Raw genomic sequence first — 269,430 nt, 5'->3', positions numbered from 1 at the left:
GAATTTTTATGACTATTTGGATGGTGTACTTTGGTGGTTGAAATAAAGCCTTCTAAGAAAAGGACAGCACGGACTTGCTGTTGTAAATCCAAAAAAAGGGAAAAATTTGCGAGCCATTCTAATATGTGTGCGATGTATTTCTTGTTCGCCCAATAGGCAACCGCAAGAAATTCATGCTTGAAACACGCTTTGCAGCATGCCACTGTATGATGGCCTATTTTTATAAAGTTAACTATTTTTAGAGGAAAACAGGTATTTTGTTCAATACCGCGCCAAATTGCGAGCTCATAGCAGCCCAGCTTCCAGCCCCCCGCGGGAGTGAAGAGGCTGACGGTGAGAAAGGCTCTGGGCTTCAATTGCCTCGCAGGCTTGGCCCGTCAGCGCCCCTCCCTCGTTGGTCGTGTGCCGCTGTGCCTCGTCTCTCTCATAAATGGCAACGGGTTTTATTCGGAAAAACGTAATATTACTCCCGTCCAGGTCATTTTGATATATATATATATATAGATATAGTATATATATAGATGCATAATAAAAAAATATGAACATTAAAATATTAAGATAATCTATAATTTAGAACGGATGGAGTGGTTCCGACTTCCAACATTGAACGCAGTTACAACATGGTGGGAGAGAGATGATGATCCAAACATGTCTTCGGCACTTCACTTCTTCGCTTCACATTGATAAACTTGTATTTGCAGATTGACTTTTTAACAATTTTATTGCTATTTTAAAATTTAATTCCCTAAAGTATAATAATACGTAGACTAATTCTCTCTTTATGGTGCTGAAGCCGAATACTATTTTTATTACTGAAAGAAAAAGTGTACCCCGTCTCGCTCTCGCTCCTACAAGTTGCGAGCGAACCGAAGGTAAAGCAGTGGACGACGTCCAAGTTCCAGAGCTGTGAAGAAAACGACTATTTCATCAAAGCGCGGCGCAGTAGCTATTTTTGTGAGTCGCCGGTCGATGCATGCAACAATGCTGACGTTGACGAGCGACTATTTTTTTCTTAGCGTGCACCATCACTTTGCTTCGTCCTCGCTGGTCTCGCCCTGCTAGCTGCACCTCCAGACTGTTGGAGAGGTACGTTGCACGGACCAGCAGCAGTGGCACGTTTCACCCTTTTTTTTTCTTTATTGGGCATGAGAGGAAGTGTCACGAATAGAAGAGAGGTTGAAGAAAGCAGTACCATGATAACATCTCCCTCTTCAGATCAATTCTGTCTTCAGAACGGATGGCTTACAAACGTCGATCCAAAGAAAATTGAAGAAAAAGGGGAGACGTTAAATAACATCTCCTTAATTCCATCGTCAGACCTCAGCTAAGACAGTGAGGTAATTAATTTAGTCATCTGCCATCTTTTTCCCTACTTGAAAAGCAGTAAAATGAGACGTAATTTAAGGAATAAAACTCACATCAAATTTTACAATCGTCACCATATACTTATGTCCATACATACCATTACAAATGTGACTCGGATGCTTCTCTTGTCCCTGTCAACCGATCGAGCGTGTCCACATTTAGACTTGCAATTACAGCTACAGTACGGTGTGAGAGGAGCAAAAGGATACGATGATCCAACCATATGGAGACAGTGGAGATGTCATCAACACTTCACTTCTTCGCCTTCCCGCTGATGGATTTACAGTTTACGCATTGGCTTTTAGTAATTTTATTGCTACTATAAACTTCGACTTTACTAGCTCATGCACTTTTTGGAAGGGGCGATCGAGCAAGCGCACAACACAACACAACTGACGCCTCCAACTCCAACCACCCCACGCGCGCAGAGAGAGCAGCCATGCCCGGATAAAAAAAGCAGACGTCTAGTTGCATCGATGCCCAAAGCAATTCCTTTACTAGCTCATCAATAACCAGCCTTGCTTTGCTTGTGTCAGAGGAAGCCAAAAAAGCGGCAGGAGGAAGAGTACCTACTTATTTGTTTCGGAGGTCATACAGAAGAAAGCTTGCACGTTGCAGCTAAAACTAATGATAAAAATGAAGCATGGTTCCTGATTTGGCATTTGAAGCACTGAATCCATGGCACACAAATGCACAATGCGGTGCGGGTGCCCTAAACGGGAACCACTCTTTCACCAAACCGCGGTGCAGTGTACAGATAACAGTGTACAGATACGTGGAAGCGCCCCCATACGCTTTTAAGAGCCAGCAGCCGGCTCACCTCTGGAGGAGGCCTTAGCGTGCACGTTCACCATCGCTTTGCTTCCTCCTCACTCGTCTCGTCCTGCTGCACCTACATATACAAACTGTTGGAGAGGTAGTTGCACGGAACAGCAGCCGAGGCACGTTCACTGCACCACCTCTTTGTTTATTGTGAGCATAAGAGAGCAAGTGTCATGATATAGCTGGACGGCTGGTTTCAGAACAGATGGCTTAAAAAGGTTTGTACAAGGAAAATTGGGGAAAAAAACTACTGCATGAACGTTCACATCTTTCCACTCACGATTTAGGTCAGTTTGGTAGGGCTCCAGCTCCTCTTAAAATGAGAAGAAGTCGGATGAACTACTTTTTTTGTCTCTGACTTCTCCATATAAAATAACTCTGGCTCATCTAGTGCTCCAGGGATGGAGCCGTTTTTGACTAAACTATTTGGTACGACTTCAGCTAGAGTCGTAGGAGAATACGGAGCTGGAGCTTTACCAAACTGGTCCTTGCTAAAGACACGCAGATATGTACAGAGTACCGACAGGTTTTACATTCTCTAAAAGCACGTCATGTTGCAGTTCAAAATATCTGTTTACGTGCTCGGTTAATTGGTTGATTGTTCATTAGTTGTATTGCTGCTGCAGCTCGATCACTATCAGTTCTGCATCATTGGTTGAGCTGATCGCACACCAAACCCGGTGGAATACTATACATCGGAGTGACTCAGCTCATCTGATGCTTCTCTTGTCCCTGACGACCAATCGAGCAAGTTTACATGTATTCCATGCATGTGTTCATCATCGCGTGGTCATTTCAACAAGTAAAAGTAATGGATCCAAGTATAGTTATCAATCATATGGGCACGCGCATGAGGTTGCAACAAAATCATAATGCCCCGTGACATGAGAATAAGCTGTGTTGTAATAAAATGGTCAAGTACTTCCTCCATCCGTCCTAAAAATTACTATTCATTTTACCTTTTTACTTTTCTAAGTACATAGCTTTCCATATGCAAAACAAATAATAATTTGGAATGGAGGGAGTACTTAGTTTGAGGGGTTATTATACTCTGCACACCAAGGATCAGACGAATAGGTTTGGCGCGTCTTAATTATGTGTGCCTCACCCGTATGACTATTTATTCAGTGGTAGACAACTTACTAGTCAATGACGAGACATCTATGGTAAATTTTTCAACTGCTGACCTAGTCGCTCATTTGGCAAACTATGTATATGTCGTGTATACAATAAATGTAGCGGCGGTTTGCTTTTATCTAACAAAAACAAGAATATCCAGGTCCAAGAAAAGAGTGTTTTAATTTTCATTTTTTTATGATGCCCTTTTTTTTGCGCTATCATGAACTTACCCAAGAACTTAAGTGTCCATTAGAAATGGTTAATGTGCTGATATAAAAAAAACGGACATGCGACGTCCGATAATTTTTTTATCGGACGCTCCGTTGCAACATTGAAAAATAACTATGGAAACATCAAAAATCAACACTTGCAACATGAAACACATGCACTAAAAATAGTTTTGGAACTCATGCATGCCATCCATCTCTTTATAGGATAAAAAATCCCCTGCGCGGCATTTTGTCATATTTCACGCAACATTCATCAGAAGATAAATTTGCAACACCTTTACATGCATGAAACATCTCGGATGGCTTCTTGTAATATTCAAAACAGACACGTTGCAACAATAAAAATCACAAGTTGCAACATCTCGAATAGAAAATCTCGAATAACATCTGATCTGAATCTCTTCAAAAGGATCACAACTTTGCAAAATTGACCATTGAAACATTGGAGAGCATCTTATGCAACATCAAGAAAGAGCGCAACAAAAAAAATCCTCATATTGCAACATCAAAGGAAAAAGTTTGAAACATCCAGAATCACCTATTGCAACATACAAATTGATATAGTGTAACACCTAGAAATAACATATTGCAACAGCATATTCCACGCACCAGGTCATGCCGTCGTTGCCATCCTATTACTCCAATTAACACCAACAGATCTTACTCCACTTCCGACCAGAGCACTCCCTATGTGTTGCACATCTATAGGAGGGAAACGAGCTCGCGAGCTCGCCGTGCACCATCTTCTCGTCATGTCACGACGGATGAACTCTCCGCGCACCACCCTCTCACTCATTGTGTTGCGCCGCGCTGCTCGGTCTGCGTCTGCCACCCACCTCAACCGGGGGAAAGGGAGGAGGAGCTGGGGGAGAGGGACCTCCACCTCCATCTCCACCCCTGTAGACATCCCTGTAGACATCTAGAAGCACGGCCCCCAGCTCTCGTCTAGAAGCACGCCCCCAGTTCTAGGAGATGCAGGCAGGAGGAGTAGCAGCTACAAGCGGCGGTAGCAAGCAAGAAGAGAGTAGCAGATGCATCCGGGAATGAAGAAAGATGGAGACATTAGCAAGCGTGGAAGCAAGCAGCAACATTAGAGAAAAAATAGATATGGCAGAGAGCGCAAGGTTTGTGGATGAAAACGTGCCACGCGTCCATGTCTACGTCTGATATTTCTGGTGGCTTCGGACAGCCAGTCCTAGCATTACCGTAAAAAAAATGGCCATCCTGCTAGTTTGGGAAACCAAAATCACGCACCTATCTATCCCAATAAAATGTTGTGCCTGTGCTCACCTACTTATTGACAACGAAAACGGCAAAGAAGAAATTCGAATGGTCATTTTCATGTTTCAGTCGAGCACTTAAAATAATGTAACTGCCATTGGATAGCTGGTATATACGAGCATACACCAGCTATAGTAAATAGGGAAAAGAGGAGTCATGCGTGACACTGAAATCTTACCAAGACATATGCTGCTCGTTTATTTCAACTATGCCGGCGCATCCGCCCGTTTCACTAGATCGATCGATCGGGATCAAATTAAACCAGCTCCACATCAACACTCGGATCTACTGCATATTCCCACACCATTTGGCTCTATAAATACGCAATGCACCACTCAACTCACCAACGCAAATAAGAACAAGAGAGCTGGCTATAGGTTCTCACGGATAGTGTCTTCTAGCTAGTCTTGCACCGACGACAGTCTGACACTCAGTCTATTCACTTTCACTCAGAGTCTGACACTGACAATAATGCAAGGCCTTATGCCAACTTGCAAGCTCATCACTGTGATCCCTGCCATCTTACTGCTTCTTGGACTGATGACCGGCGTCGCCCATGGCCGGCGGCGGCTCGTGTCCAGCCACGACGGCGAGCCGTGCCTGAACATGACGGTCTACTACCACGACATCCTCTACGACGGCACCAACACGGCGAACGCGACGGCGGCGGCGGCGACGCAGCCGACGCTGCTGAGCAGGTCGGTGTCCATCAACGACACCTACTTCGGCGAGATCGTAGTGTTCAACGACGTGGTGACGGCTGCGCCGGCGCTGGCGTCGGCGCCGGTGGCGCGCGCGGAGGGGTTCTACTTCTACGACAGGAAGGAGGCGCCCAGCGCGTGGTTCGCCTTCTCCCTCGTGTTCAACTCCACGGCGCACAGGGGCACGCTCAACCTCATGGGCGCCGACCTCATGGCGGAGAAGACGAGGGACATCTCCGTCGTCGGCGGCACCGGCGACTTCTTCATGGCGCGCGGCGTCGCCACGCTGCGCACCGACACCTTCCAGGGCCTGTACTACTTCAGGCTGCAGATGGACATCAAGCTCTACGAGTGCTACGTCTAAGACCATACTTTATGCATGCATCCGTTGGTAAAATGAAGATCGAAATGCATGACGTGCTGTGCTATTGTTACCCTGCCTTGTTTGTTTTGTTTTGTTTTTCTTTTACAAGACAATGTTACATGCCTTGTTGGGATGGTTATTACTTCATATTTGTACGCATTTTCATTGGCATATCACGGTAGTAGAACTATGTATTGTGTGTGTACACTCGTCTGGGTATGCATACACATGGGTTTTGTGTGCCCATGTGACACCTTTTATATTTTCCAATAAAAGTATAAAATCTCACTCACATAGATACTCCTAGCATCTAGAAACATGAAATGCTTTTGAGTACAACCATGCATGTATTAGCTCCATTTATCCCAGCTGATTTCAACCATTAGATCCTGAGTTGCACTCGGGTTATAGTAAAATGGGTTGTACTTGCTATACAATGCTCGAAAGAAATATGATACACAAATTTAGAATCTTACAAATCTATCATTAGTATATACAAAACTATTTGTTGCGAGATATAGTTTTCAAAACAATTAGGCCGCCTGATAACAAAAGGCCAGTATTTCTATGCTTCGTACTGTGGAAATGAATGGTCAAACTTGCGTATTCAAGACCATGTCTTGTTCAAAGCGGCATGTACTATTCTTGAACAGATGAAGTACTATCGAACAGATTGCTTGAGTACTTCATGGGTAGTTCAACTTTAGGTTTGCTAATTAAATCATGTGCCAAATAAACAGATGTTCCCGGCTGTAGAAGAATGCCACCAAGGCACCAAACTACACTATTATATTATCAAAATGAGCGTGTTGTAGCGTCTCAAGAACTTGGCACATTAAACTTGCAATGGTAACAACATTTTTTGTACATCGATGATTGTTGACAAGCAGAGAAGAACATAGGCGAATATCTAAGATTACAATGGGCAATACCCAAATACCTTTGCGCTCCATTCAATCAGAGTTGCACGAACCTAACAAACTAACCTGGTCTATTCCCATGAGTATTGGCAGAGAAGGTTTCCGAGTATCGGTGTGAGAAGATTGATATTGCCACGATCTGGTAGAATCCTTTATCCCCTTCTAAAACCTCTTCACTCCATGTCCATGTTAACCCATCTCTGAGATGTCCTGGAACTCTTGCACGCCCAGGAGTTCAAACTTTTCTGTCCATCATTTTGCTGCTCTAAGAGAATTTACAGTTCATTGCTTATTACACTCCAGGAACTCGTCAATAGTCTTGTTGATTATGCTGTCTCCGGCCTAATATACAGTTGAACCCAGGTCTCATGAATACTTGCTAGACAATATAGCGTATCGGAATCAACGAGAAAAGGAAATAAGCTGACCTTTACTCCAATGGCGAGTGCTGTTCTGAGATTCACCACATGACCTAACCTCACCGAGCCTCCTTTGTTGTCCTTGAGGCACAATACTGGAACCTGCCTTGTAGATGCCAGGGTTGGTATATGTTTTGTTAACCACTTGGGATTGCAATCGGCAGCTACAAGGACAGCCTGCAATGTTGCATTATGAGATCAGGCATATTTGTCAGTTTCAGAATTCCTCATCAAATTGTGGTCATAGATGTATTCAGCACTTGAAATTGCCCTTCTTTGCTCTTGACTGAACATGATCACCACATACCCCTAATTGACTCATTTAATTGTTGCCCACAGAGCTGAAACAGAATAAGCTAATGATGTAGAAGTAAAACAATACAAATGAATATGTTTGCACTTTGCAGAAGATGGTATATATTTGATGCAATAATGTATTATTAGGCATAACATCACAGTATGCAACAAAAATATGTTCAAGTGACCAAAGTTCAGGAATTTTTTTCCTAGGGAAGCAGTAACACACTGATGTCTTCGTCTTCACTAAAACGCATAATGGATTAGACCAAATATGCTGCAATTACGATCACATCTCATTCCACCTAACATATATACGTAAGAAACTCCAGTAGTCCAAATTCATAGGTAGATTGCTTATAGATGCAAAGAAAACTAACCTGCAGTGGCACCAAAGGAGCTCTACGCCGACCTGAGACAGTTTGTGCTTCACTAGAACTGTGAGCAGAATCAGGGGCAGCAGCGGGAGGCATTCTCTCGAGAACCCTTGTCACATCATTGACCCCGATAGCAAATTGTTTCTGCAATGGCAAAACATCATAATTGCAAGAGAAAAAAAAACATAATGTACTGAGCTTGCTCAGGAGAACAGATGGCAAAATGTTGGTGAAGCCAGGTAAGGATAACATACCTTCATCCATATATTTTCTGGTAAACCTCCCCTTGAAGCCTTTGCAACCTCTACACTCCTGAAGAAGAAAATATTTTAGGCCTTTCTCAATCTCAGAATGAAGCGACGCGGGGGGGGGGGGGGGGGGGGGGGGGGGGGGGGGGGGGGGTGAGGAGTGATAGCTGCTGTTACCTGACAAGTTTCGACAATAGGTCGTCAAGAGCGTCTCCTACAATGTAATCTGGAGTTAGTCTGCATAACGAAAGTACACCAGTGAAATAGCAGCGTGAGGAATCGAAAGAGAGCATCAGAAATCATTAACCAGGAAAATAATAATATGGCAATGGGGCAAAGCGCTTACACTTCTTCAGCATCTCTCAACGACTTGGTTGGCTTCAGAGACTTCCTCTTCTTGCTCATCGGCACCAAACAGAGACTGCCAATAGCCCAATACCCAGGAGAGCGGAACGCTACTGCAAAGGACAGAACAGGGACGCTTACGAAACTGAACATTGAGAAATTGAGACTTGCAAGATCGAAGTGCAGTGACTAAATCAGGAACCGTTGGCGGCGCAGGGTCACAAGCTAAGGCCGCGAAACTCGAACCGCGAGCCTCAAATCCTCAGCGGTTTACCTGAGTAGAAGCCGCCGGGCGCCGGATTGAGGTCAGCCGTCGGTAGGTCGCCGGGTGAAGTCCCCTCAAGCCGTCACAGGTGTCAGCGTCGAGGTCACCGCCGGCTGTATTCGGTCGGCGGAAATTGGCAAGCGTAGGAAGGCGGCGTTGAGATGAGCTCCGTGGCCTAGGTTTTCATTTAGTGGGCCAGGATTTGGGAGGCCCTTCCTCCATTAAACTTCAGGCCCATTAACACTCTTCCTGGAGAAATCTCCCGAGGCCGTCGGCCGTCGCAGCCTCGAGGTGGCCTCGAGGTGAGCTGCCCGTTGCTAGGAAAATGACAAGCGCTCGAGCTGCTTAGGTTTTCATTGCGTGGGCCGGGCCCGGGATACAAGTAGGCCTTTCTCCAGTATAATACAGGCCCGCCAAGCGTTCGCATTTTGACAGAAAAGGGTGATTCTGGTACGGCCTATCTATGGCACTAGCATCTCCTCTCAACTTTCAGTCAAAAAATTCTCCTCTATAACTTTATACAAATCTTCCCATTTTAAAAAATTATAAATACATATCAAACAAATACAACTCCAACTTGCACAACTTCACTCAAATCAGGTGCTAAATTGTTCATGATAGAGCTAGTGCTACCTTTCAGTTCAAAGTCTTTCATAGTACGAGTCTATGATAGTCAAAGAAATAATCTGGTCCATCAAATCGCCAGGGCTTGAAGAGCACAAGCAGATGCGAATAGAATAGAAGCAACGGGTGGCACGTTGCAATCAGCATAACAAACATGTGGATCATTGATGATCTACTTTACAAACCCGAGTTATTTGTAAGAACTCCACATGGCATTTACAACCAACCAAGAGCCAAAATACAACAGCACTGCAACCGACCCTGCCGGTGCAACCACGGCTACCATCAGCCGTAATCCAAACAGAACCTACAGCACAGCCATTCCTACGCGTTCACAGCGACACATTGATCCGCGATGGTCCCTCAGAACCGAGGGTGCTTCGTGCTGGGCTGACCCTCCGTGGAGGTGCTGCACCGCTTGAGGAAGCCGTCAAGCGTCTTCTGCTGCTTTGAGGGGCTTGGCCTGGAGTCGATCTGGGAAACATCCAGCGTATTCTCCTGCCCATCCAGCATCTGAAGAACATAACAAAAGGATTGCTTCCTCAGTCGAACTCATGGTGTCGATCATTGTCATAAAAAACTTAGTGTTATGAGGGGGAGGGAGGGAGGGAGGGAGGGAGGGAGAGAACCTGTCCCAGATTTTCAAGTTTGCCTTGAACAGCGTCCCTGGGAAGCAAAGCCAGAACAAAAAACCTACTGAGTACATGACCTAAATCACTACATGTACATAGGGAAAACAAAGTTTCAGGACATACCACATAAGATCATCTATAGTGTCATTTGAGAGAAGGTAATAAATGTTGACTGATGAAACCTGGAATTGTTAAGAAAATAAGAGTGGAACTTCGAATTATCAACTGAAGGTCCATAAATGTTTAAAAATGCTTACTGATAAATTATCACAGAAAACATTGATGCAGTCCCATCAAATCAACAAATCATAAAATTCACAGCAAAAAAATAAAGGGCTCTGCTGGCTACAAAATCACGAGTGTGATACTCACTTGACCGATCCGGTGGGCACGATCTTCAGCTTGAATAATGTCGCCAGGAGTCCATGATAACTCAGCAAAGATTACTGTACTTGCTGCTGTCAAAGTTAACCCGTAGCCTCCAGCTCTGATGGATAACTACAGTTCTAGGCTCTCATTAGATTTTAACCAAGAACACACTACAGGAAATTTGATTAAAAGAAAATTATCCGCATAGTTTTTAACATTGCATAATACCACGTATTTCGTGGCAGTTAACTAAAAATGTTTTGAAACCTTCATAGAAACAACTTGTTATCTAAGGACCCAAATTTACTATTGCCAAGGTAGAAGTTATCCTAAAAGAAACTAAAAGTATACAATTGCTGACAATTCCAGCCAACAATGCCACAGCTAGATTATTGAGCAGGAACGGCAGCAAATTTCAAAAAAAAAAATAGAGAATATACAGTGACTAATTGCTGGAGCTTGAAATATCAGCCACCAGTTATCACCTTCAATATACAGTTTCTTGTTTTCTAATTTATAGAGAAAAAAGATTCTCAACAACTCTGCCAGAAACTTAATGTTCATTAAGAAGGATTTGAGAAAAAAACTAAAATTGAATATTAAGCACAGAAGATGGGTAAAAACGTACCACAGCTGCCCTGATGTCATCCTTATTTTGGAAATCTGTGACTAAGGTTTGTCTTGTAGTTACAGGCGTCTGGCCATCAATTTTGATACACTTCACTTTCTTTTTCTGAAATATGGTGATAAATAGTTGGTCCAGATGCATCATAAACAAGTAACATCAAATACATTATTAGATTCTTACCAAGAGATATTGTTCGATGGCCTCAACCATGTTTTGATGATGAGCAAATATTAAGAACTTGCAATCTGCCTGGATGTAGAAGGTAAGGCAATAGCCGTTACTTGTAAGTTTTGTTCCATAATTCAAATGAGAATAATGGGCCAACAAACGAAACAAAGATCAGCTCTAACTAGAGTTGCATCAAGTTTGTCTCAGTAAAAAAATGAAAAGGAGGGATATTGCCTCCTTTTTTCAAATCGTACACTGTTAAAATATGGTCCCCATGAAAGGAAATGGAACACAGGGAAATTATGAGTGCCATGCATAGCTAGTTAGTTGGTAAAAAAATCAACAGGATTATCAGCTTCAGGAAGAAGATACAATCATCATTTGGAATCATGAAACTGGCAGTAGTTAGCAAGTTTGTGGCAGTTTTCTCAATATATGGTAGCATGAAGGTAGAACAAAAGGACAATTTAATAAATTTACAGAATCATAATATCATGTAATCACCTCAATTACAGTGCCCAGGAAATCTAACACAGCTGGAATTTTGGCTGTGGCTGAATCAGTGTAGAGCTGAAAAAGGATGAAACAGAATCATGCATCCAGACTAGTTCAGATACAGACTCATCACAGTGAGCTAAATGAAAGGGGAAAAATGTATAACATGAATCAATCTTGATGCCAAGTGCAAATAACAAAGATGAATACAATTGTATAATATGGAAAAGAATATGCTCCTGATTTCAGTGCTAGCTTTACCACTTAGAAGAACGAAAAAGAAAGATGATGAACTTTATGTGAGTGTTTCAACGAATGACCTATCCAAAGATTTCAGAATTAAAATTGCAGTATTACCAAATTGGCTAATTCACATGCCAGAAGCCAACAGAACCTAAAAAAATGCAGAAACTGTAATTTTAACTAAAAGTAACGCATGCCAAGACAAGAATAATATTTCAGCTTTGGCGGAGTTACATGGTTCTGGTTTATAGTAAATAAAAAAGTAGGATACTTGCTAAGGAAATAACGCCCATGAACTTTATAAGAGCATAAAGGGGTGCACTTCCAGATTACCTTAGTGATAAGGTTCTTTTGAGTAAATTTGAGAGAGTCAATCATCTCCTTGGAGTCAGCGGACTCGATTTTGATCTTCAGAGTCTCCAACTAGCAAAATCACACTTTCCTTTAGAATAATTTCAAATAAAAAAGGTAATTTAAATGATTGCACTGATGTAGAAACGAAATAAAAACCAAGGGGAGCATACTTTCCCTCTGTTTCCATGTTAAAAAAATGAAGATGAAGCGTTTCAAAAACACCTAAATGATAGAAACATGCAAAGAAAAAAAGTCCAACGAGCATTTTACTTTTCTAGAATAATATGAGAAGAATAAAATATTCTTACTTTTGACAATTGTGCAATTTCAGTAAATATAAATCATATGACTCGGTACTGATTAAACCAGTACACCATCTGAAAGCTCTTCAGTAATGAAAAATAATCATGTATGGGAGTATGTCGCTCAAACAATGTCACTATATGAAATCCAGATGGGTTGCGCTACCACAAACTAGTTCTGTGCTCTCATATGCTACAATATATCATTTGCGGGGAAAGGATAGAAACAGATAATACCTCATGAAACAGAGCACGGACATATTTCACATCTTTCTCACTTAAATCTAGAAAGATCTGAAAGATTGACGAGAAATGAAATCATTAAGTGTAGTGTATATTCAAGAAAAATACCAGTACAATAAGAACTAAGATCACATAAAAGCTATGCCCCAAAAGATTATCTTACTGACTCAGTGTGTAAGATCATCAAAACAAAATTCAACAGATTTTCTCAATGCTATAGTTTTAACCATTGCAAAGAAACAAGAAGCATAGCCAACATAAAAAGGCACAGAAACAATTGGGCAATGAGGCACTGTTTAAAAGGTTTGTGATAGTGATCAATGGACCTGAGTAACTGTCAGTTTAAATGGAACTCTTGGAGTTGAGCAAAAAGGAATATTTCTAATTTACAAAATGAAGTTAATCAACATTTCTTATGATGATGCAAATCCCCCATGAGATTACCTGTTGTCTACGTTTAACAGGCAACTGTGAAAGGACATCTTTTTTCAACCTACGGATCATGACAGTTGCTTTCATCAGATTATGCAGCTCCTCATGGTTGCTAGCACCTTGATACACCCCGAAAAAGCCCTGAAAAATCATGTACTTATCAGTCACAGTTGGCAACAGAAAATGAAGTAATTTGATAAATCTAGTACTTACACCCTTGCAATATCTATTGCCATACTCGCTAACATTCTTGTACACAGTAGGATACAGTGCCTGGAGCTGGATATGCAGAAAAATTAGTTGTCACTCTACTTTTAAGCATTATTAAACATGTGCAGCTAAATCTGGAAACAACGTTTACCTGAGTAAACAGCTCAATCGGGCGAGACAAAGCAGGAGTTCCGCTAAGCAAAATGACATATTGAGCTTTCTGTGATTGTAAGTCACAATTAGTTCTGCAAATCCGTATATTAATTGGGTAGAAACCCCTACTGGTCACCTAATCAGGTAAGACAATGTTTCCTAAAGCAAGAATAATGTATTTAAAAAACAATGCGGCCTCCAGACCTGATAAAACTATATAAACAATTCATCACGGTCAGACTAGCACCATGCAGGACTTTGTGAAAGTTTGGAACTATTTGCCAGAACAAACTATGAAAGAACTAGGCAAGTACACAACGCCACTCAAGTGAAGTCTGTGTTATGAGCAAAGTTGTATTGTTCATGTGAATCATATTGCACAGTGCTGTAGTATTGGTCCCAGGTTAGTTGTCTATCGTGTAGCTAACAGATTGTCTGCTAGAGAGAAGTGTTTGTAAGGGATAAGAGATAAAGACAAAATTTGGTATAGAGATTTTGTTAGGAGGCAACCACACCTATAAATGAGGGGTGGTTGGCTGCTAAAGCAAAAATGAGTTAATCTTTTCTTGACCTAAATTCTAAAGCACCCGTCTGGTTATCATTCATCCTGATCCATCCAGTCATCCCCATTTGACCGTCTTCAGTATGATGTTTACCTCTAATGATCTGAGGATCACGAAATTGTAATTGGCCGTGATGCAAGCGTCTTGTCCAAATTAGGACATCATATTCATGCTCCCAAAGAAAAAGCATTTTCTCATAAGAAATACCAAACCTGCAGAACAGGAAGTGAAGCAATCGTTCTCTTCGCTTGGCCATTCTTCAGAAAATGTGATTCATCAGCTATAACAATCTGGATGAAAACCATTTAAGAGGTTATAGATAGATTAAACATATAACTATTTGTATTTCAATTAAATAGAATCAGAAAACAATAGCGTCACTAGTTCTAGCTGTACATGCATGCAAAATGGAAGGTGTCTGCATTATTGTATCTCTAAATGGTCAGATATTTTCTATGAAAAGTATTTGATCCTTTTTTGGAAGGTTTAGTTTGAAACCTTATTTGTTCCGGTGCAATCAAGTGATAAATCGATCCCCTAACTTCCTAAGTATTCGTAATTTAAATAAGTAGCTATACTAATCCATCCTGCAAAGACAGCAACAGAACTCTTATAATATAGTAAAAATACTTCAGACACACGTACAAAAATATCACTCCATCCAGTGCTGAGACAAAACAAAAGAAACCTCCTTCCACAGCCAAGCAATCTCTAATCTACATGAATACTCATATTTATCAAATGAGTTTGATGGTCCTATACTACCACAAATTTAAGAAAAGTGTGAAATCATTTAGGTGTAAAATCAATCCTCTGGATATATTCAATAAGAAAAGTGTTTGTATTGAGTAGATAGATGTCAAATGAAATGAAAAAAATTTTAAGTCCCAAGCAAGTTTGGGTAGGATAGAGGTGAAACCCTGACAAAAAGCCATAGATAAGAGAATAAAACAGAGGTAGTACTAATAGTACTATAGTAGTAGTAACAATAATAGTATAAGGGGGGCCAGTAGCCTAGGTCATGGATCGGGCACATGTATTGCTGATTTTTATGCGTACCTTTCCGAAGATAGTTCTCAAATGAAATGAAATATACGACAAAATAATCTACCTTGAAATCCAAATCCAGAAGTGTGCTTTGTATTTTGGGAACTACATCGTAAGATATCACATTGAAAACCCCATCCAAGCGAAAATCTCCTTTAGTGTTTGAGTAAACCAATCTGAATCCAGCCTTATGTGATCCTCCAGTTTGTGGCAATACCACCTGAAAAGACAATAATCCATATCCTCAGCATAAGGAACGAAATAAATTTGCATATTTTATGTTTAGGACTTGTCAAACTATGTGGTTTATTCCATATCAAGTTTCCTGTATACATAAGATAATAGTGATATGTCAGCTTACAATCCAAAAAGAACTTTATCCAGGTTAGCCAGGAATTACAAAAAATTTCAATGGTTTCTTTCTTTCTTCATTATGTTGTATTTCACAATATGATCATCATGATATTAACAAATATAGGGATAATTTGCTTCTGGAGAAGAATTCACGAACGTGCTTTTAATTAAACAAGATCACTAGCAGAATAAAACTTTCTAATGGAGAACTAGTGAATGAAAAAGTTTAGGATGTACCAAGATATCTTCCATGGGGATGTTAAGCCAACTCTGAATCATCTATCAAAACAATAAATTATCAAGTTTAGATCTTCCTTTTCCATAAAGAAACTATTGCTAAATGAAAAATCGCCAGGTGCAAAAAATAAGAGGAGCTTACAGATGCCCACTGCAATCGCAAGGAAGATGGAGCGATTACAAGAACTGGCCAGGCATCATGAAGGCAAGAAGCAACAGCAATTGCCTGCATAGGAAATTAGGAAAAAAAAATTAGTGCCTAAAAGAACTAACGTGCTTTACTTCCATCAAACTAAATGCCATGGATGATCAGTCTCAAAAATCATGATTCATAAGTCGATAGCACAAATCAATACCATCATGTGAATCCATTCAGCATGAAATGCTAAAGGTAAAACTATCAAACTTTTAATTATTGATTGATGGGTCCATCTGCAGTGTAAGAATTGGAATCAAGTGCAGGCCAGGGAGGTCATGAACGCAGAAAATATGGAAAATAATGATGATCATGATTCAGAGACGATGCTTTACCTGTAATGTCTTTCCAAGACCCATTTCATCTGCAATCAGGGCTCTGCCACCATGCTGTAAAACAAACCTGCAATTATGTGAAGCATACGGTTAATTATGATCTATTAACCTTATGCAATGATCCAAAGTTCATAGTTAGGCTCCTGGCTTATGGTTACCATACTACCAAGCTCAAGATTTGGCATCTGATATGGTGAATAGTTGGATACCAAACAAAAAAAGCATGAGTAACATACTGTTCATTTTGTTTACAGTATGACTTTATGAGTCAGCAAGTCATAGGAAGTGAGCCTAGCTCAACTAGTTAGAGAGGGAGGTGTGGTCATGCACTCTAACCACCCAGGTTCGAGTCCCCTCTAGCTCGAATTTGGGTGCCTATTTCTTCTTCTCATTGTTTAAGTATGTAATGCACTTGATGTAAATTGAACAGAAAAAATATTTTGGAGGAATATTTGACCACCATCCACCGGTGATTTACCTTTTCCTATAAAATGATTTTAGGGTTACTAAGCTCAATATAATGCAAAACATGCCAATATTGGAATTGATTTTTTCACCATTATGCATAAAATAGAGTTTCAGAATGTTGAATTACCACACCTGATGCCTTCACGCTGAAATGGCATAAGCTTTGACTCAACTTCAGGGGGAATCCTGTCATAGAAACCTTCTCCAAGAAAAATGAGGTTAGCAGCATGCAAAATGTCAAGTCCAAAATTCAAAAGAAAATATTAATAACAGATCATTTTGATTCGCATTCTGCATTGCACAATGAAATATTTGGATTTTCATATTTTCATTATATATTTCAAGCGGATACTAAAGAAAGAAAGAAAGTTTATATCTGACAACACCTTGGTGACAAGTGGGTGCAAAATTTACAAGTATACAGTATCTATGCATCGGGTGAATGTAAATTTTATAAGCACAATATGAAACTTTTTGATACCTCGAAGATCTTTGGAGGCTAAAGCAGCCACTAAAGCACGCTGAACTAGAGGATCCAATTTGCGAACCTGCTAGGGAAGTACACTATATGATCAGAATGAATATATGCTCAGAAGTCAAAATTACTCTGCACATGACAGAAATTTCAAAATAGGTCATGTTTGAAGTATTAAAAAATGCAGTTCTCCTGCACGTTCGAGAAAAAGGAGTCTTGAAAAGCTTCCTATGATATGGAGGATGGCATAATGAAGCTTAAAACTTGTGTCTATTGAGTTTTTGCAAGCTGAAAATACAAGCTTTGCAAACATCCTCACATAATTAAAAAACACACAGAACTACACAAAATGGACTTGCGGCCATAACAGCTTTGTCCTAACTTCATGCTCATACTTTTTTATGTGCTACATTGAATTTGATTATGTTTAATGGCTAACCATGCAAATTATGCAGAAGTTGAGTACTTGAGTAGGAATAGCATATAAGTTAACCAACTAAGCAAGAAGGCAATAAAATAAAATAATCAAAAAGACGTTCTTGCAACAAACAGCATCATAGCTTTCGGGATTACAGATGATAACTGTTACCTCTACAGCTAATCCATGCACTGAATCAAGAACCTCCTCTGCTATTGATAAAGATGAGGGAGGGAACATCCATATCCTATTGTTTTGGATTAAGTAAAAAACGATCAGAATAAACAGTGAAGTTAACAGCAGGCATCAAGTTTTTCCATGTCTAAGAGAATATCTAATGAACATGGAAATTAAAGGAGTGTGTGAAAAGTAAAGAAAACCTTTCTTTCGCATTCCAGCTGGCTTTCGGGATCTTGCGACATGCATCCACAAGTAACTGAAAAATAAGCAGAAGCAAGCAAATTATATTTTGATACAATTCAGGCCCTGTTTGGATCCCATGGCTAAACTTTAGTCCTGCACTTTTAGCCCATTTTTTTGCTATGGGGATCCAAACAGGTGGGCTAAAGTGAGCAAATAGCTAAAATCTGGGCTAAAGTTTTTTGCTCCCAAAGAGGCCCTAAACTGGGCTAAAGTCCCTCGGGGCGGGCGCTGGACACCCCATAACCCCACTCGCATGTGCATGGAGTCATTAAATGAGAGGCAAATCAGTCATTGTTTGATGAAAGTCTAAAGTTTAGCCCATGGATCCAAACAGCCCAGCAGGACTAAAGTTTAGGGGCTAAAGTTTAGCCCATGAACTAATGATCCGAACAGCACCTCAGTGACACTGACAACCTATTCAAGATCTATTGTGGGGAATGTACCTGGTGGTATGGGAACTTTGCTGCAATCACACCGCTAGAATGGAGGAAAAGATGTACAGATACCTTAGGTGCACTGCCCTGGCTATTATTCACTTGAATGGCAAATGAAAAGAAAAGGATAAATAAACTTAAGAATTAGTTATAGGACAAATTGAAAGCACGAGTAATGATGTTTACCTGCATTTCTCATAGGAGAAAGTGCTTCTACCTGAGAAATAAGTTGAAGGAGTAAAAGTGAAATTGAAAAGTATAGGGGTCACGTTTATTGTAAGCTAGGAATATAAAAGAATCTAAGAGCTGCAGCAGTAAAAAACATCTATGTCTAACAGGTTAACTATTGCTAAAACAGTGATCCTCTCAACACCAAAGGTATCGATAATCCAGCCAGAACCATCGATTTTATTTTGACAAGAGAAAAGGCTATCGATTAACGTTTGCTTTTCAATCTTGCATGCTAAAATGCAGGACATATAAAAAGACTGTTAAAGAAAAGATATTTTTAACTGGACCTCAAGATGAAGACAACAAATTGGAAATAATCCTACATCAAGATTGAGCTTATTATCACCTACCCTGGTGGTACTTGAACCACAAACATCCCAACAGTAAATTGAACATAACTAGTTACAGACCAGTCGCATCAATGTTGCGCACGAAACTATGGACTTAGAAAACACAGAAAAAATCGCCATTTCTTCAAACTGAAAATCGAGTCGCCAAAAGAACCCAGTTCCACGGAATGACTTGATGAGAAAGCTCTCAAGTATACCACCACATATGCATTGATCGAAACTCGAAACTCGTATCACAGTAACGAACTGCTTCATTAACTCTATTTTTTGAGGGAAAGTCGCTACAAAGTACTAAGAGCTTAAAAGAAAAGAGATAAGAGAACCATTTTCCGAATGGATTAACATCTTCGGAGCAAAGAAACTCCTACAAGTCGAAATCCCCTCCAATCCACTTGTAGAGGGGATTGACCGAACAACAAGTCCTCGATGTGCCTTGCCACAGGGATCCACTAATCCGAGCACCGAGCCAATCCCCAATGCGCCAACAAGTAACCGCACAAAACAGCAACGGAGCAGAGAAGCCCTAACCTTGCCGAAGCGGGCCTCCAAAGAGGCCCTGGCAGCGGGGTGGTTACCCCCGAGAGGCGACGAGGCGGCCGCCGCCGGCGCGGTGGCGCGGGAGGGGAGCGGCGAGACGGCCCCGAGTGCGGGGGCGGGGACGGGGGCGGTGGAGGCCGCGGAGGAGGAGGCCTTCCGCTCGGCGAGCTGGCGGATGGCGTCCCGCTCGATCTGGTCCAGCTGCTCCGCGCTGAGGTCCCAGTCGTCATCGTCGTAGTAGCCGCCCCAGCCTCCGCCGCCGAGGCCCGCCATTTTTGGCGGGCGTTATGATGCGAGCCTTCTTTTTGAGATGGGATGATTTGAGATGGGATGGGTCGATGGGATGATGGGTCAGCACCATCCGAGATGGAGCGACTCATATGTAAGAAGTGGGCGCCCAAAGTGTAAATTCTTATCACGGCTAGCCTTCCAAAATCGTTTATAGACAGTGGATCGACTAATCATAACAGGATGATCTAACTAAAAAAATATGTATATTTTACCATACGCATGATGAAACGTTGCTGCACCTACTAACAAACTGCCGCTACACGGTTGGACTTTGGAATAAAATCTTTGAGTGGATGACCACACACATACCACCCAGGCAGGATTGGTCTACCTTGTCATCCGTCGAGGCGGGATTAGTCTACCTTGTTATTCGTCGGTGAACGGTGGATACAATTAGGATCTATGCCTGGCGCGTCCCCGAAGGGTTTGAAATCCCTCATCATTCTTGTGTCATGGGAGCTTTGGAAGGAACGCAACGAAAGAGTTTTCCAGCGAAAGTTTAAAAGCTTGGACTAACTACTACGCAAAATCAAGGAGGAAGCACGATGTTAGATTTTAACGGGTGTAAGGTCTCGAGCGATATCTGTCAAATTAAGAAGTGATCACCTTTTTAAGCAAAACTGTATAGTTATCGTACAATTTGCTTTTCTTTTTTCAGCCTAGTTTAGTAACTCTCTTCACTATTAATTAATAGCAATCTCTGTCGGGTCGTATTTTAAAAAAAGATGGATGAGGGGTCCTCTGACGTGGACTTCGCGAGTGCCATAAATTTGGGTTCGCTAGATTGCATTAGGGCGTCCGCAATGGTGCTGAGTCAGCTAGCTATTTGAGTGTACAGCTCAGCATATATCCTATGTGGAGGAAAGAGAAGATGCAAAATATTCAAGCCGGCGACTTGCTCGTCGCTCAGCTCGCACGCGCGACGATGCGCCAAATCGCCACCACATCCGTTCTTTCTCTGTGCATGAAAGTACTAAAAATAACAAATAGCTAGCACTATATAGATGTAGTTAGCTATTTAGTGCTGAGTTGGATGGCTCCAAGCTAGCAATTAGCTAGGACTGTTGCGGATGACCTTATAAAAACTGTGGCCATTCGCCAAAATGCCTTTTCATCATCTTTACTTTTAATTGATTTAAAGATTTCCTTTACTTCATGGCTCGTGAACAGACCATTATGCCGCTGGATCGAACCTTATCTTCATCTTTCTTCCTTCTCCCGTTCCTCCAGCCTTGTTCTATCTCTCACGACGAACGAGCGGAGCTGGGCCACCGCCGGCCAACGCGGGGCTATACGGGGCCTCGGCCCCGCCTAGCCCCGCCTGAATCGTCAGCAGCCAGCGTCCCACCGCTCCGCAGCGGCGTGCTGCAGCGCGCCGACGATGAAGCACGGGGCCACGGGCCCAACTGCCGAAGAGGAGCGAACTCCGGCTTGATTCGCTGGGCCAGGAGCCATCGCGCAGGCAAAGTCGGCGGCGGCGTCCCCCAATGGCGGGGCCTGCGACGGCCAGTGATGGAGGTCAGCCTGCAGCTTGTGACGACCGGCAGCTAGATTTGCCGCAAGACTGCCCATCTCACAGACTTGACCTCGCGCTCGCTAATGATGACTGGGTGCTTTTTGTGAAAACAAGAAGGCCCCGTGGAGCAATATGAGGATGTCATGCTGTTGAACCAAACACCATAGCAGCTCAAATCAATCTCCAAACTAGCAAATCGAGACCCAATGGAGCACAAATCGACCTTTGCATTACCTAATGTTTGCCTGAATCAAGTTTGTTGCCATGGAATCAAGCATCCGTGCCTTCTATTTTGCCTCGCCGCGGTTCGAACTCCCTCCCTATCAAGCTCGAGTGCCAGTGTGCCACCAAGGCCCGCCGCCGTGAAGCTTTGCTTGCGTGAGGGAAAAGAAGGCAGGCTGGGGGCAATTCAGCCTTTTCCTGTGGCTAAAGAGGGGAGAAAAGAAACTAAATGAATTAGAAAAGCTGAAATGGCATTCTAGCGTGCAGTCACCGTTTCATAATGTCACTCCGGCGCGAAACTCAAATTTGAATTTGCAAATTTCTGGATGATGGGAGACCAAGAGGAGATGAGGCTTCAGAGGCTTCAGGTTCTCCTCTTATTAGGAGGAGTTGGAACCTTATCAAACTGACCTTTAATTTTTTACCATCCTTACGGACAATCACTCTTCAAATGATAGTTTTAGAAATGCTCTAACAAATTACGAGTCCTTGCATATTTGCCAAAATCCTAACGTGGCATGACATATCAGACCTCCAAAATCCTAACGGGAGAGTATTGTAAGGGCTCGTCAGGTGATAGACGCGGCGAAATTGCAGCAGAGTCTTGGCTTCCCGTTTGGCTTGGAGGAGGAGAAATTGCAGCAGAGTCTTTTTCAAAAAAAATTGCAGCAGAGCCGATGGTGCATTGAGCTGGCCATGTTTTCGGTCCTAGAAAATTCCAGCACTGCAAATATGAATATGAATCTTTAAAAAAACAAATATGAATGAGGTTTTTCACAGGAACTGTGAAATTCCATTAACACAAAGGCACACCAAGTCACCGATGCAAGCTGATGCCGGGTGCAACATCAACTCAGCACCTAACAAACACGAGTTAGGTGACTAACATATAGGACCGGACCCACGAATCAGTGACTCAATGACAGGCACATCTACGAGGAACCTCTTCTTCACAAACATACATGAAACATCGATACCCTACCAAAAGTCAAACATCAAATCTCAGGAGCAAATGCAGCCATGCGCATAATATGAGTGGTCGCTTGCACAACTGAGAAAACCACGTTAATTGAGCGTGTCATTTTTATAACCCTTCTCAACCGCTCACAAGAAACCGGTACACGATAATAGTGAAACCGATACACGATAATTGCTTAGGGCAACGGGATTCCCGTTCGCCCGCTACGGAAAAAATATATACATTAGGGGTCTCGCACGGTACATATGAACTTCCAGGCATGCAACTACAGAGAACGTAACTACAGCCAAAGTTCACACCTTGATCATAAGACACGTAACTACAGACAAAGTTCACACCTTGATCATAAGACGAAGTGTTGCATCTCATCTTGATGTCTTCCGTATAAACCAAGAGCAATGGGAGAATTACAACTGCCGTGAAGAAACCAGTCAGTCCCAGAAGTGAGCAAACCATATCAAACAAATTGAAGGACTTGGGATCGCCAGAAGAAGAAGAGGTCCAGTTCTGGTACTTCACAATAATAAATTAGTGAGGGGGCACATAGAAGCTAAGGCCAATATGATACATAAACTCCCTCGTCCGAACTGCAGTTCGAAGGTGAACAAGGTACCAACACCGAAACTAAAACAGCATCCGTTCATTGTTCAATCTTTCCAACTTCCAAGCAATCAATCCACACAATGACGCCATCTGAGTAAAGCAACCAAGTTCCACAGTTAAGCAGCAAATGCAGTGCGCATGTATATGGGCCCTTGTTTTACTTTCCTCTTTTTTCTTACCCCTCTCCCTTCCCATGTCTCTTGAGGCAGAGCAGAGCCAAGGAGAGGGAACACAGGTACCAGAAGGCTTATAGAACAAACCAGGAGGATCTGACAACAACAAGCGTAGTGGCTGCGACGGACATCAGTGAGCTGGTGATTAGGGCTCCCTTGTGTAAAGCCCACCATACACCTGCACAGGCTACCAACATCATAAAAATAATCTGCCATACTGTCATATTCTGACATTCTGTTGTGTGCAGATATATAGTATACAAGTTTCTGTTAAGTGTGGTGCTCTGTCTCCAAATTTGATGCACAAAAACGACCTCCGCTCTCTAGAATGGCTGCGCATAATGTTGAGTAACAAGCATAACACTACTCCTACAGCTTTGCCATATTCTCGCAGTGTAAGTACAGATGCAATCAGATGGGACAGACCATTAACCATTTATTTTATGCAGAGATAACATGGCAATTCTGCATCTTTACAAAAAAGAAAGAAAGAAACATAGCCATGGCCAACAATTCAAGACAAGTCAAGCTTTCACCACTTGGTATATCCCTATTGCCTTCCCAAGCAGATCCATAAAATCGTGCTCATTTACTCTACAAAATCTCCATGACCTTACCAAACATGACTATCCATCATCAATACCACGGAACAGTTTAATCTCTTCAATATAATCATATAACTTCATGATAACACACATAAAACAGAATAAGAAGCCAAGACAAAATAAGAATAATCTGTAATCTTAATAAATTAATTGCAAATGTTCTTCTTTCTATAGGGTACTATACTGTCCACTCAAAGCATACCACTATCAAAGCAAACAAAGCATAAGGAACCTATCAGAGAAAACCAGAAATGGCAGCCAATATCACATGAACAATTAGAACCATAAAGAAACTAGTTCCAAGCCCCAACCCAGTTAACAATATTCTTTTATGGACGTAAAAATATGCAAAACACCTAAGCATCTACACTAAGAATCATAACAAGAATCCTAAAACGAAAGAGCTCTCATCTTATCATGGATCAAGTCCCAGGGGTTGAGGACTTGAGCTCCTCCAGTGTTGCCTTTGCCTGATTCTGCAGCAGCTCGATCCTCTTCAAGTACACCTCCAACTCCAAAATCCGTTGCTTCCTCCATTTCTCCCCTTCCATGGGCAACCCAAGTGGCGGCTCCGGCAGTTTTGTGCCGAAGGGGTTAGTTCCGACATTTATCACTGCACGTATCATCTCCTTAAGTAGTGGAGTCAGGCAACTCTTCTCAGCATCCGAAACACCTGATTGAGGTGACATGACTGGCAACCTGAGAGGCTCTGAGCCATCCATGGTCACTGTCACAGGCATTTGTGTCTGGGGCAGTGCTGGGAGGGAGTCTTCCATCTTGACAGGCACTGACACAGGCAATTGCACTGGCTGAGGGGGCTGCACCATGCTGGTGGCAGGGGCAGTGCCAGAGGCTGCCGCGAAATCCGTCGCGCGCCTGCGGCGTCGCTGTCGCCCCGACGGCGACTTGACTTCCCCATTGGGGCTGGTATTCGCGGCGGCGTCTTCATCGTCAGAGTCAGCCGAGGGATCGCGGCCGTGTTTATTTGTGGGGCGCCAGATGTTGCGCGCGATCTCAAAGATGGCCTGCTCGTGCGGCGAGCGGAAGGAGAAGGTGGCGCCGGACTCGCGGAGCCGGGAGACGCAATTGCGGTACTTGCGCTTGAGGCGGCGGAGCTTCTCGACGAGCTGGCTCTTGGAGAAATCGAGCTGCAGGCGGCGGCGCATGTCCTCGTAGAAGGGGTCGGTGTCGTACTGGTGCGACGCGAACGCCGTGCCGCGCGCGGCGGTGAACTCGGCGAAGCCGCGGAGGATCACGATCTCGTCCTCCTCGGTCCAGAGCCGCTGGAACAGGGGCCGCCGCTCCCCGCCGTTGCCGGAGGTGACCGGGCCGCCGCCGCTCCCGCCCGCCGGGACCGCGTGTGGCAGGCCGGTGGCGGAGGAGGTGGTGGGGTTGTGGAGGCTCGGATCGGTAGGGTCGAGGAGGTGAGCGTCGGCGAAGTCGCCGTCTTCAGAATCGCCGCCGCCGCCGCCGTCCGCGTCGGGGAAGGAGATGCCGGCGGCGGCCGACGGGTCGTCGCCGGTGGGAGGCATTGGATCGGAGATGGGATTTGGAAGGGATTAGGGCTCCGGTTGCGGGATTTGGGGAATTCAGATCGGCGGGGGTTTGGATTAGCTCGGGGTTTCCCCATTTGGGAGGTCGTCGCGAATCTCTCATCACAGTTCAGCTCGGAGCTGTTACGTCTCCATCCCTCTATATTTTTGTTATTGCATGTTTGCCCTTGTGAAGTTCCAAAAGGTCAACCCTTTTCTGACTCTCTCCATTCTCGACCCTTCACACACACGATGGCACGAGGCCTAATAATAACAAAATTGTATTCGAGGGTTAAATTTGCAATGTGATTAGAGATTTAGAGTGGAAGCCAATTCACAGTTTCTTTTTTTTTTGTTTTCCGCCAACGATGTTAATTGTGTAGCCAAGTGAGTAGTTCTTGACAGCTTAGTTAAGGATTACACCATCAAGCATCAAGTACAGCCGCCAGCTTAGTTAAGGATTACGCCATCAAGCATCAAGTACAGCCGCCCACCGTGTATGTGGATGATAGAACAATAAGTCAACGCAATTCATCAATAGAGATTGAGAGGGCACAAGTTCACGCATATGTCAAACATGTGTGTTTGAACTCTGAAAATATGAAAATGTATAGCCAGACATCTTTTGCTACACTTATGAGTTATGAGCATTTGACCTCTGACTAATTGGCATCTTGCAATTCATATGTCTAACTTTCCACAAGCTTTTCAGGGGTGAGAGTGAGGCCTTTCTTTACGAGTTGCACCTTACATGACAATCACTCTCAAGTCTCGAGCCTAGCATGTTATGGTCTCTGTCTTAGTTTTGGCCTTCATTGTAAATAATAATAAGTTTTGTAAAAAAATGAATGCAAAATGTTATGTGTTTTAGTAATAATCACTGCTAATACGGTCCTGGATAAAAAAAAGTTTTGACTTTTACTACCCAACCCAGATCATTGGGCCAAATCAGCTTTCGTTTCTCCTTAACATCTAATCTGGCCTGGCCCTTCTAAAAGCCCATCACCATGAGCCTCGATCGGCCCATTTGTCCACTCACTAAACCCTAAACCCTCCTTCCTCGTTCCCCCTCCCTCGCCGAGACAACTAGAAGGTACCCCCAATTCCCCAAGTCCCCCAATCCCCCGCCCCGCCGCCATGTCGTCCACGCCGCCGGCCGTCGCGTCCCCCGCTTCCGAGCAAGCCAAATCCAAGAAGAAGAAGCACAAGTCGAAGGACGCCGCTGCCGCCATCGATCCGCCATCGCTCGCCGAGGCCGAGGAGAAGACCGATGGCTACCTAATCAAGCCCCAGTCCCTGGTTCCGTCCCTCGACGCCTCCACATGGCCGCTCCTCCTCAAGAACTACGACCGCCTCAACGTCCGCACCGGCCACTACACCCCTCTCCCCTCCGGCCACTCGCCGCTCAAGCGTCCCCTCGCCGAGTACCTCCGGTACGGCGTCATCAACCTCGACAAGCCATCCAACCCGTCCTCCCACGAGGTGGTGGCCTGGATCAAGCGCCTCCTCCGCGCCGAGAAGACCGGCCACAGCGGCACGCTCGATCCCAAGGTCACAGGCAACCTCATCGTCTGCGTCGACCGCGCCACGCGCCTCGTCAAGTCGCAGCAGGGCGCCGGGAAGGAGTACGTCTGCGTCGCGCGCTTCCACGCCGCCGTGCCTGACACGGCCCGCGTGGCGCGCGCGCTCGAGGCGCTCACGGGCGCCGTCTTCCAGCGCCCGCCGCTCATCTCCGCGGTGAAGCGCCAGCTCAGGGTGCGGACCATCTACGAGAGCAAGCTGCTGGAGCACGACCCCGAGCGCCACCTTGCGGTGTTCTGGATCTCCTGTGAGGCAGGTACCTATGTCCGGACTCTCTGTGTGCACCTTGGCCTGCTCCTTGGCGTCGGCGCCCATATGCAGGAGCTGCGCCGTGTCCGGTCGGGGATCCTGGGGGAGCAGGACAACATGGTGACCATGCACGATGTGATGGACGCGATGTGGTCGCTCGACAACCACAAGGACGAGTCCTACCTGAGGCGCATCGTCATGCCGCTTGAGGTACTGCTTACTAGCTACAAGAGGCTTGTTGTGAAGGACTCTGCTGTGAATGCTATCTGCTATGGTGCTAAGCTCATGATCCCTGGGTTGCTTCGGTTTGAGAATGATATTGAGACTGGAGAGGAGGTTGTTCTGATGACAACAAAGGGGGAGGCCATTGCTATAGGTATTGCTGAGATGACCACTGCTGTCATGGCGACTTGTGACCATGGTGCGGTCGCAAAGATCAAGAGGGTTGTGATGGACAGAGACACATACCCGAGGAAGTGGGGGCTTGGCCCAGTGGCCCTCAAGAAGAAAAAGCTGATTGCTGAGGGCCTCCTTGATAAGCATGGGAAGCCAAATGAGAAGACCCCAGCTGAGTGGCTCCGGAATGTGGTGCTTCCCACTGGCGGTGATGTATCGATTGCTAGCATTGCAGCTGCTCCTGAGCCAGAGAAGGCAAAGGTGGAACAGGATGCTGTCGGCGGTGAAGAGGTCAAGGAGAAGAAGAGGAAGAAGGATGAGGAGAATGATGATGGTGATGCTTCCATTCCTGTGAAGAAGATCAAGGTTGAGGAAGCTGCTGAGGTAGTGGAAGGGGAAAAGAGTGAGAAGAAGAAGAAGAAGAAGAAAGATAAGGCTGAATCAGGATCGGCGGAACTGAAGGAGGAGAAGGTTGATGTGGCTGACGAGAAGGATGGAAGCGAAAAGAAAAAGAAGAAGAAGAAGAGCAAGGAAGGAAGCGATGTCACGGATCCAGAGATTGCTCAAACCCGAGACAGCGCGGAATCTGAGAAGAGCGAGAAGAAAAAGGAGAAGAAAAAGAAGAAGAGTCGAGATGCAGAGGAGGCGCAGTAGGTACAACTATACTCTACCGTGGCTGGTTGTTTACTTTTTTGAAGTTGCAGGGGGCGGTGCTGATGTTTTCATTGGAACTCTTGAAAAACGGTGGCTGTATTGTTGTTTTTGTTATCATACAATGCAGTGAGGTTTTGATCTCTTCACAGCTTAGCTGTCCATTGGGTTGATAACTTTCGAGCTTGCCAAACTGTGATACTCTGCTGTGTTAAAGAGCTCAAGTAACTGTGATACCTTGTTGCATTTTGACATTTGCACCCCACTAGGAGTTTGCTTCTAATGTGCTTGTGCTTTAAACCATATGAGAATTTGGATCACTACCCTATATTGCTTTACATGCAAATTCACTGGTGTAGAAAAATCATATGCCAGGGAGATACTACTCTCCGCACTTGGGATGGTTTGTTTTTTTAGTTAGGTCCTAAACGTAAGGGATGCCTGCAGTGCAGATCATTGGGGTTGCCCATCTTCTCCTGTACCTGAATCCTTGGAAGGCCTTGTTGTAGTGCAACATTACCCGTTGCTTGAACTGCAGTTGTTTCTGGGCAACAGCCAATTTGATTCTATGTTCCTCGTGCCATATGGTATGGTTGAGTCAGATTGTAGTATCGTCTGTGCACATCTAATTGTGTGAATTGTAGTAGGGGAGCCTGCCGTGCCAACCTGAGCTGCTTTGTTGCCATAACATCGGCTGCCATCTCTTGTTCTCTTCTGAAGTCAGAAGTCAGTCAGCTAAGGTTTCATCAAGCTCTTATATAATGTATGTGAGCATGCGTATGCACCTGTTGCTGCGCCGAGGTGCCGATCGTTTTATTAGCAGAGATCCGATCCCGAGTCGATAATCTCTTGTGCGTGTAAATAGATTTTTGCTCCGGGTGCTTGTAACTCACGCTTCGTTGTGCGAACCCCTTCCCCGCGCGCGGCGCCCCCACCGCCGATCACGCGCCGGCCGAACCAGCAACGAACCATGCGCGCAACGGCAAGCTTCTTGGTGCGCCGCATGTGCCCGCTCCGCATGGTAACAGAACAGGAACAGCCTCCGCCGTCCGTACTCGTAGGCAGCCGCAACCGACAGGCAAGCGAAAGACGGAAAGGAGAAGAGAGAGGCGTCCTGAAACTTATTGCAGGACGAGACGAGCGCCAACTAATGCGTGGGCCTGATCGCGTCTCCGTGGGCCGGCCGGGGGCACTGGGCTGTCCTCCCGCACACACAACAGGCCCAATAGCCTAGATTTTCAAACCTCCTCCCAGCGGCCCGCTTTCCACGATGGGTTTGCACAAGGGGATGGGATTCGATTCGACCAAAAATGGTTTTGAACTGAGAGAATGGGGAATCCCACTCTACTTAGCTTGTTGTTACAGTGAACCTAGGACATGAAGATACGATAGTTTAGCTGGAATCTGGTTTTTAATGGAAACAGGGGGCGTGCTCTGTTCGAGCAAATGTTAATACGGCCAAAAAAAAAACGGACGTCATATACTAGCAAGTAGCAACAAGTACAGAATAAAGCGTAATGGTAGAACCTACACATTCGGCTAATTTTCTTTGCGGCTTGAATAATTTTCCCATCCAATAGAAATTTGACACATAATGAATCACAGTATTTTGTGGTACGGGAAATTTTGACTGCAATATTTGATGATTTCAGTCAGTTTTTTGGAACCCAAACAACAAACAAAAAAGGTTGCTGCATTTATTTTTTGGCCGATTCCATTCAGCTTTTCGAGGGAGCATCTACTTTTCTGACAACTACCTTTCTTTTCTCCCAAGTAGTATCTCCTGCCGCCTGATCAGTGATCACAATGCTAGAGAAAGAGGACCTCTTTGCTAAAAAAAGAGTGGAACCAAAATTTTGCGTTCAAATAGTCTCAATTGTGCACCTGGACTGTAGAACCACATAAGAACATATGAAGTCTATTAATCTGTCTATGAAGGGGAAAATATTATGTAAACTGTTGGACCTATAAAACCACCCCATAATCCCCAAAATCATCTTGCCATTTGTTCTGATTATCTGGTATCTGTCCTGCATTACGAGCTTGAGAGATAGCAGTACAATGGTAAGATTGGCCAATACTAGTTATTATGATGTCTTAACCCGTAGCGATTCTGTTAACAGGAGAAGAAACCATATTCAAGCCTGATCACCTTCCACAATGGAAAACGCTAAGATGAAATTTAACACATGCCACAACTTGCATCAAAATAAGTTTCAAAAAGAAAAACAACTTGCATCAACATTACATACTCAGGCAATTCCATAAAAATTCCTCTAGGCAACGCTAAACGTCAGTGGCAAAGATTTTTTTGGATACATGTCAGTGCAACCGTATTCAGATCACTTCCCTAGAACATGTGCCGGGAGAATTTACATTTGTAGCACAAACGAGCAGGAAGGATGCTCGGGATTTGTAACAGCATAGCTCGGGATGAGGATCCCAGCGTGAAGACGAACAAAAACAAAACGCAGTAGAGGTAAAACTGCTGACAATATCTATCTTCGGGCAAAACTGTTCGAAGGGTCTTTCGGCACCTTTTGGCACAAAGCTTAATCTGAGGACAAGTTAGCATGTAAAATTGGAACAAAAGATGGCTGCTATTTTAATTCTCTCTTTAGTGTGGTAACATTGCTTGCGTTTAAACAATACTAGCTTGCTTCTACTCTAGTTAGCATGTAAAATTGGAACTCCCAGATGAATATTACAACTGCAGTGGTTTACTTTACTAGGGTCACTATGTAAGATACCTAGATACGTAAAATTGCATCACTAGGTTATGCACTGCAGTTTCATGTGGGAAAAGAATTTTATATAACTCGTATTTTTGGTACAAATGCATCTGACTTTTTGCATCTCTTTGCAGGCGTCACGAACGTCGAGATCGGTACTATATGCAAGAAACCTTGTCGAAGTTTAGGGTTTACCCTACCCTCGGTGTTCCTGCTGGGGAATTCAAAAGAGGGTTTAGGTGACTACCTCGTGACTGGAAGGCATCAACTCTTCATATGCATTGCATTATAACCAAGGGATAGGATCTGACATATCAATGTGCTATTATCATGTAAACAGATTGTGGTGTTGTCATGTTTTGGTGCGCACTCAAATTATGTTAGGCTATCCGCACTGTTGAGCGGTAAGCGGGCCTGTACGTGAAATGTGGAGGTTGAGTAGCTGCAGCGCAGGTCTCTATATGAATCTGTATGTCACCGTTCCCTACAGGGATACTGCAAACCCAGCGTCTGCGTGTTCCTACGCTATCCTCTCTCTCCAGCCCAATCTCTCTCCCACACCAGCTGCTGCCAGCGCCGCGCACGGGACCCCACGCCCACTCGTTGCTCAGCACGTGGATTTGCAGATGGGTATAGAGGTCTCCTCACGGCAGCATTCCGTGGATGGAAATCTGCACAGCGTGTGGGCCCCATGATTTTGCAGATGGGTATACCGCTCACGCGGTGCTGATAGCCTTAAGCCCCTTACCAAACCTGTCAGTTATTCAACGCAGGTGATTTCTGAGGTGGGACTTGTAACAACTACAGTACCACTGTAGAAGTTGCAGTGCCTGTGGTATATAAATTTATATTCTGGTCAAGGCTGTTCTAATTTCTGAAGGGGAGAATTCAAGTAAACTGCTCACCCACCAGCTATGACTTGTGTATCGTGCATGCTTTATTCATGGTGGACTTTGGATGTTTAGAACTTATTGCTATATTTTTTTCCACATGTGATTATGTGGTAATCCTAAATTTACATCTGCCTTGCGAGATTAATAAGCTAGCTCGATCGAACTATTAGCTAGCTGGAGTTGATTGCCTGCGTGTGAATATAGCTCAACTGGGAGGTGTGCTATTTGAAGTGCCCAATGAGATTATGGGGTATCGTAGGTGGGCGCTGAAATTGTTACCGATTTAGTAATATTTAAGAATGCATTTTGAAATAGTTAGCTCCTGGGACATCGACAAAATACTGACTTTGATCTATTATGCAGGGCTCAGAATTGATGTCCTGCGTGGCTGTCCTCAGATTAAGCTTTGTGCAAAAAAAAAAGTGCCGAAAGACCCTTCGAACAGTTTTGCTCGAAGATAGATATTGTCAACGGTTTTATCTCAGTTTTATCTGGTGGTGGTACACTGCAACTGCAAGCTAAGCATAGTGGGATTCCCCATTCTCTCATTTCAAAACCATTTTTGGTCGAATCGAATCCCATCCCCTTGTGCAAACCCATCGTGGAAAGCGGGCCGCTGGGAAGAGGTTTGAAAATCTAAGCTATTGGGCCTGTTGTGTGTGCGGGGGGACAGCCCAGTGCCCCCGGCCGGCCCATGGAGACGCGATCAGGCCCACGCACTAGTTGGCGCTCGTCTCGTCCGGCAACAAGTTTCAGGACGCCTCTCTCTTCTCCTTTCCGTCTTTCGCTTGCCTGTCGGTTGCGGCTGCCTACGAGTACGGACGGCGGAGGCTGTTCCTGTTCTGTTACCATGCGGAGCGGGCACATGCGGCGCACCAAGAAGCTTGCCGTTGCGCGCATGATTCGTTGCTGGTTCGGCCGGCGCGTGAGCGGCGGTGGGGGCGCCGCGCGCGGGGAAGGAGATTGGATTCCCCTGCCCGCTTGGTGCGACAGGGCCCGGGCCCGGCGCCCTGCTCACGGTGGCGCCTAGCCCTCCTTGGCTCCTTGCGCGCGCCACTGGTCCCGCGCAACTCACCAGAAAACCACGAGGATGGCGCGGCGTTTCTGGGGTCTGGCGATCCGATCCGCTGCGCCAACGTCTGTGCCAGTGCGTCATGACTTGGCTCGGCTCGCGTCTGGCGCCCGGCCGGGGCGGGGCGGGGCGGAGGCTGCTATTGTTAGATGGGCGGTTGCTTTCGGCCGTGAGCTGGTCTGCTAGTCCGCTCACACGGGAAAGCGAAACCCAATTCATGGCACGCGCGGTCATCCGCACGTCCGTTTCCCCCAGGATGCAGCTGCTGCTGCTGCTCTGTGTGTGCAGCGCTGCACCTGCAGAGACACCCGTCGCCGCTGGGCTCTCGCCTCCCGCTCAGCCAGGTACAGCGACACGACCAGCCATTTCTTTAATCGACCAAAGCTGCTACTAGATGCCAATGTATCTGCCCATCGCTAGTATCGACAACGACTAGCATCGAGACACGGGTCTCTCTCTCTCTCTCTCTCTCTCTCTCTCTCTCTCTCTCTCTCTCTCATTTTCACCGTTCACATTTGACAGGTGGAGTACATCGTCCGGATCGGACAGGTGGAGCAAATCACATGACACGTCCGGATCGGGCACTAGGCGCGCCCAGCCGCCAGGGGTCAGCTGGCATTCTCTGACTCGTCACCTGCTAGCACCGGATCGCCAATATATTAATTTCTTTGATTCGCAAAAAAAAATCACTTCTTTTTTAAATAAAAAGGTAAGTGATATGATTTCATAGGATCAATCGATATACGAACAAAAAAAAAAGCCTCGACGGGGACTAGCCTCCCGCTAGAAACGCGACAAGCGCCCATGGTATTATTTCTTGGACGCCATTATATTAGATATTACCCTTTCCGTGATCCGTTTGATCTGACAGGCCCGTTCCGTTTGGAACGAGCACCTAGCCAGCTAGCTACCCTTCTTCCCCAAGAGGCTAAGGGCTGCTTAGTTTTCCCCAAACTCCCAACTTTGACATATGCAAAAAAGAAGATTTTCCATCACATCAAACTTACGATAGATGTATGGAGTATTAAATGTAGATAAAATCAAAAACTAATTGCACAGTTTTGTTGTACTTTGCGAGACGAATCTATGAGCCTAATTAGTGAATATTTGGACAATAATTTACAAATACAAACGAAACGCTACAGTGTGCTACCGTGCTACAACAGTGATTTTGGGCACTTAAATTCAGGCAACTAGACAAGGCCTAAGCTCACCAAACCATGGGTGATTATTCATTTATTCCCAATCCCAGAGTGCCAAGCAAACAGACAAAAAAGATATTGAAAAAGAAAGGAAAAACAGTATTAAGTAATCAATCAAGCAGCCAAACAAGCAGAGAATTAATTTCCACTAAAGAACGGACGAATTAATTAATCAATCGAAGTACAGGGACGGAAATGTGCAGAGGAACTGGGCGATACAATGGATCGGAGGAGGTGCAGCCCGTATCCCGCGGAGAGGGACGAACACGGTGCGCACCATCCAGCCAAAGGGAAGAGAAACTAGAAGAAATTACATCTCAAACGACTGCAGATCACACCAGGCACGACGAGGACACCACACGCACGAGGCCCGGCCCCATCATCACCTGCATGCCCATAATCAAAAGGAAATTAAAGCAACAATTCACTGGAAGCATCAAGAAGCGAGGTGCGTGTTTTGTTTTTCTCTACACGAGCAGTTTCACAGTAACAGGTTGTTGAAGAAGGTGCATGTAGAATAGTACCTCGAAGAGGCCCCTCTACTTGGTGATGGCCCAGACGGCGTAGATGATGCCGGGGAGGTAGCCGAAGAAGGTGAGGACGAGGCAGATCCAGAACTCAACCTGCAAGCAGAGCAAGAGCCATCTATCAGCTATAGCCCCCACGAACACAGTAGTCATAAACCAGCGCACAGTATCATGCAAGTATTTGAGCACGCTGGGGTGCAAATGAGTCAGCAAGAGCTCTGAACCAGAGCTAGTAGATTTTACTGACCCCGCAGCCGAACTTGAAGAAGACCCCGAGCGGCGGCAGGATGATGGCGAGGATGATGTCGATGCAGGTCGCCGTGCCGTCCGACATCTTCTCCTTTATCTCTCTCCTTCGTCTCCCGACCAAGGAAGGCTGACGCCGGGCAGCGAGAGGGCAGGGCAGAAAATATCAGAGCCGAGACGAGAGCGAGCAAGTTGCAGGGTGAGCTTGAGTGCGATGAGCTGAGCTCCGCCCGCCCGGCCGCTTATAAAGGCGAGGCGGCGAGCGGCCACCGGGGGGTGCCGGCACGTGGCCTGCGTGTGCGAAGATGCCAAGAGGCCGGTAGCTAGGGGTATCGGATCCGAAGGTTCCCCGGCCGCGTGCGCCGCGCTGTCCGCCTCCGACGGCCAGCGCGGATCGATCCATATCGGACGGGCGGCTGGATTTAGGGCTCGTTTATTACCAACAAGCTACTTGGCGTGCCGACCTAGCTTTTTCTCCTGGCGCAGAAATGCGCGGTGAAGTTGTTCGTCAGAGTTCCTTCTCTTTTTCGTCGATAACTTCCTTGCTGGTTACTTTTGCGATGATAGCTTCACGCTGAAGGGTTAGCGATCACAGGTCGTAGCGAAACTAGGCAGTGAAAAACGCGCGCCTTCAATTCTGAACCCTGTAAGAATATTGAATTCGCAAGTCGCAACGGACTCTGAACCGTGTAGCAGGGTCTGTTCAAGAGTTGAGTGACACCTCTTGTGTTTTAATTACTACTGAATTAAGAAACGAGATGAAGGCTCGAGTGCTACGTGGAAGCAGATCCGCAGGAACCTCAAAGATAACCGCACCTTCACAGGTAAACAAAAGCGCTCTGTTCGTTGCGCTGAGTCCAGAGCAGTAATTGTAATTGTTTTGACTCGAGTTCCAACGAGTTGGCACTTATGATATCTACCAGTGGTCACAAAAAGAAAATAAAGTTGGTTAATTATCATGCTAAGAACCTGTTAGTGGCGGATCCTTCTGATTTTGCTTTCATCAGGGAACAACCTTTTGGTTTGACATGACATTGTTTACGTTTAGTGGGATCATGTGGGGACGGTCTCCAGGATGGCCCGCGTCGATCAATCATGCACGGGCTTGATCGAAACCTAGCATCTCTCTCTCTCTCTCTCTCACACACACACACTGTGTGTGTGTGTGTGTCCGCTCCAATCCTCTTCTCTCCAAGCGAATCATGACAAGTAAGCAACCTGCTTTCGTTGTTACCAGTCATGTTCGCCCGGAATCGAAACAGCCGGGGGCCTTTTATTCCATCTCCTTTGCTCGGAGACTTTGAGCATGTTCTTGTGGATCTAGACTCTGGACAATGCTTGGATGACCGATCGGTTTTATGCACAACTGGAAAGTACTTTTGCTTTCATTTGTTCTTAGGTTTGTACATGCATGCTGACCAAAAAAATTAAGAAAGCTTTTATCAGTAGCTTCTACATGTACTCCATCCAGTGCAACTTGACTTGGCCTGTAAATCATGCCAGAGTTTGCGAGATAGCAGGAAGACCACCAAGAAATGAGCCCAGTTGTCCAGGAACAAGCGCACACAAAGAGGATCACTATAAGGCGTAAAATAATGCCATACTAATCTGCTCGCCCAGTCAGCAGCGTGAGAGAGGAGTTAAGGATCACATCAGCATAATTTCAAATTACCAGTGTGACATGATGCATAATGTTCTTGAAAACCACGTAATGTATAAACCTTGCTAGACAATTACAATAGTAGAATGGCCTGTGGAGTGTGGACATGTCGGCACCCACCGGCCAGGCGGCCACGCCATTGCCCATTCCAACGCGGCAACGCCCATGAATGATGATGAATGGACCCGGACCACCCCCGACAGGCCGCTATCAAACACCACTGTCCTGCAATGGCAGGCAGTGCCAACGAATCATCAGACCAAACCAAACAAGCACCCAAGCTCGTCTCTTGCAGGCTGCAGCTGCTACACGTTTACTTCTGGGTGATGTAGGCTGATAGCCAAGCGAGCCATGGCCGTGAATTCAGAGAGTCGTCGGTGGCCGGTGGGTGCAGCACGTCGAGAGGGCGTGGGCCGGTACCCCGTTCCCAGGGGCGTCCTTATCTGCCCACATGGAGAGGAGTGCTGATTAAGCTCCAGTACCCAAAGACTTGCATAGATTAGTATAAGCATCTGCCGATTTTTCGTCCTGGCAGCTAATGCCAGACTGACAGGTAGGTTCTAAATCTTGAAGAACGGTATTAATTCTGTTACTTGGGTCTTTGTGAAAGTTTGGGTAGGTAGTTATAACATGTGGAGTTCTCCAGAACAAGGCTCCACATGTGCAGCCTATCATTGCTTACTCCGGTATCTGCAGCCAGCCAGCCAACGGCTATGGGCTACCTGCAGTCTACCACTCAGGCTATAATTGAAGAACTGGACGGTTAGCAACTTGCTCGTTAAGTTTACCTAATTGTGGTATGCAAATCTTTGGTGATTACTTTTGATCATGTATAGGCGACTGGTTGTTAATGAAATTCAGATTCTATTGCTGAAGATAGTTACCGTTGCAGGATGGCAGGTGGTCCAAATCACATCACACCGGCCACTGGAGCTTTGATAGAGTCGATGAACAGATGTGACCTGGATCGGATAAGGATGCCCGTTCGCTTTGAGCTTTGCTTTCTTGAAGCTTGCAAGTCAATCTACTCTATCTACACAATAAGGAAATAAACAAGGTAAGAAACCAAAAGACAGGCGTAGTAATCGAAGTCACACAGACTATAGTTATACAGCACAATAGTAGCATCAATCATTAATTTTAAGTGATCTGGACTGAAATTGAAGAAGTATGTCAAGAAATATGGTATGTTGAAATCATACAGAAGCAACTGAAGCATCGGGACTGCAAATATCATAGGAAAATTCTGCAAGAAAGTAACTCCCTACCCATAGATTCCAGGAAGCTGAATTGGAAAAAGGCTGTAATAATGTAGGCCACGTTGTTGTACTCAATCCTATGCACAAACTTCAGATAGCAGCAGCTCTCAGTAGGACAAGCAGGGTATCCACTATCTGATGAAGACATGAAGTGAGCCCACTTCTTCGTGTTGGCCCAGAACCTTCATTGATTAACTGCCCTTGTGCATTGCATATGATGCATCATCAGTGAAATCTGTGTGCTTTACTAATTCTACTTTTGGTGCTCTTTCTGCTTTTGACATCCATTGATGGAGACACCATTGTTGTATATGATAGCAACAAGTGAACTGATTCATGAGTAAAGACTGCATTGATATGTGAGGTCCTACTGTCTGCCTGTGCAAATAAGCCCCACGAATCACGTCAAACAATATTTTCACAATCAACAAAAAAAGTCGAACAGAAAAAAAACTGGAAGAATCCAAATTTGATCTCGTAAAATCCACAGTTCTTCTAAATTGCAGAAGCATCCGAGGGTTGTATGTGCGCTGCATTACTTCTATTTCTTCAGAACTGCAGGCAGCACAAAAAGACTTCAGAGCAGTGGATAGTGACCGCCTGCAACAAAGATACAAAACGTAATAACTGCAGCACTTCTGAAATTATCGAAATTATCTTAGTGCATGATTATCAATTTTCTTGGTGGATGGTTGGTCAATCATGAAATGATTGCAGAACATATTCTTGATCATCAATAAAGAAAATCAGAATATATTAAGCCGAATACAGAGCAATGATAAGTTGCAATCCAGAAAAGGAGTTCTTTGATTAAAAAAGAAGGTTAAATGGTGCTGAGAAAAGTGAATACATTCATCATTAAGATCCATATGAAGCATGGTGATAGTCAAACAGAACAAAATGCTGAGCTGTACATTCTGGATATCTTGTCACACCAAAAAGCCCTCTTTAGCTAATTACTAGAAAAAAGGATACAGAATTCAGATTGCAAGCATGGTAAAGAAAAGGAAAAAAAATGTTAAACCCTTCCACATGTAACACCAAGAAAAAAAAGCATAAACGGTAGAATTTAATCAGTAGTTCTGTGCACTCACCTATGCCCACAAATACGAAAATTTCCGCCAGAGAAAACCCTCTGAACAGTGTATTGATGCAGTAGCTGTTGCTCTGGTGCTCTCCCAGTCTCCCTCCCAGGCTTATCACTAATTCTCAAGTAGCTAGAGCTGTCCTTTATATCAGCAGTTTTACACTTGACCTCGCCTTATGTATCCAGGGTATGGTATTAAGCGACCATGCACATTTTTGAAAGTTCTGTATGTTACCATTGAAAATGGCAGTCACGGAATTTTGGATTTCCTATCTACTTGTTTGTTCCATGCTCTTTTTTTCCCCTTCAAAATACACATGAATATGTATGAGGAACCACAAGCTGATGGTCAAATCAAGCTATTTCCTGTTCTCTTCTTCAAGTTCCTCTCTCCTATCATAGTTCTTATCCTAGTCACATCAGACCACATTCCAGCATTCGCATAGATGTTAGACAGCAGAATGTGATAACCAGGATCGCTGGGGTTTTGTTCAAATATTCTTTCTGCAACAAGCTCAGCAACGTCCATTCTATTATGCTCTCTGCACGCTGACAATAGACACCCAAGAACATCGATTTCTGGCACTTCTTGTAAATTTGTAATAAAACTCCAAGCATCATCAAGCTTCCCAGATCTGCTATAAAGGTCAACAATGCATGAATAGTGCTCCTTATCTGGAGAGATGTTATAGTCCTGCAACATGGAATCGTAGAAGCGCAAGCCCTTATCAATAAGGCCTGCATGGCTACAACATGATAACAGAGCTACAAAAGTCACTTTATCTGGAAAAATTCTATCTCTCTTCATTAGGTCAAAAAGAATGAATGCTTGATCGTCATGACCATGCTTTCCAAGAGAAGACATCAGAGTGTTATATGTAACGGTATTGCGCTCTGTCATTATTAGAAATATCCTGCTGGCTATTTCTAGGCAACCGCACTTGCAGTACATATCTATAAGTGCATTACTAACTGAGCAAACTGAACTTATGTTATGCCTGATGGCATAAGCATGTAGTTCCTTACCCTGAATGAGCCAGGAGTGTCGATTGCATAGCGGAAGAACTGAAACAACAGTCACATGATCAGGTCTAAGTCCCACTTTCTGCAGTTCCCTTAATGCATGTAATGCAGACTCATAATCCACATTCACAGCATATCCTCCAACCATTGAATTCCAAATGACTAAATCTTTCTTAGGCGTGAACTCAAATACAGTTTCTGCTTCCCCGATGAGTCCTTGTTTACTGTAGAAGTCAATGAATGCACTCACCAGAAACTCACTGCGATCGAGTCCATTTCTTACAGAGAAGCAATGAATTGCTTTTCCATACCTGGATAACTTCAGCTCTGAAAGACTAGGAAGTATGGTTGCCAGAGTAGTCGAATTAGGTTTTACTCCTGAAGAAACCATTTCAGTAAACAATTTGACACTTGAGCAATACATTCCATTTTGTGAATGCCCCGCGATTATGGTGCTCCAAGATACTACATCCTTGCAATCAATAGACCAAAACAGAGAAGCTGCCATATCCAGATAAGCACATTTGCAGTACATATCAACTAAAGCATTAGAAACACGGGTATCATCACCGACTCCACATCTTACTGCACATCCCTGCAATGCCATTCCAGTCCTCAGCTCTTTCACTCTACCACATGCTGGAATAACAGTGGCGAAAATCACAGAATCAGGCAGGAACCCTTCTGACCTCATGCGATTGAACAGATTCATCACCTCGAACCAGTCCCCTTCATGCACGGCCCCTCCAATAATCGCAGTCCATGCAGCCAAGTCCCTTACTCCCATGCTCTCAAACACACTCCTCGCTTCACCCAAGCACCCACACTTGGCAAACATGTCCACGAGCGCACACTGCACAAACATATTGGGCACCACACTGCCACCGGCAATTTCTATCTCAATGTTCTCTCGGACCCTTCTCCCCTGCTCAACCGCTCCAAGCACCGCGCACGCTTTTAGAACAGGCGGGTACGTGAAACGGTCAGCAGCGACCAAGCCGTCACTGACCATGTCCCAGTAGCGCTCCAGCGCTTCCGAGAACCTGCCGGCGTCAACGAGGGCCTTGATCACCGCGTTCCACGCGAAGGAGTTCCTCCTAGGCATTCCGTCGAACACGCGTAGCGCGTGCCCGAGCCCTGCGTCCCCGAGCCTGGCGTACGCGCGCACCAGCTGCGCGGCGAGGACGGTGCTGCGACGGTACCCGCGGACCAGCAGGGCAGCGTGCAGTCTCCGCACCTCCGCGAGCACGGGGCCCGACTGCAGCCGGAGGAGGAGCGAGTCGTGCGAGACGGCGGCCTCGCGAGGGCCGCAGCTGCTGTGGCTGTGACAGCCGTGGCGAGGAGTCGCTGGGGAGGCAAGAGGCGGGCGACGTAGCCTCAAGTTGATCCTCCTCTTCACGGCGGAGTAGAGCGTACGCATCCCGTGCGGACGAGCCGCCGGCGCCAGCGCCGGCGCGGGGCTTCGGTGTAAGGCGGTGAGTTGTTTGGAGCGGGGAAAGCGAAACGAACGGCCATGGCCCATGGGCCATGGCAGTTGAAACTTATGCGAAGGCCATAAATTGGGCAGGACAGAGAAGATATGGGGGCCTGCGGGAAGAGGTCAGGAGGAGGAGCGGAGCGAACCACGGGAGGTGCTCAACCTTGCAATTTGCAAAGGCCCTCGGCTATGACGTTTTAGCGATAGAGTAGAGACCAGCAGATGTAGCATCTTCACAATCTCAGACCCGTCACCGCTGGAGTTCGCCATGATCGGCCTGGGTGCGAGCCCTGTCGCGCGGGCCTCTGCCCTCTGCCGTCCGGTGAGATGGAGCTGCGTCCTGCAGGAGCCAGGAGGCCAGGAGCGCACGAGTGAATTGGCGCCTTGGTAGGGAGGATGCATGGGGCGCTAGCGCTCCGCGCTCCCGGCACGGCCGGAGGACGGCGGCGGACGGGAGGGAGGAGGGCCCAATCCAAATTAGGGGGCAATATGAAAATATATAGGGGCATGTTGCAAATATTCGGATCGCGATCAATAATCGCGATCCAAATTAGGGGTCTGTATGAAAAATTTTGGGGGTACTTTATAAATATTCGGATTGCGATTAATAGTCGCGATCCAAATTAGGGGGCTATTAGAAAATATTCAGGGGCGTTTTTAGAAATTCCCGGATCGCGACCCAATCCTCACGCCGCGCCTCGCCGGAGCGCCGCCGGACGCCGGGAGTCCCCTGGGATAAGCAACCTCTTCCTCCTCCCGCCGGCACCGCAGCCGGCCGCGCCCAGCTCGCGTGGACCAAGGCTGGCCGGAGCCCCAAGGCGCGGTTTGTTCTGCCGTTCCGGACGGCAACAAACGCCGCCTCTGCTCGCGGCTCGCCGGAGCGGCACCTCCGTCGCTTCCAAACTGTCGTGGACCCTATGCAGCTTCGCAAAAGTGAAGTAAGACACTGCCAGTTCGCTCGTCGTTTTCTGAATGGACCGGTTCTAAAGATGTGCAGACTGCAGAGTCATTTGACGCCTGGCGCCTGACTGAATGCTTGGTTGGTTTCCTTTTCAGGCAACCTCTCTGGCTATGGAAGTATGGACCACCCGTGCACGAAGATGGTTGTGGTTGTGGATACCCAAAAGCTCGTTAGAATTTTTTTCCCCCAAACGATTAGCTTGCCAATTGCTGCTGACTGCTATGTCCATCACCAGCTGCCGAGTAATATGGATGGGTATGTAACTCAAACAGTAGAGCTCAGATTACCAAGTTTTTCATGTGCAATTGCGAGCTTGCTGCTGCTGCCCCAAGGCCTCCATCCTTAAATTGGGTTCAGATGCAACTTTGGCCTGCACTATTAGATAACATGCTCATTTTCAAGCTTATCCTGTGAGCAACATATGGAAAGACATGGCTCAGAACATACAAAGGCATTTAGCAATGTGCAAATTAAATTATACACTATGGACCATGGGATAAAGGTTTCAGAGATGTATGAGGAGATCAGTACTGATGCACTTCTTTCTTGCACAACTGATTGGCCTCCATAAGATGCTGTACTTGGCTGGGTGCAGGTTTCTTTCCACCATTGTTTGATATCCGAAACATTGCCTGAGATGATCAGAGCTGAGCAGCCCATCCAGTTAGAGACAAGGTGCCAAACTTCTTTCCCATAGCAGCAGTTCACTGAAATGTGTAATGCCGTTTCATCATGCTGATCACATAGAGCACAAGTTTGGGAGCAAGGCCAATGTCTTAGCAACATTTTATCTGCCGTCAGTATCTTTCTCTGTATAAGCAACCAAGCAAAAAATTTGATTTTTCCTTCAGCATGAGCCTTCCAGATCACCTTAGCCTGCAGATTTGAGTAGGTTCCTTGTAACTGTGCTTCATACGCTGACCTGGAGGTATATTCACCATTGGCTGTCCATTTCCACCGAATGCAATCCGGCTGACTGGTTAACTGAATGTTTTGCACCATATCCCACAGAACCACGAACTCTGCCATTTCTTCAGTCGTTGTCATGCGCCAAAGTCCCCTTGTCCAGTTCTGGTTAGTAAGATCTTCCTTCACTGTTCTTTGTTTCCTCCATGCCAACTTGTAAAGGTTTGGAGCAATATCCATTGGAGCCTTCCCGTCTAGCCAGCTGCTTTGCCAGAAAGTTGCAGTGTTTCCATCCCCAACCGTTACACTGGGCCTCTGCACATTTCAACACAACTACTCATAGTATGTGATATGACTTCTCCATACTCTTGAGTCTCTGACCACCTTGCCGGTTCATCTTCATCAGTCTACACCGCACAAATCATTCTCACCTGATCGAAATTTTATCTCGAGCTAGTTCTTCACGGTTTCAAGTTGGGAATCACTTAGCCACTGTGTGGTCTGCTCTGACCTCTCTGAGTCTCTGGCCACCCTGCAGCTGCAGGTGCTTAGCCTTTGCAAATGCTCCGGCTCTGCAACATTCCACCGAGCAGCTTCCGCGGCGTCCTGGAAGCCACCATCGGAGACCTAGCGGATCTGGCATGTCTCGTCTCAGTCTCTCAGACTCGTCACCACTGGAGCTAGCCATGACCGCACGGCGCGAGCCCAGTCGCGCGGGGAATGGCGGCGCGGGCCTCTGCCCTCCGGCGTCCGGTCAGATCCCGTAGGAGGCCATGGGCGCATGAGGCTAGGTTTTGGGAGGGTGAATTGGTGTCATGGCGGGTTGAATGGGCGGGGCTCTGGCGCTTCGCGCTCCCGGCGCAGCCGGAGGACGGCAATTGGTGTCCGGCCGCTGCATTGCTCCCCAGCCCGTTCCTTCACTGGAGCTCGGAGCTCCAAACTGCCGTGGATCCTATACAGCATCGCAGAAGTGAAGCAAGACGCTGCCAGTTCGCCCACGCATCGTTTTCTCTGAATCGACCGGATATGAAAAATCTGCACAATCCTTGACTGATATCAGTACTAGATATACCTAGTACTAGATATCAGTACATTTTAAAATGGGCAAACCTAGCGATGTGTTTATTCATGGCAAACTACAACTTTTTATGGGATAACAAACTACTTATACTATTGTACAGCACTGTTCGGCGGTGACAGAGTTGACTACGCATCGGCCCTTGTGACGATCATGGGGAGCCCGTGCTTGGGGCGCAGCGTTATGACGTCTGTCGGCGCGTGCACGTACTCCGGCGAGAGCGTCAGCATGAACCGCTGCAGGATGGCGGCGACCACGGCCCTCACCTCGACCATCGCGAAGTTCTGCCCGATGCACGACCTCGGCCCGCTGGAGAAGGCCAGCAGCGCGCTCAGGTTCTTGGGCGCCGTCTTGGTGACGCCGCCGTCGAACCGCAGCGGGTTGAACTCGCCGGCGTCGTCGCCCCACACCTCCTTGTCCCGGTGCATCGTCGCGATCGGCAGCGTCAGGATCGCGTCCCCGGGCACCACGATGCCGCCCAGCTCCACCGCCGTCCTCGTCCTCCGCCGGATGAGCGGCACCGGGCTGTACAGCCTCAGCGTCTCCAGAACGAACAGGTTCATCTGCGGGCACGAGACATTTTTGCAACTCGTAAGAATTCATCAATGGCACGAACAAGACGATGAAACGTAGGCAATAATGGCATGGCGTGAGGCTCACCAGCTTGAGCTTGTTGAGCATGTCGTGCGTTGGCGCCCGGTCTTTGTCGCCGCCGCACTCCCTCCGCACCTCCTCCCGGACCTTGTCCTGCCACTCCGGGTGCGTGCTGAGAAGGAACATAACCCAGGTGAGCAGGTGCGAGGTGGTCTCCTGCCCCGCGAAGAAGAAGGTCTTGCACTCGTCGATGATCTCGTCCATGCTCAGGAGCTGGTCGCCGCCGTGCTCCGGCGCGCAGGCCTCCAGCATGAGCCCGAGCAGGTCGTTGCCGTATCCTGCCTTGTCCTTAGCGGCGAGCCTGTTCCTGATGATCTTCGTGAGCGTGGCCCTCACCTCCCTGTCGAGTTTCCACACCCTCCGGTTCTTCTCAGTTGGGAGATACCTGAAAACGCATCCACAGATTCAGAAATGTTGTTTTTTCTTTCCTCTCGAAACAGGATTTTGGGTTCAATATGTGCAATTGCGCTCGTCTCTGCTATGCTATTACCTGAACCCTGGAATTTGGACACTGAAAAGTGTCGAGAAGGTGATGAACTGCAGCTCCTTGAGTGCCTGGAACACCTGCTTCCCTTCCTTGTAGCTGCTCCCGAAGGCCGTGTGAGAGATCACGTCCGCAGTCAGCTCCTCGAACTCGTCGCTCAGCTCGATCGTCACCTGTTGACACCCCTTCTCCCGCTGACTCGCCAGCTGCGCCTCCCATCGGGTCACCATCGACCGGGCGCAATCCGCCATCGTCGCTGTCATCATCTGGTTTCAAAAAGGCTTTAGAAGTTAGCACACAGAGAAGCGACAAACCAGGCACGCTACGTGCCTGCCTGGGAAAGCAGGAGCACGTGGAGATACTTGGGTGCCCTTGCTGCCACGCCACGGCGTTGATACCTTGAGCTTGTCCATGTTGAAGGCCGGGTGCACGACCTTCTTGTGGCGCTGCCAGTCGTCGCCGTTGGCCAGCACGAGCCCCTCGCCGAGGAGCCGGAGCAGGTTCGCGTTCATCCGGTTCTTGGGGAACAGCCCCGTCCGGTCCGCGAGCACCTGCTTGGCCATGGCGTAGTCGGCCACGCAGATGTCGGGCGTGGAGCCGAACCAGTACAAGAACACGCGCCCTGCCGTGCCATGCACGGCTAACAAATTTCAGAACAACGGAATGCACAAAACAAGCAGGAGCTCCGAACGAATGTTGCTGCTATCCCTGAAAAAAAAGAAATTCGTGTGTTACCGACCGTAGAGGGGGATCCATTCCCGGAACTGCGGCTGCGCGATGGGGGTGAAGTCGTGGTCGGCGACGTCGAGCTTCACGCCGGCGCCCGCGGCGCGGAGCCGCCTGATATCGCTGAGGCTGCCGTCGAAGAAGCTGTACCCGGGCCCGCGCACGCCCTGCGCCCGAAGCCGCCGCGCCACCGCGCGCGGCCGCCACACGAGCCGCACCAGCGCGTCGAACACACACGACGCCAGCGCGGCCGCGGCCGCTGCCGACAGCAGCCACCCGTACCCCATCGTGTGTCTGTGGTGTGATTTGCGAATGGGAAGGGGACAGCCGAGATGAGGGACCATTTATTCGAGCGGCTTTGGCCGGTGCGTTCGTGTGGGATTACGCCATGTGCCACTGCTGATCCGGTCGTGGGGACAGGTGACAAACTGAACTGCGACGCACAAGGAGGTGACGGAAGTGAACACGTAGCGGGTGATCGAGAAGCCGTGGCGTGCTCGTACACTATTTTAGGCATGGGCACGGCACGGACGAGCGGATCCATCTTTGACAAGTACGAAGGAGTAGCAGTGAATATAAACTGATCAACATTTGACTTGTTTCAAAGAAAAATGGAGGACCTTTCGTACATGCACTAGAAACCTGGCGCGGCCATTATTAGGTTTAGCCAGTGTTTTCTTGTTACGACAAGGTTGCTGATGTAAGTACCAGGAGGAACCTCTGGATTGTCGATCAAAGATATGCATTCAGTGTTCACGTCGAAACTCCGTTGTTACATATCAGGAGTTGATCTAAATTTGGAGACATAGGCGTTTATATTAGTAGAACTTGGTCAAAGGATTCATATGAACCTGCGCGATGAATGGAGCAGAGGCATGCGTGTTTATCTAAAAGAAAATTAAAGTTTACCTTTATTGGACATGTACTGATGTACATGAAAGGTGTATGTGAATAAGATATAATTCATTGAAAAGAATATTTGGTGTGAAATTGGCGTGGAGTCATCAGGAAAAGGATCTAATTTGTAATGGAAGAAAAGGAGTTGCTTTTGCTTCGAGGGTATGCCGTCAATGTTGGTTGCAGAGCATGGCATTAGTTCTGATTTTTGCAATAACATCTTGGTTATAGGTTGTTGAAGAGATTAGTTCTGTTTTTTGCACTAACATCTTGGTTATAGGTTGTTGAAGAGAGAGAGAGTTGCCACTTATTGCCTTCAGATCGTCCTTTGTGTTGCTGTAGGCTTATGCCTATCACCATGATACATAGTGATCTTCATTTTGTACAATAATGCAGTTGCTCCTGCAGAAAGAGAAAACACGGAGCAAGTACATGTAAATGGAAGGGAAAACTTCCAAATCCAGCAATCTTTAACTCACTCTACAATGTTAATTGTAAAGTAGCTATTTTAGTATATATTTTAGTATATATAGCGTAGAATACTCTAGAACTATATATATTTTAGTATGGTGAAAATATAAGAAACTAGATAAGAATGAGGAGTGTTCTAGAGTTAGGATATTTTGTACGGAAGAGTGGGGAAGCTGCCACATGGCAACACCACAATGATCATGAACACCTATAAATAGAAGTGCTCCCTCCCTCCTAGCCATACCATGGCATAAGAGGTCTCAAGTAGGAGATTACAAGGTAGCTATGTAGTGTAATGGTGTCATGGTAGGATAGTCACAAAAAGAGTGTGCAAGTGAGTCTTGTATCAAATTGAGTAGTGAATAAAGATTTGAGTTTCCTTGTAGAGACTTGATCTCCCACATTGGTATCAGTGCGAGGTCTTCTTGAAGTAGTGTGGGTAAGGATCTACAAAAGAAGTGGTAGCATACTACTTTGATGCCACTTCTAGGAAGGGGGTGTCAAGTTCGGAATGCCAGATACACAAGTCACCGAGACTGTAACATACTTTTGTCAAATAATCTACTAATTCTCTAAATTAATAACCCGAGATATACATATATCAGGACAAAAAGGTCTAGAATACATTCAATTTTGTTCAAAACCAGGGTCTTTGCCATGGCCAAGTCCGTTCTACTTCAAAAGTTCTTCTAGTTCCGCAAGAGTGAGTCCTAAGAAATCTTGTTAATCTTAATCAAGGCAATCTCTCCGTTTGGCCCTACTAGATGATCAACCCTCGCAAGTTCGTGCTCCTCCAGGCACCGATTTGCCAAATCGATATTGGCTTGCAGACGATTACCCACGCGGTACCTCAGAGCTACCACACACACAAGTGGCTCCACTGCTTGATTTTGTCCCATAAATTGTCGCGTAGGGTACCCGGTGGGCTTCCATCTTGGATTCGGCGAGATATCTCATTGAACATGGATTGCAACCGCAATGGCTCACAGAACATAGCCATTGCGCAACCCTCTTGACATCCGCTCCCACGACATCATCATCAACTAACCCTCCTAAAGTATAGAAGATGTTCTCAAGTGCTAATGCTCCTCCTGGTTTGATATCGTCGCTGTAGATGAGTCACACTGTTAAGAATGCCATGGGAACCAGCCATGTAATTAAGCAATTAAAATGTGCACCAAACTCTTGCCATAGGAGCAGCTAATGCCAATATCCCGTGCATTCAACAAGTTTGGTACCATGTCATTCTGGAATCTATGCCAGCGACCTCATCCCCTAATCCTCCCCTGTTGTATCTCATCTTCAATCAACACCTCCTCTCGTATCTCGTATCAATAAGTCTACACGAGAAAATACAGATTGGTATCTCATATCAATAAGTCTACACGGTATCTCTCATCATCTCCATTTGTCAACCGGATGATATGGTGACTACTCAGCTTGGTACGAGGATTGAGCAGGGGAGTAACTAGTATATCATGGTGATAACCAATGAAAAATGGTGATATCTTCTGCTTCTTGCGCCGCATGGTAGTGAGGTAAGCATGCAATCATTGGGAGATGTCGCATTCGACGATTGGGATACTTTGGAATATATATGACATAACATCAGTTAGAACTTGAACACCGTAAAACTACACCGTACCCATGCGTGTAATGAATAACACAAGGTAAATGTGCTTACGTTAAAATCCTCATGATAAGGGCAGCAGAGCCAAAGCAGATGGATGATCAGCCCAGTCACAAGACGCGCTGTAACAAACACCATTGAAATATGCGATGCAGTCCACCTTCCTCTATGAAACTAATGCGCATGCTACCCGGAAAAAAAAGAGAAACCAATGCTCAAGTTGCCTACCAGCCCATTTTCCCTCTTTGAGCTGGGTCGGCATGCGTTTGGGCCGTATTGGGCTGCACTACGGGCGACCTAACGATGACGACGAAGGTGCCGTGCCACGGCAGTACGGCCGGCGACGGCCCATAGGGCGGCACTGCCTATACCGGCGAGAAAGAGAGGCCTGGCCAGAGTTTTACCTCAGATCTTCTCTCACGTGAGCCACCGGCCTAGCCATCACGCTCACGCGCCGTGGGTTTGCAACGGATTCATCAATCCACAAAATCGCGCCCGAGAACAGGCCTAAAAACAACACTTTTTTTTGGTTGGAAGAAGGAAGCAACAACTTCGGAGGGTTAAAAATGCGAGTCCCGGTATCACACACTGCGCCATGGAACAATCGAGGCAGCGGTTTGCATCAGATTCAATCAGGATCCATGGGCACGCACATGAACGCTCTCAAAAATGGCATCTTTTATGCACAAAAGGCCCAATTGAACTCCTTGCACTTGACCACAACAATCCCACCACGCGCATCCGTGAACTCGAATCCCACCCGACAACGATCTCTCAACGAGCCTCAAAAAACCCACCAAAACAGGGGTGGAAAAAGCTCACCTTGCATTGTGGTATGCGAAGACGACACCAAGCTTGTTCGCTTGCTTCTTGCCCGGCTGCCCCCTGCCGCAGCCGCCCGCTTGCTGCGGAGTGATGACGAGCCGACCAGCCTCCCTCCTGCAGTTCCCTCCCACCGAGATCGCCGACCACCCGGCCCGGCCTAAACCCTAACAAAGGATGTGCGCGGCGACAATGCCAACTGGTGGGAGGATGGGGGCTTATGCCGCTGAACCCCAGTGAAAACCCCCGACCGCAACTTCACCACGTGTACTGAAATATTTACGAAAACACCTCATTTTCATAATATTACAGCAATGTACCTGTCCGACTGACCCAGACCGACTCTGTGGCAAGATTCTTTTACAATTAACCCCTGAGATTTCTTTAGAATCCCGAATCACTTGACCACTTTCCCCTGCTCCTTCCCATCCGAGCGTCCCCGCCGCCGCGGCCGCCCTCCTCGCCCCGTACACCCCGTCGCCGCCAACTAGAGGACAAGTGAGCGTATCTCGTAGCAGCGAAGGCCGTTGCTTTCCGAGAGGCCGGCGGGTCATTCTTGCTGAACCCTATGCGGGGATAAGCGCGCCGAGTTGCGGCGGCGGCGGCGGCGGCGGCGGCGACGACGACGCCGCCGCTGCCGAATCCGGAGACGGCCTTTGGAGGGAAGGATTCGGTTTGTGGAGTTGCCTGCAGGAGATAAGGAGCAGCTCATCGCAGTATAATCAATGATGCAAGATTGGGGATGTTGACCAGTCCAAGCCGCCATGCAAAATGCTTAAAATTGACGAAAACATTCCACTTTGATCACCTCATCTCTACAAGTAAGACGTCTCTGGCTCTCTGCAAATAAGGTGTCTACGAAGTGACAGAATGTTATTGTTGCTACGTGTATGTATGATGTTCATCCACAATACATCTTTTAGTTGTCATAGGTTTAATTGACTGGCTAAATTATGTTCTGGAACAGAACTTGGTCTTTGTTTATTGCCATGCTGGCCCATGGCACTTTGTAATTATGAATTGCTTGGACTCATTCCAATTTCCAAGTTGTCTCTTTGCCCAGGGTTGCCTACTTGCCTAGATCAAGTTTTTCCATGATATATTGAGAAACTGGAGCAAGTTACCTAATTTGTCGTAGTGTTTCTGCATATGTTACGAAGGATTGGGAATCCTTTGGTGTGCTTGATTTTTTTTCTGAGGAACCGTTGCTTGATTTCATGGTGCTGAACTTCAGAGTTTAATTCTACTTCTGAGAAATGAAAGCGAATGGGTCAGGGTGGTCCATAATCCATCTATAGACTTTAGGTGCTGTCGTTTGTCAGTTACTATTTTTCATCCATGTCCTTAATTTTCACCTACTGTGGAGAGGTAGTTTCTGCCTATTTTTCAGATAAATGACCATGGGCGTGCTGCTGCTACTCATGTCCAATTTGCAATGTCGTTGCAACTCCAACCTGTCTGATGAAATGCAATACACTATCCATGGTTTAGTAAGTGTATACGAAATATTGCATTCCTTCAAAAAAAAGTGTATACGAAATATTGTAATCATTTCTTGATTTCAATAACTGCATACGAAATAAGGATTTGATGAACATCATTTTTGCTTGTCTTGTGTTTGTTTTTTGTTCTGTCTCATTTCCAAGAAGAAAAGAAGAACGGGCGCATGACATCTACAACCCGGATGCAGCACAGCTGGACAGGTGTCCACATTGGCCACTGACCGCTCATTCTCCATGGGCAGCGCTATGATCAGACTGACCCAGGTGACTTCGAACTTCAGCAGCCCAGGAGCGACACGTGGCACGACAGGGTGGCTCCATAAGACACATGAAGAAAGACAAGGCGACGACGAGTTTCCCTAATTGGGGGCTGACGGCTAGAAGATAGTGCGAAACGTGAGGCCACGGCGGTCTTCTCTGCTTGGCCAGCGTCAGCGGCTTGAGGACATGGAGCAAGGAGCAATGGCAGGTTGCTGTGGCAGCAGGGCGTGCAAGGGCAACATGTTGGACGAGCATAGATCAGCTGTGGCCCGTGGGCGTAGTCAAGGTCATGGCACTACCCTGCAGCACCAGTACTCGCCCACATATCAGCTGTTGCTACCAGATGAGGAAATGATTGAGGTTGGCACCTCTGTGACTGGAAGGGGGTCTCCCTCCTTCGTTTAGCCCAGGGCTGTTGGCGTGGCGACAGAATAGTCCAGCTTACTCAGCAGGAATGATGCAAATCTGCAATCGATACGGCATTAAGAAGATCTATGCCTTGGGATCTTCAATGAAGCTGACCTTGGGATCAGCTGTTGCTATTTTTTCTTCAAATGAAATGTGTTTGGTAACATTTGAGGTGAAGATCTGCATTGGTAACAAACTTACCTGTGTAGTTTCACATTGGGATTTGCAAACTACATTGATGTTCAACTAAGGAACTATTGTCTTATCAGTTCTCTGTTCAAGAAGAAAGTTTCCCTACTTTTCAGAAAGTATGTTTTTTTTTTTGCACAATTCCTCACCTTCAATTTCCCTCTATTTGTATTCATAGTAAAGGGATCTCTGTATGGATCTTCCATTCAAGAATCAAATGCAATTAATTATCAATTGATTAATTAAGTTGCATGGTTGCTTCAAGCTTCTTCTCTTTTTTTGCTGAATTAGTATTTTTCAATATAGTAAGGATGGAAACCATTACGAGACTATACCTTTTCTGAAGCAAAGAAATACCAGGAGTTAAGACAGGAAAAGAAATGAACCGTTTAGCATGTCACTGAGAAATAAGAACAAAAAACTGCGTGATAAATGATGTAAGAAAAGTTTCGTAATCTTTACCTATTTCAAATCACTACATCTTCGTATCTTTCGTATTCCGTGATGCAGTTTTGACTGGGTAACACGTATCTTTCTTAATTTTATTATATCACCCTGCACCTTGTATACGTGTGATAACCCTTCATTGTAGTAATATGCACAACATACTAATTTTCTTTGACTTATGATTATCTATGTAAGTATACCGGCTTTCTAAATTATGACTTTACTACGCAGTTAGAATTAGTAATCAACTCAACTCCATTAGAAAACACTGACTGTACTGTTTGCATAGCATATAGGGGCAATATAGGCATTAATTGGTCCCAGGACATATAGTTGTAGAACGAGTTGTAGCCCAATAAATATTTTTTTACAAATCTACAGAAACTCAGACTTTTAGAACCTCAACGTTACTTTTCCGGAAATATGGGACAAATAATGTACTTTGAGACTCCAGTGAAAATAAACATCCTATTATTCTGATATGTTTCAGACTTTCAGTTGATAAGGCCGCACTTGGAAGTTGAAGAGAAGTATCCAAAATTCCAAATGCATATGGTTGACGCTGACACCTCTCAGTGGCAATAGCGATTCCTGCTTCCAAAAGGACGATCCAGCGCTTCCAAATGGGTGCGCAAGGAAGGCGCAGGCAAGATCATCACAGACTGTCGCTCATTCAGTTTATGCATGGTATATTGTGCCAAAGTGCTTGCTCTCCGGCTGCGAGCAGGCCTTTATGAACTGTCTGATCTCCAACAACCAGAGCGAGGTATTTCCACAGATCGGGAAGACGGGCACCCCGGCATTGCCGATCGAACTTGACATTGCCTATGCTTTCGATTCCTTGGGAAGTTGGGATGGGATTACCTACTTGAACTACTGCAGCGACTAGGCTTCCCTGCACCTACGATGGCGCAACTGGCTCACCTCCCGGGCCGATCATATTTATCGCACGCACGGCCGATCGAGCCGCCGAGGCCTACGGCAGGGGGACCCGCTCCCACTGCTTCTAAATATTTGTCCAGCCACTGATCCTCTTGTAACCTTGTTGGAACGAGCAACCGACGAGCGGGGTAGTCTGACAAAGCTCAGGCCGGGGGCAATAAAGAAAGGAGAGAGGAGCCTCCGATCCGGACTCTATCCAACTCCTCATCTGATGACTGGAGCGAGACGTCGAGCACCTGCAGAAACGGTAGCGCCGCGACGGACGTCGGGAACCGGGACCGCACCCTGCAGCGCGTTACCCGAGAAGTTTGTCCATCCTGCTGAGCTTGAGAGGGAGAGGCCTCTCCAGGTGGCGTTGTTCGGCAGGAGTTCAAGCGCGTGATCTGCACGGCCGCAAGTGACGCCGGCAGCATGGTCACTTGTGGCCGTGCAGATCACGCTCGAATGTTTGCACATCGTGGTCCTCGTCGCCGGCGAGGCGGCGGACTCCGCGACAAGCCGACGGCGAACTCGCGTCGTCGTCCGTATCGGTAGAGCCGAAGCAGATGGCGACCTCGCCGGCTCGCCGGTAGTGTCCGCGAGGTAATGGAGCTCGCCGGCTAGCAAAGCGTGGGAAGCCACGAGGGAAGACCTGAGGCACTGGACAATGGCCGGCATCGAAGGGCGGCAGCTGGTCTCGAAGTGGCAGGAAGCAGACCGCGTTCTCAGCTATACGCATATCATTGGTCAAGCACCTCTCAGACCGCGTTATCTCGTGTCTTCCGTTGAATCGGACGATGCTATCGTTGAAGCGGCGGGACGAATATTGCAGGGGCGACGACGTCCGACGCGATCGCCGACGGAGCGTCAAGGTGAATTACTACTCGTTTATTAGTAGTATATAATAATATAATATATAGATAGATTAAGAAAGTTGTGATGGGATGGATCTAATCAGCACCAAGCAAAATAAATAATTAAATAATACATTTGTGTAGTAGTACACCATAGAGAAAAAAAAAGAAAAAAATAGTCAACAAATACAATACGCTACGTATATGATACACAGCATGCTTGATACTTCTAGTCACTCGTACACCTACAAGTGCTTGAGGATCATTGGTAGCCCGTGCCTGGGCCGCAGCGTGAGCACGTCCATGGGCGCGTGGACATACTTGGGGGACAGCTCGAGGACGAACTTCTGCAGGATCATGGCGACCACGGCCTTGGCCTCGATCATGGCGAAATTCTGCCCAATGCACGACCTCGGCCCGCTGGAGAAAGACAACAATGCATTGGGGTGCTTAGCCGCCCTCGTCACCCCGTTCTCGAACCTCTCGGGCCTGAACTCACCTGCGTCCTCGCCCCAGACATCCTTGTCGCGGTGGATTGTCGCGATTGGGATCGTCAAGATCGCGCCCTCGGGCACCTGGACGCCACCAAGGTCGAGGTCGGAGCCCGCCTTCCGCTGTATCGACGACACCGGACCGTATAGCCGCAGTGTCTCCAGGAGGAACATATTGACCTCCTTCAACTTGTTGAGCGCGTCGCCGGTGGGGACCTCATCGCCGCACTCCCGCCGCACCTCCTCCCGGAGCCTGTCCTGCCACTCCGGGTGCGTGCTCAACAGGAACGTGGCCCAGGTGAGCAGGTGCGAGGTGGTGTCGTGCCCCGCGAAGAAGAAGGTCTTGCACTCGTCGATGATCTCGTCCATGCTCAGGAGCGGGGCCTCGCCGTGCTCCGGCGCGCACGCCTCCAGCATCAGCCCGAGCAGGTCGTTGCCGTACCCTGCGGTGTCCTTGGCGGCGAGACGGCTCTTGATGATGTCCATGAGCATTCCCCTCACCTGCCTGTCCAGCTTCCATGTCGTGAGGTTCTTCTCGGTTGGAAGGTACCTGAACGCCGGGATCTGGACGTCGAACACGGTGGAGAAGGCGAGGAACTGGAGCTCCCTCTGCGCCAGGAAGACTTTCTTCCCCTGGACGTAGCTGCTCCCGAACGCCGTGTGCGAGATCACATCGGCGGTGAGCTCCTCGAACCGCCTGCTCAGCTCGACCTCGACGTCGCCGCCCTTCGCCAGCTGTGCCTGCCACTCGGACATCATCGACTGAGCGCAGTCCGACATGGTCGCCGTCATCATCTGCCGCAATGTCAAATAACATCTGATGAGATAGAGTCCCACACGTACGTCTGACAAGAGAAACTTTTGAGTCCAAATACAGCACGTTAAACACGTGGCGTATTCCTACCTTGAGCTTATCCATGCTGAATGCCGGGTGCACGACCTTGCGGTGGCGCTTCCAGTCGTCACCGTCGGTGAGGACGAGGCCCTTGCCGAGCAGGCGGGAGATGTGCGGGTTCATGAGGTTCTTGGGGTAGAGCCCGGTGCGGTCGAAGAGCACCTGCTTGACGACGTTCACGTCCGCCACGCACACGTTCGGCCTCGCGCCAGTCCAGTACACGAACGTCCGCCCTGCACACATCATTTGATCATCACCGCGTAAGAACACAGAACGAATGCAACGACGTGATCGATCGATCGAGCTCGAGCGGCAGGACGCCGGTGACGTACCGTAGAGGGAGATCCACTTGCGGAAGTGCGGCTGCACCATGGGGATGAAGTCGTGGTCGCCGACGTCCAGGGTGACGCCGGCGCCCTCGGCGCGGAGCCGCTTGATGTCGCCGAGGTTCCCGGAGAAGAACCTGTATGCCGGCCCGCGCAGGCCCTGCGCGCGGAGCCGCCTGGTGACGGCGTGGGGGCGCCAGACGAGGTGCACCAGCGCGTTGAACGCCCACGACGCCAGCACCGCCGCGACGGCGGCGGCCACCATCCATGCCACACCCATGGCGGCGGTCACTCTCTCTTCAGAGTTCCGAGTTCTTCTAGTAATTCAGATCGAGTCTGCTCGTACGGAAGAGAAGGAAATCTTGTTGATCGCCTTGGTTTCTTGCTGCTGGGACTTGATCGAGGAGGAGGTGGTGCTTGTTCTTGTGGAATGGTGAGGCTGAAGTGTGGAGGGGGAGGTGGTATTTATACGGTGTGTTTGGCTGGCTGGCCGTCCGTTTGACCTTCGAGTCGCCGAGCTGCCTGGTGGGCACGCGCGGGGGTTGTCGCCTTGTCGGGTGAGATCAGCGGTGACGCATGCGAGTTTTCGTCCAGACCTGCGACAACTTTCGTAGTGGGGAAACTGGCCGCTTGGACGTCCACACCCACCACATGGAGAAGAGAAGCCGCGTCGCGCCTCCGGTTTCTGGAAGATCTAGCAATCTTACGCTGGACCTTGGAATGACGCATGATTAGTTTACTCCAGTCATCACGTTTCAATATCGTTAGTTCGTTACGGCATGTAAGTCGTGCTGACACGTGCAGACAATAATTCAGGTTCACAGCCTATTTATGCTCGAGTTGATAAGGCTAGTCCCAGCACAATGTTTCATTGCACTGTTTCTAAGGATATCACATCATCATTTAAGATGTATTCTCATGAATGAAATAGGGAGTCCCAGTGCACAGTTTCATTTCACGATTTCATAGGATGCCCATGACATTTAATTGTGAGGCATGTGATTGGATATGGTTAGATGAGATGAAACTTTATAGCCCCCAATGCAAGTTTCAATAGGTTTCATAGTCTTGCAAACAGTGTATACACAGTTTCATCCTGATGAAACTCCTTCACTCTCTCACTTCATAACTACCATACCATGTCATCACATATGTTGATGTGTCACCGTATTTAATGTGCATGAAACCTCTACGAAACTCCCACTGGAATTAGCCTAAAAATAACACATGCACGTGCAATCAGCAGTTCTGTTACCGAAACGTCCGAAAGGGGATAAAGGAAGGAAGCTGCTTGCGTACACGTTCACTAATCGAGGCAACAGCACCGGTTCATGGCTGACCTTTTCAAATTGACCTCTACGTGAATCTTTCAAGAATCCATTGCTTGTCAAACAGGGTACTCTCGGCCTTTTGAGCTGATATTGCTTCTAGAAAGGAGGCTGTGAAGTGCGTCCCAGCCTGCAGCTCCGCACAAGCGTGCAGACGCTGACGTAGGTTCTGATGCCATCGACGATAGGGACATCTGAATCCGAGAGGAGTATCTTCCCTGGGTCGCTTTTGCATTCTAGAAGCCTCAATTACATGGGCATCAAGCCGTCAACTTTATCTTAATACAATGGTACGTTTTTAAGTGCTGACAACATGGGAGTGCATAGAACTTCTATATTTCAGTCACTGTTTCGTCTTTCGTCTTACCGGTTACCGCAAAATCTAATATCTTAACAATGGTACGTTCTCCGAGGGAGTCATGAAAATTACCACGTTAATCTAAAAAAAAATAATATACAACATTGGATTTTATGAAGATCTAACGGTCTAGACTATCCCAAAAATCCATGTCAAATATCGGTAATAATATACTAAATTCAGATTAAAAAATACAACCTAATATCTATACAGATTAGGACCAAATCACTTATATATGCCATATATATTAAGCTTTGCGTTATATGTCTAAAAGAATTAATATGGCAAGAACGTGGTACTCAAAAGCCTGCCAAAGTAGCTCATGTCCACGCACAGTTTGCCGTGTGCCATAGTTGCTTTTGCGTATGTGTTGCCCCTTATCCACGGCAGCGACACGCTCATTCTCGCCACATGTCGCACCTTTAAATTTTTAAATTTTAGGATGTAATTAAAAAGGAATAAATAAAAAATAATGTTTCTAATAATTTTAAAATTTTCTCAACACTTATTTTTCTTAACAGGAAATTTAGTATAGGAAAAATAATTGATTATTTTTCTAAATTAAATAAGGTTGTTCTGTGTGTTGCATTTATGCCGATGCATCTTTGTGTTCCTTGAATGTAAAAGGTTTTAATATACGTTTAGACGATGTCCAGACCCTTCTGAGAATTTTCCAGTTTTTTCTGGAATTTATTCTCATTTTCCTAGAGCCAAATCTAATTTTTGGAAGGCTCTAAAATCCTTTCCACGAGCTCCAAGTATTTGATTTGGACTCCTTGTATCCCAATCTATCTCTAGGAATTTTCGTAGAATTTTTGGAATTTTTAGAATATTTTTCGTGGCTTAAATGAATTATCTAGATTTTCTAGATTTTTATTTACATGGGAAATGAATTCTGAAAAAAAAGAAGAAATCTTCTCTATCCTATCGGACCGAGCTCGTGGGCCCGACCCACTCCAGCCTGCCAAGCCCATCGGGCGCTGTCGCCGTCGCCACCTCGGTGTGCGTGCTTATAAAACCTCCGCCCGCGCCTCGCCCTACGCCCCTGCCGTCCACGCTCGCCTGCGCCGCGCTCGCCCCTACTCGCCTTGCGCCGTCGCTTGGCCCGCGCCGCACCACCGCCGTCGTCCAGCCTCCTAGGACACGCCCCTGCCAGCGCCACGCCGCCCTGCATCGCTGCCTTCCCTGGCCGTCTCGCGCGCCCCTACGCCTAGCGCCGCCGATGAGCACCGCGATCGCATGAACCGCCCGGCCCCGGCTGCCGCCGCCGGCAAGTCTATCCGGCCAAGTGGATAGGTGAGGAAGAAGATAAGCCCTTTTGTGGTTTAGACCCTGAGAAGAGTCATAATCCTGAGATCCAGTCAAGTTTAAGTTTTTAATGCGTTTAAGCCCTTAGTTTTCACAGTTAAGCCCCCAAATAGATTAGGTCCTTTCAACCGAGCCCAAACCATGATCTTTAATAGATCTAACCCTATCCTTTGGGATTTTTGCAAGCACTATTAACTGTGTCTTGCCTATCTTCCTTGCTAGCCCCTATTATCTAGGGTTAATCACAATTAGGTCCTTAGAACCTTGTTTAATTTATAGATTTCACATTTTACCTCCGTTTAAATCGGTTCTTATTGTGTTAGATTCATATCAACTTAAATTACGCATTACAAGCAATGTTGATCATATTCTCTATTTTATAATTTATTTAAAATATTAATAAGATTAAATACTTATATACTTGCTTTTCTAATTAAAATCTAATTAGAGTTCAACCCCGCATTGTCATAAATAATGCAAAATTTGGTTAATGTTTAATTAAATAACTCTTCCAATTAAAAGTGAATTAGCACTAATTAGAGTTATACCTCGGCTTTTATAAATTAGACTCAATTTGATTAATGTTTATTTAATTTGTTTTATGAATAAAAGGTACATAGGTTATATCCCGGGTTTTCCTTATTAAATGTTAATTTGACAAAAAGTAAATATAAATGTGTTTTGAATTATATTTGGTTAGTTCAACCCGAATCATAAAGCTATGTGCTTAGATGTTTACATATACTTTATTTTCAAATTAAAATGTTTATTTGCATAAATTGTACTTGAATATTTATAAATAAAATTTGACTAAGTTCTACATCATCTTTTCATATATAATATAACTTGCTTAATTTCAACTAAGGTTATTTCTCTCAAATATCTTTACATTATTTTTCTCAACTAAAATAAATGAAGCGTGTAGCTCTTGTCTTTTCTTTTATATAATCCAAATCACTCGATAGTTGTACCTTTTCAACCTTAGTACCTTGCGCTCGCGTGATCCTAGAATCGAGCCCTATCCTTTAGTACGCTCTTTTAAATCTTTTCTTTTGTTTTGGCGTTTTGTTCTTAGTTATACTTGTTTATTTGCTTGTATGTTTGTGTCGGTGATTGCTTCGAGTAGAAGGATTGTTGTTCGATAGATTTGAAGATTAAGAGTTTCAAGAGAGCAAGAGCTAAAAGAGCAGTAAGAGTAACTTTTCATTGTAGAAAGGCAAGTGTCCCTAACCATCTCTCTATCTATGCTTATTTACAAGAATATCATGTATTAATTGGAACATGAAATGACCACCCAGGAAAACAGTATAACCATAAGACAACCGGGCTCTGGTCTTAGCTAATTAATTAGAGACTCTGGTTTGTGGTGGTCTTACCGAAAGGACAAGAGGGGTCTTGTGATAGGGTATAGCTCGGCTACTTTGAGTGGTATTCTCTTTGTATATACTCACCTTAGGGTAGGGTTATGCACACGCAACTGTCAAAACCTTAGCGGACTACAACTACTAGGAAATCTTTGTAAAGGCCTCGTAGCGTCACTATGCAGTCACACCTCGGTAGTGTGATAAGTGCCTACTTTTGCACATCATGGTTGGGTCTAAAGTTCTCTTGAACTTTTACACGACTTATGGTGAAAGTTTACAACCTCTGCAGAGTGTAAAACTGATATATCAGCCGTGCTCACAGTCAAGAGAGGCCTGAACCCTCACATGATTAATTAAACTTGAAGATGGACTTAAATCATTAATTTGTGTTATTTCTTGTGGTCTTACTTAGTACCAACCATAAGTGTACTCACATTTGCTTACTGCTGCTCAGAAGAGGAAGGTGTGTGAAGTTTTTTTGAAGATGATGCTGAGTTCTAGGTGTACGTAGCCCCCAGTCGATTGCCTGTGAAGTTTGGAGCCTCCGTTTCCAGGATTAAGCTGTATATCTCTGATAAACTTTTAAGTCATTATTCATATTTCTTTACGTGATATTGTTGCTGTTATGCACTAATGATGTCACTATATGTATGCAACTAAATCCTGGCATATATATAGGTAGCACTTGGTTTTGTTTTAAAACCGGGTGTGACATCACAACACCAAATCAATGTGTGTTGATGTGACTAATGTACCATTATAATTTGAATCAATAATACAACAAATAGTGTAGGTTTTTCTTATTTTCCACCCATAAGCTATGCAATCAAAAGTTTGTGAATTAAAAAGAATGAAAGAAGGCGGATCAAGGTTGTTACATATAGTTGTCTTATTCATTCAAGTTAACTTATTGCGAAATCAACATCTAGCATTGCCTCAATAAACCACATATATTAATTATTTTAATACTTAAAGTGTCATATATGATGTGATTCTAACTTAAAATAAAGTTTAGCCTCAAAACGAGCGGATTATTTTGATACATCATACGAGGTAGGTAACAAAAATAGGGTGAGATGCAAGGAGCTCAACCACCATGTTCAGCTAGCCGAATTCCATCCAAGGCATTGCTAGAAACCATGTGTCAGGCAAGCAGCCTCGCCATGTGAAGTCATGTTGGCCAAACAAGCGTCTTTGCAATGGGTTTGAGCAAGTGTCAGCAATGTTTACATCCTTCACGTCTAGCCTCCTAGATCCTGGCACAGATGGATTAGCGACCATTCGCTGCCCATTGTGCATCACTCTTCTAGATCCGAGGCATTAAAGAAAGTAAATGGGGTCATTGAAAAGTAGAAGAAGAGAAATAAAAGAACATCTAAGGTTGCTGAAGTTGTAGACAAAGCATCCTAGGACAACACCCCAACAATAATTACCTCAAATGCCTAATGTATAAGGGCAAGAGCAAATCAGTGTTCATAGAATTAGTGCGTTGTGATAAGGGAGAGAAGCCGAGTAGATTCAATGTGCCCTTATTGAGTTGCCATCCAAACGACGGTCCGAAGAAAAAAAATTTAACCTGCGGGAGGTAAGACAGCCCTGTGCTTTTTGCTAAGAGAAGACCTCACATAGGTCAAGAAAATCCCTGAAATTATGTCAAGAAAATCCCTGAACTTCTGCTCCACCCTTGCACAGGGTCCGTAACCGTTGTGAGACTACCTGGTGACTGCAGCAACTATCCCAAGTAGGAGGGCCCAAACCAACCACAGTTGTGACCTTGGTCGAACCTTAACCTGTGCTTTAGTTATGGTGATAGACGAGGTGATTTTTTTTAACCCCAACCAAAAATTCGCTCGCACGAGAAAGGCCAAGAAAGAAACAGAGAAGAAATCAATTTTCCTAGAGGGACGAAAAAGACCAACGACAAAGTGTTTGTGGTGTGTCCCAAGGTTATATTCCCTATAATTTTCTAAGCAATTTAATTAAAAAATTTTATTTATAAAAGTTTATGAATATTAAATGAATTTAAATGCTATAAAAGCAAGTATAACTGAATATCTAGGGTAACTCTAGCAAAACAAGAAAAAATAAAAAATTTAACAATTTAGTTATCATATGGATTCATAATTAACTAAACTATATCAAATACATATAATAAATACAAAATTTATTGGTAAGAAAAGTAAACTAATCAATATGCAGTATTTTTTGATATATGTTGGTAAGAGAAAGACCTAAAAAAGGACTAACAATTCATGTAAAACATAACCATATGACGTCCGAAACAAGTAAAGTATAAACTCCACTTTGTGTGGCTTACGCTTTATTCCAACCAAAGTTGGAGACAAAGCGTTGTGGGGCAATGCTTCTACAACAATTAACTCAAGAGTGCAATGTATAGGCACCATATCAAATTGGTGTTAGGGTGCATTTGGCAGAGCTCCCAAAGCTGATTCTCTGTTGATTTCTACAGAATCTTTGCCAAACAGTTTTTTCCGAGAGAAGTGATTCTCTACTGATTCTGTGAAGTGATTCTCTAAAATAAACTAAGAGGCTGAAAGCTGAAAAAAGTAGCTTCTCCTGATCATGTCAAGTGATTATCCATTCTCATTTTAAGAGTTTATGCTAGAGAATCAAAGAGAACCACTTTTAGCTACAGAATCACTTCTCTCAGAGAATCAGCTCCCATAAAGAATCAGAATCAGATGGAGCTCTACCAAACAGACCCTTAATACAATTGGTAGGGTACAATGAGGGAGAGGATAAAAGAGTCAACAAGATCTATTGTGCCATAGATTTCCACAATTGCGGGTGAACATTCAAGGTAGTACCGCATTCAATGAGTGACGCAGAAACCGTGCTACATATTCCCTATTCTTTTCAAAACAATTTTAAACTTAAAAGATATACCTAAATTGATGAAACAAGAAATGAATTTTAAAAAGGAGATTACGTTAAAATTAAAGTTCTAAAATGGATCCAAGCAGTTAATATAATTATGTAAAGCACTTCGGTTTTCATATGGCTTTGGAATTCAAATAACCAGATAAAAGTCTATGTCAAATAAATATAATAAATACCCAAGATTTTTAGTAAAAAATAAAAAAATTCAGTATGTAGTTATATTTTCATATCTATCAAGAATAAAAAGACTTATACAAGACTCATCCAAAATCTAATTCACAATAACTAAATTGTATACGAAAACCGAACTGGCTCATCTTCTTTATGGTGGAACCTACCGATCCAAGTTCAATTGTCGCCATGAGTTTGCATTTTTCGATTTATTTCAGGAATTAACCGGCACTAGAGATCTGCTAGCTTAGTATTTCGGAGGTACTCCTAAGGGTAGAGTTGCGTGCGTGTATTCATAGAGTGTGTGCGAATAGGTTTAACTAACTGTATGTGTATGTACCGTGTTTGCAAAAAAAAAAATTATACTAAAAAAGATGAACAACCACCAAGCAAAGCTGTTCGACTGTTTAGAGCTGCAATCCAACCAGCATAGATGCGCAGCACGAGCCTGCCACCTTGCTGCAGCTCCTTAAGTGATTTGGAGGCTGGCAGCTGCAGCGGCAGCGCTGCGCAGCAAAGCACTTCCAAACGGACTATTGCTTTTTTTCCTTAAAGACTAAGGCTTCTGCTATATTTGCAAGCAAGTACAAATTGATTTCCTTAGAGAGAGCCTTAAATGCTGGTATTATTATAGTTATACGTAATTTACAAAATGCATTTCTTTAGCATCGTATACTCCACTTTTCTGGTCGGATGTTGGCTTTCCTCTGTTCACTGGTTCTTTCTCTATGTTTCATCATAGTTGATCCCATACTTTTTCTAGCTCACACATATATTATTGTTGGTATTAACATATTGGTATTAACATATGTTTCTTCCCATTCATTATCGTTCCTCAGTCCTATTACTCTTTTCCTTTCACACCCGATCCATGCACTCTTTTCTTAAGTACAATGAGGACTTTTATCATTTTAAAACATTTTGAATTAAGAAACCAATTAATTTCTTCTAGAAAGATTTTAAAAGTTTTGCATATATTTTACTTATGTATTTTAAAATCTTCTTAAACATTTTTAGAAAAATAATCCTAGTAAGTTGTTGGGAAAATTTTCTAATATTTTTATTCATTTTTAATATTTTTTCCAAAAAATATTTCAAAAATGTTTTTTTTTAAAATCTAAATAGGGGAATAGGATTTTTTTCAAAAAAGGAAAGACAGGAGCCAGTCGTGTTAGTTTCCTTAATCGAGAAAAATGTTCTTTAAAGTTTCTTCGGAGAAGTTTTCCAAAATATATTTTTTTAAAATAAACACTTCCTAGAAAGTACATTAATAAAATTTGATGCGCCTCTCGTATTATCAATGGTGGACTGCAAAAATATTTTTTCATATAATGTTTGGCGTACATTTTATAGTTTCATGTCAAACTTCTTCAAAAGCTACGGCATAACAAATTGTAAAGTTAACAGGCTTTTCTTGTCAAGAAAAGGACAAGCCAGATAACAACACACAAGTAGGCGAAGCAAGGGCGAGCAATAAAGGGTTCAGCTCTAAACCCTCACATCAATGGCTAATGGCGCTAGCGGACTGCCGACAACAGCAGACTTGCCTGTTGCACTCCACCAGCACATCACTAAGGGCACGTACAACGCGTCTCTTCGCTCCGTCTGCGTGATGTATTTTTTGCAAGAAACCCCCCACCAGTGCCTGGAGATGGAAGCGTCGTCGTCTCATGAGATGACGGGGAAGGCTCGTGGCCCGAGACCGAAACGCCAGCTCTAGCAGTGTTGTACAGATCGCCTTCCTGACTCGACGACACGCGGATCCCGTGTACACGCAGTTCTGGCTTGGACGCATTTAAACAGCTTGCAGATGACTCTTCTATTCGAGACTCTCACAGACGACCCTCCGTCTATGGGTTGAACTACCCTTATACGACCTGTCTTTATACCTACATGTACAATAGATTCGAGACGTTTAGAGAAGAATACCTGTCTATGGGTTGTACACAGTGCCGGTCCTAAGCTTTTGAGGGCCGTCTGGCGAACTCGTCGCGAGGGCCCTCTAAACTATATATAAATCTTATAATATATATAAGTGCTAATTTTTCTTACAAAGTGAAACCAAACCCAATAATATATTTCTAATTTAGCATGTTTGATAATTATCAAGGAATAATATAGACTAAAACTAATATGATTACCTTAAGGAAGAATAGAACTCCATAATATACATTGCTTCTCATAAAAAGATAGTTCTTCGGGCATTTCTTGATGCAAAATCATCAAGGACGGTATTGAGATCAATAGTGTCTAAGATATCCCTCTCGATGGTGCACATAGCCAATCCATTTAACCTTTCTTGTGACATAGTTAATCTCAAATAGTTCTTCAACAACTTCAATTTTGAGAAACTTCTTTCTGCCGAAGCTACAGTCACAGGTACAGTTAACAGGATTCGATAGGCAACTGAAACATTTGGATAGCAATCTGCAGCTATAACAAACTCCAGAATCTCAAGCGCTGACATCAAAGAATCTGGCAAAGTCACTTGTAGCACCTTTAATTCTAAAAAAAAATCATTGATCTCAACATCGGATGAGTTATCCTGAGAAAATGTTTCCACAAAATTCTTGCAGTGCAGCAAAAGATCAGCTTCATCCAAAGATTTCAAATTTTTTGAGTTGAACAAGAACCCAAAAATGTTATCAAATTTTTTCATCTGCTCAAATCTACTAGTCAATGAAGCAATTGCAGCATCAATCATAACATTGAAGTACTCTACTCTAAATGAGTCCACAGCAGATCGTTGTATTTCCTCATCTTGGTCATCTTGTTCATCAAATTGTTTCTTTCTCTTTCCTTGACGTTTTGTACGAAATTTTGGCTCTATATCCATTTCAGATGCAATGTTTTTTGCTGTATTCATACTAGAAGTGAAACCTTCATCTCTATACTTCTTAAAATATGATATGACACCTTCAATATGTTTGAGAGTATCATCTATACTCACAATTTTAGACTGCAACTTCTTGCTCACCTTATTTATAGAGAATAAAATATCGTGCCAAATAACCAAACCAACTAAAAATTCAAAATTCTCTAGTGCACTCACCAAAGATTGACATTCACTAACTGCCATTGGATCATCAGTTGAAGCCTGCTCTAGCGCTATTAAAGCTGATCTTATTTGAGGAGTTTGGAATCTGATAGCTTGAACACTTTTTATTCGACTTTCCCAGCGTGTATTAGACCATGACTTAACTGTCAATCCTGGAACATTGTCCACTAAAATCTTCCACCTTTTAGTAGATTTTGCAAACAATGTGTATATACGTTGGATGAGACCAAAAAAAGAAATAGCTTGCCTGCAAGATTTAACAAATAGTAAGTTTGAAAGTTTTCCCAAAACATGACATATTATATGAAAACAATGTATAATAGAAATAATAGTTTACCTGCAAGATTTTCCCATATCACAAAGAGTAAGATTTAGACTATGACATGCACACGGCATGTATAGTGCTTTTCGATTAATTTCAAGCAAGCACTTCTGAACACCTTGGTGAGAACCCTTCATATTTGAACCATTATCATAGCCTTGTCCTCTCACATCATCAATATTCAAATCAAGAGAGGCCAATACATTCTTTAGTTCATTAAAAAGATCTAATCCTGATGTGTCATCTACCTTCAAGAACTCTAGGAAGAACTCCTCTACCCTTGGAACATTCCTTGACATATTGACACACCGAATAATTAGAGTCATTTGTTCTTCATGGCTCACATCTGGAGTACAATCTAAAATAACAGAAAAGTACTTGGCATCTTTGATGATCTTTAGTATAGTTTGTTTCACACAATCTGCAAGAAGAGAAATCATCTCATTCTGAATTTTATGCCCAAGATAATGATGATGAATCTCACTATTTTGAATCCGCCTAATATGGTCTTGCATCACGGGATCAAATTCACCCATCATTTCAATTGTGCCCAAAAAGTTGCCATTGCTATCTTGATATAATTTCTCATTTTTCCCTCGAAAAGCCAAATTATGTTTAGCAAGAAACTTGACAGCAGAAACAATTCTTACTAAAACTTGTCTCCAACGCTCTCTCTCCTTTGCAATTTCTCGTTGCAAATCATCATCAATTGTTTTATTTTTGCTCAACCTTAGCCTAAGTTCATTCCAAGTATTCATGTTTGTTATATGCTCAACACTATTCTCATGTTGTTTGAGTCTCAAACTAAGATGTTTCCAATCCCTCAATCCATCATGTGCTAGCAAACTTTTGCTCTGACTTGATTTGAACAATTTGCAGCAAAAACAAAAAACTTTGTCAATATGTTTAGAGTAAACCAACCATTTTCTATCAACCACCTCACCATTGCTTAACTTTCTGGAGTAGTAAGCATATGAAAAATGTCTATTAAGAGCATCTGCAGAGAACTCAAGATTCAATTCTCTCACCGGCCCCTTTTCAATCAATATATCTCTACCTTTATTATCAAGATTTCCCCAAGTTCTAGGATCAAAGATATCATGAATATAAGCTTCTTGCACATCATCAATTGAATTTTCAGGTTCACAGGAAGGCTGTAAATTTTCATTCTCTGTAGCATCATCAATGTCATCAACTTGCTCACTTAAATTATCATTAATTTGTTGATATTGCTGCCCTTGTTCTTCAATATCAAGTGCATCTACAGTATTATCATCAGGCACAACACTGCTTGAAGCTGAAAAAAACTTATGTATAGCACCTTTTTGAGATTCAATAAATTGATCTTCTACTCTTTTCCGTTTTCTTTTCTGAGACCCCGACAAATGTTTCTTAGGTAACATTCTAAGTTTCTAGCACCTAAATTAGAAGAAAGATACGACAATATGAGTACCGAGTACTAGAAGTACGAAGTAATTAATTTAGATTAAAAAGTAACATTCTAAGTTTCTAGTACCTAAATTAGAAGAAAGATACGACTATATGAGTACCGACTACTAGAAGTACGAAGTAATTAATTTAGATTAAAAACGATCAAGAAAAAAAACCTAGATCATACCTGTGCGGCTGACCCGCTATACGCCTGTCAGCCTGTGCTGCACGCGCGGTGCCGCGTGCCACGCGGTGTGCCGGTGTCGCTGTCAAACTGTGCAGTGCAGCCACGCAGGCCGATCCCCTCCGGCGGCAGTCGCCAGTACGGCACGGACGCACGGTAATCGCCTAATCGGCGAGACGGCGACTCCGTGACTCACGGGTGGACGGCGTGCCGCGTGCCGATTCGCGTTCCCGAATAATGGACCGACGGACGACTGGACGAGCGTACGCGTTTTGGTTTTGGCTTTCTCACGCTAAAAGCCTGGACGCCTGGGGCTGGACTGCTGGTGGCCTAGTCCGGTTGAATAATGGACCGACGGACGACTGGACGAGCGTACGCGTTTTGGTTTTGGCTTTCTCACGCTAAAAGCCTGGACGCCTGGTGCTGGACTGCTGGTGGCCTAGTCCGGTTGTCAGCCTGTCAGGTTGTGGCCTGCAGTACCGTATACATGGGTTCCTGGCCTCCTGGGCTGGGCCCCCCCTTTCTGTGGGCCCTAGGCCATCGCACCCCGTGCCCCTCCCAGGGCCGGCGCTGGTTGTACATGCCCTAAGTTGGTGCCATAGACATTATCACTATGATGTATTGATGTCTTTCATGTCTTTGATGTTCAAATTAATTGATCCAAATTAATCATGGAGCTAATTCTTCCCCTTTTGAGCATTGTTATTCAGCTCATTTTACCACTTTTGAGTAATTGATTGTGATGTAACAGAAACTTCAAAACTTTTACAATCCATGTAATAATCTAAAACATACATATAGGATGTAGTATATTATACATCAAACAAAATTGAATGGAAAAAAAATTTCCGTGCATGCGTAGCACGCGACTCTTATCACTCTTTACGCCTCCAGACGCTTGAGGAGCATTGGAAGCCCATGCCTTGGCCGCAGTGTGATGACATCCATGGGCGCGTGCACGTACTTGGGGGACAGCTCGAGCGAGAACCTCTGCAGGATCATGGCGACCACGGCCTTGGCCTCGATCATGGCGAAGTTCTGCCCGATGCACGACCTTGGCCCGCTGGAGAAGGACAGTAATGCATTAGGGTGCTTGGCCGCCCTCGTCACCCCGTTCTCGAACCTCTCCGGCCTGAACTCATCAGCGTCCTCACCCCAAACCTCCTTGTCACGGTGGATCGTCGCGATCGAAATCGTCAAGATCGCGCCCTCGGGCACCCGGATGCCGCCAATGTCGAGGTCCGAGCTCGCCTTCCTCTGAATAATGGACACTGGGGCATATAGCCGCAGGGTCTCTAGGAGGAACATGTTCACCAGCTTGAGCTTGTTGAGCGTCTCACCGTTGGGCTCCTCGTCGCCACACTCCCGTCGCACCTCCTCCCGGAGCTTGTCCTGCCATTCCTGGTGCGTGCTGAGTAGGAACGAGGCCCAGGTGAGCAGGTGCGAGGTGGTGTCGTGCCCCGCGAAGAAGAACGTCTTGCACTCGTCGATGATCTCGTCCATGCTCAGCGCCGGGGTCTCGCCGTGCTCCGGCGCGCACGCCTCCAGCATCAGGCCGAGCAGGTCGTTCCCGTAGCCGGCGGTGTCCTTGGTGGCGAGCCGGCTCTTGATGATGTCCATTAGCATGCCCCTCACCTGCTTGTCCAGCTTCCATGTCCTGCGATTCTTCTCCGTTGGAAGGTACCTGAGCACCGGGATCTGGACACTGAAAACCGTGGAGAAGGCGAGGATCTGGAGCTCCCTCTGCGCCAGGAAGACCTGCCTCCCCTCCTTGTAGCTGCTCCCGAACGCCGTGTTCGAGATCACGTCGGCGGTGAGCTCCTCGAACTGCCTGCTCAGCTCGATCTCCACGCCGCCGGCCTTTGCCAGCTGCGCCTCCCACTCGGACATCATCGACCGAGCGCAGGTGGACATGGTCTCCGTCATCATCTGCCATTGTCAAACATTCAAGCGATGAAAGAGGCTCAACAACCGAAAGAAAAGGTCCACACGTACGTCCGTCCGATGATGACTTTTGAAAAAAAAGGGTACAAATACAACACTTGAACTGAACACGTGCTTATCGTTGAGTTTGTTACCTTGAGCTTGTCCATGCTGAATGCCGGGTGCACGACCTTGCGGTGGCGCTTCCAGTCGTCGCCGTCGGTGAGGACGAGGCCCTTGCCGAGCAGGCGGCAGAGGTGCGGGTTCATGAGGTTCTTGGGGTAGAGCCCCGTGCGGTCGAAGAGCACATGCCTGACCACGTTCACGTCCCCCAAGAACACGTTCGGCGTCGCGCCGCTCCAGTACAAGAACGTCCGCCCTGCAGATCAATCGAGCGATCAATTAGTTCGTTCGCTCGCCACGCCGCGCAATAACAACAGCAGATCGAGGCCAATCAACAACTTACCGTAGAGCGAGATCCAATTGCGGTGGTGCGGGTGCACGATGGGGATGAAGTCGTGGTCGCCGACGCCCAGCGTGGCGCCCGCGATCCCGGCTTGGAGCCGCCTCATCTCGCCGAAGTTCCCGTTGAAGAACCGGTACCCCGGCCCGCGCACGCCCTGCGCGCGCAGCCTCCGGGCGACGGCGCGGGGGCGCCAGACGAGGTGCACCAGCGCGTTGAACGCCCAGGTCGCCAGCACCGCCGCGGCGGCCATCCACGCCGCACCCATGGCGCCCGCGCGCGGGGTCACTTGTACGGCCGACGACAGGGTAATCTTCCTTCGTGGCTGCTAGACAAGATTGCTTTTGCTGGATCTGGTTTGTACGGGTCTTTGTGAGGCCGCTCGTGATTCGTTTGGGTGTGTGGGAATGGAAAGGTGGGAGAGGCTGGGTGCGGGAGGGCGGAGCCATTTATACGGCGCTCCCTGGCCGATTTGACGCTGCACGGATCGGGTGGGTGTCGAGTCGAGGTGCCATCGGCGATGATGCACTCGCGTCTTCGTCCCGGGCTCCCCAACAGCAGCAACTTGTAGTGGGAACGGGCGTCCCCACCGGCCATTGGCGCTCACGGGCTTCTGGACGATCTAGTAGCCATCTCGTTTGCTTGCAGTAGAGGGGAAGATTCCGTGTCGACCACGTGCCAGTTTCGGCAACTTCGCATTCAAATAGTAAAGCTGGAAACGTGAAAGTATTCGGATCCATGGCGTCTTAGAGCAGCGAATGGCGAGTTAACTAATGGATTCAACGCGCTGTGCCATTCAAATGATAGCTGACTTCTCTGCCAGCTTATGGATCGCCAATGAATCCGTTTCTTGTCAAGCAGGGCACCTTTTCTTTTTACCAAAACCCAGTAACCCTCTGTAAAAAAAAAAACAACAACAGTAGCCCAGTTTCGCCTGCGGGTCTTGTCCATTGGCTTCTGGCAGCGTCAAAGCTAGACCGGTTGCGAGGCTGACGCCGAGTTCCCGAGTGAACAACTGAGTTCCAGCTTCTGGTCGCTTGTGGCACACGTTCACACGTGTTCTGTTACTTTTGCACCCCGTTCGTCTCGAAATATAAAACTCAGACGCATTTTAAAGATCTAAACATTGTAACCGTTGATCAGCAATCAAATCAGTCTGTCTGTCCACCTTAATTAAAAATAAAAATAAGATTCTGCCTGTCCCAGCGCCCACGCCGAGAAAGAGGAAGCTTCTTGCGCTCCTAAATTAATCGGTTCAACGCCTGTCCCGGTTTATCTACTCCTTGGGTCGCCAAGATCCAATCCGTTTCCCGTCAAACATGGCATTTTTCTGTTTTTTCAAGGTAAAAAACTAGGACTTGTCGAACTGGCAAATCCGCAAATGCTTCAAGAAGGAGGCAATAATGGAGGGAACGGAGAGAAGACGGCCGATGGTGACTGCAGCACTGCTGTGTGTTTTCTCAAAACTCCAGTGCTGCTCACGGACGCTTGCACCGACTTTTTTGTTTTCTGGCCCTTTTCGCGAAGAAATGTCACAAATAGACCCCTGGCGAAACCAATTCCGAAAATGGACCCTCGGCTTGGCGCCAGGCTGGCTGGCGCCAAGGTATAACGTCTTGGCGCCAGCCCTCCTGGCGCCAAGGCCCCTATGCCGTGACTCCGACGTGGCGCCGTGCGCGCTGACGTGTCCTGAGGCTTGGCGCCAAGATCCGTGGCACCAAGCCTCGGCGCCAAGGCTCGGTGCCAGCGACGGTGGCGCCGAGCCTTGGCGCCACAGATCTTGGCGCCGAGGCTCGGCGCCAGCCTCCCTGGCGCCCAGCCCCCTGCCATAACGGCGCCCTTCCTTCTGGCAGTTTGTTTTTGCATCTCGAAACCATCCTATCCTATCTCCAGTCCAGTCCGCCGCCGCCGTACGCGCCGTCGCCGCCCGCCCCCGGCCCCGCCCAACTCGCCCGGCCGCCGCCGCCCGCCCGGCGGCTCGCCCCCACGCGCCGCCCCGCCGCCGCCCCGCCCCCACGCGCCGCCCCGCCGGCCGGAAGGCCCCGTCGACGCGCCGCCCCGCCGACGCTCGGCCGGCGCCCCGCGCCCTTGCGCCGGCCCGCCACCCCCGGCCGGCTTCCCGGCGGGCCCCCGCGCGGCGCCCCGGCCCGGCCAGCGCCCAGCGCCAGAGGCTCGCCGCGGGCCGCCCGCCGTCCCAGGCCACCCCGGCACACGCCGCCCGGAGGCGCCCGGCCCGAGCCGCGCCTCCCCGCTCACCGGTGCCTAGCGGCCGGGCTCCGCCCGCCGTGGCCTGAGGCCGGCCGCTTCCCGTCCTGTGCCGCTCCCGACCGATCGAAGGTACTGTTGTAATGTAATGTAGATGGATAGGTTTAGATAAAATTGTAATATTGATAAATTAGAATAGTTAGGTTAAATTTAGATAGATTGGTAGAATTTATAGATGAAATAGGTAGATAGATAAGTTGACAGATACATATAATTGTTAGATATGATAACTAATAGCATAGTAAACTAGTTATTACGATATTTAGTTAAGTAGTTGTATAGGTAAGTATGTAGGTACATATTAGGTGACATAGTTAGTTAGAATATGTGACATAGTTAGTTGTATTTAGTAGACTTAGAATGTTTAATTTATTATGGACTAAATGAATTGTGCGTCGTTATATTGATATACTAGATGGAGAACGTAGTGAGCATATATTACGGAGGCACTGTGGAAAGGGATGAATATGGATGTGTTAAGTTTGTTGGCATGCAGTGCGAGGTTGTCATATTCGATGAGAAACCATCGTTTAGTGAGTTGGTTGCAAGGGCTCGGGAGGAGTTACATTGTCATGAAAATGATGAAATCACAGTCGAGGGCATACTTCACCTAGGTTCCCCTCTCAACATTCAAAGGAAGATGGTCCCAATTCGGTGTGCAGGTCAGTGGGAGAAATATGTGAGGACGGTTATGAATGGTCATTCCCCAAGTGTTGAAGTGGTTGTTCGTCCGGTGGGAGTTGATCGAAATCCTCGTCGGTTTTCCCGACCAATGGGTCAACGGGCACATTTCGATCCTCCCGTCCCAGAACCTGTTATGAACGTGGATGTTGCACCTACTATTCCCGATGCTGAATCTGCCCCTAATGAAGTAGTTGGACATGGTTGTCGGATTGATGATGATGTGGCGGACTCTCCTAATGAGTTCCTTTTCACTCAGAATGATCCGAGTAAGTGTCTCACCGGTTTCTATTGATACGAGATAATCCATTCGTTCGATCCACTTATTCTTTACTCATATTTGTACTTGATGGCGCAGGAGATATTCCAGAAAATGTGGATGTGCCTCTAGTTGATGCGCAAGTGCAATGTGGAGATGGATTGCGTGGCTCTAATAGTGTTGAAGTTTTGAATGATGAAGATGCATACGAGATGGGAGTGGATCTTGATTCTGATGATGATCGTCCTGTTGGAGAGATGACAGAGAGTGATATTGAGATGTTCAGGCGTATATTCCCCGGACGTCGTGATCCGATAGTTCACGAGTTTAGCGACCTGACTCTTTCCGATCAGGCGTTTGCAGAAGGACGTGATGATGAGCTCCTAGAAGCTCCTGAAGCTGGTCCTAGTATGGTTATTGAGGAGGGTAGGGTATTTAAGGACCTTCCCGCATTGAAGAGATGGTTGCAAGCCTTTGCGGTGATACGGAAGAGACCGTATAAAGTGTTGCATTCATATGCGGAGCGCCGTTACACAGTTGTGTGTGACAAGGAACGGTGTCCATGGAGGGTTTGTGCAAGAAAGCAAAATATCACCGGGAAGTGGAAGATCACAAAAGTTGTCGGTTCACACAATTGTGCTGACCATGAGCTTACAGTGAGACATCCGCAGCTAACATCTACCCTCATTGCGAAGCGGTTGATGGGAATATTGAAGGAACAACCCAACATGAAAGTGAGAACAATTATAAGAACTGTTGAGGAGATTTATGGAGGATATGTGATAACTTATGGTAAAGCTTGGAGGGCTAAGCAGCGAGCGTGGAGGATGATTTATGGGGATTGGGAGTCTGGATACGAGCAGCTGCCAGTTCTTTTTAATGCAATTAAAGCGGTGAATCCAGGCATGCATTATGAGTACATCCCAAAGCCAAATGCTTGGAAGGAGGACGGGAGGCAGATATTCGGGTGTGCGTTCTGGTGCTTCCCTCAGTCTGTGGAAGCTTTTAGGTACTGTCGTCCTGTTTTCTCTATTGATGGTACGTTTTTGATTGGCAAATATAGAGGCACACTTCTTATAGCCATATCTTGTGACGCGAACAATATGTTGGTTCCTTTGGCATTTGCATTGGTTGAGAGGGAGAACAATGACAGTTGGGGGTGGTTCTTAAGACTAGTCCGGATACTTGTGGTTGGTCCTGGTAGGGAGGTTGGCGTCATATCCGATAGGCATCAGGGCATACTTCATGCTGTGCAAGAACAGATAGAGGGTTATGCACCTTTGCATCATCGTTGGTGCACTCGGCACCTTGCGGAGAACCTTCTTCGGAAGGATGGTGTGAAGGATAATTTTGATCTGTTTCAAGTTGCAGCACGGCAGCTTGAGGACTATTACTTTCAGCGCAAATTGGAGCAGGTAAGGATCGCAACAAATGCAGAAGGTCGACAATGGCTTGTTGGTTTGATGAGAGATTTAGATAAGTGGACTAGATCTCACGACGCCGGTGGTTGGAGGTACGAGTTTCAGTGCAGTAACATGGCCGAGTCATTCAATAAGTTGTTATTGGGGATACGTGGTATGCCTGTAAACGCAATCGTTGAATTCACCTTCTACAGGCTTGTTGCATGGTTCAATGAAAGACACGCAAAAGCAGAAGCGTTGCAGGTTGCTAGGGAGAGATGGGCTGAAAAACCAAAGAGACATCTTATCATTGCAAATGAAAGGGCTTCCACACATGAGGTGCAATGTTTTGATCTCGGCTCAGGGACTTATCAGGTGGAGCATAGGGGCGGTACAACGTCCGACGGCGAGATCCGAGAGTCGAGGATACATGTGGTAGTTCTCCGAGATTTCAAGTGCACTTGTGGTAGGCCAAGGCAGTACCACTTCGTATGTTCTCATTTGGTGGCAGCAGCCAGGCATCGCAATTTTGATATCGAGAGCATGATACCACATGAGTTCAGCGTAGCCACCCTTGTGCGGACATGGAGCCCCCGCTTCGTGCCTTTCCGGGATCCTAGAGAGTGGCCTCCGTATGATGGGCCAAAATATGTTGCGGATCCTGCATACCGTTGGAACAAACGTGGAACAAGGAAGCGGACGAGGCATAACATGACTATGGATCAGGTATCCGGAAGAACGAGGCGTGGTAGAGCAACACCATTTCTTGCTGATCCAGAACAGAACGAGTGCGGCAAGTGCGGCAGATTGGGTCATAATTCACGCACTTGCCGTTGGCAAATTAGTGAGGTGCGCCTAGTAGTACCTTTTTTTGTTACTTGATATGTGTTTTATTCATACAGGTTGTGTTTCTACATCTATAATGTCATGATTTATTGTTTACCAATCTTATTTCTTTTTGCCTTTTTGTAGGATGGCGCACTTCCACCTTCTAGACCAGGCGTACGACCAGACCCACCGAGGTCGTCTTATAGCGGGAGGGTAGGTAATAACTTACAATTCATGATTAAAGCTTTGCGAGCGTGCACGTCTTGTGTCCTATGAAATCTCTGACTCGGTTTATTTGCATGCAGGTCCTTCCGCTCCTTCGTTCTAGAGCCCATGATGGGTTTTTGGCGCTGCAGTACGACGACCGCTACACTCCTTTGCTACAGATGGCTGGCCTAGATGTCATCTCGTATCAGGTTCGTCGTGGGATGCCCAAGTTCAATTCAGCGGCTATAACTGCGTTGGTTGACAAGTACAGATACCACTAATCATGTTCATTTTGTTATGTCTTTACATGTTATCAAATAATAATCCGGCGAAATGTAGGTGGCGACCCGAGACTCACAGCTTTCACCTCCCGTTCGGAGAGATGACAGTGACCCTACAGGACTGTCAAAAGATGCTGGGTCTGTCGATTCGGGGCCAGCCAGTCACTGGGCCGTGCGTCTCAGATGGTTGGAGAGCACGAGTCGCAGCCTTCCTGGGGCGAGAGGTTGACGAGCAGGGGACTCGCATATCTGGAGTGCTAATCTCATGGCTGCGGGAACACTTTGGCCACTGCCCCCAGGACGCGAATGCTGAGACAGTTGGGCACTACTGCAAGGCGTGGATACTACACCTCTTTGCCTGCGTTCTTTTCCCAGACGCTACAGGTGACACAGCGTCTTGGATGTGGATCCACTGCCTCACTGACTGGCACCAGGCTGGTTTTTACAGCTGGGGATCAGCTGTGTTGTGCTTTCTATACCGGCAGCTGTGCGAGGCGTGCCGTCGGACTTCGGGCTCCCCGTCAGTTGGTGGGTGTGTCTACCTGTTGCAATTATGGATGTGGTCCCGTCTTCCTGTTGGTCGGCCCGAGATTATGCCGCGTCGACCGTGGTTCCCAGGTGAGCCCCCGAGACGACAGCCGACATGGGCATATATTTGGGATCAGGTTAAGGTTAGCCATACGAGGTTGGATCGCGCGTACCTTGATTACATCAACGAGATAGACGCGCTCACTGCTCACAGTGTAAGTGATTTTTTTTAGACATGCTTTGTAATCTTTTAGTATAACAACTAACGTTTTTTATTCAAATTTTGCAGGTAAATTGGCAGCCTTACGACGGAGACGATCCACTTCCTTTTCCCCTTAGCTTCATGTGTGCGACGGACGATGATATTTATAGGATGGTGTGCCCTCTTATTTGCTTCTATGCTGTCGAGTACCACCTGCCACATCGAGTCGCACGTCAATTTGGGATGAGGCAAATTTGGCCACCACAGGTGACCTCGACTAGTATAGAGTTACACAAGTAAGTCTTTTCCTATTTCATATATTTCGATACTATTAACTAAATTTTGGCTAACAGTAACGTGTAACGTGACGTGCAGCGTGGATCGAAAGAAGAAAAGGAAGGTCTCCGAGTGGGCCTCGTTCCACCACGCATACATTCAGGAATGAGAGCTGTTCGAGGAGAACGTGGACGAGAACAACGAGCCGCACACAAACAGTGCGTACAGACAATACTAGAGCTGGTACCAAGGTGCGACGCGGCACAGGCTGAGGGAAGCGTGGACGCAAGATGACTACGCCGAAATCCAGTCATCCGACGATGAAGACACGGTGTACGATCAGAGTACTCGTGCTGGAAGGCAGGTGGAGGCAGGACCAATCCTGGATAGGATGGTAAGACAATTGCTTTACTTTTCTATGTTCTATGTTACGTTACTTAGAGATTTAGATAGTTAGAGAAGGACTTAGTGATCATCTGACTTAATCATTTAGTCATTTAGTGACTTAAACATTTGTTGCTTTAGTGACTTAGTCATTTGTTGCAGGGCCGTACCCTACAAACCTCGGTTAGAGATATAGAGCATATCCGTCCACGAGTTAGGGACCCCGAGATACGGAGCGTCCTAGAGGTAAGTCTCAAATTATTCTTTCTAATCCTTTATTAATATGTTACATTCTTCATTTGTGTAACTTGTTTTTACTACTGCAGCGATTGTCAAATCGGCTTCGCCGTGCCGCTGCTCGTTGTGGTTGCAGGACTGCCACGACGCGAGACGTCCATGTTCCAGCCCTGCGCGTGACAGGCGTCGGTACGTCCAGCCAAGGTCCCTCAGGTTCAAAATCAATTGCATCCGAGGAAGTCGACGACGACGACGATGATGACGACGACGATGACGACGACGATGAGCAGAGGGCCGAGGAGATTGGCCCGTCTCAGCTCTAGGAGGCTCCCTTGACTCAGCCTACACAGGTTGTAGGGGGTACTAGACTACGTCGTCCACGTTCTCCTTACACTCCAGGCACCGACGCCCTTGGTCACAAGGGTAAGGGTAAGACTAGGAGGCAGTGACGACTCTGATTGCGAACTTTGTATCATATGGACTATTTGTATATATAATGACTTTCATTCTGAACTATTGTGGATTCTATTCTGAATGTGTCATATGCTTGTGTCATATGCTTATATGCTTCTATGCTTGTATTTATATTCACTATTCATCTCGTAATTTTGTATGGATTGCATCAACAAGTAGGGGAAATTCTGCTGAAATTTCGCTAACAATTACCATTTTTATTTTCTACGGATATTTCAGTAGACTACGACTTCGAAATGCATTACATCGCAAAATGAACATATGTCGTCTACAAATTGCGTGTCCTTACTTAAAGTGCATTATTACATGACAACATAATAAAAGTCTCACAGTAGAAAATATTGTTCATAAATAAACCATAGAACTAGAACCTAAATATGGCTACTGAGTGCAACGAGGCCACTTTCCCTTCCTTAAGGCATCGGGATTCTCCTCAACCGCTGCTTTCGCTCGGCGTGCCCGCTCAAGCTTCTTCTCTCTCTCCTCCCTGTTCGCAGCAACCCGCCTCCTTTCCTCCTCTTCCTTGTGCTCCTTTTCCGCAGCCTCCTCTACGAGCCTCTTCTCGTACACCTCCTTCCTCTCTGCATCCCAGCGCATCATATACTCCAAAAACTCCTTGTCTTCAGGATCGATCTCAGTGTCGATCCACTGCTCAAAATCACATAGCGGTGGAGGGGTCTACAACAAATGCAATTGTTATAAAACAAAAAAATTATGGACAATAATTATAAGACAACAACATTTCCTTACCAACATGTTGATGCGGCGCTGACGAAGTGTAGGTTCAAACGCAAAGTTGGAACACATCCAATACCTCTGCCTATACGTGGCATGTTCTTCGGACTTGGCTACCTTGCAAGGATCGCCGCAAAAGCACATCGGCACTGGAACACCACTAGGCAGAGGCAATGGATCGAACGCATTTCCGGTCTTCTTTGCGCCATAACTACAATTTTGTTTATTTGGTTCTATGAATCAAACGCACTTAAGAATAAACCTACAATTAAGGTTTTTTCATTTGATCCACAACAATGAGTATATAACATAACTACGGGCGTTGAGATTACCTTAGTTTCTTAGCTTTTCCACGCCTCGGCATCCTACATTTGCATGAAACCCTAAGTTCAAAAATGCAAGAAATATATAGCGAATCGATATGAAAAAAAGGTACGACGGAGAGAGGATACCTTGCTCTTCAGGATCCACGGATCAAATGAAAGTTTCCTAAGCTACAATGTCGATTCGTAGTCTAGGGCGAAGTAGGGAGAGTAAAAACCTGAGAGAGTAGAGAATAATGAGGGAGGAACTCTCGGGCAAGAAGAAGGGGCGTTATATGGCAGGGGGCTTGGCGCCGAGGCTTGGCGCCACGGATCTTGGCGCCAAGCCTCAGGACACGTCAGCGGGCACGGCGCCACGTCGGAGTCACGGCGTAGGGGCCTTGGCGCCAGGAGGGCTGGCGCCAAGACGTTGTACCCAAGCCGAGGGTCTATTTTCGGAATTGGTTTCGCCAGGGGTCTATTTGTGACATTTCTTCACGAAAAGGGCCAGAAAACAAAAAAAGTCGGACGCTTGCACATGGGACATTGGGAGCCGTACAATACAATACTAGGCTGATGACCTGGGTGGCTGCTGGGTCCTCAACTCCTGACGCCACCAACGATCCAGTCGAGCCTGATAAGATTTTTGAAAAAGAAAATCGAGACTGGAGAGGACACGGACACGGTCCACGGAGTCCTCATCGCAGCGACGGACCACGGACCACGGCCTCGCGTCGTGATTTCTTCCGATGGATGGACGCGAAGGGACCGTGCCCCGGGCGTGCGGGTGCGACCTGCGTCTCCCTTCGAGCTCTCTTCCGGTTTAATTTCGTCCAGGCTCTTGGGTATTTGGTTTCCACAAGCTAGCGTGAATGACTCTGGCGGGCAGCCTGGAGCTGAGTTTCGGAGTAATCAACGTACAGTACTCGGGGTAGCTAGCTAGACCATCGGAGGACAATTTGGCAGCCTCATCTCGCCCGAGGTTCCCGGAGAAGAACCTGTAGCCCGGCCCTGCGCACGCATCCTCCGGGAGACGCCGTAGGGCCGAAAGACGAGGCGCACCAGCGCGTTGAACGCCGACGACGCAAGCACTGCGGCGGCGGCCGCGGTCACCATCCACGCCACACTCATGGCGCCCCCGCGCGCTGTCACTCACTCTCGATCTGCCGACCTTTCTGGCGGTCCGAGAAGGGAATCTTCTTGATCGCTTTGTTGAAACTTTAAACTGGCTTCTGGATGATTGAGGATTTGAGAAGCAGCTTTCGTGTTTGCTTGTGTGGAATGGTGAGGCTGGCGTTCCGTACGTGGCCGGGTTTGGCGCTCCATGGAGCCGTTGGGCTGGAGCTGCTTGCCCGTGGGAACGGGCGTGGTCCCCGGCCCGGCGTCCCCATAGGCCATCGGCGCTCATGACTCATGAGCGCTAGCCCATGGGGCGTACTCCGTACAATACAGGAGCTGATGACCTGCGTCCTGATGCCACCAATCATGAGACTGAAACTGAAGAGGACACGGACACATTCCACATAGTCCTTGTCGCAGCGACGGACCATCGCCTGGCGTCGCGATTTACCGATTTCTTCCGATGGGTGGTTGCGATTTGCGACGCAGGGACGCGAACGGTTGAAGCGGAGCTGTAGTGCCCCGGCCGACGCCCGAGTGGGTGCGCGCTCCCAGGCTCCCAGCTAGCGAGCTGCGTTTCTTTTCTTTGTTTTTTTTTTGAAATAATCGCGAGCTGCGTTTCTAGTGCCAGCGTTTGCAATAAACCAATAACTTTTGCCTAGGCGATACGTGAACGTGAGAGGGAACAGAAGAACGACTACGAGATCTTCCCTCCGTTCTAAATTATAGATCGTTTTGATTTTTCTAGGTGTATAGTTTTTTTATGCACTAAGATACAATGTATGTCTAGATGCATTGTAATATCTATGATAAAACAATCTACAATTTTTTTTAAACTAAAATGACCTACAATTTGGAACGGAGGGAGTGGAAGACTACTATTACCATGGATGTTACATCTTGGTTTATGGACAAGTACTTGTCATTAGATATCTAAGCAATGAAGAGATAAGTATCTTTTGTAAAGAAAACATGACAAATTGCAATATAGAAAATAGGGAAGGGGGGAAAAAAGGGTTTGACGCAGAGCAGGTCCATGGGCCCATTCTGGAACCAAGGTTAGTCCTCAGCCTACCAAGTTCTCTACGCGCTCGCTATTCGGTGCGTGTGAATTTGGGCGCGACTTAGGCCCAGCCGAGGAATGGGCCGCTTTTCACATGAATCCTTCCTAAAAAACCTCTTGTGTACGTTAAGCTGGCAGTTGATTCTCCCCAGGACGTTAGTGAAGTTTTGACCTCCACATCCTCCGGACAACCGTCGTTGTTCATCTGCCGCAGCCGTATCGCGCATTAGCAACCCGGCCGATCAGCCATTCGTTCGAATCAAAGCCCACCACCAAGTACACGCACCGCTTCGCGCTCCCTCGCCTATATTAGCGTCCGGGCTGCCACGTCGTCGTCCCCCACGAGAAACCGCTCCGTCGCCTCTCAAACAGATCGAGTAATCGCTGCTGCGCCCGGACGTGAGCACACACATATGGGGCTCCCCCTCGAGCCGTGCTGCGCGGGCGCGTCGCCGGCGCCGGCCAGCCGCCAGCGGCCGTGCGGTGCCGTCGGCAAGGAGCCCGCGGCCGCCATCGGGTGCCGGACGCCGCCGAGGAGGCAGGGAGGCGTGGTGGCGGGCGGCGGTGGTGACGGCGAGGCGGGGGTGCTGGTGTGCCCGCCCGCGCCCAGGAAGAAGCGGAGGCCGGCGGCGCCCGCGGCCAGCGCGCAGCGGACGACGACGGGGTTCTATACGGGAGCCGACCTGGAGGCATTCTTCGCGGCGCACAACGTCTGACACGTGATGGATCGCACTGATCGATTTCTACAAGCCCCAGTGGCGATGGCATATAGGAGGTGCGTACTGCGTAGTACAGAGTGATTTGCATTTGCGACTGGCCAGCAGAGCCTATAGACTATGGTTGTTGGATTCATTCGGAGACTACGTGACGTACATGATGTAGGAACGGACGTGCTTAATGCTAATTAGGGAGATTTGTTTACGTTACATTCTCTGGTGCGCAAACTGACCTCATAAATTTGAGCTTCTTTAGCCGTTACACACTTACACTAGATCGTGCGTGCACGGGCAAAGCAGCGGCAGGGAATATCCCTGACCGCACTGTTCGGCATTGGGCCCAATTGCTCGGCACTGTTCTGTTTTTTACTTCACTCCCACGATTTATCTTTCCCGTCGAAATAGATGTATTTCCTTCGTTACAAAAATGAAGAAACAGATGCTTTTTACTCCCAGTTTCAAGCTCTAAATGAGTACAAGGAAAATGCTTCCTTCCTCATTATTGTGTTTTGAAAGAATTAACAAGAAACCTATAATAATAAAAAAAGTTGTTACGCAATTGTACTAGAGAGTCAACCGCCCAATTATTATGTAGTCCTCTACCACTCACAGACTGAGCTAGTAGGTGGGGCCATGGTCCCTTACCATCTATTTTCATTCTTGTGTATTTATGTATTTACTATGTTATAATTTGATTTTGTATTGTCCATTGCGAAAAGGTTACTAGTTGGCCATCTTTTTATATGATTTCTTATTCCGTCCTTGCGCCGGTTCTTCAGTTTATCTCCGAGACCGCCAGTCCAAAAAAAAGCTAGTTTTGAGACTATACCAAAAAAATTTGAGAGTGAAAAAGACTTTCCATCCAACAACCGGTAAAAAAACTATTCTAAAAAATTAATTGTTGTTGTATCATCTATTCGGATCCCGTATTTGATTCTTCAGTTCACAACTCACATCATTGGAATTTTACTTCCCTTATTTTAAATTACAATTTGGAACGGATGAAGGGACGGAGGATCGGAAGAGACGAATTCTTTATTCAAAGAATTTCCTCCTTTCCCGTGGCCATGCAGAGGCAGGGCAGCAGCGTAAAGTGTGGAGGATACCAAAGCAGCGTCAGATGGACACCACGCATTGGCGGCGGCTGGTGAGTAAAACGGTTGCAAGCAGCCTAGAGGCGCCGCGCAGAACTCCAGCTCCGGCCGTGTCTCCTCTCCTCCTCACGAGCGCTGACGCTAGGGGTCCAGGGCCTGCGCGCTGCTCCGTATCCACGCGCAGCTGCGCCAGGGCCCTCTGCTCCGCGTCCCTGCAGGCTGCAGCGATCACCTGGCCTCAAAGCCGCCGAACCAATCCTTTTTCTCGTCGTGGACCTGCACCCTGCCTGGAGAAAAAGCGACGGCCTGCAGCCGCTGCCGAACGAAATGGACGAAGACAAGCTAACAGTGTTGGCCCCGGATTCAATGACCAGCGGCGACGCGCCATTGCAATGGAAGAAGGCGCGCCATTGCCTTTAGGGTTGGTTTCTAAAATTAATTTTTTACGGATAACTTATTTTAATATCCTTGAAGATGTTCTCGTGGATGTCAATATGTCATTCTCTTGCACAATGGTTTGGAGCGTCAAAGTGGTTGGCATCGACGATCTGAAGAATTCATTCGAGCTCTGCCGTGTGCAAGTTTTTTTTTTGTTTTTTTTTTGGGACGAGTCTTCGAGCGAGAGACCCACAGGAGTCCTTGTCGATCTCTCTTTGATACATCCCGTGATGGTACGTTTAACCACTGGCCTCGCTATCAACAAGCTAGCTTGGGCCATCACGCGCGCAGCGTGTTTCTGATGTCTCGCATACGTACGTGTGCTCCACAAATATACAGATACAGTCACGGCTACGGCCTTGCTACGATCCTTCAACGTCCACAGGAGTTAACCGAACTGACCACCTTCGCGGCACGTTCCATCAACTGCAGCGATCGACCAAACCGTGCAGTATAATCTTCACACTGCAGACGCATGAAGAGCATGTCGTGCATTTGTCATGTCACATGTGGGTATCCTTAGACGCCGGATCGATCGACGTGAGCCACACAGAACACGTAACGCTTCTGTCCTGCACAACAATGCTCGCTCTAACCGAATTAGTAAGGAATAAGCCCGCGGTTGTGGACCAGTTTAGGGCTCGTTCGTTTAAGCCGGATTGGATTCCAACCAGGATTACTTTCAGGCTTGGTTTGAGTGATTCCACCTGTGTCATTCAATCTGCAATCCACTCAAAACGAACAGGTCAATCCATCTGGCAGAGATGGAATCAATCCAGATCAATCCGATGCATGTTGGAAGAGCATACAGATGTGTTGACGTACCAATGGAATCATCCGAGATCAGGACCGTTGCTAGCTTCTTGCAGTGGAAGAAAGAAGAGAGCAGAGGTATATCTGATTTTCACCTTGGCGCTCAACAAGCCGGTTTCATTCATGACGCAGTTGACGCTCAGGTCGTGGAGGTAGAGCCACCGCCACGACGCTGTTTTGCCTGCGCGCCAATCACGGTCGCGGCCGCTACCCACTCGCCGCTCCACCAGGCTATTCCGGCCGCCCCGATCCCTGAGCTCGCTGCGCAGCCGTGGCTACTGCCCGCTCCATGCACCATCTTCAAATCCAATCGCCACATGCAAGAAAACGAGACTTTCAAAAAAGATTTGCCAAGAAACAAAACCAAGAAAAGAAGAAGAAATCCTGGTGTGCCAAGGAAATTAGCGAAAGAACACACCTGAGGGCATCACCGGTGGAGATTCGGGGGACGGGGCACGAGCGCGGCAATGGCATCCCTCATGGCGTTGTCCTGCAGCGGGGTGCCGCTGACCTCTAGCACGCGGAGCTATTCCATCCGGCGGCACGCCAACGCGGCTGTGAGCGGCAATCCCAGAAGGGAGAGAAGAGGGCGCCTGCTCGGCGGACCTCCATCTCACCCGCCCCGCGCGGAGCTCGCGCCGTGCATTTACTTCCTTTCCTCAATCTCAATCTGGATTCGCGCGGCAAAAAAGATGGTACTAGCGAAATCGGAATGCCCCCGAAAGGGGCATCGCCGAATCTAACTTCCTTGTTTAGATAGTGTATGAATAGGCCCGACTAAATCCTTGTATGGCTTCCTCTATTTCTCTATAAAAAGAAATATGACCAAGAGTGGTTTGAATGCCTGGTCGGTGGAGCTCGTCCTGTGCAGATCTAAGGCCGGTGGAGCTCGGCTGGCCTTCCACGACTCGCCTCGTGCGCTGCTAGCTCCTCGTGTCATGGCCAGGAACCGATTCGGAGGGGAGGAGATAGGGCTTCAAACCGGGCCGTGGAGGGTGGGGGAAAGCCAAACCAGGCCTGTTTTCATTCCGAGCCAAGCTTAACCGAACAGTGATTCCGATGCAAACCTAGCTTGGAAACGGGCCGTTCCAATATGCCCAGAACGGGCCTCATTCCGAGCCATTCCAAGGAAACCGAACGGCCCTTAGTGTGGTTTATGACGGCATTGATTCAATTGGTCCTGCACGCTCCTGAGGCGTCCTCCTCCGTGCATTCATGGATGGAGCAAGCATTGGATGCTGGCCTGACGGATGCCTGCCAGCTCTGTGTGATGAGGATGTAACGTCCGTGTATCTCGTTTGTCAATCAGTCAGAGCTGGCCGGCTCTATGCGTGCATGGGCCAACAACAAGCTGCTGCTTGAATTGCATTGCTATCTTCACTGAAGCGTCAGTGGTCGGATCCCATGAGCTGCATGTGTCGCCCGATCGGCCTCATATGGTAGCCCTAGCGACGACGAAAGCACGGCGAAGCCAGGCCACCTAGGGCCGATGAGTTGCATGTGTCGTCCGGGCTTTATTTAGTAACCTAGCGACGATGAAAGCACGATGAGAGCAGGCCACCTATGACCTACACTACAGTGACTCGTGACATGCGAGGAGGTGAACCCTTGGTCAGAGTGAGAGGTGTGCGCCCGTTTTTTCTGTTGAAACACAGTACATATGCGTGAACGTTCACATGCACGCACGCACATTCATCCCTGTAAATACACGCATACAACACTACTCTATGATGTTAAATTACAAGTTCAGTCTGAAAAAAATGTTAAATTATAACGAGTTGTAGGTTCATTTCCTCCAACTAGAATTTAGGCGCAAGTTTTCTTCTTCATAAGAAAACTCATATTCCTCCTATGATGGATCTCGCTCATTATGTTTGTTAGGGGCGCCATAAGAGAAAGTGAAAAACATAGTTTCTTCTCATAGAAGTATCTGTGGCTGAATCTAACTTCGAGGAAAGAAAGAAAAAAGATAATGCATGTGTCGGCAGGGAATACTACCCACATATCAGCTATCAGTCTCCACGAAGTGACCGTCAGTACCGGTCAGTAACTAACTAGTACCGCTCGTTCAGTACTAAATGCCATGCCATTTAATGTCTGGTACTAAATGCGCCATTTACCGACCGGTCCTAAACGGCTTTGTGCCCAAAAAAATAAGGAAAAAAATTAACGAACAGAAGGGAGGTCCCGCACATTCACTTGTAATATGCGAGTGCGCGGTCCGTGGAATTCGAACCCTAACCTCAAGCCTCGTGCGAACCATCCTTACCATCTCACTTACACAACACATTTGATTGAGTTAGATATGCTTTCCTTTTGAAGGAACCCGTGGAGCGGCCTTTAATACCGATCAATAACACCGACCGGTACTATTGCCCGGTACTAAAAGACCTCTGAGGATCGAAAATTTCTACCTGGTACTAATTTCGCGCGTTAGTATTGAACGAAAAGTTGTCCGGTACTAATGTCAAGTACGAGATGCTTGTATTTCTAGTAGTGTCACATGCTCATCATAACTAATCACCACGGTTGTGTAGGCCAGCAAATGAATTATATGATTGCTAGGTCATATCAGTGGACCTAAATAAATTTGAGCCCATGAGTCTTGAATTCTAATGTAAAATTTATGAAAAAAATCTGAATTTCCAGTTCCATGTACGTGCAATTAATCTTGCTTAGTAGTTTCGTATGGCAATTGTGAGTCATATTTACTCTGATCGCACCCTCATTATAAATAACCAATAAGTTTTCATTGAGTTATTTCATAAAATGCTGATTGGCTTAGATTTGTCATTTGTCCAAAATGTTTAGGGTTTATGGTCCCCTTCTTAAATAGCATCCAATAAATTCGAATTGACATGTCCAAACTTATTTAGGTCCTATCAGTGGTGTTCTCCATTTCATTGAAAGTTGCGACTTCGTCACAACTACTGTGAGCCACACTTTGGCTTAGAACTCGTTTTCAAGCTAACCAACAAGTGCAACAATTGTTGTTGACAAATTGAACCTGTTGGCACCCCATACTTGATGCACTTTCATGGCAAAACTTTGACTTGACAATCATTTAGCCCCATGTAGTCTTGTTGGGCATCCATGGTGAAAGCTCTGGGGAATCCATAGCACTCTAGTATGAGAATCATCCGGTATATAATTATGAAACATGAGAGAACCCCAACTTTGTTGTCGAACATGCATGCCTCTAGACTTAGGCATGCATGAAATTATCTCTAATAAACTCTTGCATGGCAACCTCGATAGAGCTCTCCAAATTTCTCCAGAATATTTTCAAGTATGCATCGCTACTTTTTAACAATTGAATTTCCAGGATTTTGTGTTCTGAAAAATATTTCATTAGCTATACGACAAAAGTTTTACAGGAGAAAAAACTAATTGCAGTACAACACTCAATGATAACCAAATTGGAACACGGGCGATGCCGGGACCATCACCTACACCATCACGAAAATAAAAAACTAGAGGACCCCATGATAAAGCCAATGCTGAAGTAGAGAGATCACTGACCAATCACCACTCTTTTTTATTAAATTAACCACATAATTTAATTAATTAAACACCTTTCTTTTAATTATATATATCTATATATCTATATAATTCTTTGTCCCGTCGTCACCAATTCACCATCACCACATGCACTTTACATGTCGATCGCACCGGAAAATTAACACGCAACGCAAGCCCGGTAATCCAAAAGAGGAAGAAATTTACAAACCAGAAGCTCACCACCAAACATTAGCTATCAACAACCGTGTAGGCACATACACGAGCACATGTACGCGTATAAAGTGTTGGGGGGTTTGATCGATCGATTAATTGCTCGCCGCCGTGTGCGTTGGCTCGAGATACGATCAATTCAAGCACCAACTGCTGCTGAGTCCGCTGGCGTCGACGAACTGCACGGCGTCCTTGCTGTCGCCGTAGATGCACTGTCCCTGCTGGTACTGCCCGCCGCCGCCGTAGCCGTCGAACACGTAGTCGGACCACTTGAGCTCGTCCAGCGCCGCGCCGTACTGGTCCAAGGCGGCGGCGGCGCCGCTGCTCGTGCCCAGCTCCAGCCATGGCAGCTGGCTAGCGCTGCAGCTCTGCTGCGTCGACAGCTCGAACGACCCGTTGCCGCCGCCGCTGCTACTGTTGTTGTTGCACTGTTCGTCGGTGGCCGTGGTGGCCGGGGGGCTTAGGCCAGCCATCGAGTTCAGCGTGCTGGAGCTCGACACCGACGGGAGAACTACCGCCGGCGGGCCATCGGAGGGGCCGCCCTGCTGCAGCGCGTCCGGTTCCTGCAGGTAGCCCGCGGCGAAGTCCCCGTTGTACCCGGACAGCGACTGCAGGGAGCCGTCGCTCACGCCGCCGTCGGCGCTGATGCTGCGGCTGTACACGTAGCTCTCCGCCGTCACCGGCGGCGGCGGCATGTGCTTGCCCGCCGCCGACGACAGGATGAGCTCGGCGTCGCTGAACACCGCCGTGCGGCTGGCTGCGGCGGCGCCGCCCCCGCGGCTGCTGCTGGCCTCGGCCAGCAGCTTGTGCGTGTCCGGGTCGATGCCGCGCTGCCGGAGCTTCTTCTTGATGTACGAGTTCCAGAAGTTCTTGACCTCGTTGTCCGTCCGCCCCGGCAGCTGCGCTGCAATCTGAGACCACCTGTGTTATTCGCGCACCGACAAGCAAACAAAATTCCCAATTTGATCAGCTAAATTGGCAAAGCTTTGGACTTAATAATCTGATAGAATGCATGGATGTTGAGTCAAAATGGCACGTACTTGTTGCCCAGCATGGAGTGGAGATGGATGATGAGGTCCTCCTCCTCCTGCGAGAACGCGCCCCTCTTGAGGTCCGGCCTCAGGTAGTTGATCCACCTCAGCCTGCAGCTCTTTCCACACCTCTCAAGGCCTAATGCAAACAAACCCCACGAATTCCATCAATTCAACTAGAAAGCAACTTCGAATATTGTCGGAACGATGACGCAAACATATATGATCCTTTCTTAATTAGGCACAATCCTAGAATTATAATCCTTCTTAACTGAATAGTAACCATGCTGCATTGCCTTAAGAGAGACCCGAATTAACAAATTCTAGTTAAGGTGTCTGGATGGTACGGAGTAGTGGTACCTGCAAGCTTGGGGACGGAACTCCAGCAGCCATGGCCATACTTGGCAATGTGGTTCATCAGCTTCTCATCCTCCTCCGGCGACCAGAGTCCTCTCCTCAGCTTCTTCTTGGGACCGCTTGTCCTCCTTGCCATGATGCCACCCCCAACCGATGAGCTACCGCACGCAAAGGAGAGCTGCGGCGGCCGTTGCGGCAGTTGCTGCCAACTACAACGGCGAAGCTCTGGGAGGAAGAAGACGACAATGAGGAGAGGGAAGGGTGGGGGGGAAGAAGGTGAGGTATAAAAGAGAGCCCGGACGTGGCGGGCGGCAGGTCGCTCTCTAGTAGGTGCAGGCCACTGTACTGTAGACTGTAGGGAGTGTGTGATCGGTGTACTCTCCCTTCCTCCTCAGCTCGACCCCCTTCACCTTTTCAGCTCCATCGATCTCCTTTAATTCCTTTGCTCCGAGCAACAAAGGTTGTCCATCGTGAAGGAAATCATGCACGAGAAAAAGGCTACATTACTTTCTAGAAATGTTTTTTCTTCAACGCTGAAATTAAGTTAGGGCTACAATATCTTTGGATTAGGTGCATACCGTAACACTGTCCACCGAACTGTGTCCTTGTTATTGGTAGGGCAAGGCTGCCTCCCACTAGCCACTACTCCGCCTGCACTTTCTCCAGCCGAATTATTTTCACCTTGACACTGGGGTGCGAGTGCATGCATGGCCCTGTTGGGCTTTGCACACACACAGCTCGACTGATCCATCCGCTTTGCGTTAACATCACTTCATGATATCACCTGTTATTTGCAACGCAAGCAAACAGCATGGCAGCAACATGCACACTCACATGCATGGCCATTATCGATCGGCATTGCCACGATGACGAGCAACGTATAAAAAAAAGGCCGTTGCTGTCAGGGATTAATTGCGATTAATTAGAGGCAGGATCTAGCCAATAATGGCCATGGTAGGCTAGGCAGCTAGGTAGGGGCACAGCAAGCACACGATTAGCTAGGGTTTGAAAAGGCCACGATATGCCCAAATGGGGGGGTTTGGAGACATCACAGCGCAGCGCTGCGTGTCAGCGTGTGTGCAAGAGAGACGACAAACCAATGGTAACCACATGTTGATGCTGTGTGAACCTTTTTTTTATGCACTTTTCGAGCCCTGCTGGCGGGCTGTTTGGAGTGTACATGCAGCAATCTAATCTGACCTGATTTTCTAAACATATATTGGTGATTGTTAGTGTGTGTACGGAGTGTATGATCTCTCCTTGGCCACACACACACACACCTCCCAAGGCTGGCCTTTTCTTGCTGGTTTTGGAACAGATCATTTTCACTGGCAGGATTCGGGTCGCCACCAGATTGTTACCTCATCAAGACAGGATAGAATAATCCCACGTGTCTTTTTGTTAAAAAAAATATTTCCTCCTCCACACCGACAAACTATGCCCTGTTCTCACTGTAAGCATCAACTGATAGATACTTTTTTTTTCACGCTATATATAAACACACACCAAAAAATTGACAATTCAAGCACGCTTCCGTGCTCAAGCAAGACTGTCTGAACTCGAATTGATAGGATATACTATACTATGACTAATTTTATTCAACTAAGTATACGTATACATCTTTATAAATATAAAAAAGTATATACTATATATATGCATGTGCGAATCTGTTGGAGCAAGTGGCCTAGAATTGTGCAGCTACGTATGTCTACGTTCATGCATTAGACAGCGACTGCACGTCACATTCAGGTCACTGGCTGCACAATCACGCATGCGTATAGAGTACATGATCATCCTGAATGTCTAACGGAGAAGCTATTCGCTAGCTACTGTATCCGATGCAGCTATCGTCTTTTCCCAATTTATGCTTGTTGCTTTCACCTTTTAAGTCCATGAGAATTATTGTATGCATTTCTTTTATTTAATTCATGATTGTATATATATTGCTTGTGAACTAAAATAGTGCCATTTGGGTCGGCATACAACGACAGAACCGTGTACCGTCTGTATCATGAAAAGTAAGCGATGAATATACTAGTCTTGCAGTCTTGCTTGTTTCAAGAAATTCTCATTTAAATCAATGACCTGGCAAAAGATGCATGGACAACAATAATCATGTGTTGTATATTGTTCTTCCGTTTGTTGGTATAGCTTCTGGGTGCCAATTGTTTGAGGCAAAGCTTCAGGATGCTGCATTGGTTGTTAATGCACGAAACTTCTTTTTCAATGAAATAATATATACGGTTACAAGTGAGAGTTAAAAAAATTAGAAAAAAATCCACTTTACTACCCTCAAGTATAGCTTAAGTCCAAATAACCTCCTAAAATAACAAAAGGTTTACTTAACTCCTGTTTCGCTAAACCGGTTCAAACCACACCTTTCATGCAATGGCAAAACTGAAGATGCGGACGTGGGAGCTGGCAGGCCGGTTTTGCTGACGAGGAATGCCACGTCAGCGGACCTACGTGGCAGGTTTAATTAGGTTTTGAACAAAATACAAAAATTAAATATAAAAATTATTTCAAAATAAATAGTACAAAGAAAGCACATTATGAATTGACAACAGCGGACTGTGTATACCAAAGTATCCACAAACGGATTCTCCATCGGGAGAAACTGTGCTAATTATGATTTGGAGTTAGCTGAGGAATTGAAATATGCATATGAATATAGTGTTATTTTTTCTCCATCGTTTAACAGATATGCATTCCGGTTCGTTTAAAAAAAATAGATATATATGCATCCACAATTATGAACACACGTCCATCGTCAAAAGTAGCGTAATTGCGCAGGCACTATTGGACGTTAGGGATTCCTTTGGTTAGAAAGGAGATTCTGTTTTAGAACAGAGTGATTTGTTTTAATCAAAACAGACCTGGCGGCCGGCATAAAGATATAACAAAAGCATGTTAGGTACGCTCAATTATGCATGTATTATTTGGATTGCAGAGAGATAGAGACGAGGGCACCTGTAACTGCGAATAATGGAGACCTGCATAAAGTTTCCGACGAGAAAGAGAAATCCATGTTGCTAGTAATAACTGGGTGGATGCATACTGCGATCTTACCTATTTCCCCCTGCAGCCACACATTCCGCACGAATATGTATAGCAGTATAGGAGACCGATGGATACAGCAATCTGGCACGGAAACGGTTAGTTGGTGCTACTTCATATACTTGTCTAGCAAGTTCCTAATTCTGAAATTTAATCTGATACAATACCATGCACCTTCCACCAGTCCACAAATACAATGCTCCCTCCATTCAAGAATGTGACAAATTCTATCTCCGTCTTCAGGCATAGACTTTAACCATTGTTTTCAATCGAAACCTATATCACTTCACTACAACATAGTCAACATTGGTCGGGTGTTTTCTCAAATGGACGAAGGTTATTATTTTTTCTCAAGTCGAGTATTTTTAGACTAACTTGGACGACAATCCCTAGTTCCCCAGCCAACATTTCCCAACAAAAAACAAAGATCATCGGTCACTTGGCAAATTACTCTGGGGAAATGTATTAATTAAACTAAAAAACCTTGGGCGTTTGACAAAAGATCCTAAAGAAGACCAATGACAATTAGCCGTTGCAAAAATCACAGAAAATTTTTAATCTAGTGGCGCTTATAGCTAAACCCAATATAGTGTGTAAGTATTTTTCCAATACGAATATAATCTAATTATCCAATTTTTATATACTAAAGATACTTATAATGACATTGATTTTTTTTGTCAAACACAGTCGCAAACACTCATATACACGCACGTAAACTTATCCCTATAAATGCACACACGCAACCCTACCTAATGAGCACCTCCGAGAGATTGAGTCAGCAGATCTTAAGATTGATGAAATCACCATAAGTGCCTCATTGTCGACAGGTACGTGGCCTATCACTAAAAAATAGGGACAATTAATTCCTAGAATAAATCCACAAAAATACGAGCACCCGTACTGAGTCGAGGAGTCAAACCCGGATGGGCAAGTTTCACCATAAGAAACCTACCAGCTGAACTATACTTCGGCTGCCGCAATAATATTGGTTTTTGTTCAAATATATGAACAAAGTTTTGAGTTTTCAAAAACAGATATGCCTTTATATCATCTTGAAGGCGGTAGTTCATATAAGCCAGCTGGTCTAATTAAGAACCAAGTGAAGCTCAAAAACATGTTGAAAGGCTGCCAAATATGGCATGCATATTGTATTCTGTATATAGTCACTAGAGAAAGCAACGTCGCAACGACCCTTGTGGAGCATATACCCAATTAAGGCGCCACTAATAGGAGCAAAATTGTGGCGATAGAGGTAAAAGGGACAAGCGAGGGGGGGAACTGCAGCCACAGAAAATAGTCTTGCTATGGCCTGCTAGCTTTGGCTTGTTGACTCAATTTACGAGCATCCTTACATTTCATGAAACTTATATAGTTATATGTAGCTAGTAACAATATATAAGGTCTAGAATACACGAGGACAAAAAGATTACTTCGGTGTTACGTTAGTCAGACATTAGTTGGTAAAAGTCAGTTAATTATCACTGACAAAAACGTCGATCGGTTGCTAAAGTTGGGTTGCTAAAATAGCACATATTCGGACCTGCATCCATCGATCGTGTATGCATGCATGCATTCAGCTCGATTATTCTCTGGTAACCGACGTTCGTGTACAACTGAAGGCACCTCAGAAGAGGCCCCTCCGCCAGCACGGCGTGCGGCGCCGTACCCAGGCGCCTGGATGATGTGTGTAGACAGGCTGGCTGGCTGGCAGGTGCCAACAAGCCATTGACCTGACCTCCAGGCATCATCTTCCGTTCCGCCGCGGTGGTATTCCGATACTCTGATATCTCCATGCACGTACGACAGCCGCGGCGGGACAGAATGTTAAAGCCGGCCGACCACCAAACACGGGCGGCTATGTCCTGCACACATCACGGCGCGTACCACACGAGCATACACGACGGAACGCCGAACGCAACACCCGCCCCGGCCCGGCATGCACACCTGCCCCGCTTGGCACGACGCGAGAGCTAGGCGCTAGGTACACACAAAACTACACTATTGCTATACAAGGAACACGCGTGCGCACAGGACCAACATTCCAGGCCACTCAAGTTTGTCATCCACGCCGATAGGCATGTATGTATGGCAGGTCATGCATCTCCACCCGTGATGGATGAGATTTGTCAAAGCATCCGAGCAGCAGCCGGTCCTGTCGAGCTACAGGGCCATGCACCGCACGCGCGCGTACGCCCGGCTCGATCCCCCCGCGGCGGCGTCCCCACGGCGGACGCGCACGTCCCACCTGCCCAGGCGGCCCCGCGACGGCTCGCACCCGCTCCCGTCGCCCTCGGCCCCGTCCGATCACAGCAAAGAGCGGGACGGGGGCCTGCACGGCGCGTCCCACTCTCTCTCTCTCTCTCTCTCGTGGAGCCGTGGGCGCGCGCTAGCGATCCCTCTTGATGCGCGCGGCTCTAGCTGCCCGGCCAGCCGGTGCGGGTCTGGCTGGCCGTGGGCGCGCGCGCTGGCGGGGACGTCGCTGTATGCAACCCTGTGTGTGCGCGCGCGCGCGCGCGTCGCCGTCGCGTGTGCGTTGTCCGTCCGTCCGGGCCGGGGCGGTGGGAGTGGGAGTGTGGGACACGGACTCGGCGCGCCGGGGATACGTCCGCGTGGAGGGGTGCTTTCGGACGTTCGATGCTCAACAGTGAACAACACGACGGCGGGGATCCGCCACTCCGTCGTATACGAACGGTATACACCGGACGGGCTCTCCTCGCTTTCCGGTGACCGGGCGGGGGCACAGGCCGCACAGAGGAGCGCTGCCAGGTAAAAGCCGCTTTTATTGGCGCGATTCATATGCATGCAGATGGATGCATCATGCTCTGATCATCAAGTACATGTGAAAAATTATCTACCTTTTCCTATCAGATATACTGTATCAGAAACATACGTCCTGAATTCGAATATCGACGGTTACGATTAAATATTAATAACCGACTCCTATTTTCACGCTTGAGGGAGCCACATCAATTTTACAACTTTCTCTATTAACAAATTCTTTGAGTTGAATCGGTTACTTGTGCATTCAACTCAATGCAAGTTCAATGTCAATGAAAGGTGTACGGTCGAAATCAGAGATTAATGGTCATGTATTATTTTTTTCCCCGGACTGTCAAATTGAATTTTTGTTCTAGGCAGGGACTGTCATCAGTTTATTTGGGAAAGTTTCTCGAGCCATCTACCGTCAGAGAGGATGCCAGTTTGGACAAGGTCTGAACAAGACTAGAATTTGTTGAAACGCGGAGCAATAATCTGACAAAGCTTATTTGTCGTTTGTTAAAAAAAATATATAGTGCCTGGTTCTCCGAGTATCATGTGATGATAAGGGGGCGCTGCCATTGGGGGCGCTGTCGTTGTCATCGAAAACATTTTGGTCACGCCAAATGAAAACCTGCCCACTCTTTCTTTAATAGACGGATGACGGCGATGTTTTTGACACCGTTCCCTCCCTGGAGGTGCCGTCTTGCATATCCCTCCGCTCTACTGCTCTGGCTCAGGTGACCTTAGCGTTGTTCTGTTTGTTTGGCAGTTCTGTAGGCAATCTTTACGTTGTCTCTTTGTTCTTACAGGTTGTCAGTTGCTTGGGTCATAGCTTTCAGCTATTTTGGTCGATCCTTTTTATTTTGGGATGTTGTTGTGGGGTGAGTGGTGCTTTCTCATGGTCGCTCCTTGGTCGTCTTTGGCTATGCCTGCGAATGTTCCTCCTCCTCCTCGTCGTGGATTACTCGCTGCCATCTCATCACTTTGGCTCTCATCCAGGCATTGGCAGTTTTCTGTGTGAAGACTTGGTTTGCCCCTTCGTGGAAAGACGGACGATGGCGGCGTTGGCTGCGCTAGGCATCATCTTGCATGATCCCTCGCTCGGCTTCCTCTGGCTTCGGGTTATTAGGCATGCGGTGATGTGCGTGCGTTCTTGGCGTCTCTTTCTCCTACCGGCTTCAGTCAGTCATCTTGGTCGTGTTTAGTGTGGTCGTGGTGAGGTGGTTTCTTCTTTTTTGTTATCGTATTTGTGTTGTTTGTCGCCGGTGGTGCGTTTTAGGGAAAGAAAGCGATGATATAATAAGGGATGATGGTGCTGGTGCCTCCAGGCTCCAGGGCTCACCACGCCGGCGGCGGGAGTCGACGACGGCTCGAGGGCTACGTGGACCAAATTCCCCGACGCGGGCCTCAACAAAGAAAAAATGGGATGGGCTCAGGAAACTGGGCGGGCCCAGCAACGCTGCCGTTTCGGCTTATATAACAGATCGAATCGCCTCCGAACCTGACGGTCCTACCGAACCCGCGACGGTAAATGAAATACCGTCGGGTGGACGGGAAATGAAATACCTTCCGGGCGGCCAGACCTTCTGGCGAACGCTCTCATGCTCGCCGCGCTTGGTATCGCCGGCGCCCGCGCCGTCACAGCACGTTCCCTCCTCTAGTGTCATCTCCGATGAATTCAGTGCCGCCGCTTCCACACTCTCCCGCGAGCCTCCCTTCGCCGCATTCCGCTGCACGGCGGCGGCCGGCATCTCGCCGCCGAGTCCGTGCCCGCGGCCAGCGCCACTGGGGACGACACCGACAGTGCCGCCGCCTGCAGCCCTTCCGCATCAATCTACGTGGTCCAGCTCCGCTTCTTGGCGATGGAGGTCCGCGCCGATGCTGACCACCACGTCCATGGCCTGCTGCACCGACACAATGCAGTCTGTCAAAGTGGATGTCATCATGCCTGCGGGCTGTTGCTGTACCCTTGACCTTGAGGTGAGGAACGCTAAATTTTTTTCCAATTTTCAGGTTCCCGATCCATGACGACATCGGCAGCAATGTGGCAGTAACAATCCGCTGCTGTCAAAGATCCAATCAGAAATGTATCCATCTGAATGTTCAGAACTTGTTGCCTCCAACGCTCAGCTCGTGACCTGCACTGCCATCCCTGCTGCAGTCTCTGCTTAGCACTGGAGATTCAGGACACAACTTCTATAAGTCCAGATTTTCAGAACATCATCAAATCGTGAGCTGAACTGCGATCTCTGCTGCAGTTTGATAAGACAATGTGCTCACACGAAAAAGAAATGGCACGCCTATCGCCTACTCGCCTTATTAGCACTTCTCGGATGACTTGCAACAACGATGGCATGCTTGCAAGTGTATGCATGTATATAATCAATCCCCATGATCTGGAGTAATGCCAATCACCGGTGATATGATCCTCCAGTGCTTTGATGACTTGTATTTCTGTTCACTGTAAAATGACAGTCAGTCCTGCATTTCAGAGTGCAATCAACCGATGAACTACTGAGCTGTAAATGCCAGTAGGCTGTGCATGTAGCAAACCGGCGTGTCTCAGCATCAGAAAACATCCCCAGAGCTATCATTTTCCACAGGCTCATACATTGAGATACACCAAATTAAGCATTGAAGGCAACGAGTTTGAACATTTAGATGCAGCGTCTTTCGTTCCCCAATTCCCCTCCATTTCTGACAGAATGTCTGACAGTACTACTAAACTGTGACAGGCACGTTGCTGCTCCTGCTGCTGATGTTTTCATGCATCGAGAACTCGTAACCCTTCCTCACCTCAAGCGGATCAGTCATCGGCCTGAAGGTGCAATCGACTTTCGAAGCAGGCCATGGACGCGGTCGTCAGCATACATCGTTGAGGCCCTCGATCCAACTCCAACTCCAAGTCCAAGCGGCGGCGCTGGAAAATCTCGACGCGCCAGGGCCACGGGCGGAGGAAATGCGCGCGACGGGGCTGGGCGGTCTCGTCCCGGGCGGCGCTGACCGCGAGCACGACGGCGCGGGAAGATGTCGGACGCGACCGCGGCGGAGCGCAATGCGGCGAGTGAAGGCGCGCGGGAAATGACGCATGCCGCGTATATTACACTGGGGTATCGTGGTGTGACGTCGCCGCCTCGCCGGCGCCGGCGATGCCAAGCGCGACGGCTCGGCGAGCACCAGAGCGCGCCAGGCCAGGAGGACCCTTGGAATATTTCTAGCCGTTGGATCGGGAGGTTGCGGTCACGATTCGATCTGCTGAAGACTGAAGGGGACGCGGCATCGCTACTGGGCCAACGGGGAGGCCCAGTTTATTGAGCCCATCCCTCTTTTGTTGAGGGCCTTGAGGCCCCTCGTAAGCCTCGTTGGGGAATTTGGTCCGCGTGACCCTTGCGCTCGCCGTCGTCGATGCGCCCGCGGTGTAGACGTCGACCGCCGCCTGCCACAGTGCCACCACCATGCGGCCAACCGGCCGCCGGCGGAGGCACTATCAATCCACGAGCCCCATGCGCGTCCAGTTTCGCTTCTCCTTGGTTGGTGATCGCGTGAGTTGTTGGCCGTCGGTGCTAGTTCTGCTCTGGAATCTCTCATCGTACTTTCGCAGACTGCAGACACTCAGATACCCCGCATGTCATAAACCAGAATCATTGCCGGAACAACCACCATGACACATTTCACAAGGATACCAAGTACAATTGGCACCACAAATTAAGGTACTTCACCGCACAAATTCTCTTCGCACTATTATCACGTTTCATACATGAATGTATAACATTATACAGTACACCAATAGGGCCAAATGTTCAGGCACATGATGAATGATGTGTGCAACGAAAAGAATCGATATCATGGTATGTGGAGCTAACGCAGAGGCCTCCTCGCATTTGCGGGCGAGGCCCCTGCCCTATCAATCATATCATCGTGATGAACAAGGGCAAGCCATGACGCTTGCACCCTCTCTATATCTATACCTTGTTTCTGAACTTTTGATTCTGTACCCGTTGGGGTATGTTCCTTTCACCATCTGAATCATGGGTGGCAAAGAATAACTAATATTAATGGTCTCCCCTGAACACGAGATGATGGCAAGTGTTATCGCAAGGGTATGCGCAGTCTGTGTACTTCGCGTCTCCCCTCTGGAAGTACCAGTCCCCGACAGCTTCAGCAATTCTCTGCTCGTAGTAAGCAATGGAAATATCATCAGAATAGGAAGAACACTCGGTTCGTGAAGGAAATTTACCATGAAACTGAGATAAAGATGGTTTGTTGTTTGCGTTGCTGCAAGCGTACCTTGTTACCAAGACGTGGCGAGTTGCTTGCGTACCATGTATCCTGCCTCTCACTCTGACAATGAGCAAAACATGAGTTGATGAACACGCCATTTTGCCTTGACGCAGAGAAACCCCTTACAGAGTCGAGCATTTCATTCCTGAAACCTGCATCGCAAATAGTAGGTCAGCCTATTTTCCTTTAGTTAATAAATTATTACAATCAAAAGGTCTGGTGAAACAATGAAATACCTTGTAAAAACTGAAGTTGGTTGCTATTACAAAAAGCGTGGTTCGTTCTACATTTTGACCATAGACCTTGGGGGTCAGCAGCTTTGGGGGCCACACTTTGTTGAAGCTGGAAAACATAGGACACTGAATTACTTCACTGAAAAGTTTAGCTAATAACCCGTTCAGTTTAAATTCCAGATAAGTTACAGCATAGCATTATATGCATAACAAGTACCTGCCACACATCATAGGCGGTGTTCAAAATAAAAGTTGGAGTCTGAATGTTTGGCACCACGTTCTGCGGGAAAAAGCACTGTAGGAACCACTAGTTAGGAAAAGGTAAATTTTCACATGTTTTAATCTTTGATGGATATTCATTGATGTTTGCATTACCGAGGTTTTGTCCATGCGAGAGGTGCAAGACCTAGGCAAGCTTCTTCCAGAACCCTGAATTTTAGGTGAATTTTTATTAGAGCTATGTAGGCAAAATGAAATTACTGCTATTGGCACAAAAATACATGAGCAACAAAAACAAAACATACCTGCAATCTCACAATGCCATTGAAGAAGGATCTCATTTCCCGATGACCAGAAACATCAATGCTGCAAATGGTTGGATGATCTATTTGCATTAATATACAATTGAGCGAATACACTTTATTGATAGGAAATAAATAATTACATGAGTAACAAAGATTATAGGAAAGCGAGTTTCGTCTATTTGCGTGAACATACGTGTCAAGAAACATTCCAGCATCAGCCAGGCATTTAACTCTGGTGTTTGATGGAAACAATCCACGGAATTCATCGCAGTGAAGTATGGTAGAAACACCACCAGCAGAGCATCCAGCAAGAAGGGCCTGGATCGATAAATTGCATCAGGAGATGAAATTGAATCCGCAAAATCTAAAGCAGAATGAGTCAAAAGTGGAAGGAATGAAGGATAAATACCTGATTAGCATAACGCATTCCTTGTGCCATCAGGTCATCCATAGCAGCCTGCCAAATGCGCTGACCTCGGAAATAAAGGCCTGCAGCCTAAAAAAAGAAGGAAACTAGTGAATTGTTGTGGTTCCTTAATAAAACAAAGGCAACATGGATTGTTGGATTAACATCCTCATAGCGCATATTTAGTATTTAGTGAAACTAAGGAAACAAAACGCCGAGACTTGAGACAGAATCTCACTAACCGCATTAGAACCATCACCAGTGAAGGATCCGCCATCACAGTACCGGACCTTCACTCTGTTCCAGTTGTAGAAATCTAAGAGACCAAAAACATCAATACAATTACACAACTATAAGTAACAACTAATTAATCAACAGTGATATTTGTTTTTGGTGTCAGCAGAGGCGCAGTATGAAGTTTGAAAAAAAATCTTAATGCAGATTAGCTGAGAACAATACCAGGATTCTCTTCAGGTCTGTTACTCATTATCCCAGTAAACTGGAGCTGCCTCTCCATGTGATTTGATGACCCACGACGACTGCCCTTGCGGAACACACAGCTGCTAACATCATTGCACCAGCCTCCACCCTGAATGCCATATTCATGTTAATCCTAAATGGAACATTGCAATGCTAATTGTACAATTGCCATTTTCATGAATTTATCTGTGACTTCACGTCTGTGTGGTTGTAAAGTATTTCTCACCTCCAGGTTGACAAGCCAACTGTTTGCTCCTGATCCAAACCCTCGGTGCAGGTGGTAACCCGGTAAGCTTCCATCCAAGCACACTGTAAGATAGTATAGCACGAAGTAAGCATCAACTTATACTAGTCTACCTCTGCTACAGGCTCGAATAAATTTTCATGCACAATCAAATTCTGATGTAAGCTGAATTAAATTACTGATGGACTACTTCATCAGTGCTATTATTTAATTGAACATCCAAAGCAATGGCCACTCAGCAGACTTTCTTCAATCAAGTTTCCACAAACAAGACTATCGCAACATAAATCCAAAAATAAGCAGTCGCAAAAAGTTCGTATCTTGACCAACTGACTGCACCTAAACAAAGAGGAACCCAAGTCGCTAAATTCTTTGATACTTACCACAAGCAGTCACAAGGCAATCAATCATAACAACCTGCAAATGACATGGGACTGATGGTATTGAGCCCCTTTTCCCCAATCAGGTAGCAATAATTCATCCTGACAGTTCTAAGGAGCAATAATTCATCATGGAAACCACCTACAGGGCCAAGGTTAGATCCACACCCAAGGATCCACACATGCTGCATGATCACCCAATCAGCATGCTACCTATATAAAGGGGTACATGAGAGGGGCAAAAAAAAGAGCAATCGCAACCAATCTAGTAATACTATATAGATGCGCTGACCAACCAGGGTCAACACAGGAGAGGAACATGCCTCACACAACTCAATGAGCCAATCCAGGCACTCACACTCGAGTCTCACACACTGACTGAGCCCGAGAAGAACTCGCGTGACTGCTAATAAAAAACTAAACTTTGCAAGGAAACGGATTAAAGAAAGGAGCGATTCTGCTTCTGGGACAAGAGAAAACATCACCGGCTCCCTTGGCGGCCGCCGACTGGATGAGTGTGAGGCCAACGAAGACGCCGTTGCTGCCGCCGGAGCTGGCGGTGGTGCCGTACACCTGCGTCTCGTTCAGCCACGGCTCGGAGCCATGGGCCGCGCTCGCTCCTGCTCCCACAAGGAAGGCAAGAATCACGGCAACAAGACGAGAAGCCATGGTTCTTTGCCTCGCCCCGCCTCGGCCTCTCCCTGCTCTGTCTCGCCGCAGGGGAGGCGTGAGCACGGGGAGGAATGGATCTGGGGAGGTCTCGCGAAGTCGGGAGGGAGGGAGAAGAGCGGCGAGCGCAGAAGCGGCCAAGGCCCAAGGGAGGAGAAGGAACTTATACGCAGAGACAAGCGCGGCGCAGCTGGCTGGCAATGGAGATTCTGTAGCGTAGCGTAGTGCTAGCCGGAACGTGTAACGCGGCGTGCCGCGGCCCTGTGCGGCGTTACAGGTGTGAGGAAGTAAAGCATCTCTCCCTCATTTGGAGTGAGCAGGAAAGGCGAGGCTTTAGTGAGGGTGAGGTAACGGAATTACAGCACAGGGAGGGAGGGTGGAGGAGGAAGAAAAGGGTTCGAGAATGGGAGGAGGTCTGTGTGACCGCATTTACGCTTTGGGAGCTCGGCCCGCCATTGCACTACAGCTGTGCGCTCTGGCTGCGGTAGGCTGGTTGGTCTCCCGTGCTTCATTGCGACTTGCGCGAGCGCAGCTTTTTCGTTGGGAGGCGCAATACAACTAGTGGTGTGCTGGTGTCGGTTTCTACTACCGTGACGTGACATGAATGAACCGCAACAATACTGCTACGCAGTGACCGGCCGGTAGCTTCTTTTGTTTCCATTCTCCTTCGATCCATCCGCGTATTATACAGTATTGTACACCGTAGCAACTAGCAAGGTAGCAGGTCTCAGATCGTGTCTGTAGCAGTCTACGTACATATATGTAGTCAGAATAGTCTTTTTGGATGGAGGAAATCATCGTGTACTCTTGTGCGCAACCATCAATATCTTCGACCTAAGTCATGATCCGAGCAGAAACAGCGGAGTATAATAATTAGGGGCGAAGTCCTAACCCAATGACTGTTCGTAGAAAAAATAAAAGATGATGCGATAAAGAAATAAATGAAAAAAGAGAAGGAAACCGAATCTTGTATGAGATCTAATTTCTACCCATCATTCAAAATATAATGAGAGATGATTAGTATATTAAATTTAAATATGAAACAGTGATGTTTGCATCGGAATTTGATGCGGAACTTATGGAAACTTATAGTTGGGACTGCACTAACCACACTTTGATGACAAGATTAATGCTCCACTGACGGACCTGACGTGCCCAGGATCATCTGCGGCGGCCGCCATGTGGTCACGTGGACACCGCCCGCCGCCACCAGCTGCTGATACGAACAAGATGGACCACCGGTTTTGCAGGCCCGTGCGAAGCTGCATTTTTGTCGTAGCGGCACGCTGCATGCATCCACAGCACGTACGTCGATGGACAACGAAACCTGACCAACTTTGCAACCGACCGGCACGTGCTGCACTAGATGGCGTATAGCCGTGTACCGGCGCAACCCGCCCTGCCAGCTCAGCTGAGCCTCGAGAGGGAAATGTAGAATGCCTATGCTTGGAACATGGCTCAATGATTCTCGTGGTCGTGGAGAAATCCAGCTAGAGGAATCTAATCATGACAGCGACATGTAAGATTATACGTGTATAGCGCTCTCTCTGGTAAATCTATTGCATGCCCAATGATCATCAGATAAACGCTGTCATGAAAAGCAGATTGGCTCCGGTCATGGTCAAGAAGCCTGAAGAAAAGGAGGCTATGCCTACCACATAGCCACATCATGGATGTCGATCAAACTAAGTTCAGGAAAGTTGGGTCCTGAAGAAAGGGAGCAAACGAGGAGTGAGTGACTGGGTGACACTCAGACAGTGGGACATGTTGAGTTGCCCGTGATTGCAGGGCCCGTAGCCGGTGTCAACTGGCAATTTTTCTCTACGCGAACCAGCAAGGTACTAGCTCGCGGCACCCGGCGTCGATAGCGGGCTGGAGTCGGATTACGCCGGCGGCGAGCCGGCGAGCCCTACAGCGTTGAAGAAAACCAATCAAAACGCATGGTCTTGGGGCTACTTAAAGAACTAAGGCCTTGTTTAGTTGCCAAAGTTTGTAGGTACCAAATTACTGTTACAGCACTGTAGCACACTGTAACGTTTCGTTTGTATTTGTGAATTATTGTCCGAACATTGACTAATTAGGCTCAAAAGATTCGTCTCGCAAAGTACAATAAAACTGTGCAATTAGTTTTTAATTTCGTTTACATTTAGTACTCCATGCATATACCGCAAGTTTGATGTGATGGGGAATCTTCTTTTTGCATAGTGATAAAGTTGGGAGTTAGGGTGAACTTGTTGCTAAATAATAAAAATCCTGAGCTGGCACACGGCAGGTGCAGTGCATGGTGGCCTGGGCAGACCGGATGGCTCCGCTCTGCGACGGCAACAAAAGGTGGCCAGGTGGGGGGACGCACTGAAGAGCGGAGACGAAACAGAGCTAGGCCGGTGGAATAGATCGCCCTGCCGACACGATGTGATGGGACAGTGCTCCGTTCGCCACTCGGCGGCGGTAAAGCCGGAAGCTTCTTTGCCGGCTTTGGCTTTCGCGAGAACACGCTGCCGGTGCCGGCCTGGTGCAGTTTTCAGGCCACAAAGCGAGGCCGAGGCGCCTCATCCAGCGGCCTCTCATCAGAACTCAAAAACGATTCGGCGCTAAAGTGAGCTCGGCACGGCGTAGGAATAGGCAGCTGGTGTGTGCGCCGATGGGGACATCCGGACATTATGCGCAGATGCTCTTCTTCTCTTCCCCAAGATCGATGCGTGCGTGTTAGGTACTCCTCTTTAACAGTCAGTCAGTCCATCAGAATAGAGACGCATATAGCACTAATCCCTCTGTAGATCCGTGCCACGCAGATTAATCTACAGCAGCAATGCTCGGGTAGTGGCCGTCAATCAGAGCGTAATCTCAGTAGCTATCCCCGGGAGCGGGAGCACATGGACCTGCAGCGCCCGTGCTGCCGCCTGCCGCCCGGCTCGCCGTAAACAAATGGTGGCGTGCGCGTCGCCTCCTCGTGCCCCCGCGCAGCGTGCAACGAATCGTGCCTGCCTTGGATCGCGTCGGCGCGGGCGCTGGGAGTCCCTCGTGCCCTGCAGAGTGCAAGACGGCAGACGGCAAGGCGACGAGGTACAGAGAGAGAGAGGAGTAGGGCCTTGTTTAGTTGGCCAATTTGGGAGGTGCCAAATTACTGTTACTGTAGCACACTGTAGCGTTTCGTTTGTATTTGTGAATTATTGTCCAAATATTGACTAATTAGGCTCAAAAGATTCGTCTCGCAAAGTACAACAAAACTGTGCAATTACTTTTTAATTTCATCTACATTTAGTACTCCATGCATGTACCGCAAGTTTGATGTGATGGGGAATCTTCTTTTTGCATAGTGTCAAAGTTGGAAGTTGGGAGTAACTAAACATGGCCTAGATTCAGATTGGCGTGGGGGAGATTGGATGCGTGATGACAGGCGTCGCCTCGGGTCAAAGTTAGGCATGTTCCGCTGCTCATCCGTCGACCAGCAGCAGCTCCAATAGAAAAAAGGGAGTAGCGTGATACCTTGATGCAGGTTTGGGCCATGTTTAGTTGCCCAATTTTGGAGTACTAAAATCACTGTGTTAGCACCGTAGCAAACTGTAGTGTTTCGTTTGTATTTATGAATTATTGTCCAAACATTGACTAATTAGGCTCAAAAGATTCGTCTCGCAAAGTACAACAAAACTGTACAATTAATTTTTAATTTCGTCTACATTTAGTACTCCATGCATGTACCGTAAGTTTGATGTAATGTGGAATCTTCTTTTTGCATAGTGCCAAAGTTAGAATTTGGGGTGAACTACACAAGCCCATGGTACAGCCTGCGTGCATTAGCAGTAGCACATTAACGAGACGGACTTCTGATTAAAACTCCAGTTAGGACCGCAAGCTTTGCACTGAAAGGGCGAAAGGCTAGCTGATTAATGGGAGCAATTGGAGGCTGGAGCGTGCCATTTCTGGCTGGCTGATGGTGATGGTTCGATGTGCATCGTCGGTGCAAGATAACCACCACGCCGTCGGGTCCTTTCATGGCCAACAGGCCGGCCGGGCGAACCACTGGAGGCGGATCGGAGGCCTATACACAGCTACCTACCTTTGCATGGTTTTACAAAATGAAAGATGCAGCTGTCGTCTGCCTGTCTGGATCTGCGCCGCCGTGCCACTACGCAACAGCTTTTTTTTTTTTTGAGGGGGCTGAGTGAAGCCGTCCATAAAAAAAAAATTAAGAAAGGAAAAGATTGCGCAGATATGAGCCATAAATGGAACGGAATGAAAAATGCAATGCCGGGCTATAAGGCCCGTTTGCTACACAGAACTTGGCCCAGATTACAACAGAAGAAGAAGCCCGACAGCCCACCACTTCAGCACGTCCACAACAGAAGAAGGATAAAATAGTTGGATAAAAAGATTCATAAGATGTGTGTGTGGCTGCTGGGATTCGAGCCCAGGTCTCCACGGCCACAACGTGGAATTCTCACCACTAAACTACAGCCACATTTGATACTTAGTTTTAATCTTCAACTTATATAACCCTTTTTATATCCGTTGTTTGCCAATTTTTTTCCCTTTTTATATCCGTTGTTTGCCAATTTTTTTCCTTTCTTTGATAGAATCTTTTCTCCTTTCTAGAAAACGAGGAGATAAACATTACGACCTCTGCATCATGCCAAGATGCTATGCGCGAATCCTTTGTTTTTAATCATCTACACATATTATTTCAGTATTTTTGTATTCTGAATTATGCTATGCACAAGGTGTTAGCTACTTAATTATCTTATGACCTGGAGTATTCAGTTTCCGTAGCTCTCTCTATGGTTCTGGAAAATCTTAAAGACTTGGCTTTACCTTCTCAATGCTTCCTTTCTCTGTTTTGGATTGCCTTTTCCTCCATTAGACTACGACCATCATAAATCGATGCCACTGCCACGTGATTCTTTCCTCGAATCAAATCTCTTCAGGGATTTTGTCGAGATTTGATTCGAATGGCAGAGTAAACAAGGCACAAGCCACTGTTCTCCTCAACACTGATCATGCCGATCACCTCAGACTCAGAGCGTAACCAACATACCCTTGTTATCACATGGCCTGTGAGGCTGTGAAGTGACCAAACGAACAGACAACTCTGAATCTGATGGAGCGAGATAATTCAGTTCAGCTGCGTGTTGCAACAAGAAGCACCGCTGCACCGCACTGGCTGATAAAGCAAGTCGGCGAGCAAAGTGAGGGAGTGACAGACAGAGCAGATCGCCTCAGCCATGCACTACGGCATCATGATACGGGAGGCTCCCCCCAATGTTTAGCGAAAAGACAGGCTCCCTCTGCGCTGGCTAGTTGGAATGAGGACGCAGGCAGAGCCCCAGCCTAAAGCCACCGCCAGTGCTCAATCAGATTCAGTGGCCAGGTAGCTCAAATCCACTGGATAAGGTAGGCAAGTAGGCCTAACGCCTACCCATGTACTGAAAACCATGGAGAGTTGCAACTGTGAACAGGACTATGTGATACAGAGAGTTCAGTTCTCAAGACTCAAGAGATAGTGGTGTAAAGGCTGAAGAGCACCTGTATCAATTAGGTACGGAGTATGTATAAAGAACAAAAGAAGGCACGCAACATGAACAGAAGAGCATTTGGCCAAAAGAAAGCCCCAAAACTGTGAGCCTGAAGATTGAGCAGCAGGGTCACCACAGCAGCTGAAATCAACCACAAACAAGGAACGAAAGCGATGCGATCTCTTACCGCACTAGTCGCCTGTTCGTGGTAAGAAATGCCGTTACGAGACACATCAAACGCTTGACCGCTTCTGTCCATGTACGAGCTCAACAAAGCAACCGCACCCATCACTTTCAGGAACGCTCTGATAGCACGAGTGATCGATCCCCATCCCAGCAGCAATCCCCACGAATTATTGCCGATTACGACTGGATCCTTTATCCTTGCACTTGCATCCACGCCCAGTTGTCTACCAGGTCGGTTGCATCCGAAGCCAAAGTTAAAGCAGGCATTCCAGCTCCAGGAGGACTTGGAATTGGACGCCGCGTAGGAGAGCACTCTGATGAGGCTCTTGATGGAAAATGACAAGTAAAGCAGATGCTAGCAAAGCAGGAATCCGCGGAGTAGTTTAAGGTTTATTCGGTGGAGGGGATGGAGATATGCTTCCCTCAGACCCCCACTGATGTCGCTGCCATACCATGTGTCATCCTCCAACAAACAAAGCCAGCGGCTGGGCCTTCTCGACTCTCTGTATAAATACGGTGGGAGCCGATGCCAAGTGCGGCATCGACTTGCAGCGCATTGTGGCTGTGCTTCCCTTTGGCATCAGGGTGTTTAGTTGCTGTTTCAGATCAGTAATCTGTGAAGATGGAATCGTACGCTGCTGGAGCGAAATTTGATTGCTTGCTGTTTGGTGAGGACCTGGCGATTTAGATTATCACTGATTTCAAGCATTATATTCTTTTTTGTCAGATTTGTGAAAATGCTGCCCCATATATGCAGACATGGATGACACACTCTACCCACTGAGCTTAGGCATCAACTTGGCATGCCGCAAGAACATACAGGGTGAGTAGCACCTATGCCGATCCAAAAATGTTTACGCTACAAAATATGTCTGCTCATACACTTGCAATGGCCGACTTGCAGACTACATGCTGAACAAGTTGCAGATTGAAGAGAGCCAGGTTCCCAAGATGTGCCTAGATTTGTACAAGGAGTATGGAACCACAATGGCCGGCCTCAAGGCATGTCTTGTTGCCACCGAATACTGATACATTTGCCAATTTTCCTGTTCAAGATTCTTTTTCGTAATCTCTGAAAAATCATCCAACTTCCATTATCATGTGGTAGGTTTTGGGCTATGATTTCGACTATGACGACTTCCACGCTTGTGTCCATGGTACACTGCCGTATGAGAAGCTGAAACCTGACCCTGTCCTGAGGCAGCTGCTACTTTCCTTGCCACAGAGGAAGATAGTGAGTCCTTCCTGACGCCCATTTCCTTTGCATTCGTTGAATCATCATCAAGGGCAGTTACTGCACTGCATCTGTATTTTCTCAGACTGAAACTGTTGATCCCGCCACAGATTTTCACAAACTCTGACAAGGCCCATGCGGCAAGAGTCCTGGAGAAGCTCGGGCTAGAGGACTGCTTCGAAGGAATCATCTGCTTCGAGACCCTGAACCCGTCAACCCAACAAGATGCCAATGACCAGAACCAGAAGAATGCAGGTGAAGCTGACACTGATGGTGGCAGCAGAGCTGGCTCTGACGACCCAGCCCCTCCTCGCAGGGGAATCCTATGCAAGCCGTCTCTGGAGTCCATGGAGGCCGTCATCGAGATCGCCAAGCTCGACGCCAAGAGAACGGTAATTGATCAAGCAATGAAGAAGCACTTATTTTTCTTCCATATTTCTCCGATCCATTGCGATCTTCATGAGAGAACTCTCTCTGCGTGCATCCATGGCAGGTGTTCTTCGACGACAGTGCGCGCAACATCGCCTCGGGGAAGGCCGCCGGCTTCCACACCGTCGTTGTAAGCCCTATCACCGCGCGTGCCCTCTTCAACTTAGCATGCGGCTATCACTTTTCCATGGCTCATTATCCCACATGGAACGATGCAGGTCGGGACCTCAGCGCTGGTGCCTGGTGCGGACGTGGCGCTGGAGAGCATCCATAACATCAAGGAGGCCCTGCCGGAGCTCTGGGACGCCGCCGGCGAGCACGTCGAGGCGGTCCTCCGGCCCGCCGCCGTCGAGACCACGGTGCTCGCATGAACACGGAACCGTCACGGCCACGTAGTACATATGTTATATGTATCCTGTGCTGTGCGAAATGTGCTGGAACGCAATGTGCCTGATCAGTGATCAAGCATGGTAATATAACAACCAATATGTGGAACTAATAAGTTTGGATAATGTACTTCTATGTGGAATTCCTGTGCTTTTTTATGATGGCACAACCCGTTGCGAAAATGAATTTGTTGTGCTATATATCATGAGGAAGCCCAAAAGCAAGGTAAGTGGAGACAGAAAGCCCAACCAGCCTAAGTAGGTGTCAATCAGGAAGCCCAAAAGGTGTCCAGCCTTTTTTTTTTAAAAAAAAAGTCCTCCCGGCTAGTTTTTGAAATTTAGGTAGTAGTAAAAATCCAGCCTGGTGAAGGAATTCTAGCTAGTTCTAGTGATCTGGAATCGACCCGGCTACAGTTAATTTCTAATCAAGGGGATGTTAAGGAAAACCAAACACTTAATCACAATATGCCGTGACATCAGGTGTAAAAGAAAAAAATTCCTTGAGGGAAGACGGTTCGACACGGTTAGAATGTTTTTAGACTTTTTCATTACTTTCTTTCCGTATAGTTTTGGTTATATCTATTTCACTCATTAGTCATTCTTTTCTTTCTTTCTTTCTACTATTTCTGCTCACTTTTTTTTTGTGTACCATGTTCCTATTTCTTAGAAAAATCTTAAAGAACACCGATTGTAGATTAATGGTATATTGCCTATTCAGGCCTTGTTTGGATGTAATATAGATTATTAGACAATGACTTAAGATATTCCTAACCAGCTGTCAAGAAAGAAGTGTGATTAAATAATCCAATGATTTGCAAAGTCTCCAAGCGCATGTTCCTTCCATGGAATAGAACTCTTGCAAGATGAGCTAGAGACAGGCTTGGTAGTTGGTCGTTATGTTTTTTAAAAGAAAAAAACTCAATTTCTTTGTCAGGTTTTATTCGCTGAATGTGTCACTAATCCGTTTGGCTCCCTCGGGTGTTCCCTGGCACATAATTTACTCCCTCGGGTATTCCCTGGCACATAATTTAGAACGAACACAGGGAAAGGGCTTTGAAAAAGCCTATCTCAGTTGCTCTATTTTATTCTACTATGATCCTATATGTCATTGTGATGTTATTTGGTCTGAACTACTATGAACTAACAAAGTATGCAGTGCAGCTGACAATGTCAAGTGACGCATACTAATCACAAATCATATTTACATGTCCAACTTTTGGCCCGAAATAAGTTCATTGAAGTGTGACAAATACCTAATAATGCTAGAAGAAAAGGTTACTCGCGCAGAACCACCTCTTAATCAAGTGGTGAGAAGCCGTTTATGTGTTAGGCCATTCTCAGTGTAAGTTTTACGGGGTTCAATCCTTTTAAGCAACTATATATTTGCATAGTAAAGTCACAGTGCTACAAGTTCTTTTGCACAACTACATATATTTGCATAGTCAAGTCCTTTTAAGCGTCGTGTCTTAACTCTTAAGCATGTGTCCGTACTATTTAATCAAATATTCAGATCTGATCTAATCCATTCCATCATTGAAGCTGGGAATATATATATGTGCTGTTTCATCCATTGTCCTCTCCTATCTTCCCATCCTTGACAATCTATAACTGATCCGTGAACCAAGGATGAGTGGATGAGTGCCTGGTGACTGGATGGTTTTAGAATTCTGAAAAAATCACACGCGGAAAACGAAACGCGCATCTGCTGCATAATTAAGTCTTCCTGGACTAATTAAGCATACAGGTTTGGCTAGCTTAGTGTGCTTTTGGTGAGGCGGCACCTGTCATGCGTTTCGTGAGCCTTGCCGTTTTCTCTCTTCTTTTTCTGCTGCTGCATGCATGCTGACAAAAGTAGCAGCATTATTCCCGTCCCAAATTACTATTCGTTTTGATTTTTCTAAATACATAGCATTTACTATGCATCTAGATATAATATATATCTAGGTGCATAGCAAAAACTATATATTAAGAAAAATCAAAACGAATAGTAATTCGGGATGGAGGGAGTAGCTTATTATACGAATATAGGTAGGTAAAAGTAAATAGAAGAGCAAATTTATCTCAGACAACCGTGTGGAGAACATATTCGAAAAAGCAGTAAACTTGAACAGGTAACCGCAATGGCACAACACCTCAAAAGTGTAAATAAGCAATGAGAGCGACGTGATTTTACCCCACACATATGTCGTTAGAAGAGAAAACACTTTTTTTTTTACTTTCTCCAAACCAGACATCATCTCGAGCAGCAAATTGAACCGTGTACTCGCTCACCCCTTTTCAACACGCTCTAACCTGAGTTGAGTGGTCGTTCACCCAAGCAATAATCACCACGCATTATGCATGCCCACAACCACTACCCCTTGTAAAGTTAAGGTCACACCACTGCATCACTCGTGCACAATTTTCTATTAGGTCGGTTGCATCCAGTTAAGCCAAAGCAAGGGCAGTTCGTGTAGGAGAGCAACTAAAGCGAGATTCTTTGGTCGGTTCTTGGTGAAAATCGGCAGCTAAAGCGTATAGCAGGTAGTAGAAAAGATTGGAAGGACTCAGGCCGTGGATTAGTACTTTAAGGCCAGACCCCCACTAATGTGGCTAACCATGTGTCATCTCCCAACAAAGCCGGCAGCGCCTCCCAAGTGTATAAATAGGGAAAGCCTATGCGAGTTGTGGCATCAAACTCTGCGAAGACTTTGTGCTTCTCCTTTAGCTTAGCACCTAGGTACATGTCCAATTCTGCTGCCGTTTGAGTTCTTTCTTTCGGGGAAGAAGAATATTTCCCTGAAATTTCGTTCGTCAAATTGTTGATCTTGGTTTGCACCGGCTGATTATTTGTTTTATGCGTAATTTTTCTGTGGTGTTTCTTTACTGATGAACATCATGATGCTCTCTGGGCTCACTCTAGCTTCTAGTTGTTGATATTTATGGTTGTTTTTTGTCTGATTGATCGTGCATAGTAATTTCTTAAAAATATTTTCGCAACTGAAACATCCTATAACATTTTTGTGCATCCACAAGGCAGTAATTTTTCCTAACGTTTCCACATTTTAACATGGTTGGATACATGTTAAGTTGTAATCATTACTTGCTTAACACATCCTCGTATGGCCATTTTCTTTGTCTTGGCCGCTTGGGCAACAATTGGTCTACTCAATCAATGAGTCGGCTGTTGCCAGATGAACCTTATGTTTCACTTCAATAACTATATCATTCTGGGTTTACAAGAACTAGTCAACACGCAAAACGGCGTGTGAATCTCCAATTCAGCAATATCTAACCAGATGTGCTTATGAGCATGGACTTGACATCTGAAGCTATATGAAAAGATGCAACTATAATCTTTTAATTTTTTCGTCCAAAGGAAAAAAGTCTTACCGTATTTCCCCTAAAAAAATTTCATGTGCTTTCGCAGACACTAATCTGTGAAGATGGAATCATACACTGCTGGAGCCAAATTTGATTGCTTGCTATTTGGTGAGCACCTGACATACATGTTGAAATGGATACCTGTTTGCACAGCTTTTGTTTTCCTTTCGGATGATTCTTTAACTTCTCTCTGCCTTGCATATGCAGACATTGACGACACCCTCTATCCACTGAGCTTAGGAATCAACCAAGCATGCCGTGACAACATACAAGGTAACAATAACATTTATTTCCATCCACAGATTCAGTCATTGATACAATATTATTTGTTCATACACTAATGTGGAATTACCATTATGCAGAATACATGCTGAACAAGCTGCATATTGAAGAGAGCCAGGTTCCAAAAATGTGCCTCGATTTGTACAAGGAGCATGGAACCACAATGGCTGGTCTCAAGGTTTGTCTGAATACTGGTACTTCAAGGTTCACCTTCATAGGTTTTGATCCATCGTTTGCACACGTTTTATACTTTCCATAATCATGTGTGGTAGGTTTCGGGCTACGATTTCGACTACGATGACTTCCACGCTTGCGTTCATGGAAGGCTGCCGTATGAGAAGCTGAAGCCTGACCCTGTCCTAAGGCAGCTGCTGCTCTCTCTGCCACAGAGGAAGATAGTGAGTCGTTCTTGAATCCTGCTATCCTGTGTCAGCAAAGACAGCTAGTAGCTTCATGGCATCTGAATTTAGTCTGAAACTGACTGCTGCTCCGTGTGCAGATTTTCACCAACTCTGACAAAAACCATGCGTCTACGGTCCTGAAGAAGCTCGGGCTCGAGGGCTGCTTCGATGCCATCATTTGCTTCGAGACCTTGAACCCGCCAACTGAGCAAGACGACATCAATGGTGGTTCTGACGACTCAGCTCCTCCTCGCAGGGGAGTCCTGTGCAAGCCGTCTCTGGAGTCCATGGAAGCTGTCATAGAGATCGCCAAGCTCGACGCCAAGAGAACGGTAATTGATCAAGCAATGAAGAAACACTGATTTATTTTGTATTTCCCGGTTGCAACTATCGTGAAAGAACTCTCTCTGTGTGCATCCTGGCAGGTGTTCTTCGACGACAGCGCGCGGAACATCGCCGCAGGGAAGGCCGCCGGCTTCCACACCGTCGTTGTAAGTTTTTTTTGTCTCTGCAATTGTGTGTCACACTGCCACTCTGCAAGTGCAGCACCAGCACCTGTCGAACAGTCGAAGCCTAAATGAGCGTGGTGTGCATAACGATGCAGGTCGGGACCTCAGCGCTGGTGGCAGGCGCGGACGTGGCGCTGGAGAGTATCCACAACATCAAGGAGGCCCTGCCGGAGCTCTGGGACGCCGCCGGCGAGCACGTCCAGGCGGTCCTCCGGCCCGCCGCCGTGGAGACCACGGTGCTCGCATGAACAGTTGAACACGAAGCTGTGACGGCCACGTAGGGCATATGTATCCTGTGCTATGCAAAATCTGTTGGAGCGCGGTGTGACTTACCTTTGGAGAATGAACTTCTGTGCCAGCTGTCTCCTCCGACACCGGGTCCATCGCAGTAATACCCCTATGTAAAATAATTTCCAATAGCAGTGTCATGGACAATAAATAAGCTATTATGTAATTAATTGCGATGCTATTTACAAGATGGCTTTTATCTTATACTAGTTTCGAAAATAATAAAAGATGAAACAATGCATTGTGTGGGCTATTTCATCTATGAGCTAAATACGTTTTGTTTATGTGTTGTTTTTGGAAATATAAATATGAAACCTTACACAAATGATGGCTTAATTGGTACGCACATGTTAGCATGTTGTTGTTGCATGAATGGCTAGCTCGTGTTTCCACGTGAATTGGTCCATCCACATTGTCTCCGTGCGAAGCCTCATCAAGAGCATGCTGCCATCTCCGACACTGTATCCATCGTAGTAATTCTCCTAGTCTATCACTATTTCCAGCGCATGCTAATAATTTCAAGTCTTTGTATTAAAAAAAACCGTACTTTAGCGGGCTCTCTACTAGACTTCTCATTTTGAGAAGACCTCCAAATTTCTCCCTTCCCCGCCATTCATGGAGGTCTCCAGAAAGCCCTATATCTAAGAGGATTATTGTTGGATTTGGATACAATTTTTTAACCCTAAAAATAGAAAGAACCCTATATGATTTTGAGTGCTTTGGTTTGAAGGCTATTGCTGAAGCCTAAAGTTGCTCTAAGATGTGTCATCCTCCAAGAAAGCCAGCAGCGCCTCCTAGCATATAAATAGGGGGAGCCTATGCGTGCTGCGGCATCAACCTCTGCACGACTGTGTGCTTCTCCTTCAGTCTAGCATCTAGGTACATGTCCAATTCTGCTGTCGTTTGAGTTCTATCTTTTAGGAAAGAACATTTCCCCAATTTCGTTCTTCGACTGTCGATCTTTGGTGTGCAACGGTTGATTTGTTGTCTGTGTAAATTTCTATGATGTTTCATTACTCATGAATATCATGATGCCCTCTGGGCTCACGCTACTTTCTAGTTTTTGATATCTACAGTTGTTTTTGGTCTGATTGATCATGCATAGTGTTGCTAGAATTGGTTGCACACGTTCTGCAATTTACCCATTTCAATTTACTAACTTCAGGCAACGAATCTCCAATTCTAGCAATAATCTAACAAGATTTTCTTATGAGAATGGACTTGGCATATGATCTATTTGGACAGATGCAACTGGAATATTTTTTTGTCGTCCGAAGAAAAATGTCTGCCGATGCTGAAATAATCTAACCATTGTTTGTTGGTTGCAGACACTAATCTGTGACGATGGAATCATACACTGCTGGATCCAAATTTGATTGCTTGCTATTTGGTGAGTACCTCTACCTGACATACATGATACATGGAGAAAAGACACCTCGTTGCCCGGCTTTTGCTTTCCATTTTGGACTATTCTTTAACTTCTCTTTGCCTTGCATATGCAGATCTTGATGAGACTCTCTTTCCACTGAGCATAGGACTCTACCTGGCATACTGTGCCAGCATACAAGGTAAACAACATTTATTTCCATCCACAAAATTCAGTGCTATAGTATTATTTGTTCACACACTAATTTGGAATTGCCATTACACAGAATATATGCTGAACAAGCTGCATATTGAAGAGAGTCAGATTCCAAAAATGTGCCACGATTTGTACAAGGAGCATGGAACCACAATGGCTGGTCTCAAGGTTTGTCTCAGTACTGATACTTCGAGGCTCACCTTCATAGAGTTTTGATCCAGTTATCGTGTGTTAGGCTTTGGGCTATGATTTCGATTACGATGACTTCCACTCTTGCGTTCATGAGAGGCTGCCATATGAGAAGCTGAAGCCTGACCCTGTCATAAGGCAGCTGCTGCTCTCTCTGCCACAGAGGAAGATTGTGAGTTCTTCTTGATGCCCTTTCGCATGCCCTTTTTGTCAGCGAAGACACAGCTAGAGCTAGTGGCTGCGTGGCATCTGCCCTAGATCTAGTCGATCTGAAACTGACTGCTGCTTCCATCTACAGATTTTCACCAACTCTGGCAAAAACCATGCGGCTACAGTCCTGGAGAAGGTCGGGCTCGAAGGCTGCTTCGATGCCATCATCTGCTTCGAGACCTTGAACCCGGCAACTGAAAAAGACGACACTGGCAGTGGTTCTGACGGCCCAACTCCTCCTCGCAGGGGAGTCTTGTGCAAACCGTCTCTGGAGTCCATGGAAGCTGTCATAGAGATCGCCAAGCTCGACGCCAAGAGAACGGTAATAAATCCAGTAACGAACCACAGTGATTTCTCCCAGATGTTTACTTCAGATCCTCGTTAGCTGCAATGGTGAAAGGACTCCCTTTCATTCATGATTCATCCATGGCAGGTGTTCCTCGACGACAGTGCGCGCAACATCGCCGCAGGGAAGGCGGCCGGCTTCCACACCGTCGTTGTAAGCTCTTGTCTGCCATTGTGTTCCACTCTGCAAATTAATGCAGCGCCTGTCGAAGGGTAATCCCCATGTGTACATGGAACGATGCAGGTGGGAAGCTCGTCGCTGGTTCCGGGGGCGGACGTGGAGCTGAAGAGCATTCACAACATCAAGGAGGCGTTGCGGGAGCTCTGGGTGGAGGCCGACGGCGAGCACGCCGACGACGCGGTGCTCCGTGCCGCCGCCGTGGAGACCACGGTGCTCGCATGAACGCGTCGCACTCGCACCCTGCCTACTCAGACGTGCGCTTACTCGCTGCTGAGTGAACCTGTCCGCTGTATAGTGGACAGTGTGCGTGGGTGTGGCGTTGACCCGGCGATAATGTGTGTCTGAAACTCTGAATCAATAAATAATCATGATGCTTCAGCCCATAGGCCGAAGATAGATGGCCCACAGGTAGGCCCACAAGGCAGACGTGTGTATGATGCAGATGGGCCACGTATCCAGCCCATCGACCGAAGATAAATGACCCATACAGTCATTTGGGAAAGATTAGCGCTCAGCCCACCAGAAAATATCCGTGATCACAGCCCGGCCCGTCGACCGTCCCTGCGGTGGCAATTTTCGCCTTCCCTGCTGTGTCCTCTCACTCTGACCGTCTGACGCATCGCCTTGCATCCCCCCACTCCGCCGCCGTCGTTGCCGCCATGGGCCGAGGCCGCAACCGCAAGCCCCGCAACTTCGCCACGTTCCGCCTCTGCCCGCGCCCGGGCGCCGCCGACGCCTCCGACCGCGTCTTCGTCCGCGTCGACGACAACCCCTACTCCGTCCCCGGCTTCGCCGATGACGGCTGCGGCGGCCCCTCGTCCTCCACCGCCGTCGGAGGAGACGATGAGCCCTCATCCTCGTCGGCCGACGACGGCGGAGGCGCCCTCCCGGAGCACGTCCGCCGCGAGATCCTGGAGCTCGGCCTCCCCGACGACGGGTACGACTACCTCGCCCACCTCCGCGAGCTCCGCCCCTCCCTCTCCTCCACCGGCGGCGGAGGCTCCTCCGCCGTGTTCCTCCCCAGCCGCCGCCGCCCCGCGCGCTCCGGCCTCCCCGTGGACGTCATGGTCTGTCCGCTTCACCATTAGTCCGCGCCATTTCATCTGTCTGCCGGGTTGGCTAACTCTGTTCACTCGCGCGTGGCGCAGGCCTACGACTTGAGTCGTGCTCCGATTGGTTCCGGGGAGGTTGCGGTGGCGACGAGGCGGGTCGAGGAGGCTATCGACCTGGATGTCGCGAAGCTGCTTGACGGGAGTGATTTGCCGGCTGTTGAGTCCGGGGATGAGGATTTGGAGGAGGATTTTGTTATCCTTGCAAATCAGTCAGATGAGGAGCAGCAAAATGAGGAGGAAGAGAAGAACATTGGTGAGGGAAAGGGAAAATCGCAGCAGCTACATCATGAGCAGTTTGATTCGGTGAGCTCAGGGGCTGCTTCATCATCATTACTGCCTGTCAAATCTTAAATAGAAAGTGCTGCTGATCTACTAGCAATAGCAGCAAATCATTCTTACTATTGTTCATGTCGACAATCAACATACCATCCATGGTTGCTGTTTAAACATTTGAATTTATTCTTGTCAACACTTCACTGAGTATCCTGCCAACTTCATCTAACATGGATGCGAATTATGCTTAAGCTTTTTTGCATTCTAATTCTTTTGGCATGCTATTGAGCATTCAATGTTTATATGTACAAGTTTGGCACCTTTTTCCTATTACTCATTCAGGTATCATCTGGAATATGTTGATCCCCGATATCCAAGCATTTGACTTGTGTCCAATATGCAATTTTCAGCTTGCTTTGGAAGAATGTGCTGGCGGTGAAGACGCTGTTAAATATTGTGCTACTGCTACCGCTGTTTCCAGATCATATCTCAGTATTCACTCTCAGAAAACTCTAGTCCCAGAAAATGCAAAAAAGAAACTTCCAAAATTTTGTACAGGAGAAACAAGTATGAAAAAGGCTATCATCAAAAAAGGAATTGAGAACCTTCCTGGAGAGTACTTACCTCAGAGGAAAACCTTGAGTGGTGAGACTTTAAATCAGGGACCCTACAAGGAACTGCAACAGGAAGCGAAAGAAAGCTAGGTAAAATTGATGGTTTGAGATTTCTCATTTGAACTCTTGGACATTTAGTTCACGTTTGTTAATTTATTTATCTGAGCTTTATTCGATTAGTTGATAATGGAAATTAGAAAAGGAAGGAACACTATCGCATTTTGGTCTTCTGTATTTTAATCTGTTCACGTTTGTTAATTTATGTATTTTAGCTTTATTCGATTAGTTGATAATGGAAATGAGAAAAGGAAGGAACACTATCGCATTTTGTTCTTCTGTATTTTAATCTTGATTCATACTTTTGTTTTAATAATTACCAAACGTGTTCTCACATTATTCTGTTACAGCATTATAGGTTCAACAAACCTGTGTCTTCAAGATTTATTTCAAAGAAGTAAATCACTTTGGTGTTTTTCCCACTTCATGTTGATATGATGATAACCATGCAGTTCCATGAAATGCTTGAAACCGTGGTGTTTCCTGGCTTGTGGCTCCCCCCCCCCCCCCCCCCCCCCCCCCCCCACCAACACACACACACACACCCCAAAAGAACATGTTTTCTTCTGGCAGTGTTGAATCCTGAAAGATCAAGGCGCAGAGCAACGAAAGATGCCAAGGGCTTGTATATATGTGAAATACAGAAGGCTCAGCAAGTTGTTGCTGTAACTGGATCATATTCTTTACGCCTTATGTATGTCCTGTAATCTGAATGTCTATCTTGAACCATGTAGTATCAAACTTCAAGACAACATGGATTATGGCTACATTTTTGTCTCTTTACCATTCAGATCCTATCAGCATTTTTAGGAGCAAACGTTTGCTGTGGAGCAAACTATGAAAAGAAAAAAAATATACGGTTAACTAAGGGGGCTTGGCAATGAGAACTTGGTTAAAGTGAGAAGATAGTAAATTATATATCCGAGATATCCAACCAGTTGAGGGAACTGCAAATTGAAGAGAGAACGACGGTGACCCATGGAAGCTACCAACTACTGAAGAACTGCTGTGGTTGCCATCCAGATTTGCCAATGAGAGCTTGGTTAAAGTGGGAACAAAGTAAATTATGTATCTGAGATATTTCAATCAGTTGAGTGATCTGCAAATTGAAGGGTTAACGGCGTGTTCCACCATGGAAGCTACCAACTAGTGAACGACTGCTGGGGTTGCCATCCAGATAACTATTTGATGCACGGCATCTGTGTTCACTGTTCAGTCCGCTGTTGTTTGGTTCATGAGATGGACTGGAATTGGCATGCGTGCATCAGAGGGAACGCAGAAGATGTGAATCTGCAGCGGCACTGTTCCTAGCGATGATTAGCGATCCGTCCTTGTGGTTTCAACTTTGAAACGTTTCAGTCAGCTTTCATGCTTGCTGCTGCTGCTTGGCTTTCACGTTGCTATCGCGCTCCAATCATGATGATACTGCTCCCAAAGACGATGACATCTTATGATGTCCTCATCATTGACTGTGCTCGGTAACAAATGATACTGTTCCTGATCCTGCATATCATGATCACTTGCGATATTGTTGTCTAACGTTTGATATTTTCATTTTTCTTTCTGTTTTTGAACTTATCTGCCTTGAGTCGCTACCATCGACAGTTGTGGTATGGAAGCAGATGCCACTATGTCGCTATGACAATTTAGCGTATATTTCGCAGCCATTCCCTGGAACCTGAAAATCACCGTACGAAGGTGTCCTGGGGGCTAGGATGATGTAGAATGAATGAAAGAACGGTTTCTTTCTAGACTAGAATGATGCAGAATGACACAACAGTCGGTCGCACTTTCTCTTTACACAATCATGTATATCAATACCTTCCCAAGGATCAATCGAACTATACATTGATTTCCTCATGACGGAAAACACAGCTTTCATACAAGCAGCCTCGCCCCACCTCACCCTTTAGAACAAGAACATGGAAAAACAACTTTTCACAGACTGAACCTTACATACCCAGATGTGTCTCCCAATCCTACGCGTTCAACGCAGGCTGCCCTGGAAAGATAGATTATTCATCAACACAAAAGTTTGGGAATAAGACGATGCTAGCTGGATTTGATGGTCAAGAGAACAGAGATGGAGCAAGCTTAAGCAAGGTCAGAATATGAGAGAGATCTTACAGGTTATGAGGAACAGCACCACCTCCCACCACTGCTTGTTTCATTGGTCTCACCCTGCAGCACCACAGCCTTCCCGTTGCTCAATGACTGCAGCTCGCTTCTCTTCTGCTCTTGAGATTGAAATACCTTCCGGCTTAGTATGCTGTAGATCTCCTTAACAACAGTTTGAAAAGCTGCTGCAACGTTTGATGAGTCCAGGGCCGAGGTTTCCATGAAGAAGAGGCCCTGAGCCTCAGCCAGCGCTTGGCCTTCCGCAGTGCTCACCTCGCGAGCATGCTTGAGGTCGGTTTTGTTACCCACCAGGATTGTGACGACATTCATATCGGAATGAGCTGTGGTAAAAATGAGTCAGAAATAAATTATGAGGTAAAAGCATAAACCTATAATAAGAAAAAAGGCCGAGTGTTGAAATCTAAAACTAAGTGCATCTTGCTTTTGTCCATGGTCGGCCATGAGATAATTGGTTCATGATGGCAAGTACATTAATGCTAAGAACTCAAAAGTCATTCTAGATGACTAGGAAATTGTGACTTGTAACACACAGCCCCATTAATCGAAAATAAACTAGTGAAAGATTCATCGGAATGAGTGTATTCCATGCTTAAGAATTAGGTAAATAGTGGATCTTACTGTGCAGTTCATTAAGCCATCGACCAACACTATCAAAAGTCTGGCGTCTGCTAATATCATAAACAAGGAGAGCTCCGACAGCGCCTCGGTAGTAAGCAGATGTAACTGCTCTGAAGCGCTCTTGTCCAGCAGTATCCCATATCTGAGCTTTAATTTCCTTTCCATCAATTACCAACTTTTGTGTCTGGAACTCCACTCCTATAGTGGACTTGGAGTTTGGGTAGAACTCATTCCTTGCAAATCTTGCTAGCAAGTTTGATTTACCAACAGAGGAATCACCGATCAGAACGATTTTGAATAGATAATCCTGGCTTTGTTCTCCATCTCCATCATAGGCCATTGTGAAACAACTCAATAAAGACAAGCTGCCCTTCTAGGGCTTGACAAAATTACAACAGCCCTGTCATGGTTACAAAGTTATACAATGAGATAAGTAGATGAACAGTGGGAAATGATTCAAAGTGTAACAGAAATATTTCTTAGTAAAATCAGGAAATAAAACCCATAGATCTAGGAATATATTACATGCAGAATGGCTTGAAGAAATCAAAACAGTCACATGAAACTAAATAATCCTGATAAAACCTCACATTGGCACAGTAAAACAGTAATTAGCTATGGTTGATTAGAAGTTTATGATGTCAAGCATTTTCACCATCCACAGCTCAAGCGGTATCAACAACATAAAAATTTCTGTACTGCCAACTTAACAGCATGTATCCAACAAAAGATCTTTCAGATCAATTGGAATTCAGAAGTAACAAGTGAACATTCTGTTTTCCACCAACAGTAACAAGTTAACAACACCATGTTGATGAATGAAAACTATGCATACAACTAAGACTCATCAGAAAGAACAAATTTTATCACTCAAATTCATATCATAGTAATAATGGCAAGTTTGAACCCAAGCATCACATGAATTATAAGCAAACTGCAGTTCATATCCACATAGAGATGATCTACAGCAATCATCAATGTGTTACAATAGTGTTTGACTCTTGAGCAAATTTGATTTAAGCTAATCCTCTTCCAATCTCGGTCAATCAGAAACCCACAGAAAGTGGCATATTGTCATAATGTGGATTACTGTAGTACATCTGCCCATAAATCAGATCAGAGTGTCCTGGATCTGGAAAGTTCAGGCAAGCCACCACCTAGTGGATGTGAAGATCCTGGAAAAGGCCAACAATGGCACTGGATCGACTGATAATTTGTTCCAGCAGAACACCAATAGAACAGTGTGAAGTTTGTGTGGTCCTCAACAATCCATGCACGAAACCATCGATCGACATGTAGTTAACCCAATGAGGCACAACCCATTTCCGAAAGAAAGAAAGAAGGGAACAATGTGGCAGTCAGATTAGTGTTCTCGCCTAGCATGAGGCACAAACAGTCGTACAATCGTGCCACTATTTTCCTTAGGCTGGTGATCAACAGTAATTTGCCCAAAACCCGAGAGATTTCGATCACCCACTACCCGCGCTCACATTCTCAGAACAGGGCCCCTGCCCCCTTGTTGACTTACTTCCGCATTGCCCGCCAAATCACACAAACCCAGGTGGCTGTCCTGACACGATGCTCAGGCTCACCCAATGCAGCACTGGGGGCCAGCAGACACCCGCGAATTACCGGGAAAATAAACCGCGCCCGCACCTCGGCAGGCTGATCTCGCGCACTCATATATTACGGAAAACAAACCAAGCTACTTACGAACGCAAGGATTGGGTCAGTACGGCGCCAACGCGGCAAACCAATCCGCGACGAGACTAACCGGATGCAGATTGCAGACTTGCAGAGGCAGAAGCAAAAGCAGGCCGTGGAGAGGCAAGTGAAATCCATTCCATCGGAGCGAGCTCGAGCTACTCACCAGCACGAGACGAGATCACCCTCCGCGCCCCGATGGATCTCGACTCCACCCCGACTACGCCGAGGGCGGAGAACCGGCGCCAACGCGGCGGCGGACTGGCGGGCGGGCACTTCGGCCGGCTGGCGGCGGGAGTGGGCCGACCCGTACGGCCGGGCGGAGGATCCGGCAGCTGGAGGGAGCGTGGGCCGCGGCGCGCGCCGGGAGGAGCGGGGTGCGGTCGACGGCGGCGTGGACTCGGGGGAGGCTAGGTTTGGACTCGGGGAGAGGAGGGTGCGTGCGCTGGTGGAGTGGAGGTGAGGTGAGGTGAGAGATCTAGATCCCCGGCCGTCCTCCCCGCCCCCGCGTCCACCGCTCTCTCGCCCGCGCCCGCTGCTGCTGCTGCTGCCCGTGTGTTCCGCCCGTGTGGTGGAACTCACGTACCGCGTGGTCTGTTTGCCGGAGCACCAGTGCGCAACGCACCGTCCGTCCCTTTAAATTTCTGCCGCGAGCCCTTTTACCGTCCTGTCCGAAAATGTTTTACCTCGGCACGAAGTAACTGGTGCCTCGTCATGGTGATTATAAAATGTGTGTAGGCTCATAAAATTTACTTCTATACTATCTGAAATGCTCTCCTTTCTTTCCTTCTCGACTCTGAAACTGGGAGTTTTTACCAAGCTGGAAGTGCAACTGGCCTCAGTTCTTCTACAACCAGATCATACTATGATCGTGTACAATGGCGATTACTAGTAGTTGTAAGTTTTTAACGAACCTTTTACGGAGTAACCGTCGCAGATTTTTTTTTTTTTTTTACCTTGCGAAGAGTCAGTCCCCGGAGGCCGGAGCTATCAGTGGACTGTATGGCGGTTCGCTGCATCTTGGACCGGTGGGGGCACGAGGAATTGAAAGCACCTGCAGTCCTGTGCAGCAGCGGCTGCCGGGCGATGGCGACGCTGACGGTGACAAGCAAGTGAGGCGTCGTAGCCCCCGCCCCCGCCACCGGGGAGCCCTGTCCTGCTGCTGGTCTGTTCCCGCGCAACAACGCCGCCCCCCCACCCCCCGGGTAGCGGTAGTACGAGCAAACCAACCCAACCGGTGTACCACACGGCAATGCCATCGCATTGCATTATGCATCGTCGCCGGCGGTCAGTCTCTGCGACTCTGCACCGTCTATCCGTCCGTAGCCATGGCCCCAGGCTGCAGCATCATCTACCTGTAGCCTACTGTCTGAGCAAGAAGATTACAGCGCTGTGGTTTAGCTTGTAGGGAGGTTACGCAACGCCTGTTGAGATCACTGGGCCAATCTGCCCAATCTGTATCTAGGTGAGAGCAAGCCAGCCACCGGCCAAGTGCTTAGCCTCACTGATCAGTGCTTGGGGTAGGATAGGAGCAGCAGCACACAGAGGCACGTGATGTGATGTGAGAGGGTAGGATAGGAGCAGCAGCTCAAAGGCACGTGATGTGATGTGAGGAGCTGAGGATGGATGGATGGTTTGTTGGCAGTGAGTTGAAGTAAAAGGAGCCTGCTTGCGTTGCGGTTGCAGTAGCAGGAGTAGGAAGCGAAGCACCTAGGATCATTAGCCATGGCTCTTTGCTCTTGAGGTGGATGCAACTTTACGACAGCACAGATGATCGATGGATGGTCCATGCCACGCCCCCCTTCAATTCTTTGCTTGCCATGCCGTCTTCCTTCTTTTATTCTTTTGCCCTTTTTCCTTTCCTCTTCTTCATTGTTTATTTTAGTATTACAGTGGCACTGCTCAGCAAGTCAAGATCCTAGAAAATGCAGTTGTTGGTATACCAAAGCTGCGGGTTAGGTTATTCTTGGCTTTGAGAGGAAGAAATGCATTCTATCAGCACAGAAAGAATCTGCATGCTGCAACCTTTGTTGATTATCAGCACAAAGCATTTCAGCTTGAAACCTTTGCTGCATCTTTTACAAAGGTATAAATAAGTGTGGCGCTTTGGCTAAAATATTTTTCCGTCGGAATTGACTGAAAAATGAGAGGGAAATAAGAAAGTCTAGCTGCTGCACTGTTTTTTCACAGCATGCAATGGCAAGGCAATGCATTGAATCTCGATGAACCATCGTGTCCACAGAAATTTTTTTGCCCTCCTCCCAGTGGCCTGGGGGGTAGCTGCTGCCTGCCTCCCTGGCTGTGCCTACGCACATGGACGCTGCGCGGGGCAGGCAGCACAGTGTGATGCACTGCACGGATGCTGCAGCACCCACTCGCGCAAGCTAGCGCAGAGACAACCAGCCACAGTGCCCGCCTGCCCTCCCTCTGCACCCCTGCAGGCAGGAGGAGTGTGCGACATGCAATCGCCCACGCGTCGGCTCCGTGCCACTGCCTCCCCCTCTGCCGCCGCCGCCGCTGCTGCTTCTGCGCCACTGAGCTGAGCTGACCCGTCACAGCACGTCGCCTCGTCGGCTTCTATCTTCTCTCCTCCATTTTCCTTTTCGGGACAGAAGAGCTGAGGAAGGAGAGAGAGACGCAAACGGCAAAAGTGTACTCTCAAAGGCCCTCCGAAGGCCCAGGTACTCATGGGCCAGCCCGGTCTACTTGAGGGTCTTGTGGGCTAAACTCGGCCCATCTCTTCCCTTCCCTTCCCTTCCATCTGCCGCAATCGTCGCGGTTGCGGGGAGGTTGAGGCCGACCTTGTTCCACTCCAACTTGATCTCTTCCTTTCCCGGTCGCTCTCTCTCCCTCCTTTCCCTCGCCATGACGGGAGTCCCACCAGCTGCTCCCGGCGCCGAAGCAACCGCGGCGGCGTCCCCGGCGGGCGAGCGCGATGAGCAGGCAAGCACGTCAGTACGCGTGGGGCCTCCGCTATCCCCCCCTCTTCTTCTTCTACAGTTGTGCCTGCGTGGCGATCGTCTGATTGAAGCATTATGCGTGTATGTGGTTATTGGTTCAGCTCGGGGGCGACGGGTTCGCGGGGCGTGCCTGGCCGTCCGGAGGCGCCGAGCCGCGGGGGAGCCGGAGGTGAAGGGCCCGGGCGGAGCGCCGAGGGAGACGAGCACGCGCGGCTGGTCGTGGCGATGCCGGCGCCGCCACCGCCGGCGGGTGTGAACGCAGCGTATGTGCCTGCGCCCGTACCTGTGCAGGCGCGGCCTTGGCCGGGGTCGAGGTCGTCCATCCCATGGGTGAGGCTGGTGGTTGGATTGCTGCTTCTGGTGCTGCTGGGCTACGCGTTCCTCAAATGGGGCCTCCCCTTTCTCTCCGAGAAGGTGATGCTCCTTGTCTGATCTACCATTAGAGGACTTATTAGTGCAGGAATTGCTCGCAATCGGTCAATCCCTTCGGATTGGCAGAGAAATTGTTCCATCTTCTCTTTCAATCCGAAGAGATTGTGCCCAATAATCCCCAAAATCCAGGCAAGCTTCACATATGATTTATCAATCAGATGATGGTTAATCACACGAGTCATATACTTCTTAAGAATCTCCAATTTGATGCAGTATAGATGCCCCCATACGTTTTCCACATCATTGTGATGGTAATGCTTCGTGTTCCATTTTCTGTACGCCTGATATTGTAGGTGATCATGCCGATTATTCAATGGGAAGCAAAATCTTTTCGAAGGCCAATGTTAGCGGTCGTGATAATTGCTTCTCTAGCACTCTTCCCAGTGGTGTTCCTACCTTCTGGTCCAGCAATGTGGCTAACAGGAATTATTTTCGGCTACGGCTTCGGTTTCTTAATCATCATGGCTGGGATCACCATCGGCATGTCGATACCTTATTGGATCGGCTTATTGTTTCGTCACCGCCTAAATGTAATGTTTCTAAGCTCTGTTTGATTATGAGCGATGGTTGGGTTTAATTTCCTTAGTGTATTATAATTTGCTACCCTTCTGCTCTTGTTTGTTTGTCAACATGCAGCTTTGGTTAGAAAAGAAATGGCCACGGCAGATTGCTCTGATTAAACTGGCTGGTGAAGGGAGTTGGTTCAAACAATTCCGTGTGGTTGCATTGCTAAGAATTTCACCATTCCCATATGCACTGCTTAACTATGCTGTAACTGTCACTGAGATGAAGTTCAACCCTTACATATGTGGCTCACTTGTCGGGATGATTCCTGATGTGTTCATCAACATCTACAGGTTAGAGTCACATCAACACCTCATGGCTTTAGTTAGTGACATGAAATAAATTTTATTGCAATCAGGATACTAGTCTAGTAACTGCTCTTGTAAGTAATCGCATGGACTGTACCATTCATTCAGAGTCAAAGTCATTTATTACTTAGCATCTGCTCTTGTAAGTAATCCAAAAGTCCAAACTATCATATCATCATATATTTTTGCGCTACTTTTGTGCAGTGGGCGGCTGATACGCACATTAGCAGAGCTGAACTATCACAAGCATCGAATGACAACAGTTGAGATAGTGTACAACGTCGTATCTGTTATTGTCGCCGTTGTCTTTGCGATTGGATTTACAATATATGCAAGAAGAACCCTGGATAACATGGAACGTTCAGAAGGCATCTGCGTCGAACCTGTTGGTGTCCCTGCTGTCTCAACTGAGTTCAGAGATAACCTTCAAGGTTGCTCAACTGCACGTTCTGTACCAATTGATGTTGTATAATAGCAAATACATTACACCTCTATGGTCTGGTTAGTTTAAGGTTCCAATCATGTACATACACCACACTAGATTGGTGCAACAGAAACGTTAGCAGCACACGCTTATGGGATGGCCTGCTGCTGCATTATGCAACTCTGTATATATAAGTGCTACTTCTGTAATGTGCTGATGCTGTTAAGTCGTTGCTCTTCAGACGTTTGATTGCTGCTGCTTCAGGCATGCGTGTCGTGTAATGGTCTTAGCCCTTAACGGATTCTGCCTCCTGTTATCACTCACCAGTCAAGCATGTTGATTGTGTGCCAACCGGCTCCCAACTGAGAACTTGAAATTGGCTAGTGGTTTCGTTGCTGTCTATTATTGAAACAACAATAGCATGTTAACTGTTGGTGCGTGTGTAAACTGTGAAACCATCAACAATGTCAGATCATGTACGTTGATGCATTGAATTTTACCATCACAGTTACTAAACGATGCTCAACTGCTCATGTCAAAGAAATTAGGAGCCATAACGTACAAGACAGTCTTGCAGAGTCCTGAACTGAATCTCAAGTTGGCTTAGTTTAACGTATCCAAAGTACTTGGAGAGTACAGTACAGTCTTGCAAGCTTGCTAGCCATGTGCATGGCGTACTGCCACTAAACCTTTGCAGATTACTACAATGGGGAGCGAGGTGGTTGGTACGAGGCTCTCCACTGCAGCTTGCGACCAACCATGCAGGCCTGGTCGGCGTCGGATCGGAGCGACCGGCGCTTGTGTTCTTGATCGTCAGCACGGCGAGCCGGTGCCGGAGCCGGCGGATAGGCTCCTCTCGAGGTAGAACGCCCGCAGCCTGGAGCTCCTGGTGGTGCTCGCGGAGTGCGACAGCACGGGGAGCCCCCACTGCGAGGAGAAGACGATGGCGGGGCAGTCCGCCGCCGCGTTCGCCGCCACCGCCGCCGCCAGGCGCCGCACGAGCTCCGCCACCAGCGCGGCCAGCCGCCGCGCGGGGAGCAGGAGCACCAGCCGCATCAGCCGCAACCGCAGCGCCTTCCTGCCGCCGCCGGCCACCGTCGTCGCGTTCCTCCACCTCATCCCGGCCGCCTTGCAGCTCCTCCTCCGCAGCCGCAGCGGGCGCGGCCGCCTCGCCATGACACTACCCCTAACCACCCCGGCTTCCTCCCCCTCGCCACCGAGCTCGCCGCGCAGGCGCTGGTACCGGCACGCCGAGCGCGGCAGCTGCTCGTGCTCCCTCGCCATGAGCATCTCCACACCCATGTGATCTGACGAGCTAGCTGCTAAGGTGGCGTGGCAACAAGTTAAGCGCGTCGAGCGAGGACGCTGACCAATGCGAGCTGAGGACTTGAGCTCGGTGATTGATTAGCTGTGGGGAGGATATGGAGCGTACGTGACGTGCGTATATATAGCCGTGGAACTTACGGGGGCAAATTATTGCTGATCGGGGGCGCGGAGGCACATGGAACGAATCGTGTCCGGAGCGCGCCCAGTTGGGGGGCAGAGGAAATGGGCGGGGGCAGCGACCGGGGCGGCGCCTACACGGCCTGATTGCCTTTGACACATGCTTTCCGCCACCAAAGATTATATAAAACTGGTGGTGTACGCATGCGTAGTTGTGCTGCACCTGCACTCTTCTCCCTTCATGATCCGTCTCGAGAAAATTGAAAAGAAATGAGTAGTTAACAGTTGATACGCATAAACATATGGTGCATTAGTGTTAAGCTGATCAGTTTCTCTAGTTCGGTTTGGGCATTGGTGCATGTATATGCATGATTGTACAGATGTTTTCTCTTTCTTTTTTGGTAGAGTAGAGCATGATCTCTACCGGGACCAAATGCCATGATCACGAATACAAACTCCAATGATACGCTACATTGGGACCATATAGGGTTCGAGTGCGAGTCGGTGCAAAATTTCGATGTTTTAATTGTACATGATCTGAAGGGAATGCAATCTTTCGAAGATTGTAACTGTGATTGAGAGTGAGTAGATGGGATTGGAAGCTGTGGCCTGTGGCGAATGCCGAATGCACCTTCACCAGCATGATCTTCTTGGTCCGGTATGTGTGTTCGATCAGTAGGAGTTTAATTACAATAGCGTTGCGTACCACAAAAGCATATTCTTGCATGCCACGCGATGATTGAAGCGATCATTACACCATCACTTGACAGTTCGTTTACACGTAATCCTCAGCCTTTTTGCGTTGCCGTAGCACAAAGAAACTACACTGCCTTTTTGCCAAAACGAGAGCCTGGCATCGTCACCAGATGTACTTCTCGAGCATAAACAATTGCAACCGCAAGAAACTGTAGGGAGATTCTCACAAATCAGCAAGAGCACATACATGGACATGGTTAACTCCATACAAATGCAGCGCATGACGATTAGGGTGAAGGCGTATGGTAGGTTTTATCGTTAGGCCGTGTCATGTGCCATCATTAGCGCGAGGCATAAGAAAAGGTCACTAGAGGCCAATGCAAATCATGGCCAATGATTGGGAAACGGCCGGCCTGGATGATTGCTTATGGTTTTAGTAATGGCTAAAGGTATACGATGCAGCTTTGACAGCTCGAGTGTAAGCTTAATAACATGCATCACATTTGGTAGGACGCAAGTTGCGCCGTAGATACAATGGATACATTATTCAAGAGGAGAATAATATGGAGTAGCAAACCAGCTGCTGAGTCAGTGACCAGTGTAGATCCTCTCTGTAAAGTGTGTGAAAGAACAGACGCGCAAGCCGTACAAGTTACAACTAGCAGTTCAAGAAGTGGCAAAAGCAGTACAAATTAAGCATGTGGCTGCACAGGATCCATCCATGTAGAACAAGAAATTAACAACCACAAGTTGGAATGCAAGTACCGAAACATTCTTCATGCTAGGTTAAGAAACACAAACAATCAAACATGAGCTCCAAAAGTTTATGAAAGAAACTCAGCAGTAGGTATTGACAAGGTTCGGTGCCAACATGCAGCCAAGATCTGGAGCACTCGCATAACTAAATTGCTGTCATCGTCACCATAGAGTTTTATAACAGGCCAACACAAGGTTCAACGCCACCATGCAGCAATAACTGGAGCAATTGCATAAACCAGATTATAAACAAGTCCAGACAAATATTTGTGCCGCGTAGAAACCATGATGTACCATGCAGCTCATCTCTAGAGGCACTGCAACTCAGACAAAATTAAGCAAAGAATGAATTAGCACACCAGTTCAAATGTGACATGGACAATGTTCTATGTGCACTTGCCCTCTATAAATCTCTACATCAGACAATGTTTTTCAAAAGAGCTCATTGTACTTCATTGCATTTAAACAGCTGCAGAATTCAAACTTTACTGGTTTTGCTATGATTATTGCATTTTAATCTGTGCAAAAATGTAACAGTATTCAACTTGGTTTGCACTGTGATCATTCCCAATGGCATTGGATCCCCATTAAATTAGCAGAAAACATTAAACAACTGAATCTTTGGTCAAAGATAAGAGAACTTACTACACAAGCATGAATTTCTGTGTCACATATCGACCTCTTGACTCTCGAGTCTCAAAACAGGTTATTTATATCTCTTGCTTATGATAGCCTTCAGTTGATTTAAATCAATTATATTTTTAGTCGAGCAAAACAAAATGTACGTTATATGCACATATAAAATGCACAACCCATAACTGGTGACTGGTCCATGTAGAAGCACATGATTTGTCTAACAAGAGATTTTAGGGTGTACCCTTACTAAGTGTAATCTTGCACTGTTTCAGGCTGAAGACAAGGTGCCAGTATCTTACCTTGTAGGGCATGAAAGATCAGAGGTTTTCCAACGCAAAATCACGCCATACATCCCCTTGTGCTGGTTGGCTTTCCTGATCTGTTAAGTATTTGGAGCATCATATCAGAAAATTCAAGATCAACCGTAGATAATGATCATATGAAACTTTCTATGGTACTCTTCTTGAAAAGACAAAGATGACAGTATGTAGACTGTGGGGAGAATTTTATCAAGAAAAGTAAAACAGATTTAACTTTGCACTTCAAACTGCCATCTCTTCTCAAAACATAGGGCACCCCCCCCCCCCCCTCGGTTAATTTATTGCTATTGAAACCGCCATCAGCATGTTAATTCAAACCACAAACTCCATACAGTATTGAAACCAACACTTGACTAGATTACAGTTCTGGACAATGTAACTAGCATCCACATTCCACGCCATCAAGTGCTTGCTTCACATTTTCATATATGATTTTAGTGTATGACAGATGGGGACTTGTGAATTGAAGAGGCCTAAGAGTCTCTTGCTGACCAAAAGTATCCTAAGAACTCAATTCCTATGAACAACTTTATTTATTGGTAAACTATCGTTTATGCCCATTGGAACTGCTGGGATTTTGCGCATTGTGTTTACTAATTTGTAACTCTAGTTTTTAGTTTTGGGGTTTTGCCAACAGATGTTTAGAACTGCAGTAGTGCAGTTAGAAACCGTGCCTGTAGCCTAACCCCCATTTACATAGGTTGCCTCTTAGCTATCGCCTTAACCAGATCGGAATCGGAACGAGTCGCAACATTGAGGACTGAGCAACAGAGTGAAAGGCAGCGAGAACGTGAGCGTACTGGCAGGTGCTGGATCCTCGGCGTCCTCGGTCTTGACGGCCATGGCCGGCGGCACGGGGATTTCTGCAAAACCAGACAGGGTGAGGGACGGATCCGTTGGGGAGTAACGGATTAGGTCACCGGCGCAAGGAAGGGGAAGGGTGGGGACGCACCGTCGGCGGGGAGGGTGTCGCGCATCCACTGCTCGTCGACGACGTCGATGAGGACGCCCAGGCTCAGGCCCAGCTCCTGCTCCAGCCCGCTCATCTCCTCGCCCTCCTCTTCTTCCCCGGCCACGCTCTGCTCTCGTGTCGAGACGTGCTCTCGTCGTGTCCTCGGCAATGGCGGCGGAGTTCGTTCGGTCTGTTGCTCTTCGTAGTCGAGAGGTAAATGGGCTATATTTTGCCAGCCCAATGATCTATTTAGGCTATATTTTTAGTATTTTGGGCCTCTATCTCCCAACATTTTGTTTTTTTCTGCGCTCGATCTGTGGGCCTCCGCACTATCGAGAATCTCCGAAAGTGTGGTAAATTAGGATATGCTTGTTACTAGCCACCGCTATTTGCCTCACTTAAGATATCTTAAGCAAGTGTGGTAAATTATAAAAAATGTGGTTAAAAAATTGAAGCCATACTTTATTATATTTAAGGAAAATTTACTTCACCTTTTTCACTCTATAGCATGCGGTGCTCAAATGAATATTGCCCAAAGTTAATTATGAACCAAAAACTTATCGGTGTGGTTAAACTTACTTAAGTTTAAGTCCGGTATTGTGGCTAGGAACAAAACATCCTTTTATTCTTTTAATAAGGTGCATAGTCTTTTAGTTAAGTTGGGATTTTAGAGTAACCTATTTTTATACGAAATAGTTAGTACAATGAGATGTTCGATCGCACGCTCGTACCCTAACTCATATTAAAATTTATGGATAGGTTTTGAAATTGACAAATATTACCGCCCAAAGAACACAGGTGCATTAATAGGACACCACATCATTGCATCGAGCTACTGGATACAGGGGTACAACCACATTTGTGAACTATCACTCGGTTCGAGAGTAGCATGTGTCGTAGGTGTACAGGGTCCATAAGAAGGTTCAGACAGTTCTAATTATGGAGCTGAACATCAACGCATCCAACATAAAAATTATGACGTGGGATGGTATAGTCTACATGAAAAGATAGAAACTAGTCGAGGATTAGAAAAGTGCTCGTTGTAATAAGAGTAGAACTCCTCTAGTCGTATCCGACTAGTATTCTTATAACCAACCGACCTGTAACCCTACTCTCAGCAATATAAGGCGAGACAGGGACTCCCTCCACAGCAATCAATCCAACCAACACACAGGACGTAGGGTATTACGCTATTCAGCGGCTTGAACTGTCTAAATCGTATGTCTACGTTTACCTTCGAGTTTCTAATCTCGACGAGCCCCACCAACCAAAACACTACTTTGGGCACCCTCCTCAGTAGGTTGCCAGGTCTAAACACCGACAGCTATCACGCCAGGTAGGGGATCTCGTCGAGAATCCACTGACAAACTCGATGGCACAAGTCATCATCAAGCCAATCGTCACGTTTAAAGCAGGCACGATGTTCGTCTTCGGCTCCTGGGTTTGCGTCGCAGACGGCATTGGAAATTTCCGCTGTCACATTGCGCCGAGCCTTGAGAAGAAGTAACAAACTATGAAGCTCCAGCGCCAAGCTTTGGATGATTTCGTCGAGAATTTCAGCGAATTTTCAATTTCTAACCTAGTCAGAGGCTGGGGGACGAGTCCGAGTTCAACTCGACTTCTTCCGCCAGTCGGATTGACCTTCACGAGCCGGCGCGTAAGCCATCATGCGAGTTGGATTACCACTAGAGTTGATTCCCGTCCGGACTCTGCAACGCGACCACTGTTTATCAGGCGGTCCTGTCCAGATCACAATCCGATACGGATGTAATCGAGGACCTCGACTACTACTCGTATCCAAACGAAGAGACTCCTTTGTCGGGTCCACAACAGGACCTGATAATCACATCAAGCTCTTGAGGCAAATTCATCTACTGGTCCAACATGAAACCACCCGTTCTCGCCAAACATGACGATTCACGCCTCATCACCTACCTTGACAATCTCCCATACTAGGAGGGAGCTCCTCTATCGTCCATCTACGAGGAAGGGGACACCACGGAGGTCATCACTTCAAGCTCAGGGAGCTACTCTCCAGAGAGAGAACTCTTCACCCTCATTACTATACAAGAGGATGAAGAAGAAGAGCAACAGGACAGAAACCCGCGACATGAGCATCACCCAGATGACGTCTTGCAGGACGAGCTCACCGCCAACGTTGTTGAAAAAGAGACTGAAGCTCAAAGAACTCGACGACGAGCAAGAGACTCTGCAAGAGTAGAGCATCGCCGCCTGTGGCGGAACCGCCCAAATTAACCTGACTAAAATGCATTGAAGTCGCCTGACACGCGATTATGCACTTTAAGCAAGTCAACTTGGTCGACCGTCGGATTTCCTCCGATAAACCACATAAACAGGATCGAGAAGCATCGCTCACGCGAAGGTGAGTAGCACAGAGATTACAACATTCCATCATGACAACATAGTTCCACATTTTATTACATCAGAGTTTTCGAAATTTAGACCGAAATTTGCAAGGTTCGAAGTCAAATACAACTAGCGGAAGCTAAACGTCGATACATGACATCATGACGGAGCCGATCATGACATCAAAAACTCCTTCCTTCGCCGTCCGAGGAAGGATCCCACTCGACGGTCCAGCCTGGGGGAAGCTGGGTCGACCAAGTGGTACCAACACCCAAGCTATTGACATTACCTGAAAAAGATTAGCCACAACAAGGCTGAGCAACTAGTACTCAGCAAGACTGACCCGTCGAAAAGACACGACCGAGACCTAGACATGCAAGGCTTTCTAGCTCTGGGGTTTTCTTTGCCAAAAGCGTCTAAAGTCAGTCCTTTCTTTCAACATTTTAGCTCATGTTCTATGTTCTTTATCCATTCTAGATTAGCAACTTATACTAAACAAACATGGTTTCCAAGCAATTACTGAACAAGCATCAAGATTAAAATCGTCATCATGTTCCATCTTTACTCAGTGCAGAATAGTGATCAAGTAGTCCCAATCTGTGAGAGGCAGACGAATCGATTCGAATTTATTAACCATGCATGGAAAACCTAATCTCACGACATCCGCGCACCACGAAGGGTCGCTTCATTTGTCAGCCGTCCCCATCGATCCCTTAGGCACGTGTCAGGGCCAACTTCCTTTGGCATGCAATGCTCCACAGTCCCGGCCTATTGCTGCACTGTGACCGCACTTGCACCCACATGATGCACCATGGGAACGACGTTCCAAGGACAGCCGGAAGGTATGCCACGCCCCAGTTCAATCAGGTACTAGGCTTCCCCATCCCATACTAGGTATGAGATTAGTACTTTCAAACACTTGATCACGAACGCCGACACGTTTCGACCTTAGTTCATTTTCATTTAGACAGACGGGGCAATCCACCAAGTATCGAACACAAGCCTGGCCCCGTCCGTCGTCCTTATAGTTGCGATAAATCTGAAACATTCAACTCCTATAACTCACGAGTGACAGGAGATCACTCGACTTTTACCGAAACCTATTAAGCAATGCAACTACTCGGCCTTAGCAACTAGTATTCAAAAACAAGGTACTAAGTTATGCATCTAAGGTTCCATTACAACTCCTCGAAACGTAAATGCGCAATCAAGTAATCAATAATATTGCATGAACTCAAGATAGGAATTTATGCTCCGGGGCTTGCCTTTCGGAAAAGCTTGCGGGTCCTCGGGGTCTTGCTCTGGTTCGGGCTCTCCTTCGAAGGGATGCAGTTCCTCGGCGGGGTCTTCTTCCGGTGCCGGGTGAAGCTCGTACGTTCCGTCGGCGAGATTCAACTCTACACGGAAATGCAATGCAGGGGTTAAACATTTTAGATGGTTATTTCAACACACTCATGTTTTAACACGGACACTTGTAGCAAAGCTACAAGAAAGGTGGGGGAGTTCAACTTCTGTTGGTGGAGAGCAGGATGAGAGGGTCGGATTGGGGAAAACTTAGGGTCTGACCCTCAGGTTTAAGGAAAACCGTACCGAGGTCCTCAGACTCAACACAGAGGAATCCCCGAAAAAAATTTCACCGATACCTTCGGGTCAAAGAAAAAGTTACAGGCGAGCCCTCGGGCGAGGCGGAGAAAGGGTCGGCGAAACTTGGCAGGGTCGGGCGAGGCGAACGGGAAAAGGTCGGGCGAGACGAAAAGAAAAGGGGTCGGGCGAACCGAAACAAAGGGGTCGGGCGAAACGGAAAGGATAGGGAGGTTAAGTAGCTTACCTCCAGGTCTACCGGTGAAGCCTTGGGGCCGAACAGGAGCAGGCTGGGGCGGAAAGGGGAGCTTTCTCAAAAGGGTGGCGGCAAAATCGCCGAAGTGTGGGGTGGCGCAAAGGGGTGAGCTCCACGGAAGCTCAGCAGCGGCGCGGGGAGAAAGCGGCGGCTCAGATGCGGCGGTGGCAAAGGGGTGGCGTTACCGGTGAGAGGGTTCCCTTTTATAGGGCCGGGGTGGCGCGGAGGGTCGAGGCGGGGCTCCGGTGGGGAAAGGATAAGGCTGGGAGCGGCGAGTGCTCGGGCGAGGCAGCCATTGGCCGACAACGCCATTGGGCAGAGGAGGCGGAACTTCGGGTGGTCTTCGGTGGCGATTGGCCTTGGGCGGCGCGCGTCTGGGGCTTCCGGTCTGTCGGGCGGGCAAGGCGGAAAGGCTACCGTGGGGGTTGGGCGAGCGGGCGGAGGCGCGGGACGTCGGGGGCGTCTTCAGCTTTCTCGGCGAACGGGCGGAACAGGGTTGGCGGAGCAGAGCCATGGCAGGTGGAAGGCGACCTGCGCGCGGCCGGCGATTGGCTAGCCCTGCGCTCGCTCCGTTCTGTCGCGGGCGCGGGTTGGGCGCCGGCGAGCTGCCGGTGGCCGGCGGCCACGCGGCGTGTGGCGCGCGAGCGAACATGCTCGGGCGCGCGAGCGTCGAGGCTCCCTTCGGGCAGCAAGCCCGACCAGCTTTGGAGCGATCCTTCTCCGAATCTTTCAACACCACTCCCGAAACTCCCTTAAACAAACTTGTTCAACTCTGGTCGTTCTTCAAACTTTGTTTAAGGTGTCAGTTTAGATTGTGAAAGGATTCAAAGATATTTTACGCCAAAGTTAGCCAAAAATCTGGAATTCCAGACTTAGGATTTTTAAGGCACCTGGGGGGAGTTGACTGGGTTACCTCACTTTGACCGGAATTTTGAACAAGTTCGGGTCCGATTTGGATCTGGGTCAGTGTGACAAAGTTGGAACACACTCGAGGTACTACAACTTCTATTAAGGCTCTGACTCGAGTTTAGATAGGAAAACGGGAGTTGAAATCTTGCAAAGATGGAGGAAAACTCGAACTCCAGGACTTAAGAGATTTTCAGGGTCCTTTTTGGAAAGCCAGCTTTGGTTGCTGTTTTTGACTTCCTTTCACTCCGAAATGGTCAAAGTGCCTTTAACAAAAGTTGTTGGGATTTAAAAGTTTTACAACTCTTATTTGGGTAGAAACTTAAGTTTGTATACAGAATTTCAAGCTTTAAAAACAAACTCCAAAAGGAGCTTCTTAGGTTTATAAAGGTCATTTCACTTCTTAACTTAGAGATTTGATTTGTCACTGGTTTATAGTTAAAAGCACTTAATTTAGGTAGAGTTGTTACACCGCCACCCTGCAACGGACCTACCAATCTAGAACCTGGATAACACCTTTGAAGCAGTTCAAACGCGTCACCATCGTACTCCTCCAGCTACCATCGTGTCTATTAATCTCATCACTCGCGTGATGCCCTTGAACAAGTACACTAGACAGTTGGCTGAACTGGCGTAACTCACGTACGAACAACTCGATTAGCAAAATCCGATACATTCATTCCAACGCTCCGCATCCCAGCGAAGTCAACATGGCAGTAGCCATAAATGCCCTCCGTCCAGACCAAGTCAACTCGGAGGCGCCAGACCAAGCCAAACTGGAGCTGAAGTTAGTCAGGTAGGACTCTCAGGAGGCCCTGGCCACCGTGGGGCTAACCCAAAGCCTGAACGCCCAGTAGGAGACTTTCGCAATAAAATCAACGCTAGCCGCGACACTCGTACCCTCATCTATGGATGGCGCCGCGAGCGCGAGCAAGAAGTCGAACACCCAGGGGATGATACTGACGGATTCCCCGCCTTCTCCAGACGTGTAAGGAGGGAAACTCTACCTGAAAAGTTCAAACCCTTGGGCATCACCAAGTACAATGGCAAGCAAGACCCAATCCAATAGCTCCGGTGCTACTCACTATCAGTACAAACAGCTGGAGGAAACGACGACATCAAAGTCGTCTACTTCCCCATTTGCATGGAGGTGGCACCACTCACATGGCTCGAATCGTTGGACAAAAACTCCATCGACTCATGGAAGGACCTCAAGGTGGCGTTCACCAACAACTATGCAGGGGCAATGCAGCGTCCTGCCAACAAGATCGACTTGTCTTAGGTTAAGCAACAAGAAGGTGAGACCCTGCGGAGCTACTTACATCACTTCTTTGACAAAAAAGGCCACATTCATGGATGTCACGGAGCGCGACGTCATTGACTATTTCCAAAACGGCCTCTACGACCGCCGGATGTTTCAAGACTTCAGCAGAAGACGCCCTGCTGATGTCAAATCTCTGGTACAGACATGGGCAGATGAAGAAGACAGGGAGATCAAAAGGTTCGAGTCCAATCGCAACAAGGGCCAGAACAACAGCAATCAGAATAATGGCCAACACAATGACAAGAACTGCAACGATCGCCCCAACAATGACAACCGAAATAACTACTCGGGAAGTCACAACCGCAAGCGCAAGCCAGACAATACTATCGCGGCAATCTCACAGTCGTCCAAGAAGGGTGGCGGCAAGAACCAAGACAGGTCCTCATTTAACGAGCTCCTGAAGAAACAAAACCTATGGCACCCATACCACAAGCACTCTGCGATAGATTGTTTTAGTCTGCGCAGAGTCCTGAAGGACCTGGTAGAACCATCTGGCACCAAAGGCAAAGGCAAGGCCAAGGAGGACGAAGACGATGGTGACAATCGCAGGTTTCAGAACCCATCCAACACCGTCAACGTCATCTTCGACGGAACCCCGAGTACTACTACCAAGTGGTCCCAGAAGCTCACCCTTCGAGAGATAATGTTCATTGAACTTGCGACGCCAACATTCCTCTAATGGTTCGAGGTGCCAATTACCTTCTCCAGGAAAGATCAATGGACTAATTTATCAGGACGGTATCCCCTCGTCCTAGACTCGGTTGTCACCGGCTCCAGACTTACTAAAGTACTCATCGACGGTGGTAGCGGCCTCAACGTCCTGTTCACCAAGACACTGAAGAAGATGGGCCTCAACGTCACTGATATGCTCACCCCAATGAACTCCCTGTTCTATTGGATCATCTTGGGCAACGCGGCTGTACCCCTCGGATAGATGGTTTTGCCAGTTACCTTTAGAACCAAAGAACACTACCGGACATAATACATCCCGTTCAAGATGGCGGACTTCGACACATCGTACCACGCCATCCTTAGAAGACCAACATTGGCCAAATTCATGGCTATCCTGCACTACGTGTACTTAGTACTCAAGATGCCGGGACCCAAGGGAGAACTCTCCCTACGCGGAGACTTGAAGAGGTCGTACAACTGTGACATAGAAGTTGTAGAGCTAGCAGCAACCACTCAAGTACCAAACTCGATGATGCAAGTCTTCGTCACATCCAAGAAGCTGTCCTTGTCAGAACTCGAGATTCCAGAAAAGAAGTCGGAGGCAACCAAGGTCAAGTCGGCAAGTGAAGTAGACATCAAAGCCATTGACCTTGAGACTAGTGATAGCTCCAAGATAGCCTTGATTGGCACATGGCTGGATCCTAAATAGGAAAGCGCGCTCGTCAGCTTCCTTCGGACCAACCAAGACATCTTCGTGTGGAAACCAACAGATATGCCGGGGGTTCCCATGGAGTTGATCGAGCACTCACTCAACATGAATCAAAAAGCTACACCAAAGAGGCAACGCCTACGACGATTCACCCAAGATAGGAGGGAAGTCATCAAGAAAGAGCTGGACAAACTACTCGCAGCGGACTTCATAAAATAAGTCGATCATCCAGAGTGGCTCGCCAATCCAGTCCTAGGGTGAAAGAAAAACAAGTATGAGTAGAGGATGTGTGTCGGCTACACAGACCTCAGCAAGCACTGTCTAAAGAATCCCTTTGGACTTTTTAGGATTGATCAAGTCATCGACTCCACAGCTGGATACGTCCTCCTCTGTTTCCTCGATTGTTACTCGTTCATCACCCCATACGGAGCCTTTTGCTACACGACAATGTCTTTCGAACTGAAGAACGCCAGCGCAACGTATCAACGGGCCATCTAGGAATGCTTTAAGAAACAGCTACACCGCAATGTCGAAGCGTACGTGGATGACGTGGTCGTAAAGATCAGAAATCCTGACAATTTGGTCACTGATCTAGAAGAAACCTTCACCAGCCTGCGAGCATTCCGATGGAAACTTAACCCAACAAAGTGCGTCTTTGGTGTGCCATCCGGGAAACTACTTGGTTTCATAATCAGTCACCGGGAGGATTGAGGCAAATCCAGAGAATATCTCCGCCATCACCGATATGCATGCCCCATCAGGTGTCAAGGATGTCTAGAAGCTGACTGGATGTATGGCGACTCTCAACAGATTTATCTCAAGGCTTGGAGAACGGGACCTACCCTTCTTCAAACTACACAAGCGACAAGAATAGCTCAGTGGACCGAGGAGGCAGATCAAGCCCTACAACAATTAAAGGACTTCCTATCAAAGCAAGTTGTTTTGACGCATTCAGATCTCAAAGTTGTGAATGGCAAATTGGATGTTTTCATGTTCTTATATTGGTCGACAGCTTAGGATCTCATTTGGAACTTGAAAGTAGAAAGATAGAATAAAAGATAGTCTCGAAAGTTTTTGTCATGCGTTGGGAGTTTACAACTTGGAAGCTTCTATAGTTCCATGCCAGACACTGATATTTCCATCTAGGAATTTGATAGTTCATCGCTCATGTCTCTCTCAACTCTACCGACAATCAAAAGCCCCTCGTCCCCAATTGATCAGGCACGTCTAACGTAGTCAAGCCGCGAAGTTACACACCAGTAACAGTCAGCGGTGACTCTTTTAGGCAAGTATACCTCTGTAACTATACAGGTTATTAGTCGTCTTAGGTTGTTTTAGTGGATTGTGGTGTTGTGGGCTTCTTTGTGTTGTTGTGTTTGAGTTGCTAGCATGTTGTCACCTTCCGCGTGATAACTATTATAACTCGATACTTAGGAGGTTCTTCAGTAATTACGTCATTATAATTCTCTTCTTTTTAATAATGATAGGTGCTCAGCCACGTTCTCGGGGGAAAAAAACAGTCATCACAAAACTTTCGTTTTCGGGCGGAGCACACGGGAAATTGTTCCGTGCGTGCGCAATCTTTCTTTCCCTAAAGATACTCCGGCGCCGCGCCGACACAACCAGGCAGCGCGCCAGCTCACCTCCTCCTCTCCCATCCCACCACACTCTACCCACCGCCCCCTCCCAAATCTCTCCGCCGCTCCCAGATCCAGGATGTCCTCCTCCGACCAGGACGACGCCCCCGACGGCGGCGAGGACTCGCCCCTCTTCCGCCGCCGGGGGTCCCCCTCCTCCGGCGCCGGCGGCGTCGCCGACGTCCCCGTCGCGCAGTCGCTCATCAAGGCGGCAAGCAACGTCTGCTTCTCCCTCTTCGTGCTCGCCGTCCTCGTCGTCACCGTCGTCGCCGTCACCTACCAGCCGCCGGACCCCTGGCTCCAGTCCTCCGCCGCCATCACCACCTCGCTCTCCCGCGTCCTCCCCAACTCCACCTTCCTCGTTCCCGACGACTCGCTCCTCCCCACCGGCGAGGACTTCAACTCCTCCTCGGCCGTCCCGGCCCCGGCGGGCGCCGACGCCAACCAGGACGACGCGGCCACGGCCGTCGCCGCCGCCTCCGCCGCCGCCGCCGCCAACGGGACCTGCGACCCGGACGCGCCGCTCAACTGCTCCGACCCGCGCGTGCTCGCCGCCGTCAAGGCGTTCAACGCCAAGGCCTTCTTCCGCAAGTCCATCGTGTTCCTCAGCTACGAAGCGCCGGTGCCCGGCCCCAAGCCCGGGCAGTGTGACGTCGCGTGGCGGTTCCGGAACCGGCGGGAGAAGTCGTGGCGCCGGTACAGGGACTACCGCCGCTTCAGCCTCACCTCGGGCGATGGGTGCGCTCTTGACATCGTTAAAGTCGGCAAGTTCCGTTCTGGGACCAATGCAGCTCGCCGGCCATATCGGAAGGGAGGCAAGGGACCGAAGAACCCTCTTGTCATGGCGCCACCAGTGGATGCAGATATCAACGACACGATCCCGGTAGTCGGATCAGAGGCAGAGTTCAAGAAGGGAAAGTACTTGTACTACATGAGAGGTGGTGACCACTGCAAGAGCATGAACCAGTTCATTTGGAGCTTCTTGTGTGGGCTTGGTGAAGCCAAGTTCCTGAACCGGACATTCGTGATGGATCTGAATTTGTGTTTGTCTGGGGCGCACACGGTGGATGGAAAGGATGTGGATGGCAAAGATTTCAGGTATTATTTTGATTTCGAGCATTTGAAGGAGAGTGTATCTGTGGTGGAGGAAGGGGACTTTTTGAAGGACTGGAAACGCTGGGATAAGAAGAAGGGTCCAGGCCGGATCACAGTCCGTAAGGTACCGTCGTACAAGGTGACACCAATGCAGCTTAAGAGGGACAAGAGCAGTATCATTTGGAGGCAGTTTGATGGGCAGGAGCCTGAGAATTACTGGTACAGGGTCTGCGAAGGGAGAGCTGCCAAGGTCATCCAAAGGCCATGGTATGCTATTTGGAAGTCCAAGAGGCTGATGAACATTGTAACAGAGATTGCTGGCAGGATGGACTGGGATTATGATGGTCTGCATGTGGTCAGAGGGTGGAAGGCGCAGAACAAGCAAATGTACCCAAACTTGGATGCTGACACATCACCTGATGCACTCGTGAATAAGGTGACCAAGCTTGTTAAGCCAATGAGAAATCTATACATTGCAACTAATGAGCCATTCTATAACTACTTCGACAAGCTGAGATCACACTACCATGTACATTTGCTTGATGATTACAAGCAGCTCTGGTCAAACACTAGTGAGTGGTACAATGAGACGACAACTCTCAGTGGGGGTAAGCCAGTGCCATTCGATGCGTACATGAGGGTGATTGTGGACACTGAGGTATTTTACAGATCAAAAACACAAGTTGAGACATTCAACAACTTGACGAGAGATTGCAAAGATGGAATCAACACGTGCAACTTGTGACACATGAGTTCATGTTTTGATAATTATTGGTGTTTGTATACTCTTCCAGTGGCTGGCACATTAAAATTCAGAGGAACTTTATCCAGGGTTTGTCTTTTGGCATACCATCTTAATGTATTTCCTGTCATGGAATGTTTAATTGGTTACTCGTTCATCTGAGTTGTGTGCCCTCCATTCTATTTTTTGTGTAGTTTATGTATTACTCTTCCAGTGTTCAAAAGTACTTAGTCGGACATTTGCAATATCTCTGCTCTCTGTACCCAGCTAGATTAGCTGAGGACTATAGTGTTCTCATATGCAGCTTGCCAAAATATTTTAAGTAGGAAATGAATTTGTTGGCAGACATATACATTTTACATTAGAGATCCATGATACCCTTCATATTGTGAAATCACTATATATGCTATTTTATGACTACTGAACAGCTCAAGCCACAATGTTGAACCTGTGTAATCTAGGGCTATTCAAGTTCATGTAGGGTGTGGGCATGGAGCAATGAGAACCAAAAGTTCAAACTGAATTTCGGGTATAGCTTTTTCTTGGGTGGCAGCTAATATTTAAGGGTAAATCATTATAATCAGTTAGTTCAAAGGAAAGATATCAATCAAATGCCAACGAGTATTCTTTTAGGTTGTCAGTCCAAACTTCACTATCAAGAGAGGTGGTAGGTAACACAAGTCTTTCACAATGATAGTGCACGAATTATTAGATCAGCTGTCATTTTCAGTATGTTATCATCACTTGGAGCAGCTGCAGTGCAACTACATGTTGAGTTTTGACATGGTAGTTTGTCGCAGTTGCTTCTATATAAAAGTTAACCCTTGGCAGTAAACTTACGAGATGATGTTTTTAGGTTTGTTACCTGACATATTTACATGATCCTTGAAATGTAAGTTGAATAATAACTATGGTTGTTAAATTGTTATTGTGACTCAGCTCTATCACATTTTTTGCTTAGTTTTAGTGTCAATATAAACATACTGAGCGATCTCGGAGATTTAGGTGGGATTTTGCTGCCAAAGATGAGGTAAAATAAAGTGGAGATGGAAATTCAGGCAAAATATGTGAAGTTGGTCTTTGTGAAAGCAGAATATTCGTATCATGATGTTTAGTTACCAGTTCTCACACCTAGGTGCAGCATGTAATTGGTCAAAAGCACTTAAGAATGGTGTAAGCACATGTTCATGTAGGTGTTGGATGGAACATCTCTGCCCCATTACATATTTGAAGGAAGCAGTTGTATGGACTAAAATCTGACTGATGAGAGAACTATCGAGATTGCAAACGGAGAATGATCGGTGCTTGTTTGCAATTTCGTAATTTCATTTCCAGGTGACTCCCCAGCTGCACTTTCTCAAGGCGCATCAATCTAATAGTTCTAGTTTAACTGAATCTCTCAGCTTTTTAAATTGCAGCTGGTATTGGTGTGCACCTCACTCTAAAAGTTGCAGCTCTCTCTGGGGCTCCCATGTAGCTTCCGTGTGCTGGATAATCCATATGGTTTTGTGCTGGATAAGCAATATGGTTTTAAAGCCCATTAGGCCCAACTTATATGTATTTGTGCTGGATAAGCAATATGGTTTTAAAACTCATTAGATGTATGTAAAAATTCAACATTTCAAAAGATTACATTCAACATTTTCTGAGAAATAGATCAACATTTAGAAATACTACATTTAACATTTTTGGAAAATGTATACTATTTTCAACAATTTTCACAACCCGTTTCAACATTTTGAAAAAATGGATTCAACATCTTGAAAGAACATGTTCAACATTTTTTCTAACTAAAAAAATTATGCCCATTATTTCATCTTCTCCGGGGCTGACGGGCGCGACGGTGCCGGCAGTAGGCGCGGCGGGAGCGGCAACAGGGCCGACGAGCACAGCAGCGGCGGCATGCAGGAGGCCAGGAGAGAGCTAGGATTGAGGGAGTATGAGATGCATCCCACGAATCATACATTACACACGAATCTCAAACAATGAAAACCATATATATTTGGAAGCCATATAGGCCTGTTTGGTTCCAGGGTGTTAAAGTTTAGCACCCGTCACATTGGATGTTGGATACTAATTAAGAGTATTAAACATAGGCTAATTACAAAACTAATTGCACAGATGAAGTCTAATTTGCGAGACGAATCTATTAAGCCTAATTAGTCCATGATTTGACAATGTGGTGCTACAGTAACCATTTGCTAATGATGGATTAATTAGGCTTAATATATTCGTCTCGCGAATTAGACTCCATCTGTGCAATTAGTTTTATAATTAGCTCGTACTTAATCTTCCTAATTAGTATCCGAGGTTAGCACCCGATATCAAACACGCCTATGGTTAACGATTGGCGCTCTCTACGGGGGTCGCTTCAGGGCCCAATTAGCCTTTGGCGGACTCCGCACTTTGGGCTAGCAGTAGGTAGGCTTCAAGTCACGCGGTCTGGGCAACAGGCAACGGCCCGACTACGCTGGCTACTACCCGCGCACCGGCCACACCTCTCTGCGCCGCCGGCCTAAACCTAGCCATCCGTCCGCCCGCCATCCCGACGCCGGCCGCACTCCCAGTCCCCTCCCCTAACCGCTCGCCGCTTACCCCCTCTCTTCCTTACAGCGATTCGGTGGCGCGTTCGCTCGCCGCTTCTCCCCGTCTCTCTTCGCAGTGATTCGGTGGCTCGTCCCCTCGTGCTCCTGGTCTCCACTTCCATCTGCAGCGCCGCTTTCTCTCCGCCGCGTGTGACTCCGTCGCTCGGTCACCGCTTGCTGCTGCGGCGATCTGGGTGTGAATTGAGGTTTAGGAGTAGTTAGTACCGACCGCCAGACCATGGAGGTCGACGGCGAGGCGCGACCTTTCCGCCTCTTCTCCAGCAGGGCCAAGACCAAACCGAAGCTCAAGCCTGAACCCGAGGTCCGGACCCGGCCGGAGCCACGAAGCCCTGACACCGGCGCCGTCGAGGCCGACCACGCTGGCTCCGATCCGGCCCCCACCATCGTGACCGAGACCGGCCAGGCCGACGACGCCGAAGCCGCGGCCGGCGCGGCGCCGGCCACGTTCTCGGACCTCGGCCTGTCGCAGTGGCTGGTCGACGCGTGCAGCGCCCTGGGCATGGAGCGCCCGACGGCGGTGCAGCGCCGGTGCATCCCGCGCGCGCTGGCGGGGGAGGACGTGCTCGGCATCGCCGAGACCGGGAGCGGCAAGACGGCCGCGTTCGCGCTGCCCATCCTGCACCGCCTCGGTGAGGACCCCTACGGCGTCGCCGCGCTCGCGCTGGCCCCCACGCGCGAGCTCGCGGCGCAGCTCACCGAGCAGTTCCGCGCCCTCGGGGCGCCGCTGGGGATCAGGTGCCTCGCGGCCATCGGAGGGTTCGAGTCACTCGCGCAGGCCAAGGGGCTCGCGCGCCGCCCCCACGTCGTCGTCGCCACCCCAGGCCGCATCGCCACGCTCGTCAAGGACGATCCTGACCTCGCCAAAGTATTCGCCCGCACCAAGGTCGGCACACGACGAGTTACATTTTGAGCATCAAAACAGAAATTATTGTTGGTTGCAAATGCTTTTGTGTGATCTATCTAGTACCTACTTAAAATTTCTATTCACCTTGCTCAAAATTTTTGTTTCGGTTTGCTCTCGACTGCTCACGAACGTGTTGCTGTTGCAAGTTGGAACTTATGCCCATATGGAACTTACACTTCTTTCTTGCTTATTCCTAGAGAATTTGTGTTCCCAAACTAGAAAATATTGCTGGTGTGTTCATTTGCAACATAATGATCCCAAATCTTTATCTGCTTGTATAGAAGCAGGAAATGTCGTATTGCTTATTCAGTGGTCTTTCGCTGAGTTTCCTTGGAGAGCAAAATCTGTACTACCTTAAATTGGTTTACACCGACACATACTGATTTCGTGCACTTAGATGTTCTTTGGTGGAGCTTTTTTCTGTGTTTCTAAAGGTCTAATGTCGTTCATTAATACCATCATAGTATCGAGTAACTATGTTATTGACACACATTCAAGGATTGATGCAAATTATGCATACTGTTGTATATGATATGAAACGGTAATTTCAATATTATGCTCTATGGGCGCCCATATGGAACTTACACTTCTTTCTTGCTTATTCCTAAGAAATGTTCCATTACCTTTAGCTGCCAGTTCCAGATTACTGAAGTTGTTGCTTTTGTATCACAGTTTCTTGTGTTGGACGAGGCAGATAGAGTACTAGATGTTAATTTCGAGGAGGAACTCCGGGTGATATTTAACTGTTTACCGAAGAAGCGGCAAACCTTTTTGTTTTCAGCAACAATGTCAGATAATCTGCGATCTTTGCTTGAACTTTCTGGCAACAAGTCATACTTTTTTGAAGCATATGAAGGATTCAAGACAGTAGAAACCTTAAATCAGCAATACATTCATGTTCCTCATGATGGAAAAGAGCTTCATCTTTCATATCTTCTGTCAAAAATGAAGGACAAGGAAGACCCTATTCATAGGATGGGAGACCCTATCCGCTCAGCCATCGTATTCGTTTCAAAATGCAGGTATGCTATCCTAAGTCCCTAAACAAGAATTTGAAGAAACTATGTTCCCCCACATAATCTTTTCATTGCTCATGTTGTGTGGAAATAAGAAATCCTCCTGGCTGTGCGTGTCTATTTTTTATCAATATAAGTGCTAGAAGCCAGATATGTGCAGTCCCCGTTGCTTTTAGGTTATTAAATGTTTCTGAATTTTAAAAGAAATACAGAGTTGCTTAACCTTTTCTTGACATGTTGTCGTGCACTTCAACAAAGTTTTTGCTCCATTTTCCACTAATGTGTACCTATAGCTTACATTGTGTTATGTTTTAGATAAAAGATTTCAAGTGAAATATTTGATTCTTTCCTCCCAAACATGTACTGTATACTCCATTTTGAAGTTTGATGCCTTCACCTCATTTTATCTGAATTGATTCCATTCTTTCGCAGAACTTGCTTATTTTTGGATCTGCTGCTGGAAGAGCTTGGCCATCCTGCTGTTTCTTTGCACTCTCTCAAGTCTCAAGCGCAAAGGCTCTCAGCACTTAATCGTTTTAAATCCGGTCAGGTTCCTGTACTGCTAGCTACTGATGTGGGCAGCCGTGGATTGGATATCCAAACAGTTGATCTTGTCATTAACTATGACGTTCCATGGTGTGTTTTATACTAACTTTACATACAATATTTTAAAATTCTTTGGAAACACTTCATTTCAACATTGACATTTTTATGTTCTTGTAGGAATGCACGCGATTACATCCATAGGGTTGGACGAACTGCAAGAGCTTCAAGGGGAGGGCTCGCTATAAGCTTTATTACTCAGGTTTGCTGAATTCTCTGAGTGATGATTTTACCCATGAAATTATCATTTGTTCTACTACGTTAAAGAAACACTAGCCTAATTTTCCGCTGATGGTTAGCATATCTAGATTGTCATAAATTGATGTGAATAAAACTTTTGATCAAAGGTCATCCGGAAGGTAAGTTATTCAAGAATTTTGGTTGAATAATTCCAATAGAAGAAATTGTGGTAGTTGCCTAAATCGTGTATAAATTAAAAGTCATAGGCTACCAATTAATTAGTTGTACCTCTACCCGCAAGAGCGGTATGCCTGTACTTGAAGTGATCACAGAAGCTTAAATAAACAGTACATTCAAGGTTGTTGGAACATGCTTCAGTTTTTGTCCCTGCACCATGACGATTGCCTTAGTGAAACTTGCATGCTTATCTGGTTGTGTCTGCAGAAGGATATATGTCTTTTACATGAGATAGAAGATATTGTGGGGAAGCAGTTGGAGGCCTACGAGTGCAGTGACAAAGAAGTTACTAAAAATATTACAAAGGTACATACTTCCGCCTGAAATAGCTGAGTTCTGCATCTGTCCCTTCAATTTCCCTATCTATTATAGTATCTGTTTCTGTGAGCACTGAGTTATTCTCAACTGTACAATCATACAGGTATTCAAAGCAAAGCGTTTTGCGAAAATGAAGATGGATGATGAGGGCCATGAGGAGAAAGTACAAGCTAGAAAAGAGCAGAAGAAAAGGGATCTGGCGCGAAAGCGGAAACACGAAGAATGAAACCATGGAACCGGCTGCATTGATGGTTCATCGTTGATTGATGTTCCCAATACATCTGTTGGGGTGGCAGCTTTGCTTAGTGTAACTCGAGGAATCGATGGTGGCTTATTCCAGTGAGCTCATCTAGTCGACTCTTCACATTTTTGTCGATGAGGAGATTAATAGCGGCGCATGTAAAATTCTACTGCTAGATTCAGGTGATGTAGGCAAATGCTCTACTGAGTTCATGGTTTGCGCTATTGGCGCTGGACGGCAGCAGTGATGAATTCACCATTACTGCCCAATGCCATAGATCACAGGTCGAGGAAAAAAAATCATGTAATGTACCATTGACTTGTTCACAGAGAGCAGCAAGCTAAAAATGCATGTCTTGCTGTTTAGTCCTCTTTCGTGGTGGTCGTGACCTAGTTTTTACTACCTGTTGCAAAGTGACCATTATGATCAGGCACTTTTTTTAACTAAAGATTATGATCTTGCACTAGCTCCTTAGTTCTCTCGTGGTTGTAATTGTCGTGTGCTCGTCGAGGCCTCGAGGGCGACGGTGGTGTTGAGCTGCAATCTGCTAACCTGCAGTGTCGACTCGACTGTGTCGTCTCCGAGCGCAAGTGGGCTTAAACTGAGAACGGTGATGGGCTAGGTGGGCTTCCTGGTGAGGCGCGCGGGCTTGTAGCACTTGCAGGCCCAAAGGGAAGAGATCAAGAGAAGTGTTGCTGGCTTGCTGCGGTGTCTAGTTCCACCTCGGCAGGCGAAGCGAGGACCAGGCTGAGCGCCGGGTACATAAGGGAGCAGGTGGCTGCCTGAGGAATGCACGCAGCTGCGTGGTGAGCACAAAGCGAACTATTCTTTCGCCTTTTACTAAAGAATACCGTGTGCACGCCACAAATAGCAGCATACGCTTATTTTTGGAGGGTGCTCTTCTCTGAGAGAAGAGCCCCAACAATATCGAAGTTAAATTTTTAAGCGAAGCATTCCGAAGTAAATTTGGCCGATTATTCTGTCAGATTTAGTTCCCCCTAAATAAGAAATTGATTACTAAATGAGCTAGTAGGGGTCTGAAACGTTGTGCCAGGTTAATTTCAGATTTAGTGAATTCTTTGCGGTCAACTAAATTCGAAGTCAGTGTTTCAGAATTGGACAGTTGGAGCAGTACGCAATGAAGTAAAATAATTTGTATTTCTCCTTGCATTATTTCATCAGGGTTACAAAGAATTAAAGAATTTTTGTGTTGATCACGTATGTTCACCACTCTACAGGATCTACACGGGGAGCAGTTTTTACTCCCCATTTTATTCTTTCGTCTATGCACAATCCGGCCCACCAAAACGCTCAAGAAAAAAGTCACTCCATTCATCGAAACTGAATGGCCGATCTGATTCTGAACTTCTGATCATCCTCTCGCCATCAGATGCGTCCGGAACGCCTCCCTCGCCGTCAGCGGCTCGCACCGCCCCCTCGCCATCGGGCTGCTGGACCGCTGCGGCGACGCGAACCGGGACGACGCCGCCCTGCCGCCGCTGCTGCCCAGCGTCAGTTGCTCGCACCGCCCCCTCGCCATAGGGCTGCTGGACCGTTGCGGCGAGGCGAACCGGGACGACGCCGCCTTGACGGCGCCGGCACCGCCGCTCCTCGGCGACAGGTGCATTTGCTCCAGCGCGCGGAGCTGGAGCTCCGACGGGTAGTCCCGGACGCACACGATGCGGGGCCCGGCGCCCGTGGTCCACTTGAAGGACACCTGCTTCCCGAGCTGGTACGACTTGGTCTCCTTCTTCGAGCTGATCCTCTGAAGGATCTTCTCCCTCGGCACGGCCGCGTTGTCGCCGTCGCCGTTGTGGTTCTCCTCTTCAGATGAGGCACGGTCGCTGGTCGTCGAAGTCTCGGCGTTTTCGGCGGCGTCCTCTGATGAATCTTGCCTCGCGACAGTCGCAATGGGTTTCGGATTCGTCCTGGTTTCTTCATGCTCTGGGACAGACACTTCTTCAGGTGTAGTGGCTTCAATTACTAGAGGCGCCTGGCAAGGGTTGGTATCTTGAGTTGCAACAATTTCATCTTCTTCAGGTTTGTCAGCAGAGGCGCGGCAGTCCGAGGGGATGCTTTTGAGCCTGCTCCAGAACTCCTCATCATTTTCATCTGGGCTCATCTGCAGATAGACATCGAGAAGGTTCAGAATAGGCATCTTGCAACACTTTGTGAAGCACCACATTTTTAAGGCAGTGGTTATACAATGCTCACCTTGACGTCAGTAAGATCGACACTTTTGTCCTTGAGGAAGCTCTGGAATTCCTGGAAGTTCTCTTCAGTCGGGCGGTAGTGACCGCTGTGAGGCCAAATAGCCTGTGAAAAATCATCTGAATGTGTCAGGGTGTTTGTTATCTGACAAATTTCTGAGTTGGACGACAGAAATTAAAGATAGCATCAGCAGTTCAGCACCACTGGATGTTATGAATATTAAGCAGACAAGTACCTTCAGAACTCCATCTTCCACAACTAATCGGCCAGCAGCAGATGTAGCCCCTCCGGCGAGGAAGCTGGAGTGCTGAAATGTGCCCTTTCTCTTCTGCAGTAGTGATTCATGGACAAATGTTACATGATGAACCGGTGCACAAAAGGCTACTACATTGTGCTGGTAGTATGAAAGAAGCTGCATATTACCTGTCCAACATATAAATTCTTGGATGTGCTTAGAACAAAAATCCACTTGGCGTCCCTCGGTCCACCAGAGGTGTCGAGGATTTGCCTGCTGTTCTTGAACATGAACTTGCCATCCTCAATCACAACCTCATAGTCCTCTCTTTCTTTCTGCACAAATACAGCTTGGTTTGTTATTTTCTGAAAAAGCAAAGCATGAGTCTAGAGATGCTCTCTTCAGATTGTTTGCGGAGACTCACCGGACCAAGGTACTTGATGCACTGGCTCAGAAGCTTCGATCGCGGGCACCGCTCAAGATTAATTTCCCTGCCTTCTCCAACGTCCAGCCTGAATAAGGTAAACAAAAAAAGTCAAATTTCAACAACTGACGAGATATTTAGAAGATGCAAATGCCATGGTCAGACAGTGACACTAACCAGTAGAAGAATGGCTCCTTGCTTTCGCACCGCAGCCAGCAGTCATAGTAGTAGTGAAGGTTATGGCCGTACCGGTGGCGCGGGTCAATCTGTTCGTCAGAATTCCAGCATTTGACATCAGCACAGCTTCGCATGACACCCTAACCGACACAAAATTGGGAGAAAAAAAAAAGAACATCTCCAGCGAAATGGCTAATACTCACAGCTTCAAGCCAGTGCTGCAACGCGAGTTTCTGGGCTTTATCGTCCTTGGACAACCCCTTGCCAACCTGAATTCGGTGGAATTTGCAAATGCCATCAGTACGGTTTTCGCCAACCTCACATCAAATGATTTCGAACTGATGAGGAGTGACAGATTGGCAGGTGCGAGACGATGATGCAAACCTTGGCAGCTCTGGTTCTTGCCCTCGCCCACTTGGACACCGCGGACTCCTGCCTCTCGATGTCAAAGAAGGAGACGGAGCTCCGCCGGAGCAGCGCGAAATCCAGCAGCTCCCACCTGCAAAGAAGACGGCGTTTTAGGAGCAAGAACAAGCAATGCCGCTGCCGATTCGGGAAGAAGAGAGAAGTCTGTGCAGGTAGATGGAGGTGGGGTACGCACCAGCTCTGCTCGACGAGCACGGCGCAGTCCGCGAGGCGGCGGCGGGTGCGGAAGCTCTTGTACACCTTCTGCACCGTCACCGCCGCCGACTCGTGCTTGGGGCTCTCCGGCGCCGGGCACGCGGCCGCCGCCGCGTCGGCCAACCTGGTCCGCGCGAGCTCCCTAGATATCATCGTCGGCACGGGCGCCACGGTGGCGCGCGGCGACGCGACGGAGATCTTGGCCTCCACCTGCAGGACCGCGCCGGGGCTCTGCTGCTGCTGCTCCCGCTTGAAGCTGAGGGAGCCCTCGAACCGGAGCTTCCCGGAGCCCAGCGACGCCATCAGGACCGCCGGCTCCCCGGCATTGCCGCCGCCCGGCGGCGCTGGAACGCCAGCCTCTGCCGGCACGTCCTCCTCCTCCACGGGGCAGGAGAAGAGCATCCCCATCACTGAACGCAAAGCAAAATCACCCGCCCGCCTTCTTCTTCTCTCCGGAGCGGCAGGTGACTGCGAATTATCTTGGGCTCGTGGTTGACTCCTCTACTGAAACGCGGCCTCGAGATCAGAGTACAGTGAGGATCATTCAAGTCTGAGCTAACTACCCAAGGTGGTAGAGCGAGGCGACGGCCATATATAGCGCGCGCGGGGGGGGGGGGGGGGGGGGGGGCGGGGCGCGGGGCGGGGCGGCCGGATGCGGAAAAGCGCGGGTACGGTATGGTTGCGCGGCTCCACGTGTTGGTGTTCTTGGGAAGAGTTGGCGGAGGGGATGTCACTCGGATTTCATTTCCAGAGCTGCGGTGCGGTGCTGACCCTGACCTGTCCTGTCCTTGTCCTGGTCAGGTCAGTGATGAGAAGCGTGTATGGAACTATGGGTTCAGGACTTGGGTTCAGTAACAACCATTCCGCAGCTCCCTGGGTGGCCACCAAAGCCACAGGAAAAAAAGAAGTGACTTTTTTTTATCCTTAAAAAGTCTAGTCCATGTCACATTAAATTTTCGGAGGCTAATTAGAAAAACTAAATATGAGTTAATTATAAAACTAATTACAAGGATGGAGGCTAATTCGCGAGACGAATTATTAAGCCTAATTATTTCATGATTAGCACATATTTACTGTAGCATCACATTGTCAAATCACGGACTAATTAGGCTTAATAGATTCGGCTCACAAATTAGCCTCCGTCTGTGCAATTGGTTTTGTAATTAGTCTATATTTAATACTTCTAATTAATATCTAAATATTGGATGTGACAGGAACTTTAGTCCAGACTAAAAAATCAAACACCCCGTTGGACAAAAGCTTCTTAGGCTGGATTTTTTTCCACCTTTTTGCGAATCATGTTGGTTAGATATTTTTTTGTGTTTCATCATCACAATTATTTTTGCTAATACAATGCATTGGAAACTAGAAAATGATGCATTATTTGGGAGACTGTTTGATGCTCAAGTTGGCTGGTTTTTCTTCGCTGCGTATCTGTAGTGCTAGGAAATCGGCTAATATGGTTCAGTTTATTTAGTTTTATACTATAAACCAAAATAGTGAAACGAAAAAAATGCATGGTGGTTAACCTATCAGGGTTTGTTCAAAAAGAAAGGAAGGTAAAGTAAAGACGGAACGTCGGAACCTTACTAGCGAAAATATTGTCGTTTTTCCTTTTAAATTAAAATACATGTCGTTTTAGATATGGGCAATTCCGCAGAAGGACCCACTAATTTCGTACATGAAACATAGGAATTTGAAACAGATGTTAATTAGATGAGTTCCAAATAAACCTAGTAAAAATCATGCGCGAATAACATTTCCATGCTCCAATACCAACCAGTCGTGAAATACCACTAGCCTATGTATAGTATTTGATCAAGTGAGATAAAGGTATATAGTCTTTGATCAAGTGAAATATAAGCTTATTACTATAGTTCACCACAATATTGTTTCTCCTTCCGTTTCAAATTATAAGCCTTATTTCATTTCGTTAGAATAAAGGCCTCCGACTAGTACTTCATTAACACATCACTCTGTGGCATAAAAGCTGATGTTATAATATTTGTACGACAAATACTTATTATCATGATCTTTAACTACATAAATACCTATTGTTATCCATCAAAGCTTTGTATATTAACAAAGTATTATGTAAAGTATTATGGCGACCGGGTACACTTCCGTCGGAATCATGTGACGCGAGCGGGCAGATGTGTACGTTGGAATCGAGCGCATGATTTGGCCATTCGGGTCAGCCCCGCCAGTCTGTCCGGGACGTCACGCACCGGCCGGTTCTGATGCCTACGGCTTCCCTTCCCTTCCCTTCCCTTCCCTTCCCCTCCCCTCCCCACCGCCGAGCCGATCCGCTGAATTTGACTTGGTGACAGGAATGTGCCGCCGGCCGCTGCCGCTTCCTACTGCCTTTTGCCCATCCGTGCGTGCCGACTGCCGTGTCCAGATGCGACCGCGACCCCGCATTTCCATTCCCCCGGGGAAATCATTGGTCGGCGGTCCTTGGGGCCTTTGCCGGCTAAAAAATTTCGAGCCGGTGAGCTCCTTTTCCACAGGTCGGTGGATCGGACGAACTCGATCGTTTGGCTACGCACAGCCAGATGGACACTGAAAAGTTGGGGCGGTGTTTCAGAACACTTTCTGGGCTCACTGTTAGGCTGCAATACTGACTACTGTGGTTGGAGGACAATCATGACGTGTTATAGCTAGTGTCTGACTACTGTGGTTGGGGAACCAGCTAGGGACACCCCCGCATGCATGCACCCATGCATGGCCGGAGCCACACCAATACAGCCGTCGTCGTCGTCGGCTCAAGAGACGCTCTACTCGCAACGAACAAATCAAGAGTACAATCATCCGGAATAAACAAGTACACATGCAACTCCCACAGAAATGATGAACCGGCCGGAGAGTACGTATATATGCGTCGCAAGGAATCGCAGCAGGAGTACGTGATCTTATCATCATTCTCTGCAAGCAAAAATGCAGGGCGCGAGACTTGGAGACCGATAATGCAGTGCAAGCAAGTTGACGAACGTGCGATGATTAGGGTCAGGGTTATCTGTAGGTGGGAGGTGAGGGAGTTGTTTAGTGGCGCTCATGGATCATGCGCGATATGATGTGTGGCTGCACCGCGAGACGGGGACAGTAACGGTACTGCAAACTGTACAGCTGGGATCTTTCGGTTCCGGCGTACTGAAATATTCAGGCAGGAACCTTCCATGGAAGCTTCCGTCATACAGTACCTGCATTTAAGTATGCTCTCTGTCTCTCCCTAAATGAACTCAAAGTGCACTTGCGTTCTAGTACCCATTCTTCCTTCGAAATTCACATAAATTAATTAGATGTGTATCCAAATGGGAAAAAATAAAGGAAAAAGGCACAAAACTAATTAAAACTTGTGTTGTTTGCTGAGAAAATAAAAGCATGTACGCGATAATTTTCCGTCATGCTCACTAGCTAGCTTTGTGAATATAGTATATGTATGTACACGCATGGCTTATTATTTTGAACTACTATATTTCTCTCCTTTTTGTACGCGTGCGGTGACTAGTCTATGGCAAGGGCTGGTGCGTCCACTCGGTGTTCGCTACACTTTACAACCATACTTTACCATAACACACGACAATCCGGTGGCAGGAGAAGATAGAAAAAGCGAGAGTTCTGCTGGGGGCTATGAAATCCTTTGAACGGGTACTCTGTAAATTAGCCTAAACTTTTGATCCAGTGTAGCAAGAAAATTCACGATGCAACCAATATAATCTAGCAATATACCCAAAATCTTGATCTCTTAAAGTCATTACGAACTACTAAAATATATTTTAGCAACCAGTTCGAATGCGACTAACAATCAGATAGCTTAAAATCCTCGACGCTCACTTTGCTTGGTAAAGAAGAGAAAAGCATCTCTCACAACATCCATAGCTACTCTCAACCTAGAAACGCATATAAGAGCCTACTGCTTATGTATTTTAAGCACCATAACCTCTGTGATAGTCTCCTTATTACCATCACCTTAGTCTCCTTATTACCATCACCTCTACCTTCGTTGTCTGCACCTCCATCTCCACCTCCACATCTGTTGGTGTCGCCACCAATAACCCTACCTCCACCTCCATGACGCCACTGATCTCACCTCCGCCGCCATTGCATCGTCGTCCACTAGCTCTACAGTTGGCGACTTGGCGTGCTTGGTCGACAAGGTCTTTGCTTGCCTGATACATAGCTTGTTTTACCAGTAAAACTGCACTTGTCACTAGTTACTAGGGTAGAACTAGAACAAAGTAGTAGAGGGACTAGACATACCATCCCTGTCTCTCTGCTGGCAAAGCCAATGGTTAGGGGCACGAGCCCCCCACCCACCCCATTTGTTTTCGTTAGGTCAATGGAGATGTATGTGTCTTAACATAAGATATGGACACAGTTACAGTATTGTGCATCTTAATTTGTACATGATGTTTTTTAATTTGTTGCACGTATACATTTATTACTTATATATTTGTTTACGTAGAAAAATGTACAATCCATTAATTACACAACGTAGCATAATAATAGTATTATACAAATCCGCACCGCATTGAAGAACCATCACACCGGAGTGGAGAGTGCAAGCAGGCAAGCTGCTGGCGAGTCGAGCAATCACAATGATTGATGTATCGGAGCTTAAGTACTTGCTAGCTGGTCTGGTCAGGCATCATCACTTAAAAGGGGCCGAGCCGCACTAAATGCAGTCGAGCTGTGCGTGCACCCATCATCCTCCGTACGGCGCCCAAACGCCGTAGTACGTGGCACGCGCACTTGACACACATATATGGAAGCGCCTGTCCGCACACACAGCGCGACGATGGCCTGGTCCGCTCCGACGCTGCCGTCCGGCCGTGAGGTCCCCGGCCGGTTCGACAGCCATCGCCGCCGACGAGAGAGCCGCTGCGCCTTGGCCTTGTGCCGGACGACGACGACACGGACGGCATCTTGGTTGGGTACGGTGCACAACACGAGCGGGGGATTTGCACCCTTTGTTTCTGACAGTTGATGCTCGTGGAGTCATCGTTGGCACCGCCATGCATGCGCATGGCTTAAACAAAAACACGCTCTAATAAAAAGTTTGTTAGCTCTAGAAGCGCATGCTTAAACAGATTGGCACAGCATACGTCCAGCCTCACTGACGGGTACCACTATTCCACGTGTGGATGCAAGGTTTGTTATCAGAAGCCTGACGCGCAAACCAACCAGAACCAGCAGTGTCCCGTGTCCGTCAGAGACCACGCAACCAGCTAGCCGGAGACGCGTGTCCGCGCGGAGATGACAGAACATGAGATGCAGATCCGAGCTGTTGGCTCCGAGGTCCGGTCCAAAAGAGCGACGACAGACAGATGCGGCATCGATTTGAGAAGAGGGGACCTTACCGTGGTACTTGCACGTACCACGGTACCATGCACCGCGAATTCTGGCCGCGCACAGTACCATGTGCCTCTCCTGACAAAGGCACCAAACTCAACAGCTAAAACGCATCGTGTACAGTATTCGTTTACCACTACCAACCCATCACCCCTGCATGGATGACAGCGTATACTCGCTCCATCCTAAATTACAATTTGTTTTGACTTTTGTTGATGCATAACTTTTGCTACCTATCTAAACATAATATATATCTAAATGCATAATAAACAACGAGTATTAGTTCCGATTGAGAAACCTCATATATCTCGATTTTCCCAACCGGTACTAATTAATCGAGACTAAAGACCTTCCTTTAGCTTTAGGTTTTGCGCCAAAAAATATTCTAAATTGCCGCGAGGCCCCCCACACATGTAAAATTTAGACCCAAACTAAAGGTAACTCCATGGACTACAAAATTTAGACCCGAGACTAAAGAGGTTTTAGTCCCGGATTCAAAAACAACCGAAATTTTTGTTTGAGGATGGAAGGTCATTTTTCTACTAGTGAAAAGCTATGCATCTAGAAAAGCTAAAATGAATAGTAATTTGGGATGGGGTGATTGTCGTATTTAGTGACCGGCAGTCTACCAGGGGTTACCCAGGTGGTAGATTTGTAGGCGGGGGAGATCGTGAGAACAAGAACTCGAATGGTAACACAGAGACGCAAAGTTTAGATAGGTTCGGGTCTCCGGAGAGTAATACCCTATGTCATGTGTTCTGGTAGATTGTATTGCTGGTATGGGATGTGAGGAGCTGAGGTACCCTCGAGGGGCGTCCCTGGCCGCCTTATATAGGCTGACGACCTAGAGTTACAATCGAATAGGATCTAATCCTAGTCGGTTGTTACATGGAAAGAAATTTGAATCGGACTACAACAAGTATCTCGCAATATCTAAGCAGAATCCATTCACCCGGCTTCCAAGCTTGTGCTCCACGTATCTTCATGCCTTGGCCCGTACAACGTGATCGAGCAGGCTTACCTATTAGGGCCGACCAGTATCCTGGTCGGTGGGGATCCGTGGGTACCCTTATCCCTCACTAATAAAACTACTTATTCTTTGCAATATTATCCTCTCCAGTTTGTCTTCATGCACCTATTCTTTTTTTCTCTCTCCACATTTTGTCTTTCAAGTGGAATTCATCATGTATCCCATATGCACGAGATCTAATGCATAAGTAGACAAAACCAGCCTTTTTCTCGAAGCTTATTAGTGAAACAAAAAGTACTATAGCACTAGTCTAATCCATGATCGAGCAACTAGCTAGTTAATGTCTTAATGAGCGATCGAGGCACCAATTATTTGAAGCGATCCAGATCAAGCATGCATTGCCCTAGCTGCCACCTTTCCGCAGTGGACAGCTCGGAAAGCTAGGGCGGGACCGAGCGACGGGTTCTGCAGCAGCCAACATATATCTCCCCACCTCCAATCCACTGTTCCAAGATCTTGATGCTGATCCATGACATGCAAAACTATACTAATACGCTGTTAGGTTAAAAGTTCGCCTCCAACCTTTGACTTGCTAAAAAAAAGAATAGCAAGGAAATCCCATATATACGAGCAGGGGGTGAGAAGAGATCGATGCGGATTGGATTATACTATTGATGATGAGGAGTCAAATGCTGTTTATTTGCTTGTGTTCTGAACATGCATGAACTCTTTTCTTGGACACACAAATAAAAGTACTCGCCACCACACACTCATGAGCCTGAGCCTGAGCCTGATCCTGATCCTGATGGAAGCCGGTCAGTCTTGATGCATGAAGAAGCGATTGCATGTAGCATGATTGGCTTAAAAAAGGGTTGTGTGCAAACGTACGTATGTCAGGCTCCAGCTTGGCCAACAACAGGTCCAGCTGTTGGCTTGCATTAACTAAACCCTATTTTAGTCGTAAACTAATCGCGGCCTGTACGTCGACGTCGATCAGAGTTCAGAGGTGTATATGCGTGATCTTTCGGCCGGTGACCACTGACATGTGCAGCTTCACATACGCTTCTCTTCCAGTTCCAGCATATATATTCTTTCCCTGAAGACTTGTATATATACATATTTACATGTACATATTTATATACACACACATATATATATATATATGCTTGGCTTGATCACCCCCTGATTCGGTAACAGTGGTTCCTGTAGTAAGATAACCATACAAATCGCGCGCTCTACATCGCCCCCTGTCTGCTCCCGTACTACTATATTCCAGGAGCTCGCTGGCCTTGCTGCCACCGTACACGCCATCCCCGGCCTCCACATGTTCCAGAAGTACGGAATCTATGACGCATCTCTCATCTCTAGACCAATTCAGAACCCAGGGTTTTTTTATGTTCAAAAAAAGAAAAGAAATCCAGGGTTTTGAATACTTGCCATCCAGTACGTACGCATAACTGTACGCATTTGTTTTCTTCTTCTTCTTCTTCGTCCCTTGTTTTCTTTTGGCACCTGTTTGATCGAACTTTTCCAAAAATGTTGAGGCCCACCGGATTTGCGCTTTTAGACCTGACCGAAAATGGGGACGGGGGTCCCAAGTGGCCACCAAACGAATCGACCAGTGGATACCCGCGACGTCGCGCGCCTCCGGACCACCCAGTGGTTCCCGATCCGCCGTCAGAAATGGACGAAAAGATCTGCGAGCTAGGAACCGAGGATTCATCATGCACGCCGTCGCCGCGCCTTTAATCCGACTGACCGATCGCGCCCCATTAGTTTGGTGCGCCGGCGTACGTCCGCGGGCCGGGACGACGTCGGCGTCACCGACGAACAGGGCACCGCCGCGCCGCAGATCTCTCTTCACGCGGATCCACCGGGCGTGTAATGTGACATGAAACTACCGCATTCTTCCGCCGCGAGTCAAGAGGCCGGGGTCCCGGCCGGAGCCACAAATGAATTGAATTGAACGAGAGATCGCATGAAGCGACCGTGGGACAGCGACGGGGCACATAGGGCATCGTCGTCTTGCGTAATCAGGGGATGATGGATGGGCGGCAGATGGCAATGCCGCACCTAGAACGAATTGACAGAGCATCGTTCTCATCCTTATCCGCCGTCGTCCCCTCCGCGCCGGAATTAGGTCAACACGCGTCTTGAGATTTGCAGATGTTAGACTATTGTAATTATAGTATGTATAATTATAGTAGTCAGCCCTTGATTTTAGGCATATACGCCTGTGCGGTTGGCTTAGAGCCACCCCGGCCTCCATATGTATAGACGCACATTGCTATGGAATAGATTGATTTTATTCCCACAATTACTCTTTCATGGTATCACACGCGGTTCGCTCCTGCGGCCGCGCTTCCGCAAACCCTCGCCGCCGCTGATTCGTCGCCGGCTATCGTAAATCCCAAGACCGACGCTGTCCTCCGGACGCCGGTCCTTCCTCACCGTCGCTGTCCAGCGGACGCCGGCTCTTGTTTTTTTTTCCTCCTGCCGCTGATCTCTCGCCAGGACTTCACGTTCTGACGTGACCCAATTTGCTTCCAATCCAGCGTGTGCTTCCGATCGCTGGCCTCATCGTGACTTCGTCCGCTAGTCTGGTCGCGACTCGCGAACGCCCAACCGTCGCGTCTCCCTCCCGATGGCTGACAACGACGACGCTGCAGCCGCCGCCAAGGCCGCGGAGGACCAGCGCCTCGCGGCTGAGGCCGAAGCCCGCCGTGCCGAGGAAGCCCGCCTCCGTGCTGCTGCTCTGGACGAGTATGAGCGCGCCCATGAGGCCCTCTGGGCGCAAGCCACTGCCGTCGTCAACGTGAAGGCGCTCATCCCTGTCATCCTCGATCAGGCGACGAACACCTACACCAAGTGGCGCGGCATGTTCCTCACCGTCCTCGGCAAATATGCCCTGACTCGTCACGTCATTGAGGACGAAGCTTTCCCGTCGCGCCCAGCATGGGTTCAAGCTGATTGCTGCGTCCTGACTTGGATCTACAACACCGTCTCCAGCGACCTGCAGCAATCTCTAATGATGCGGCCGGGCCCCGCTCGCGGGGCGTGGTGCTATCTCGAGGACGAGTTCCTCGGCCAAAAGGAGTCCCGGGCGCTTCTGCTCGAGACGAAATTCCGCAACTTCCGCCAAGAGTCCCTGAGCATCACCGACTACTGCCGCCAGCTCGAGTCGATGGCGGCTTCCCTTGCCGAGTTCGGCGATCCCATCGGCGATCGGCAGATGGTGCTCACGCTCCTTCGCGGCCTCGGTGGCAAGTTCCGCCACATGGTGTCCATCCTCAAGATGCACAGGCCGTTCCCCACGTTCGTGGAGGCACGAACGCACCTACTGTTGGAGGAGTTGGAAATCGACGCACGTCCTCCGTCCCCGCCATCCGCACTCGTCGCTGCAACGCCGCGGCCTGCAGCTCCCGGGGTTCCAGCACCTCCACGTTCGGGGGCGCCTCCTCCAGCACGCCCCCCGGCGCCAAACGGCCAACGCACCGGCCGTCGTCGCGGCCGCGGTGGACGCAACGGCCAGCAGCAAGGCCAATCGGCGCTCCCTGGTGGCGCCCCTCCAGCTGGACAGGGAGGTGCACCCCCCGGCATGCATCCGTCCTTCACGCACCCATGGGCTGGCACTGTACGGCTGTGGCCATATGACCAGTCCGGGCGCCCACCACCGCCGCCAGCGTTCAGCGCCGTTCCATAGTACAACGGTTTTGGCGCCAGCAGCTTTGGCGGCGCACCCAGCGCCTATGGCGGCTTCTACGGCACTCCATCCCATCCGTACGGCACGTACTACGGGGGAGCTGCACCCCTAGGCTTCCAGGCGCCCGCACCGGCGTACCAAGCGGCGCCCTGGAACCCCACTCACGGTGGTGCATGGCATCAGGACGCCCTTGCACACTCCTTCAACACCATGACGCTCAACCCGCCGAACGCTGCTTCCGAGTGGTACGCCGACTCCGGTGCAGGTTCGCACATGACCTCGGACGCTGGTAAACTCTCCACCACTTCCTCACCCACTTCATTCACTCCTTCATCTATCATTGTGGGAAACGGTGCCTTGCTCCCTGTCACAGCCACTGGATCACATACTTTTTCTTTACCGCATCGCAATTTAGTTCTCAATAATGTGCTGGTGTCTCCCAACATTATTAAGAATTTAATTTCTATTCGTCGCTTTACCACCGACAATAATTGCTCCATTGAGTTTGATCCCTTTGGCCTTTCTGTGAAGGATTTGCAAACCAGGAACGTGATCGCCAGGTGCAATAGCTCCGGTGACCTCTACCCATTCTATGCACCCTCCACCACCACCTCTGCGTTCCTCGCTGCACCCACCTCCCTTTGGCATCGTCGTCTCGGTCATCTTGGGCATGAAGCTTTGTCCAAACTTATTACCTCCAGTGTCATTTCCTGTAATAAAGATGATGTCAACCACATATGTCATGCGTGCCAACTTGGTCGTCATGCACGTTTGCCGTTCAGTTCATCTACCTCGCGAGCTTCTCATAATTTTGATTTAATACACTGTGATTTATGGAGCTCCCCAATTGTTAGTGTGTCGGGCTATAAATATTATTTAGTAATTCTTGATGATTGCTCCCACTACATTTGGACGTTTCCGCTCCGCCTAAAATCCGAGACTTTTTCCACCCTTGCCAGTTTCTTCACTTTTATTCGCACACAATTTGGCACCACCATCAAGAGTGTCCAGTGCGATAACGGCCGTGAATTTGATAATTCTCAGGCACGCACGTTCTTTCTCTCCCACGGTGTTGCACTCCGCATGTCGTGTCCATATACTTCTCAACAAAATGGTAGAGCAGAACGTTCCCTTCGCACCATAAATAATATTTTACGTTCTCTCTTGTTCCAGGCGAGTCTCCCTCCGGTCTACTGGGTCGAAGCCCTTCACACTGCGACATACCTTGTGAACCGGCTCCCCACTAAAACCCTCGCCTTCTCGACACCATACACCTCCCTCTACTCTACCCAGCCCTCCTATGATCATCTTCGAGTTTTTGGGTGCGCTTGCTATCCCAATATGTCCTCCACAGCACCCCATAAACTCGCTCCCCGCTCATCCCTATGCGTCTTCCTCGGCTATTCCTCGGAACACAAAGGCTATCGGTGTCTCGAGCTCCAGTCAAATCGCATCATTATTTCTAGACATGTCATTTTTGATGAGTTCTCTTTCCCCTTCTCCGACATGTCTACCACACCAATGGCCCCTTCCACCTTGGATTTTTTAATTGATGAGCATGATCTTACCACTTCGGTTCCAGGAACCCGTTTCATTCATGCAGGTACTACTCCATCGGCTCCTCATGCTGTGCATGGTACTGTACCCGTGCATGGCACTGTAGCAGCACCTGAGCTCTCCCAGGGGTCACCGGACCTTGACGTTGCTGCACAGATTGCTCCTAGCAGCGCCTCCTCCACGCCCGTACATCCTGGTGATGCTGCCCCTGTACACCGCGTGCAGGTTGTTGCCAGTAGCACCACTCCCATGGCGCCATCGAGTACAGCCGGTACCACTACGTCCGCCTCGTCGACCGCCCCAGCCGGTGCTGCTGCCCCCGTGTCTTCCGTGCGGGCAACTGCCAGCAACACCACGGCCACCGGTCGTACGGCGGCCACGAGGCCGGTCTCCATCACCCCCGTCGACAATGCGCATCCCATGCGCACGCGCGGCAAGGCCGGTATCGCACAGCCCGTGGATCGCCTCAACCTCCACGCTGTGCCCATGTCGCCACTGCCCAGCTCTGTCCGTGGTGCTCTGTCCGATCCAAATTGGCGCTCCGCTATGCAAGCTGAGTACGACGCCTTGATTGCCAATGACACCTGGAGTCTTGTGCCACGGCCTCCTGGTGTTAACATGGTCACCGGCAAGTGGGTTTTTCGTCACAAACTACTTGCAGATGGTTCTTTGGATCGCTACAAGGCCCGCTGGGTCCTCCGGGGTTTCACACAGCGGCCTGGTATTGATTATGATGAGACGTTCAGCCCGGTGGTCAAGCCCGCGACAGTCCGAGTGGTTCTTTCTCTGGCTCTCTCTCAGGACTGGCCCATTCACCAGTTGGATGTAAAAAATGCGTTCCTGCATGGTACTCTCACAGAGACGGTGTACTGCATTCAGCCCACAGGTTTTGTGGATTCTTCTCGTCCTGATTTCGTTTGTCGGCTCAACAAGTCTCTATATGGTCTGAAGCAAGCTCCGCGTGCTTGGCATCATCGGTTGCCTCTCATCTTCTTTCACTTGGATTTGTTGAAGCAAAGTCAGACACTTCACTCTTTATATATCGACGAGGGATAGACACAGCTTTGTTGTTGCTTTATGTGGATGACATTGTTCTCACTGCTTCCTCTACCAGTCTTCTGAAGCAGATTATTGGGGCTCTCCGGTGTGAGTTTGCTATGACTGATATGGGTCCGCTTCACCATTTTCTGGGCATTTCAGTGACGCTCTGCCAGTGGTTTATTTCTTTCTCAGCGACAATACTCTCAGGACATTTTGGAGCGAGCCGGGATGAGTGAGTGCAAGCCTTGCAGCACCCCTGTCGATGTACACTCCAAATTATCCGCAGATGGACCTCCTGTCGCTGACTCCACACAGTACCGTAGTCTCGCTGGTGCCCTGCAGTATCTGACATTTACCCGTCCGGATATTGCTTTTGCTGTTCAGCAAGTGTGCCTCTACATGCATGACCCCAGGGAGCCCCACCTCGCGGCTCTCAAACGGATTCTACGGTACCTACGAGGCACTCTTTCACTTGGTTTGACTATGCGCCGCTCGTCACCTACAGAGCTCATCGTGTACACGGATGCAGACTGGGCTGGATGCCCGGATACCCGTCGCTCCACCTCTGGCTACGCAGTGTTCCTAGGTGACAATCTGGTGTCCTGGTCCTCCAAGCGTTAGCACACGGTCTCACGATCCAGCGCTGAGGCCGAGTACCGTGCTGTGGCGAATGGCGTAGCTGAAGCCACCTGGCTGCGACAGCTACTGTTCGAGCTTCACCGCCCTCCTCGCCGAGCCACTTTGATCTATTGTGATAACGTCAGTGCAGTATATCTCTCCAGCAATCCAGTGCAGCATCAGCGAACAAAACATGTAGAGATTGATCTCCATTTTGTTCGAGAGAAGGTCGCCCTCGGTCACGTTCGGGTTCTTCATGTTCCTACGACATCACAGTACGCCGACGTCTTCACCAAGGGCCTACCCACCTCGTTGTTCCAGGAGTTTCGATCCAGCCTGACCGTTAGCGATGCTCCCGATTAGACTGCGGGGGAGTGTTAGACTATTGTAATTATAGTATGTATAATTATAGTAGTCAGCCCTTGATTTTAGGCATATACGCCTGTGCGGTTGGCTTAGAGCCACCCCGGCCTCCATATGTATAGACGCACGTTGCTATGGAATAGATTGATTTTATTCCCACAATTACTCTTTCAGCAGACATGGAAAAAAAAAGGGTTAGTAGCTAGGGTGCTTCGAGTTAGTAGGTCTACCAGGACTTACGGATGCAAAGAGTGAAAAGACCAGGAAGTCATTAAAAGCAGTGTGTCGCTAGTCTTCGAGCAAATTAAACGAAGTCTACGTCACGTCCGTGTGAAGGAGACCTACGACTTGGGGTGACTCCTGTGCCGAGCTGGCGCGCGGTTCTCGGGCCAATCTCGACGCATGGTTTCATCGGACAGACGCTATGAAAGGTCAAAATCAAAGATGTAGAGTAATAAACAAGCCGCCTACTAGTTCCATGGCACGGAGACTTTTGAGGGGGTTTGGAACGTTAACGGGTGGTTTTCCGGTTGCCAAACTTGTTCTCGTTACCAAAGTCCAACAAGTTGACAATAGTTGAACGCGGGGCGCGCGACGCGAGGTCCACGAATCCGTGTGCCGGCCGGAACGTCGGAACGGGCACCGCTTGCCTTGCCGTGCCCCGGACTCGACACGTTCGTGGCGTCTTGTACTGCGGTCACACAGACACGTACTCCAGGTCGTCACGATCCTCGTGGCCGCATTCACTCATGACTCGTGGTTGCACGCACGCATTCCTCACTTTGGGGTACCTGCTGGCTCGGACGGTCAGATGGAAACAACCCGCGCGCGCTGTCCATCATGCGAGGCTCGTTCACACGGGCACGCCGCGCCACTCCCGCACACGCGCGCGGCCGGCGCTGCCGGTCGATCGAGTGGCCGCCTCGGCGCTTTCTGCCAGCGTGTCAACGCCGTGGCTTTTGTTTAGCACGGGCGCGTCCGGGCAAGGCTGCGGGGTGGTGGGTCGTGGTCGAGGAGCGCGCGCTCCTGAATCCTCGCTTCGCCGCGCGTGCGCGACCGCAGCAGCCCACAGGCTGGACGGGTTGCTGGAGCCCAACCCAACCCAACTCGGCGTGCGCACGCGCTGAAGGAGGGAGTTGCTGGAGCCCAACCCACAACCGCGCCTCCGTGCGATACAGCCCAGTTAATGATTAACCCGGAAGGCCGGAACGACAGCGGAGAAGGTGTACGTACAATGGCAGCTGACAGACGAGTTGCTAATGATTATCTTCTCGTGTTTCTGACACCTAACAGTACTTTGCATCTGTGCAAGATCGATCACGTCTGATAGCCACCCATGTCTATCTTGGTGCGCAGGCATGAAATGGTTTCAAATGATCGAGATCCAACGTTACCATAACTCGGCCGTGTAAATTGTTCAACCCCAGCGCATCACACAGCTATCGTAATCCAACCAACTTTATTCATACCGTAAACCAGCCTATTACACCCAAAGCAATCACTCTACAGACAACAGATGGTCCGAATTGGTAACAAACGTTCTGAATTGCCATACTCTGACGATAGTCTGTCGATACTACTGGGAATTATCTTGGATACACCACAGATCATATGGTTCAGAAATACACAGCAAGTAGGTCACCACTCGGCAAGCGCTGATTTCACAGTAGTAGCTCCAGATCATAAGACTACTTCATCCGCTAACAGGGAGAGACCTCTCTCTTGGTGAGGATCTGCGGTATCGCTCCTCATAGGGGCTCCCGCTTCTTGATCTGCTGTCAACAGGTGAGCGTGAGTAGGACCTCTCCCTGAGCCTGTGTTTTGGATTCGGAGGTGAAGGAGACCTATCAATGAAGCACATTTGAATTGTATCAACGAGAATTCGATACCCTTTAAGACCAAGATACAAGGGGCACACATACCTCGAGTAGCTGCGTGAAGGAGAACGGCCCCTAGAATAAGGAGGGGACCTAGAGCGAGAATATCTCCGGTCATAGGAACGACCTCTGCAATGGGCAGCAAACAATGAATAGAGAAACAATGTGCCATTCAGTAGCAAGGTAGTCGCACTGGGAAGAATCAACAAACCTGACTCTGTCCCTAGCTCTCATCTCCTGAGGCTTCTTCCTATTCTCCTCCGCAAATACAACAGTTATTTGCCTGCCAAGAACTATTTGCCCATCCATGTAGTACTTTGCATCAGCAGCATCTTCAGGATCATAAAACTGCACAAACCCAAATCCTCGGGGCTCCCTGTAGCGGAGCTCAAGAAAATTCTCTTATCAGAGTTCTAAAAAAATCACACTCATTTTTCAAAGATATCAGGTTAGAATTAGTATTTCAGAGCAGACCAGATATCGAACTGGTAAAACTATATGGATGTTTCACATGGTTGCTGATAGAAATAAGAAAAAAACTTAAGTTAAACAGGTAAAAGTGCACTAGGTTGCTGCTGACCTTGCACCCAAGTGAGTTCCAATACAAACTTGAAACTCTTCATGACTTGAGTATCTCTTAAACTTGTAAATATAATTCTTCCCTTCTCTTGAATAGTACTGGGTACTCTTTTAAGTTGCAGATCACTTAATTGAAATTCTCTATTTCTTCCTTCTGTTCAACAGTAATCTTTTAGACTTGTGTCTTCAAACAATTATTTTCACGTTATCTCAAGAGGTGGGAAAAAGTAACCATCTTCAAAGGTTCTATGTCAATACCGCAATGACATAAATACATCTTTTCATAGGGCTGCAACAACTTGTGCAATGCCACAAAGACACAAAGTTGAAGCGAGAGCTACGTTTTTACAAGTAGCTTCTCAGTCACAGAAGCCCATTGGCAACAATCTAGGTTAGTTTCTTACCCAGTGTAATAATCTCTTGGGAGATATATATCTTTAACTCGACCAAACTGTGCGAATGGGCGACGAAGGTCTTCTGGCCTGAAATCAATTATCAATGTACTGTACATTAGAAGGTGACAAAATACAGGAAGAAGGAAGTCTCTTTTGAGACGCTACCTATGATCGCCAGGGCATGCACATGGGAACCATAACTGAATAATAAGCGCTAGAAAACGCAAAGAGAGAATAAATAGAGAGAAATCACTAAGGTGCCAAAACTAACTGAATATCGATTTGGCTCTTGGCAAAATCTCACGTGTACAGGCACGGCCGATGTGGTAACACTGGTCAACCGGATACATCTTTGGAACCTATACCACTATTATCCATTAAGGAAGAAGAATCCTAGAATTGTATAAATAGAAAATAACTGGCGTTACATAAGTTATCCTAGCTTCAGGCTCTATTCAAATGATTTGCTAGGTCTACAAGACAAGATTCCCTTAATGAACAAAACAAACGGGAACATTGCAGATTTGCACTTCAATTAGTTTCTGAGCATGCAAGGCACTGAATTGAGTTTGAATATGTAGATTAACAAACTATCTGTTATACAGCAACAAGCTCTATAGCTGTAATTACAGCAGAAAGTGAAAGTTGGACAAATATTTACCTGCAGTCCCGACGGAGATTCCTGACCAAAAGACTGGTTGGTAGATCTCTACCACGGTCACCATTATAATCACGGGGAGTCGGGCTGCGAGCCCTTCTCCTGTAACCCCTTGGTGGCGAAGGACTGTAACTGTAACCCCTTCTCATATTGATCTAGGATAAATCAATAACATGAGCAGAAAAAAACTATAGTTAGATCAATGCAGTGGTGCTAATGAATCATCTTATTAGACATCAGTAACTTCCTAATGGAACAGTAGATCTGTAGATGCACAAAGAAAGACTTTCAAGAAGACATCAATATATGGAACAGCTTAAGCATAAAGTACCCAACTTTTAAGAAAAGCAAAGCTTTCTATCTCATCACTCTCTCCCTAAAAACTACCTTTTAGGGCATGTTTGGAAGGCTGGTTTTAGTCCCAAAACCTCTGTAAAATACAACTCCTGATTTTTTTACAAGTCTAGCTCCAAAAATCTGTTTGGAAGAGGGGTAATCCAATTTTAAATACCAGCGGTTTTAACGATTACCACCGGAAAAAAATAATCATCTACGGAGGCCTGACTTTTAAAACGACAGATATCGGGACGTCTCGATTCGATTCGCTCTCTTCTCACCACATGACCGAGCCATCCCACCCGGCGGCGGCGGCGGCGGCCAGCAACCGCGAATCAAATAGTAGAATCCTAGGTAAAATTAGCAATTTTCAGCAAACTAACTGCCGATCCTCAACCATCTGAGTGTAGAAATGTAGAATCCTGGATATAATTAGCAGCTAAATAATGGGTACATCTCAACAGATTACCACCGCGAAGCCAGATAGTAATATAGAACCACGTAACACAATTAGCTTCATCAAGGATACGAATCCTCAGAGTACTTACGCAGAACCAACTACAAGATCACGAGCAAACTGAGAAAAACTAACGAAACGCGTCAACGATCCAACAATTTTCGCAGCAGAACCATCGCCAATCATCTAGGAAAAACAAACGACTTGTCTGGCTAATTAACATCCAACGACGAGCCATTCCCAAAACAGCTATACTCGTCAAAGCTGACAACTAATCTGGCCCCATTTCAAAAAATTAGAAAACTAATCTGCGAGGCAAAAACTGCGAGAAAGGAGCACGCACACGCTTACCGCAAACGAGGCCGGATCAGTCGGGAGCTTTTTTTTTTTTTTGGGGGGGGGGGGGGGGGGGGGGGGGGGGGGGTTTGAGCCCTTTGATTAGTCGGGACGACGGGACTCGGCTCGACTCTGGAAACTTCGGGAGGCGACGCGAGAAGGGCCCGGCGCTTTATCACGTGGACCCGTACAGCCCTTGGGTCTGGACACGCGTTGTAACGGAATGCGGTCGAGCGCGGCGGATGCGGTCGTGCGTGTCTTTTAACAACCGCGCATGAAACTACGTTTACATTGAAAAAAAAAGAAGATTAAAAAATAAATTAAATTTGATTGGTTGGATCGGAAGTTCAACGCGACCGGATCCGATCGGTTGGATTAGAACATCAACTTATACCACACATATTACGTCACTCCATACATAACGTTCCTATTGGATGAGCAACTCAGCCTGAAGAATGAGAACAACGTGCACTGATGATAGCAACGATCCGCCAAGGGAAAGAACTTAGCACCTAGTACCAAGCCGGCTGCCACAATGCGTGACCAATCGCCGCTAGACCAACGTGGAGTTGCAAACGCATCGCTGAACTCTAACTAGGCAGCACTCCACCGGAACGTGCGGGCCCCCGACCGTCAACACAGGCAGAGGTTGCGAGGTGAGAGGGCGAGAGAGAAGGAGGATCCACTCGTCCCACGCATAACCCTACCATCTTGATAGCCAAGAGCACCACAATGTCGATGAAAAGCTGCCGAGAAGAAGGTCAGAATAGGATCTCCAAAGACGATACTTCCATGATAGAAATGACGTCGAAAATGCTATCGCCGCCTGCCTGAGAGATCTCAGCCAAGGTTTTCACCTGGAGAATCCCATCAGGAAGAGGAGGGTACCTCGACAACACCCCTAAGGAGGGAGCACGACATCTACAAAAACGCCGCTATTGCTGGCCTAGCATGGGTCAAGCAAGACTTTTGCCTGGAAAGCACCCCTTGCCACAACCGTCGCAGCTCCAACGCAGCCAAGGCAAAATCAGCAAATTGCCCACCACACGCACGGGAGCCACCACATCCAAGTCAGCCCACCACCTATGCACTTTGGGTGCAAAACTCTCCATCGCTATCATGGCCCAAGCACGAGCTCCTTCAACACCGTCGCGCCTCAACCCGTGGCCACCGTCACAGCAACCGCTAGCAACGCATGTGAGGTAACTCTGGCACCGTCCGCTACCACCTCTGCAGCACCTATATCGCAAGCAAGGTGGCTCGGTACCACCAGCCACACCTCCATGGCGTTAGTGGTGCCCCCTCGCTCCGACCGGCGCAAGCCACACCACCATGGTGCCACTAACAAGCCCTGTGTAGACCACCCCTAACTACCACCACGATGCCTTCAAACTGCATCCTTGACGCACGCGGCCACCTCTGCACACGACCGCTTCCGCCGACAGCGGCACGGGACCGTCGAAGCGTCACCTTGCTCCGCGTCGTTGTCATCAGGCTACCTTCGCCATTGCAGCCCTGCCACTAGGGCCCACGCCGTAGGGCCTCCTTCATGCCGCAAGTCCTCCATACGACCACCACTGCCCACACACCCTTGATCCAGCGCGCGGGTCTTCTTCCGCCACTGCAGCCGTGCCGTTGTCGCGACTTAGATCCGTCGGGTCTCACCTTGAGCCAGCAAAAGCAGCCCTGCTATTGCCATCCTAGCCCTCATGCGGGCTTCCGGTGTCGAGCTCTGGCGGCAGCGAGGCGAGAGGCTGGGGATTGGGGTGGCGGCGGCTAGGGTTTGGGGGTGCCGCCTGGGTGAGAGCAACGTGGGGCTCATAGAATAAGAAATAGTGTGTATGTATTTTTTTTTCTAAACCAGGTTGGCTCATTTGTTCAAAAAACTTGGCTTCTTCGGAAGATATAAAAAAATTCGCATGTAATTCAGAAAGTCGTGGAATCAACTCCATTGCCCTCTCCTTCCTCTCCGACAACAGCCTGAGTGCCTGATTGTCCTCCCTGTCACCTCCGGCACACGATGCCAAGACCATGCCAACCTCAACACCATTGTCCACCTCGGGCTCGAGCAGTCACCGTTGCTGCGAAGGGGCTTCCCCTGATCGCGTCTGCACTGGCCATCCCGGTCGTGGCCACGTGCCGTGGGAGGCGCATGGAAGGGGCTCCAAGCCATGATGGGCTGCTGCCTTGGGGCTGTGCACCGCCAAGCATCTCCATCGGAAAGGGGGCGCCGCATCCTATCGGCCCTGCCAGGTTGGCTCATTCATTCAAACAACTTGCCTTCCCTGAAAGATATAAAAAAAATTTGCATGTAATTCGGAAAGTTGTGGATCGACTGCATTGCCCTCTCCTTCCTCTCCGACAGCAGCCTGAGTGCCTGACTGTCCTCCCTGTCGCCTCCGGCGCATGATGCCAAGACCATGCCAACCTCGCCGCCATCGTCCACCTCGGGCTCGAGCAGTCACCGTTGCTGCGGAGGGGCTTCCCCTGGTCGCGTCTGCACGCTGGGAGGGGCCTCCACTGGCCGTCCCGATCGTGGCCACATGCCGTGGGAGGCGCATGGAAGGGGCTCCAAGCCTGGATGGGCCGCTGCCTTGGAGTTGTGCACCACCAAGCATCTCCATCGGAAAGGGGGCGCCGCATCCTGTCGGCTCAGGGTGCGGCACAAGCCACCAATTCGGAGACGTTGAGGGGAAGGACAGGTAGGTCGGCGACCGGGCAGGAGCCACTGGTACAAAAAAAACTCGCCTTTAGTCCCAGTTGGTAGGGGGCAAATCTTCCAAAAATCCATTCAGAGGGGGATCTTTAGTCCCGGCTCACAAGTCACAAGTCACACGATTTTTCACGCGAAATATGCGCGTGTGCAGTGCATGGCCCACGATCTCAAGCCTCGCACGTAGCTTACTTACCATCCCACCTTAAGTAATGAATGTCAGGCTAAAAGGACTTTCAAGAGGACGTCTCCAAGAAGGACGGTGGAGACGCCGTCGCTGCCCATCCAGCGAGCCAGAGTAAGGCTGTCACCTAGAAGACCGCTGACCTTGCAAAAAGCACCACAGCAAATCCCTCAAGGAAGGTAAAACTTTCGCATGTAGTTCCTGAACGACCATATCATCACCACAACGAGAAATCTATTGACCTCCTGCCATACAACGTGAAAGAGGTATTGAGGACCTGCTGGAGGTCGAGTAAGTGGCCATATCCCAAGGAAGGGCCGCCATACCCACAACCACCAAACGGCGGCGGGCAGATCCTCGCGAGGATGAAGATTGCAGCAGGCACAGTAGAGATGACGTCCGCCTCACCGTGACTACACCCGGCGACGAGAAAGGGTCGGGTCCTCCCACGACGGCACTGACGGCGGCCACCGGACTTGGGTGCCGGCAGCGCCGCCGCACTGGCCTCAAAAGCAAGGGCCCCGCATGCCGGTAGCAGCACGCCCACGCCCCAAGCCGTCGCGAGCCCAGTTGCTGCCGCCAATAAGGCCGCCCCGCGTAGCAGGACGTTGCAACGGAGGAGGAGCACAACGGCCAGATCCACCCCACGGGAGCCCATACTGTTGAAGAGTATATGAGCCAGTTTTTCCATGGTTTTTCGGTTCACGGGACTACAGTTTATGGGAGGCAAAATATCTTGGGCCGTTTCTCGAGTGGATTGGGCCGAAAGGCATTGTACGTACGTAACGAACTCGTCATCAGGGTTTGGCCTATATTATTGGCGCTACGCATCCTCCGGGGCGAGAGGCGGCTAGACGTACTACACCAGATATAGGGTTTCTTTTTCCGGAGCGGCGAGGCGAGGACGATCCATTTTGCCGTTCCCGAACTGTTTGAGATGGAGAGGGTGCCGGAGGCGTTGATGAGACAGGAAGCCAGCAAGAAGAGAGACCGCCCTGAGCCTCAGTCAGCCCCTCTCCAATCCCAGAAACGTCTTGAGGCGGATGCGATTTGGGCACAAGAAGATGGGGATCGCTCGGTGGAAAAGAACGCGGAGGGGGACAAATCTGAGTGGTGGAAGGGGGGGGCTCTACCGTTCGATGGTAGAAGCGGCTCTGGCGGAGTGGAAGACGGAGGGGGAGGCTGATGAGGAGATGGATTTCGGATCGGATGATGAAGCCTTACGGGCTAAGTATAGCCAGTTTCGCCGCTTCTGGATGGCTCTATGGTCCAACGTCTTCGGTTCATTCGATGGCATCAGTGAGTTCTCGATTACTCGTCTGCATCTATTATCTTAACAATGGTTCATTCGGTTCATTCGATGTTTTGCATCTGGATCGATTGGTAAGGTAATATTGCTAACTTACCCTGATGTTTGTTAAATCCCACTAGATACATAGATGTGTGTACAGTAGTGGAGGAACGTGCTATTGTAGACATTATAATGATTGCATTTGTCAACAATTTTTCACTGTTTACACACGCATTAGGTAATTATCCAGTAAAGATTCATGTACGCATGCTGTTGGTTGCTGCCTAGTGCTGTATGCCTGTATGTACATGGATTTGGGTAATGGGCATTTGAGTTTAAGTGCTGAACGGTGTTGGCTTGCTGAACTAGTAAAGATTCATGTACGCATGCTATTGGTTGCTGCCTAGCTAGTGCTGTATGCCTGTACGTACATGGATTTGGGCAATGGTCACTTGAGGTGTTGGCTTGCTGAACTTCGGAAAAGGTCATACAGCAGAGGGACTCTCCCAAAATTCTTCACGTGGGTCCATGCTCAACCCTTGTTCCGCCTTTGTGTGTGTAGGGCCAGTAAATTACAATAGATATTCTACCCCGCACATGATAGTTACTGTCATTTTTGCTATTATTACTGCTGCTGCTAGTTGATATCATCCTAACCCACGAAATATCCTTCAACATTGTGCAGCGCACATCCCTGCCATGCGTTATACAGATGATCCTTCACCACCACGGCATGCCTGTTGCTGTCATACTTTACAGTTCTTTTCAGCTAAGATCGCAGAAATAAGAGGGGGCTTACAGTTTCCGCTCGATGTATTTGGTATCATTGCTGTACGTGACTCAATTGAACCAAGACGCAATATTGTCTTCAGTCGTCCAAGGAACAACTGCCAAACACTCACTCAGCAGGTTCACAGCATTTCTTAATCAACATTCATTCTTTTGGCTGTTTCTTGCTTTGCTTCCTATCACACCTTATCTTCTACAAAGTTTCAGTTGAACCTGTATTCCTTATTAATTTTCATCACCATGCATTCGTGTATAAAGTTAGCAACCAACTTGTATTTACTCATGTACCATCTCAGTCAATCCATTCAATTCCGTCAATGACAGCCTTTTGTGATCTTACAAAACAGAGCCCATGGTTTTTCTTTGCATTAGAGTCATCTATACAGATCAACTTATGTGCAAGAAGGTGAAAAGAATATTAAGATAGACATGTTGTAAAGATCATCATATGAGAGCTGAGCATCAGTTGGTAGAGCAGTGAGTCACTTTAGGTTTAGGGGTTGCCCCCACTTTTTTATTTTTCAAACAGGAAAAAAAATAGTCATATTACTGTGTGAGGGCACATGTGTTGTTCACTTGGACAAAACCAATTAGGCAATTACTGATTCAACACATCAGCTTCGGTTCTTGCATCTAGCTTCGGTTCTTACATCTTTAATATTGGGATAAGGGAGCTATTCCAAATTGTGGAGTACATGCAGAGCCTGTAGGAAAACACATTCTGCATTTGTTTAATTAGATGCTGAAAGTACCATTCAGAACTCCAAAACCTTTACATGCCAGTGCTAGATGGTTTCAAGCATTTCAAGCCTGGCCTGTAATTGTTTCAGGTTTTATCTGCAAACCATTGGCATAAAAATACTTTTAATGGTACACATCTTGATGGCTCTGGTTGTTTGTGCCTAGCAATCCTGGTCTTTTCATCATAATCATTAAGTTAATAGTTTCGTCCATCCTTTTGTGTCGCACACCGTACATGTTATGCTGACACTTTGCCGCTAAATTTCTACCTCTTTTTAACCTTTCCTTTACCCATTGTTTATGTTTATGTAATGGTTCGCAGGATCCATATTTAGAACTGATAGGCCCTACTCGTGCCATTGTGGTAAATGATCCTGCGACCATTGAGGTTATGCTAAAAGTGAAGGGCAGTGCTGAATCTGACGATAGAATCCTATGCATTCAAGCTGAGCAGTTACGAGTCTCTCCTACAATCCAATGTCAGCGCCTGTTAGAGAGAGCTTTCATTAGCAAGCGTAGCACAGTGTTTTTTACACTTGGACAAATTCGTTCATCGGTGGAGGCCACAATCTTTGTTCGTGTCATGGGTGGGTCATGGCGATGTGGTTTTCATGGTCAATTTGGTGCCCGTGTTACCAGAGATCCCCGTGGTCGTGCTCCTGACACCAGTATTGATTATGAGAAAGTCACCCTGCTTGTCTGTGAGGACTTGGTTGAGCAGTCACGTGTCACTGATTCAGGAGACATCTTGCTTTCCCGCCGTGTTCTCTCTGCTGTAGCTGGTGGAAAGCTGATAGTTTTTGTTAGGGCATGGCAAGATGACGGCAATATTGTGAGAAATGAGGCTGTTTTCACGCCGAAGAAAGCTGGTAGAAGCACATCTGATAAGCTTGAATTTGGTTTCTGTACAATGGAAGTCACTGTCGCCTGGTCGCTCATATCATTTCGGGAATGATTGGTGTGTCTGCTAATTGAAGCTTACGGCCTGTTTGATCCAGGGACTAAATTTTAGTCATGCACTTTTAGCTACATGTGTTCGTGGACATGCTCCTGTTTGGTACCTAGTTAAATTTATGCGTCTACAATTTCATGGGCAGGCGTTTTGACGTTTGTCACAAATGTCAATGTAGCTACCCATGCCTTTTCGACTCGGTGCTCCACTTATTGTCTCGATCATGTGCCACTTGGCATGGTTTTAGCAAAAATGTGTGGTAGGGTGTGGAAGCAGCAGGCAACAGGCCTTGATTACATCGTTCTCGTTAGCGGGGTTATAAGCTTCATACGCCATACATTGTGACTCCCTCTTCCTGCATTACAGTAAACAACATGGATCCGAATACTCATCGCCACTTGTTGAGAAATATCATGGTCGCTGCTTGTTAGGAAATCAGGTTTAATTTAGCGCACTTTACACAAGTTTTTAGGAAAAAAATGTTTTAGCAATATAAGCAGTAGGGAGTGGCATTATGCACAGGTTTCATACTTTCAATCCTTACGCGAAATTGGTAGAAAGCATCAAGTAGCACCAAACAATTAGACATAGATTGAAGACTTGGGTTTTCTTAATACTTCCTCCGTTTTGGCTTAGAAAGCATAAGTTTTGGCGCTTTTCTAAATACATAGATTTTACTATATATCTAGATATAACGTGTATCTATATGCATAGCAGAAATCATACATCTAGAATTGTCAAAACAACTTACAATTTAAAACTGAGGGAGTAGAATATTAAGATTGGAAGATTTGCTAGAGGACATCGAACAATCATGGTCATTGCTACAGACACTTTCCGTCTGCAAATAAAACCCCCTTCAGTATTCCATAGCAATTACCACAAGTTTAGTGTGTCCTCTAGCAAATTTTGCCACCTCATGGGTGGTGGCTAAATAGTTGTTACCGTGTACATGGTTAGCAAGTAGATGCAAAAAGGTAATTTCACTTAGACTCTCGTATATTGTGCTTGTTTATATTGCAATCATCTAAATCTGTATGGTTAGTAATTTTCTCCCCACGAGATTTTGAACAGAAAACATGCTTTCAGATATTGAGATGGCCTTCTATGGAGTTTATAGTATTAGTGTCATCTATGGAAAGTATAGTGTTGTAAAACAACAGCAACAATAATTAACTGAGAGAAGAGAAGATAGTAGAATAGAAGATAATTCAACTATATAGAAAATATTGAGATTGTAAGTAAAAGGACATATTTAAGAAGGTAACAGGAAAAAACTTTATATCAGAGACTTAGCACTGTTAGGTCACCGAAATTCAAAATTATATAACTCAAAACGATGGATATTTCTTCACCGCGTTTCTAAAAGATTATAGTCTCATTAGATCACAGCTAATTATATACAAGACCAAGACGAAGTTTACAACTTCAGAAACTGCTCCAATGATGAACACAGGAATGATTTACGCCATTCCAGGAGAGCAGGCAGCAACTGCAGCTAAAAAGCACCTTTTGGTACCATTCATGCCATCCCTTGAGAAATGACAACATTCAATGCCTTCTCATCCAGCAAAGATAGAATCAAAAGAGAAAAAAAGAAGAATCAAAATCCCCAATCATCTCTATGCAAAGATAATTCTGAACCTATGCAAAGATATGTTACTGCATATAATTCTTTATCAGTAATTCTGAATGTGAATGCAACTTCAAACCCAGTGCATAGTAAACTTTTCTCAAGAAAAAGTTGACCATAGCTTTACATCAACCATAATACTCAGACATACTTATTTTTTAACTATAAATTATAAACAATTTGCAATTGGTAATAGAAGGGGCTGTTTCCTTTTCATGAATTAAATTGGGCTACCTCTTTGGATCACAGTGGCAAAGTCTTTGTTTGGGTGTGCTGGAGCTGGTTACAACATTCCTGAAACGAACATGATTCAGCTGGGCACAAAAGAAACCAACAATGAATCAAATAGCAGCACATAGATGCAAATTTTACCTGAGAAATAGATAGCTGAAGAATTTTAATGTTCGAGCAGAGAAGCATCAGTTAAGCTTCCACATAAACTTGAAGCTAATTTTCCATTGTTTGCAAGCACATAGCCAGTCGAAAGCTCTATTAGGTTCCCAAGCGCACTATGGCTACAAAGAAAACTGAGTGAAAAATGCTACGTACTGAGGGAGGGAGGGCTCACTGACCTTCCGAAGGTACAGGATCCTGCAGTCTTGGTGAAGCTTATTTGGAGACCAATCCTGCAATTTCAATAATAAGAGATCCATTAATCATGTGTAACAAAAAGCATAAGGCTATAAATGTTGAAAACCAGAGAGCCATTGGAGATATTCAGTGAGAAGCTCTTCACTGTCTGAACTTCTGGAATGGCAAGATCTTTCTTTCGTTTTTAGATTCACAGTGACTACAATGCTGGAATAGTAGAATCGGGATTTCAGAGTCCAAGCAGATCATTAAGGGGTGTTTGGTCTGAGCAACCAACCTATTCTAGATGAAGTGGTGCATCATGAGTCCATTCCTCAAATTTGGCGAAATAATCCTAGTACTAATTATTAGCTTGCGAGGATTGGAGTGATGATGGATCAACACCTTCCATTCTATAAACCCAATAAAAAAAAGTAAGGAATGAGAAGATGATGGACTACCTAATTCCTCAAACCAAACACCCTATAACATTACTGATCTCTGTAAGTCTGTATTCTAATTCTTTGGTTGGGAGATAACCCTAGTACAAGAAGAGAGAGGTTTGCATTGACAAGGGAAGAAAAAGGGCAACTGACACAAGGAACTCAAAAGAATTAATCCATCCAAGCATCCATCGCATTCACAGGTGAGAGATTTCAACATGTAGAGAAAACATCAATCTTTACCGGCAGCTGTAGCTGGTTGAGCAACAGGCGCCCTGAAACAGGAGCTGGCGAATGTCTGGATGGTGAGCACGACACGGCCCCGGCGTTGACGCCGAAAGGCATCTGCGAAGTCCGGCAACCCGCGCCCAGGAACGTGCCGTCGTCGTCCCACCCGACCTCGACACGCCAGGGCTTGGCCTTGCCGGGGGGAGGGGCCGACGACGAGGGCCTCCCTGGCACCTATTCTCGCAGGGAGCTCGTCAGGGATGTGCTGCAAAGCAAATGCAAGATAGTCAGTTCCACGGCCGGGCCGGAGACAAGCACCCCGGCGAAACGAGCGCAAGCAACTGAGTGTCGCAGGTAAAGGGCAGCCGCACCCTTGAAAGCCTGGCCGTGGCGGCGCCACCGCTGGCTGACGACGCCATTGGGAGTCCGCCGGACGCGCGCGGATGAGGGTGGTGAGGCTTTGGGACTCCGCCTGCAGTGCCGCCAGCCCCACCGCCTGGCGCCTGTCAGGCCTCCGCGCGTTCCCTAAGGACGGCAAGCCCGGCCCTCCGCACCGACGGCAGCAACTCAGCCAGACCACGAGCGGCGGCCATCACCACTATGAGTTGCGGCGGCGCTCGCCGCAGCAACCGCGTGGATCACGGCTGGCCGCGTCCGCGCTGCTCAACCCCACCGGACGACCTTTTTGATCGGTGAGGGCACCTGCCAATGGCGGTGGCACCAACCCCGGCAGCAGATCCCTTCGCGACTGGCCTCGCCTACTCCGGCGGCGCTCGCTTGCCATGTGGATCCGATCAGCCAAAGGGACCACGGCGCGGAGGGGCTCCCCCGAGCAGCGGCTTGAAATTCCCCAGGCACGGCAGCGGCCTACTACCGAACAGAGGCCGCCTGCAGTAGCTCCCCCTCCTGCACAACTACAGAGGAGTCGCGGTCGGGATGGTCGCGATGAGGTGGCTCCCGATGGTCGCCGCGGTAGCGTCGTCTGGTGCCTGCCCATAGCGTATGACGGCTGCTCGGGCACGCCGCAGCAGCTCCCCATTCCACTCCGGCGTGCCGCCAATCGGATCTCCTCCTGTTTCCCTCCGCGGGTGCCACCCCGGGATCGTAGAAGGTGCCGCCGATCCGTTTGCCGGAGATGGTCCGTGCGCCGGAGATCGATGGAGCGAGGGTAGGCAGGCGGCTGCTCGGGCTTCTGGCGTTGGGAGATTGGGAGGCACAGGGGGAGTTGATGTTTGCAATTTATGAGGGCTATTTTGCAAAATCGACTCCATCGGACAATCTCAGCCGTTTGCTCTGGATCAGACGCTCGACAAACGGGTATAGCGGAACGACGTACGACGAAGCCCTTCTTTCTTTTCATTATACAGCAAAAAATATTATTTTTGTCTGATGGGAAAAATTCATGTATTTATACAGCATATTTTTTATACAGTCATAGATATAGAGTTGTGTTTTTTGTAGTATTAGCTGGACCGAAGGATTATATTCCATTGAACTCGCATGATGCATGGTGCTTCTCTAGCGTCGTTTTTTTTCTAAGCACACAGGTTTCCATGGTAGGTAGGAAACATGCTTTCATGCTTTGATGGGAAGCACAGTCACACCCAACATAACCGCCCAGATGTATCTTGTTCATTGCTGCAACTTCACTTCGGGCTAATGCCAACACCGACTCCAATGATGATTTTCTAAGTATGTTCTCATTCCGGTACATTAAAAAAAACCTCCGTTCAGGTACATGCACTGTCCAAAATTCTAAACCAAACAATGAATAATGTAAGATACAAATGGATGCAGAGCTAAAACTTTGCAACAGACACCATCTATAGAAGTAGAACTGAAGATATACAGCTAGAGTATGCTACTTAGTTAAAGAAAGAATAGTAGCACGTAGTTTCATGACGTTGCAGAGAACAAGCACTCCATTTCAAAACCATATAGAAATAGAATGCTAGCATGTAGTTTCATAACGTAGCAGAGAAAGTGCAGATAAACACTCCGAAACCATCACACAGTCTTTCTAACTACCTCCAAAAAGTGATAGACTTCTTCACGTACTGAAATCTCATTAGTTTACGGGATCCTCATTGGCTTCGGCTCCCCCCTGAGGCTCATCGAACCCCGATTCTTCCACCTGAGTGGCTGCACCTTGCTGCGGTGTGAAGAGGGCCAGCTCCTCATCATCCGTTAGGCCCAACTTGCTGGTGTCGATCCTGACGAGAAGAAGCTCCCCGTTGTTGCCATCGGTGCCGAGTATCCCGCCCATCGTATCGAAACTGTGTACCTCCATGTAACGCTAAGGCAACCTCTAGTCAAGTGCTATAGTACCATTGACACAAGCATCCAGAACCTCTTCTGAGAACGTGCTGAAGTAGTGGATTTTCTGCCAGTGTTCTGAGATCAGCTTTGCCGGAGGAGCGTTGTTGGCGATTCTCTCATCCATCTCCCTTTCTAGAGACCCCAGCCATCTCGGCTCGCAGTAGGTTACCATCATGTTGTAAACTGCCCGCTTGAACTGGTCAGTGATGCACTGGTTATCTTCAAACTTGGCAAGCGCAAACCACATGTTTACGAGAGAGTAGTCGCCACCAGGCATAACTTCGTCACCTGAGAAAATCACAAAAGTTGCACTGGCATAGAGTAAATGTACAACATCAATATAAAGGGCTGCTCTGTTCTAAAAAAAATGCACATGGAAGCGAAGTAATGAGTTGAACTTACGCTGAGCCGTAACCACTGTTCAAACTGATGGTTGTAGCGTTGATGAAGGGTGGAAGAGCAATATCATGGTCATTGAACTGAAACCACCTGCCATTGGCTTGCACTCCAGCTTGAATCTCCTCATCTGTTAGTAGAAGCACTCGACGAAAGGTGAGGAAATACAAGTCACTATCCCTGATAAGGAGATCCACTGCCCAGTAACGTCCGAAACATGATGAGTTGAACAACCTCAGTATATGGTGGCTGGATATGCCTTGATAGGATTATGCACAGGAGTGACTACCACAACCTGCCCTTCAACCACGACAAAAAACGGAGCGCTGGCAAATGTCCATCTCTTGAGAATGCGTAGAGTCTCTCTATAACTGTCAATCTCTCCAGCAACATCACCATGGGCAATGGGAACATCCTAGCATCATATCATAAAAATAATTTGTTAAAATATGCAATGCATACTTGGAACATTATAGAAGATTGTGGAGATCTCAAGAGACTAACTTTGCCATGTATAAGGATAAGATCATGGCAAGGTATGAAGGTTCTAGAAAATTGGGGAAAATGCATAAGCCATAGTTGCCATGCTTCATGGTGAAGTATAGAATACTCTAAAACTAGATATTTTAGTATGGTAGAAATATAAGAAACTAGATAGCGATGAGGAGGATTTTAGAATTAGGATATTTTGTATGGAAGAGTGTGGAAGTTGCCATATGGCAACATCACAATGATCATGAGCACCTATAAATAGAGGTGCTCCCCTCCCTTCTAGCCATACCATGGCATAGAGTGGCATGTGAGCCATAGGTGAAGAAATGGAAAGGTTGCAATGTAGTGTAGTGGAGTCATTGTATGGTGGTCACATAAAGAGTGTAAGAGTGAGTGTTGTATCAAGTTGTGAGTAGGTGAATAAAAGATTTGAGTTCCCTTGTAGAGAGTTGGTCTCCCGTATTGGTGCCAATGCGAAGGTCTCCTCAGAGTAGTGTGAGTATAAGGTCCACAGAAGAAGTGGTGCCACACCACTTTGGTGCCACTTCTAGGGAGTCGGTATTAAAGTTTGGGCGCCGATTTCTTCACATAATTATTTGTAGTTTATGGAGAAAAGAAATCCCCATGGATATGTATCTTGTTCATTGCTGCAACTTCACTTGGGGCTAATGCCAACACCGACTCCAATGATGGTTTTTTAAGTATGTTCTCATTCCGGCACATCAAAAAAAACCTCCGTTTAGGTACATGCACTATCCAGAATTCTAAATCAAATAATGAATAATGTAAGATATAAATGGATGTAGGGCTAAAACTCTATAGCAGACACCATCTATAGAAGTAGAACTGAAGATATACAGGCAGAGTATGCTAATTAGTTAAAGACAGAATGGTAGCATGTAGTTTCATGACGTTGCAGAGAACAAGCACTCCATTCAAAAACCATATAGAGACAGAATGCTAGCATGTAGTTTCATAACGTAGCAGAGAAAGTGCTGAGAAACACTCCGAAACCATCACACAGCCTTTCTAACTACCTCCAAAAAGTGATTGGCTTCTTCACGTACTGAAATCTCATTAGTTTTCGGGGTCCTTATCGGCTTCGGCTCCCTCTTGAGGCTCATCGAACCCCGGTTCTTCCACCTGAGCGGCTGCACCTTGCTGCAGCGCGAAGAGGGCCAGCTCCTCATCATCCATTAGGCCCAACTTGCTGATGTCGATCCTGACGAGAAGAAGGTCCCCGCTGTTTCCATCGGTGCCAAGTATCCCGCCCATGGTGTCTAAACCGTGTACCTCTATGTAACGCTGAGGCAACCTCTGGTCAAGTGCTATAGTACCATTGACACAAGCATCTAGAACCTCTTCTGAGAACTTGCCGAAGTAGTGGATTTTCTGCCAGTGTTCTGAGATCCGCTCTGCCGGAGGAGCGTTGTTGGCGATTCTCTCATCCATCTCCCTTTCTAGAGACCCCATCCATCTCGGCTCGCAGTAGGTTACCATCACGTTGTAAACTGCCCGCTTGAACTGGTCAGTGATGCACTGGTTATCTTCAAACTTGGCAAGCGCAAACCACATGTTTATGAGAGAGTAGTCGCAACCAGGTATAACTTCATCACTGGAGAAAATCGCAAAAATTGCAATGGCATAGAGTAAATGTACAACATCAATATGAAGGGCTGCTCTGTTCTAAAAAAATGCACATGGAAGCAAAGTTATGAGTTGAACTTAAGTTGAGCCGTAACCACTGTTGAAACTAATGGTTGTAGCGTTGATGAAGGGTGGAAGAGCAATGTCATGGTCATTGAACCGGAACCACCTGCCATTGGCTTGCACTCCAGCTTGAATCTCCTCATCTGTTAGCAAAAGCACTTGGCGAAAGGCGAGGAAATACAAGTCACTATTCCTGATAAGGAGATCCACTGCCCAGTAACGTCCGAAACATGATGAGTTGAATAGCCTCATTATATGGTGGCTGGACATACCCTGATAGGATTATGCACAGGAGTGATTGCCACAATCTGCCCTCCAACCATGACAAAAAATAGAGGGATGGCAAATGTGCATCTCTTGAGAATGCGTAGAGTCTCTCTATGATTGTCAATCCCTCCAGCAACATCGCCATGGGCAATGGGAACATCTTAGTATCATATCATAAAAATAATTTGTTAAAATATGCAATGCATACTTGGAACATTATAGAAGATTGTGAAGATCTCAAGAGACTAACTTTGCCATGTATAAGGATAAGATCATGGCAAGATAGGAAGGTTGTAGAAAATTGGAGAAAATGCATAAGTCATAGTTGCCATGCTTCATGGTGAAGTGTAGAATACTCTAAAACTAGATATTTTAGTATGGTAGAAATATAAGAAACTAGATAGCGATGAGGAGGATTTTAGAGTTAGGATATTTTGTATGGAAGAGTGTGGAAGTTGCCATATGGCAACACCACAATGATCATGAGCAATCCTATGTACACTGATTTTATCGTATAGTGGTTGAGGTTTAAACGTAGCAATCCTATGTACAGTTGAGCCTTATCACTTGGATCGCTCACTTGGAACTCAACAGCCACAAAGCACATGCTGTGGTTTATCCTACATAGGCTCAACCCAAACCAAATAAATAATGTTGTTTTCAACTAATTAAATTGTGAAATAGCAATAGTAGGTAACAAATGTTAACTAACTCACATGTTGTATACAGGCAAAAGGTAATAGACACAAGTTTTTAGTTAGTTGCAATAATCTAATTTATTTGCATATTGAATAGAAATATTTCCTAGATGCAACAATGCTAGCCAAAAACAATCAAACTAAGGGCATTTGTCTTGCAACTACATAATTGTAGCTCTGTTGATGCTGAGAAGTTCCCTAAACAAAATAGTACTTATCAGTAACCTCGAATGAGGTACCGTTGCAGCCACTACAATGGAGCGTGCAGGTCCTGACCACCGCTGGTGCATGGAAGAAGGAGCAGCGACCCTTCCTGCGACGTGGCGGGGCATCTTGGCGCACGGCTGCCTGTGGCCGCCACGATCGTGCTCCCCTTCGAGATAGGTCTCCCCGGATCATCGAGGTGAGCAGCTAAAACAAAAAAATAAGCTAGATGTGGAGGAGGGGAACATAGGGACTCCCAACTCCATCCATGGAGACCTCCTGTTCCTAACCCAGTTGATGGAACCAGCTACATTTGGGTCATGCCCCCTAATCTACACCCGCGAGGCTACATCCGCGAGCCATCAGATCTGTGACGGAGTCAGGGTTTAGGAGGAGCGAGCTGGAGTGTTTTTTTTTTGCGATCTACTTTGCAGGTGACACAGTGACGATGTCGGCGGTGATGGTGCAATGGTTAGGTCGGCTGCAAGGCAGCGGTGAGGTCGGCCGCGACCCGCGATTGCTCCACTTCCGATCAACTCCAAACGAAGTCCCAACACCAAGTGCGTGCCAGCAATAAAGGGCGAGATGAGAGTTTTTTTTTACCACAGCCTAGCAGGGGAGCACGCGCACATCCGTAGCGGTAGAGTTCAAGACCTACTGGCGGCGCTCTTGCCGGAGACGGGGGAGAAGTTAGGGTACCATGGGGTTTTCGACGCCAGTGGCGATGACGGCTGAGTGTGAAGCCTGTTGTCTTAAATGCAGGATGGGTTAGCGTGGGGTTTGAAACGGCCAGGACATTGTTTTAAACTGATGCGCAGCGCAAGCGCCAGTCAGGCACGACTGCTTTTGCAAAAGCATGGCAGGGCTAGGCGAGGGGCGAGTGCTACCTGACAACAGGTCACAGCTGGAGAAGTTGAAAGGGTAAGGGTTCTATTCGCTTCAGCTTATAAGCCGGTTGAAAAGCTGAAACGGCTGATTTGTTGTGAGAGGAAAACACTGTTTGGTGGCTGATAAGCTGAAGCGAACAGACATGATTCAAAAACTCAAACACAGGAAAGTAAAAATAAACGTTTAGATGTAGCATAGAAAATACAAAAACGTAATAAGAGAGGGTGACACAAAGGAACCTTTTACGAGGTTCAATACTTGGTAGAATTCCTCCAAAATCTCCGTAGAACAAGCCACCCTAGTACAAATTTTATAAGATTTGTAACAACTCAATCGTTTGTTCTAAAGGGCTTCATAGAAAAGTTTCCTATAAGATTTTTATTCTCTAAAATTCCTCAAATCTTCCTTCGTTCCAAATGGGAGAGACGCTAAGTTTTGCTTTTCAAAAAATATTAAGTCTATATAACATTTAAAGATACTATAATGGTGTCTTATTAAATCTTAAATATTTTCTTAAGTAAATTGCATTTATTATACATCAACTTAACAGGCGTGTACAGATTGAATCAACAACTTGTAAATTGCTTAATTTGCTGTGACAACTTGGTAAACTTATGTAATCTTCTTGTTTTCTTTGTTTTGTAAATATCTTTTATCTTTTTAATATATGATCATCATGGGCCTTACACCCTTTCAGTTCCATAAAAAATAATTTGGCAAACTATTCATCCTAATTTCTCTTTACATGAAAATAAACTAATATACACCATTTTTCTGCTCCACCTAAACCAAGCAACAAGAACTCCTTCCGACGGATGTTAGTACCAGGGGTACCTGCATGTCAATGGCTGCAGGCCCACCAAGTAAGACTACCGGCGCGTCCACCGTATCGCTCTACCTCACCTAGATTAATCAGCGGGCCCAATTGAGGGGTTGACATCATCCGCGTCTTCCTAACCTGTCCGAGTGGATGGGCTGAGCCCAGGTGCGGGACCTATTTCCGATCCTCCTAGGCTGGCCCCTGCCTCGAGAACCTGCCACCCGTCCTTGGATGCCAGCCTCGCAGGCGCCCTGACCCCGTGAAGGGGTTCGAGCGGGGAGGGCGCGACCAAGGCCTTGGTCAGTCAAACATCCTGTTGACCCTCTGTGGCTGCCCGTACTCGGCGATGCGATGCAAACAATCAGGCCACATCTAGCCCTATGCTACACAGGACCTGACACGAGCCATACCTAGCACTATGCGGGGCGTGCGCTCCACTATTCTAACCACCCCTGGCGTTGCGCCCGCACCGCCTCGACAACAGCGGCACAACAATGGCCACGCCTCCCATGACGCAGCATAGGATCTGGACGGTGCTAAGACCGCGTGAAGAGACTACAACGGGCTTTGTTGGCACTCCTTAGCCTTACAGAATAAATCCGCAAGCGTACGGATATCGATGTAGCGTTCACCCGGGAGTATTCCAGAGTATCGATTTTCACGGGGAATGTGAGGTGCTCTAATCCTAAACTAATTTATCTAGATGGATGGTAAGGGTGACGACAAAGAGAGAGGAGATAGATAAGCAGGAGGGTAGAGAGGGTACTTGTGTAGTAACACCGACTATTCTGATGAATCAAACGGATCATAATTACACAGGCGAGTTCACTTCGGGCCTATCCCTAAGTCCTATAGTCCAGAACTAATGTGGTGGGCTACGTCGACTGGATAGGACTGTCACCATGGCGGCTACTAACTATTCCATTGAACTAGGTGCAAACCAAGGTAATCTCTAGCCTAGACACCACGTCAACACTTTCGATCACTACCTTACTCGAGCTCAGAAATAAGGCACTCACTCAAAGTAGGATAAACTACTAAGCAGCGAACGAGGAACCAGTGAACGAACGTAGGCAAGAACTCATGCTTAATTACTTATAGGAACAAGAGTTACCAAACAAGAACTGTATGATACTCAAAGTTGAGCCACATCTGCCGAGGTACAAGGTGGAAGAGGGGCCGACAGCTCCGGCTCCTCCCCTGCATTCTCACCTCACCTCTCTCCCTATTTTCTAAGTGTAGTATTAGCAGCGCTTCGCTTCTTGGATCTCCTCTTCTTGTGTGTTTGCAAATGAGGTGAGATCCTCTTATAGCTTCAATAGGTTGGTTTTGGAGGAGGGGGTACTCTTGTAGGTGAGCAGCAGAGGCGGTTTGGTTGTGGACTTGGGGTCGGCCGCCATTTGCACCATCTGAATTGCTTCCTAAGGTCGGTTGGATGCTGGACCAGGGTTGACTTCCTGTCTAGATAAGGTTTGGTGGGTTGGCCCACCTTGGGAGGGTCGGCCCTAAGGTTGGTTGAACCTCGTTTTCCACCATCTTGACACGTGCCATAGCATGGATGGCCTCCTGGAGTCGGTAAGTGTCTATCTTGGGGGTTGTATATCCGTGGCCGCCAAGGGTGGGCTCGGCTGAACCTAACTACTGGCCTTGCAGCCCTCCGATCCACTGCTCTGAGTCCTTCCTTCCCCCGCCGGCAAGCGTGTCGCCCCTTCTGGCCTCCCTCCATCGGCGAGCGCGCCGTCCCTCCCGACCTTCCTTCACCGATGAGCGCACCACCCCTCCTAGCCTCCCTCCACCACCGGTGGTTCTCCATGGCTGCTTCTTACTCCACGGGGGAGGTTCTCCATGGCTGGGCAGCGGATCTAGGCGTGGAGCTCTTGGGCCTAGGCAGTGGATGGAGAGGGGTGCCTAACCAAAATTTGATTTCAATCCCTTTTGCACATCCAAACTGGAAGTTGAATTGGAATGATTCCAAGGATTCCAAAAGTCAATGCATAGTCATCCAAACAACAGAATTTGAATTGTGGTCCAATGCAATACCATGACAGATTTGGTATTGGAACCAATTCAATGCCAAGCTCTCCAATATCAACATCCAAACGCAGCCTTACCCGATTCACTGCTGTGATGCCGTTATAAATAATGGAGGAAGGTATCCCTTTCGTTTTCACCTTTGCCATCTGCCTCTTCATCTCCTATACTATAGCCCTAATGCCACCGCCACTGTCCGACCTTGAGCACTAGCGCTGCCATCCCTCAATCCCGAGCCCCCGAGCATATGCAAAAGCAAACACTCATGACATCTAGGATGGGGAGGAAGGCATCCAGGTCCAACCCTGCCAAGGAGAAGAAGAAGAGTAGAGGCAAGAAGAAAGAACCTCAACTGCCACCGCCCAAGTATGGGCATGTCAACACTGATGCGTCGCCCAATGCTATCTATGCTTGGAAGCGCTCGACGACGATGGAAGAGGACATCCAGGCGCTCGTGGGTGCCAAGCTTCTCCAGGACAAGGACATCGTCAAGTGGAGATGTGCTCTAGGGAACACAATTCCCCTAGAGACCTACGAGAACAAATCGGTAATCTTCCCTTACTTCATCGCGCGTGGTCTTCTTAATTATTATAAGTTGGAGCTGGTGCATCTCAACCCTAACGGGATCCTCCATGTCTCAATCTTCGTCCATGTTAGTATATTTAACGATCACGAATAAATCTGCAAGTGTACGGATATACCATTGTAGCATTTCACCCCGAGAGTATTCCAGGGTATCGTATTTCCCAAAGGAAGGCGGGTATGTCAAAATAGTTTACTTTGTATATGAGTATATCATAGGATGAGTAGATACATTACACAAGATAATGATAGGATGGGTAGTGTGACACACACACAGAAGAATCATCTTAAGATAACTAAGCTAGGAAGAAAGATCTAAGAGTTAGCTTTAGGTTCATATGTATTTCCTTATATACTGCACAGATCATACAGTTAGGGGGCTCTTCTATCTGGCTTCCGGAAGCTACTAGATAGGAGGCGCGGCTTAGAGGTCCAGATCCATCTGCGGCCCGTCTTTTTGACAAATAACGCTAGTCCATCCACCGCTCCTGCTATCATCTTCCCCAGCGCGCTGCCACTCCCGCCCCCTCATCCTCCACCCCGACCAGCGGCTAGCTCGCCGCCGCGCCGCCCGCCCACCACCGACCTTCTACCCACCCTTCCTAACCCGGTCATATCTGCCCCTGCCACCAGCCACGGGCCACTGGAGATCCGACCCTGCTCAGCTGAACCATCACCAACACCGGGCCACTCCCACCGCCGAGGCGCCGACCTCCTCCTCTAGAACCGCCGGCTATTAGAAGCTCGGAAACACAGAAACCCTAACCCTAACCCTGCCGACCTCGAGATCGCCGCCGGCCGCTCTGTCCACCTTCCACCCCCTTCCCAGCTCTCACTCCTTGCCAGTGTGCGCAAGTGACAGCGACGTCGTTCCTAGTGATCGGAAGAGGAAGAAGGAGATCATGCAACCCTCCGCACGAATCTCAAACAATAGAAGCCATATAGCTTCCGGAATAGAAGACTGGTCCAGCTGCTGTGTGATGTGTTCGGCCCAGCTGTTTTGAACAGCCCATCAGGGTCCATTTTAAGTGGTTAATCTTTGCAAATTGCTAGTTAATCACTGATGTCTTGTTTAGCTACTTAGTACTTTATTACTCGATAATCTCTGTTAATTATTTATTTAGAGAATGCTCAGTCAAGTAATGGTTTAGTGGTGGTTAGCTTAATTTTCTCTTTAGTGCAAGCTTTTCAGAGACTCATCTTCCGCTATGCTTTGAGCTTTTCCAATTATTCTTAAAGTGAGCAGGTCACAAGTTGGCTTGTGTTATTTTGGCGATTAGAAGAGTGGTGTATTGGGGGTGGCAATTGGAATATAGGTCTTTGTTCTCGGAGAGAGTTTTAAAGGCTCCCATTCACCCTCCTCTGGTTGCCCGTTCTGATCCTTCATCTCCTTTTTGAGGCCATAGATGTAACAATTCTCTAGAAAAATTAAATCAAGTGTAATTAAATTCATGTAATTCGGGTTCCTAAGATTGCGCTTTGGTATATGAAATATCGCATCAGCATCTCCTTTTTTTATCATGTATCACTGTTTTGTTCAGAAGAATGCATGCAGAAGGAACAACATAACAGGCTCGCGTGATTAAGTCATTTGTTAGATTCATTGGCAGGTTAGGAATCCATTTAGCGATCCAAATAATGGTGATGGTCTGATGGAAAACCCTTACAGTGGGCGGTGTGGCCATTGTGTTTTCCACGATTGACTGCATGGAGCCGCACTTGATGGTGACTCCATTTTCGTGTCTGATGTGGTAGTACCAACCACCTACCCTATAAGCATGTACAACGAAGATAAGGTACAAGAGGCATGGCGAATATTGTAAAACGAATTTCGTTCAAAAAAATATTGTAAAACGAAAAGGTTGAACCTTTTGTTGAATCTCACTTTCGTTTCTTGAATTTAAAAAGTGAGTATGCAGGAAAATGAATGAAAAGGTAGAATAAGAAAAGGTGAATGCGCGTGATCAATTCACTATGCAGGCGTGTGCATGATTGATCTGGAGCGAAACAGGACGAACGTGAATTTTTCATTTGTACATGCCATTCATTTTTAACTTAACAGTGAGATGAATCATTAGTAGGTGAGAAGTATATGAGGTAGGTAGTGGATTAACAGTTGGATGGAGAGAAATCAGCGGTTGAGATAAGCTATATAGTTACGTGTACATGTAGTTTTGCATTTTTTCCGGACAGAACCGTTGGAGAACTTTAGGACACATACCCTACTAATGTTCTTATGTGGACCGATGTCCATGATTCCTTATCAAAGTTTAAACTCTTAATTTCATTTCTTCTTTTTCGAAGCAAAGACAGTGATTCCGGCCTCGTTGCGTGAAAAAATGAAATAAAATTAGTGCAAAAGCGCAAGTGCAAACAAAGCCGTGTTGGTCGATCATCAAAAAGGCTTAGTTAGCATGCACAACATCTAAACAAGAAGTGATCAGTGGTCAGTAGTGATATCTTCCTCACCCTTTCTGCCTTCTCGGTCCACTGACCCCACTTGGTACACCAGAAACCCGTCGATTTTCCTCACCTCCTTTGGTGCCCTGCGTTCCTCATTGTCTTTCCCGTTGCCGTGTTTGGCAGTATTTTAAGTCTGATAATTCTTCTCGTCTGTCACTGTAGCAACTATAACTGCCTAATTTGTCGCTGAAAGAAAATTTATAAATGTCTAATTAATCCTCGCCAGATATAGTAGCTATTACTGCCAATAAAAGGGAGGGGACAGGCCACATATTCAGCTTTCCTTCCTGGACTCTTCTCAAGTACTGCAGACACAAGGTTAGGTTAGAGGGTTCCGACCTTCCATCTACAAGAAGCCATCGGCGCTGCTCTGTTCTGTTTCTCCTGGCTCTTGCCATCGTCTGGTAGCTCTGGTTCAAAGGTACGATCCCTCTGAAATCATCCCTCTTCTTCATGTGGGTAATTTCTTCTCTTTGCTCCTGTTGAATCACGTCAGTTTCCCCTCTAAAATCATCTGTCTTGGATTAGGTTTCTCGGTTCTTGGCACCGTCAGCGTACTCATCTTTCTTTCCCGTCAGTTCTCGTCGAACCCTTCGTTTTCTTCTGCTGAATTCTTCAGATAGCCGCGCCGCCCCCCTCGTCGAAATTCACAAGCTTCACTGAACTCAATCTTTCCGTGCCCTTCTCTTCCACTCTTGGCCGCCAAGTTTGAAGTTCTTCAATCCCCCTCTGTTATTTGTGCAACGAATTGGGCTTTATTTTCCCTGGTATCAGGTTGCAGAATTAGTATTGTTGGATTTTTCACGATTCGATCAAAGTTGCTGCTCTTACAAGAGCTGACGTTAGATGCATGATTCGTATCTCTCTTCATAGATGAAATTAGTAGTTGAGGTCTTGAGGATGTGCAGGCTGCAGAGAATTTCCCTGAAAAACATAGGATGTGCGCTTGTGCAGCCAAGGATATGTTTTCCATGTAGCTAGATGTTTCAGCTTTACCAACCGTTGCTGAGATTAAGAAGCACACACGCAAAAAAGATGGTGGTATTAGTTCATCCCCAACAAAATAGTGTCATTTGATCCTGACCTCCTGAGTCAGGAGTCGGGAGTGGGATTAGAAAATTCGCGTCTGACTGTGACGCACGCGTTTCACTATCCTCGCCTTCCAAGAGTCGTCTCTTGTTCGGCTTCTGTTGCATCATGCCATCATGGTGGGTATGTTATGTAATTCGTTCCAGAAGGCTGCAGGGCTAAAGAAAGTAGTAGAATTTGACGATCGCAAACAAAACCAACCATGAAACGCATGGTGCTCCTCCCTATTGTCACATTGTCTATACCTTTCAAAAATTTTGTGCACTGCAATCCGAAAATAAAAAACCAGGACGTTGAGGGTGTTTTTTTTAACAGGAGCACATTATTGGATTTACATCTCTCCTGCATATCTTTGGAAAAAAGAAGAAGTAATATTGTGTGCAAACCAAAAAAAATCAATGTGATCATGCTAAACTCTGTTTGCTATGATTCCTTGAGCAACTTGTTTGCTGAATTACTTGCCCTAGCTTTCTCTCCAATTCTCATTTGACTCATCTGATGTCTTTTATGTGCCTCAATTAGTCTATCTGATGTATGCATTTGCATTGTCATCGTAGCAGGTGGTTGCCGAGAATACTGTCGGTTGGACAGTGGAATAGTAAAATGTTGGACAAAACATTGCACGGATGCCTGCTTCTTCTCGTCGTCCTCCTCGCTAACGCATCAGGTACGTGCAACGTAGCTTTCGCTCCAGTAGTCGCATCCCGTTTCTCTCTTTCTTTTTCTCATTATTGAGATTCCCAAGGTCACTGAAAATCGTCATAAAAGTAGAGTAGCTGTTGTGGTTGTGAATAGCTCTTAAGCTGAAAAATATCTACATACATGACACTCTAGAATCGCTTTGCCATCACTTTCATGCCGTAATATCAGTGAAAATCACTGATGCTCTTTGTATATTGATCCAGTACTTTGTACCCTTTTTACTTGTGCATGTCAAGTTCACTGAATCACTGTCACTTAGTTCCAAGTACATATACATCTTTACATGTATGTCAGTATGTGTGTAGGAAAATACTTCTTAGGATCTAATAGCCTAATGACATGAACACCTAAGAATTTAATTAATTAAGGACTTAATGGCACTTACTTGTAGATCAGTAGAAGCCCCTAGGCTGCTGACGTCCCCGTGCCTACTTGTGGAAGCAGGCGTGACGCTGAAGAACTCCGGATGGAGAACACCATCACGGAAGGACAGTGGTTGACGCAGATCATCTAGTCCGTGCCCATACCGAGATGATAAGCCTAATCTCGGTTCCCTTCTTATAGTACAGGCCGTCTTAGGGATCAAGCCATTAGTTGAGTTTGTTGCCCCTTAACCAGGGCAATGGGGGTGGGGTGGCTGTTAATCCCTTAGAACTCGGTCTTTTTTATTAAGCCAAGATCAATTCCAACATGTGGAGGTTGTAGTTTTGCCTGTGTTGTGATTTGTGGACTCTAGAACACAATATTGGCTCTGATGTTACGCGTCACAACGTCCTCTGCTCTCACAACATGCAGGCAGCCATGCTGAAACCACCGTGGATTCAGAGCAAGCGTTGGCGCCGGCCTTGCCAGATTCAGATGAAGGCAAGAGGCGATCCCTGGCCACGGGGGGCGGCATGTTCTGCGTGGCGAGTCAGGGCGCGGACCCGGCGGCGCTGCAGGCGGGGCTGAACTGGGCGTGCGGGCCGGGGCACGCGGACTGCACGGCCATCCAGCCGGGCGGGCCGTGCTACAAGCAGAACAACCTGCAGGCGCTGGCGTCCTACGCCTACAACGACTACTACCAGCGGAGCGCCAAGACCAGCACCACCTGCGACTTCAACGGCACCGCCACCACCACCACCACGGATCCCAGTAAGTACTACGCAGCCACGCTCTTTCCTGTATTCTGTTTCCTCTCTCTGTCGAATGTTTCTTTCAGAAGATCTTGAATAGTTGTATGTAAAATGTGTGTTTCTCTGTTGTACAAAGATTCAGTCTCCCGCCTTTCAAAAAAAAAGATTCAGTATCCGGGAAATTGGCAGTAAAATTGTGCCAGAATTCAGTTTCAGGAAACTCCATAGCACAATTGATCTCATGCAGTCTGTAGATTTTTTTCTAAAAAAGATAACTGTTCACGATATTGCAGACAAACACAAATTGTTGTTCAGTCTGAATGAGCAATGTTCACGATCTCTAACATCTGAATTCCCGTTTCAGGCTCGGGACAGTGCGTCTTCACAGGAAGGTGAGCATGTCTAGAGTACAGAATACATTCATGCCGTACATGCCATTCTCTGACAAAGTTCAGAAACGTTCATCAGCTAACACGTAGTAACACTTTTCTTCGCGTGCAGCTCCATGGCAGGAGGTGGCACTCCGACGGCGAGCGCCCCAAGCGGCCTGTCCCCGTTCACGCCGGGCACGGGTGGCTTCGGCAACGGATCGTCGTCCTTCGGCAGCCCGACCGGCGGCCTGGTCCCTTTCGATGGCGCGGAGAGCCTCTTGTCCGGCGCCCGGTGGGCGGTCTGCGTCCTGCTGCTGGCTCTGCCGCTCTTCTTCTTCTTCCTCTGACCAGCTGCGGATGTGGATTCAACTACTTGCTAGAGCGTTTACAGCTACAACGTTTTGTTCTTGGGTAGATTCGCTTGTGTGGTGGGTGTACATGCTGTCAGGATCGCGTTTGGATGTGTTGGGAGATTACATAAGCTGCTGCACAGATGGATCGTCTGTGGACTGGACTGGACTGGACCCCGTCATGTTCCCATGTATTTTGGTCTCGGATTCGTTCATGGTAGAACCCCAGATGTAAATGAATCATGTATTCATGTTGCACACAGAGATGATGACTCTACATGTACAAGGGAGGAAGGCACACCAGGCTAGGATCATCAGCGAATTCTAGCTTTCAGAGGCTTCGTCTCTGGCGGCTGATGCCGTCACGTCCAGCGTTGGCCTGGCCCTGGACGCTGCTGCTGCCTTCTCCCGGCGGAACCTCTGGAAGTCGGCGATGAGGCTCACGTCCACGTCCCGCTTCATCTTCTCCGCTAGCGTCGACAGGACCTGCATTTTCATCCGAAGCCGAAGTTTCGAGGCCTGACGAGATCGATCTAGCCTTAGAATCTGCAGACGACACGCCGATCTAATCATCTTACCGATTCGGCGACGCCGCGCAGGACGCTCTCCGGCACGAGGCGCAGGGGCGGCGGCAGGACGGCGGTGATGGAGATCTCGAGGTGGCCCCTCATCCGGCACCCGGCGCGGCGGCCGCGTAGGCTCCGGTCCGCGTACAGCGACCCGCTCACGCCGAGGTCGAAGCTCGAGGGCGCGTGGTCGCGGTCCAGCCCCCGCAGCTCCCACTCCGTCTGCACAAGGCGACATTTCGATCACCACACCACTGGCGGTCGCCGGAAGGTGCACGAAGAATTGGTAAAGCTGGGGGTCAAGCTTTTACGCACGATTCGGAGGTCGAGCCCGCCGGCGCGGTGCCGCAGCTGCATGACGACCACGGGGCGCACGGTGACGAGGAGGAACTGCAGCGGCAGCATCTGGACCCGCCACTCCCCCTGCAGAATTTCGTTCGCTGCTCAAACACTAACCAATCGATTCGGCGAACGGGCTGATGAAGAAGAAATCGACGGAGCGCGGGAGCGCGTGAGGGGTAATGGGATTACACACATCGCCGATCCGCTGGCTCCTGCTCTCGTCGGGGAACATGGCGCGGAACACGCGCGCGCGGTCCTGGAGGTACTCGTCGAAGGAGGCCTGCACGCCACACGATTTCAGAGCAGCAGCTTCAGCTCTCGTCCCCCAATCCACTTCCATGGCCGCGGATTGCAAGTGGGTAGGTAGGTAGGCAGCTTAATTAGCTTACCCCGGGGGGTTCGTGGAGGGGCGTGTTGGTGGAGATGCTCGCGCTGTAGGTCACGGCGTCCGGCGACGACGGCCGCACCTCGGCCGCGCCGGCCTTGGTCCTCGCCGCCACCACGGCGCGCCGCGGCGGCCTTCCCGCTGCCCACGCATTCGGGGCACCGGCAAATCCCGTGCTAACCAGCGCTCTGGTCGCCGTGGTGGCAGCTGGACGGCCGCTGCTGCGATTGGCGCTCGCCGCAGCCAGCGCCCACGGCTGGTGACCACGGGCGGCTGTATTTGCCACGGCGGCCATGGCCGGCCGTAGCGCACTAGCGCCCCGCCCCTAGAGCTAGCTGACACGCAACGCCGCAGTAGCAAAGCAGAGGCGAGTCACCACTGGTCACTCTCCCTCACGCCCCGTTTCAACCACGTGTGATGGGTAGCGACACGCCCCACGCTGCGCCCGGGGAACGCTGGCCTCACATGCGTTTTGGGCAGCGCAGCGTTCAACGTGTCCGAGCGACGGAAGGGAGAGCCTTGGATCGCCGATGCTGCAGCGTTTCCGGGCAGCAGATGTTCTCAAGGGCTCTGTGCGTGTGGTAGTGACGTCCCCAAACTCGACTGCAGGGTGCAGCCAAACGGTCGCATGTGCTTGTGCCTTTCCGGTCGTGCCGACGTGGACGCGTCATCTTGTACGAATTTTACGCAGGTACTTTCTCCGCTCCCAAATTACTATTTGGTTTAGTAATTTGTTTGAATTTTCTAAATACACATATCTTGATATGCACCTAAATATATATATTTATATCTAGATAGATAATAAAAGTGATGTATCTAAAAAGTCAAAACGAATAATAATTTGGGACGGAGGAGTAAGACTGCAATATAGAAAACTGCACGCCCGAAGACGACACCCTATGTCTTTTTGAAAAGTTAGCGAAATACATAAAATGGATGTACACACACCTATTAGAAGAAGCACAAACCTCTTTTATGTTGAAAGAAGATTGTTGTGATCAGTCAAGTATTTATAAGTCATGAGTTTGATAGAAGAACATTTATAAATTCAAGCGCGAAGCTATCAAAATTGGCGAGTCGTATCATATTTCCATGCATCATTATCATTTTGTCAAAGGATTGTAAAACATTTATTTTTTATTTATGAGTTTGGTGCTGGGTTTATGAGTTGAAGTAGTGAGATGCGAAAATTAAATGAGTTATATATGTTTTGGCCTTTGAACAAATGAATTTAGTTACATATGAATCAAAATTTAATGAGTCAAAGCTGTGGAACCCGTTTCAATTTAACGAATTATTCTTCCTCTCCAATTAACTGACAGCTATCACAGATTTTCACAGTACGCACAGCGGCAAGCAGGCGGGTCACGTCACGAGTTCACGACTCGCGAGTCGAAAGCATTCCCGACGCGGCGCACCGACGCCGTGGATCACATCGTTTCGCAGATCTCGACCGCCAGGCGTTAACTCACCTCCAGGTGGGCCCACCTGTTGACGCCATCTCCTTTTAAACCATCGGGCGCACAAAGCGAGCCCAACGAGCGGCCGCGCAACCGTAGGGCGGAGGCGGAGTGGCCAGCGGAGCGGCCCGCGTGCGGCGAGGATCGTCTCGAGACGCCGTAAGCCCCCCTTCCCCCCTTCCTCACTCCAGAACCTTCTAGAATGTACTCGATCCCCGCCGCCGCCTTGCTGCGTTTGGGGGCGGAGGTTGATTATGTGCGTCCTTGCTCCGCCATGGCCGGGCCCGTGGGTGGTTGGTTCAGTGTGGGGTTGGCGCTTCGTTTCTGATCGAGCGGGGGGTTTGCATTGGTGGCGAACTGGCGATCGGGCGTGTTGCTCCGCGATTCCTCCGATTTCAGTTTCCAGTGTCCTCGCTTGCACTTTAATCGTTTGTTTTGCGTGTTCATCCGTGGCAGTTCGGTTCGCCATTTGGGGTTTTGGTGTGGGTTTTCTGATTAGATGGATGCGGCGCTCTGGAGCAGGTAGCTTGTGGAATTTTTTTCTCGTTTTCTTGGTGATTTTTAGATAATTTTGCTGTCCTTTCTGGGCGATTTCTGGCAATGTCGTCTCTATGGTCCTATCTGCTTTGGTTGGGCCCTTATGTCCCAGTTCGCTTCTTACTTGCTTCAACGCTTGATCGGTTGGTCCGTTGGTCGATTTGATGTCCCAGTATCTTTCTGAAACATTGATTCGGCTCGGATCGTGCGGGAGCACTTGTGGCTGGTATGCTGTGCCTGGATCGTTTCAATTTATGGTTGACTATTCGGCCCCAATTCTGCAGGCAAATGTGTGAAGTTATGTTGCATGTCCTTTGTTGGTTATTTACCTATTGTATCCAGACACGTTATTGCCCCTGATGCTTGGATTGCTCCCCAATCAACTGCTTGGGTGGGTTTATTTGTGGTTCGGGCATGGTTAGGGCCTAGAGGAGTGGAGTAGTGAGGCAGCATCGGTTGTGCTGGAGTCTGATGATCATCTGTTTTCTAGGAAGTTACAGCTTGCTTGTACTTGAGCCATACAGAAAAGACGTGACGTCCGATTTTGCTATGGTGTTTGGATGCTTCTCTATTGTTTTCGATTTTACGTTTGGGGTTCTTTTTAGCTTGTGGCAATTGTCCTGTTAGTCCAGGAGGTAACTCATAGGCCTTTTGTTGATCCTGATCATTCTATCTTAATTTTGGTGGGATATATCTCGTAGATTATGTTTTCGTCAATATGTGAATATTTGATGAATGTGTTGAGAGGCACGATCATCATGGTATTGTTGTGAGCCTTCATGTTTTTCAGTGATGAGTAATAAGGTTATGTTGATTCTTCGAAGATTGAAAGTTGCTGTCCTGAAATCATCATTACAGGCAAATAGTTTGTTTGCAAATTATTTTCCAGCTAGCGGTTTGGGTCTATTTGATACCTTCAGTTTTGCTATTATACCTTGGAAGGACTAAGAAACAGGATGGCTTGTGAGGTCCCATTGAGACTTTATGGTTAGCATCTTTGTCCATTTACAGTGCCTTAGTATATGACTCAATTTACTGCCAAATTGGCACTTTATCCTTTATTTAAGCAATTTGACCATCTTTATTCAACATTCTCTGTAGTTTCTTTTGCTCATAGCACTAGTGCTATATGTAGTGTTTTTCCTTTTATCTATTCGTATCATGTGATGAACAATTAATATTCTTTTGTTGGGCAGGTCTTACAGTTCATAAGAGCCTTTTGGGAAGGTCCTCAATATGGATCTATCACATTTGCTAACTTCATCCAGTGACAATGAAACCAGGGCACTCAATACATTGCTTGATGTGTTCGGCTGTGCTTTTTCACTTGATGATATAGCTGATGCATATGTCAAATCAATGGGTGATGTCAACAAAGCTGGAGATATCTTAACTAACCTTCAACTTTCTTTGCCTCATAACAATGATTTCGAGCCAAGTGTCAAGACTAACCTTTCCCAGACTGATAAGGCGGTTGAAGAAAACTATATGAAGAATTCAAGCCAACCAAGAACTCTTTCCCAGATTGAGCAGGCAGTTGAAGCAAAGCATATGGAGAATTTAGCTCAAACAAGAATGCCTGAAAAGTTGCAAAAGTCTAGTGCTGCATTTGGTACTGTCTCCAGCATGTTAGGAAAAGAATCTTCCAGGGCTACAACAGCAGTGAATGGAGCATCAAAAAAAGACAAACCTCTAAAGGTTGAACTGCCAGAGTACATGCGTGATGATTTTAAGGTGAAAGCTGATGATTCCAATTCTGCCCCACGGAGAGAGACTTTGAATAACAGTGATGTTGAGGAGTTTCTGTTTTGCATGCTGGGTGAAGGATTTAAGCTTAGTATGGAAGTAATCCGTGACGTTCTAGGTTAGCATGTCTGTTATATCTGACCTGCAGTTTTCACCCATTCATTTCATTGTTCCAAGATACGTTTTGACTGTTTCTAATTTCTTTTTGCAGGTAGCTGTGGATATGACATTAAGAAGGTACCAATACATCATTGTTGTTATTATATATTTTTTGTCACTCCTCATCTTTACAAATGCAGTGAAAGGGTCTAGCATTAAGGCTTTAGGCTTTAGAATACATAATTTTATTCTTGGCCTAATAATATAGCTGTGCTTTTGTATGTAGAGCATGGAGGAATTGATTTCATCTTCTGAAAAGCATCTAGACAAAAAGGTAGAAAACAAACATAATGCGATACAAGTAAGACTTCTTCTGGCCTCTTCATCTGTAACTTCTAAACTCTGCTCCTGTAGCTTTGCAACTTGTTACTCTGCTATGCTCATCAGAATTCTCTTGAGGACTGTATGTTCTTTAAATATTTAGATGTACTATCATATTTTTTTTGGTCATTCTTTGTCCTGAACTCTGAATGTAGCCTTTTACTATTCATTTTTTGCCAGATTGGATTGCCCACCATTTCTTGTGCTGATGTTTTTTTTCAAAAAAATATATTTAATGAAGAAAAACCATTTAGTACTGATATATTTTCAATGTAGTATATGATCTTTAATACATATCTAATAGGGCTGCCCTTGCTAGCTTGACATGGTATATTTATTTGTTGTGTTGGTTAAGATCTTGTTTTGTTCCTTTTGAATAGTAGTTCTGTGCCCAGTCAACTGTTGGTCCATGTTACCATGTACCATTGCTCCTACTGTGCTAGTCTATATATGAAAGTTCCCTCTGAATGCATTTGGCATTTCTTTAATTTGTTACAGATATTTGACTAATTGTAACCCATAATGTATCCATTGTGCAGGATGTAGCAGTCGAATGCTCTGTTTCCAAGAGAAGGTGCTTAGGCTCACAGTCGACCCATAGCTCTTATTTATTGGTTTCTCCCCTCATTCCGCCATTGAGTTGATATTTATTTTGCTTTCTGTAACATTTCTCTTTGTAGCACCCAATCTTCGCAAGAGGGGATGCAGAGGTCAAAACCACAGATCTCTCCAGGAGAGTTGATAGAAGCTATCTTCACTGTACCTGGAAGATTGGAGGAGGAGCCAAAACTAAAAAGAAATGAACTGGGCACAAATCGAAGAAGAGTCTCATATCAGAAACCAATATCGAAACCTCTTGAGGACCTTTCAACATATTCTACTGATTTTCCCATGAAAGTTATCGTAGGTAGCAAAGGTATACTCAGCATACTAATGCTTTCTTTGTTTTCAGAATTCAAGTTAAGTGTGCATTTTATAAGAAGTATATTCCATATAAATCTTTGTCCAGGTGTCTTCTGCTATTTCTACATATATAATCTTTTGCACCTACATATTCAGTTAAGCCTATAACACATTTACTGTTTACACTTGAAAAAGAAAAAAAGGGAAAATCTCTAAAGTGAACAGATAAAACCAACCATAACACAACCTTTCCAGCCGCTTGACATATTATACTGATAAATAAAACCAACATCAGTATCAAGCCAGCCATATTAGTTATATGATTCCGCATTGTTGTACTGATTTTATGTGTTAGAGTTATGTTTACAAGTCCACCCACTTAAAATGTATGGTAGGAAAAAGTAAAGTTATCATTCATTTCGTACCTGTTGTTAATATTGTAAAAAAATGTTATCTGAACACTAAGTTGCTTCTAGGTGTTCTCTACAGGATTTCAGCTAAATGAATTTGATGTATTTTCCAATGACAAGGTGCAAACTGTGGGATATGTAATCTGTTTTTTTTTTCTTGGATTGAAGTCTGGTGAACCTTAGCAAATCAGATCTGTGTCCTATGGTTTCTCAAAGTGTACTAAGGATGCTTATGTTTACAGCACAAAACAGGTGTCCTGAATCAGAACAAAGAGCTTAATTGCTTTTGTGTAACATTTTGATAAGTGGGTTAAAAGTTAAAACAGCTAACATGAAATCAAGCCCCTAAATAATTTAAAGCCTGTGTTTGTACTATGTATCATAGTGAATTGTTTACCCGGTGATATCATTCTACCTTTTATGGAAAATTCTTATAACTTATTTTGAGTTCTTTGGATTTATATTTAGAACCAGCTGTGAATGAGGAGGATTACCAGAACTACCGCAGGGCTGCAAAGCAGCACTGGGATATGATGAAGCAGTACTATGAGAAGGTAAGGGGTTCCAAGATGATGTTCGATTTTTTTTCTTTGGAGAACACTGATGGCATCCATTGTTTAATTCACTTCCACTAAACATATGTGTTTATTTATCACTTGTGCTATGTTCTGCCGAAATTGCAGGCTGCTGATGCTTTTAGGGAGGGCAACCAGAAAGAAGTCGATTATCTTATACAGGAAGTAAGTGTCACACTTATTTTTTTGGGGAGAAGAGAATGGATGGAGACTACTTTCTTTGTCACTTTTGGCCAACATAGACTACATAGCAACTGCATACAACTGTTGGGGATTTTGTTGTGTGTAATGACCCGAGGTCTGAACGGTAGATGACGACAAGGGGAAGGGAGCAAGTCCCTTCTGCCCTGCTCTGGGCCTGCTTAATGCCTTTGAGCTACACTAGATTCTAATGAAAAGATTTCTCTACCTGTTAAACATAAAACATGCTAAGGTTTTATCTACCTGTCTGGTTATGATGGCTACATGATTTAAGAAAATAAATTACTTTCTTTGTTGGATATCCAAGGGCAAGCGCTGTTATCAAATGGCTCGACTGGCTGATGAGAAATCTGCTGGGGAGATTATCATGTCCAAGTAAGTATACTATTTCTTTTGCATGTTGGCTGGAATTATTGGGCTGTTTTTGTATTTTTTTTTGTGTAAGAGCTAAGTTTACTTTGGTTACATGGTTTGAAGTGACACTTGTTATTAAAGGTGGTTCGAGGTGCACCAAGTGCATTGTCCAAAATGAAATTTGCTCGTTCTGTAATATTAGAATGTGAACTTACAATAACCATATATTGCATTGCTGCAGGAAAATAGAGTCCAGAAATGAATTTTGTCTTGATTTGCGCACACAAGATCCAGCAAACGTATCTAATCTCTTGAGACTTCATCTTAAACAGTTGGCAAACATTCCATGTAAGATCAGTGCGTGGCCTTTTGAGTTTATAAATTCTCTTGTTGGAAACCATCCGATTTACTTGATGCTTCATGTTTGCAGCTTTTGATTACCTAAAAGTTATTATTGGTGTTGATGACGGCAGTTTCAAGATGGGACAAAGAAGAAGAAAGGTGTGGTTTTATCAGATTATCTGCTACATGACTATACATACTTTTGCCTTCTCCCATCTGTCTTCCACCCAATGGCAATAAACGCATTGTATGCCGGTCTTCACCTATCAAATGCCTCAATATTCTATGTTTAGCAGACTCCTGTTATAGCTCACGCAGATGCTGCTATACGTCTTCATCTGACTAGTTTGATTGTTTGAATATTGACAGGTGATGAAGTATCTGGAGAAGAATTCGATTCAGTGGACCGAAGAAGAGCCCCACTCTGGGAACATCCTCGTCGGGATTAATCAGTTGGCAAACTAAAGTGGCGTGACACAAAACTGACAGAAGACGATCATAGCTTGCTGTACATATTCGGGTGCCGTGCTGAATAGGTGTTATCTGTTCTTTTGGCGAACGAGCCATGTAAGCTGCAATGATGGCATTCTTTTTGTGCACAAATAGCAGACGTTTCAAGTTAATTGATACAGTACATCTCTAGCGACTAGAGATGAAGAGGGAACACAGGTGATGATCTGGCGGAAATAGTAGCGTAACAGTTAGATACTGAAACGCTGGTCTGACGCTCTGCATTACCAGTAGCTTCTGTGTTACTAGTGCGCATGAACAAGTTGTTGTTTGGAAAGTGGAAACCATTTCGCCCTGTTCTTTGTTGGATCAGAAGCTACGGTCGATGCTGATTTCAATTATCATCTGGAACTCTACTCCATCATGGAATCCCCACAGCTCCATTACATCTAGGTGAGCTTAGACGCCACCTTCTCAAAGGTAGACAAGTATTTGGCAGGATGGCAAGCTACTCTACTAAGTCCGGCGTGGCGCACGGTTTTGATCAACTCAGTACTAGATGGACTGCCAACCTACATCATGGGCGCCCTCCAACTACGGCGTTCTGAAACAACTGGACGCACGCCGGCGAGCCTTCTTGTGGACAGGCACTGACACGGCTTCAGGAGCTCAATGCTTGGCAGCCTGGGAGACTGCGTGTAAGCGAAAGGAAGGAGGACTGGGAATTCGCCAACTACAAGTGCAAAACTCCTGCCTCCTCCTAAAGCTGATCCATCGACTACACCATCCAAATGGGTCTGCCTGGGCTGCGTGGGCACGGGAACGAGTACACCTACACTCTCTGCAAGGTGCGGTAGAAGGCTCACACTGGCAGGCGCTGCGCGACCTGCTCCCAGCATACAGGTGTATCACCAGAGTGCAACTTGGTAATGGCCACACGACAGACTTCTGGGAGGATATCTGGGAAGGCGAGGTGTCCATGTCAAATGCGTTCCCGGCTCTTTACAGCCACGTCATCAAGCCGGGGGCAACGGTGAACGAGATAGCTGACCAAGGGCTGCTGTCCTCTCTTGCACCACGGCTGAGCTCTCAGGCCACGCGCGAACTGCAGGCCGTGGAAGAGCTTCTCGCCGACCTGGTGCTCACCGAGGAAGAGGATGTGCGCACGTCCTGCTTTGAATCCGGGGAACATCACCTACACTCCAGTCAGATCTACCGTGCCTCAGTCCACAGAACGGAGATGACTGCGATCTGTTCAAATTCGTCTGGCGCAGCCATGCCACACCCCGCGTCAAGTTCTTTGGTTGGCTCATGGTGCTAGACAAGCTGCAATGCAAAAATAATCTGCTAAAGAAGCGAATCGTAGACTCCGCTACTTGTGATCTCTGTCATCAGGAAGAAGAGGACGCCGAGCACCTGTTCTCCAAGTGCCACTTTGCCCGCCTGTTTTGGACAAAGCTAGGATGGCTGGAATCCTCGCTCCCTTCACCAGCCTCCATCTGGAACTCTAAACCCCCCGAGGGGGGTCCCTGACACTTTGCTCTCGACCTTCCTTCTCTTATGCTGCTGGAGACTATGGAAGCACCGACACGACGTCCTATTCCGGGGAGAACAACCTAACCTCGCCCGGCTGTTCTGCGGTTGCAAAGAAGACTGTGTGCTTTGGAGACGTCGCCTGCCTCGCAAGTTCCGCTCGATAGTTGGGTGTGGTGTAACTTGTTTACTATGGCGTGAGTTCTCCTCCCTTTTCCCCTGTGTAATATCTAGCCCAAGGGCGCTATGACTCTGTAATCGGTGCAGGCACCCGGTTCGCCGGCATCTGTGGAAAAATTTCAGGTGGGGACACTCATCCCCTCCGTCGTTACCATAAAAAAAAAAAGAAAAGCTTAGACGCCACCTCTGCATCATATCACACCCTTTTACAATGTACAGAAACAGAACACGTCAGTCACTTGGTCAGTTCTCTGCGAACAGCATCACGTTCTTCTTCAAGAAATCAGAACAAGAGCAAGCACAGGAGCACGAACACGAATCGAACAGCTCATTCCCCACCCCTCCGACGCGCATCGGACGGTCCAGGCCGGAAACAAAAAGCTTGCTGCAGTCGCCGCCGCCGCGGCCCGTGCGGTTTCCTGTCCGCGTTCCGAACGAAGAAGAGAAACAGAGCTCCCGCGCGCGGCCGGGTGGATAGCTGACTGCTCCCCGTCCCCCCATCCGGCGGCCGTGCTCCACAGTCCACAGTCCACACCGCGTGGCCAACAGCATGCGCGGCCGCTTTCTCCTAAACCCCCTCCCGCTCCTCCTCACCCCTAAACCCCCCTCCCGTCCCCTCGCCGCCCACTTCCGCGCCGGCGCCGGCGCCGGCGCCGCGGCCCATCCGCCCGCACCCTCGCCCACGCCGCGCCGCGGGCCCGTGGACGAGCCCGACGTCGGCATCTCCCGCTTCGCCTCCTCCGTCGCGGGCTTCCGCGGCGCGCTCAAGCAGCGCTACTCCGACTTCATCGTCCACGAGGTCGCCCGCGACGGCGCCCTCGTCCGCCTCACCTCCTTCGATCTCCCCGACGTCGACGAGGTCCCCCTCCCCCGAAGCTCCCGCGCTGCAGTCTTATCGGGCACCCGTGAGGCTCTGACCTCGCTTCGGCTTGTGTGGTGCTTGCGGATTTGCAGAGAGGGGATAACGCGGCGGAAGGCGACGCCGACGCGGACCACACGCGGGCGCTGGAGTCGTTCCGGCTGCTCTGCGGCGAAGCGGATTACGACGCGTTGAGGGGGTTTCTGGAGAGGGTTTTGGAGGGAGATGGGGATTTGTCGCCAATCATTCTCTCAGCAGATGCCGATAAGGCTCATCGTTTGGTGGGTTTGGTTCTCGCAGCTGTGGTTTCGATGGTTCCTGGATGATCAGTGTGTCATTGTTCTGTTCTACATTGTTTTTGTGCAGGAGGTGCACGAGTTCATCAAGAGGAATTTCAAGTTCCTGATCACGGATACGGTTGAGCACGGTGATGGGATTCAGAAATGTATTAGGGTGCGGTTGGGATCAGGGCCACGCGGTGGGAGAGGGAGGAATATGAGAGGCATGGACGGTTCAGGCTGGAGAGATGACAGGCCGTTTGATAGTAGAGGCTCTACATCCTGGCCTTATCACCTGGGGAAGTTCCTGAGGTGATGACATATTGTTTGTCATTTGCATCTATCCTCACATGGTTTTAATCTATGACCTGTTGAGAAAAGAATGTGTTAGGATGCACATTTGGCTTGCAATTCGTATTTGATGTCTTTTGAAACACAATTGCTAGCTGATAATAGTAAACAATATTACCAGGTTTCACCTTTATAAGGAGAACAGAGACACACAAGAGGCACTAGGAGTTATAGGAAAGATGCTAGGGGTTCAGGTAGGTGCCATGTTCTGCTTCACCAAAGTGCTTTTGCAGGTTTTCTGTTTTGAGTTGTTGAATCCATTCATCGCTTCTGTTGATTGGTTGGTGGCATTGATTTCCACAGCCACGATCATTTGGATTTGCGGGGACAAAGGATAAACGTGCCATTACAACCCAACAGGTACGCCCTGAGTTGTTTTCATTGGTTGGTTTATTGGACAATATGGGTTCAACTTCAACATGGTCTGGTCGGGAAACAAAGTATCTGAATAAGCTTTATCAGATGAAAGTCTGATCTTAGTGGTAACTGCAGCCAAGAAAACCTTTATCGGAAGCATATGTGGTGTAGTTTCAAATGAAATACTAAAGTTGCACTTTTTTTTGTCATTGAGTTAATAATTTTCTGATTCCCCGTCTTCTGATCAGGTGACACTTTTCAAAGTACATGCCAGTAGGTTGGTCGCTCTTAATAGCAAACTCGCAGGTATCAGAGTTGGAGACTTTAGGTAACCAGTAAAGCATATGATCTACAAACTCCTTTCTTAATAAATTAACTGACAACTTAACTGCAAATATTTCCCAGTTATGTGAATGAAGGCCTTGCTCTTGGTCAACTCAGAGGGAACCGGTTTGCAATTACTTTGAGGTGCGTATTCTCCTTGCTATGTGTGACACTATTGGCACCATATCATGCTGGTAGTATGTCAGGTACGGTCTTAGTGAAATTGTTTGCACTTTGCCAATGTTATGCTACACACGTGCTGTGAAATATGCTATCAGACTCATGATAAAATACTTGTTGGCTTGCTTTAACACAATGTTTTCAACTATTCCATGGTGGCTATAAGTTTTAAGTTACAACTTACGAGGAATTGTAAAAGTTTGTCCCTCATTGTGGGCTACTATCTTTAGTCCATGCACTTGTGCCACGACCTTGTTTTGTAATTAAAGAGACAATGGATAATTCATGCTATTTCTTTCCAGGAATGTTGTTGCAGAATCAGATGATGTGATAAAGGCTGCTGTTGATGGCCTGAGTAAAAATGGATTTATCAATTACTACGGCTTACAGGTAAAGGAAACCTACCTTTTTTTCCTAGCCAAGTTCATACTATTTTTAGTTTTTTGTGTCATGGGTAGTTCATCATTTTTGCTTGTTATACCTTTTTAAGAATGTTTCCATTGTGTTGGCAGCGCTTTGGTAGTGGTTCAGTACCTGGTCACTTTGTCGGTGCTGCTTTGCTTAGAGGAGAGTGGAGACATGCTGTTAGCTTGATTCTTGGTACAAGGGTAGGTGATATTGCTTTTTCCCTGTTAAATAACTAAATATTTTATGTCAAGTGTGAAGATTTGAAACTTACTTTCATTATGCAATGAATGAGGTGCAGGTACATTATAAGGTCCATGGCGATATTGATGCAGCACTTAGTGGAATCCCCCGATATCTCACGATGGAGAGAGCTATGGTAGGCTTACTCTTTTTTTCTAGGCTTACATGTTGCCAAAAATAAATCCGTAGACCTTTTCCTTCCTAGCATATCTAGTACATATCTTTTGGATACATATGATTGGATTTATCTTTTGTGTTTCCTACCTGCCATGAGCTTGCTTTACCATACAGTACATAGTTTCTGTGAACCGTTAAGGTGTCCATGCCGTGCCATGCACGAATTTTAAGTTCAGCGATTCTGTTTCAGCTTCAGTTTCAAATTAGGAAGCTTGGAGAGGTCCAGAGTGGTGAAATTTGCTCAACTATGTGCTTTAAACTATAATACTAGTTTAGCCAGCCCTAGGTCCTATGCATCACCATGCAGCCCATCTTGCATGCAGCAGATTGAAACATTGGAGAGCACACAATTATATATGTTCCATGCTCCATAATGTTATGATGATCTAGTTTTGTTACATCTTCTATACAAAATATGCCCACCAATAGAGAAAAGTTGTCAACTTATACAGTAAGAGGTAATAAATAAAAGTATTTCCTTTCTGTCCTGCTATTTCGAGCTTGAGTTTTGCATTTGGTGTTCCCATATTCACAATTTTACATATTTTAATTTTCTCTTTTACCATTTTAGCATTGACTTCTATTGCATTAATGTGGGACCCTTAGAATTATGCTTTCTTTCATTTCCAGCTTCAGCGTTTGAAGAAGTACCCTGGCAACTATCTACAAGCACTAATGGCTATACCTAAAACATTGAGACTGATGTATGTTGCAGTACATTGACCTAAATTCTCGTTTTATTATTAACTATGTGATGAAGAATGTAGCACAACACTATTATGTTGTTTAAGAAATTACTATCTACAATCTCCTGTCAGAATAGGTTGCTATAGCGTTTTGTATTTACTGTCTGTGCTCTGGTATTCAAATAGAACCATGCTGTGCAGGTATGTACATAGTTACCAGAGTTACCTATGGAACCATGCTGCAAGTATGAGAGTTGAAAAGTATGGTAAGTCTACTTGTGCAATGTGTTCTGCTGTACTCATTCAGGCTGCTGTTCTAAAACTATATTTCGGTTTTCTAGCATATACTCTTGTTTTGTCTTTATATGCTAATAACTGCTGAACTCGCAGGTATTTCACAAGTTGTAGAGGGTGATTTGGTTTACAGAAAGGGGTGCTCTCTTGGAGAAGCAGCTACAGTAGATACTTTCGACAATGATGATAGCAATACTAATTCACCTGAAATGGAAATATCTTGTGAAACACTTCCTGAAGAAGTGATCCAGTCTGTGAAGGTTTGCTAGACAATTGTTATAGAGATACTTATACTGACAGCAAACCTGTGCATAACACTGATATAACAAAATTCCCAATCATGAACTTCTCTTGTAGATAGTTGATTCTGAAGATTTATTGAACGCAGCTTACACGTTTGAGGATGTTGTCCTCCCTTTGCCTGGGTGAGGATCACATGCTTTATGCTGTATAATTTTGTGATTCAAGTGCTATCCTTACCTTTTCCACACGCAGTTCAGAAACATTGTTCCCTGGGAATGAAGTTGCTGAGATTTATCATGAAATAGCCAAGAAGGTAATGAATTTTATGATGAACATTACAAATATTTCAGAGGATTGTTGTGGTATAAATGGAAGGAACATGTATTAACAAATAATTAAATACGTTGTACAACATGCATTTTACTTGGAGTTTAAGTTATGATATTACACGTTTTAGTCTGAAAGTTATGGTAAGGAAACAATTTGTTAGGGCAGGAAGTTGGTTTCAACTTTTAGCATGGTTATGCTACCGGTTAATGCATTATCTCCTTTTTAGAGAAATTTGTGAGATTGAGAATCTTTGACAAACTTGTGGAATACAAAATTTTTCCAGTCAGATTATGAAGAAGTGATTGAGTTTCACACATTCAAATAATTTCTTCTCAAACGATTGCCATGACATTTATCTAATTTTGTGACTCAGGATGGCATTAGCCTGGTAGAGAGCGTCCATGGGATCAAGTAAGTCACTCTGTCACAAGGTCCATTTTTTTCTAGCTGTCTCCTCTTTTGAACAACTTTATGATCCTACAAACTACAATCACAGTGCCATCATGGCGTGAATTTGGATTCACGCCAGATGGTTAATGAGGACTTAAAATGACATTTATCTATGCAGAGTCCATATGTTGTGTCTTGCATATTGGGAATATAACCATTTTGGTTCCTTACACGCAATATCCTTAAAGGCCAGCAGAGCAAGTTCTTATCTGTCATATTTCCTTGATTGTCATTTGTTAGGGACTTCTCGATTACCAGCATGAAAGGAGGTTACCGTCGGCTACTCCAACGACCTATTGATTTTGAATGGTACACACAATAGAAGTAGAGTTTTCCTGTTTTGTTTAATCAAATCCTTTGTTCTTGTCTTTTAGTTGTAAGTTTGCTTGAAACTATATCTATATTTTCTGCAGTGAATAGCGTAGATGAGCAACCCTAGCTGTACATGTACTCATGCAGTCATGTAGGATATTTGGTGCTATTCAATTAAATTTGTTTTTAATGGTTGCAGGGACCTAATGACTTACACAGATGACAATGTACCTTTATTGGAAACTAATTTAGTTGTTCTATCCAAAACCAACCCATCAGAAGCAAATAAGCTGCTATCTGATGGGATTTCCAGTTTCGCATCATGTGATTCTGGATTGGATGCTTCATTGGACACCTCTGGACCAACCACTGAAGCTAGCTCAGTGAAAACCAAATCTAATGGCATCTCAGAACCGTTACCCGAGAAACTGGCTGTAAAATTAGAATTTACTCTACCAGCATCATCCTATGCCACAATGGCCATCAGGGAGTTGACAAAGACTTCAACTTCGGTATGTTCCTGACCATTTAGTTTATTTGGTTTTTAAAGTACTTCATCAGTTATCTTCTCTATCAATGAAATAGGCACAATCTCATGCCCGTTAAAAAAAAGCACTTCATTATCTTCGCTACTCCACTTCATCTTTTAGTCCTTGAACTGAACCACTGGGGCTGTACCAGGATTGTATGATTTTCTGTAGGCATCACGCACAATGCTTTTCTTTTGAAGAGACTGTTAGTGCAGTGGCACTTCAATGCTTGGACTCATCCACCATCTCTTGTGTACAGGTTGCTTACCAGAAAACGTTGAACTCCTGAGCCTTTTTGGGTAAAATGCATTCTGCACAAAAGCTGATCTCCATTGTGACGAGAAACATCATGCAGGTTTAGCAGGTAATTTTCCTCACTAATTTACTAATTTTCCTCAAATTCCATGTTATGATTTTCAGACTTTATGTTTGTGCTTGCAGTAAGATATTTCTATTAAATTCACATCATATGCGGATATGCTATTTGTGGATAGATTGGGAACTGGAATGACCGCTATCGTCTGAATCTTAGTTCCAAGTTGATTTTTCCCCCCTTCTGAATGAAGTCCGCACTGAAGGACACATGCCGTGGGAGTGTTGTGTGTGTTTGCTGTGACATGGATAAGTTTCTGAAGGGCAACCATCCGTCGGCTGGAAGCTGGTCGGTGAACGAGTTGTGGTAGAAAGCGCTATCCAGAGATGCGCTATAGGAAGAGATTATTAATAGGGGCAAGAGGAAGAAATTATTCGGGGAAGACGAAATACTCCGGGGGGAAACTTGAGGTGCTTGTTTATTCATTGCTTGCTGAAACAGAAGCATGGCAGCGCCACTAGGATCCAATAGTTGCAACATGAGCATGTGGTGCCCTGGCCTAGCAACATGACATGAGTGCAATAGCACAGGACTAGGGAGCAGTAGCGGGTCATGGCACATCCGCACCGCGTCGGCACGTGTTCTGTAGTCAGTTCTGAGTTCTAACCCAAATAAGAACCAAGCCAACATGGTGCAAAACTCTGCAATTGTAGTAACAAAGGCAGGCTTTTGTTAAACGGAAAGGGTTTAGGATCGAGTGACGCATGCATGTGCACTAAAAAAGGGGAACTTTACCACATTACAAAAAGGGAAACTTTTCCGCATTTTATTGCAGTCAATGCCAAAAAAGCATAGTATATGCTAATATGCTTGCCAGAGGGAAATCAGAAATGTCCAAAATTTGCTTATCCTCTCATCTGATCTTCTTTAATCAAGCTTTGCTTTCCAAGAGAATGTGTAACTTCAGTGCTGTCTGACTTTGGCCAGGCATCAAGTGGTGCTAATCCACACGTCTATTTATTAACACAAAATACTTGGTCCTCAATGTTTATCTCTTGTACAATAGGCACCCATGCGACGAACCAACCGATACATATTCCCACAAATGATGAACACCATTACCAAAGTTCTGATGTGGACGTGGATCATCATATATAATCATACGGCCACCCTGAAACTTGCCGATCGGCCAATCGCCATAGAGAAATCAGAGGCCAATGAATGACAATGTATTTCTTTACCCGAGGATAAGGACATGTTGATAAGCATGCTCACGTCATTAGACCAAAACCCAAGTCTTGTTTCGAAAAAACAAACAAAAGCACAAGTCAATATCAATATCTTTCTCGTCCTACAAAAATATCGACGTCACCGTCCATCCCATCAGTTGCTGCACGGAAAAGAATAGAAAGCGAAAAGCTAGCGGAGCAAGGGACCGGTTGTGCACTCGCGGAGACGGGAGACCGGGTCTCCAAAGGCAGAAACTTTGTCAAAATCCTGGAATCCATGTGCCGCACATGGAACGCGGATGCTCACCGGTCACCGCTGCTTTGCCGACCACTGCCATCACTGGTGATTGGCGAACGGTGATAAGCGCGTCGCCCTCTCGCTGTCAGCCGCGGGATCGGAGCACGAGAGCACCCCCAGCGAGATACGCCGACGCACACGCAGCGCCGTGTCAGCCTCAGGGTGCCCCGGGAAAGCATGCGCCTTTGTTCATCCATCTGTCTAATCCCGACTCCCGAGCCCGTCGCTTTTCGAAACCGGAAAGAGAGCTCGACGGGGACTGGAAGGAGAGCACGCATGGCGATGGGAATGGGATCGCGCTCGCTAGTCGCTACTGAGGCAGCGCCGCGGTTGCATGGCCAATCAGCGTGTTGGTCGCCTACACGGCTACACCGTCTTCTGCACGGTCGATTTCTCCGAGGTTGCTGTAAATTTTGGCCAGTCATGTTCGCCATGCTCTCGTGCAGGCCCCGTGCGTGCAGAGTGGATGGCTCGATCCGAAATGGCTCAGTCTTGGTGGCAATTTCGTGGAGAATTCAACTCTTTGCTTTCGAAGTCAACGGCACGCACGAAAATGGAACGAAATGAAGCGAATGGCGTCCGCTCCGTGGAAAAATCGCCGGTTTTGGATGCATTTCACTTCACCCTGTGGGTCCGATTGGCCTTCCCAAGCCAGGCTGGCACAAACGACAAGTGGAGGGAGGCGTCGGTTAACGGGTTAAAAAGCAAGCGGGTTAGCTCGGGTTTATTACTGATTACTCCTTCCATCCCTTATTATTTATTGCTTGGGAAGCGGGTTTGTGAGGGAACATGATTTTCTAGAGACAGATAAAAAGGAAACATAGTTTTTCAGATAAAAAGGGACGGAGGGAGCAGCTCGCAGCGTTCAGATCAGATCTCATGCACGCGGCCCGAGGGAGAGTTAAAATCAATCAATCCCCCGCACCGGAATAATAGGATTTCCGGAAAGGAAGCGACACACACACGAAGAACCTCTGCCCGCCCACTCATCATCAGATTCATTCGGTTCGGACCACCACGCGACGCGCCCTGAGGGCCAGGGCGGGAGAGACCGAGAGATGAGCGGGGCGGAGGACGCGGCGGCTGCTGCGGCGGGTGGAGGGGGCTCGGGCGGGGGGAGCAGCGGCGCGGGGTCGTCGGGGGGCGGGAGCGGCGGCGGAGGGGGCGCGCGGCGGGGGAGGTTCGACGACAAGGGCCTCGTGGCGCGGACCTCGCTGATCCTCTGGCACACGCACCAGAACGACGTCGGCGCCGTGCGCAAGCTGCTCGAGGAGGACGCCACGCTCGTCAACGCCCACGACTACGACAGCCGCACGCCGCTCCACGTCGCCGCGCTCCACGGCTGGCACGACGTCGCCGAGTGCCTCATCGCCAACGGCGCCGACGTCAACGCGCAGGACCGCTGGCAGAACACGGTGAGTGGAGCGGGTCGGGCCAGGCGACCCGCGATCGATCCTTCTCCTGCCTGCCTCTCTCGTTCCTTGTCTCGGCGTTTGGGCTCGCGATTTTTGCGTGTTCTTCTGGCTTTGTTCCGATGTTACGGGCTTGATTTGGGTTGGGTCGTGCTACTGGCCTCTGTTCGTTGCGTGTTGAAATGGTCCGGATTTTCGGGTACGGGTCCGTTTGAGATCTTACTAGCTTCTGTTGGGATACGATTTCATGTGTCGTGTCATGAATCGACGATTTGGGAGGAACACGATTAGCTGCAGCCCTTAGTTTGCGCTCTGGAGCATTTCATTCGAATGGGTGGTGGTAACTTGTCATGTTTTCTTCGTTGGACTTGGAAAATCGGTTTTGTTTACTGTTTGCACCTTGCTGCATTTGACCAATTTGTAGCTTATCCTGTGAATTCCTGGGGGCTCCTGCTATGTTTGGTTGTCAATGCGTGTTACTGCAATGATCCTTCGTTCATCCAGCTGCTGAAGCATATTTGTATGGCATTTGTAGCCTTGCAATGTGTCGCACTTGCTCATTTGGTTTGGTTTGTTGTTAGTAAGCTTTGGTTTCATGTAAAATTGGTGTGCAACGTTAATGTAAAGTGGAACTTTAGGTTTCTGATTGCTAATTGGGGTTGCGTTTGTGATGCAGTGGTGTAAATATAGGTTGGCTTTGTCTAGACTCTAAAATATGATGCCATATTGAGGACCATTGCTAATGATGCTAACTTATCTTTTTTTTTTATGAACAGCCACTAGCTGATGCGGAGGGAGCTAAGAGGCAGGCTATGATTGAGCTGCTCAAGGAGCATGGCGGATTGACATATGTATGTGGTCGATAACATGGGTTTGATTTAACAGGTTGCCTTGATCATCGCATTGCTAAGTTTTAGGGTTGTTTAGGTTTGACCAGTAGCTCAAGATTACTAAATCTATAACTTGAACACCAGGTATTCCAATTCCACCTGTCACTGTATGATATGGATTTAGTGGGTGAGTCCCCTGTATATTGCTCTGCAGCTGTTACCGGTATAATGTTTCTGAATTTGTATCCAGGAGACCATGAATGGTCCCAAATGTTGTTATCGGAAGTAGAGGTGTCTTTTCTTTTGGAAGCAAAATATTAGGTGATCTAAGCTGGGCATTATTAAGAATTTGGATAGCTTGGTGATTCACACATGGCTATGAATTTAGACATGGAAGAATGTATAACAATTGTGCCTCCATTGATAAACAAAGAGATAGCATCCACTTTGGGGGATCATATGTGTTTATGTGTTCTGTTAATTGAGAATTTTGGTGTACCTTTTGCTCGCAACTAAATCAACCATGCTCTTTTTAGTTAGAAAAACAAATGCTCTACTGGACTGATAGTTTTGAAACTGGTCATTTTGATATAATCAGATTTTGTTAGGCTGATGCATCATATGATCTTTCTCATCTCCTTCGGGTTTGTCCTTTAATTTCCTGTAGGGGAAAACTGGAAGCCATTTTGAACCGAAGACAATTCCGCCACCTCTAACAAACAAGGCTGACTGGGAGATTAACCCACTTGAATTGGACTTCACAAAAGCAGTTGTCATTGGAAAGGTTCAAGTCTTCAAACATCTCTTACTCAATGCAGTTATTTGATAAAGCATCATCATAGTTTACTGATGTATGGTACTTCACTTTTAGTTCGTTTTGTATTTGGGTTAAATGTAAATCTTAAGTTCGTCAAACCTGCTACCTACAACAGGGCTCTTTCGGTGAAATTCTGAAAGCAAATTGGCGAGGAACACCTATTGCTGTCAAGCGCATTCTTCCATCCCTATCTGATGACAGGCTGGTGATGTAAGTAAACTATCAGAACAACTGTTAACCTCCCTGAGTACTCCAACCGATTTGATTACATGAATTTAATATGAATTGTGTCAAACTAATTTTGGTTGAATCTGTAACTGTAGGTGTTCTAGTTGTAGGACACATGTTTGTGTATGTGTTTTTATCTAATATTTTCTTATAAAACTTTTGCTTAATCTGCAGCCAAGATTTTAAGCATGAAGTCAACTTGCTAATAAAGCTGAGACATCCAAATATTGTCCAGTTCCTTGGAGCAGTTACAGAAACCAAGCCTCTAATGCTAGTTACTGAGTTTCTACGAGGAGTATGTATTTTGTGTCGCAGTTCAACTATCATTTTGTGTGTACTATTCGGAACCTGTTCATGAGTAAGTTAAATGCATTTTCAGGGCGACCTTCATCAATATCTGAAGGAGAAAGGTGCACTCGGCCCACTTGTCGCAGTTAATTTTGCTCTAGACATTGCAAGGTATTTTCACCTCATGTGCTTAGTTATGCCACAAACACCATATCCTTGAGCCTTCATGTACTGCCTGCCTGTATTTCTGACTCACTGCATCACATACCAGTGTCATTCATACAATGCGGTAATTTGGTTTGCAGTAATTCTGACCTGTTATAATTGATTCATGTGTCATTGTCTTCATTGATTTTCTGTTTTGCAGGGGAATGGCATACCTTCACAATGAACCTAACGTTGTGATTCACCGAGACTTAAAACCAAGGTCCGTCAGATTGTTTTTTTTAACATGAGAACATTTTTGGTCCGTTCTAACTTAATGTGTCAACTTCTAGAAACATTCTTCTGGTGAATTCTGCTGCCAACCATTTGAAGGTTGGAGATTTTGGTCTTAGCAAGATCATCAAAGCTCAGCATGCCAATGATGTATACAAGATGACTGGGGAGACAGGAAGCTGTAAGCTTCAGGAGCTACCACTCAACTTTGAATCACTTCTCTTGAATTTGTATGTTAACTAATATTTAACTGTTTTGATTTTCGTACTAAAATAGACCGCTACATGGCCCCTGAAGTTTTCAAGCATCGGAAATATGACAAGAAAGTTGATATCTTCTCTTTTGCCATGATACTATATGAGGTAATTTTTTAGCCTAAAAGCAGGGGTTGACCCAAGGGCCACTCAGATCATTTGGACCTTTTCCTAGAGCCGTGAAGGCCCTTGCGCTAGTGGGTCCCCGATCAGTTTTTGGGCTAGGCTGAATGACCAATTGTTCTGTATGATTATAGATGCTGGAAGGCGATCCTCCTTTCTCCAACTATGAACCTTATGAGGCTGCTAAGTACGTCGCAGAAGGGCATCGCCCGGCTTTCCGTAAAGGACATACTAATGAACTGAAGGAGTATGTACAAGCCAAACAACTCTTGACACTACAATTGTCACGTTAAACATGGCTGCTATTTTAGTATTTTAACTTGCTTTCTTTTGTTGCAGTTTGGTTGAGCTATGTTGGTCTGGGGATATCAACCTGAGACCTTCTTTCTTGGAGATCCTCAAGAGGCTCGAGAAGCTCAAGGAGCAATTTTCACACGAGACCCACTGGCATTTGTTCCAGTAACAGTGCATATATACATTCATTACTACAGGTGGTGTTTTGAATAGGGTTTTCTTGGGAGATCTAACATTGATGAATGTACAAAATTAGGTGCCTCGAGAAAGCTCCACTGAGACGGTGAAATTTTCTTGCTGTTTTACTTCGATGCTATTTCTGTTAAAGAAAACAGAAACCTTGTTTGTACTGCAGCATTACCTCTTTTTCTTTAGGTTTCGCTCTGCTTCAGCTAAAATTGTGAAAAATCTTGAGAGCTATTAGATCATAGTTCTGCAGCATATAGGTGGATGTGGCCATGTGGGGTTCTATAGATCAGAAAGTTTCCTGCTATTTTCTGTTTCAAGATCTTTAGTTTGTTGATGAGAATTGCTTCGCTGCCTTTGGAAAGTGATTCCTCGTGCATATTCTATAAGTGTCAAAACAATTTACTGTAAACTTATAAAGAGAAATATTGTTGGATTACAAGGTTTTGTTGTATGATCTAAGTTTATACCCTGTAGAAGCTGGTTCTTTGATCCGGTTTCTTGGATGATCTGGTCATCTTACGGCGCTGCAGTCTCAAACTTTCTTGCAACCTTAGCATATCATAGTTGTCAGGTCATGAGCTACAAACCAATTTGATGCAGTTTTGGACGAGGCTCCCGTTGCTATAGATGCCGCTGCTGGAAGGCGCCTCTCTGAGCAAGGCTCCCGTTGGCCGTTGCTACTTTCTAGCCTGTTAGCCATGCTGCATACTATAAGCAGCCATTACGTGTGCCGTCAATTCATTAGGTCCAGGGCGGGTGCATTTAACTATAAGGATGGCAAAATTATGACGATCACAGCAATTATCTGGCATGGCAAAGAACGAAAATGGTGCCCCCCAAATTACAACATGAATTATAGACCGGAACGCATTTGAGTTTTTCTTACAACTTTTTTTTTTGAATTTCGACTGAACAGACTAAAGCACAGCGAAGCACATTTCTCAAGTATGACACACATCGTTTCTTACATGGGTTCACGCTCTGTAACATAGATTAACCGTTCACACAAAAAAGTTACACCTGTCCGCTCTAGTGCTGTGTGCTATCGTGAATAATTGGGGAACTACAGCAGCTTCTTTCTCTCGAAGAAAGTCTTCAGGTGCCACAGCTGCAAACCCGCCACTGATAAGCAGATGCCGAGCGAGAGGAACCCGAGCCAAGCCATCCTCGAGTTTGTTCGCCTGTTCAGGTCCTGCATTTCCTCCTCCCTGGACACATGACATGGCCACAATGTGATACAGGAAATGCTTTGCCAACGTTAGTTTCAATGTTGCCAGTCATAGTCGATACTACGTACTACCTTTCACGGAGATAAAACATTTCTTCATGTATATTTTTGATGGTTTCCTCTAGCTTCTTCAGCTCTAATTCCATCATCTGCAGCATACAAGCAACAACACATGCATAAACAGAGGTACTAGCTATAAGAAACAACATGCAAAAAAGCACTATATGCACCATTCTCACAAAACAAGACAAATATGTCAATTCGAAGAAATGATTACGAGATCCTATAAGTAGTGTTGGCACAGCTAACAGCGAACCTGAGGAGCAAAGACTAGATGACACAATTATTAGCAAGATCAGTAAGTGTTCAATTCCTAGGTAGCACTAACAGTTTAATCTGCAGACCCAATTATATGTTAATGAGGTGAAAATACAATAAGCTACCCAAAGTCCCCTAAGTCAAAGTCAGAAACCATAAGTCTTCTTTTCTCCCATTCTTAAGTTAAAAAATATGCTTATGATAAGCATTAGCAGGTTTCGCCTCTGTTCAATCAGAATATGATTCTAAATGGCAAAACACAGTTGCAAGGATGTGACACTCATAACTAAGTCATGCATAACTAAAACAAGAAAGAGAAAACACCAAATCAGATATTAAAACATACAGATGTCAATTGTGTACTTATTGTCCATCCAGGCACACTCAGGCCTCCATTTTTAAACCATTTGCATAACTTTTATGAAACTGAAAAGCACATAAGTAACCTGTAGGCTACTAAAAAAATCATACTTGAACCCAACCTCAGGGTTAAAAAAGATTAACTACCACTTGAAAAATATGCTGCTCAACAAAAAGTGGCAACTCTACAAAGATCCAAGTAGTGAAATGACAAAATATGTGTTCATACCTAGATTAAACCTAGTGTTGTTTTCTACACCAGTATACCAACAATTGAAGTACTCAAACCAGTAGAATCTAGCAGCCCACTTACAAACACAGCAAAATCACAACCAAGCTGAACGGTGCAAACCATGCTCTCAAACATCAACATGACACAGAATTGATCAACAAACTATCAGAATGCGAATTAGTAAATTACTCCTGTCTAATGCTAATCACCCAAACCCACAACTTAATCCACACCCAGGCACCCAAATTTACAGAGCAATCCTGCAATTTCTGTTGTCACAACCAAATTGGAATCATGATATATTTGATTAATTCGACAAACTGAATCACTAACCAACACTACAGCCTGACCAGATTGGTAGCGATTTGAGCAAAACGAAGGTAAGAATCTGGAGGGCGAAATACTCACATCGACCTTGCCCTTCTTGGCAACGCTGGGCCAATCCTTGGCCGAGACGCCGCTCCTCCAGTCAAACTCGAAGCCGATGGTGACCGGCGGCTTGTGGTCGGGCGCCCAGAAGCAGGCGAGGTAGTCGCCCGCCTCCGTCGCCGTGAAGGCAAAGTGCCCCGACTGCACGTTCTCCGCGTAGTGCATGCTGTTCCCGTACGGCGACGTCACCTGCGCCACCATCAATCGAAGCAAAGAGCCCCAGTTACTCAAACACAAGCATGGCCATGGCTTCCGCATCCCAAATCACCGGACGCCGACGGGCGCATGGCGCTGCTCGCTTACCCTGAGGGAGATGCGGTGCGATTCGGGGAGCTGGGCGTCGGGGAAGTTGGGGTCGGGCCCGACGACGTGGTACTTGCCGACGGCCATGGAGTTGACCTTGATCTCATCGGAGATGCACTTGGTGTGGCCGGACTCGAGGTCGAACCGGAGGGCTCGCGCCGGCCGCGGGGCCGAGAGGAGCGCGAAGGCGACAAGGAGGAGCAGCGCGGACGGGCGCGGCCACATGGAGGCGGGGGATCCGGGGCGCCGCGCGGCCATCGCCGGAGATCGGGGAGGTCACGGGCGAGGGACTCGCGTTTGGCTTGTGGGGAGGGGAAGGTTGATGTGCTCGTGGACGCTTGGACCTTGTGAGCGCGACTAGTTGAAGAAGGTTTCTCGAGTCTGACGTCAGAGTGCTTAAAGCTGCAGTGTTAGCTTGCAATTGCAGATTAGGGGAGCTCTAACCAAAGCTTGGTAGTATGACTGGTTTGTCCAATATTTGTTCGTTGTGAATTAAGGTTTAGAGGACCATAGAAGTCTTGGCACCAAACTAAAAAAGTATAGCAAATTATGGTGAAATTAGCGAAATCTTGGCTTGGCAAGATTAATATGCTATCGTCTACTTTGTCCTAAATATCATATATTTGAAATGCAGGCACCCAAAAATTCTTATACCCACTTTAAAATTAGCTTGTCCTAAACATTGTATGTTAAACTAATTACTTTATCCTAAACATCATATATTCAGAAAAAGGAAGTATTTCTTAGGATCCCAAACTGAAGGCACAAAAAAAAATATGCAGTGTTTGGTTTGCACCAAACCAGCCCTCACAAAATTTAAGCGGATTGGCAACAAATGCTAGGGTACATCATAAAAGAGAACGCTGAACGCAGTAAGAAGAGGCATGCAAACAAATGCCGAAATTCTTTATATTAGCTAATTTTTGGTTTGCACAAAAAGGAAATCAAATCGGCATGTGCGTTGTTTGGGGATGCATCATTTACACAATCCAGAGACAAGGTATGTTCCTGTCATACTGAACATAATACTACGGTTTACTCCGTACTGAGATCATTGGTTAACATACTACGCGTGCGACCAATACCAGCCTCGTCAGTTTACAAGCAGGTGTATAGACACAAGTCACAACAAAAATGTGTCGATCAGGAAGATGGCAACACGAGTACTTCAGTGATCCAACTGTTTTCACCGTATTGGTTATACTCTGCCGGCACTAGCCTAAACTAGGGCTACTGCTAGCGCAGACCTGTACAGAGTTTGGTAAAGTTCGACACATTCTTGAAGTAGGTCAAGTCTGAATTATCAAGTCATTACTCATTAGAGTTTTCAGTTTTCAAGTCATTAGTCTGAATCAGAGTCTGACATCTCCCACTGACGTGCATCTTTTGGCTCAACGTCTGCGATAGATTCAGAAGGCTGACCAAAGAGGGACGTGCTAAGCTTCGGACGAGGCCTCTTGGTCCTGTCTTTCGGAGCTTTTTCCTGTGAACCGCACGATATAGTATCAGAGTTCTGAAAACTGACATTGATGAATCCAACATAAACATGCTTTCTGAACTGCAAAGAACAGTATGTTCTGATTTGCTAGAAAACATAGTACTGTAGGTTTTGTAGGTTTTATGAATGCAAAAAAACATCAGATCAAACACCATCAGAGTGACACTTTTTTGTGGAAACTAATGAAAGGTGAATCATGTGGCAAGTGTAATGATTAGATGGTATGAGAAGCAAAATAGCATTTGCAATTTATAAAATTTGCACATGCATAGGCGCATAGCACACACACAAAACTAATGCGCATCATAATCTACGTGTAACTGACTGATCAACGATTACTAAAACTGTGCATGGGAAAACTCCAAAGTTGTTTGAATCAGGAAAACACTGAAAGAGAATGCTCATTTAACTTGCTAATCAAGCATGCACTTACCTGTCGAGTGCTCTGAGCTGGTTTGTTGTTCCTCAGCCATATTATTCCCAAAGAAACACATCCGCACATAAGCAAAGTTGAACCAATCCTTGGGTCAGTTAGGTAATCTTGGAAATGGAAACCAAAGTTCTCTTTTAGACTTTTCCCTGCTGAACGGATACTTTTGGTACTTCTTAGCCATTCCTTGCTTGTTTCCTCGGGCACAAGATCTGGCACCTTTGAAGTCTACAGACAAAAGGGCAATGGAAGAATTAACAAAGAGGGGATTTGGTATACTCTTTGGGCAATGTAAGCTTTGAAAACATTATTTTAAGAGTTTAGTGAGAGCATTTTCCACAACAGCAGTCAGTGTTTAGACCACAAAAACGAAAACCTCTACATGCTATAGAGTTTGTTCAAATCAAGTCATGGTGAAATTTTACTGGTAGTGCCAATAACTAATATAGAATAATCTAGGTGCTTGGGTAGATAAAAGGGGTGGTCATAATACAACAATGATTAGAGGCAAGTTTCATCGACCAAATAATGCTGACTGCCGTTAAAAACAGGAGGTACATTGCATAAAGACTGGATCAAGCACGGACAAGTCAAGCAACTGAGCGAGGCAACTTTTGGTATTCTTTTTCTTAAAAGATGTGTTGTTCATATTTTTAATTTCTTGAGCATTCTTTAACTGAAAAGGCAATCTGACTCAAAATCATTGACGGAATGGACAATCCTGAAGTCTACATGTCTAGCTAACCTTGCACACAAATGTCTTTTTTTCCTTGTAAAACAATCAATTCAACAAGGCAAAAGTTGAGTGCAAGGACTGGAAGATTTCAAGTTACAAAATTTAGTGTTGCAACCTGCAAGAGACTTACAAAATAAGGAATTTCTCGAGTATCACCATCTTTGATAATCTGAGAGATCCACCTGTTTATCTGCAGTATTAGTTAAGAGGTAAGGAATCAGAAATGCATCTGATCTTTTAGTGTTGAGATACCTAACTTGATCTAATTATCAAGGGGCACATAGATAAGGCACTAGAATGTAGAAATCATTAAATTCACACCTCTTGAATTTCATCTGGACCCTTGTGCCTTGCCACTAGCTGGGAGGCATAAGTATGCTGTCCCTGAAGAGCCTCCATAAGATTGTTCCTTTTTTCAGCTTTCAGCGCCTCATATGTTGCATTTCTTTGGAATCGAACAATGAAAACTTCAGGTTTCTCATTGTCATCTCCAAAGCCTCTAGGACCACAGGCTCCACTATAATCAGTGGCAAGGTAAAAGGCACAAATTTGCTGCAAAAATGTACACGTATACTGTTATATAAGATTCTACATTTACAAATAAGATGAGGAATCAAAGAACACACTCCTTTTTTAGAAGATGCAGTTATTTATTTGATAGCTAACAATGATGCCCCCACCCCCAAAAAAATTGCTGAAACCAGGATCTGATGTATTTCCATTACTCAGGTTTCAGTGACATACATGTGAATTAAGGACAACCTTAAACATAACTGGAGTATTTCATTTGGTGGGGGATGCATCTTCCAGGATCATTATCCACTACACAGTTGAAACTTGAAAGTGATAGAATAGACAAAAGAACAGACCAATCTTGCACGTTGTGTTTTTTTACAGAATCAATGAAGCATGCAATACTCCTGATCCACAGAACCATTATGACTTGGCGGATCTTTTTGAATCAATCAATCAAATCTACTATAGTTCTGTCAACAATTTTCTAGCATTCTGGCCTCTAAGGTAGAACTTGTGATCCTCAGATCACATGCGGGATAACTATCCCAGAAAAATGAGGCCGCATGGCACGCTTGAAGAGGAGGGACTTTTGGAGAAAGATGAGACTATGGACTGGTCCGAACAAATCAATCTAGGTCTTCCAACCAACAAGAGAGAACCTCCAAACTAGATATGATCATATCCTGAAGATGACTAGATAAGATATGGAAATAAGAGATAAATAGTAAAGTTTGAAATTCTAAAATGTACCTTCTGTACTTCTCCATCTAACCAAACAAAGGTCAACCTTTCATCTTTAAGGGCAGTTGCAGCACTTGATATCTCCACTGAATCATCCACATTCCCAGAAGTACTTCCGTCAACAGCACCTATCAGTTGGTCTTGGGCCATACGCAAAATCTAGTTTCAAATTGCAAATCAATACACTTAGCAAACTAGCATTGCAAATAAACCAGATTATTCAAATAATAAATCACACCAACTTGCCCATTGCAATTAACTTTGAAACTTACTTGTCTCTTTTTACTTAATTCTACACCAGGACGACCAGCGACAATTACACAATACCAAATTGTTGCATCATTGCCAGCACGTGAATGGCCTCTAGCATCACAGCCCAGTTCCAAAGATGTGTCACTTCTTAGCTGTCGCAGTTCTAAACAAGAACAATAAAGGAGTGAGTGCAATTATTAAGGGGGAAAACATGTTTCTTTCAGGTAAAGAAACAACATCCTCTTAGATACTATGCAAAGCTTGACAATTCAGTAAATAATTGGTTCACAAACTGTTTAACAATACCATGGTGCTTGTGCTCCTCCATCATCTCTGTGAACTCTGACTTGCTAAAAGTTCCTGAATTAGAGGTCAGCAATCAGCATAAACTCTGCATTGCAAAAATCAAAGAGCTTAAGGGGGGAGAAACTTGCCATGGTGTACAACAGGCTTTGTGCCTGGTCCTTTCAAGAAAACTAGTGCAGGAGCTGACTCCACCCCTAACCTGATCCGGAATAGACAAGAAAATTTTAATGACAAGATCGTGTGACCAATTTACCATATGTACTAACAGATGGAACCATGTTAAGATTTTGCTTCATTAAAATGCTATGCTCAATTGCTCAATGCTCACTGATTTCAAAATCACAACTTTTGGATGCTAAGTAGCTACTATCCGCAATATCCGCACTCGATGTTCAGACTGTAACCCTAATTATATGATTAGGAGTTTCTCTACACCCAGCAACTGGGAAACTTTAAAGTTAAGGTATATAAACATAGCCAAAATAGCACTTTGGGGGCAAAAGGATCAGAAAATAGATCATCAACTAAGCTGAGTGAGACTTTATTGGACTATAAGGCTGTATGTGCTATCGTATGTTAAAGTATATATACACATATAAAAAGACATGCGCAATAGGACTAAAATCAATGATGATGATGATAATAGTAGTAGTATATAATACTACTCATCAAAACAATAAAAGCAGCAAGATGCGAAGGATATAGAAAAAATGGGTTGGTTTTGATTCAAACAAAGAGTACTTGGGTAATTCTAATCCAATAAATCAAAATATAATATCATGTCATCTGAGAAAATTGATTATTAGCTACTAGTAGCTAAGCACGAAATAATTACTGGAATTATGAAGTGAAAGAATACAAATGTCCACATGCAGATTCTGCGGAATTTATTTCTGCAACCAATTAGGCCTAAAACACTAGCGCTCAATTGTTTAAGTAAATTGTATCAGCTGATGGTATTTTTCATATTTACTCATTCTAAACATGTATTCAATATTAAACTGTTAGCTAGCTACTGTTGTTAATATATTATATATAAAGGCATGATTTAGATAACAAAAAATTGGACACCATGCACGTACGAGTTCCACCAAATCTGGGACTCATCTTCTCTCCATAGGACAAATGCAAATGATACATAGCTCGAATACTCTTGGGCAGCTTGGCGAAGGAACGGCGCAGCACGCTCTCCAGTACTTGAGAAAAAGATAGCTTTGACCTACATAATGCATGCAAAAGATGGCATGAGCAATTGTGACTGGCCAAAAGGTAAAGGTGCTGCAGGTTAATTGCATTTCTCAATGTTTATTCCTTTTAAGTTCCAACAGATTCATCATGAAAGATAACTGTCTTCACTTAGAACAGAGTATGTGCACTCCAGGTTATATTATAGAAAAGAATGTAAAGTAGTTTCAAAAAAAGAAAAGAACGTAAGTAATTCCATAAGACAAGAGATACAGGAAAAGCTAGTCTACCTTATGATTGCCGCTCTTCCCAATGAATTGTGGCCCCTGAAAATAAAAACAGCTCAGCATCAGAACCATAATTTCTCTCAGGTAAAGTCTATCAAAACTAACTATAATTGCCGAATAATAACAATGAACAAGGCAGCAATCTGCAAAACAACAAGAACAACACATACAGGAGTGGTGTTGATTGGTTATACTTTTATAGTTACATCAGCCATATGTTAGGATTGTGCAAATAAAATCGAGTCATGATGTCATAAGATAAGTGTCCCAAATAAATGAGCAAGAAACCTAGTCTAAAGTAAGAAATGGTGAATTCTTAGCTAATGAAACTAGAATCTGTACAGATGCAGATTCATACTCATCATTCAGTAGTGTCATATTGATCTTACTTACTAACTCAAATAATAGATTATTCACCAACAGGCCCTCAATTTGCTTTGAATTTTGAATCTTTAGGAGAACCACATAAATATAGAATAAAGTAAACCAGAAATACAACTAATCATAAGTCTCACCAATGTCTCCTTTGAATAGTACAAGATCCGAGGCAATCCTATAACTGATGTTGCAACCCAATCAACAACAGAATCCACAAAGAGCCCACCTGGGTACCTAGGCACAGGAAACAAGGTTAGTTAGGCCCCGCATACCAAATATGCCATGTCCTTAGCACATATGGGAAAGGGCACAGCATAAATCTCATCATGAAAATGCTGATAACAGGAAAAGAAGAGTCACAAACTTAATATAATTGTGTAACTGACAGTCTGGCCAAAATAGTCACCTCATGTAACAGGATGGACTTCTGCAGTTAGCTGGGTACGCAACAATTGCTGGTACACCTACACATATAGAACGAGCATGGAGTGAATGAATTAGAACAAAAAAAAAAGCATACCTTTTTCTCCCAAAAAAAATAAAGGATAGAATCCCTCCCATATTAAAAATTAGCAATTCACTTGAATTACTTCCCTCACGAACCTAATTTGACCTACTCAGCTGGACAAAATCCATGTAACAAACTAATAATGTTTAAAATAGAAACTCAATATGTTGAAGTGGTAAGTGATGCCACCTGCAAACCTAAATTAACTTAAAGTTCATATCATTATGAATAACAGGGCATGTTGCATACTTGCATCAACATACCATTACGGAAAAATGGCTGTTTGGAGAACCCTTTTTCAGTGAAATGACCAGCCAGCTGTGAATCACCAACTTCTACCATAGCAATTTTGGCGATACCATCCAATCGAGTGCCTAGACCATGGAACCAAATATTGTCAGGGGGGAATGATAAAGGAGAATTTTTTTGGGAATTTTAAATTAATGATGTTTGTCGGTAATTATGTTGGCAACACCAAATTATTTCTGAAGGAACGGAAAATACGGTCAACTCAACTGCCAAAAGATCCACAAAAGTATCCTCACAAAATATGGCTAAAATTCAAAGTTTGCTCCCTCAAAGAATATTCTCAATCTTAAATAGCAAATCCAAAATAGAATGGTTGAAAGTGGCAAAAGTTTGTACCATCCAAGTACTTCAGTAGACAAATTTGATTATATCAGAATATGAAACTTTTCTCTATATATGGCATACCACTTGGCAGTGCATTAAAATAATGAATATGTGTTTTCTATATCTCACACAGCAATACCTCAATTCAAATTTTATTCATCCTTCAATAGTATTAAAAGCTAAGTTGATGCAACTTTGTTCATTGACAGTAAATACTTTCATGTAAGACTGTCAGAGGGAAGCGACAGACAAAATAGCAGCCAAGCCCAAATATTTCATCCTTCAATAGGTTGCCTTTTCCATTAAGTGTCCAAATGTGTTGGCCCTTTTTTCCCAAAAGAAGGCAACAAATAAAATAGAAGCCAAGTCAGAATGAAGAAAGATACCAATTTGCTTCCAGTACTCAATAAATTGAGCACACCGAGGACTACCTTTTGAGTATACCTAGAAATTAGAGCAAGAATCAGCAGGCAGTCTAGTGATTCTTTCCAGCAGAAGATACTAAGACTTGTGCATAAGTAATGTAAATGTAATATCCAAAACTTTACTTAAAGAGATAGCTAAAGGAAACAACTAAGGCCTTTTAACTAACCATTATTATTAGCGGGTATTCTTCAGCAATAGCAGCATTGAATGACTCATGTGTGAGTACATTGAAGGCATCATCAGTCAAACCTAAGGAACGGAAATAGTTTTATGTCAAACACAACAAAAGCAAGGAAATATATAAGTACATTAACAAGTGATTGATAAGCTGAACTTACTAACTACAGAGTCTTTTAACAACGGGAGATCTATTTTCAGAAAGTGCTCCTTTTGATATTGTTCTTTGACTCTCTCAAGGACATCCTACCAGATGAAAGGAAAAAGTCAGGTTAGACTAGTAAGGAAAACAGGAGTAATCAAAGTGAAGAAACTTTCAAGCGATAGACATGCACATAAACATAGAGAGGGAGGGCGAGGGATCACCATATGCTCATCCAGTCCAAAAAGATCATAATCCCTCTTTAAAATTGGATTTGTCAACAGCTCATATGCATAACGGATCTGTACAAACCATCAAAGAATTGTGAACTTCCATATTACTTCAATAACAGGCCAACATCAAACATTTGGAAAAAGGAAAGAGCGCTGAACGGTTCCAGTTTGTAATCTCAATGGTTCTTAAAGCTGAATGACAGAAGGTGTGCCATTCAAAAGCGTATAGTATGCAATATCATATATAGAGACATGAATGGAGAATCTGATATGGGAGGTGCTTCCATACAACATGGAAAGTTGTCTCCATGCATAGGATGTAGAGGCATTACTTACAAAATGGTCACTAAATTCTATGCAAACATTACCAACTACAAAGTCTAGTAGACTGAGCTCTGGATTTTGTTCTCACCTTTATAATATCAACAGTTGGTTGGTGATTCGTTTCAGATAGCCTGAGTTCACATCGACAAAGGATTCACTCAGTTTCCATGAAAGAAGATATCCAAAAGAAGAAAAGCAAATGCTACAGAGAAAAGGCTAAGAAGCATATTTCTAGCTCAAACAACTTTCCTTCCAGGTTTGGAAATGCCTACCCGTCCCCCATCGGAGTCAGTGAGTCACATTCCACCTGAACCTATCTCTTTGCAGCTACAGATAAGCAACAGACAAGCATTCATCCACAGTATATTACTAATTTTCCCTCAAACAAACAGTATCTAACTAGCACTGGATTGGAAAAACGAATAATATTTCTGCACTAGCTCAAAGCTGGGGATCCAGGCAGGCATTGATCATGTCCAGACAAACTCATCCATATAGGCAAAGCAAATTAGATTCCAATAACATAAACAAGTACAGAGACACCACCAAACTGGTAAACTCCAAATAGATTACCCCCATTACGACTTCCAGTAGTCGAGAATTGCACTTTCCACTACGAAATCCGCGGAACAAACCACACTGCCGAATTAATTAAATCAGACAGCAATCAGCTAAGTCAGATCAATCACACTCACCATTCCTTGGACAGCCGCTCGTAGGCCTCGACCACCCGCTCCACTGGCGCAAACCTCTCGATTCCCAGCGCTGCAAATTACAGAGCCCAGTTAGCCCGTAAAATATCTCAGAACGCGGCCGCACCGGGCGTCGAATCATGGGGAGCGAGGTGGGAACGGGGACGAGAGGGCTCTCACCGTCGTAGTGGGAGGGCGGGAAGTGGCCGGGCAGGACGATGAGCTGGAAGAGGAAACCAGCAGTGAAGAGGAGGATCGGCAGCCAGTAGCGGCGCACCTCCGCCGGAATCTCCATCGCCATCGACGGAGACGGACGGCGCGACGCGGGCGGAAAAGGCGAAGGTATCTGGGGGTTTGCGTGGGGACGAGGGGGTTAGCTTTGGTTAAGCTTTTTAGGAGGCGCTTAATTTGAAGATTTTTCTTTATCGCCGTGTGCTTTTGTTAAGATTTTCATACGTCCAAACGATCCTACGGATCGGTGTGCTTTGAACGGTCGAGATTAGGCTGGGGAGCCAAGGCGAGCAGACGCGGCATCGCAGCGATATTGACTGATTTTTGTTCTTTTGAACGGTCGATGATATTTGCGGATTTCGCGTGAGTTTCAGTGCAATGGCGTATGGTTATTGTTATTGTATTCTGCTATTCGCATCTTTTTAACAAACTTGTCTCCAATGTTTTGGCTGAAACTTGTTGATTTATTTTATTTTATTTTATTTGCAGAAAGCTGCAACATTTTACATGGAAACGTGAAACAATGCACAAATACTTGCCATGTTTGATGGCCCACAAATACATCGCATACGAGGCCGTAGGGGTGCAATGTCGACGGCCAAAACTATGTCGTCCTTAAGAGCACAAGTGGTTAGCCCACTTCATTGTGCGCCACAGGCAAGATCGTGCTGGCGTCTGGGGTGTGCCGAACGCCAATCTGTGTTCACATTCGCGTGATTCTAAAAGCAGAAAGGGTTTGGCCCTACCTATAAAGAGTAGGCTTTTTTTTAGTTTTAGGTATTTGGTATTTCGGCCTTTTGTATCGTGACCGTGTGTGCTTTAAATTTGAATGTAGGGATGATATTGGCATGGATGAAATTTCTTGCAAGTTGCAATAGCAAGCAGCGGCTGAATTTTTTTTTTTTTGAAAACTATACAGCGGGGGAGACCCCCTGTGTATGGCTGAAATTTCGTGCAGTACCTCGTCAGGGAAATAAATTGTGAGAGACTGCGAGGACCTGAACGTTCAGACAGCAACCGTACAGCCTGGGCTCGACAACTCACGTTCGCTTCAGCTTGTAAGCCGGCTGAAAAACTGAAATGGCTAATTTGTTGTGAGAGAAAAATACTGTTTGGTGGCTGATAAGCCGGATGAATAAGCTGAAGCGAATACTATGAATAAGCTGAAGCGAATACTGTGGGAACATCTTGTGCTTGCAATTTTGAACAGCTCAAGAATGAGCAGGTTAAAAGAGCAAATGGACCCTCAATGTTAGAGGCAGTTTATCAATTTATTCCTTTCGAGCTTGAACATTACACTACACGCACTAAGCTTTTTCTCTGGCATTATGGCTGTCAAAAAAAAGTGTGCTAACTGAAGATAACTTCCTAAAGAGAATATGGAAGGGAGATCTGAGTTGCTAAACATGGTTCAGCTGAAACATAAAAACTAAGTTTACTTTCCAGATGGATCATGCATGATACATGCCATCACAAACATTCTGAAAAAATGTCAGATCGTAACTCACATCTGTTCTTGACTGCTGCTATGTATCGCATGTGGGCACAACTCTCTCAAGATTTCTACTTTCTTTGAAAGCGCAATTAGCATAAGAGCGTGTGTTCATTGCAGGCCGGGAAAATCTCCCGGTATACAACAATTTCACTCCCAACCTTTCATTATCGCATCTTCTTTTTACTCATAATAAGGAGGCAAGAATAGAAGCTAGAAACTAACACTTGGCAAAACACACTATTAACCTCTAAATTGACATAATTCAAAATTGACGCCTTGGCTTTGATTCCGCAACTGTGACTCGGATCTGCCTGCCATCCAAGTCCTGCATTACAAACAACACTCAGTTAGCACATTTTCTAATTGAAATGACAATGCAGAAGATACACAAAAAAAACCAACAGGATGTAGAACTTACGATGCCATCAAGGTTTGATATGGCATTGTTGACCTCCTCAGCAGAGCCATAGGTGACAAAACCAAATCCTCTTGACCTGCCGCTCTCCCTGTCATAGATGACCTTAGCATCAAGCACCTGCCCTTGCTCACTGAACAGGTTCTCAAGCGTTGAGTTGTCGACACCCCATGAAAGGTTCCCTACGTAGACCTTGTTTCCTGAATCCACAAAGTTTCCACCACCACCACCACCCCTTGGTGCTCTTGGTGCAGAGTCATCCCTAGGCGGTGGTGGCCCAGAGTTCACCCTTAGTGGTCTGCCTTGAAATGTCTGTTTGAGAGGCAAGGCTAATTAGTCAGGAGCTCAATCTGCTACAACGCACTATGCACTCAAGAGAAGTAATTCAGTTCCAAAAGCTATGATGAAGTTGTTCCTAAAGTTTTCGGTTATGCTTCGATTCACATTTCAACCTTTTATAGAAATGCAAGCTTCAGTGCAAAACCTGCATCTGATCTTAAAATGGCTAGACAACTTTGTCTGTTTAGTGTTGTTATATCTTTTTATTTTTCCTTCAACTGGATAGTTAATCTTCTCCAGAAGCATACCAAGAGAAAGGTAGCTTAAACCATGGAAGTATACTCACATAACCGTTGAATTGCTCAACAGCGGCTCCAGCTTCTTCAGCTGAAGACATTGTCACAAATCCAAATCCACGGCTTCGTCCAGTCATTCTATCATATACAACCTGCAAAGCAGTTATGAACTCTTAGAAACTTAGAATAGTGAAGGGGAAATAGTGAAACGCAGAAGGTTCACTCGATGCATACAGCTCTGTTGGACTTCACAATTTGAATATTGTTTCGATTTCTGGTCATAATTTACCACAAGTACATAACCATATCGGTGTTTCAAATAGTGTAACAATATGTAACTTTACTCAATTACTCCTGACTAAATTCGGTCAAGTTGTCCAGTACTCCAGTTCCATTCCAGGTGACCATACGACAGTGAGCCAGACTTTTTTAAAAAATAATATATTTCCTATTTTAGCAAAATGACAATTTCTGACACTAATTACATAGACGGGGCGGCACAATTAACTCGTATATACCTCGACCATCTCGACGGAGCCGGCCTGCTCGAAGAGCCCGGCGAGCTGCGCGCTGTCGACGCTGAAGGGCAGGTTCCCGACGAACAGCTTCAGGTCCTCGGAGAACTCCTCGGCTCCCTCCTCCTCCTGCTCCGCGCCCTCGGTCTCGTACTCGGACGACACCGCGACGGCCACGGGCTCAAACACCCGCCTCCCCGGCGCCGAAACAGCGCGCAGCGGCAGCCTGAAGGGGAGGAAGGCGGAGGCCACGGTCGCAGCGGGCTTCGGGGAGGATAGGGCGAGGAAGCGGGGCGAGAGGGAGGTGGAGAAGAGTGCGGCGGCCATGACGCTCGGGATGGGGATGAGGATTTGGATGGAGATAAGGTTCCGGGGATTGGAGAGCTGGAGGTGAAGGTCGATGGCACGGGGGGAGTGGGAGAGTGAGGAGGGTTTATATACTGCACGGGAAGATGGGGGAACGGCTTGCGCCTAGCTGTTCGGATATTTGTCAGTCTGAGATATTTTTGTGGCGCTGGGAAGAGGATTAGGAATGTATGGCCCACTGTCAGTGTCAGTAAGATACTGAGAGGCCAGCCGACTGTTTTGCTGGACGAGCTGCTACCGCGTAGAGCAATACGCCAGCGGAGTCGTGAAACTACGCGACAACACTTTATTCTGTGCAGTACCGCTAAAATGCAGAAATTTTATATGTGATAGAATAATTCACGAAGTAAATGATGTGACGTTGCCACATCCAAGTTAAAACCACACGGAAACAAGTGGGTAAAAAGATGATAGGCTTTACGCCCGAACACAAAATAAAGGTCAGTATACTAAGAATCCAATGATACGGTACAGCAAGTGAGCAACAGTCTTAGAGTGCAGAGAAAAATACAGGCACTTCATGAAGCCGAAGGTCAGAAGTCAGGAGTACATTACATGACACACATAACACCCTGCAACTTCTTCCCTGCTTGACAATTCACTCTTTTGCCATGATGGAAATAATCAATTAATCACCATAACCATGTATGCTCACTCAAACAGGCTTTTTTGTACAGCTAAGGATACTTGTAGCAAGTGTTGTCTCAGCAGTGTCATTCGTTCGTCAAGGTGGCAGTATCTTTCAAGCGGTCGCGCAGTATTTCACCAAGCTTACTGCAAGCATCCATGCAGAGCTCAACAGCCTGTAGATGAACATAACAAAATGTTAGTAACTGTGACTGCTTACATACAACCACAGTATATGTTAGTGCAGTAGATAGGGCATACATTGGTGATTTTGCCATCACTCCACTCTCCAGTGAGTGTGAGTTGGGTAATCTCCTTGCGGGCTGGCATGAAAGCTACCATGAGGCTTCCGTCTTGCCATGCTTCCTCATCCGAGGTTGGATCGATGATGATGTTCTTTCCAAAACAGGACTGGCACAAGGAAGTAAAATATGATCATCCTCAGATTTAACTGATGGTTTAGGTGCAAGTATCATAGAGCAGAGACAACATGGGGACATACCACAGATACAGATGTAACGAGGTCATACATCATGATTCCAGCATCTGCCAGTGCAAGACTAGCGCACGATATAATGATTGGTAGATCACCTGAAATAAAACAACTGCTAGTAAGGTCCAGCATAGTTCAGATCATCTTAACGAAGGAACTTATGCAGTTATGCGGAAAGAATTAGCCACAAAAAAGGTTTCCATTGGAACAATAAAATTGGAGATGGGATGCAATCTGCTGTTGGACACTTGGACTGTAAATTATTTTTTAAGGGGAAAAAGGAGCTGTACCATGGTTTATGGCAACAAATTAGCAATATAAGACTGGCTCAAGTATTAGCAACTCAAAACACATTAACTCTACAGTTTTGAAAAACAAATATTAGAAAAGGTAAACACTAAGGTATAAGTAACATGTTCAGACAGGGCATTTGTTAGAGCTTTAACTCGCGAGGCTCTAGCACGTTAAGAAGATGAGCAGGCATTTCAAATTTTCCTACTTCAGCATGAGCAGAACTTCAACAAATGTACTAGACTACTGAACCCCCAAAAAAAAACATTGCCTTCACAAAAATGCAAAATCTAGTGTATTATACTTGTCACCAAAAGCAAAGGTTAGAATAGTATCATACTGCCACCAGACTCAAGAACCAAGGCAAAAACATCAACAGTGGTCTTTGGAAAAGTGTGTAGCATTACTGCGCCTTCCAAAGCTTTATGAAGCATTGATGAGTACTCTTTGTTGTCCGCTCCCTGGAAATAAGATGAATGCTGTCAACTCCAAATACCTTCTAACAGATAGTCCGAATAGAGATATGAGAGGTAAGTAAACAGTTTACCTGTCCACGTACTGGAGTGGCAAATGTCGTATAGCTCACATTGCAATTGAGCCTACCAACATCACTATACATCATTGCTTTCTTACTTTCTCTTGGCCCAAACCTGCGAAGGTAATCATTAACAAAGATGGAAAATCACATAATACTGTTCAAAATTAAGATAGAGGAAATTAAAATATTGACGTGCTAAGAAGCACATAGTAGAGCCCAGGAAATTTCTGCAGTGAGCAATGGTTGACCGTATAGCTAAACATCATAAGTGGCAAGAGCATTAGTAGCATAAAACTAAACCATGATTTCCACGTCACGGACAAGAAGTACAAGTACATAGATCCAACTGGAACAAACAAACTCATTGAAAGCCGGTGTTTATTAAGGTACAGACTACAGGCTTACTTTGGTTGACCCTAACTTGCTCGTATTTGATTCCAAAGACACCAATATAAATCCTCAACAGAACAAATTTTACACTTGTAGACCAAGGAGACTACACTAATTTATGGAAAACTGAAGTGAAACACAAGTTTTTGCATTCAATATCCAAAACATAAGACAGCTGGTTTGAAGGATGTTGCACTTACACAGAGACAATGACCTTTGTCTTCCCAAATTCTGCATAAGCAGACCCTGATGCAGCAGTAGTTGGTCCTGTTTGCATAACTGCAAGACACATTTTAAATGATCAGTGACTAATGACTCTGATGTGCAAATGAATTCAACAAGTTTCAACACCGTAGAACACAACATTATTCACATCAAGGTTGATGCAGAATTGCAGAGTCAGCAAATTACTTTTGTATACATGACCCAGAGGAGACAACTCAAAAAGGCATGGCACCTAAGCATCAGCAATGAAGTAACTATACAAATTTAAAACCAACAAATGGCATATCCCCGTCGCGTCAGACATGCCCCTACTCCTCACGCATAACATCGAACACCATAAGTGCGGCCTGGGCGAGAGCAGACCGATGGCGCGCACAATCCTTTAGGACAAGCATTCTACCGAGGTGGCCGCTACACGGGAGCAAGAATTCAGACGAGGTTGGGGAGCGAGGAGTTACACGCTGGCCGGCAGTCATGGAAGGAGCGTCCGTCGGCGCGGGGCCAGTCGGCATCCTCGGCGAGGTGGCGCCGCAGCTCCTCCCTCCTCTCCCGCCGCTTGTCCCCTGCCGCAGCCGCCGGGGAGTACGTCCCTGTCCCCGCCTGCGCCGACATCGCCTGAAGCTACGCGCGCGCCGCCGCCGGCAGCCTGGCCGAACAACAGCGGCGACACGGAGCCTGCGCCGGACTAGCGGTTGAATGGAGACGCGTGTGGTTCGATGGTGCTGCTCCTCCCGTGGCTTTGCTAGGGTTTTTGCTATTCTTGGACCTATGGGCCCGCCTTCCATTACTACATGAAATTAGGCCAGTGTAACCTATGGGCCAATTTTGATGCAGCAGCGAGCGGGAATGTACATTGGCCCATAGTAGGAGTCCAGAAGAAGATTTAAATTGCAAAAAAATAAAAGAACACGAAAAAAAAACGTGGCCCATGCAGGTCTCGAACCTGCGACCTTCGCGTTATTAGCACGACGCTCTAACCAACTGAGCTAATAGGCCTTTTCGAATAGGAATGAACTAAAAGATTATTTGATATAAAAGTTTCATCTTTTTCATCCTTCAAGCCAACCTCATTCGCCATTGCTCGGATGAGTGATGATGCCGAGAAGCCGCAGCCGCAATCTGCAAAGGAATCGTATACCGCGCAAGCGGTAGTTGAAAATTGCTCGCTTTATTTATGCCCGTGTGGAGTGAGGATTACTGCATATCTGGCACGCCTCCCACGATCAGAATCTCAGGAGAAAAGCAGCCAATTCCTCGGCTCCTCTCTTTCCAATAGCGAGAATATATTCATGCAATGGAGACCAGCGATGATTGCTCGTCGCGTCGTCGTTTATCTTATGCGCGGTGCCCCATTCACTTCACAGTTAGAAAATCAACCACACCTCAGGAGCTCCAGTCCAGATAGGCGATAGCCAGGTATATAATAACTGGTTCGGCCAATTCGGTACGCGGCATGTCATTTTAACTCATTTCTCTCCCCCTTAACTTTATATGACATATCATTGCAGTATATATATTTGAACAAATTTTGGTTTGAACTAATTAATGACCCAAAACAAATGGTACTTAGGTCCCTAGCAATAGCAGTGTGCACACCTGCAGGCCACCGGCGGCCGGCACTGATGTTTCCTGTCAGCTACCTGCTACGAAGCTAAGCCCACCCCGCGCGCGCACACGTAGTCATATCCCATCAACATCTCGCACGACCCCTCGCTGGGCTGCTAATGCCAGTGCTAGCGACCGTCGATCCCCTGGCTCTCGTAGTCTCGTTACGTACCCCGGCTTGGACCCGTCCGGGGCACGTCGGTGTCAGCAAGCTTCCACAACGCCAGCGGCCAACTCTGCAGCACCCCCCTGGGAACCTTCCTGGAAAGACGGCAGCAGGGCAGCAACCTCTGGATCCCGGCCGGCATCAGCGAAAAGAAGAAGAAATATCAAAAGCTGTGTGTGTCCTGATGAAAAAGACCGGACCAAACTCGGCGAATTCGGTAGGGACGGACCCAAACAATGCTTGAACGTTGAAATCATTGCTCATGATTTTGACCCCCGATTCGCAGAAATTTTAGGCGCGCGTGGTATACTACGAACAGTGAGCTCAAAGTTCCAACACATGGACTTTTACCGTCAAAGACATTCAAAGAAATTATGTCGTCAAGATAACGTTCAGGAATCGTCAGTAGATCACCAAAGTGAGTTCTTTGCAAATTGATCAGCTCCATTGATTTGTTTCCTTAACTTGGGAATTAGTGCGTTAATCGCTGCACAGTCCATCATCCACCCCCAACTCACGCATGGCAGGAGGAAAAAAAACACACGCACACCGTCTCCGAGGATACACCACTACTCTCACATCTCCTGCCACGAGCTGAGGCGACGAAAGGAATTAAAAGGGGGGAAAAATGAAGTAAATAGTCAGTTCCTCATCCGGCTCTCATCACAAGCCGTTCTCGAGGAAGCCGACGAACTGGAACAGGCTCATCCTGCCGTCCCTGTCGCCGCCGGCCGCGTCGATCATGGCGCGGCACGACGCGGCGTCCTCCCGCACGCCGAGCCTCGCCAGGGCGCCCTGCAGGTCGGCCGCGCCGATGAACCCGTCGGCGTCGGCGTCGAACACCGCGAAGGCGCCCCGCACCTCCGCGAAGCTCGGCTCCTCGGCTTCGAACAGCCCGGACACCTCGTCCCGGCCCATGACGGCCGCCAGGCCCTCGCCGCGCCCGGCCGCCGCGAGGCCGATCGCGCCCATGATCGCCTCCACCTCCTCCTTGCTCAGCGCGGCGTAGTCCTCCGCCTCCGCATCCGCTTCGTCTCCGTCGCAGCGCGGTGCGGGCAGGTCGGCGCTGACGGGCGAGGCGCTGTGCGCGCACTTGGCCGCCGCCGCCGGGACGAGCGCCCTCGCTAGCGCGTGCAGCAGCGAGGAGTGGCTCCGGACGAACGCCGAGGCCGCGGCGGCGAGGAAGGTGAGCAGGTACGGGATGATCAGGAGCGGCTCCCTGAACGAGAGCATCCGGCGCAGGAGCGGCCGCATCGCGTTGTTCCTCTCAGCCATCGATCGAGCTTACTCTGCAGTGCTGTAGAGTTGTAGACGAGCTAGAACACGAAGGAGCCTTTGTTCTGGTTGGAGAGACGGTGGGGGAGGGAGGCGAGCTTTATATGACCCGCGGGGGAGGGCACAGGGGGCTAGGAATATGGCGAGGTGTGACAGCTTTGGACGGGGAGAGGAGGAAGGTCACTTGCATGGTGGCGTCGGCTTGGCTCGGCGCAGCAGGAAGGTGCCCGTCTCCTTCCGCGAAGTACTTGGGCTGCGAGGGATGGCTTACGTCACCACTTGGGCTGCGAATTCCCCCCGAGGAAAATCTTTACTTAAAAACGCTTGTGGAATAAGTGTGGGCGCGAGAAAATGTGAGGAAACTGGTAGGGGTGGGTGTGTTGGGTGCGGGTTCAATTCGTGTGGATGGATCGGTTGACACTGCTCGCTCGCTCGCTGCTGGGAAGCTTCCCGGAAAGTGTTGGGTGTGTTTGGGTTAGCCGGCAGTGAGAGTTCCTGAACTGATTCGACTAAATCTGAGTCCACGCATTCATTTCTGGATGGTTGCAGTTGTGAGGGGCCTGTCACTGTGATCTCGACGTGCTTGGCATGAAGATTGTGATCGAGAGATATTCGGATAAGTCGTGCCGTGCGTGGCTTCCTATGAGCGTGAAAATGCATGTAAGTTTCCTTTCCTATCGTCTCAGCTCTCAGGTAATTAGAGTGGAGACGTGAAACGTTTCAGCCGTACAGATAGGACCGACCGTGCAGTGCGAGAAAAAAAAAAAGCAAAGGCGCTCGTGCTGGATTGTTGGGTTTGGGAGTGGTGGAATTGAGCGGTTTTACAGTTGACTATCCAAGTCTTGGGGTTCATACCCCTTAGATTCAAAATACATGTTGTTCATGCTGTGTTAGGTAGGTTAACTTTGCGGTGGCCTTGTAACTCTGTCCTTCGAGGCTATGTTGTCGGAATTTCGGGGGGTTTTTTGCTTAATAAATACGTGCCCAGGCATGTTTTCAAAAAAAAGTACATGGTGTTTAACATACGGAGCATCTAGTGCCTCTTGATCTATGGAAATCTTTATACATTAACAACCAAAGATTTAAAAAATAATTGCATGGACATGCATCACAAAACGAGATGTATTTTGAATCGGATGGAGCAGTTCGTCGAGTACATCGAGCACAGCTTGCTACTTCCGCGCTATATTGGACTAGTATTATCATAGCTAGGATTAGCGAAATGTGTCACGCGAACGAAAAAGGGTAGCAATTGTAAAACATATGCAGAGCCCTCTTCTGTCGACCACAATGTGCAGTCACCTGAGCTGTTAAGCAGGTTACTTAGCAGCGCAGAGTTACATTAGTAGTAGTACAATAAAGCATAAATACAAGTGAACATCAGCTGTCCATCCCACGCGGGTCCGGCAAAGAGAATCCCCATCGAAATTACTACTACGATCTGATGAAGTTCTGAACCAATGTCCCAGGCCGGCAGTCCCGGCCAGACGGCCGACGTGCGAGCTCACACCTGGCTCGCAAGCATCCGGATCGCACGCACGCACGTCGACAACCACACCCACCCGATTAGCCGATTAATCAAAGTGATTAGTGGCCATCCTGCCCCCATTTCTTTATCGCTGCACGTACGCTGATCCGGATCTGGTGTCGGGCCGACCCAGGCTTAGCGCTAAGCAAGATCAGGCAAGTGGCCTCGCGCGGCCTCGCTGGCCGGGTACGGGCGTGTCGGGGCGCTGTCCCGGCCTGTCAGGGTCAGTACAAAACATCGCCGGCTTGGTTAGCGTGAGCGTCAAAAGACGAGCCCCCTTGCTCGATGCCGTACGTGTGCTCGCGTACGTCGTGGACACGATCTGGCCGCCGCCATGTGCGTGTCCCGTCCGCTTGCCGCACGGTTTAGCTGGCATCACGCCGCGGTAAAACCCCGGATCTGATCGATCGGGCTTCTTGTTTTTATGACAGCTAAGTGAGAGTGGTTTTATAATTAGTGCAGTAACAGAGAGCATGCGTATAAGGAATTGTACTAGCAAGCAATGGCATTGCAAGTTGAGACGAGAGTGATTAGAAATGCTGCAGATCGATGGACAGCTATGGAGGCATATTAATCGGAACATTAGTTTTTGGCATGGTGTTGTTTGAACTAGCTAGCTAGTAGTGGATTAAATTAAAAAGCCTGTGCCAAAACTTGGTCGTGTTCGCACGAGTGATTGTCAGAAGATGCTGGATCGTGACGGGAAAAAAACAATCGCTGCTGGCGGCCTGGCGGGCCGGCAGGAAATGATGCTGAAAGTTTGGAGTTTGAACGAGTACGGACGACGCTGCTTGCTAGACCCCGTCGTCAGTCGGAGCGGCAGCCGGCCGCCCGGCTCGTTCGCAGTACGAGCATGTCGTAACGACCATCGGTTAAGGAATTAATCGTACGCGACCATCTGAGAGAAAATACAGCTGAAATAGCGAACAGGGCTATGTCAAACTGATACTCCCTCCGTTCCAAATTATAAGTCATTCCAACTTTCTTGGAGAGTCAAATATTTTTATGTTTGACCAAAATTATAGAGAAAATTACAAAAGTTTATGGCACCGAATAGATATACTATGAAAATATATTTAATGAAGAAACCAATGGTACCTATTTGATATCATGAATGTTAGCACTTTATTGTATAAATTTGGTCAAACTTGAGATGCTTTGACTCTCCAAGAAAGTTGGAATAACTTATAATTTGGAACGGAGGGAGTAACATTTTGTGGAGTACGCTTCAGTTCGCTCGTCTACTTGAGGTTTCCTTTTTTAACGCCAAGTCGATCCGGATGACATGAAAAGAGCCGTGCAGGCTGCTAACCACGCTAACTGGCTGCATAGGCTCGACGTAGACCGCCCGCCGCAATCGTTTTGGACCGTGGAGGGGGACTTCTTCACCTGAACTCAACGGTTTACAGGGACCCCGTCTACACTGACCGGCACCAAGCTTTGCCACGAAAGCGTCCAACAGCACCCGGTCCGGTTTGGGTCGATTCGATCGGCGCTTGCGAGTCTGACCCTACCCTTCTTCGCACTTCGCCAGCCGGTCGCCTTTTCTACCGTTAGTCCTCTTGGAACTTGGAAGAATCGGAACGGGAAGGAAGGACGGCGGCTTGACTCTGCAGGAGACTTCCAAGAAGCAGACGTTGCAGGCGCAGGCAAGTCGCGGAGCGGGAGGACCGGAGGAGGGCTCGCGGGGCGCTACCGCGCGGTCACCGCGTCTCGTTTGGCGGGATTATTCGCAGGGGGCCGCCGCACAACGAGCGGACCGCGGAAACAAAGGGGGCCAACGTCGGTGGGCTTCGGTGGTGGAGCGGTTCAGCCCGTGGCCCACGTGGGTCGTCTGAATTCTGGGCGAACGGAGGCCCACATGTGAGCCTTTCATGGGCTTGTTCTGCGGCATCTGTTATAAGAGAAGCCCAGAAAAGTTCTCCTTTTTTTTTTCTTTTCTTTTAACTGATTTCTCTGTATTTTTTTAAATAACATTTTTTGATCGATTTCGAGCTGCCTTATTTCCTTTCGTCAGGACAAACCTGTAGGAATTGCAGCCGATGAGAGGATATGCATGTGCTCTCATCGACAGCTAGTGGATGCTATCCTCCTTTCCGTAGGCCAACAATAAATCCACTTCGAAAATCTCAATGGCATTGATGCACCTATGAATTTCTAGGCACATGCAAATCTACAATTTCTAGGCGCAAGCAAATAGTAGTGGATGAAATCCTCTTTTGATAGCCTACAAAACTACCACTAGGCTGTACAGGAGTGCAACTCTGCTGACTTTTTGAGAGCCTTTGCCGTTGCCGTGCTGCAACAGCAACGCTAAGTCAGGTTAGCACCAGTGATTGAATAATCAACGCTGATCTCTGCATCTCATTACCTCAGTGTCCTCACGGCCGCACCTTCACACTGTCTAATTAAGCAGGCATTAGCATACATTATTCCATCTGTACAGGTACTCAGTCCTGAATCTGAAAATTGCGACTCTGTATTCTTGCAGAAAACTGCACAATCATTCCACATAATTAAGGTTTGTGCGGATTCCACAAAACGACTCAACCACGTAGCTCAATGATTTGTTTTGAACCACTCGTTGAGGTCTCCAAGGGTCAGAAGCAATCACGCGCTCACATCAACTTGACAGCTGCTTTAAAAACCAAAAAACGCATGATGAACACGGTTGACCTTATCGGCACATCTGCTTTCATCCTAGTGTCCACCAGCCCGTTTTCAGTTATCACTTCAAATTCCATGCACTCGTGTCACGCATAAAGACAATGGCATGAGCTAAACAAGTACTAAGACATCTGACCACATGTTTCTCCAACAGTCACATATTCTCGTTCTTCTTCTGAAACCCTGATACATCGACTGGCCAGAGATAGCAGCAAGCAACTCGTGCCAATCATTCAAACGACGCAAATTAGCGTAGAAAACTTCAAGAAATCAGCAGGTTGATCAAGCTGACAGTACTTCTGAATTCAGATCATTCTCTGGCACTGGATCGTGAACTGGACGTCAGTGTGAGTGCGACCCAATGCAATTATGCAGAGAAGAACGGTGCTCAGCACGTCAGCAGATGAAGAGATCTTGGGACGCTACCCTTGATTTGGTGCCGTGCTCCGTCCAGCAAGGCCGTCTACGTCTACTGCTACTGATCTACTGCTAGCAGCTAGGGCTGGGACTCTTTCCTATCTTTCTGCAAGACCAGTGCACAAAGCCATGTTAGGTAGGCGGCCAATTGCGTTTGTGGTGGGCGTCAGAAAAAGACTTCTTTTCCTCCGTGTGCTTTCCTTTCCAGAGTTCCATGATTAGGTGTCGACCGTCAAAGACGCAAGAGGGCGGCCACGCCATGGCCTCGCAGGTCGCAGCTATTTAACCTCGCCACATCGTCCAGCCAAAGAGTCAGACACGCTTCGGAGGTGGAAGCCATGGCGATGGCGAGGCTGACGGCCGGCCGGTTGCTGGTGATCCTGCTCGCTCTGCATCTCCTCGTCGCGTCCGCTCATGCAGCTCGTTTCACAAGTAATAATTCACCCAAATTATCGTCTGTTTCTTTCATGCGTTTCCCGATTAGATGAATAATTTGATGTGGATGCAGGGAGATTCAGCGCGAGGATGGTTGAGCTTGAGGCTCCGCCGTTGAAGGGTGCTGAAGATACAGCAGAGGTACTTGACTAGTTGCAGTGGTAGTACAAATAAACTGCTTAGAGATTTAGGTGCTTGATTTTGTTCTTCACAACCTAAATATTTTCATTTGAATGAAACGTCAGTTGAATTACTTGTCTTTGTATAGTGTGGACTAAGCGCAGAAACAGTAAATGATTCAGAGTTAAGAGGTCTGAAGCTGCAATATGCAAGTGTATATATTGAGTTATCTGAAAGTGTGATTCGAGTTCATCATTCGTGTAACGGTTACTCAAAAACAGTAAGATCAAACAAGATGATATGGCACACACGAACCGTACTCCGTAAGCCATGTTCATAACTTATGCCAAATGTTGAGAGAAGCCTGCGCAGTGGTCGTAGTCTGTATGTCTGAGTTCATCTCAAAGTGGCCATTTCCCAAGAACTAACCTTACTGGTTTTGTACGGAATGTTGCAGGATAACTGGAGAAGCAACGCAGTGGTTGAGGAGATGTTTGGAAGGATGGCTCTGCAGATAACCGACTACCCTGGTTCAGGCCCAAATGATCGTCACACTCCCAAAGCACCGGGTCCATGATTTTGACAAATACAAATTATGAGCTTTTGCTGAACTATGATGACATGTACAGAGATTAGCAAGCCCATCATTAATCGTCTATCAGCTAGTAAAACAGTAGCAGCCTTCAAGTGTAAATTTTTAGTGTGAACTTTTCGTTCAGAAAATTTGTAGCATAACAGTGCAGCTCCTGCCTGAATTCTTGCATAGTGGCACCAGTCCATGGAAATTCATGGAAGGCTTTGGGTGCTTTCTATTTGAGAGCAGGGATCGATGAATATATCCTGTTACTTACTTCTGTAGTTGTAGAGTAAGAATTGTACTAAGTATGAACAAAGTAGCTGCAGATTCTCTGCACAGTAAGCTACACGCTGAACTTTCAGACCTTCAGCAGAACCTGATCAGTTGTTCAGTTTTCTCAAAGAGTAAAATACACCGGTGGTCCCTAAACTTATCTCGTGATGTCATTCAGGTCTCTAAACTCTTAAAATGCATTTTCAGATCCCCAGACTTGTCTCAAGGTGTCATTTGGGTCCATAAACTATCAAAGCGTATATTTAGGCCCCCGAACTTGTCCTCGGGTTTCATCCGGATCCCTAAACTCTCAAAATATATTTTCAAATCTTAAAATTTGTCACATGTCACTGTTGGCAACGCTTCCTCCTCGCTCGTTGCCTTCACAACCACCTTATGCTAGTGACCGCTCATGTGTTCTTGGTGCTTTGATTGGGGTATCTTAAAATGCACTTTGAGAGTTTAAGGACTCAGTTGACACCCTGAGATAAGTTGTGGGATCTGAAAATGTGTTTTGAGAGTTTAGGGACCCGAATGCATCTTGAGATAAGTTCGTGAACTTGAAAATGCATTTTAAAAATTTAAGGACCTAGATGATACCCCATGACAAGTTCAGGGACTGTTCATGTATTTGACTCTTTCTCAAATGAGGGTCCACTACTCCACTGTCCATACTGATCCAATTTGCCAGTCTCGGCAGGATGAGCATACTCAATTAGTCAATAATGTGGATCCTATCTTTTCGCAGGACATGGATCGCAAGAAACAGCACAGAAGCACTAGCTTCGTTCTCCATCCGTTGTGCAGAACTGAACACATGGAACTTCAGTCATGATACATGTGAATCACCTGCTTTGGTACATGAGAATCACCTGCTTCATCCATTTAGCAGGTGCGCCATCTGAAGAAGTCAAATCTAGGACTAGAGGTTGCATTAATCCTCACCACGGGCGCGGTCGTCAGCACGCATCGTTGAGGCCCTCGATCCAACTCCAAGTCCAAACGGCGGCGCTGGCTGGATCCAGGGTGCTGGAACATCTCGACCCGCCAGAGCTGCGGGCGGAGGAAACGCGCGCGACGGGGCTGGGCGGTGTCGTCCCTGGCGGCGCTGACCACGGGCACAACGGCGCGCGAGATGTCGGTCGCCGCCGGCGGCGGAAGGCAATGCGGCGAGCGGAGGCGCGCAGGAAATGGCGCAGGACATGATGGCAAGCGCGACGGCGCGGCGGAGCGCGCCAGGCCAGGAAGGCTCGGGGTGGACGGTATTTCGTTTACCGTCCACCCCTGAAATATTTATAACCGTTGGATCGGGAGGTTACGGTCACCGATTCGATAGGGGGACGCGGCAGCGCAGCTGGGCCAAGCGGAGGCCCAGTTTATTGAGCCCACCCCTCTTTTGTTGAGGCCCGCGTTGGGGAATTAGTTGTCCGCGCGCGGTGCAGACGTTGACCGCCGCCTGCCGCCGGTCCCCGTCCCTCCTCCCCTTCCTCACTCTCTCTCTCCCGGTCTCCCCGTCCTCTTCTCGGTCCCAACAAGCACGGGGACGCCGGCAGGCGGCAGCTACCTCGCGCGCGGGCAGCTGCTAATGGGGGCTCCTGCATTGGTGGAGAGCGCTCTAGCGCGCCCAGAGGGCGGCGCCGAGCTCCGCGCGGGCCCGGCGGCGGCGCTTCAGTGGTGCTTGCGCACGTGGTTGGCGGCGGGCGGCGCGCAGGCGGCTGCGGGGAGCGCTCGAGCGCGCGCAAAGGACGGCGGCGAGCTCGCCCGCAAGCAGCGGCGGTCGCAGTAGCCGGGTTACGCGGGAACAGCGGCGAGGACCTCGGGTGGCGTGTATCAGGTGGGGCCCAGGCGATGGAAACGACAGAGTCGACCCAGCGCGGGTCGGTCTCAGCCTCAGCTCGGCGAACGGCAGCCTGCCATAGATGGCAGGAGGCTACGGCCAGGAGTCGGAGACCTGATATTCCGAGCTGAAGCCGGAAGCCGTACGGCGGCGGGTTGGGACTATTTCTACGTCTCTGCGCCACGGAACCCACCCAAAGGGCCAAAGGCTACAAGGACAAGACCTAGGGGTACTCGGAGCGTCGCCGACGGCGAGGACGGTTTTGCTTCGCCGTGCTCTGCTCGTGCGCGAGCAATCAGATACAGAGATGACCGAATATGATGAAGACTCCTGGATGACGCCAAGCCAATTTCGCCGTGAATGGGACAATCTATGGTCCGGCAGCTACGGTGTCATCCATGTTACGTAGCTAATGTCACTATATGCACGGATCTCTCTGCCGGTGCGGGGCGGCCGAATGAATCTACTATTGTTTGGCCAGGATTGCAATGGGGGCATCGATGTCGGTATCGGTACGGTGGTGAGCTAAAAATTCTGTGGAAAGAAGGCAAAGAGCGCGGGAGGTAAAGAACGTGGGAGAAAGCTGAACACTACAGCGAAGGCACGTCGCTCTGCCGATAGCTGGAAATCTCACGCTACTACGGGGATGGATCATGGATGGGCCCTATCATACTCAAAAAATGCGGAGCATGAATTTATTGTGAATGATTGAATCGACTTGACAAGGTTAGCTTAGAGCAACTCCAAGAGACTGCTAATATTACCCCCAATACTTTTTTAGGGAAAAAAAAGAAAAAATGAACTCCAACAGTCCACCTAAAACTTCCTAAAAGATTAAGGATGTGAAAAAACTTCCACTCACCCCGCATATTTTCGCGAGCCGCGGACTTCCCCAATCCCGCAAGATCCGCTATCGCACTCGTTTTTTTTCGTGCCTCAGGCCGCTACGCCGGGATGCTCTTCCGGTATGTCGTGCCGGGAAGGGAGGGCTGCCGCACGCGCCGCCGGGTCCCTACTCCGCGCCATCCTCCACTCCGGCCACGTCTCGACGCCATCCTCCTCCTGGATCCGCCGGCGGCCACCAACACTGTCCGCGCCGCGAGGAGCAGCTCTAGCGCGAGGCCGAGCGCCGCCGTGAGTCGGACCTCCACCTCACCGCCTCGCCGCCGTGGCTTGCTTCAACTTCAACCCCTTCCTCTTGCCGCTCGTCGCCGCCCCGCCGGGCAGGCGCGGTTGAGCGGCGTGCGGTCGCGTGCAGCTTCCCTCGGACCGCTCGCATGCGGCGCGGTGGTGGGTCGCGGCAGGTGGCGGCTCACGGCGGCGGCTGAGCCGTAGGCCGTGCAGGAGCAACCGGCGCGGTCGGAAGCGTCCGGCGAGACCGGCGCCGCGGTGGCTCCCCAGGCATCCTCCAAGCTGGTTCTTGTTGTCGGGGGCACCGGCGGCGTTGGCAAGACAGAGATACCACTGCTCTCTGTCTCTGTTCCATCATTGCTAGTATTTCAGCTCCTACACAGTAAAGCTGCAGAGCTCATTTATCTCTGAATTTTACAATAGCCTAGTATCAACGACCGAGTTTGAATCATGCGGCATACTAAATTCTCCTACTGCGTACTGTTTCGGTTGCTCTTCTTATTGATTTGCTTGCTATATGTCTCTAAATTAGACAGGTGAGTTGTTTCCTTTTGCTTGCTCTGAATCAACTAGTTATGTGGACGTACATCATCAAGGAACATATATTGGCTCTTTTTCTATGTATGCTACTGCCTTAGACATTGAGGGAGCAGGACCTAGGGGCTGCCGGCGTGACTTGTCCTCCGTGAGCAGGGTCTGCCGGTGTCGACTCGAGGGCGCAGGACTGCTGTGGGCTCCTGTGGTGGGAAAAAATACGATGACGTGGTCTATTTTAAACTATTGGGGGTAGTTTTTAGCAATCTGCTGTGAGCTGATACGTTTTTAGGGGAAAATTTTTTTAGCATAGCCCCCAATACCTCGTTTTGAGGAAGAATTTTTTGGGGAACTCTTGGAGTTGCTCGGCCTTGTTTAGTTTCCCCTTTTCCCCAATTTTAGCACTATGCAAAAAGAAGATTCCCCATCACATCAAACTTGCGGTACATGCATGGAGTACTAAATGTAGACGAAATCAAAAACTAATTGCACATTTTTGTTGTACTTTGCGAGACGAATTTTTTGAGCCTAATTAGTCAATGTTTGAACAATAATTCACAAATACTAACGAAATGCTACAATTTGCGCATTTATGGCAAAATGCAAACTTTGTCACTCCCAATTTGGGAACTGGCCTTATAAACTAGCTGGATTTGTTTGGTCCATAGCTCAAAGCCTCAAATCATGGTACAAACAAACGGTTTCAAACTCAGGAACGCTGCCTTACCAGCCAAGCATAGATTCAGAGTTGGAACTGAATGAAAAACGAAGCGGGCAGAGTCAACGCCTCCCTACGAGTATCCGCAGCACCATGTCCCGAAGTCGCACGCAAGAACTTTCCCTTGTACCGCAGTTCTTCTCAGCTGAGTCAGAACAGAGTCGTCTTGGCTCTCGAGTCTTGGCAAAACCACCGCCCTCCGCGGCCTCCGAACCGCGGCTTATACGTAGCGCCATGGTGGGATCGGGTCCCGGAGCAAGATCGACGCGGCTGCCTGGAAAAGGAGGAGGAGGAGGCGGCGGCGGCCTGGAAAACTAGGTGGAGGCGGCCGCCGGCGTCCTGGAGAAGCCAGAGACGGCGAACTAGAAAGGAGGAAGAGTCGGTGTAACGTCCCGTAAGGTTAATCTTCAAAAAGAAATTAATTCCGTAATGGTATCTTTCAAAGATTCAATAAAAAGACACCAAGTTAAATCACTCGTTAAAAATCATTTTCAAAATCTTTTCACCGTTTAAGCTTCCAAATCCCGTCTTCCTGATGATTCCGCTGTCCCGGCACCAAAGCCGACCACTGTCCATTTTCCTTCTTTTTCACCCTTGCGTCGCACCACGTTGCCGGCCCGACCACTTCCGTGAATCTCCGCTGACCATTGTCCATCCTTTTCCCTTTCTCCTCTCCGCGAGTCATGCCACGTGCCGGATAGAAGACCGCCGCACGTGCCTGCGACCGTTCCTGCAATCGCCGCCATCTCTCTCTTTCTCTTTTCTCATTTTCCTTCCCCTTTCCCCCCTTTTCCCTTCCTTTTTCTCCTTTTCCTCCTCTTCCTTTTTCCCTTCATTTTTTTTCACTCCCTTCCTCTTCTCCAGGCCGCGCGCTAGCGCTCCTCCCTGGCTCCCAGCACGCACGCGCCTACTCCTGCGCGCCAGCATCGTCCCCTCCCCCTCACACACAACGCGCATCAGCGCCGCCTGGCCCCAGCACCGCCCCCGCACCCACACGCCTCCCTGGCACGCACCCGCATGCCTCCCCGCGGCCAGCGTGCGTCCCAGCTCCGCGCCCCGTACGCCATTGCCTGCCTCGCGCCGCGCCGCTGCCTGCCATTGCCCCGCGCCACGCGCTTGCCCAGCGCCCACGCGTGCTCCTGCCCAGACCCGTGCCGCGCGCACCCGTGCGCCACACACGCATGCCACCGCGCCCCGCGCCTTGGCCACGCCCACGCTCACCCCGCACGCCGTCGCCCTGCTCACCAACGCCGCGCCACTGCCTGCTGCCTCATCGTGCGCGCCCAGCCCTGGCCACGCCATCCACGGGCACCGCCGCTCGAGCACGCCACCGTGTCCCTATTCGCCTTGCTGCGCGAGCCCGGCCCCGCCACGCCGCGCACGCGCAACTCCGCCTCGCCAAGTCAACGTCCTGTGTGCCTCCTGTGCCCGAGCATCCCGGCCGCCATTAACTCCGCCTGTTCCTTTGCGCTGCTGGTCGGTAGCCCCCTCCCCCTCGCCTCCGGCCTATAAAAGGCCCTCCACTCCACTCTCCACTCCACCACCGAGCTTCCCGGCCAACTCCCCCTCGCTCCCGAGCTTCCAGTGCGCTCCCGCCGTCTCCCGCCCGCCGCTACGGAGCCGCCTCCATGAGCCACCCCAGCCTGAGGTAAGGAGAGGAATCGAACCCCCTCGGTCTCCTCTCCATTTTCCCTCTCTTCCCGGCCATCGCCGCACCCCGCGCCGCCTGTCCCCAATCATGCCTTCCCTCCTGTTTCTTCTGTTTCTTCCCGTGCGTGATTTTGGAGGAGGAAGAAAGGGTGGTTTTGCATTTTCACCCATCTGCTTATTCCTTTTCGCATCCAGGCCCTCCCACCTCTCTCTCATCAAAGATCCTTCCACTTTCAAAAATAATTACAGGAAAATCCCTGACTCCTTACAAATAAGCCCCTGATCCCCTATTTAGCCCCTAAAACCACCTTTACCTCATCATTTTATGCACCAATCCCCTCCAATGAACCCCAAATTCGACCACGCCATTCTCAAATATATTTTCACTGAGTCATCTACAAAATCCCTGAAAATACTCTTCATTTCCTATTTTTAGTTCACTCCCTCTCTTCGAGCTCAATGGGTAAAATTTTATTTTCTTTTATTTATTGTGTGCCCGCTTGTGTGCGTCGTAGATCGCGCAGTGATCGAGGAGGAGCTCGAAGGAGAGCTTGAAGATCAGTACCGTGAGCCGAAGCCTGAAGACCAGTACCGCGAGCAAGAACCCTCGGTCGACTTTGAGGACGGCAGGTCCAATCTCATCCTTCGATGCATATTTATCCTAGTTTTTCAAACACAACCTATTGCCCTGTTTTATAAAATTGCATATTGTTTTACTGCTAAAACACGGTTGGATAGTCACCCCTTGATTGTTATGAATATTACTTGACGTCCTATAATTATCTCTAAATATGACTTGATTGTTATGAATATTACTTGACGTCCTATAATTATCTCTAAATATGACTTGCTCTATTTGGATGATAATTACTACTAGAATGCTGAGGACCTTATTACTCATTTTATTACACCCCAAATATGACTACAATGTGTTTTATCAAAGAATAAATATGTAAGTGTTCTAAATGAGACAAATGGGTTTTCGGGAAATAAAGGAAAGAAAATGCTTAGATGAGATGGATGGGTGTTTCTTGTGTGAAATGCCAAGTTGGGCTCGTACCTTTGTGGTTGAGCAGGTTGGGAGAGATCCATCTTGTCACGGTTAAGGACCGAGTTGATGTGCCATCTTGCCTAACCTAATTTATTGTGCAACCACTTGACCGTTGTATGCGGCAACGGCTTAGCATAAATCCCACTAGCTGGTCTGTTAGCCATCAGAAGAGCTAGTGAGTAACGGGAGATCATGGAGAAGGAGTAAGAACTGTGTGACTTAGATCCCGGATGAGACCTCATTGGTAGGTCATTAACCCGTTGGTTGTTTCTGTGTTGGCTAGTCAGGCTTAGCTAAGGTGGGTAATGGCTTTGATAGGATCTGCAACGATACTAAGGTGATCGTGCTGCGGTACCGTACTTGTGGGTAAAGTGTACACCTCTGCAGAGTTAAAACTTATCCGGGTAGCCGTGTTCACGGCATTGGACGAGTTACGACTTGGACACATGACTAGTGTTTGGGAGATGGATGATTTTTATGGTGTGTGTTGGATTTTGGAAGTATCCGGCAGTTGTGTCGTGAGCTACTGCGAGCGAGGAGTCCAGTAGCATTAAAACTTGGATCTTTCATGTAGGATCAACCCCACTTATTGATTCGGTTACTAAAGAAATGATTTGCGAAAACCCCTTTTGAAAATGAACCCTTGCATGTGTTGAAAATCTAGCTTTACTGCAAATAAATCCTAGCCTTATCCTTGATATATCATGTGCATATTCTTGATTGTATCCCCCTCCGTGGATGGGGTTGAACTTGTTGAGTACTTTTGTACTCACCCTTGTTTCGTTGCTTCAGAGGAAGACCCAGACTTCGTCACCAAGGATTTCGAGTAGAAGGTCGCTTCCACACCCAACGCTGCTTGTGGCGTTGGCCTTTGCAGGATGCTTCCGCTGTTGCTTAGTTCCGATTGCAGCCCAGAGTCTGACTGAACTGCAACTTTGATCTGTACTGTTGTTTGTTTACTTCTCCTTTGGGTGTGGCTTGTCCGCCCGCTCCTTCGGGAGCTGTACGGTTTATGAACCATCTGTTGAATAAATATGTTATCAGCCTCCTGGGACTGATATTTGTATCATATTTAGTCTCTGCTTATGTGGAGATGGTTCAGTCGGCGGCGGCATGCGGGCGGTGGTAACGAGCGAACGCTGGGAGAGGGCGTGCGGGAAAATGAAGTGCGGAAAAAAATCCGAATAATATACGTTGTGCTAATTACAATTTTACCATATTAAAAAACAGCCTATACTCCGTACTACCACATGGTAGTATTGCGTTAAGCTCCTCCATTAACCATCTCAGGCCTGCCTTTTGCTCATCTCCTGTGTCACATCTCTTGATCTGTTGATAATGGAATAATTGTTTGATGCTACCTCCTAGTCTGTCAGGAATTGCCTTTAAGAAAATGTCTGTCAGGAATTATCGGTAATACCAGCATATCGCTTATTATGATGATGTTTATTAGATAGTTGACATGTAAACTTGTAAAGTACAGTAGCTGAGAAGCAAACCTTGCTCAAATTCTAGTAACGGTCACTACTGTTGTTGCTATTACTTCTGCAGCTACTGCATTCCATCTTAAATCACTTGAATTTTGAAATGTTTTGCAACTACTTGCAGCAAGGATCCCGTCCATGCGTTTCACAGACGATCATACCACACATTACAGCGCCTATCCCATGGATACTGTACAGATCTTCTCAGTGAAGCTTGCTGCAACAAGAGGGAGCTTACAACTGCCGCTTGATGTGTTTGGCATGGTTGAGGTGTGCGACCACATTGACCACAATCGCAATATTATCTTCCAGCGCACAAGGAACGACTGTCAAACCCGAGGTTTGTAGCACTTCTTACCTGTTCGTTGTTTTGTTTGTCCTACCTTGCTGCCTAAGCGAAACACAACTCTTATAACATTCTACCTCTCTGATTAAACCTTGTCTACCCTTCCTAATTTTTATTATTACGCTACTCAATATTATTCACCTCTTTCGCTTCAGTTTCATTTTATGGTATCTTGCATGCAGGATCCATATTTGCTACTGGCTGGTCCTACCCGTGCTGTCATGTTCATGGTATCGAGTCCTGCGGCCGTCGAGATTGACCTTAAAGTAAGGGGCGCTCCTGAGTCCGAGGATGAAGACTTGAGCTTTCTAGTTGCGCCAGTGACATGCTTTTCGACGATGTATTCATGCCTGCTTAACTGTGCTTGCACTAGCAAACTTAGCACACTGGAGTTTACACTTGGCCACATTATTAGCTCTGTGGAGGCTACAATATTTGTGCGAGTCATTCATGGGTCATGGCCAGATGGTTTGCATGGTGTATTTGCTGCCTTTACTACCGGTATCTATGATGCTGCTGTTTTTTTTGGAAAAACGTGTCGCTGGCATTGGTCATGAGAGAATCGTGCTGCTTGATTCTAGAGGTGAGAGATTGCCTATTACTGGTGATGGCAATATCAAGCTTTCACGGCGTGTTGTTTCTGTTGAAACTAGTGGAAAGCTGGTAGTTCGTGTCAAGGCATTGGAAGGTGATAAACAAGTGGAAAAAGAGACCAGCTTCGACCCTTTGGAAGCCAGTAGCAGCATCAGTGACCTTGAATTTAGCTTCTGTAAAATGGAAGTCACTGTTTTTTGGTTGCTTATCTCATATTATCCTGAGCTTTGAAGTTAAAGAGATTGTTGAGAGATGAATTGGTTTTTTTCTAAGGAATCCGAAAGTTGGAATGTGAGACATCATAAGGCAGTAACCCTGCTATGAGAGATGAATTGGTTTTTTTTCTAAGGAATCTGGAAGTTGGAATGTGAGCCATCATAAGGCAATAACCCTGCTATGAGAGATGAGTTGGTTTTTTTCCAAGGAACCCAATGCTACGTATGGATTATTGATGCAGGCTTTTGTAAGATGTTGCTGTAATTAGTCTGCTTAATGTATTGTAGTTTCGGAATCTTAACTATTTATGCTGAAAATGTTGCTTGTAAGTCAGTATGGATCTCTAAGTCTATTTTATTCTGGGCGTGTTTCCTGTGCTTTTTGTCTCTCTACTTCGAGGAAATGCTAAACTTTGGAAGAAAGAGCACTTGAATTTTGTACTCACGTAGAGTTCCAGGGCGGGATAGACGACATGTCTGATGGAGGCTTTTGCTGAGGGAGGAACCCAGTCGCCCATGTCTGAGGAAACCATGACGACATGCGCAGAGATTAGCAAGCTCCATCGTTGAACTAGTTCCTAGCAAAGCGGTAGTGACTAGAGACATTCAAGTGCGAATTTGTAGTTTAACAGTGCAGCTCATGTCTTAATTAATTCTTATATGCTGCCAGAGGGAGGGGACAAGGAATTTGGTATAGTGTGTTTTCTATTTGAGTTTCGACGAATACATGATGTTATTAGACTTTATATTTGTAACAGCAGTTGCAGTATAAGATTTGCATGAACAGGAGTAGCTGAATTTTTTTCTGGACAGACTTGTGCACCATCCTGATTTTTCTGACCGTCAGCTCCTGAACAGAGTTCATCAGTTACAGCATGAGTTTTGTCTCCTGACAGACCAGGTTTCAGTGTTTCACTGACCCATTGGCCAATCTGAACATCATGAAAGCAGTGTGCCTATCCTCATAAGTCAAATTGAGGTCCAACACCCATCGACGTATCAGGTTTCAACTAAAACCCGTATATCCATGAACAGAGACTAGCTGTACGCTTCAAAGACTATTAGCTGTACGCTTCAAAGAAAAAAGAAACTCCAGCTATAGCAGGTAGGGAGGCCGTCGGCTCCTTACGCCGGAGCAGCAACACAGGCGACAATAATGATGGCGAGAAACAGAGAGCAAAACCGATAAACGAGTGAATTCGCATGAATTTTGCACAACAGCTGCTTATCTTTCCGAAAACGAGTAACATTGATCCAGGAAATTGAACCCCCGTTGTACATCGTCTCAGGAATAACGAACTATTCACAATTTCCCATATCTCCCCATGGCCACACCACTCAGATCTACCAGTATGTACAAAACCACCTCCACCTCAAAACCAATCCGTAAACCAATTGGAAGAGACTAGAGGCCTAATCCTAATCCTAATCCTAATCCACGTCCTCTATCCTAATGGTCCACGGCTCCTCTCTCTCCGGCTCCTGCTGCTGCTGCGCCTCCTCCCGCTGGCCTCCGACCACCAGGTAGCTCACCAGGACCGCGGTCCTCGGCCTGCGCCTCTCGCCGCCCTCCGCCGCCGCGTTGTCCATCTCCTTCGCCGGCGGCAGCTCGTGGCGGCAGGTGGGGCAGTTGCCGTGCACGCCCAGCCAGCGCTCCAGGCACTCCCCGTGGAAGCGGTGCCCGCACGGCATCTCCTTCCCGGCGTCCTCCACGCCGTCCAGGCAGATCGCGCAGTCGCCCAGCGGGCCCCCGCCCTCGACCTCCCCGGCCTTCACCTCCTTCAGCGCGGCGATCGCGGCCTTCGACGCCGGCGGCACGCCGCCGCCGACCCCGCCCGAGAACAGGTCCCCGTCGCCGTCCAGGATGAAGTGCTGCACCACCAGCACCCCGGACCCGCCGCCGCCGCCGCGCTGCATTGCCGAGGGGACCGGCGCCCCCGCTGCCATCCCCAGCAGCAGCCGCAGGATGCCCGCCGCAGCGCGGTCGCCGTCGTTCGCCGAGGCCATGGGAGGAGGAGGCGATCGAGCACGAGAGAGAGAGGTGGAGCCTCGAAAGAAATGAAAGAATCTGACTACTTTATTTGTTTGATTTTTGGTGTGATTTTCCGGTGGCTTGAATTGGCGGGTATATATGACCTGGGGAGGCAGAGTGTGGTGAAGGTTCTGGAAGATTCCGGAGCTGGCGGCTCGTGTCTCTGAGCTGTGGGCCCTACTAAACGGCGGGGTCCGTATGGCGGTTGGACACGCCTCTCCTCATCCGCGTTGGGAGGTAGATGACCCGTTGCCGTTTTTGTTGGGTTCGGTAAGGAGCATGTGCAGGTGGTTCCGGAACCTTCCAGGGCCAGATATTTTCCTCGGCTCTTGGGTCGCTGACTTGCGGGGTCCACGCGGGGGACGACGGCGCTCGATAGCTTCTACACTCCACTGGAAGGTTGCGGAGAGCCGGAGAGAACGGGAGAACAGAAACGGATAGCCGACCGAAAGTATCCGTTACTGATGATGGGCCATTTCTCGCTTTCTGCGCCCAGAAATTTCGGCCCTTTCAGATGGAATGACCTAAATCGAGCGAGTATCGGCCTATTTATTTATGGACCGAAACCCACGGCTTGTTCTCGCAGGCCCATGATAAAAGCAAACTAGAATTGAGCCCAAAATATCCTGTTAATTTTTATCTTTGGAATTCATTTATCTTTCTATATAAGCCCAGTGACAGCGACGCAAAGTCAAAAGGATTTTTCAGCTGGATTTGATACCGACGTGGACCCAGCTCGCGACCAATACGGAATCTTAGCCGTCCAACCAGGCGTCGACGTCTCAGATGAATCCTCCGTCCACCTCCGCGCACCGTCACCGTTGTCTTATGGCGCTTTCACACCCGCACATGCCTGACACCCTGGCCCACCTGAACTCGACGCCTCTCTCCCTCTCATCTCCCTCCCTCTCACCTCTTGCTTCTCGCGCTCGCGTCCGTGTCGGCTCGCACGTAAGATCGGGGGGAGGGAGGCGGTGGACTGGTGGTTGTTACCCCGCCGGCGGCGAGGCTCGGGGCATAGGGTTCCCTGGCTCGGATCCGCTGCCTGGCCCATGGGATCCGAAGGCTTCGTGGCCGCCGCGGCCGCGTGCCCAGCCGCCGCCGAGGCTTTCGCCAAGTACTACGGTGAGCTCCCCGCCGCCGAATTCGCTTTCTCGCGGGTGTTTCGGTCGATCCGTAGGTAAAGGGTTACGGTGGATTCCCTTCGGTAGCGGCTTGCGGGTTTAGGTGGGTTTTCAGTGGTTCGCCTTTTGGATTCTTGGGCGGCCTTTTCTTTCTTTCTGCGAATTTTGACGAACCTGGTGGTGTTTAAGTTGCGAATTTTTCGAAACGAGTGGTTTTGATTACTAAAGAAGTGATCTTTTAGGTTATTCCTTGGTCAATTGTCTGACTTGTTGACGGAAATAGGTCGTTCTTAGTAGTTCTTGCCTTCTTGGGCGTTAAAGATTTCCAAGAAGTGCTTGTTAAGCACTTAGGGTGTGCTTGTTGGTAGCAAGGTAGATGCTGGACGAACGATTTGTGGAAAATGATATGATGTTCGTTACCACAATTTATACTTCGCGCGTGTATATGTTTGATAATTCTTGTGCATTTTGATCATATCGTCCTCACCTAGGGTTGGCATTGCCTTCTTGGGTGTTAAAGATTTCCAAGAAGTGCTTATTAAGGACTTGAGCGTGTGCTTGTTGGTAGCAAGGTAGATGCTGGAGAAACGATTCGTGAAAATGATATGCCATTCTTTACTGCAATTTATACTAATATGTTTGATAATTCTTGTGCATTTTGATCATATCGTCCTCACCTAGGGTTGGCAAACTTTTCTCTGGAATTAGAACTAAGCTTCGTCAATAGTACATAATTTTTTTTGTCCAAAATTAAGGCTAAGTTTCATGTGCAGTGAATTGTTCTTTTGTTGAAATAGTTAGCTAGATTATGTTCATTGGGGCACTATATCATCCAATTGGTTCTTTTGGCCTTTGTTTTGCTAGGTACTGTGTCAGGAGGTACAAACGTGAAGGCAAGACAAGGATTGGTTGAGCTTTCACACGCTATAGATGGAATCGAAGGAATGAGGTTAGCTGTCTTGAGTACACTTTTGTACGCCATGCACTTCTAAAAAAAAGCGGATGTGGTGGTTTCCCCCCTTTTTTGCCATGATGAAATGGAATTTTATAAGACTATGCATGTTTCCCCCCTTCTTGCCTACAAACGCGGAGTTGAGAGAAGAAACATTGTCTGAAAACTAAAGAAATGCATCGACCCTTATTACTTTCTATTTACAATCTGGTAGAGGTGTAGTTTGACTGAGATTAAAATGTGAACAGAACAATATATATAGTTGTTTGTACTTATCTTTATGTTGCTGTAGTTATATAATATATATTCTGAAGCTTATTTTCCTGTGCTAATATCATGGTGGCTAAACTTCAAATGTTACAAATATCATGGCGGTTTCCATTGCTTGTGGCTCGTAAATCCTGGCCAAGACAAACACTGGCATCCTTAACCAGCCCAGGTCATATAAACCTGCATAATGCCCCATACAGTAATAATGTATGATTCTTTTTTGTATCGCGTTTGCTTCTATTTTACTCTGCATCCTATGTTAAACCTTCGTGTGATTAAACACCTAATTCATGCAGGGATGGAATATTCGCTGACATTCCAAAGCTCATGCCATTTATTGATTTAGTAAGTGATGCTCTCCAAGATGCTTAAGAGATTTTATAGATCTTCACTACCTTATGTTAACTGAGAGCCTTCTCTTTTAGGAGGATATGGGCCTATTCAGTTGCTTCTACGATTTTGTCTTCTTCATCTGTCGTGAAAAGGGGCAAAAGAGTATAAGTAAGATCCTTTATTCTCGAGGATGTTTGTGGACACTACTGGTATACTTATACCCATAGAACACTAATCCGGAATGCCCCATTTTTTTCATGAGTATAGCCATTCAGAGAGCTGTAGCAGCATGGAAGATTGTTCTAAATGGAAGGTTCCGGTTGCTTGATCGATGGTGTAACTTTGTTGAGGTATAGAAAATGTTCATAATTCACCTCAAATATGTTCTGGTAACTTTTTAATGATTGTTTATGAAGTGTTAATATGCTCCATTCTTGTTCGGTTATCCTAGAGGCTAGTAAAAGCAAGGTTGAAATCAATATGCTATAGTCCGATTCTACCAACAATTTCTTTACCAAGGCTATCATAATGCATGAAGATAACTACGCCACTCGATACTTATGTTCTCGTACAACCTAAACTTCTGTGGCAAGAATGCAAGATGCTAGTTAGTATTTGTTACAAAATGCATAGTTCTTTTTTCTCAGCATTTGGCATCTTGTGTTGCCAAGAAATATTGAAGATAATCCATCAGGCTGATATCTTCCAGTTCCCATGATTTGTTCCAGTTTTGGGCTGTCTTTAGTGATTTGGGATGTAGAGTGTTTAGCTTATGCTGTAACTTATTTACCCTTTTTCTCTTTGAGTTCTTGAATATTTCTTCCTTCCTCTTCAGAAAGGCAGACTAGCCATGCTAGACTTGCATTTTTCTTAGCTAAAACTATAATATTTCTTTCTCAGAAGTACCAACGCCACAACATATCTGAGGACACCTGGCAGCAGCTACTGGCTTTCAGCAGGTGTGTAAATGAAGATCTGGAAGGCTATGACCCACGAGGTTCAAATTCTTTCTATATGATTAGTTCTTTGATTTTCAATTCTATTTCTGGAGCTATCTTCATAGACTTAACTCCATGATAGTCAAGATAATTTCTTAATTCCCGGTGCCTGTGTCTCTATTTTCAGGTGCTTGGCCTGTTCTGATTGATGATTTTGTGGAGCAAATGCACAGGTCTGCTGCCGCAATATGCTTGTGTTCTCTTGCAGTTCAATTTATTGACCTTAATCCTGTTGCATGAACATAAAGCATAATCATTGCTGTGCTGTCCAAGTTAGTAATACTTAAAATCAATAATGGAAGTATATAATTTGTTGAGATGTATAATTACCTTAGTGAATTTTGGTTTCCACTGATTGGCTTTGTGATGTCAATATACCTCCTGTGCATGGTAGCAATCTCATTGCACTGGTGAATAGTGCATGTCCTAGTTGTGCACTGGCTTATGTGTCTCCACTTGTTTAATGCAGAATTTATCACTCCACTGACTGCAGCAGTGCGATGGAATCACAATGTACCATTTCCAGTACATTTAAAGGTATTATCTCAATGTATTGTTATGTTTACTAGTAGTTTGTTTAGTTGGCTTCACATTATCACTCTGTTCCGACTTCTGAATGTGGTATTACAGGACTGGACCTTCTACCTGGATCAAAGAGGAAATGCCCTCCTCACTTTAGGTCCAATGAGGAGGATGTAGAGCTTTCGGATAGTTTTACACGCTCTGTCCATCTGACACCAATAAAACGACTGAAGGAAAGTCATGGCACTAACTATGGAGTGGGGGAATCCAACAAAGGTACAGATTTCTCAAATAGTTGCTCAGACTACCTCGAGGATACGAATTTACACAATCCAAGGGGCTGTCTTCAGAACTCGCCTTGTAATGTTGAGGATGCCCTGTCAAAAGGGTTCGAGGGTTGCATCTCGATGAAATGCTCCTTTTGATATAACCAGGAATGCATAGGTTAGTCATTTTGTGGCAGCCATAATCTGCATACATTCCAAACTTAAGTGCCACTATCTTCCAGCGTGTGTATTTAGTCAATTTTTTTAGAGGTGATATTATTCTTTTGTACTCGAATGATGCTGTATAACTCACAGCGGAGCATGTGCCATCCACGTCTCATCATTGAAGGCATTTTTTGTAATATTTTCCTATGTCAACTGTATCAGCGTGATGAGGGCAATTGTCGATTGAGCTTGCTTGGCAGCATATCCCATGCAACACTGCTTGCATAAAGAACATGGCGAATAAGTGCTAGAGAACCAACACATTCCCATCTTTTTTTTACTTGTGAGATGACATTGTATTGCAAGATAGGCCATTCTGCATTAATAGCTAGGGAAAAAAATTATCACTGGTGAAAACCGTTGTGAGCACACGGGATAACAACACCTTTCTGTGCATCTAAGATCTAAATCATCTGAAATGTAACCTGGTGGACTTATACCAAGAAAATGATTGTAAAGCAGCGATTCATACAATCTTGCCATTGTCACTTGTCAGCAAGAACAAGTTCCTGTGAGGTTGAACCCTAGCAATAAAAATGCTAATCCCTGGAGATATAGATATATGTAGTAGCTTGTTGTCCCATGGAACGCGAGGTTGTATGATGCACATAGGAAGACAAACACCGAAAATCCAATCTCTTGGAAATTAACTCTGAAAGGGAAACACAGTATCAATAATGTATGCGGTGTGGTGTCTGCTAGCATAACTTACTAATCCAGAAAACGTTAGCTGAGACAATTTACCTGTCCCTTAACCTTTTCCGGGTTTTCTGAAGCAAGGGAACTTCACTGTCCGCTAGATCATTCCCCACCTTCTTGGTCACAACCCACTGGTTAAATCCTTCTAATTCCAGCAGTCCTGTCAGTGCAGCTCTCATGCGACGCACTGTCATCACACTCTCAAACAAAATCCAAAATGGCATTATGTGTAGATTTCTGCAGAGATAAATTGAAGTACATTAGCTTTAGTCCTGGTGAAAGGACAGATGGACAACGTAGTTTTAGAACTCATGGCACAGTTACATAGAAACTTACTTTGGATGTCTTATGGCTGTGACTATGGTAAGCACCGTGGGAATATAGGCGATACCCCAGACTGGTAAGTACAGCTCCGGGATTGTGACTGAAATGGGGAGTATGATATTGTAGAGAATACAGGCAGCGGTTGGCGCTATAACTCTCCGCACCAAGAAGAAGCTATAGAGCATATAGGTCTTCTTGAGGAGTGATACATCCTAGTGGTAAAACAAATGGGGTTGATTTTTAGATTCTTTTTTTTTCTAGACATAATCTGTTAGCATGGGAGGACATAAGCTTACCTTGGCAACCAAAACATCCTTTGCCATCTTACGGAATAAGTTTGCACCACCACTGGACCACCGGAATTGCTGCCGACAGTAGGCCTTGTAAGTAGATGGCAGTTCACTCTTGACCTACATATACAACATTTTTGCATAGTCAAACGATCACATCAAACAGGTTTACTTTTGACAAACACTATCATATGATTAGATCTACTCACTCTGACTTCCCCAACATATACGAATTTCCAACCCTTTAGGGTTGCTCGAACTGCCAAGTCCATGTCCTCAACTGTAGTGCGATCCTTCCAACCTCCTGCTTCTTTTATGGCTACTGTACGCCACACTCCAGCAGTTCCTAGAATAGACACGCCAAGCCATTAGAAGATTGTATGGTTTTGACATCGAAATTCTGGGGTTGTTCCCCCCTCTTTTCGAACTAAGGTGCTATGCGGATGCGGTGGACTACAAATTCTCTTGTTGAATGCAAAAGAAGCAAGGGAGTTGTACTATTAGAAGTCTTAAAAGATGTATACCATTGAAACTGAAGAAGGCAAAGGTTGCTGATCCTGCTTCTTGTTCAACTTTGAAGTGGTAATCGAAAAACATCTTCTGTACCCTTGTCAACAGGCTTGTGGTGTCATTCACTGCAAAATTCTGTCAATTAAGAATTGGACCGATCAGAGTGAATAAAATATTATATTGCTGGAGAAGTTTATACATTAGCAGTTTTCTTATTCAAGTTAGATTATATTTGAACTGTTTCTATGCCTTCTTTCCGGTTGGCATCATCATGAAACATTGG

The 269,430-nt window shown here is 46.9% G+C and overlaps 38 protein-coding genes, 3 long non-coding RNA genes, 3 other non-coding genes and 1 pseudogene across 59 annotated transcripts in view; 19 read left to right on the top strand and 26 right to left on the bottom strand.

The window, feature by feature from the left end:
* The first annotated feature begins 4,983 nt into the window (after positions 1-4,983).
* On the top strand, positions 4,984-6,174 carry LOC117844687 (dirigent protein 5). Its single transcript, XM_034725440.2, has one exon. It carries the CDS (start codon positions 5,289-5,291, stop codon positions 5,880-5,882), a length of 594 nt encoding a protein of 197 aa, XP_034581331.1. The 5' UTR covers positions 4,984-5,288; the 3' UTR covers positions 5,883-6,174.
* A 451-nt stretch (positions 6,175-6,625) lies between these two features.
* LOC117844689 (uncharacterized) lies at positions 6,626-8,938 on the bottom strand. 2 transcript variants are annotated; one of them, XM_034725443.2, is made up of 7 exons: positions 8,763-8,938; positions 8,490-8,598; positions 8,321-8,380; positions 8,150-8,207; positions 7,899-8,039; positions 7,231-7,398; positions 6,626-7,144 (listed from the first exon to the last, which is right to left on the bottom strand). In XM_034725443.2, exons 2-7 carry the CDS (start codon positions 8,546-8,548, stop codon positions 7,085-7,087), a joined length of 546 nt encoding a protein of 181 aa, XP_034581334.1. In that variant the 5' UTR covers positions 8,549-8,598; positions 8,763-8,938; the 3' UTR covers positions 6,626-7,084. The 2 variants fall into 2 exon arrangements, with proteins under 2 accessions (XP_034581334.1, XP_034581333.1); XM_034725442.2 differs by having other exon boundaries at positions 8,490-8,601; positions 8,763-8,937.
* A 524-nt stretch (positions 8,939-9,462) lies between these two features.
* LOC117844685 (uncharacterized) lies at positions 9,463-20,022 on the bottom strand. 2 transcript variants are annotated; one of them, XM_034725438.2, is made up of 24 exons: positions 19,666-20,019; positions 18,743-18,773; positions 18,566-18,657; positions 18,080-18,135; positions 17,871-17,946; positions 17,288-17,354; positions 16,939-17,005; positions 16,339-16,405; positions 15,950-16,033; positions 15,808-15,849; positions 15,281-15,436; positions 14,382-14,459; positions 13,605-13,673; positions 13,457-13,522; positions 13,256-13,384; positions 12,806-12,862; positions 12,246-12,335; positions 11,679-11,744; positions 11,187-11,255; positions 11,007-11,111; positions 10,382-10,507; positions 10,133-10,191; positions 10,007-10,043; positions 9,463-9,890 (listed from the first exon to the last, which is right to left on the bottom strand). In XM_034725438.2, exons 1-24 carry the CDS (start codon positions 19,945-19,947, stop codon positions 9,741-9,743), a joined length of 2,121 nt encoding a protein of 706 aa, XP_034581329.1. In that variant the 5' UTR covers positions 19,948-20,019; the 3' UTR covers positions 9,463-9,740. The 2 variants fall into 2 exon arrangements, 1 of the variants encoding a protein (XP_034581329.1); XR_004637911.2 differs by lacking the exons at positions 9,463-9,890; positions 10,007-10,043 and having other exon boundaries at positions 10,382-10,515; positions 19,666-20,022.
* Positions 20,023-24,183: 4,161 nt separating this feature from the next.
* Positions 24,184-25,770, bottom strand: LOC117846095 (probable transcription factor At3g04930). Its single transcript, XM_034727196.2, has one exon. The coding sequence runs from the start codon at positions 25,593-25,595 to the stop codon at positions 24,486-24,488; it is 1,110 nt and encodes a 369-aa protein (XP_034583087.1). The 5' UTR covers positions 25,596-25,770; the 3' UTR covers positions 24,184-24,485.
* Positions 25,771-26,659: 889 nt separating this feature from the next.
* On the top strand, positions 26,660-28,718 carry LOC117845830 (H/ACA ribonucleoprotein complex subunit 4). Its single transcript, XM_034726915.2, has one exon. It carries the CDS (start codon positions 26,733-26,735, stop codon positions 28,473-28,475), a length of 1,743 nt encoding a protein of 580 aa, XP_034582806.1. The 5' UTR covers positions 26,660-26,732; the 3' UTR covers positions 28,476-28,718.
* Positions 28,719-34,513: 5,795 nt separating this feature from the next.
* LOC140221746 (hydrophobic protein LTI6A) lies at positions 34,514-35,375 on the bottom strand. Its single transcript, XM_072291661.1, has 3 exons — positions 35,146-35,375; positions 34,896-34,994; positions 34,514-34,757 (listed from the first exon to the last, which is right to left on the bottom strand). Exons 1-2 carry the CDS (start codon positions 35,230-35,232, stop codon positions 34,911-34,913), a joined length of 171 nt encoding a protein of 56 aa, XP_072147762.1. The 5' UTR covers positions 35,233-35,375; the 3' UTR covers positions 34,514-34,757; positions 34,896-34,910.
* A 1,409-nt stretch (positions 35,376-36,784) lies between these two features.
* LOC117843694 (putative pentatricopeptide repeat-containing protein At3g01580) lies at positions 36,785-42,087 on the bottom strand. 3 transcript variants are annotated; one of them, XM_072291659.1, is made up of 4 exons: positions 39,158-42,082; positions 38,073-38,663; positions 37,689-37,837; positions 36,785-37,247 (listed from the first exon to the last, which is right to left on the bottom strand). In XM_072291659.1, exon 1 carries the CDS (start codon positions 41,693-41,695, stop codon positions 39,500-39,502), a length of 2,196 nt encoding a protein of 731 aa, XP_072147760.1. In that variant the 5' UTR covers positions 41,696-42,082; the 3' UTR covers positions 36,785-37,247; positions 37,689-37,837; positions 38,073-38,663; positions 39,158-39,499. The 3 variants fall into 3 exon arrangements, with proteins under 3 accessions (XP_072147760.1, XP_072147761.1, XP_034580250.1); XM_072291660.1 differs by having other exon boundaries at positions 38,073-38,618; XM_034724359.2 differs by lacking the exons at positions 36,785-37,247; positions 37,689-37,837; positions 38,073-38,663 and having other exon boundaries at positions 39,704-39,844; positions 40,177-42,087.
* Positions 37,364-38,426, top strand: LOC117843696 (uncharacterized). Of its 2 annotated transcripts, none has more exons than XR_004637807.2 (2): positions 37,364-37,566; positions 37,697-38,426. It is a non-coding gene; the product is annotated as an uncharacterized lncRNA (long non-coding RNA). The 2 variants fall into 2 exon arrangements; XR_004637806.2 differs by having other exon boundaries at positions 37,364-37,601.
* A 2,414-nt stretch (positions 42,088-44,501) lies between the features above and the next one.
* Positions 44,502-46,773, bottom strand: LOC117843695 (cytochrome P450 709B2). 2 transcript variants are annotated; one of them, XM_072291658.1, is made up of 5 exons: positions 46,473-46,773; positions 46,096-46,355; positions 45,740-45,999; positions 45,256-45,634; positions 44,502-45,158 (listed from the first exon to the last, which is right to left on the bottom strand). In XM_072291658.1, exons 1-5 carry the CDS (start codon positions 46,744-46,746, stop codon positions 44,724-44,726), a joined length of 1,608 nt encoding a protein of 535 aa, XP_072147759.1. In that variant the 5' UTR covers positions 46,747-46,773; the 3' UTR covers positions 44,502-44,723. The 2 variants fall into 2 exon arrangements, with proteins under 2 accessions (XP_072147759.1, XP_034580251.1); XM_034724360.2 differs by having other exon boundaries at positions 46,132-46,355; positions 46,473-46,770.
* Positions 46,774-50,375: 3,602 nt separating this feature from the next.
* Positions 50,376-52,761, top strand: LOC117842639 (uncharacterized). Its single transcript, XR_004637544.2, has 2 exons — positions 50,376-51,769; positions 51,926-52,761. It is a non-coding gene; the product is annotated as an uncharacterized lncRNA (long non-coding RNA).
* A 2,197-nt stretch (positions 52,762-54,958) lies between these two features.
* On the bottom strand, positions 54,959-57,025 carry LOC117842496 (cytochrome P450 709B2). The gene is made up of 3 exons (XM_034722964.2): positions 56,580-57,025; positions 56,257-56,480; positions 54,959-56,147 (listed from the first exon to the last, which is right to left on the bottom strand). Exons 1-3 carry the CDS (start codon positions 56,851-56,853, stop codon positions 55,107-55,109), a joined length of 1,539 nt encoding a protein of 512 aa, XP_034578855.1. The 5' UTR covers positions 56,854-57,025; the 3' UTR covers positions 54,959-55,106.
* Positions 57,026-66,243: 9,218 nt separating this feature from the next.
* On the bottom strand, positions 66,244-68,786 carry LOC140221962 (uncharacterized). The gene is made up of 4 exons (XM_072291922.1): positions 67,523-68,786; positions 66,920-67,045; positions 66,469-66,859; positions 66,244-66,370 (listed from the first exon to the last, which is right to left on the bottom strand). Exons 1-4 carry the CDS (start codon positions 68,784-68,786, stop codon positions 66,244-66,246), a joined length of 1,908 nt encoding a protein of 635 aa, XP_072148023.1.
* Positions 68,787-69,743: 957 nt separating this feature from the next.
* Positions 69,744-71,943, bottom strand: LOC117842484 (cytochrome P450 709B2). Its single transcript, XM_034722950.2, has 3 exons — positions 71,388-71,943; positions 71,077-71,300; positions 69,744-70,927 (listed from the first exon to the last, which is right to left on the bottom strand). Exons 1-3 carry the CDS (start codon positions 71,650-71,652, stop codon positions 69,881-69,883), a joined length of 1,536 nt encoding a protein of 511 aa, XP_034578841.1. The 5' UTR covers positions 71,653-71,943; the 3' UTR covers positions 69,744-69,880.
* A 4,111-nt stretch (positions 71,944-76,054) lies between these two features.
* LOC140222013 (serine/threonine-protein phosphatase 7 long form homolog) lies at positions 76,055-79,017 on the top strand (annotated as a pseudogene).
* A 10,187-nt stretch (positions 79,018-89,204) lies between these two features.
* Positions 89,205-91,081, bottom strand: LOC117842551 (uncharacterized). The gene is made up of 3 exons (XM_034723024.2): positions 90,810-91,081; positions 90,459-90,588; positions 89,205-90,339 (listed from the first exon to the last, which is right to left on the bottom strand). Exons 1-3 carry the CDS (start codon positions 90,940-90,942, stop codon positions 89,553-89,555), a joined length of 1,050 nt encoding a protein of 349 aa, XP_034578915.1. The 5' UTR covers positions 90,943-91,081; the 3' UTR covers positions 89,205-89,552.
* Positions 91,082-100,328: 9,247 nt separating this feature from the next.
* LOC117845684 (pectin acetylesterase 12) lies at positions 100,329-104,341 on the bottom strand. The gene is made up of 12 exons (XM_034726751.2): positions 103,657-104,341; positions 102,774-102,856; positions 102,527-102,656; positions 102,310-102,383; positions 102,071-102,157; positions 101,855-101,979; positions 101,662-101,722; positions 101,513-101,566; positions 101,355-101,432; positions 101,141-101,246; positions 100,911-101,056; positions 100,329-100,792 (listed from the first exon to the last, which is right to left on the bottom strand). Exons 1-12 carry the CDS (start codon positions 103,838-103,840, stop codon positions 100,676-100,678), a joined length of 1,245 nt encoding a protein of 414 aa, XP_034582642.1. The 5' UTR covers positions 103,841-104,341; the 3' UTR covers positions 100,329-100,675.
* A 3,886-nt stretch (positions 104,342-108,227) lies between these two features.
* TRNAH-GUG (transfer RNA histidin (anticodon GUG)) lies at positions 108,228-108,299 on the bottom strand. Its single transcript has one exon. It is a non-coding gene; the product is annotated as a tRNA-His (tRNA).
* Positions 108,300-110,040: 1,741 nt separating this feature from the next.
* On the top strand, positions 110,041-111,786 carry LOC117842296 (uncharacterized protein C24B11.05). The gene is made up of 7 exons (XM_034722687.2): positions 110,041-110,204; positions 110,294-110,359; positions 110,441-110,538; positions 110,645-110,770; positions 110,881-111,162; positions 111,264-111,329; positions 111,418-111,786. Exons 1-7 carry the CDS (start codon positions 110,159-110,161, stop codon positions 111,568-111,570), a joined length of 837 nt encoding a protein of 278 aa, XP_034578578.1. The 5' UTR covers positions 110,041-110,158; the 3' UTR covers positions 111,571-111,786.
* Positions 111,787-113,606: 1,820 nt separating this feature from the next.
* On the top strand, positions 113,607-116,632 carry LOC117845023 (uncharacterized protein C24B11.05). Its single transcript, XM_034725895.2, has 8 exons — positions 113,607-114,304; positions 114,995-115,056; positions 115,156-115,221; positions 115,311-115,408; positions 115,503-115,628; positions 115,730-115,963; positions 116,057-116,122; positions 116,236-116,632. The coding sequence occupies exons 2-8, from the start codon at positions 115,011-115,013 to the stop codon at positions 116,386-116,388; spliced, it is 789 nt and encodes a 262-aa protein (XP_034581786.1). The 5' UTR covers positions 113,607-114,304; positions 114,995-115,010; the 3' UTR covers positions 116,389-116,632.
* Positions 116,633-117,151: 519 nt separating this feature from the next.
* Positions 117,152-119,535, top strand: LOC117845022 (uncharacterized protein C24B11.05). The gene is made up of 6 exons (XM_072291657.1): positions 117,152-117,307; positions 117,757-117,818; positions 117,931-117,996; positions 118,081-118,178; positions 118,246-118,371; positions 118,498-119,535. The coding sequence occupies exons 2-6, from the start codon at positions 117,773-117,775 to the stop codon at positions 118,792-118,794; spliced, it is 633 nt and encodes a 210-aa protein (XP_072147758.1). The 5' UTR covers positions 117,152-117,307; positions 117,757-117,772; the 3' UTR covers positions 118,795-119,535.
* A 7-nt stretch (positions 119,536-119,542) lies between these two features.
* On the top strand, positions 119,543-121,496 carry LOC117845021 (uncharacterized). Of its 3 annotated transcripts, none has more exons than XM_034725893.2 (4): positions 119,543-120,002; positions 120,084-120,350; positions 120,731-121,024; positions 121,444-121,496. In XM_034725893.2, exons 1-3 carry the CDS (start codon positions 119,595-119,597, stop codon positions 121,022-121,024), a joined length of 969 nt encoding a protein of 322 aa, XP_034581784.1. In that variant the 5' UTR covers positions 119,543-119,594; the 3' UTR covers positions 121,444-121,496. The 3 variants fall into 3 exon arrangements, with proteins under 3 accessions (XP_034581784.1, XP_034581783.1, XP_034581782.1); XM_034725892.2 differs by having other exon boundaries at positions 119,544-120,002; positions 121,342-121,490; XM_034725891.2 differs by lacking the exon at positions 121,444-121,496 and having other exon boundaries at positions 119,544-120,002; positions 120,731-121,259.
* A 1,254-nt stretch (positions 121,497-122,750) lies between these two features.
* On the bottom strand, positions 122,751-126,065 carry LOC117845024 (ras-related protein RABA5a). Of its 2 annotated transcripts, none has more exons than XM_034725896.2 (4): positions 125,619-126,065; positions 123,749-124,148; positions 123,119-123,450; positions 122,751-122,993 (listed from the first exon to the last, which is right to left on the bottom strand). In XM_034725896.2, the coding sequence occupies exons 2-3, from the start codon at positions 124,086-124,088 to the stop codon at positions 123,122-123,124; spliced, it is 669 nt and encodes a 222-aa protein (XP_034581787.1). In that variant the 5' UTR covers positions 124,089-124,148; positions 125,619-126,065; the 3' UTR covers positions 122,751-122,993; positions 123,119-123,121. The 2 variants fall into 2 exon arrangements, with proteins under 2 accessions (XP_034581787.1, XP_072147757.1); XM_072291656.1 differs by lacking the exon at positions 125,619-126,065 and adding an exon at positions 125,523-125,541.
* Positions 126,066-128,247: 2,182 nt separating this feature from the next.
* On the top strand, positions 128,248-130,380 carry LOC117842221 (uncharacterized). Of its 2 annotated transcripts, none has more exons than XM_034722594.2 (5): positions 128,248-128,403; positions 128,514-128,826; positions 129,138-129,374; positions 129,481-129,701; positions 129,921-130,380. In XM_034722594.2, the coding sequence occupies exons 1-5, from the start codon at positions 128,318-128,320 to the stop codon at positions 130,186-130,188; spliced, it is 1,125 nt and encodes a 374-aa protein (XP_034578485.1). In that variant the 5' UTR covers positions 128,248-128,317; the 3' UTR covers positions 130,189-130,380. The 2 variants fall into 2 exon arrangements, with proteins under 2 accessions (XP_034578485.1, XP_034578486.1); XM_034722595.2 differs by having other exon boundaries at positions 128,270-128,413.
* A 2,655-nt stretch (positions 130,381-133,035) lies between these two features.
* LOC140221745 (anaphase-promoting complex subunit 13) lies at positions 133,036-135,156 on the bottom strand. Its single transcript, XM_072291655.1, has 4 exons — positions 134,944-135,156; positions 134,792-134,854; positions 133,971-134,050; positions 133,036-133,352 (listed from the first exon to the last, which is right to left on the bottom strand). Exons 1-3 carry the CDS (start codon positions 135,035-135,037, stop codon positions 133,989-133,991), a joined length of 219 nt encoding a protein of 72 aa, XP_072147756.1. The 5' UTR covers positions 135,038-135,156; the 3' UTR covers positions 133,036-133,352; positions 133,971-133,988.
* Positions 135,157-144,369: 9,213 nt separating this feature from the next.
* Positions 144,370-146,389, top strand: LOC117842474 (uncharacterized). Its single transcript, XM_034722939.2, has one exon. The coding sequence runs from the start codon at positions 144,475-144,477 to the stop codon at positions 146,233-146,235; it is 1,761 nt and encodes a 586-aa protein (XP_034578830.1). The 5' UTR covers positions 144,370-144,474; the 3' UTR covers positions 146,236-146,389.
* A 2,316-nt stretch (positions 146,390-148,705) lies between these two features.
* On the top strand, positions 148,706-152,708 carry LOC117842475 (DEAD-box ATP-dependent RNA helicase 36). The gene is made up of 6 exons (XM_034722940.2): positions 148,706-149,721; positions 150,415-150,764; positions 151,191-151,394; positions 151,482-151,563; positions 151,986-152,084; positions 152,200-152,708. The coding sequence occupies exons 1-6, from the start codon at positions 149,056-149,058 to the stop codon at positions 152,320-152,322; spliced, it is 1,524 nt and encodes a 507-aa protein (XP_034578831.1). The 5' UTR covers positions 148,706-149,055; the 3' UTR covers positions 152,323-152,708.
* A 426-nt stretch (positions 152,709-153,134) lies between these two features.
* LOC117846711 (U5 spliceosomal RNA) lies at positions 153,135-153,251 on the top strand. Its single transcript, XR_004638438.1, has one exon. It is a non-coding gene; the product is annotated as a U5 spliceosomal RNA (small nuclear RNA).
* Positions 153,252-153,476: 225 nt separating this feature from the next.
* On the bottom strand, positions 153,477-156,564 carry LOC117842473 (IQ domain-containing protein IQM2). The gene is made up of 9 exons (XM_034722938.2): positions 155,986-156,564; positions 155,769-155,883; positions 155,588-155,653; positions 155,385-155,473; positions 155,208-155,295; positions 154,972-155,118; positions 154,784-154,876; positions 154,552-154,653; positions 153,477-154,459 (listed from the first exon to the last, which is right to left on the bottom strand). Exons 1-9 carry the CDS (start codon positions 156,411-156,413, stop codon positions 153,710-153,712), a joined length of 1,878 nt encoding a protein of 625 aa, XP_034578829.1. The 5' UTR covers positions 156,414-156,564; the 3' UTR covers positions 153,477-153,709.
* A 14,485-nt stretch (positions 156,565-171,049) lies between these two features.
* LOC117842751 (serine/arginine-rich SC35-like splicing factor SCL33) lies at positions 171,050-174,328 on the bottom strand. Of its 2 annotated transcripts, none has more exons than XM_034723259.2 (6): positions 174,255-174,328; positions 173,122-173,273; positions 172,470-172,547; positions 171,698-171,862; positions 171,532-171,615; positions 171,050-171,453 (listed from the first exon to the last, which is right to left on the bottom strand). In XM_034723259.2, the coding sequence occupies exons 2-6, from the start codon at positions 173,265-173,267 to the stop codon at positions 171,303-171,305; spliced, it is 624 nt and encodes a 207-aa protein (XP_034579150.1). In that variant the 5' UTR covers positions 173,268-173,273; positions 174,255-174,328; the 3' UTR covers positions 171,050-171,302. The 2 variants fall into 2 exon arrangements, with proteins under 2 accessions (XP_034579150.1, XP_034579149.1); XM_034723258.2 differs by having other exon boundaries at positions 174,263-174,326.
* Positions 174,329-177,924: 3,596 nt separating this feature from the next.
* On the top strand, positions 177,925-181,217 carry LOC117845871 (uncharacterized). Its single transcript, XM_034726951.2, has 3 exons — positions 177,925-178,443; positions 179,121-179,344; positions 180,288-181,217. The coding sequence occupies exons 1-3, from the start codon at positions 178,188-178,190 to the stop codon at positions 180,918-180,920; spliced, it is 1,113 nt and encodes a 370-aa protein (XP_034582842.1). The 5' UTR covers positions 177,925-178,187; the 3' UTR covers positions 180,921-181,217.
* A 1,347-nt stretch (positions 181,218-182,564) lies between these two features.
* LOC117846089 (uncharacterized) lies at positions 182,565-183,227 on the bottom strand. The gene is made up of 2 exons (XR_004638216.2): positions 182,923-183,227; positions 182,565-182,844 (listed from the first exon to the last, which is right to left on the bottom strand). It is a non-coding gene; the product is annotated as an uncharacterized lncRNA (long non-coding RNA).
* A 13,545-nt stretch (positions 183,228-196,772) lies between these two features.
* On the top strand, positions 196,773-200,550 carry LOC117844838 (uncharacterized). 4 transcript variants are annotated; one of them, XM_034725635.2, is made up of 6 exons: positions 196,773-197,082; positions 197,190-197,234; positions 198,311-198,417; positions 199,248-199,586; positions 199,932-199,959; positions 200,069-200,550. In XM_034725635.2, the coding sequence occupies exons 3-6, from the start codon at positions 198,354-198,356 to the stop codon at positions 200,283-200,285; spliced, it is 648 nt and encodes a 215-aa protein (XP_034581526.1). In that variant the 5' UTR covers positions 196,773-197,082; positions 197,190-197,234; positions 198,311-198,353; the 3' UTR covers positions 200,286-200,550. The 4 variants fall into 4 exon arrangements, with proteins under 4 accessions (XP_034581526.1, XP_034581527.1, XP_034581524.1 ...); XM_034725636.2 differs by lacking the exon at positions 197,190-197,234 and having other exon boundaries at positions 198,308-198,417; XM_034725633.2 differs by having other exon boundaries at positions 196,776-197,082; positions 197,190-198,417.
* On the bottom strand, positions 200,521-202,122 carry LOC117844835 (uncharacterized). The gene is made up of 5 exons (XM_034725629.2): positions 201,586-202,122; positions 201,390-201,476; positions 201,170-201,277; positions 200,867-201,076; positions 200,521-200,774 (listed from the first exon to the last, which is right to left on the bottom strand). Exons 1-5 carry the CDS (start codon positions 201,874-201,876, stop codon positions 200,613-200,615), a joined length of 858 nt encoding a protein of 285 aa, XP_034581520.1. The 5' UTR covers positions 201,877-202,122; the 3' UTR covers positions 200,521-200,612.
* Positions 202,123-202,494: 372 nt separating this feature from the next.
* Positions 202,495-209,262, top strand: LOC117844832 (putative nuclear RNA export factor SDE5). The gene is made up of 12 exons (XM_034725626.2): positions 202,495-203,200; positions 204,775-205,442; positions 205,536-205,561; positions 205,710-205,784; positions 206,344-206,378; positions 206,485-206,720; positions 207,586-207,671; positions 207,801-207,857; positions 208,201-208,268; positions 208,489-208,595; positions 208,678-208,748; positions 208,959-209,262. The coding sequence occupies exons 2-12, from the start codon at positions 204,815-204,817 to the stop codon at positions 209,052-209,054; spliced, it is 1,485 nt and encodes a 494-aa protein (XP_034581517.1). The 5' UTR covers positions 202,495-203,200; positions 204,775-204,814; the 3' UTR covers positions 209,055-209,262.
* Positions 209,263-210,921: 1,659 nt separating this feature from the next.
* On the top strand, positions 210,922-217,908 carry LOC117844830 (uncharacterized). The gene is made up of 20 exons (XM_034725624.2): positions 210,922-211,611; positions 211,707-211,892; positions 211,978-212,201; positions 212,362-212,434; positions 212,544-212,600; positions 212,846-212,925; positions 213,003-213,065; positions 213,404-213,491; positions 213,614-213,709; positions 213,808-213,885; positions 214,557-214,630; positions 214,814-214,878; positions 215,003-215,166; positions 215,264-215,331; positions 215,402-215,462; positions 215,853-215,890; positions 216,170-216,238; positions 216,441-216,753; positions 217,031-217,135; positions 217,213-217,908. The coding sequence occupies exons 1-19, from the start codon at positions 211,303-211,305 to the stop codon at positions 217,058-217,060; spliced, it is 2,136 nt and encodes a 711-aa protein (XP_034581515.1). The 5' UTR covers positions 210,922-211,302; the 3' UTR covers positions 217,061-217,135; positions 217,213-217,908.
* Positions 217,909-219,410: 1,502 nt separating this feature from the next.
* Positions 219,411-223,935, top strand: LOC117844833 (serine/threonine-protein kinase VIK). Its single transcript, XM_034725628.2, has 11 exons — positions 219,411-220,026; positions 220,800-220,874; positions 221,521-221,637; positions 221,786-221,880; positions 222,073-222,193; positions 222,278-222,357; positions 222,554-222,613; positions 222,684-222,805; positions 222,901-222,986; positions 223,136-223,248; positions 223,341-223,935. The coding sequence occupies exons 1-11, from the start codon at positions 219,670-219,672 to the stop codon at positions 223,462-223,464; spliced, it is 1,350 nt and encodes a 449-aa protein (XP_034581519.1). The 5' UTR covers positions 219,411-219,669; the 3' UTR covers positions 223,465-223,935.
* Positions 223,936-224,311: 376 nt separating this feature from the next.
* On the bottom strand, positions 224,312-226,711 carry LOC117844839 (transmembrane emp24 domain-containing protein p24delta9). Its single transcript, XM_034725637.2, has 4 exons — positions 226,355-226,711; positions 226,031-226,240; positions 224,785-224,861; positions 224,312-224,692 (listed from the first exon to the last, which is right to left on the bottom strand). The coding sequence occupies exons 1-4, from the start codon at positions 226,610-226,612 to the stop codon at positions 224,548-224,550; spliced, it is 690 nt and encodes a 229-aa protein (XP_034581528.1). The 5' UTR covers positions 226,613-226,711; the 3' UTR covers positions 224,312-224,547.
* A 528-nt stretch (positions 226,712-227,239) lies between these two features.
* LOC117844831 (uncharacterized) lies at positions 227,240-236,217 on the bottom strand. The gene is made up of 20 exons (XM_034725625.2): positions 235,999-236,217; positions 235,822-235,891; positions 235,215-235,257; positions 234,794-234,871; positions 234,589-234,673; positions 234,417-234,499; positions 234,211-234,268; positions 233,455-233,565; positions 233,090-233,147; positions 232,821-232,917; positions 232,309-232,344; positions 231,916-232,052; positions 230,962-231,032; positions 230,834-230,887; positions 230,548-230,690; positions 230,285-230,434; positions 229,340-229,570; positions 229,149-229,208; positions 228,286-228,510; positions 227,240-227,837 (listed from the first exon to the last, which is right to left on the bottom strand). Exons 1-20 carry the CDS (start codon positions 236,117-236,119, stop codon positions 227,697-227,699), a joined length of 2,052 nt encoding a protein of 683 aa, XP_034581516.1. The 5' UTR covers positions 236,120-236,217; the 3' UTR covers positions 227,240-227,696.
* Positions 236,218-237,633: 1,416 nt separating this feature from the next.
* LOC117844836 (RNA-binding protein CP29B, chloroplastic) lies at positions 237,634-239,468 on the bottom strand. Its single transcript, XM_034725630.2, has 4 exons — positions 239,053-239,468; positions 238,585-238,686; positions 237,963-238,271; positions 237,634-237,869 (listed from the first exon to the last, which is right to left on the bottom strand). The coding sequence occupies exons 1-4, from the start codon at positions 239,374-239,376 to the stop codon at positions 237,807-237,809; spliced, it is 798 nt and encodes a 265-aa protein (XP_034581521.1). The 5' UTR covers positions 239,377-239,468; the 3' UTR covers positions 237,634-237,806.
* A 347-nt stretch (positions 239,469-239,815) lies between these two features.
* On the bottom strand, positions 239,816-242,704 carry LOC117844837 (exosome complex component RRP41-like). The gene is made up of 7 exons (XM_034725631.2): positions 242,438-242,704; positions 241,955-242,033; positions 241,374-241,476; positions 241,167-241,287; positions 240,545-240,633; positions 240,304-240,453; positions 239,816-240,218 (listed from the first exon to the last, which is right to left on the bottom strand). Exons 1-7 carry the CDS (start codon positions 242,589-242,591, stop codon positions 240,129-240,131), a joined length of 786 nt encoding a protein of 261 aa, XP_034581522.1. The 5' UTR covers positions 242,592-242,704; the 3' UTR covers positions 239,816-240,128.
* A 197-nt stretch (positions 242,705-242,901) lies between these two features.
* Positions 242,902-242,975, bottom strand: TRNAI-AAU (transfer RNA isoleucine (anticodon AAU)). The gene has a single exon. It is a non-coding gene; the product is annotated as a tRNA-Ile (tRNA).
* A 1,194-nt stretch (positions 242,976-244,169) lies between these two features.
* LOC117842858 (probable calcium-binding protein CML46) lies at positions 244,170-245,167 on the bottom strand. The gene has a single exon (XM_034723383.2). The coding sequence runs from the start codon at positions 245,023-245,025 to the stop codon at positions 244,414-244,416; it is 612 nt and encodes a 203-aa protein (XP_034579274.1). The 5' UTR covers positions 245,026-245,167; the 3' UTR covers positions 244,170-244,413.
* Positions 245,168-261,790: 16,623 nt separating this feature from the next.
* Positions 261,791-262,868, bottom strand: LOC117843102 (probable E3 ubiquitin-protein ligase RHC1A). Its single transcript, XM_034723668.2, has one exon. The coding sequence runs from the start codon at positions 262,607-262,609 to the stop codon at positions 262,034-262,036; it is 576 nt and encodes a 191-aa protein (XP_034579559.1). The 5' UTR covers positions 262,610-262,868; the 3' UTR covers positions 261,791-262,033.
* A 627-nt stretch (positions 262,869-263,495) lies between these two features.
* Positions 263,496-267,463, top strand: LOC117842851 (defective in cullin neddylation protein AAR3). 2 transcript variants are annotated; one of them, XM_034723376.2, is made up of 9 exons: positions 263,496-263,759; positions 264,623-264,707; positions 265,277-265,325; positions 265,406-265,481; positions 265,581-265,663; positions 266,214-266,310; positions 266,439-266,484; positions 266,781-266,848; positions 266,942-267,463. In XM_034723376.2, the coding sequence occupies exons 1-9, from the start codon at positions 263,687-263,689 to the stop codon at positions 267,256-267,258; spliced, it is 894 nt and encodes a 297-aa protein (XP_034579267.1). In that variant the 5' UTR covers positions 263,496-263,686; the 3' UTR covers positions 267,259-267,463. The 2 variants fall into 2 exon arrangements, with proteins under 2 accessions (XP_034579267.1, XP_034579266.1); XM_034723375.2 differs by lacking the exons at positions 263,496-263,759; positions 264,623-264,707 and adding an exon at positions 264,714-265,187.
* A 155-nt stretch (positions 267,464-267,618) lies between these two features.
* The window catches only part of LOC117842849 (probable glucomannan 4-beta-mannosyltransferase 7), a 4,971-nt gene continuing 3,159 nt past the window's right edge, over positions 267,619-269,430 (bottom strand). The window contains exons 5-10 of the mRNA XM_034723373.2: positions 269,162-269,272; positions 268,847-268,983; positions 268,644-268,757; positions 268,360-268,559; positions 268,069-268,260; positions 267,619-267,976 (exon numbers count right to left, since the gene is read on the bottom strand). Of these exons, the coding sequence (XP_034579264.1) occupies positions 267,817-267,976; positions 268,069-268,260; positions 268,360-268,559; positions 268,644-268,757; positions 268,847-268,983; positions 269,162-269,272 (914 nt within the window). The 3' untranslated portion in view covers positions 267,619-267,816. The remainder of the gene's footprint in view (positions 267,977-268,068; positions 268,261-268,359; positions 268,560-268,643; positions 268,758-268,846; positions 268,984-269,161; positions 269,273-269,430) is intronic.

This window comes from Setaria viridis, chromosome 2 (assembly GCF_005286985.2).
Source record: "Setaria viridis chromosome 2, Setaria_viridis_v4.0, whole genome shotgun sequence".
Lineage (NCBI taxonomy): Eukaryota > Viridiplantae > Streptophyta > Magnoliopsida > Poales > Poaceae > Setaria > Setaria viridis.
Note: the sequence above shows the minus strand (reverse complement) of the source record. Positions and strands in the feature narration are given on the sequence as shown.

Excerpts from the sequence above, each read along its gene's own strand:
- LOC117844687 (XM_034725440.2), top strand. The coding sequence starts at position 5,289 with ATGCAAGGCCTTATGCCAACTTGCAAGCTCATCACTGTGATCCCTGCC.
- LOC117844689 (XM_034725443.2), bottom strand. The coding sequence starts at position 8,548 with ATGAGCAAGAAGAGGAAGTCTCTGAAGCCAACCAAGTCGTTGAGAGAT. Across the intron at positions 7,399-7,898 it reads CTCCTTTGGTGCCACTGCAG|GCTGTCCTTGTAGCTGCCGA; the intron begins GTTAGTTTTCTT and ends GCAACATTGCAG. Across the intron at positions 7,145-7,230 it reads CACTCGCCATTGGAGTAAAG|GCCGGAGACAGCATAATCAA; the intron begins GTCAGCTTATTT and ends ACTGTATATTAG.
- LOC117844685 (XM_034725438.2), bottom strand. The coding sequence starts at position 19,947 with ATGGCGGGCCTCGGCGGCGGAGGCTGGGGCGGCTACTACGACGATGAC. Across the intron at positions 16,406-16,938 it reads TTTCAGCGTGAAGGCATCAG|GTTTGTTTTACAGCATGGTG; the intron begins GTGTGGTAATTC and ends ACATAATTGCAG. Across the intron at positions 13,385-13,456 it reads GCAATAGATATTGCAAGGGT|GGCTTTTTCGGGGTGTATCA; the intron begins GTAAGTACTAGA and ends ATGATTTTTCAG.
- LOC117846095 (XM_034727196.2), bottom strand. The coding sequence starts at position 25,595 with ATGCCTCCCACCGGCGACGACCCGTCGGCCGCCGCCGGCATCTCCTTC.
- LOC117845830 (XM_034726915.2), top strand. The coding sequence starts at position 26,733 with ATGTCGTCCACGCCGCCGGCCGTCGCGTCCCCCGCTTCCGAGCAAGCC.
- LOC140221746 (XM_072291661.1), bottom strand. The coding sequence starts at position 35,232 with ATGTCGGACGGCACGGCGACCTGCATCGACATCATCCTCGCCATCATC. Across the intron at positions 34,995-35,145 it reads TCTTCAAGTTCGGCTGCGGG|GTTGAGTTCTGGATCTGCCT; the intron begins GTCAGTAAAATC and ends CTCTGCTTGCAG.
- LOC117843694 (XM_072291659.1), bottom strand. The coding sequence starts at position 41,695 with ATGGGCCATGGCCGTTCGTTTCGCTTTCCCCGCTCCAAACAACTCACC.
- LOC117843695 (XM_072291658.1), bottom strand. The coding sequence starts at position 46,746 with ATGGGGTACGGGTGGCTGCTGTCGGCAGCGGCCGCGGCCGCGCTGGCG. Across the intron at positions 46,000-46,095 it reads GTGGCAGCAAGGGCACCCAA|ATGATGACAGCGACGATGGC; the intron begins GTATCTCCACGT and ends TTTTGAAACCAG. Across the intron at positions 45,159-45,255 it reads TGCTCAACAAGCTCAAGCTG|ATGAACCTGTTCGTTCTGGA; the intron begins GTGAGCCTCACG and ends TCGTGCCCGCAG.
- LOC117842496 (XM_034722964.2), bottom strand. The coding sequence starts at position 56,853 with ATGGGTGTGGCATGGATGGTGGCCGCCGCCGTCGCGGCGGTGCTGGCG. Across the intron at positions 56,481-56,579 it reads CAAGTGGATCTCCCTCTACG|GGCGGACGTTCGTGTACTGG; the intron begins GTACGTCACCGG and ends TGATGTGTGCAG. Across the intron at positions 56,148-56,256 it reads TCAGCATGGATAAGCTCAAG|ATGATGACGGCGACCATGTC; the intron begins GTAGGAATACGC and ends ACATTGCGGCAG.
- LOC140221962 (XM_072291922.1), bottom strand. The coding sequence starts at position 68,786 with ATGTTACCTAAGAAACATTTGTCGGGGTCTCAGAAAAGAAAACGGAAA. Across the intron at positions 66,860-66,919 it reads TACTCTCAAACATATTGAAG|CAAAAAACATTGCATCTGAA; the intron begins GTGTCATATCAT and ends GTATGAATACAG. Across the intron at positions 66,371-66,468 it reads ACTTTGCCAGATTCTTTGAT|CTTCGGCAGAAAGAAGTTTC; the intron begins GTCAGCGCTTGA and ends CTGTGACTGTAG.
- LOC117842484 (XM_034722950.2), bottom strand. The coding sequence starts at position 71,652 with ATGGGTGCGGCGTGGATGGCCGCCGCGGCGGTGCTGGCGACCTGGGCG. Across the intron at positions 71,301-71,387 it reads CAATTGGATCTCGCTCTACG|GGCGGACGTTCTTGTACTGG; the intron begins GTAAGTTGTTGA and ends ATTGATCTGCAG. Across the intron at positions 70,928-71,076 it reads TCAGCATGGACAAGCTCAAG|ATGATGACGGAGACCATGTC; the intron begins GTAACAAACTCA and ends TGACAATGGCAG.
- LOC117842551 (XM_034723024.2), bottom strand. The coding sequence starts at position 90,942 with ATGGCAAGGAGGACAAGCGGTCCCAAGAAGAAGCTGAGGAGAGGACTC. Across the intron at positions 90,589-90,809 it reads TTCCGTCCCCAAGCTTGCAG|GCCTTGAGAGGTGTGGAAAG; the intron begins GTACCACTACTC and ends TGTTTGCATTAG. Across the intron at positions 90,340-90,458 it reads CACTCCATGCTGGGCAACAA|GTGGTCTCAGATTGCAGCGC; the intron begins GTACGTGCCATT and ends CGAATAACACAG.
- LOC117845684 (XM_034726751.2), bottom strand. The coding sequence starts at position 103,840 with ATGGCTTCTCGTCTTGTTGCCGTGATTCTTGCCTTCCTTGTGGGAGCA. Across the intron at positions 101,567-101,661 it reads ATGGCATTGTGAGATTGCAG|GGTTCTGGAAGAAGCTTGCC; the intron begins GTATGTTTTGTT and ends CCTAAAATTCAG. Across the intron at positions 101,433-101,512 it reads CTCGCATGGACAAAACCTCG|TGCTTTTTCCCGCAGAACGT; the intron begins GTAATGCAAACA and ends TGGTTCCTACAG.
- LOC117842296 (XM_034722687.2), top strand. The coding sequence starts at position 110,159 with ATGGAATCGTACGCTGCTGGAGCGAAATTTGATTGCTTGCTGTTTG. Across the intron at positions 110,539-110,644 it reads CCACAATGGCCGGCCTCAAG|GTTTTGGGCTATGATTTCGA; the intron begins GCATGTCTTGTT and ends ATCATGTGGTAG. Across the intron at positions 110,771-110,880 it reads CCTTGCCACAGAGGAAGATA|ATTTTCACAAACTCTGACAA; the intron begins GTGAGTCCTTCC and ends ATCCCGCCACAG.
- LOC117845023 (XM_034725895.2), top strand. The coding sequence starts at position 115,011 with ATGGAATCATACACTGCTGGAGCCAAATTTGATTGCTTGCTATTTG. Across the intron at positions 115,409-115,502 it reads CCACAATGGCTGGTCTCAAG|GTTTCGGGCTACGATTTCGA; the intron begins GTTTGTCTGAAT and ends CATGTGTGGTAG. Across the intron at positions 115,629-115,729 it reads CTCTGCCACAGAGGAAGATA|ATTTTCACCAACTCTGACAA; the intron begins GTGAGTCGTTCT and ends CTCCGTGTGCAG.
- LOC117845022 (XM_072291657.1), top strand. The coding sequence starts at position 117,773 with ATGGAATCATACACTGCTGGATCCAAATTTGATTGCTTGCTATTTG. Across the intron at positions 117,997-118,080 it reads ATACTGTGCCAGCATACAAG|AATATATGCTGAACAAGCTG; the intron begins GTAAACAACATT and ends GCCATTACACAG. Across the intron at positions 118,372-118,497 it reads CTCTGCCACAGAGGAAGATT|ATTTTCACCAACTCTGGCAA; the intron begins GTGAGTTCTTCT and ends TTCCATCTACAG.
- LOC117845021 (XM_034725893.2), top strand. The coding sequence starts at position 119,595 with ATGGGCCGAGGCCGCAACCGCAAGCCCCGCAACTTCGCCACGTTCCGC. Across the intron at positions 120,003-120,083 it reads GCCTCCCCGTGGACGTCATG|GCCTACGACTTGAGTCGTGC; the intron begins GTCTGTCCGCTT and ends CGCGTGGCGCAG. Across the intron at positions 120,351-120,730 it reads ATCATGAGCAGTTTGATTCG|CTTGCTTTGGAAGAATGTGC; the intron begins GTGAGCTCAGGG and ends TGCAATTTTCAG.
- LOC117845024 (XM_034725896.2), bottom strand. The coding sequence starts at position 124,088 with ATGGCCTATGATGGAGATGGAGAACAAAGCCAGGATTATCTATTCAAA. Across the intron at positions 123,451-123,748 it reads ATGGCTTAATGAACTGCACA|CTCATTCCGATATGAATGTC; the intron begins GTAAGATCCACT and ends TTTTTACCACAG.
- LOC117842221 (XM_034722594.2), top strand. The coding sequence starts at position 128,318 with ATGACGGGAGTCCCACCAGCTGCTCCCGGCGCCGAAGCAACCGCGGCG. Across the intron at positions 128,404-128,513 it reads CGCGATGAGCAGGCAAGCAC|CTCGGGGGCGACGGGTTCGC; the intron begins GTCAGTACGCGT and ends TTATTGGTTCAG. Across the intron at positions 128,827-129,137 it reads TCCCCTTTCTCTCCGAGAAG|GTGATCATGCCGATTATTCA; the intron begins GTGATGCTCCTT and ends CTGATATTGTAG.
- LOC140221745 (XM_072291655.1), bottom strand. The coding sequence starts at position 135,037 with ATGAGCGGGCTGGAGCAGGAGCTGGGCCTGAGCCTGGGCGTCCTCATC. Across the intron at positions 134,855-134,943 it reads CGACACCCTCCCCGCCGACG|AAATCCCCGTGCCGCCGGCC; the intron begins GTGCGTCCCCAC and ends CTGGTTTTGCAG. Across the intron at positions 134,051-134,791 it reads CGAGGATCCAGCACCTGCCA|ATCAGGAAAGCCAACCAGCA; the intron begins GTACGCTCACGT and ends AATACTTAACAG.
- LOC117842474 (XM_034722939.2), top strand. The coding sequence starts at position 144,475 with ATGTCCTCCTCCGACCAGGACGACGCCCCCGACGGCGGCGAGGACTCG.
- LOC117842475 (XM_034722940.2), top strand. The coding sequence starts at position 149,056 with ATGGAGGTCGACGGCGAGGCGCGACCTTTCCGCCTCTTCTCCAGCAGG. Across the intron at positions 150,765-151,190 it reads GTATTCGTTTCAAAATGCAG|AACTTGCTTATTTTTGGATC; the intron begins GTATGCTATCCT and ends ATTCTTTCGCAG. Across the intron at positions 151,564-151,985 it reads CTATAAGCTTTATTACTCAG|AAGGATATATGTCTTTTACA; the intron begins GTTTGCTGAATT and ends TTGTGTCTGCAG.
- LOC117842473 (XM_034722938.2), bottom strand. The coding sequence starts at position 156,413 with ATGGGGATGCTCTTCTCCTGCCCCGTGGAGGAGGAGGACGTGCCGGCA. Across the intron at positions 155,654-155,768 it reads CAAGAACCAGAGCTGCCAAG|GTTGGCAAGGGGTTGTCCAA; the intron begins GTTTGCATCATC and ends CACCGAATTCAG. Across the intron at positions 154,654-154,783 it reads TGGAAGATGGAGTTCTGAAG|GCTATTTGGCCTCACAGCGG; the intron begins GTACTTGTCTGC and ends GATTTTTCACAG.
- LOC117842751 (XM_034723259.2), bottom strand. The coding sequence starts at position 173,267 with ATGAGAAGGGGTTACAGTTACAGTCCTTCGCCACCAAGGGGTTACAGG. Across the intron at positions 172,548-173,121 it reads AATCTCCGTCGGGACTGCAG|GCCAGAAGACCTTCGTCGCC; the intron begins GTAAATATTTGT and ends AATTGATTTCAG. Across the intron at positions 171,616-171,697 it reads AGAGCTAGGGACAGAGTCAG|AGGTCGTTCCTATGACCGGA; the intron begins GTTTGTTGATTC and ends TGCCCATTGCAG.
- LOC117845871 (XM_034726951.2), top strand. The coding sequence starts at position 178,188 with ATGCGATTTGGGCACAAGAAGATGGGGATCGCTCGGTGGAAAAGAACG. Across the intron at positions 178,444-179,120 it reads CGGTTCATTCGATGGCATCA|CGCACATCCCTGCCATGCGT; the intron begins GTGAGTTCTCGA and ends AACATTGTGCAG. Across the intron at positions 179,345-180,287 it reads GCCAAACACTCACTCAGCAG|GATCCATATTTAGAACTGAT; the intron begins GTTCACAGCATT and ends AATGGTTCGCAG.
- LOC117844838 (XM_034725633.2), top strand. The coding sequence starts at position 198,285 with ATGCATTTGCATTGTCATCGTAGCAGGTGGTTGCCGAGAATACTGTCG. Across the intron at positions 199,587-199,931 it reads CACCACCACCACGGATCCCA|GCTCGGGACAGTGCGTCTTC; the intron begins GTAAGTACTACG and ends TTCCCGTTTCAG. Across the intron at positions 199,960-200,068 it reads CAGTGCGTCTTCACAGGAAG|CTCCATGGCAGGAGGTGGCA; the intron begins GTGAGCATGTCT and ends CTTCGCGTGCAG.
- LOC117844835 (XM_034725629.2), bottom strand. The coding sequence starts at position 201,876 with ATGGCCGCCGTGGCAAATACAGCCGCCCGTGGTCACCAGCCGTGGGCG. Across the intron at positions 201,477-201,585 it reads CCCTCCACGAACCCCCCGGG|GCCTCCTTCGACGAGTACCT; the intron begins GTAAGCTAATTA and ends TGTGGCGTGCAG. Across the intron at positions 201,278-201,389 it reads GGAGCCAGCGGATCGGCGAT|GGGGAGTGGCGGGTCCAGAT; the intron begins GTGTGTAATCCC and ends GAAATTCTGCAG.
- LOC117844832 (XM_034725626.2), top strand. The coding sequence starts at position 204,815 with ATGGATCTATCACATTTGCTAACTTCATCCAGTGACAATGAAACCAGG. Across the intron at positions 206,379-206,484 it reads TGCTCTGTTTCCAAGAGAAG|CACCCAATCTTCGCAAGAGG; the intron begins GTGCTTAGGCTC and ends TTCTCTTTGTAG. Across the intron at positions 208,749-208,958 it reads TGGGACAAAGAAGAAGAAAG|GTGATGAAGTATCTGGAGAA; the intron begins GTGTGGTTTTAT and ends GAATATTGACAG.
- LOC117844830 (XM_034725624.2), top strand. The coding sequence starts at position 211,303 with ATGCGCGGCCGCTTTCTCCTAAACCCCCTCCCGCTCCTCCTCACCCCT. Across the intron at positions 215,167-215,263 it reads AAGTGATCCAGTCTGTGAAG|ATAGTTGATTCTGAAGATTT; the intron begins GTTTGCTAGACA and ends CTTCTCTTGTAG. Across the intron at positions 216,754-217,030 it reads TGACAAAGACTTCAACTTCG|GTTGCTTACCAGAAAACGTT; the intron begins GTATGTTCCTGA and ends TCTTGTGTACAG.
- LOC117844833 (XM_034725628.2), top strand. The coding sequence starts at position 219,670 with ATGAGCGGGGCGGAGGACGCGGCGGCTGCTGCGGCGGGTGGAGGGGGC. Across the intron at positions 222,614-222,683 it reads CACCGAGACTTAAAACCAAG|AAACATTCTTCTGGTGAATT; the intron begins GTCCGTCAGATT and ends GTCAACTTCTAG. Across the intron at positions 223,249-223,340 it reads CATACTAATGAACTGAAGGA|TTTGGTTGAGCTATGTTGGT; the intron begins GTATGTACAAGC and ends CTTTTGTTGCAG.
- LOC117844839 (XM_034725637.2), bottom strand. The coding sequence starts at position 226,612 with ATGGCCGCGCGGCGCCCCGGATCCCCCGCCTCCATGTGGCCGCGCCCG. Across the intron at positions 224,862-226,030 it reads CCAAGAAGGGCAAGGTCGAT|ATGATGGAATTAGAGCTGAA; the intron begins GTGAGTATTTCG and ends TGTATGCTGCAG. Across the intron at positions 224,693-224,784 it reads ATGTTTTATCTCCGTGAAAG|GGAGGAGGAAATGCAGGACC; the intron begins GTAGTACGTAGT and ends TCATGTGTCCAG.
- LOC117844831 (XM_034725625.2), bottom strand. The coding sequence starts at position 236,119 with ATGGCGATGGAGATTCCGGCGGAGGTGCGCCGCTACTGGCTGCCGATC. Across the intron at positions 231,033-231,915 it reads TCCCAGATTTGGTGGAACTC|GTTAGGGGTGGAGTCAGCTC; the intron begins GTACGTGCATGG and ends ATTCCGGATCAG. Across the intron at positions 230,435-230,547 it reads AATTAAGTAAAAAGAGACAA|ATTTTGCGTATGGCCCAAGA; the intron begins GTAAGTTTCAAA and ends ATTTGAAACTAG.
- LOC117844836 (XM_034725630.2), bottom strand. The coding sequence starts at position 239,376 with ATGGCCGCCGCACTCTTCTCCACCTCCCTCTCGCCCCGCTTCCTCGCC. Across the intron at positions 238,687-239,052 it reads GCTCCGTCGAGATGGTCGAG|GTTGTATATGATAGAATGAC; the intron begins GTATATACGAGT and ends ACTGCTTTGCAG. Across the intron at positions 237,870-237,962 it reads TATCAAACCTTGATGGCATC|GACTTGGATGGCAGGCAGAT; the intron begins GTAAGTTCTACA and ends TTTGTAATGCAG.
- LOC117844837 (XM_034725631.2), bottom strand. The coding sequence starts at position 242,591 with ATGTCGGCGCAGGCGGGGACAGGGACGTACTCCCCGGCGGCTGCGGCA. Across the intron at positions 241,288-241,373 it reads CCACTCCAGTACGTGGACAG|GGAGCGGACAACAAAGAGTA; the intron begins GTAAACTGTTTA and ends TCTTATTTCCAG. Across the intron at positions 240,219-240,303 it reads GTGATGGCAAAATCACCAAT|GCTGTTGAGCTCTGCATGGA; the intron begins GTATGCCCTATC and ends GTTCATCTACAG.
- LOC117842858 (XM_034723383.2), bottom strand. The coding sequence starts at position 245,025 with ATGGCTGAGAGGAACAACGCGATGCGGCCGCTCCTGCGCCGGATGCTC.
- LOC117843102 (XM_034723668.2), bottom strand. The coding sequence starts at position 262,609 with ATGGCCTCGGCGAACGACGGCGACCGCGCTGCGGCGGGCATCCTGCGG.
- LOC117842851 (XM_034723376.2), top strand. The coding sequence starts at position 263,687 with ATGGGATCCGAAGGCTTCGTGGCCGCCGCGGCCGCGTGCCCAGCCGCC. Across the intron at positions 265,326-265,405 it reads TCATGCCATTTATTGATTTA|GAGGATATGGGCCTATTCAG; the intron begins GTAAGTGATGCT and ends CTTCTCTTTTAG. Across the intron at positions 265,482-265,580 it reads AAAGGGGCAAAAGAGTATAA|CCATTCAGAGAGCTGTAGCA; the intron begins GTAAGATCCTTT and ends TCATGAGTATAG.